General features: G+C 35.4%; 6 protein-coding genes and 1 non-coding gene across 11 annotated transcripts in view; 3 read left to right on the top strand and 4 right to left on the bottom strand.

Annotated features, from left to right (window-relative positions):
• The window catches only part of LOC145692952 (uncharacterized), a 15,777-nt gene extending 179 nt beyond the window's left edge, over positions 1–15,598 (top strand). The window contains exons 2-5 of the mRNA XM_081768543.1: positions 7,039–7,238; positions 10,215–10,380; positions 12,829–12,968; positions 15,263–15,598. Coding sequence (XP_081624669.1) covers positions 7,039–7,238; positions 10,215–10,380; positions 12,829–12,968; positions 15,263–15,598 — 842 coding nt within the window. The remainder of the gene's footprint in view (positions 1–7,038; positions 7,239–10,214; positions 10,381–12,828; positions 12,969–15,262) is intronic.
• Positions 15,599–15,683: 85 nt separating this feature from the next.
• LOC145692146 (uncharacterized) lies at positions 15,684–18,131 on the top strand. Its single transcript, XM_081767445.1, has one exon. It carries the CDS (start codon positions 15,684–15,686, stop codon positions 18,129–18,131), a length of 2,448 nt encoding a protein of 815 aa, XP_081623571.1.
• Positions 18,132–37,157: 19,026 nt separating this feature from the next.
• On the top strand, positions 37,158–126,697 carry RtGEF (Rho-type guanine nucleotide exchange factor). 3 transcript variants are annotated; one of them, XM_081768544.1, is made up of 13 exons: positions 37,159–37,369; positions 69,614–69,786; positions 71,077–71,203; positions 73,777–73,957; positions 78,403–78,621; positions 79,250–79,448; positions 80,088–80,309; positions 81,673–81,751; positions 87,084–87,226; positions 96,656–96,854; positions 100,216–100,305; positions 121,581–121,671; positions 124,394–126,697. In XM_081768544.1, exons 2-13 carry the CDS (start codon positions 69,685–69,687, stop codon positions 124,563–124,565), a joined length of 1,824 nt encoding a protein of 607 aa, XP_081624670.1. In that variant the 5' UTR covers positions 37,159–37,369; positions 69,614–69,684; the 3' UTR covers positions 124,566–126,697. The 3 variants fall into 3 exon arrangements, with proteins under 3 accessions (XP_081624672.1, XP_081624670.1, XP_081624671.1); XM_081768545.1 differs by lacking the exon at positions 37,159–37,369 and adding an exon at positions 37,530–37,677; XM_081768546.1 differs by lacking the exons at positions 121,581–121,671; positions 124,394–126,697 and adding an exon at positions 104,998–105,842 and having other exon boundaries at positions 37,158–37,369.
• A 10,260-nt stretch (positions 126,698–136,957) lies between these two features.
• On the bottom strand, positions 136,958–161,219 carry LOC145692954 (betaine-homocysteine S-methyltransferase-like). Of its 2 annotated transcripts, none has more exons than XM_081768547.1 (6): positions 161,116–161,219; positions 155,155–155,313; positions 153,320–153,484; positions 149,249–149,514; positions 142,102–142,316; positions 136,958–138,211 (listed from the first exon to the last, which is right to left on the bottom strand). In XM_081768547.1, exons 2-6 carry the CDS (start codon positions 155,297–155,299, stop codon positions 138,052–138,054), a joined length of 951 nt encoding a protein of 316 aa, XP_081624673.1. In that variant the 5' UTR covers positions 155,300–155,313; positions 161,116–161,219; the 3' UTR covers positions 136,958–138,051. The 2 variants fall into 2 exon arrangements, with proteins under 2 accessions (XP_081624673.1, XP_081624674.1); XM_081768548.1 differs by having other exon boundaries at positions 155,155–155,300; positions 161,116–161,169.
• An 8,146-nt stretch (positions 161,220–169,365) lies between these two features.
• Positions 169,366–199,585, bottom strand: LOC145692956 (uncharacterized). Its single transcript, XM_081768549.1, has 3 exons — positions 199,434–199,585; positions 191,520–193,392; positions 169,366–173,535 (listed from the first exon to the last, which is right to left on the bottom strand). Exons 2-3 carry the CDS (start codon positions 193,282–193,284, stop codon positions 172,979–172,981), a joined length of 2,322 nt encoding a protein of 773 aa, XP_081624675.1. The 5' UTR covers positions 193,285–193,392; positions 199,434–199,585; the 3' UTR covers positions 169,366–172,978.
• Positions 199,586–248,234: 48,649 nt separating this feature from the next.
• On the bottom strand, positions 248,235–271,053 carry LOC145692957 (uncharacterized). 2 transcript variants are annotated; one of them, XM_081768550.1, is made up of 4 exons: positions 270,926–271,053; positions 264,997–265,094; positions 258,166–259,489; positions 248,235–249,350 (listed from the first exon to the last, which is right to left on the bottom strand). In XM_081768550.1, the coding sequence occupies exons 3-4, from the start codon at positions 259,367–259,369 to the stop codon at positions 249,100–249,102; spliced, it is 1,455 nt and encodes a 484-aa protein (XP_081624676.1). In that variant the 5' UTR covers positions 259,370–259,489; positions 264,997–265,094; positions 270,926–271,053; the 3' UTR covers positions 248,235–249,099. The 2 variants fall into 2 exon arrangements, with proteins under 2 accessions (XP_081624676.1, XP_081624677.1); XM_081768551.1 differs by lacking the exon at positions 270,926–271,053 and adding an exon at positions 270,643–270,795.
• Positions 250,739–250,810, bottom strand: TRNAR-CCU (transfer RNA arginine (anticodon CCU)). The gene has a single exon. It is a non-coding gene; the product is annotated as a tRNA-Arg (tRNA).
• Positions 271,054–288,358: the final 17,305 nt, after the last annotated feature.

Here is a 288,358-nt window from a genome sequence, read left to right on the forward strand (position 1 = left end):
TTTCTAAATGTTTATTTGAATTGTATTGCGCACAAGCAACAAAATTCCCTTGTACGAAATAGTGTATTATTAAGCATTTATGACGCTTCCAAAATATTATTTTTATTATCACCAAATCAAAATACTTTAAAATAGAGACACGATGTGTTCACGCAATTGAGGGTAAGTTTAGAGTTTCTAGCCCGTTTTTACTCGGAATAACGATATTAGAACCTGTTTCAGTCAGTGTTCTAGTCTAACTAAAGTCTTACCAGGTAACCTAAACTAACCTAACCTAACAATTTTTAAGGTTTTAACTGCATTTTCGTAGGTTGGAAACTGGAGGGGCAAATCTAAACGTAAGCCCGAAAATGTACAGATGAAATTATATAAGGTGTAATAATGATTTAAGACTTCTTGTAAGATGTTTGTGTGAAAAGTTGAGAGAAAGGTTATTATTAATGTGAGAGTTCGTACTATTTGGAAGAGGCTTAAGCTTTTGCAGAACGATTCGATGCTTGAGGATCATAGTGATCCTATGTTGATTATTCTACGTTGAGTTTTACTTAATTGGGCATTTATTCCGTAGTTGGACGTCCGATACTTTTCTACCAAAATTGCGTAAAAGCTATTAAAATGTATAATTTTTCAATTTCGCGAGTTGGGAGAAAGTGTAGGTTAGGTTAGGTTACGTTAGGATCTATAATAGAAGTACCCTTCGACGGGAGCTTCACGAAATTCAACACTGTCAGTTCACATCCCGTACACCGATTCGGTATATTACCCGCAATATTGATATTATGAATGCTCGTTACTTTCCCACAATGCAACTATTCGGTTGCCTTGCGCGAGGTAGTTCTCTTCGCTCGCTTAGTAGTCCCATGTTTATAACCAATTATATATAACAAATAGAGAGAGTGTTGTTGTATTATCTTTATATATTATCAAGCACACAAACGATCAAATTATACGTATCTTCCGTGCAAGTTTCAAAATTTTGCTGAAAACGGACGTCCAACTTTGGACCCCTTAATTGTTATACTTTGTGCCCTTATTAATTTCTACAAACAGTACAGATGGGATCAAGAATTTTAATAATAATTCACCCTTAATTTTTACTAATTAATGCTGAACAAGCGACAGCGAGTGAAAGTATGGTTAGATAGGCTAGTTTAGGTATTTGTAGCAAAAAGAAAACACGATAGGTTATGATTTAATGCTTTTTAAGTGTGCTTCTGTCGCTTTCAAATTATTACAGAAGGCCTTTCTCTTTGTGTTACACTAAGTGATACCACCTTTGCACTTTTAATTTAATTCATGATGGTGATGTCAAACTTCAAAGCACATAAATAACAGGTTTTGCAGAAACCATTTTCTTTTTAAATCCGATATTTTGTTTCAACCGGTTCATTTTTTTAAATATATTTAGGTTAAATTAAAGTGGAGTAAACAAAGTCCCTATTTAAAACTAAGTAAAGGTGGGGCGCTGATTGGATTGAGTGCTCGGTTTTGACCTCAAGAAGTGATCTAACCCGATCAGACTCGGTCAGAGGTCAACTAATTCCTCAAATGATGTACCAGTAGTTCATAAATTATTTACCAGTCAGCCCATTCAGCAGTACTGAAGCTTGACCTAAGTTTAACCATTCAGTACCTTCGTACAAGGGACCATGATCTAATGAAACTAATATATAAGCTTAGTTGATCTCACAGTTTACTGAAATTAGTCAAGTATTCATAATGATTTTGTATGTGATTGTTCCCACGAAAGGGAGCTTATTTAGCTTTGGGGTTAACTGGTGTATCACCGGAACAGTTTTAGAAAATTTGCCGGGTCAGTTGGAATTTTTTTTTTTTTTTTTTGTTTGTTTGTTTATGAGCAAGAATGAGTGAAAGTCATGTAAGGGGAATAGTAAAAATGAAGAAATTGGTTATTTTTGATGTTGTAAGCGACACTGTATGTGGAGGTGGATGGACCATTTCGCGGAGAGATATAGTTGTTATGATGTAGTGGCGCGAAGAGGAGTATGAAAATAGCTCGTGTATGTCAAGGCTGTCACATGTCGTGTGTTACGTACATAGAACTGTTCAAAAATAACGAGCGACAGTTGTTGAAATTTTGTGAAAGACCAGTATACTGAAAAGGTTGACGGTGTGTGGAAAATGTGGAAATGAATTGAAAATACAGAAAGGAAAGGGAGCGTATTATTTTACAGCGTCAGGGAAGAAGGAAAACTATTTAGAGGGCTATTTAGCTGAGTACTTGTTTAAGGAAAGAAAACCCCAAGAAACTCTTGTTCACGATTTTGAAGGTGTGACTTCTGTTTTTGCAAGTAAAGCATTATTAGTATGGCAATTGCTATTGAAATGTATATGATTGCGGAAACCAGATGTTTTCAGTACCCTCGCTTACGCGTGTACACATCGTCGCTGACGCGCCTGCTCCTTTCGGGCACACTACCGCGCTGGTCCGCTAGCTCCACCCTACCTTGGCTCGGTTAGATATCATTCGTGCACTTAGTGGCCACCTAGCACAAGTTGGTTTGTGTTTTTTGCACTGTAGTTTTTTATGCCCTTATCCTAATGCGAGGTAATCTAATGTAAGTTAATGTAGTCCAACGAAATATATCCGTATACAGTACATTTTGGTACTTTTTTTCGATTTTAATACTGGTCCGGCGATGCGGCAGTAATGCCTTAGCTTTGTAATAAGCGAGAAGAAAATATAAACGTCATAGAAATTACAAGGTTCTAGAACACATGTCCCACTTCCCATTTAGCTGTAATAAAAACAGAAAACAACGTATCCTGCGGTCTTCTAACCCGCTTTCACTTGCTGACGCTCGCTAGCAATATTCTGTGAAATAAAATTTAAATTTTGGTACAGAAAGGAACCAACCTTGCTAATCTATATGGGGAACCTGTGTTCTAGAACTTCTCCTTAGCAATTATCTGGTTCACACGTTGCATTAGAGCGTACGTTAAGTTAGGATAAAAGCCGGAAGTTTCAAACTTTTCATCGTGCCATTAACTGACAAAACAATGGAACTGGCGGTTGACGTGTGAAGTTGAAACTTGGCATACATATAGCCTTCAGAGAAAAATATACAGGATTTTTTTTTTCTTTTTAGTAGGTGAAAAGGAAGAATGAGTAAAAATCCCATCTTATTTCGGTGTACTTTAAAAAAAAAAAAAGTCTTAGGAAATTGTATTTGAGTAAAAACTTTACATTCGGTATTCATGTAGGGTTTTCATAAAATTAACTAAGTAAATCACCAAAACTATACATTTCCTAGTTCAGTGAGGTTGTTTGGGAAAGTGAAAAATCTTCCTTTGTTATTTATATGGAGATACCTTCTACAGCCCAAAATTATTAAGTTAAATGATGTAGCCCGAAGGTTAGAGTGATGCAGTTTGGCATGTTTGTAGCCTTCTGGAAGTAACTCACAAAAAATATCAAAAGTAAATATTTTTAGTTTTTAGGGTAATTCTAAAATAAAAAGAAAGATTTCCGGTGCTATTTAAATGTATGTTTGTTTTGGACATAAAATCTCATGTTTTAGGTAATTGAAATTGGAACAAAAGTTTGAAATTCGGTATGCTTGCAAGCTTTTGATAGCGATATGCAAGTTATTGACCAAACATAATATCTAGTTATAGAGGGATTTTTTAATTTTTTTATTTTTATTTATTTATATATTGTTTATTTTAGAAAACTGAAAACTCACAGTTATTTAATATCATATCTTCTACATCTCAAAATGCTTAGACTTTTCCTGAACATCTGCGGATGACATTTGGCATACTTGTGGGTTTATAAGGTGCGAGACCTCCAGCTAGCCGAAGGCTAGTCCAGTAACACGCACAGCTGCTGCACATGTTGGAATTGGAAGTCATCGATTGCGAGGAAAACAGAGCTAGTTGACATTTGCCTTCGAGTTTGACCGGGTTACTGTTTTTTTCTAAAGCGTTCACCTCCGGTGCTTGGGGTCCCTGGTTCGATCCCAGCTCGCGCCGTGTGGACTTTGTGGTGGACAAACACCGTGCTCGTGGGTTTTCTCGGGGTTCTCCCGTTTCCTCCTACTCTTCATTCCACCATTTCAGTCATCTCTCATCATCACCGTCTCCTTTAGCCTAACCGGCATAACCGTGGGACGTAAAACTTAGAGATTTCATTTTTGTTTTTTCTAAAGGGGTTGAAATCGAGCTCAATAGCACCAGTACCCTCAAATTACTTTATTCCTTTTTAAAAAAAAAAAATAGTAGGGGTCATCGTTATTCCACTTTAAACTTTATTTGTTGAGATTACATATTAATGAAAATGTCTGGTCCATATATACTTATTCAACAGTGAGGTTATGAAGGACGGGAAATACAGTTTAAGGTTGGACCTGAATCACTACTCGGTTTACATCCAAGAGAAATTGTTCTTCACCTGGACTTGAACTCGGGATCCCTTGATTAGGAAGGCGATGAGTTTATAGACTAAACCTTAGGACATGTGATAGAAATATGTTTAACCGATTTGCATACTTGTGCATATTTTCCGTCACTTCAGGACAACTGCATAAGTGAAATCACTTTACAGACTTAAAATTGAAATAAGGGGACACGGTGGCTCAGTGGTAGAGCGTTCACCTCTGGTGCGTGGGGTCCCTCGTTCGATCCCAGCTCGCGCCAGTGGGCCGTCTGTCGGACAACACCGTGTGCGTAGGTTTTTCGGGGTTCTCCCATTTCCTCCTACTTTCTCCATTCCACCATTTCAGTCATTACTCATCATCACCGTCTCTCTTAGCTTCGGTGTATAAACGTGGCACGTTAAACTAAATATTTCATTTCATAATTTATATAAATGGACAATTTCAAAAGATTATACAGATTACAGAAGATTACTTTAATTCAAGTAGTTCACTGCATCCGAAGTACAGCGTCCTAATTTAAATTGCTTAGAAGTGAATAAAGATGCTAATAATTTGTGTTCACTCTGGCTGTGAACCATTTATTTTATATTTTTGGCTTAAACCAATTGGATTTTTTAAAAATTTAAACCATCACACCAACCAACTCTGATAGATAATAATCAAAAATACACACAGCTAGTTTTGTGACTGCTTCCTTGAGTTAGTTACGTTTTAATTATTTTCGTTTCGTGCCTATTCATTATTGAGGGATTTACATATCCAGATAGTTTTGTGACCTCTGGCGTAGGGTAGTTACGGTTAGGTTATGCTCGTATTGGGCTGTTGCGTTTTGGGCTACCAGATAGAGATCTCACTTCCGAACCATAGTGCAGTCCAACTCTAAATGCAGTAAGATGTATTATTTCTACACTGCTTCTTACCGGGACACTAGCTCTTGTATACGGATCTTGAACAATCTTCTTGTATTTTACTGGAGTTCTATTTTCCTTTCATATACCTCCAAACTTCCTGACTTGGTACTCTTTCTTACGTCTTTGCCCATTCAGTAAATACTGCATCCTTATTGCTTTCCCTGACGCTTTTCCATTGTTTGCTTTAATAAGATTGCATCTACGGGCGTCGTTAGCGTGACGGGGACATGCCCCCCCGTAATTTTCTGTGTCGTGTATAAAGTTACCAGCTGGCCAGTATTTTATTTTTTTTTATTATTATTTGCACTGCATGAGTTACGGTATATCATTAATTTATTTCGATAAAATTAAACCAAATCATAATATGTAATGAGAAAATAACTTGCACATGTGAGATATATCATGTGTCCCCCCCCCCCTTAATATTTAAGAGCTAATGACGCCACTGATTGTATCAGTTGTACTCATCTGTAGCATGGATTCAACTGTTGTTTTTCTTTCTAAATCTTCATCGTCCAAGTGTTTATTGTATGTGGCATCAGCTTGATTCCTCGGTAATTTTCACAATTTTGTACATCTTCCTTCTCTTTGTATATAGATACAGTACTACTCTCTCTCTCTCTCTCTCTCTCTCTCCCCACTGACTTGGCATTTTTCTCTTGTCTGTAAACTGTTTTCATTAGATCCCATAGTATGCGGTAGGACAACTTCTGGTCCTAAGCACCCATGTTTTAGCTTGTAGTTGCTTTCCCTGTCTTCATTTTCTTTAAAGCATATTCTACCTCTTCTCAGCTTATTTCTGAGATCACAATAACTGTAACTCCCAAGATTTGGTGTTCCATTACAAAAGACCTGTCTTTGGTTTTCTTAATTTAGCAGCTGTTTCTTTGTTGATTCTTCTCCATCAACATACAGGGCATAACTGTGGTAGATGAAGCTAGATATTTATACTTCATTCCTGTTTACTCAATTAAAGATATTTTTGCAATAGTAATTATGCTTTCCTCATTAGCATTGACAGATCCTTCATTCCATTCACATATTGAAGTCATCAAAAGTAAGATTTTCCGAAAGACCAAACAAATGAAGAAATAATATCAAGAGAAAAGGCACAGAACAGTACCTCCTTAGTTCTACTTTGCCTCTTCAGGACAGACCTTCAGTTATTTGTATCCCAACTTCCAAGTAGGATAAATACTTTTTGTACATGCAATAACTAAGCTGTATTTCCGAATAGTTTTTTTTTTTTTTTTTTAAAAGAGCCATTTGGCTTAAAGAAGCTGACCCACAACTGAAAGATAGGAATATGGGAAAGATGTCGCTCAGGACCTATATTTTAAGATGCTAACCGGTTTGAATGACATTGAAGAACATAGCTAAGACGTGACAAAAAGTTGAACATATTTGTATAATCTGCCTAATTTTATCATGTCGTTTTATAAAATTAAATTGAAAGAATGAAGAGTTGCAGGATTCATTTTTTTTCTTATTTCAGGGAAGTTTTATTCATATTTATTTATTTCCTTAGAGCTTCTTCACATCCAGTTTGTTTTGCCTAGCGCTTGTGGTGTGAGGAGTGACGGATTCGAGTCCCGAAAGGAGCTCAAAATTTATGTTCACCCAGCATCGTGTACCTTAGATTCCGACATAATCTTTATATTGTTCGTTAAATAGGAGCTTTGTGCAATGTGTGTATTTTATTGAACAAATATTTGTTATTATTTCAGAGGAAGAAATCTATGATGAGGCATTCGAAAATTTAACTGTAGATGCAATAAAGGAATTAATTCCTAAAGTTGGACCACGAATGAAATTTATATCAAAATATAAATTGTACAAGGAACAGAAGATGAAATCTCCTACTTCTTCATCCCCTGTGTCTTTCCTGTCACACAGCTCAGAAGGCAGTACCTTTAGTGATAGCGAGGTAGAAATAACTGATATCTTATTATTTTTCTCAAATATAATCGTACTTTGTTATCATTGTACCTGTAATACCGTATTCATAGGTGTATTGTCAACCGTATTACGATTTTAATCGGTAGAGAAAGTGTTGGGTATAATACTCACTATTTTTTTCAGCAAACTGTTTTACTTGTAAATATAAACACCTTACAGTGCCCAAATTAAAATATACGCGCCTTTGGCGTGGGAGACCGGGGTTCGATTCCCGGCGGGAGCTCATGAGGTTCGGATTCCTCGTTAATCAGTAGGTCCACTTCTCATATAGCCTCGCTGCTGAACGGGACGTTAAACTCAAATTAACCCAAATTAAAATATCTTGGTAACAGTTTCAATGTACTTCTGACACCATCCTCAAATAGAGGAATAGAATGAGAAAAGGCTACCACTATTTTCCCATTCTATTCCCTCTCTGAAGATGGTGTCAGGAATATACCGAAACTGTCAGGAAGATGTAATTTTAATTATTACACTTTAATGTTTTAAAATTTGTCTTTTGCGTTCAGTTACTTATGGTACTTGCATTTTGTAAGGATTAGTCCGTGTCAATGTGTAAGTGTAAAAGTTGATGCTTCGCAAAAGAAAGAAAAAAATGAAAACAATTTTGTACGTTTAATTCACTCGTAAAAAATATTAGCAAGCTTTTTCCAAACCCAGTCATACTATTACTAACTCAGAACAAAACAAGGAAACTAATGATTTAAATCTTTTCTTTGTTACCCTCCTAGTTTCTTCAAACTCGAGTGCACATACGAGGTCTTCAGTGCTTGTGTGGTTAGTGACGCGCCTTTGGCGCGATAGACCCGGGTTTGATTCCCGGCGGAAGCTCATGTTCCGATCCGACATTAAGCTGTAGGTTCACGTCTCATATAGCCTCGCTACTGAACGAGACGCTAAACTTAAACCAAGAAATCGAATGCACATACTTTCTTCAACGGCAGTAAATTAATATTCTGAACGAAACGTTAAATTGTAATCCATTTCAGATGATTCCAGGAAGAAAAAAATCCGTAAAAGAGACAATGTTTAAAAATATAATAATTATCCATGTAATAATGTTTGCAATTTAATACTTAAATTATAGCGCACAGTGCAGCAGTTTTACATGTATTTAAAGATAGCAGAAAAATGTAAATGTAAACTTAATTGTAAGTTTGGTAAATGAAAGAGATAAAAGAACTTACGAGTACGAATATCATATTGAGAGCCCTAAATGTAGCGAAAGTCCCGAAATGACGGTTTGATTTGATTCTCTAACAGGTTCTTCTAGTCTTAATAAATATATCTCTGTTTCACCAAGGTATATCTCTGTCCTTAACTGCATTCGACTTGATAGATACCAGATTGTTTCAGAGGGTCAATCCTCTGAGAAATATATTACCTTTATATTATTTTATGGAAGTGTAATTCCGTATCACAGAACGAACTGTACTTAAAGGAAAATGAAAAAAAAAAAAAAAACGCGTAACAAAATTTAATGAGTTAAAAAAAATCATGAACATAAGGGTCTTATGCTGATGCTATATATAAATTGCGAACACGGCAGTTTTTCTTTGCAAAAAAAGCACCTAGCATGAGGCGAGAGAGTTTATAAGTGTTTTTCGGTGTATGAAGTTGTACCCTGTCTTGCACTATGTTTCGGAGTTTTTCGGTTCTAATTTTTTCCTGTGAGTAAGCTGATGGACGAGATGGTGCATCTTGTAGCAGGTAGAACGTTTAGTAATTCTGAGAAAATCAACCGGATTTTCAGTACACCAAATCCTGTATAGATTCAGAAATAATGAAAAATCAGAGTGAAAAAGTGCGAGTGGGCCGAAAATAGATCTTTTGTCTTCGACGTACAATGCCAATAAATTAACCTCTACGCTAACCAGCCCGCTCCCCGATCAGCCCCACATCCTCACTCTTGTTGATAATGTTCCTATGAAAACATTTAATAGTTTATTTTAATTTACAAATATACCAGCATCAGCGGCAGAAGGTTCAGAATTATGTAAGCTTACGTTAAAGACACGTTTTTGTGTAATTAAAAACCAACCAGTTACCAGAAATTAGATAAAATACACGTGCAGTACATGCGCGCAAAGATTTAAGAAAAAAAAAAAAGCTTGTAAGAGCTTTCACCTTTTATGGCTTTGTTAGGCAGGAAGAGAAAGACGAAAGTGGAAGAAGAAAGATACAGAGTAAGACGAGTTACGCCGTATTTCTGGGGGGGGGCGCGGTGACTCAGTGGTAGAGCGTTCACCTCCGGTGCTTGGGGTCCCGGGTTCAAACCCTGCTCCCGCCGTGTGGACTTTGTGGTGGACAAACACCGTGCTCGTGGGTTTTCTCGGGTTCTCCCACTTTCTTCATTCCACCATTTCATTCATCTCTCATCATTACCGTCTCTTTTAGCCTAACCGGCATAACCGTGAGACGTAAAACTCAAAGATTTCATTTCATTTTGCCATATTTCTGCTAGGTGCTATGGTGGTCATGTGATCACGTGACTGCTGTCAAGTACTCATACGAGAAAGTAGAGAACCTTGTGGAGAAATCACTGTTGGTATAGGTGCGGTCCTTGTGTCTTTCTCTATTTCTTATTCCACTTTCGTCTTTGCGTCCCTGTATGACGACTCCATAAATGCGAAAGCGCTTGGAAGTTTGTTTTATATTTGCGTGTATTTTATCAGTTCCACTCTAAGTAATTGTTTTTTACATGCCTACTTTGGGATTTCTTTTTCAATCAGACATAGTATTTTCTGAAAATGGATACTATAGTGGGGTGAATGCCATTGATGTTCATAACTTGATTAAAAACGCTCTGTTGAAACAAAGATTATTTAATGAACTTCAAAGAAAACTATACTACCAAACTTTTGTATAAAGAGAAGAAAGCATAGAACATTATATCATCAAACAGCGTTAGGTATATGTGACAACAATTTCTTTTACTTTTCAGATCGACATTGATTTTGGCCAGTTATATCCTGGGAAAGATATAACATTTTTTTCAACGTGGAGTGCAGACTTAAAGAAGATTCAGCATATACTTACCACGACCAAACAAACAACAAATGACGGAGCCACATTAGTAGAACTTTTGCTGCAGGAGAACATCAGGGAAGGTAATTATTTTTCTTATTAAGGGGATCTTCTACCTCTTCGCTTATGTTTCTAACTTCCCATTTGAAAACATGTAAATTTTAATATGGTAATTTCTAACAAAGTATTGTAGGTAATGACTTGAAATTTTTAATACAAATAGACAAGACCCATATAAATCCAACCACGGTCTCCAATTTACGTTACATGCGTTAGATTAATTGCAATATATTCTTCAGTAAGTTTGGCAACAGAGAATAAAAAGTATGCTGCAGAGGGAAGAGGGCTGACCATCTGTTTGCTTGTTAGCTGCTTTAAAAAGGACGCTCTTACCAGAAAAATCACGTTGTGATTCTCACTTCTCAGTGGTTAGAATGGTCTGGACTGGAAGAGCCCAAAACCACTTCTTTCTTCCTTTCACGGTTTGTTTGTTTCTTCCACCCCCTGCTGTCACAAGAAGACAACTTGTTTCGGAAAGCATTTTGAATTAGTAGCGAAAAGCCAAACGAATGACACCACGGACGGATTAAAGGGAGGGGCGGTCACTCCCTCCGAGAACATTTGAATACTTTGAATAATCGGAGTAAGAAACTAGAAATTGCGTAATCTAATAAGAAAAGTTTGTTCAAATATACAAATCAAGACGCATTTTAAGTGTCACAGCATTGTACTCTCATCCCCTCCCCTCCAAATTCCCTTCTGAAGAAGTTCTCTTTTGTTTCTCTGTTCCATATTAGCCTTTACACTTACACTTTCATTATCCAGTATTGATTTTTACCATACCATCTGCACAGAAGGCGAATAAGGTTTACGAGTCCTTCCTGCCCCCTTTTTTAAAAATTGCTAATTATAATAAAATTTATCGAAGTGCATGGAAGTAAGTTGTGACTGTGGAGAAATGGTGTACACATTGTTTATTATTTCATTAAGTATTGTTCACTATAATTATTAAAACGCAACACTGTTCAGCCTACTCCCGTAAGCAAAGAAAAGATCAATTACAGCTGCTCCGGCAATTTTCCCTTGTCTCCTTTTAGTCGTAAGTCCGAGCAGAATAAATCAAAATCTAGAAGAAAAATAAATGATAATTGTAAATCGACAACATATCGAGCACTTAAAAAAGCTCTGTTATTCTTTTGTTTCATTATTGAGCTCAGATCACGAGAAATATTTCAACTGCTGTGTAGTAATTGAACATTTTTCGTTTAATCTCCCAAAGAGTCTGAAATACTGACTTCAGTGACCAGTTTACATCCCTGAAATCAGTATTTACTTGAATAACAGTATATGAAGAAGATAGATTCAGTAGGGTTAATAAGCAGATATGAAATCCCTTTTGTAGCAATGAATGAAACTAATGTTTAGAATTTGTGACGAAAGAGCTTTTCCGCAGCGTGTAGTCTTTAACTTGTTGTTAATTGCCTATTTTGATTCATTAAGCTGTTCAATTTATCTCTTTTTATCCGTATCTGTTGCAACTTCCCAAAGAGAAATACATACGTTGACTTTAACCTTTGGTTCTTGAAATAATATACTTCATGTACAGCTTTTATACACGTACTTATAGGCGATAGATAAGTATCGTATTAAGATTAGTTTTCACCATTATTTGGACCCAATATTTGCATATAAGAAACATCGCATTATCCCTTTGCCGAATCTGGGTGTAGTTACAAAAGATGATACTTTTTGTGTGTGTTTTTTTCAGACTGCTGTCCATTGCTTACAAAATGTAATTTCCTTTTTTCTTTGATTATTGACTTAAAGTAATATACAGTATTCATTGCGTATCACAGAGCAAACCTCTGCAGGTATGAGAATGAATGCAGTAAGAAAGTTAGCACTTACATTCAAATAAATTAGTATAAAGTGGTCCAAAAGTGGGCGTACCCCCCTTTAGTTTCAACAGTATAGTGTTAGTTATGGTAGAATGTCTGTACACAGCTACCTTGAAGTCGTAAGAGTCGTAAGAGTCGTAAACAAAGGTATGATCACCATCCATGTCATAACACAACTGAATTCTGCACAAAGTTCTGGCAGATGTTTTGCGGAGATACTCCGGAGTCAACGAGGGTGAAGGCGTGTTCCACAGCTGCTCGTAATTCCTGCGTTGTGTGATATCGAGTGTTTCTTACGTGTTGCTTCATGAAAGCCCAGGGAGCATTGTCTGATATCGTCAGATCGGGACTTCTTGGAGGCCTGGCAAAGAGCTGGATGCACAACCTCTTCCAATCCAGCGGCCAGGAACTGATCTGATAACTGTTACCAAGCAGAAAACAAATGGACAGCAATGTTGCCAGACAATGCAAAGGAATGTTACCAGACAATGCCAAGCAGTGTTACCAAACAAATGTAGGTAAAACCAAAAACCGTCAGAAAATACCAATTAGAGGTACGCCCACTTCCGGACCTCGCTGTATAAGCGTAAATTAATTACCTACAAATGTTCTTGATATTTCATTCTTTTCCAGATGCCAGAACAGTCGTAATATTAATACTTCTTGGAAGATATTTCCCATCTGTGACCACGTGTATCAAAAGGAAAGACGGAGGTGGATTATGGAAACCTTCCAAATACGAGGCACAGCAAGGATTCCTTTTTCATGTCAGAGTATGTACCATTATGTAATATAATGTATTAATATCTACACTTGATTACCACGAAATATGTCATTAACATTTAATTAGTGATTGGAGAATGGAGAACATTGCACGAAACCTTATCGAACAAACAAACAAACAAAAAAAAATCAGCTTTTCTGGAAAAACTGCTATGCTCAAACAAAAATATTGTGTAAGCAAACACCATTTTCATCAAACCACGATCCACTCTGACTCACCACGTGTCACCATGATCTACTGATCTACTTCGACCTACTGACCGAATATGTCGAGAGTGGATCAAAGTGGAATGTTTTATATTGAGGACTACAATGAGTCAGTTGTTACTGTTGGGTTAGGGTAGTCATACGTAACAGTGGAACATGGAAATGTAACCCAAGATCCACTAAAGTATACTCAAAATTATCCCCACGTGATCCATAGCCACTGACCCGCTCCATCTTTGATGTGCACTCAATTGATATGATTACCATACCATATCAAGAGGATCATATTGGTGGTACATGGAAACAAAAAAGTTTGTTTAAGAAAAGGCCCCCTCGGGACAGCACGCCCTTGGTGGAGTGAGCTATCAACCATATTTTGCAATATACATGACTCTTCTTCATGCAATTAGTAAAGCATATATCGGTGTATGTGACGCGATTTGTATCTTACGAAGATATCGTGAACCTAAGTTGTGTAGATAGAAAGGAATATGCATAAAATAGGAAAACACAATATTTATTAGTCGCTAACGCCCTCGCCTTTGGTGCGAGCGGTTCTGGGTTCGATTCCCGGTGGGATCACTCGATCAAAGAAGTGTAACAGCTTTTTCAGGCCAATCATCCTGAGTGTTTTTTCCTGGGTTGAGTGAGTTTTTTTTGTTTTTTAATCGCGTCGGATAATATAAACACAGTGAACGATGCTAAAAATGCCGGGATGGTACCTAACACACAGGTCCCAGACCGCTTCCTTCCCCATCCATTCCTTTCTTTCTTCCCCTCTCTCGGATTGTGTGCTCTCCGAGGGACGACATCCCTCAAACGTGACGAACTTAAGGCCGACCTAAAAGTTACTCCTTCGTTGCTAGTACACTTATCTCCTTTGTTGGGCGACTGCGTTCGATTTCCCGGGAGGAAGGGGGAGGGGATTTTAGGATGTTATTCGTATTTTCGGTTCCACTGTAGGTTTATGCCTTATGAAGTTCCCGTGATGAAACCCTATATTCCAATAACAATAGTAAACGTAAAAATGCTGTAAAACTTTCGGTGAATGCTATGTAAACTTTCTAAAACATAAGTAGAGGTTAAATATGTTTATGGTCATGGATAAAATGTTTACTTGGCTCAAAACAGCTTTTTCCCAGTGCCTTTAAAAATGTTCTTCATTCAACCCTTCAAATATTGGAACTATGATAGCACTCCTTTCTTCATTTTATGGCATAAATAAGTAAGAAGTGTTTATACTCGAGGTAATGATATGTGTGTAATATCAATCTTATAAAAATACTAAACAGCACGTAGGGGAACGGCACCAACCTTTTCGCGATCATTATTTTAAAAACTAATTCATTGATATTGTAGCATCCTTGCTTTTCAAATTTCCGCAAAGGTTTTTCTTTCTTCTTCCTGGAGATTTGTAACGTCAAGAATTGCGGTCATTGACGTACAGGATCTAAATTTATCTTTAAAATATCCGTGCTTACTTTATGTCTGGATGTGATTCCAAGTTTGCCACATTTAATTGAAATATTTATTACTGTAAATGTAAACCATTAAGTGTAAGCTTAGGACAATTTTATTGATGTCGCAGTTATCTATTCACGTAACTACTGTCAAGTTTATAAGTGCAATAATTCAGATTGTTTTCTTTGTGATTATTCTCAAACCTTATACTAAAGGGTAGATTCCTCTAAGGAACTTTACTTAATTTTTCCAGAACTTTTCTTAATTGCATCGGATAATACAAACACAATGAACGGTATTAAAAATGTACAACTCAAGGGGTATAATAATACATTCGAAATACTGTCATATTAACCTATATTAGTTTTCAAGACATTTCATATCGCGTAGAAGTGACTCGCGTCAATTATGACCTCATTACATTACATTTCTAGTATAGAAGAATGCCTGAAAACAGTTGGTAGCAGTTTAATTGCATTGCTATATATATTATTGGTGCACCTCGTGTTTAAAATACAAGCTCATTTTAATTATACGTGTATTTGTAGTTTTTGGAATTTGATAACGTGTTAATAGGTGTGTAACGTGATAATAATTCTGTGTACATGACTTACAGGAAGCGTCCGATCTTCAAACAGAGTTAGAAAGGCATCATCTAAAGATGCAGCGCTTTGGATGTAGTGTGCAGCCCATGCCCGTCGTTGTCGCTTCAAAAATAGATGAACCTCAAGCCTTCTACGTGAGTATTGAGGATAATCTCTACAGAGTTGAAACTCCACTGAAAGCAATCGATAGCACATTCAAGACGTTTCAAGTACTGGATGCAGAATATCCGAAGGAATCGGAACAGGTGTGGACATTTGTGCAGAAACATATGTACAAAATTGAAAATGACTGCGACAAGAATTTTCCTTCAGTGAACACGCTTATCTCTGAAATATCAAAGGTGTAATGGCGGGAAAGGTTGTTTTCCGTTAATCATTTAGTTTGTAAAATAGTTTTTTCATGTATATACGTTCTTTTTAGTTTGTAAGAAGATGCCTAAGTGTTTTGTTTGTCATAGTGACTTAAGAACGAGTCAGTCTCTGTTACTTCATTTAAAATTTTGTCACAAATTAGGTGCCATGAGCCCCTTTCGTTGTGGGGAATCGTTGTGTGGACGCGAATTTGATAACGCCAATTCATTCCGCAAACACTTGCTGAAACACGAAAGAACAAGTACGGGTGGTGATGGGAACCAGCCTTTTCGTGGATACCAAAATGAGGTGTGTCACATCAATGTTGAGAGACAGTTGACTGATAATGGTGATATACCAATTGAAACTTCTGTGGAAAGCCTTTCTCTTGAAGATTACCGTGAGGCTGTAAAGGAGGAAGCCCTTCTTTTTATTACTAAACTGTATAGTCAATGTAACTTAACCAGAACTCATATACAAAACCTTTGCGACTGGGTACACGGGTTTATGGGCGGTAGTGTGATGCAACTGCTAAGAGAGAAAATTTTACAAACGCTTCGAGGAAATCATGTTGATGATAATACAGTAACTGAAGTAATGAACATGTTTAGTATAATATCCAGTCCATTTTATAGCTTGGAAACCGAATATAGGCGATTTGGCATGTTAGAGACAATGGGCAGGTTGATAAAACCAATTGATTATGTTATTGGACAGAAATTATCTTCAAAGAGAAAGAAAGGCGAGGTTTCGGTGGAAACATTACAAGTGCTTGGAAAGTTTGTGCCTATGCGAAAAATGCTTAAACGATTTTTGGAGTTACCGAATGTTCTGTCAACGTTACTCCACTTCAAGAACAGTGCAGAACAAGAGACTGAAGTACTTTTCAGTAGTGTGCAAGGACTGCATTGGAGAAACGAGGTAACGGTTTCTGATGATCGTTTGATATTACCTTTATTTCTTTACTTTGACGATTACGAAATTAACAATCCTTTAAGTGGGCATGCTGGTACAAAAAAGATAGGGGTAGTTTATTATACAATTGCATGTATTCCACCGGAGTTTTTCGCGAAACTAGAGAACATATTTCTCGCCTTACTCTTTCATTCAAATGATAGAAAAACTTTCGGTAATAAAGCAACCTTTTCAATTCTTATTGAAGAGTTGCGTTTCCTAGAATGTGAAGGTATATGTGTAATGTATAATGGTTTAGAAGTACAGATTTATTTTAAGTTGTGTGTTATTACAGGTGACAATCTTGGATTGAATTCCGTTCTTGGCTTTACAGAGTCATTTTCTGCTAAGTACCCTTGCAGGTTTTGCCTTACATCAAAAACAGATTTACAGGCGCAGTCAAGAGAAAACGTCCGGAATTTGCGGGACGTTGAGAATTATGAACTACATGTAATTCTCGGAGATGCTTCACAGACAGGAGTAAAAGAGAATAGCACTTGGAACATGTTGCCGAGTTTTCATGTTACCAAAAATTACAGTGTGGACGTGATGCATGATCTTTTGGAAGGGGTGGGGAACTATGATATGATGCATATTTTGAAGTACTACATCAACGAAACACGTCTTTTCACAATGGATATTTTAAACAGTAGGATTTCGGCCTTTGCAAGCATGTCAGATGACGTAAATAAGCCGGCACCTTTATCTTCTGAAAATCTTGAAAAGAATAAATTAAACTTGTCTGCTGCTGAAATGTTATTTCTCATAAGGTACTTTGGTTTGATAATGGGTGACTTAATCCCCGAGGAAAATATCGTTTGGAAATTTTATATTCTGCTAAGAGAAATAACAGTCATATTAACATCAAAAGTTATTCACGTAAACACTTCTGAATTACTTTGTACATTAATTGAAGAACATCATGAGATATACAAATCTTTTTTTCAGGATACATTAAAACCCAAGCATCAACATATGGTTCACTATCCACGTTTAATGCGACATATAGGACCACTTGTTTTCACATGGTGTATGAGGTATGAATCCAAACACCAACCGTCCAAGATTGCTGCCCGTATTGCTTATTGTCGAAAGAATGTTCTAGAAACTATAGGTTTGAAACACCAATTGCAGATATGTTATAAGTTCTTTCAGAAAAACGGTTTTCATATTCAACAAGAAACTGGACCTGGAGCAAAGATATACCTTTCACAAGATCAGGATTTTCCATTGTTTTCAATGTGTTTACCTCCTTCGTTGTTGAAACTTTGTCGGTCAGTAGCTTGGTGCATATACAACGGATTTGTGTTCAAGTGTTGCATGGTAGCGTTCGAAATTCATGAAGATGGTTTAAACTTTTATAATATAAAAAAAATTTTGTTAGACGAAGAGTCGCACATTTTCCTTCTATGTAAGAAAATGAAAACAGTTGGCTATGACAGTCACTACTGTGCATATCATTTGTCTTTCACGCAAGAGTGGATCTGCATACCAGTAAATTTGAATTTTGCAGGGCCTCCTACGTATTATAAGATAATCGATAATGACAACATATATGTTTCTGTTTCGGTATGATTTTGTGTTGCATGTGGGGCAGTGTTTTCTAACATAATCGTAATAGGGCTCGAGCATAAGAAAATGTTTCTTAATCCATGTGATTTTCAGTCAAACAATATTATATCCACTAGCAAAGCATTTGCAATGAAGCATACATTCCTGTACTACTAGATGTTTTGCCTGCATGGTCCTATGGCCACCGAAGTAGGAACTAAACTTTTAAAAAACATGGTTGGTTCTATGTAAATTTTATACTGATTTTTTGTTCGGAATAGAAAAAGGTTACATATCGAGTGTAAGGAAAAGATCGCACAGCTTGGACAGAATCTGACTCTACAGCTGAAATGAAACGAAAATGTCTTACGATATTTTGTCCTCCGAGGTTCCCTTTTGAAGTGACAGACGGGTAAAATTTGGACTATGAGGTAACACCTTGCGGTACTCTGTAGAAACACGTGATATCGGCTTTGGAGTTTAGTTTAAACTTCTTCGTTATCTAAGGTTTTTTAAATCAGTTTTTTTTTAATTTTAACAACAAAATGGCTAGATTTGAAACGGCATGTTTTGTCATGATCTGGGCACAGAAAGCTTCTTTTTGTACGACATTTATTCAATTTGACATTTTAAATGTACGTTTTCATCTCTTCACATTTTCCCGCCACATTTCAGACCTTTTGCTGCATCCCATATTCCATACTTTTATTTTTAAAAAAAGAAGAAGAAAAAGAAAAATGACAAAGAGCTTTGAAGTTAGGTACCTTCGTTTGAAGTACGGCACTTTCCTCTACTCCACGATAAACACCATTCCAAAGTCGCTGCTATCAAGTGTTGTTACGGACAACCCGTGCGATATTGCCATATCGACCAAAGTTTACCGGTCTCTCCCTTCCAAAAGGGGGCCTTAAAGGGCAACTTTATAAAGACATTTTCGTATCGTTTTAGCTGTAGAATCAAGTCTGTCTGCCTGTACTACCTTTTCCTTACACCCGATATATATAAAACCGCTTTGGAAAAGGAATCCGTGTACCCAGTCGCAAAAGTTTGTATGGGTTCGGGTTCCTTCATAAGAATGTAACTTGGATTTGCTAATAAAAAGGATTTAGTGTTACCGAAATGGGTTTAAAACAAAAGTTAAGCAATATTGCGTGAAAGGAAGGTAAATCGTTGTCTGCCATTTTTAATTCTAAGTATTTTTTTTTTAATTGGGAAGGATGTCATGTGACACTAAGTTTAAACTACTAAAAATATATTTATGAAAGCAGTTTTTAATGGGTTTCTGCAATTCTAATATAAATGTGTCAAAGTCAAGAACCGTATCTTGGGAAGGTGTCCGTCTTAAGAAAAACATATGATGCCATTAAATTCCGATTAATATTATATGGTAGTATGATGTGTCGTACGTCGAAAAGAATAGCTTTTATTGATTGCAAATACATTGCTAGTGGTCATAATATTTCTTCATTCAAAATCTCACTGAATTACATAAACCATTTACTATAACCTTTACTGAGTTCAAACTACACTTTGTTCTAATTTTAGAGTTGAAAATATGCTATTGGACGTAAGATTGAATCTAGGACGTCAGCCTGACGATTCCTGTTCTGATCCTTGGTGCACTAACAAAATTTTTACTCCTTAAAATGTAGATACTTGCAGGAGCTGCCCCAATTTCTTTGTTATACATTTTGTCTCCTCATTTTATTTTAAACTTATAAAAATAAGGAAAGTTTCTAGGAGAAATCGAATACTATTAAGGAATGAAAACCACAGGCGTGACGTCGCGAAAATCAAATGCCATTAACTCTTAAGAGATAGGTACGGAAACATGTAGCGAACCTATGATAGAACATGAATCAGTAGATATTCTTTCGTATTGTAACGTTTATATTAGGTGTTACGAAACGTTACGCTAACGATGGTTCTAATTATTGTCCCTTGTATTTAAGTATTTTATTTGTTCTTGTGCCTTTTCTTACAAGTCTTATTACTGCTTAGCAAATACTTTCGTATTATTGTTAGATGCAAATAATGCATATTGTACCAAGAAAATAATTTCAGAAAATGTAAAATAATAATAATTACTTCTAACGAAAATTTTCGTCGTGAAATTGTGTCGTTTGTAATCCAGTCTGTGTGGGCATTTAATGTAAATTTTTGTTTGCGTTTATCATGTTAAATAATGTCTTGTGTATGATGGGGTACTCAGTTTCCGCAGTGTCTGTACAGTAAAATTCCGGCAAATGGCTCCTCGTGCATCACTTGGTGGTCAATGCTTAAGCGACTTGGTGCTAGAAGATCACGTTTAATTTTTGCATATATTTCCACTCGTGTGTTTCGTGATGGCAGTTTCGCTTGAGTGTTGTATACTGTTAAATCCTCGGCCCTTGAAGTTGATTTCCATTCTGAAGAAGAAAATGTTACACGGTGCAGAGTTGGGTAAATCCGATGGAAAGTTAGTAGTATAATTTTTTTCACAGTCTTTACAGCAAGTCTCTACACAGCCTTTACAGTAATCCTCCCATGTTCTCTTCGTGGTACAAAATCCTATGCCGATTGACGGGTATCCTGAACGGACATTATTTTCAACCGATGTTCTGTCACTTTTAACATGCTCTTACGTTTGACCATGGCCTAAAGCATCTTTTCCAAATGTTGACTTCAACATTTCATGTGTTTCTGAAGCAGATTTTCTAGCTTTACCTAGTTTCATAAATTTCGTCACCTTCAATTTCGCTGTTACTCAGCGCATAACTGGGGGAAGATACGCTTAAAAACTAAATGCGACTTCCTAGGACAAAGCCGCTTAGGGCACTGACTCACAAAGGATGTACGAGGAATTGCTTGGTGGTGTTTAATCATTCTAGCTTAAACTTCACGAGCTGCAAAACTATTCTGAAAACTTTTCAGTACTCCGTTATATACGGTACACTTTAGAAAGAAAGAAAAAAAAAATTGAGAGATTAAATGACATTAGAAATACGCACTACCAACTCCAAAAAGCTTTTTGAAAAATATGTAATAATAAAATGATAAGGAAAATTCAGTTAACATAGCGAAACACTAATTCAGTTCAATCTTCTACGCTTTATTTTATGCATGTTTCCGTATTATTTATCAAACGTAGGAAGAAACACATTTATTATGATGTAGGTATTGACACTAAAGAACTACATGGTAGTTACAAAATTTTCCATTTAAAAAAAGCAGTCTTGTAACTAGTTTTGTATTTTTTTAAATATTATTTACATTTTTAATGCAAACGGTTACCAAGTTTCAAAAGAATTGTGTATATTTGTTAAGTTGTACTCATTTTTTTTTCTTCTTGGTTTTCTGTCTAAGAAAAAACTTAGCAGTTTTGGTTGAAAATGATTTATTGTATCAGTATTAGGAATGTGGAAAATAAATTAAAAATAAGTGCAATATGATCTTACAACAATAAAGCATTAGTGTTAAATTCATTAATAATAAAACGAATCAGCCATAAATCGTTATATAATATATTCATTATCAGTAAAACAGTAAATCTGCGTCTAATGGAATAATACATATATATATTTGTTTTCTTCTGATTCCTGTTCTGTGTGAATCAGTTTAAGCACAAATACTTGCCACTAAATTTTCAAGTTTGAATTTAGAATGTGAAATGAATCAGCATTTAATTTCATTTGATATTCATTTACATGCTCCTTACTAGAATCAATATATTTCTTGCTTGTATGCATACCGAAGTCGTAAGGAAATGAACTTTAGAACACGCTATGATTGACAGAGTTGATGTACCATATTCCGCTCAAGGGAGTAAAACTTTCAAATTTGAATATTTCATAGTTTTGTGTTGAAACGTAACGGATATGGTGGAGGCGGATTGTCCTGCGAAGAACGTTTTTCTTTGTAGTTTTAAGGACTTTACGAGGACCAGGGTATTCAAAGTTCATTTTCCTGCGAATTCGAGTTCTGAATCACCGTGTATATATGTGTATTGTATTAAGTGAATCTTGATTCTTCAAAACTTCTAGTTTATCTAATTGGGGCAATTCTTAGTATCCAAATTAGAATTATATCTTGTCTAACAGTCTGGTTGTACACCTGACAGCATCTTTAGATAGAGAAAAATAGGATGGGAAAAGAATGGATTACAAAATTGAATACTTCGAGTTCTTCTCAATTTCCTTACCCATTATTTGCCATCTTATTTCCTCTCTCAGAAGATGGTGTCAGATGTACACTGAAACTGTAAGATGAAAAATAATTCTAATTTGGACACATCATCAATATGTGTCTTCCGTGTTCAGTTACTTGGAATAACTGTTATTTAGTAACATCCACATTTTATAAAATACGTGTAAAAATATTAAGAAAGAAATGTAAATCAAAGGTATGTGGTATATTTTCATTGCATTGATTAAAAGATTTATATACTTTCGTAACTGCATTATTGTAAAGTTCCTTTTTTGGTATTACTGTGCTGCATTTCTAATTTTTCTGTAATGTATACTTGATTAAAGGAAAATAAAAGTAGTTGTTATAAATGCTGTGTAATTTCTGATCTACATTGCATACCACCTCAGTTCCATTGTTATAGAAACAACACTGCATGGTTACGATAGCTATAAACACACCACCTTGATTCTGCTTCATATCAAACTTCACAGAAGATAAGACAAAAGTATTATTAGAAACATTTCCATTATCCATTTAAAGAAGTATTGAAATGGTTACTGGAACTGTTTCTAATAATACCTTTGTCTTATCTTCTGTGAAGTTTAATATGAAGCAGAATCAAGGTGGTGTGTTTATGCGTGTTGTTTCTATAACAATTCCGAAATTGTTCCACACACTATGCTAGATTGTTCTGTCAACAATCTAGCATGGTAACAGCAAACATACTTTATCTTCAATATTACAATACGGCATGGCTACCATAGCAATATAATATGGTTATAGTACCTATGCAGGTTGTTCCATCTACCATCTTACATGGCTGCTTCAACAAGACGTTCTTGTTCACATAGCCATACCGTATTGTAGATATAGTCATATAATATTGCAACTACAGCAATATAGTATGGTTACATGAAGTATAAAATTTGGTGCAGCTACCCTGCTATATGGTTGTCTCAATAAGACAGTATTGTTAAAATAGCCATACGGTATTGTAGGTACTGTAATTTAGTCTTGCAAATACAACAATATATAATGGTTACAATGACTATACGGTATGGTTGTCCACCTGTTGTCCAACTATCTAGTATCTTTGCAATACCTATACGGTATAGTATTCGAACGAATATGGTATTGTAGGCAGAGCTATAAAGGTATAGTTGGGATGTAGCTGTATTGTAATCTGCATGGTAATATTGACTATTAACTCCGATTATAGTTAAATTTACAATACAGAAATATGGTACTATTGCACATATGTATGGTAACAATAACCCGGATTTAGTAGCCATACCTGTATGCTATTACTGGCCATAAGCATAGCTGTCCCTATATAAGCAATACTATTCTGGTATTATTAACCATTTAATGGTTATGCCAACTATACCATTTTTTAGGGTGAAGGATTATATTTCACAAAAATGGATCCTGAAAGACGTCTGTTATCATCGCTTCCTCCGGGCCAATGAAAATAAAAATTAAATTATAAAGAAAGTAGTGATTACAAAAGTGGTTTCATATCTTCAGAAGTACCGCTATTGATTTGCCCCCCTTCCCCCCTATTCCAAGGGTCTGCGCACGCCTGTGGTTGAGACTTATTACTTTTTAACCTCTTTTAAGCAGAAATAGTCGCAAGTATCCTCCAGTCGATTGTTTCGATACAATGAGCGCTGATTTGTCTATCGTTCCCAGGAGTGAAAGCTGAGACCAAACAATTGAAGGTTAACTTTGAACTTGGCTTTTGGACGCTCTGAGTGGAACGAAAGTGCTTCGAAGCTCCTTAATCTCGATCAGTAGTTCTTGAAGTGACCGGACGTATCTCCACCTCGCTCTCGGACTTTGCTTTGTTTACGGTTATGTATGGAAGGTTAATGCATATTGTAATAAGGCGATTTGGCTGCGTTCTTGGTTTTGATATAATGCATAGTTCTTCAAGTTCACTACTAGTGGAGAACAGTAAAATTATTAATATTTCTTTGGATGTTATGGACGATGTACAGTGCAGTCCCTGTTATCCGAACATCCGGTTAATCCGAACAGAGGCCTATTCCACCATTGAACTTTGTAACTTTTCACTTTGCAAAATTTTCAAGAAGAAAAGTTCCACTATTTTTGAGGAACTTTGTAATTTGATGTTCTGTAACAGCAAACTTGCAAAGTCTTTGCAAAGTGACAGTTAAATTTAGAAGTGCGACTTTAGGCGCTGTATTTGCAAGGATTCGTAATAGGAGTTTTAGTCAATTGTGGGAAGAAAAGAAGTTGAGAAGAAACTAGCAGTTCTTCAGGTGATGAAAGAGAAACGTTATATATTATTTGGATCTTTTAAAGACAGCAAATTGACGAAAAGTTTGAAACAAAACGCATGGACAGAGGTCTTGGAGAAAGCAAAATCTGTAGAACTTACTGCAGAGGACAGAAACTGGACCGTGACAATTTACACGGCTTATGGAAAAGTGGAGCATTAGTAAGTACTCTAGTTTCATTTGTAGTCGGCTTATGTTTAGCAGAAGGGGTCCAGCAATTCTTTCTAAAAGATATTACAATTTCTATTCACATTCCCTAACAACACAATTACATAGCAGGCATATGCCTATGATGTTCCTTCAGGTACATGGGAATGTGTCTAGTATGTACCTTATGTACCTCAGAGAGAAATCACATGGATGGCAAGTGATAGTCACAGTCTATGTCCACCCCTAGGCACATGCCTGACATGTACCTGGGGAACGTGCCTAGTATGTTCTAGTTATGTTCCTCATCATCAATGAACCACAAAATTACTCCCCAAAATATGATAAATCGCCTATATGCGTAATGTGTTTACATTAAGGTGAGACTAAAAAACACTTCAAACAAGTAAAAAAAATGAACTGCAGAGTGGGCATGAACCACGAACCTTTGGATTTTTAACCGCGTGCTCTACCCACTTGGCCACGGAGGCGACGAAGACAACGTCGCTTGTAGAGGGATAAATTACTGAGGTCTTTTGAATTTTGCTAATCAGAGTGCTCCTTTAACTGCGCATATTCGACGATAACCGTTTGGGATCAGATAAAGTCTACTCGTCATGTAATTTTATAACAAAATGACAAGTGTCTATTTACCTTATTTCATGGTTCTTCCATATTCACTTTCAAATGATCGGCGACAGACCGACAGTTGCCATCTAATAAAGTGATGCATTTGTTGCTTCTAATACACAGTCGCTTAGAAAAAGAAGCAACAAATGCATCAAATGTGGGGGATTAATTTAGAACACCTAAATGTAGCATGCCTCGCACATCTTGTGCTGTTAGAGTATTTGAAACAGTATGTACACTCATATTCAAAATGATTGTCGCATATCTATAACTGTCTTCTTATAAGAATATAATTTGATAATGATTTTGCAGGGTACTTTTAATACTGATGTTATGTGTATAATCGGAAAATGTATATTTGTGATAAATTTCAAAGGAAAAGAATTATAAATACGAAAATGAAAAAGAGTAAAAGAAAATGCTGCTAAATGGATAAGAAAGTTTTATTTTCGTTTTGTTGTTCTAATTTACTGCTGTTGTTACCGCCTGGAGTTGGGTCGCTGTTTGGGCGGACATTTATTTGTAACCCATGCAGTTCGTGTAATCTGTTCGCTGTCCGTGGCTCGTGGTACTACCAATAAGTATCTTCCTGATACTTTAACTTACCTGGACGGGACGATGAAGGACCTCTCCAAGAAAAGGTTACAAACTGTTTCCAAATCGCTCGTCGGTCTCAATAATATGAGCATTAGGTGCCGAGAGGTTCGGGTGTCTCGTCTCGGAAACCTCACGGACGATCAGACGGTCATCCAGACCATAACGCACACAAACATCACTCATGCAAACAACGAAAACACACTGGATTAAATAACACTATACTTATTTATTAGAACGCTATTGTAAAAAAAAAAAAAAAAATAGCGAAGAGGAATGGACACAACACTGAACACTAAATATATATAATAATTTTCGTCGCTGAAATCACACTTTGCCCTTTTCAGGCAATATAGCCCTTTATATATATATGATTATAATTCAGATATCACTACAAATGCTTCTCTCACACCATTGACACACTTGGGGGATTAGCACTGGGGAAAAGTTGTCTGGATCGTCCCACGATGAATCCAATTGCTGTGCCAACGATCCCGCGGCGTAAAGATGCGTCTTCAGCAAATAAAAAAAGGTCTCCACAGTGGAATGCTGATGTTGGAGAACGCGTGTATAACTTTTTAAACGCACAAGGTCTGCGGACCTGGGACTTCACTAGTTGGGGCTAGCCGTAATAAAACGTCCTTCACCGGCTAATAGCTTGTGCCCCTTAACAAAAAGTTACATTTGAAGCTCGACGCGATATGCGTGGTTACGGCTTCCAGACCTGGAGTCAAACTCCTCGAGCACCCAAGCTCAAGGTACGGGTTGCAATGGTCAACTGAAAAGTGTTGGCAGTTCATTTAAAAAGTCACTCAGTTAACTCACCTGTATGCACATACAAACAGAATATGGAAAAGAATTTATGTTAATTTTAGTCAACTGCCTATAATGCACTAGACACGGCGATAACACTGGCGTGAGAAAGTACAGATAACGAACTGCAAAAACTGTGAGGCTGGTGCCACTTTGGCCACTGGGACATCTGGTCAGCCCGTATTTCTCTAATCTATTGTAATGTTTCCATAAGCGATTAAAGAAAGCACTTAATTCAGTTCCCAATAACTATAGAATATATACTGTGCATATAATGAGTCAGGGAGAAACACTGAAATGGTTCGTCACTAACTGAAATGTTCTCACCAAAAACAATGTTTTAAATATATATATATGAAAAAACGATGAAAGACTTCTTTGTCCAATTGTGTGGGAAAGAAGCAATTCCCGCCAAATAAAGAACTTATGTGCGTTGCAGAATAAAGTATAAATCGAAAATAATGATCACTGTCTTCAAGAAATATAGAGGGCGTCCACAAAAAATACTTCTATAACCTGGTGGCGGTTATACTGTTTTGACATGAAATTTGCACCATACATGTCTTCGCTGATTATACACATACTAACATTATAAGAAATACCAGGCGGATTCGTTATCAAATTATATTCCTACAACAATATATTTATAGACATGTGACAATAATTTTGGACATGAGTGTACATAAAGGACGTACCTAGAATATGACAGATACAAGGATGTTATAAAATAGAGGATCTGCCCATATGTACCTTCATCCTATTAAATCAATGAAGCAAAAAAAAAAAAAAAACAACCGAGCATCGGCACGCCTGATTGGCTACTCTCGTTTTCGCCATCGTCTGATTGGCTACTTTCCTTTCCACCGTGACTGTTAGCTCAAAATATTGCGATCCTATTGGGCGGAGTGGGCAGAGTAGGGGTGGCGAAAGATTTTGTTGTAAGGTCAGATCCTCTATTTTATAAGATCCTTGGACAGATATATGTCCGAAGTGACGACATAAAAACAAATGACTGTTAGAGTGCGAAACTGAGCCAGGTATATAAATGCTATATTTGTGGTACATAGTTGCAAATATCAATTAGGTGTAACAAGTACCTAAAACTGTAGGTAGCTGAGGTACATACTTAGCACATGAATATCATATGTGCCAAGTACAGGGTATCTAAAAAGTAGCTGAGACACCTGAATGGCACACGCCTAGCACATCCTGTGCTGTTAGGGTTAGGTTAGGTTAGATGAGGACATATTTTTCGAACTGGGGGGCCGGAATATTTTGCTTAAATTTCGTGCTTTCATGCTATATTTTCTGTATCTTTTGATGGTTTAGGTACGTTAGATTAGTTTAGGTTACTTTGGGTTAGTTTAGTTTAGGTTAGGGTAGGATATTTGGATTTGGTGGGCCAGAGTTCTTTGCTTAAAATTCGTACTTTCTTCCTATATTTTCTGTGTTTCTGATGGTTTAGGCTAGGTTAAATGAGTTTAGGTTAGGTTACGTTATGTTAGTGCTTAGTAATTACACTTACGTAACATCAACTCATTTCTCCTGTAACATGGTGATTTTACCTGATTTTGGCCCCCAGTTCCAAAATTATCCTGGCGAGTTAAGGTTAGTTTATGTTAGATTATATTAGTGAAGGGGTCCAGCATAATTTCCAAAAAAAAAAAAAAGATATATAATTTCGCTTATTTCCACTAATATTAGGTTAGTTCAGGTTACTTTATGTTAGATTAGGCTAGATTTGGGTACATTATGTTAGGTCTAAGTAGTTGCATCATCCATTTCTCCTGTAAATTATCTTTTTTACGTGCTTCTGTACACCTTCTGCTAAACATAACCCTTTTAGTCTATAATGTAATTGCATAGAATGAGTACTCGACATCGGGTTCACTCGAGCGGGCGATTCTACCAAATAGAAAATTTATAGGTAAAATACGATGTGAAATTTTTTTTGTGAAGGAATGAGAGTGTGAATATAAGTAATTACTGTCAGAACATAGCATATTGAAACAAATTTTGAGTGATACTAAAAGTATTGTATATGTAAGCGTGCTCTTCCACTACCCTCGTTTATGCGCATACCTCCATAAATATTCCGTTAGCAAAGCTATAATGTGGTTTTAACGGTCTCTAAAGAAAATCTATGCAAATAATAGTTTACTCTTGAGTGTTTGAAGATGATTTTTTGTTTTAAAGATTACTTTTTCGAAAACTGCTCGGTTTTGCAAAAGTAGATTTACTCTTGAAGGTGGATTTTTTCATACTATTTTCACAGAAAGTACACAGGCAGTCTTACTCATTATTTAGAAATATTTAAGTAATAACATTTATTATTTTATTATTATTAATATTTATTATTGTTAACCTGTATTATTTTACCTAATTAATGGGAACTAGAAAGTTTAGTGCAGTTGTTCAGTATTATTCGAAAGATCTTGTCCACCTACCTTGCTTTAAAATGTCACATTCTGGCAACCTTAGATACAAGTTTCTAATAAGTTTGCTCTGTATTCTTCTTATTATTATTATTGTAGTGGTATTAGTAGCAACTGTATTTGGCCTCAATTTACTGTTATTTTCAGGCCTCTTAGTAGTAGTTTTTATACTATACTTTTGGCACCTCTGCTCAGCGACAGTAACTTAGTCGGCAGAATATTGACTTCAAATTCGAATGCTCATTGATTCAAATCCCGCGACCAGTGATTCTTTAAAAAATGTTTGTTTTTCCTCAGTTATATCAGAGAAGTACAAGAATTCAACATAATATCTTCAAATGAGTTTATGGAAGACTTCTTTGTGCATTCTTCACCCCTTCTGTTCTGGCCTGAACGAGATTTCTAAAAGTTACACGTACATAATTAAATTAATGAATTAAGTTAAAATTAAACCAATCAAGGATAATGAGGTGTAAATTCAACCTCAATTTAAAAGTTCTTAAATTATACTAGGGCCATTTACATTTAATTCTACTTCCCAGTTTTATTTATAATTTTGTGGTACGTATTATGAAAGAAGAAACGGCTGGTTCAAATAAAAAAAAACTTGATTTTTTCCATCATGGTATATAATCTCGTATATTCATGTTTGATGGTCGCTAGTTTCATGTAATAGAAACAGAAATAGACAAAGTAGTGCTGTTTCTTTTCTTATATTAGAATTAATTATTTTATTAAAATAATAACAAGTATATTTGTGACAGATGTAAAGGGGCCAATTTCAAAATTACGTTTTTCGTAAAACGCGTTTAAAATTTTTCACTGTATTGTTTCAATGTATTTCAACCAACATTATTCGGAAAATCATTTCTAACTGGTCCATGCTGACACTTGCTCTTCCTGCACAAGATAATATGCATTTAAAATTGACAACAATTATTTTTTCTTTGTTTCAAAAAAGTGGCATTGGCCCGTTTAGATTAAAGCCACACACACACACACACACACACACACATATATATATATATATATATATATATATATATATATATATATATATATATATATATATATATATATATAACAGTGCCATATTTTAATTTCGACTGACGACAAAAACTTCAAATATCAGTTCATCCCAAATTCGGATATATTTTTTTTTAATAGAGTAGTAATACACATATTCTCTCCATTTTTCTTTACTACTCAAGTAATGCTTTTTACTACATACATTTCTTTTTCCTAGGCAAAACGTGACAAATCCAGGAAGACCGGACATCAGGGTGGAGCAGCTACTAAGCTGGATCCAGTAGATGGATTTATTTTTACAACACTAGCGGACGACAACGAAGTTATAGATGGGCTGTCCTTCTAGAATCATATGCAGAAGTGCGGCTACCAGAACAAAGCCCTGCTATTGAAATCGAAGATTTCCACATTCCTGAAGTTGTTATGTCCGAAATTGATCTGAGCGATCCAGCGCCTACAAGTTCTAACAGTATTCCTTTAAAGAAGAGAAAGTATGCCAGACAGTCGAAGGAAGTGCATCCGAGAAAGAGAAGTTGAAACTCGAATTGTTGTGTGTTGAAATTTGCCATGAGAAGTTAAAGGCGTTGAAACTAGAAAAGGAACTGGGTCTTCCCCTTCAGAATTTACGGAAGAACTGGCAAAAAAAGCATCAGATACATTTCAAATTGTCAATGCGGAAGATGCGGACTTACTGTAAGTGCTCCCTTTAAGAAATGAAAATGAGAAGTAAAAACTTTTTGTCACGGTTATCTTCCTTGAATTCCTGTTTTCGTGATATTGGCAAAGACATTTGAGTGTTCTTGTTTTCATATCCAGGGCGTTTCAAAACAATACCGAAAACATTCGGGAGGTGATTCCTGTCACCAAAATAAGACAAAACTAAGACTAACCTGTGGTGAAAAGTGCGGAATTACATTCTGCCAAAAATGTGGAAAAATGAACTTTAAATATCCTCAGCTCCACCACTATGTGTCCCATTGTAGTCGGGTCAAGACATCATTATGCCCTATCCGAATATTCATGTTTGAGAATCCTCCGGTACTTGCGCAACGATTCTCTGAGAGTTAAGAGTATTTAGAAAATTTGAAATATTCCCGAACTGCATCTCTAGAAATTGTAGCGCAAGTACTGAATAATTCTGAAAGATGCATTTTTGGATAGAGCACTAGTTCCTAAGTGATATCTTGACCCAACTACGATAACTACCTATAAAGTTCTTTTTTTTTTTTACTTTTTTGGTAGCCTATATCTCCCTAGCTGTGTACTTCTGATTACAGGTTGGTCTATACTGTTTTTTTCTGTCAAGAATCACCACCCAAATATTGTCGGTGTTGTTTAGAAATATTCTATATATCTTACTTAGAATTAACCGGTTTAACTGAAAATAATTTAAACATAACTGTATGAGAGCATTCAAATTTGAACGTACTTTGTTTTCGTTTAATGAAACATGTCTGAGGCAGATTTATTATTATTATTACTATTATTATTATTATTATTATTATTATTATTATTATTATTATTATTATTATTATTATTATTATTATTATTATTCATGAACAGAAAAAGAATTTAGAGGTATAAATATATTGAAAGTTGAAGAATAGGGTATAGAGTTACAAATTACAATGTATAGTGTGATTTTTATTTTGGAGAATGATTATTCTTTTCATCAACATCAAACATGACATAAATGCTTATGTTAAAATCTGTGCATGACGAATAATTAATGTTCCTGTTATAAAAAAGATAATACAGTGTTTGTGTGAATTATGTTTTACATACATTCCTATTACATTTTGCATGAATAAAGTACTTTCTAAAATTATGATAATCCTTTTTTTAAAGATTGCTAAACTCCGTTTTAAATTTTGCCAATAAGTAAACAGTCAACAAAACAGCTGGCGTAACTGAAAACTTTCAGATGTGAACTTAATTATTTCACTTCTTGTGTTTGTTTTATTTAATTTATTTTCCCTGTGCTCGATTTTGTGAAGTAGTAATTATTGAGTTAATTTATGTGTTCCAATAAGTAAATTTGCTCCTATTATTTAGACTAAGTTCTTTTACGTCCAGTATTTAACAAGTTAGTGGTAGTAATTTGTCAGTATGAAATGCTATGGTAACAGTTTCATAAGCGTTATTTATTTTGAATTGTGTTTCTTCTTAATCAAGTATTTCTGCAAATAGAATATTTCGCAATCGCTCTCATGACGCACATGTTAGTTTATTATGAACAGGTACAGAATAACTTAAAAAGAGTATATTTACTGAATGCATTTTGTACAATAATTTATATATTTACACACCCGTAGTTAGTATCGTGTCTTGCAACAAACAAATCATGAGTTTACGTGGGTCTTAGGGATTTGTTCTGTGCTCTGGACTTAGGTAGTGTTTCTACTTGTGTATTTGCCAAGTGTACATCTGAGTAATTACAGTGCTACTTTGTTAATGCTGTTACTAGTGTCTTACACAGTAATGGAAGCGATTCCTTTTCTACTAGTGTCTGAGGAAGTTTTCATACTTTTTGTTACGTAATTATCATTTAATTTTGTTAATGAATGCCCCTGACGAGGAGTCATTGAAATGTAGCGTCAGTGCGCTGTCTTAATATTTGGATACTTCAGTTAGTACAAAAATTTCTACTTCTATTTTCATTAAAATGAATCCTATTACGTCATTAAGTAATACAACAACATCCCAGTTAACAAATTCCAAGAAATGTACATGCTGTGCATAACACGTTGCTCGAGGTATACTTACAATAGGTTTATATTGCTCATCACACATTTAGAATATGAAACAAGTCTTAAAATGAAAAACAAATACGTATATTAAACAAATAAAAGTTGAAAAAAGAAAGAAATCATAGAAGTTGAAAAAAAGAAAACGTAATACATACTTCTTTAATTGAAAATGAAATCTTTCCATTTTACGTCCCACGATTATGTTATCGATGATGTTTAGAAACATTCAGTGGTGCTATTCAGCCGATTCACACCGGTTCGCAAGAATCGGTTGTTAAAATATTTCGAGTTCGCAGAACCGTTTGTTATACCCAAACATAACAGTAAATTTTAACTACATATAACCAGGTAGAGTAAATTTTAGTTTACATATCTTTGTTTTTAAAAGTTCTTACAGCTACAGAGTTAAACATGTGATCTCTGAGAACAAGGTATAAGCGTTTATTTCTTAATCTCAAATGCTCAAGACATCAAGAATGAGAACTGTGATCACATGAGTGTAGTGGTAAGAGTTAATTATATTTGAAACACATACATACCATTATTAACAACTGTCGATCCATTTCTGGATTAATGTCTTTCCAATATTGTTTGACAACCATCTAACTTGGATAATTTGTTTCCAAGATACTAACAGTACTACCTATTTCGTCATACCACTTTGTATCATGATGCTGTGTAGTCGTCTACTTGACACTTATGGCATCCAGTAAAAATGTGCTTCTAACTATCTTATATGGTTTGTTTCTTAAGAGAGTTATATCTAAGCATCTACTATCTCTCGCTCTCTCTCGATATATATATATATAACCGGTTGTTGAAAAATTAGAATAATACTACTGGAAACATTCTGTATGTGTTACGGAGGGTTGGTCAATTTAAACGAAAAGGATTTAAACCTTACTGTGTGAGAGGCAAGTTTTTTCTTACTCAGGAACATAACAAAAAGTTTCGAGATATGAATGTAATTGAAAGGTGAAGAACATGGTGTAGAGTCACAAATTACAGTGTATAGTGGTATTTTTGTTTGATAGATCAATCAATAAAGCAATAACAATATAGAGTTATCTTTTCAAAACAAAATGTAGGCGCTATTTATGGAACTAATATGTGTAGTAATTTACCAGCAGTTCTTTTCCAGTAATCCTGTAATACATTTATGTGCAGTAAAGAGCGAATCATATTTTTCCAAGTGATAAAGAAAAGTGAAATGTTTTAAATCTAGTAGGTCAGGGTACCAAATGTTCTCTTTACCCGGATATAGCCACTTTTTTCCTCTATGGAAAATTCACGAATAAGGTACATGAGATTTAAGTTGATTGTGAACGGCGCATCCACTAGGCCAACTTTTAGAGAATTCCATTCTATTAACTAGGGGACGCAAGCGCACTTACTACTGCTTCAATTGTCGCTACAGGAGATTCTAAGGACTACTGTGCACCTTGTAACCAACCTATGTGATTTTTTGTTCATTGTGAACGGCTCCATTATGAGCTTGTATCGTGCTTATGTAAAAATACATGGTTCAGAACTACAAATTTTAACTTAAGGGTGCAGCACAAATATAAAACAAAATAGTTAAACTATCCCAACACTCTAATAAATATACTTAACAAACACAAAATCTGTAAAATCAAAGATTAAGCAGTTTAGGTTAGGTAAGTTATATCAACATGTGCACAAGAGGTATAATGGTTTTGTCATACGCATATAAGGAATAATTCAGGAAAAGTATCTCAGAAGGTTATTTAAACGTTCAATTGCAGCCGGTTGGGCTACGTTCTCCTCCTCGACATCGGCGGTCCCATCCCAGACAGCACAATGCACGTACAGTGCCCGTATAGTACATGTACAATTGCACGGATGCAACACGTGCATCATCTATATAAATGCACGCCTGTACATGTGATGCACATAAGTGCTATAAGTGTCATACATATATTCAAAAGTTTTAATAAATAAATATTTCTGATAAAGTAGAAACACGGAATACCAAAGCTCTACAATTGTTTCTGATATTTATGAAGCTTATTATCAAAACGTCCCTTGTCCATCCAACAAAAATTTTGGCAAATCGAAAAAAACTAATTATTTTAAAATGTTATAAAACATTATAAAATTTGGTGTAGAAATTCTTTAAACCATTATTGCCTTATTTTATAAACAAATTCCATTATTCAAGACACAAGTAATGATAATAAAGGTTTAATTTTGGACAAGAGACATTTTGAAACTAAAAAATGGACAAGGGACGTTTTGAAAACAAATCTATCAGACAAGAGACAATTTGATACAAAATACTGAAAATCTGGAATTATTTTCTTCTTCTTGATTACCACTCATATCTATGAAAATGAACTGCGATACTCCACAGACGTCTGACAAATAATTTTTCTAAGTGCTTTCAAACTTCAAGCACCAATTTCACTAAGAAATAAGTGGAACAATATGGCTGATATGACTTCAACAATGTAATCAGTAAAATATAAAGTTATCGCACAAATCTTTTGTCAATTATCTCGGTTGAGCCAAAGGTACCAACCAAGTAGTTCGTGGACATAATATCCATTAAATGTTCTAGATATATATATATATATATAAAGAGAGAGAGAGCTGGTTGTTAAGAAAATAGAACTGCACTACTGTGTAAAACATATAGGGCCTTATGTAGTCTTTTTGACGCGTGATTAGTGCCATACTAAAGAGTTCGACTAACATAAGTTTATTGCAGCAGTCATGCCTTTAGTATGATTATAATCATACGTTGAAACGACTCTGCATAGGCGGATAGTAACAAAATTCTAATTTATCCTAGAATGTATGCAACATAAGCTGTAAATAACAAAGTATTAAATTCGCAAGGATTTAATAAAGATAAATTCGGAAGGATAAATTGGAGTGTTACATACATTATTCAAATGTTTACTATATGTAAGCATTTATTAATTTTATCTATGGATGATGATTAAAACTTGTTGAATCATAAATGTTTTATTGAAGTTAGAAAATTGTTTAAAATATTATACCAACTTGAAAATGCGGAGCTTATTATCAAAACTTCTCTTGTCCACTTTTTTTGAAAATCGATATATCAATATACACGGAATCATCAAATAATTATTTACATCTTTGCACTTTTATTTCTGGTCAAAACCTCCCAGAACGCAGAGAAAAATGGATTTGAAATATGCACTTTTATTCAAAACGTCTCTTGTCCACCGCAAAATGGCGGGCACCTTACAGCAATAAAGTTTCGAAGCAAAACGTCCCATGTCCATTCCCACTTGAACACGATTCTTGCTGTTTTATTTCAAACTGTCTCTTGTCCATGGATTTTCCTCAGCAATTACTTGACGCAAAAGTGCATTCATTATTGCTTTCTAGAACATTTAGTGGATATTATGTCCACGAACTACTTGGTTGATACCTTTGGCTCAACCGAGATAATTGACAAAAGATTTGTGCGATAACTTTACATTTTACTGATTACATTGTTGAAGTCATATCAGCCATATTGTTCCACTTATTTCTTAGTGAAATTGGTGCTTGAAGTTTGAAAGACGTGTGTGGAGTATCGCAGTTCATTTTCATAGATATGAGTGGTAATCAAGAAGAAGAAAATAATTCCAGATTTTCAGTATTTTGTATCAAATCGTCTCTTGTCTGATAGATTTGTTTTCAAAACGTCCCTTGTCCATTTTTTAGTTTCAAAATGTCTCTTGTCCAAAATTAAACCTTCATTATTCATTACTTGTGTCTTGAATAATGGAATTTGTTTATAAAATAAGGCAATAATGGTTTAAAGAATTTCTACACCAAATTTTACAATATTTTATAACATTTTAAAATAATTAGTTTTTTTCGATTTGCCAAAATTTTTGTTGATGGACAAGGGACGCGGACGTTTTGATAATAAGCTTCATAAATATCAGAAACAATTGTAGAGCTTTGGTATTCCGTGTTTCTACTTTATCAGAAATATTTATTTATTAAAACTTTTGAATATATGTATATTTTAAAAAGAAATTAGAATGTAGAAAGGGAAGTATATATGTTTGAATTCATGTTTGATGTATACTTGCTTATTAATTAGAGTTTTATAATAAGACAATGTTATAAAATAGAGAGAATAGAGAAGGTACGAAGCGAAATAGAAATTAATTTGAAAAGCCTCGTCGTTTCGTTACCTTATTCGAATTCGAATCTGTTACGACAGCTGCTGGATGTAATGTGTTTGTTTACTTAATTTAAAGAGATGTGATTGCCTTTCAGTGTTAAAGTATTATACCCTTTGTAATTAATGAAGGCACTTTAATAAGTGAGCTTTCCGATAAACATCAACAATATTCTGTATAATGTGTGAAGATGTTTTAGAATGTGCAGCTTTCACATAGGTGAGTGTTTTGTGTAAATGGAGCTTCATGTTGTAGTTAAAAATAACCCCAGCTTCCTGCAACTTCCACTAAAGTACTGAAAACTCACTATGTCAAGGAATTCTTGATAGGTGATCATTTGGAGCACTATACGAAGCGGAAAAATCCGAAGTTGGTGAAATATATGAAGGAATTGTAAAATTTGCAGTGTAGATATTAAGCATCAAGGAGAGATTTATATAACAGAAAACTCAGATTCCGTCGGGCCAGTATTATCATGCCTTTTTTTAAACTCTTAATTCTACATGCCGATACGTCATTTCGAATAGGTAAAGTTTAAGGGCGCCACAAGAAATAATTGTTTTAAAATTATGGGTTAACTTTAAAACGCCCGCTCCAGCTGGTATACTCACTCACAAATGAGAAGTTACACTATTAATTTTGTGAAAATGATAAAAACTTCCCTAACCTTAAGGTAACCCGTTCCTACCCCTACCCTACTTATTCTTATCTTACTCTACTCTATCCTGCCCTACTGTACTATACCCTTTTAAAGCGGTCCTACTTACCGATAAGCAGCTGGAACGTGTATTGTCAAGTTTACTCTTTATTACCATTGCTACGATCGTGTAGGTTAAGTGTACTTAAAACTGTTGTTAAGAATTTCCTTCATATCTTCGACGATATTATATCTAACTTAGCATAGATGAAGTAGTACAACCTGTCACCAAGATTAATTATTGAAAAATTTAAATTCTTTTGCGATTTGCGGATAAATAAAGCGTCCGCACATATGCCACAAGAGCTACAGTGAAAAAAATCTTAGACAACTTGTACCGTACCAAGTGGTTACGAAAAAGCTCGAGTACTGGTACTTTATAACAGTCAGAGCAGAACGAAACTGGTGGACCAAATTGTAGCGTCAGGATGCGTACGAGCGGAGCACCCGCATCAGCGTATGTGGGGATGCTCGTAAGGTAGTGAAAACATGTGCAGTTCTAACAGTGATGTGAGTTGCTATCACAGTTGTATTTGTTTCACAGGTGCACGATATTATTAGATACATCACTCGAAAGAATTATCGAGGGCCGCGGTGGCTCAGTGGTAGAGCGTTCACCTGTGGTGCTTGGGGTCCCGGGTTCGATCCCAGCCCACGCTAAGTAAACTTAGTAGTGGACAAACACTGTGTGTGTGGGGGGGTTTCCTCGGGGCTCTCCCGTTTCCTCCCACTTTCTTCATTTCATTCATTACTCATCATCACCGTCTCCTTTACCCTTACCGACATATCTGTGCGACGTAAAACCCAAAGATTTCATTTTTTTTTCCGAAAGAATTATCGAAAACATAATTCTGTCTCATTTTTTTTTCTTATTGTGCTTTAATAGATTTACACAAGGCGACATAATAATACCCTACTTAACAGGTAGACGAAATTCAAAGGAGCCATCAGAAGTAGTTGTTGAAAAATTGGATTCTTTCACGATTTGCGTATAAATACACCCTTTGTACACATGCCATTAAAGCTACAATGAAATAAATAAATAAAGCTGTGTTAGGTGACCACTATAAAACAAGAATGTTATTTAAACCAGCTCAGCGGAGGGCGAAGCTAGTGGACCCGCCAGTGGGTATTACATAGCAGGGAAGTGAAAACCCAGTTTTTCTTTAAAAAAAAAAAAAAAAAAAAAGTCCAGTGGGTTTTATTGGGTAATGTTGGGTTTGATTAAATTTTCTGCTCATATTTAAAGCTATATTCCTACTTAAAATACCATTTAAGCATTTATGTTCTACTGTACACGTAAAATTATATAATTTCCTTTTGGGACCGCGGTAGTTCACGTCTGGCTCGGGTTCCTAATTCGATCCCAGCTTCCGCCAAGTGCGTTTTGTGGTGGTCATACATCGTGTGCATGTGTTTCTCGGGATTCTCCCGTGTCCTACCATTTTCGTCATGCCATTATTATTACCCATATCAGCACAGTCTCCCGTAGCCCTAGTGCATAATCATGAGACATTGAACTAAACTTAGAAATAATAACAAAATTAAAATGATGCACAAGGAATCCGTGAAGTCCCACGCGTTTCGTGGGACACACTTCGCACCATTGAAGCTCATTTATATTTCGATTTCTAGGAAGAAGGAACTACACAATTTTCTAGAGTAAGAGGTGGTGCCTTCCATTTCAATTCAGGCAGAGCATGTACCATCACCATCTCAGATATTGTTGGAACTCTTTTTTTATAGCAACTAGACATGTTTTTAAGAGACCCATATTTTTTGTTTTGTCGAAAAAAATTTTCACGCCAAGTAATGGGCCATCAAAGACGGGGAATACAATTTATGAATTGTAGAAGACATGAAAAATGGTTAACTTCGGTGCTCCACCATTCAGCTATGGAGACAGGTAGAGTTATAATTCTTGTTGTGGTATGTACATAGGGGTATAAATAAACTATATTTTATTATAGTTTGGTTTGCGCATGCGTATCTTTTTTTTTTTTTTTACATAAATTAATAAATGAACGTCAGTTTATCTGAAAAGTCAAAGTTTACGAATTTTTTTTCGAGCACTTCCGGTTCGAATTTTAAAATTCTGTTTTCACGGTTGATAAGACCTAGTTACCCGCTTTCCGAAAAAAATTTTGTATCGCTTCCGTGAGCAATCGTTTCGTCGCAAAAAATTCCAGAAATTGTAAAATTTTCAAAAATCGCCATTTTCTCGAAAACACCACCTTTTAAAATTCTGAAATTTTGTCATATGGTTCAACTTTACATGCATAATAAACACACCAAATACCATTCTCGACCAATGCTTCATGAACTAACTATAGCCTTTTGAAGTTAGCGAAGTTTCGTTAACTTTGATGTCACAGTTAGCAACACTGGAAACACTAAAAGTGCAGTGACTTGATGATGTTTGTGGTTCACATTAATTAAATGAAGAATAAAAGGTTTTCCTGACTGTTTTTTTTTTATTATTTTGATTAAAAAGGCTCCCTGAAATAGTAAAGTAAGTCTCCGCCCTTCTCCGTTTTTTTTTTTTTTTTTTTTTTTATTCCGAAGTAATCTGAGATGGAAATTACGATTACGAAACACACAAATTTTAAGTTTACTTGAAATGGCCATCCAATAAATTCTGATGATCTATAAAAAGCCGAAACTATCAGCTCAGTGATTTGGAATGCTCCAGACAAAGTCTCAATTAAGTGGGATGTTATTACTGTGATCGAAAAAGGACAAAAAGTCAAAAAGGTTTTCTAACGAGCTCCATCAAAGAAAGTAGGGACTTTTTAAACAGAACAATTCCAGCATAAGAATGGGTCACTCGGAATTTTATAGTATTCGACTAAAGTGGGTCAGTCCGAAACCTGCGAAAGAAGTGTGTGTATTGTGCAAATTTTAAGTCAGCTGCTACTGCCTGAAAACAAATCAAAGGTGCAGCCTGTATTGAAGTTGTCATCAGTGATCTATTTCCTTTAGTAGTATGATCCATAGAAAATGACAGCTGTCTTCAAGAGTGTGGTGATTGTCCTGCAGTGAAAGAAATAAGTGTGGAGTTTTTAATTATTGATCCTGAGGAAAATGGAAGTGTTACGTATGCCATATGGGAAAACAATGATCTCGTTAAAAAACTCTGCCACTTTCTGTTTTCATATCGTACATTGCTGGTTTAAGAGTTGTAATTCATGACAACATCAAGAAAATCCAAAGAGAATTAATTCCTACCGAAAAGCATCGTATAAAATTAAAGATACAAACTGGACTGTTATTCTGCAAATTGAAATTCAGAGTTATCACCTGAATATGAAACAACTGACAGTTTTGTTGTAATAAGCGACGATAAAACACACGATTTGGCTCATGTATTCATAGCCATAGACAAGATTCTAAAATTACTCGAAGAAAGCGAAAATATAGGTTATAGAAAAAGGTTTGAATACGTGAAAATAAGTGAGCTCCCTCGTGGCTAAGCGGTTGGCGTACCCGCCTTTGGCGTAGAAGACCCGGGTGAGGTTTGGATTTCACGTTAATCCGTAGGTCCACATTTCATATAGCCTCGCTGCTGAGCGGGACGCTAAACTAAAATCAACTCAACTCAGCAACGTGAAAATAAGTGTCTACAATTTCCCAAACCGTGTCAGTGATTTCTGATGGTGCTGCATCCCACTTTGCTTTCAGATGTTCGAGATGCAGACAGGTCCGATAAAGCAGTGTTCTTGCAGTGAAACCGGCCATGCAAGGGTCTTTGCGACGGTATTGCGGGGAAGGGGGTGTAAAGAATGTGACAACGCGGCATAACGTTAGGCAAAAACAGATACACAGTATTAAAACCGCAGAAGAATTCGTGAGTATAGAGTACAAACTCCGGGTTCTCGTTTTGTTGCCTGAAACTGAATTCAACAACTTCAAAAAAAAAAAAAAAAAAAAAAAAAAAAAAAAAAAAAAAAAAAGGAAAGCAAGCATGCAACTGGTAACTGGTATTCAACGAGGTCACCTTTGGCTTTCGGAAATGGCAAAGTTTTTATGGCAATAACGGGTTACCATGAACTAACTTCATGCTTCCCCCAAAATCGAGCTTCTGCAATTCAAAGTGTAGATTTGAGAAGTATACAAAAAGGAACTTTTGTTACCTACATATACGTATGATAACCGGTGGTGCCTAGGAGAAATATGAATAAGTCATGAATTACGTGAAGTTAAAGTGCTGTTTATGCTTCCATATGGACCTTCAGCAGGGTACAGGTTTCAGAAGGGCGTAAGAGAAGTGAAAATAAGTGTTTTGTGGCTATCGACAATGTGCTACGCAGGAGCAGATCCAGGACGGGGGGGGAGGGGGGTTGTAATACTGGTACTTAGAGCTACTTTTAAGAGCTAAAAACTCGGGGATGAGTTTTATTTATATATAAAATAAGAAACTTTCTTTTTCTGGGGGGGGGAGGCGATCGACCCCTGGACGAGTTGTGAGTGCATCCATACCTATTGGAGCATCTGCACGGTTACATGCTATTAGCGAAGAAGACACCAATCAAGCAAATGATTGGTCCATGTGAAAAAAAAATCAGTGAAATTTTGTTTCCGGAGACCATTTTAAGTAAGTGAGCTTGAAATTTGTGTGTTTCGTAATCGTAATTTCCATCTCAGATTACTTCGGAATAAAAAAAAAAAAAAACGGAGAAGGGGGGAGGCTCATTTTACTATTTGAGAGAACCTTTTTGATCAAAATAATAAAAAAAAAGTCAGGTAAACCTTTTATTCTTCATTTAATTAATGTGAACCACAAACATCATCAAATCATTGCACTTTTACTGTTTCCAGTGTTGCTAACTGTGACATCAAAGTTAACGAAACTTCGCTAACTTCAAAAGGCTATAGTTAATTCATGAAGCATTGGTCGAGAATGGTATTTGGTGTGTTTATTATTCATGTAAAGTTGAACCATATGACAAAATTTCAGATTTAAAAGATGGTGTTTTCCTTTGTAATAGCCTAGATGGAGTTAAATTGCTTCAAACATGAGAGATATGATCAAATCTCTTTGCTTCTAATTCTGTAAGATGGGCTTGGATGATGCAGAAACATTATGTTTGTGAATTGTATTGAAGTTCTTCCCATTTCGCTCTTCGAACAATTCTGCATTCATTCAAGTACATGAGTCATTGTTATTTTTCTTAGCCGAAGAGACGTAACTGTGGAACATAACTATAAGTAACTCAAGAATTTAGAACATTGTATCAGAATAAAACCTAGATGTTACCTTTAATAACTGACTCTGGCCAATTTTCTAACTGCTTGTATTGTTACTAGTACCAATGTAAGATGGATTTTGTCTCCAATTGGTTGCAAGACAAAATAACTTTGAGAAGGCACGGGGTCTTAGTGGTAGAGCGCTCACCTCGTGTTCAATGAACGGTAATTAGATTCCAGTCAGTGTAAGTTGGTAGTAATAAACATTAGGGGCGGCTCTGTAAGTAATCATGAAGTTACATGACTTCCCAATTAATATGAAAAGTAATACTATTTAAAAAAAAAAATGATTGTAGACAATTATTCCTGCGTGGAGATGAGGAAAACCGAATAAAAACTTGAGTTATTTTAATATGATACCGGTATCAGAGATTTGGCATCATAGCCAAATGGCTGTTTGATTACCATTAGAAGAGTCCAGTGTAATCATACCTAACATTAGATAATTATTAAAATTAAAAATGAAGGTATTATAGTAAATTACTGTACGTTAGAAAAACTTACATTTTATATTTTACATATAGTATTTCTTTAAGGCAGTTCACTATATGAAAACAAGTATAATTCATCTGTTAGCTACATATAGTCTTAACAATGGAAGGTCACATATATTTTTGCCATTGGTGTAAAGCAGAAACATATGTACTATTTTCCCGGAAAATGTTCTATTTGTAATGGAAGTTCCCTGAATAAGAAGTAATTTTGTTATATGACCGTGTTTAACTTGTCCAATGCTGAAGACCAATTCTTAATTCGATTTTTATTATAATAAAGTGGATGATATTTTCCAGTGTATAAGCTTTGTTTCTAACAGACTTAAATTTGAGTTGGGCCGCGGTGGCTCAGTGGTAGAGCGTTTACCTCTGGTGCTAGGGGTCCCGGGTTCGATCCCAGCCCCCGCCAAATGAACTTTGTGGTGGACAAACACCGTGTGCGTGGGTTTTCTCGGGGTTCTCCCGTTTCCTCCCACTTTCTTCATTCCACCATTTCATTCATCACTCATCATCACCGTCTCCTTTAGCCTGACCGGCATAACCGTGGGACGTAAAACTTAAAGATTTCATTTTTCGTTTCATTAAAATCTGATTTAAAGTGTTCGCCGAGTAAAACAATACCAGTTTCGGTAACTATCCACTTTGGCTTCATCAGATACTATTAATTACAATAAGATATGTTTAACATGTAGATTTGAAATATGAAGGGGGGGCGCGGGGGCTCAGGGTAGAGCGTTCACCTCTGGTGCTTGGGATCCCGGGTTCGTTCCCAGCCCTCGCCAAGTGAACTTTGTAGTGGGCAAAAACCGTGTGCGTGGGTTTTCTCGGGGTTCTCCCGTTTCCTTCCACTTTCTTTATTCCACCATTTCATTCATCACTCATTATCGCCGTCTCCTTTAGCCTAACCGGCATAAGCGTGGGACGTAAAACTCAAAGATTTCATTTCATTTTTTGAAATATGCAGGATATGCAATAACTTGACATGCCATTTGAAAAACTATAACTTTATATTGGGTTGGCAACACCGTTAACCTAATGGTATCACAGAATATATCAAAAGATTTCCTGCCGACATTTGCATAGTGAAAATTTTCGACGTGTTTGGTCTATGTTTGAAATAAGTTATAAGGACGTACCAAAAAATGGTCTACTTCATACGTATAACCGTCACCAGGTTATAGAAGTATTTTTTGTGGACACTCTGTATATTTCATAAAGACAGTAATTATTTTTCGAATTATACTTTGTTCCGCGACGCAAATAAGTTCTTTCTTCGATGGGAACTTTTTCTTCCCACGCAACAGGACAAAGGAGTCTTTTATCGTTTATTCATATATATGTAAAACGTTGCTTTGTGGTGAGAATGTTTTACTGAGAGACAAAGGTTCTCAGTGTTTCTTCCTTACGTATCAATATGCAAAAACTATGTTCTATAGTTATTTGGAACTGAATCAAGTGTATTCTCCAATCATTTATGGAAATATTGCACACCAGGTGTCTGAGCGCCAGAATGACGACAGCCACACCACTTTACCAGTTCGTTATCTAAACGTTTCTACACCCAAGTTATCGCAATGTCTTGTGCGTCGTGGCCAGTGGACTAAAAGTAACGTTAATTCTGTTTTATATTTGATTTGCATGTACAAGCAGGTGATTTAACCTGAGTGCTTTTGAGAATGAACTGCCAACATTGAGCAGGCGATCAGTGCAGCTTGTATCTCGAACCTGAGTTCGAGAAGTGTTTACTCCGTATTTTGAGACAGCAACACGTACGTTGCATCGGGCACCAAGCAGGCCCGTATTTATATATTGTGCGCCTCTGTGCTCTACATAATTTGCCGCCCCCTCCCACACAAACTTACGATTGATGATTATGATTTTGAGTTTGTCTCGTTCAGCAGCGAGGCTATATGAGACGTGGACCTACTGAGTAACGTGGAATCCGAACCGCATGAGCTCCCGCCGGGAATCAAACCCGAGTCTCCCATGCCATAGGCGCGTACGCTAACCGCTCAGCCACGAAGGAGCTCCACACAAACTATGATGTGGTATTCTGTCCAAAGGTAGGTGTTTGACCCGAAGGTCCCTGGGCAAGGTGAATTCATGGATAGTGCCATTGTCTTCCATGGGATGATGATGACGTACCAAGGACGGGACCTACAGCTTAACTTGGGATCCGAACCTCTTGTGTCCCCAGCGGGAATCGAACCCGGGACCCTTTGATTACAAGGCAATGAATTTAACCACTCATTCATTGGGGACACCTCTCAATACTGGCATGTAACTTATTCATGTAGGTTTTAATTTACTGTCCGGAGAAAATATATTCTATTAATTTCTAGAGAGTGAGTAGTCTACTAGAGATCTAATAAGGGCGTGATTTTGAAGCTGGGATTGACTGACATTCATCACTGAGACACCAATAATTATTGGTGATAACTGATAAGAAAAATAACTGTTTGCATTATTCACCATCAGTAATTGTTTAATAGCATCCATATTAATGATACAATATGCTGTTCGTTTGTCTGTCTGTCTGTAGCGCTTTTCAACTCGGGAATCATAATAGATAGAAATATGAAATTTTAATATGTTTTAAAGCTTTAAGAGAAATGATCCAAATGACTGTTCCAGTTTCCTAGGTCACACTTGAACTGAGATATGGGGGTGCAAAGTAATCATAAGAAAACATGGAGCAGTTTTAAAATAATCGGAAACGATGAATATTAGAGTATTTTTTGAAGTCGATGAGATGAATAGTGACAGTTTTAGTCCAATTCAACTTTATGGTCATACTCCAATCCCCAGGGAGGGAGCGAGATTTTAAAACTAACAGAAAGCGACAGATATTGGTGTTGTATTCATACTTTTCGAGCTCACTAAGTTTAACGGTATCAATTTTTATTATGTTCAAGTTCATCCTCATCCCTTGGGGTGAGGGAGGGAGAGGATGACTTTTTAAAAATAATTAGATAAGCTAGCTAATTAGTAACTACTGTAATTAGAGTAAGATATTTTCTCGTGCTTGCGCGGGGCTGCGGGTTACTAGTTTTAAATATTACTTTATTGTAAATCGTAAAAAAATCCAAAATTTTGCAGCTCACTAAATTCTGCCGCCCTGTGCGCGAGCACAGAATAGCACTCACGTAAATACGAGCCTGGCATCAAGCATAATGTTGTGCTAAGGGGCATACGTTATTAGCCAGTCAAGGACCTAGTTATGGCTAGCCCTAATCAATGAAATCCCAGTTCACATACCTAGTGCGTATCAGTTGTAAACTCGCCCTCCAACATTTTCATTCTATTTTGGTGATTATCTGCATTTTCTTGAGGGAGACTAACGTCGACTTCTATGAATTTGTTTAGCAGCAACAAGTTACTTCGCGGGATTGTCCTGGCGACACCCCACAATGCTAATCCCCGATGTGCATTAATGGTGTGAGAAAAGTATCTATAGTGGAATCCCAATCATAAGCTTCCATACATATAAAAGTGATAAAGGGCTATAGTGTAGTGAAAAAGCGAAGTGTGATTTTATTAGTGAAAATAATTATATATATTCAGTGCTGAGTGTGGTGATTGTTTTTCTACTACGTTATTTTTTAATAGTATTTTAATAAATAAGCATAGTGTCGTTTAATCCAGTGTGTTTTTGGTACATGTATGAGAGATGTTTGTGTGCGTTGTGGTCTGAGTGAACCTCTGAGTGTCCGTGAGGTTTTCGAGACGAGACATTCGAATTTCTCGGTGCCTAATGCTCATCTCGTTATTGAGACCGGCGGGCAATTTGGAAACAATTCTGTAATCCCTTTTTGGAGATGCCCTTCAATGTCTTACCCAGGTAAGTCCAGGTCTCCTGAAAATACTCATTGGCAGGACAACGGAGGACAGACCCCGGAAAGTGCCTATAAGATTTTTGACGCCCAAACAGCGACTCGGTTATATATATATATATATATATATATATATATATAAACAAAAATAATTTTGCAACGCAGTAAACGTATCAGTACCTTTTGTATTTTGTTTATTGACATGTCCCTTACAAATAAAAAGAGTGACACCTGCTATTTATTCTTGAATTCACCGTTTTGATTGAGAGGACTTGACTCGCCAAATGTAAAAAAGTACTCGCTACTGGTAAGCAGGAGAGTGGATTTTTCAAGCCATATATATATATATATATATATATATATATATATATATATATATATACACTAGGGTGGGTCGAAAAAACTCAGTTTTTTATTTCGAAGTTGTAATAGCGCGGAAAAGTTGCGAATTATATAGACAAAGAAAAAATAAAAAAAATATCAAAATCGGTTGACATCTTCCGGTCGCGCATAGACCCTAAAGTTTGACAAAATATGAAAAAAAAAATCATTTTTGCGATTATTTTTTTAAATTTTTGAATTAAATGTTTTCGTAATGTAATAGTTTTTAACGTCTTTAAATACAGCCTAAAAACATTGTATTTTAATTTGGTTTAGATCAGTTGATATCTTCCGGTCGCGCATACGGCCTAAAATTTGTCAAAATATTGAAAATGTTACATTTTTACGAGTTTTTTAAAGATATCTTTAATATACTGTTTTTAAACATAATACTTACAATATTTTTATTTTTGAACATAAGAACATTGTGTTTTATTAAGATGCGAATAAATTAACAACTTCCCATTGCGCAATGATCCCAATGCTATAGAAAAACAGTACCTAAAAAAGATAATCCTGTGACATGATGGGTGATAACAGTAACAACGTGCATGGTACTTTTTGACTTGCTCTATATTTAAAAAAGCTTAAATATTTATTAAGCTCATTCAAAAAGGTTTCGTAGAATTATTAAGTAAGAGCATTACTCGCTGATTCAAGAACCCGGCTCACTGTACGTTGGCCACGTTACTCCAAATCCTGGAAGCTCTGAAGATATTGTCAAGTCTGTAATTTCTTACCTGTCTGAGCGTGGTATTTCTCTTGAAAATCTAATTGTCATCGGATGTGATGGTACTGCTGTGAATACAGGTTGGAAAACTGATCTGGTTCGCCGAGTTGAACTTCATTTGAGGAAACCTGCACAATAGGCAATTTGCCTACTTCATTTTAATGAGTTACCATTCTGCCACATGTTTGAGCACCTGGATGGGCCTAGTTGTTCTAAAGAGCCAATCGGTGAAAAGTTCGTAGGCTGCCAAAAACTTCCGGTGGTTAACTTCCAGAGTATTGATTGTCAGACCCCAGAGATAGACAGAAACGTGCTTAGCAAAGATCAGCAATACCTACTTCATATATCAAAGGCAATAAAATTAGGAACCTGTAATGAAGATTTGGCTGTACGAGATCCTGGGCACTTATCACATTCGAGGTGTTGACAAAGCAAACAGAACTTTCAGATTGTACATTAGTGAAGAAAGCCCCTCACCTGAGCTTCAAGAACTAGTTTTGTTTATATTAAAACCATACATGCCAATGCGGTTTACTATCAAAACAAGTAAACACTTTACAGACGGCCCGAAACTTGTTTACCAAGCAGTACAGTCTACCAGGTATTTGCCAAAACCTTTGCTTGATGTTGTCAACCCTGTGATCGAACGGAATGTTTTTTTCGCCCACCGAGAACACTTACTGTTAGCCATGACTCAAGATGACAGGAAACACATAAGAGAGCTCGGACTGCGAAGAATTCTGAAGGCAAGGCAAAGAGATGCAAGAAGGAGAACAGTAAGAACATTCATGCCACCAAAAATCAACTTTAATGCGCAAGAATACTCAGAAATTATCAACTGGATGGACTGTGAATTATTTTCTCCCCCATTGTTGGCAGAAATCAGTGACGACGAGATCAAATTGCACATCGGCAGTGATTCAATCCCTAACTGGAATATTACTTTCAAGCAATTCCCAGTTCACACGCAGGCTGTTGAACGCTGTGTAAAACTCGTCACGGAAGCCTCAGGAAAAGTTTGTGGAGCTGAATCACGAGATGCATTTATAAGAACCACTCTGCTGTCCAGATCATCTATGCCTAAATTCACCAGCAAATCAGTCTTCAAAGTACCTTCGGCTACAAAATAGAGAAGAGTACTAATGGACACTGGACAGGTTCAACTAACATGGACTATTTATTCAGAACTCTGTTTCTTCCTTTTTTTATAAAAGTAAGTTTATTGTTAAAAACTACATTGTAACTTAAATAAATATTTAAGCTTTTTAAATATAGAGCAAGTCAAAAAGTACCATGCACGTTGTTACTGTTATCACCCATCACGTCACAGGACTATCTTTTTTAGGTACTGTTTTTCTATAGCATTGGGATCATTGCACAATGGGAAGTTGTTAATTTATTCGCATCTTAATAAAACACAATGTTCTTATGTTCAAAAATAAAAATACTGTAAGTATTATGTTTAAAAACAGTTTATTAAAGATATTTTTAAAAACTCGTAAAAATGTAACATTTTCAATATTTTGACAAATTTTAGGCCGTATGCGCGACCGGAAGATATCAACTGATCTAAACCAAATTAAAATACAATGTTTTAGGCTGTATTTAAAGACGTTAAAAACTATTACATTACGAAAACATTTAATTCAAAAAGTTAAAAAAATAATCGCAAAAATGATTTTTTTTTTCATATTTTGTCAAACTTTAGGGTCTATGCGCGACCGGAAGATGTCAACCAATTTTGATATTTTTATTTTTTTTATTTTTCTTTGTCTATATAATTCGCAACTTTTCCGCGCTATTACAACTTCGAAATAAAAGAATGAGTTTTTTCGGCCCACCCTAATATACACGAGGAGCGGTCAATAAGTTTTTGTCCTCACTATGAAAGGATTAAGGGAGAAGGGTCAAATGCAGACATGATTGGTCTTTCTCTACATAGTCACTAAGCAAAGTAACAAAGTAACACATTTCTTCAACAGGTCTTTCAGCTTCCACAAACCCTCTTTGTAGAAAGTGTCACTTTGGCTGGAAAACCAGTACTCCACTGCAGGAATGACCACCACATCTGAAGAAAAATGCCGCTCTTTCAGTCTGTTTCAGTTTTGAAAACAACTAGAAGTGACGGTGCGAGTTCAAGTGAATATGGAGGTTGGAGAAGGAATTAGTACCGTAGGCGTTGGACAAGATTCATGTTTCCTGGGCTTTGTGGGCGGGAGCATTGTCAACTAACAGGTGAACACTTTTGGTGAAGATGCCACGGCTCTTTTCCTTCAAGGCATCGCGAAGTTTTTCCAACAGACCTCTGTAATATGTTCCAGTCACACTATGCCCATAAGTTAGGTAAACGCTCTTGCAGTCCCAAAAAACTGAAAGCATGATCTTTGCAGAAAACTCACATGGGCCTTTTTAGGTGGTGGGGAGCCGCTATGTTTCCACTATTTACCCATCACTTTAGTCTCTGGATCAAAGTGATATACTCAATATTCACCTATTGTCAAGAGACGATCGAAAAAGTCGTTCTCATTAGGTACTAAGAGAGCTAACACTTCCGATGCACAATCACTACGGTGCTGTTTTTCAAAGGGAGTGAGTAACCTGGGAACATCGTGCGGACACTTTGGATAGGTGCAGGTGATCATGCGAGATAGTGGATACTGAGCCATGGGAAATCTTCAACTCATTAACAATAATATTTCTGATCATTCGTCTGTTGTCCATCGCTGAGAGTTCCACTTTCCGAATCATGTCATCATCAATCGCAGAAAACTCTCTTCCCTTTGTAGATTCGTCCTCCAAACTCATCCGTCCACATTTCAGCTATATCTTCCATTTTTTAATAGTGCTTAAGGATGGGCACTTTTCACCATAAACAGTTTTCATCTTTGCATAGATGTCCTTGGTGTTCATCCCCTTTAAATGGAGAAACCTTATGACCGCTCGATATTACAGTTTCGTCACTTCTACACTTTCACTCTTTCCAGACGCCATATTTTCAACAGTTTTAAACCTAGAAGCATAAAATTTACACATTAGTCTCATCAGACATTGCCGCATTTCGTACATAATTTTTCATAGAAAAAGCTAAAACATTTCTATACGAGGGGAAAATATTTCGATATATATATATATATATATATATATATATATATATATATATATATTGTTCTATATACTGTTAGACTCACCAAAATTTCCTTTATCAGAAAAGAGTACCAAACTAGTATTATTTCATATATAATAAAATAAAACATAAAAACTGCAACTACTTTTTTAAGACAAAAAAAAAAGAAAAAAAAAGAGTGAACTATTCTTTTGCAACTTGACCTGTATTTTTTTAATTTTTACTTTTTCTTATACCTTTCTTTTCATAGGTCATATTTCTGGAATCACAAACCTATTTTCATTAGATTCTGATTAACCTCATTATTAGAAAAATAAGAAACAAAATTAGTACCAACGTTTGCAAAATCTTCTAATCAGACTTGTTTTTGAAAATTTCTTGATTTTCTTAAAAGTCTAAAGCGTAACATAAGAAACGATTAGTTAAGCAAAGAATAGTAGACAGTAATTAAAAAGTACATACAACATTGGCACCAAAACAAAAAGATCAGTATGAGCTGGCAACCTTCCCTGCATGAGCAAAACAAAGCACAGATTGAGCCCACCATTCCACGATGTGCTGCACCACTATTCGAGGTGGGATAGCAGCTAAGACAAGGTGTTCTTTGCAGTGCTCTACCCCGGTGAGTCAGTTTCTTTTTATTTTTGAAATGTTTTTATTTTTTATCCTCCGTGAACAAGGGTCTAGGGGAGAGTCAAAAGCTGTGAAGTACAGAGTGTTTTCAGGAACCTCATTACAAGTAAGTAAAATGATGGTTAAAATCCCTGTTAGCGTATTGTCGTAAATAACTAATATAGTCGCACTTAGCGATGTTATCTACTCAAACAATAAAAGAAAACTGTAAAATGTACACATCGTTTGTATTTAATGTTTCTATATAAAGAAAGGTGGATACATTATCAGCAAAATTGAACACTTGAATGTAGTTCTTGGCTGCTAATCATCACTGTCAGTACATGAGATAAAATTCATTCATTACAGTAAAAGTAAATTCCTTTCATCAGTATTAATGAAAGGAGGAAACAACCAATTTAAACTTACTTTTACACACCAAATCTTCTTTAGGCGCGAATTTAATAACATACAGAATGAAAAGGGGATTGACTTTACCGAGACTCGGACCCGGGATCTCCGGCATACCGTGCCGATGCATTAACCACTATGCCACGCAGTCCGCTTCCTAGAACAGCCAGACACTCTATCACTCGTGTAATCATGTGATCTAAGTGGAGAGCACCGACTGCAGGGGTGAGAAAGTGTTTGGCTGTTCTGCTAACTGTACTAGGTGGCGTAGTGTTTAACGCAACGGCACGTATGCCTGAGACCCCGAGTTCGAGTCTCGGTCCAGTCAATCACTTTTTCTTTCATCAATATTGATGTTAATTTTGTAGAATACTATTTTCTGGTAGTGTTTTGATAAACAATACATAACATAATAGCACGCTTGGAAAATGATCAATTCTTTCTCTTAATATTTTTATATTATACTTCCTTTGAACTCACCTTAATCTAACCTTACATTTTTGTTGATTCTGTTTATTTTTTATTTATTAATTTTTAAAATCTTTATTCAAATTCTGCGCCACCCAAAATCATACAACATTACTTTGTATTATACTTCTTAGTAACAGTATTTATTTCAGAGAAAATGTTCCGAGAGGCACACTTAGTATTCGAAGGGGGACTACTGGTACTATTCTATTTATTATTATATTATAGACGTATTGTTTTAATTCCTCCCCTTGGGGCACTCTTAGAGCTCCCGGGCTGTGCCCCCTGCCCTCCCCAAAACACGTCTGGAAGAAACACTGTTCAATAATCAGTACATAATGACTAATTTAAACTATATTACATAACACAGATATCTTCAAATATAATTAATAACTTTTCAATTGCTGCTACTATGACCATTAAGAAGTAAAAATTCGCTGGTATTGAAGTAGGGAAATTAACTCCAAATCCAAATTTAGATAAAGTAAAATTTCCAGTAATCAAAACAGATAGTTGATGTTTAGATTATTTGGCCAGCTAGTGTATATGTTATTCCCATTTTACAAAATGAGTGACTGGAATAAAAGTACAGCTACTGATTCACTCTCCCTGTGGATCTAGAAGCTAGCGCTTGAAACTTTGGTGCACGTAGTCTTATTTTCGATTCTCGATGGGAGAGCACAAAAATTTAATTTAAATTTCATTAATCATTCGTTTTTAACCTAAAGGGCATAACCGTGGGGCATTAAACTATATAAAAAAAAAAATAATAAAAAATAAAAAAAAAATCATTTTCATATGTACTGGTTCATTACAAAGTGACTTTCCAATTGTTTCCAATATAAAATTACGTCAATGTGGTCTTGAAGAATTAAATTACTCTATAGCTAGAACACTATTAAGCCAGAAATTATTGTATACAGCCTACCAAGATAACGGCAGTAAACATTAGGTAGTGCACTAGGAATGGAACTAATTATCTCATCCTATTTGATATGTGGAACTAAAATAGATCTACTCGGCCGTATTCAGAATTATCGAAACACTTCCACAAAACTTAGTGAATTCCATGTCAAAGATGTGGAACAGAAAACTTGGATGTAACTTTCGTGGACTTTAATGTATCCAAAATTCAGTTATACTGCCATTTTATCACTTCTTGCAAAACAAATAAGTATTCGCATATCAATGTAATGTTATTCAAATTATCAAAGATAGCTGTGAGTCCCATTTCCAAATATGGTTACGCCTTACACACGAATAACATGAATGTTTTACCAAATACTTTACAATTTATGTACTTCAAATTGTTTAAATTTCCACATGTAATTATGGACAGAAGCAGTTGAACCCTATTTCGCATATTGACTATACTTAGAACCACAAATTTTCTGCAAAGAATACAGTAATTGTAATTAATATGGTTTCTGCTTTCTTCCTCCCACGTCGACTTTTGATGATATCAAGTAATCTCCCTACCAACTCTCTTCTCTTGAACTCTCTAAATATACACCTCATTTATCTGTAGAACGGGGCTATTTTCCTAAATTCATGGTAACGCGTATCCAACCCATATATTAAATATATAGAAAACGAAGCTTTCCAAATTATAGAAATAAGCCAATTAAATTTTCGGTAATCACACAAGTTTTGATGGAATTTATTTTGTTCAATTACTAAATTGAATAAAGGAAAATTAAAATCCTAATAAAATAACCTAAATTCTATACTAGAAATAATTGTTGTAACTGCGTATAATTAAATAGGAAATTATAAAATTATCGTAAAATATATAATACGCATCTCTGCAAACTATACTATCTACCGAAAAGCCACCGGTCAGTCTGCTAAGACATCGCCGTAAGGAATTTGGAGCAACCTGCAAGACGCCAGTCACTTCTTTCGGTGCAGAAGGCATTATCAGTGATCGTGCGTCAAGTGAAGAGTCAGTTTGACTGAGAATGGTGCAAAGACAAGAATTTAGTGAGTTCGATAGGAGAGTCATCATTGGCTGTCATATTGCAGGTTTGTCGAATCGTGCCATTAGTACCCAATTACACCACCCAAAATCAACGGAGGGTGATCTAATCATGAAATGGAAACGTCACGGTGTCACCAGTGTCCCTAAACGGCCCGGACGACCCAAGAAATTGATGGATAGAGACCGGAGAGTGCTGAAACGAGTGGTATCCAGCAACTGCCGTCAAACTGCATCTGCATCCAGCACGAGTTCCACACTGCATCGGGCATACCAGTTTCACTAAACACTGTCAGGACAGAACTGCATACACTTGGTTTCCATGGTACAGCAGCTGCACACAAGCCACACATCACTCCGACGAACAAAGCCAGGAGGTTGGTATGGTGTAAGGCTCATCGAAATTGGACCCTAGATAATAAAAATATGTGTTATAGAGTGGTGAATCACGCCTCATGCGTTTCATGTCAGATGGTCGAGTGTGGGTATGGCGACAACCCGAGGAACACTTCTTACTAGACTGCATTGTGCCAACAGTGAAATTTGGTGGTGGTGGTGTAATAGTGTGGGGTGCATTTTCTTTGTTTGGCCTAGACCTGCTTGTTGTTGTGACTGGTAACATGACGAGTGCAAATTATCTGTACATTTTGGACAATTCAGTGCTTCACACATTGTGGAAATTCTTTGGAATGGACCCATGTTACTATCAGGATGATAATGTCTCTTGTCATAAAGCTGCCAATGTTATGTCGTGGTATGACGAGAACAATGTGTGACGACTCCAGTGGCCTGCTCAATCGCCTGATTTGAATCCCGTGAAACATCTGTCGGATGAATTGGAACGTCATTTAAGGTCCAGACCAACTCGTCCAAATTCACCTGCCGCACTTGGAACCGCCTTGCAGGAGGAGTGGGCTGCCATCCGATCTGATACCTATCACCAACTGATCTGATGGAAAGCCTTCCTCGGAGGATACATGCTGTGATCCGGGCCGAAGGAGACCCTACCCGATATTAGGTATGTCATGATTTGCTTCATTCCGAAAGTTGTGGGGTGACCGGTGACTTTTCTGTAAATAGTGTACATCCCAATATAAAACGCTAACTGTAAAATAAGTGTATTCCATAGCTGTAAAATGTACCACATAACTTTAATTGTAAAATAACTATGAAATTTTAAAAATGTGTACTACAGCTGAAAACAATATAGCTACATCAGTGTATTATGTACTCTAGTTTTTTTGTTTTTTTTTTTAATTAATTCCTCATATCCCGAAATACTTTCTTAAATTCATTTTTCAGTATTATAAAGAGTTATCATTTTCCCCTACTTTTCATTATTCTCAACATCTAAAATTGTATTTGTATATTCATATGTTTTTGTTCTTTCTTCCTTCAAAACATATTTTCATTATTTTAACTTATAGATACATTAGTGCAGACTTGTACTTGACCACTGTTTCAAAATTTTCCAGCCCTTCACACTTCCATAGCATAGTATGTTTTCCTGGCTTTGTCGGTTTCTTTCCAGTATTCATTACCTAGTATGTCTTTTCTTTTCCTCGATACTATCCAGTTTCCATTCTCTTCTTCCTTCAGATTCCTTCAAACATTGTTTCAGTAATGCATGGGTTCGTAGCTCTCTTCCTGACCTCGATCTCCGTATGGCTTCTTTGCCTTTTAATTGCTAGAAGCTTCAGATGCACTCATCACCATTGGTCCATATAAGTATCGCTTTCGAATTTAAATACTCCTATTTGAGTTTCTGAATAAACTTATTTTTCATTTGTTCATTTTATAACTTTTTAGTATCTAAATCCTTGTGTCGTACTTTTCCCTGGCTATATTTTTGAAGTGAATATGCACTTTGGCTAGCATAAGCTTGTGATGTGAGCTTTCTTTGTAGGGAGAATCTTTGCTTTCTTTAAACTTCTAAACTTTTCCTGTACAATGATACAACCTATTTGTACTTGGTGTATTGGGTATTGAGTAATGTTGGCTGAACCGTATTCTTATTGCTTGTAAGTGTCTCTTAATCCATATTTATCTACTCATCCTGCTCTTTACCCATAATGTAAAAGTTACTTAGTAAAATTGTGCATGATCTATGTATCTGTATCCATGATTTTATTCTTTCTTTTTCTTTTAATGTTTTACTTTTTCGGTTGTGTACGACAAGGTCGGCACATATGTCTATATTATCATAAGATCTTTAAGTCTGACCATCATAACCTGTCAGAACTCGAGAATAATGTGTAAATTCCGCTGATACTAACTTTTTTTTCAGTCCCTTTCCTAGAATTTCTCTCGAACCGTTATGTGTACATTTTTTATACACGTCTCGTGTTCGTGTTCTGAAATTTTTATTTGTCCTATTTCCTATTACGCTGTCATCCTCTGGTCATCTCGGAAATCCGAATATAATATGTATAGCGTATACCTTCTGTGAGTAATCTGATGAGTGACTTGTACAAAATTTGGTGGGTCTGTTTGACTTTTCCATTCGAAAATTTAATATCTCTCACACACACACATAATTTTATATATTAGTATAGATGCCAGTCCTTATAATTTATAATGTATTACTTACAAAAGCTACAAATCTTACAAATATATAATCTGTTTGCCTTAGGAATAGTACCTTTTCTAGATTTTCTCTTTTTATGATGCAGAAATTTGAATTAAAAAAAAAAATCAATGTGTTGTTCAATCATCTGTAACAAACTCAGTTGGTTCTCATTTTATTGTATGTAATTTATTGTTTCATTATTTTGTTTTATTCTGTTATCTGTCTTATCTATAACAATTGTCTTCTTAAAATTAAAATTGTTGTATTTATTACGCACAATAAACATTGTCAGAACATTTCTTAACTTGTGAAATGAATTTCAGACCTTGCAAATTGTAATTTACTGAATATCCGTTCTGTGTTGCATCTGTAGGAATTAATTTCTCACGGAGATGAAAAAGAAAACAATGCAAAAAATAAGACTATTGAATAACAAGTCTACTAAGAATCTTGTATTTACATATTTAGAAATATCTATACTATAAACTGCATACTGCTGTCCTTCAAAACAAAATACTATTAAACTTTTAACTTCCAATGTTTCGTTTTGGTGTTTGTGGAAGTGGTTAACTAAATGGACTAACTAAGGCTTTCGTCTTAACCTCCCACAACTAAGTGTAACTATGGACTATTATTCCCAGCAAACAGGGTTGGCAAAAACCATGGTTTGTATTGAAAAAAAAAAGTTTTTTTTTGGGGGGGGGGGTTAAACCAGTTTTTTTTTTTAATAATAATTTGCTCTATGTATTTATATCACATATGAACAGAAATAAGCTTGTTTCGCCTTGGTGTTAGTATGCAACAACCGGGTTATGCTGGAAGGGGTCACATAAGCTTAAAGCGGAATCCAAGCCGCTTCCCGGCTTACATCCAAGAGAAATTGTCCTCCATTTGAACTCGAAACCGGGACTAATTGGCCACAAATGCGATACGTCTGCCGACTCACTCACGAAGGACTCCTGATAAAAATGCGTTGACTGATCTTTACATATTTGTTAATATAAACGTCAAGAGTCATTAGGACAGAAGGACAAAAAGATAAACAATTGCACAAGTGGAACCATTATACAGAATTACATATGGGCAATTTCAAAAATACTACAGAGTACAGAAGAACTAATTTTGTCCAAGTCAGTTCACTACGACTTTTATTAGTCCAAGTTAAAGAAATATAACGACTTACTTTGCATATTAGTAAGAAAAGTGAATAAAGATACGAATTGTTTGAGTCCACTTTGGCTCTGACCCATTTATACATAAATAGTTACCAAAGATTCTTGTTATTTCAATAATTGCCTCCAGTGGGTTTTGTATGACCCCCCTCCCCAAAAAAGTACGGCATTTCGATGTATTTTATTAATAGTAAACATTATTAAAACGAAACAATGTTTAGAATTTTCCTTTTGTTGCATAACAATAATAACAAACTATAAAAAAATCACAAAAAAAAACATCCATAAAGTTACATAAGAAAGTTGCTTTTGTAATATAATCTCTTTGAGTAAAGAATGGGGAATGTAGGTCTGAATATAGTACGAATAATATATGGGAGTGAAACTTGATAACCCACAAATGTGTGTTCATCAAGATTTTACGAATAGTTACACTTTTACGAACATTTTTCATTTTTTGGTTTAAACCAGCCAACCCTGCCAGCAAATATGCAAACTAGCACAGAATTTTCCTATGCACAATAGCATAACATTATTTATTATGAAACTTAATGTAAGAATTCGAGTAACTTACTTAAAGACAAATGCAACATCATCGTCATCATTCTTCCATTATTGACAGGTCACTTGCTGCAACTGAGAAGCTTCCATGCTTCACGATGTTCCACTAATCTCTTCGTCTTCACGTACGATTTTTCTGTTTTGATATCGTCCATTCATTGTAGTCTTCTTCGCCCTTTCCTCTGTTTCCTGCCATCATACCCTCTAGCACGTCCTCATAATACAGTTCCTTCTTATCCAATGTCCCAACCAGTTTCTCTTTCTCTTCTTAAAATTATTCTTTATTTCCCCGACCATTTCTCATTCGTTTTCCGCTCGATCTAGCTAACTCTCCCCATTCTTCTCCACACCAACATTTCGAAAGCTTCCACTTGAAAGACAAACGCATTGTGTGACTAAATGAAAATATGAAAGCAGTAAGGCGTGTACAGCCTGTTTACTAAGTCATAAATATGCGCTAAGTAAATCTGACCATTTTGGTATTAGATGCAACTTCACGAGTTCAATATGCTGTGTTCTAGGAGTGATTATATAATTCGAGTATAAATAAATGCTCATGTATAAAGAAGATACTTTGGTCAGTTACGATGGATCCTGTTTATGTTGATTGTCATAGGTATACGTAGAAAGTTTACTGGTTCTAAAACAAAACACTCTTAAGTAATACCAATTCCTAAGCCATCCAGAGTTAACTTACCTGTAACGTATCTCAGTTGTCTGCTTATGGCAAATTAACGCTATCTTATACTTACCTATATTATTGAAATGATAGAGTAGCTACTACTACTGCTACTAAAAATTACTTACCTGTGATTCTTCGCTGTTACTAATACCTTAACTGATTAACTTACCTGTAACAACTGTATTTCTTACACATGGGAGCATGTCACGGGATAAATCATTGGTGCTATCAAACTAACTCTGTGTTTCATACGTCGCCGAGTAATGCTCTCAAGAACTCGTATCGAGTTCTGGGAAAATTTGTATATTTACTTATCTTTACCCTCTCGATACTCGAAGATATTCTAGAAACATTGTGTTTTACTACAGGAGTTATAAAGCTTAAGTTAACACGTACTTACCATAGATTATATGCTAATTCAGCACATTGCATTCTGACTTGTACACTATCAGAATTTTATATGAGATAAAGTAAATCTTATCAAAATGTTGATCATCAGGTTGAATTAATTATTTGAATTGATTTTAACGTCCCGTTCAACAGCGAGGCTATATGAGACGTGGACCTAATGATTAACGTCGGATCCGAACTAAATGAGCTCTCACCGGGAACCGAACCTGGGTCTCCCACGCCAAAGGTGCGTAAGCTAACCGCTTGTTCACGAAGGAGCTCAGATTGAATTAAAGATGATGTAGATTTGTATCTCTAAATGTTAGAAGAATATTTTTGTTTGTAATGAGACAATATTTATTAATTGATCACTATAGTATATTTACTAATGACTGATAGAATGAAGCGTGGAGGAGGTATATTATATTTTGGCTTATCCTATCTGGGATTTGTATACCATTGAAATGAAGTCCGCTATACATTGAGCCTCCTGACTTACAAACTTACAACAACTTACAAAGAAAATGCTCTCAGTTTAAGAACATTAAAAACTTTCCACGTGGCTGTATCTTTTACTCGGGCACATGGCCGAATTTCCTAATGATGCTCAATAATAGAACGCACGTGCTTGTGAGAGAAAGATTTGTTGCTTTGCTAAGGTTACATCAGATACAACAAAATAGCGTCAACAACCGTGATTCATCACATGTTCGTAGAAACCAATTAGGATTCGATCCTCAAAATATTTCACATGTGTGCAATATCAAATACATTCTCGTTTAAATAGAGATAACTTAAATTGTGGTCATAAAAATATTTATTATCATGTTCTCCTGTTTGGTATTTAACTAACAGGTTTCCAGTGGTAAAAGAAGGAAAAACAAAGAAAGAAGAAAGAAAATAAGAACTTATGTATATTTAAAGAAAATAAGAACTTATGTATATTTTACGTCAATATATTGTATAGCATTTGACTGATGCAGCCAAAAATAAAATAGACATTATGCATTATATTTACTGCGTATACTTTTTAGACTTGCAAACTATGCTATACGTAAGTGCCTTAAGTCTTATTAGAATGACTGTATCCGTCCGTCTGTCTGTCGACAGGTATCAGCAAATACGGTAAGATATATATAGATATAGATATATATATATATATATATATATATATATATATATATATATATAACTTTTTTCTTTCAAACTACTCAGCCTTGCAAGAATATGTTCCATTTCCATTTAACCATCTCTTGAAACCGAAAGTGGTAGAAATCAATCCGTTTCCGATTTCAGCGTTGAACACAATAAAACAAAAACGATAATAGATAACTACAAACAATTTTGTGGAATCGATCACGATAGGACAAAAACGATAATAGACAGCTACAAGCAGTCTTCTGGAATCCATCTCAAGAAAAGTCTATCATAACCACCCGTAACACTATCAAAACCGGCAGCGGCTGAAATTAACTAGTACTTTCAGTTTTAATATTGAATTACATGGAGCAAAAACGGTAAGATATATATCGAGAAGCGGTTTTCCGTAATCGATTCAGCGTCCAAAGAAGAGGCTCCATCTCCTTCGTTAACTCTCTATTCAAACGGAAAATGGTAGAAATCAGTCGTTTCCAGGTTCAACGTTGATCGCTATAGAACGCAAACTGTAATAGATAACGACAAGTGCATTTTTGGTATCGATTCAGCGTCTTAAAGAAAAAATTCAAACTTTTTCTGTACCGTAACAACTAAGACGTGATAGAAATTTACTGTTTAATAGGTTTCATCTTACAATATCTCTGTATTACAGTCAACAGCTATACAAATCTGTTTCAGTATAGAATACACATAGTTTGGAAGACTATCCTAGTTTCACAATTAAAGCGCTTTAGAGGATAAAGGTGTTATGTTACATTTTTCGAAACATTTCATTCTGGCGGCTCATGCACGCGTTATATGTTAAGTATGCTACGTAACACATTATTTAGCGAATCCTCGTCCGAGTGAAGAGATTTGGAAACGATGAAAGGGGTATGTTAACATAGTTGTGAAAGTCAGTTTTTCCGAAATGTACAATTTGTTACATACCACCTTTATCCTGTAACCTCTTCCAATTATGAAACGAAACTCGCCTTTTTTTTATTTGTGTTTGTATATATATATATATATATATATATATATATATATATATATATATATATATATATATATAATCACACTTTGCAGTCACCAACGGTCCATATTGCATGTTCGCCGAACCGTTGGCATCATGTTAAAACATCGCGGTCCCATTTCGTCGCTTTCGTCCATGCAACCCAACTGCGTCTATACATGTTATGTAATTGAAGAAGAAACCAATTAGTCTACAAGAAATTCAGTCATCAAAAAATAAAAGAGCCCTAATTCTAGTTCCAGTTGAATGTTAAAAAGATTATATAAAAATTAAAATTGGAATAAGCTTAAACAAATAAAACTAACTATTTTGAAAACTAGAAATTTCTTCCTCACTGGCTTGAATAACAACATACAAGCAACATTGACTATTTTTATGTGACCTGTCAAATTATGTCAGTTTATCATCAAGTGTTCTTTTTTTTTCCCTTAAATTTGGATACTCTAGTGTAGATTTTAAATATATAATAACTTGACGTAGTACAATTTAAAATATATAACTTCGTGATGAGTTGGTAACATTATTAATCGGGTGGTATTGCATATTATGAAAGACAAGATTTCCTGTAGATATTTGCATGCTAGTAAATGTCATCAAATTTTATTTATTAGTTTCAAAGTTACAAGGGCGGTTCAAGAGAAATGATACCCTTATATAGGTTCTGTACGGTGAAAATATTAACAGCGAAATATAAGTTGACACACTCGGTAATACAACCAGATCAACAGTGCTGCAAACTCAACGTAAAGTTGAAAGTTTTTCAAATAGCACTGCATTAGGTTATTTGAAAACAAAATGTTAAACGAAAATTTACAGTACTATATTTATTATTCAGTGTTACAAATTAAGAACGCTACAGTATAACAAACATTCAACTTTGGACTCCTTTACAACAGTTAATAACGTAACTGAGACGGGCGGGGCAATGTACATCTGAAGTATTTTAGTGTTGAATACTAGGGTGCGCATTACGAACGAGTAAAGACAAAGTTATAAGCATTTTTTTAAAAGCTTTATTTCAAAAAACTACTTAGGTAAGTATCACATCTAAGAACTTAGTCAAATAAATTAAGATGTCAGATGCAACACGAAACGTGCGTCACAGTTTTACATTGAAGATATGGTAGGATTCATTATAGTTCAGATGTTGCACTTATTTGCTAATTATGAAAAATGAGAACACAATTCTCCAATGCCTTCGGACCAGGGAGAAAATTTTTGTAGTCAGAGAGTCGGAAGTTTTGTCGTTTCCGTCAAATGTTTACAACTCTTGTTCCTATTATATTATGTTGCATAAGGTTAATGCTTTCGTAGTCTACAGTAGTTGGGTGTGCATAATTTATTATCTGCACATGACATTAAAATTTATATTAATTATAAGTTTAACAGTGGTGGCGATAAGTACTGTACTAGTATATATAAAAGATTGACAAGTTTACAGCTTTAAAATCTGTAATTGAAATGAAATTACGTAAATCCTTCAGTTTTACGTTCTATGATTATACCATGTAGGCTAAAGGAGGCAATGATTATGTTAAACGAATGAAATGATAAAATGAAGAAAGTGGGAGGAAATGGGAGAACGCCGAAAAAACTCACACATACGATGCTTGTCAACTACAAAGCTCACTTGGCGCGAGCTGGAATCGAACCAGGAACCCCGCGCACCTTAAAATCTGTGAAATACACTCTGAGGCTTACGTAGTTTTCTTTTGTTCTTCAATTGCTTTTATATTTTTAAAATTTATTTTAAAGTATAGAATTTTGTTTATTTATTTCGAAAATGGAACTTGAGCTTTGGGTATTCGTTTTGTTATGGGCTGTGTGATCTCACGAGCTTTGAAAACATGTCATTAATCAGTGATTCGGTCTTCAGAGTTAGTTAATCGTATTAATGCAAGTGTATACATATATTTCTTGCAATCCGCACTCGTGTTTATAGATTAAAAGCTATTTCTTTGTGTTTTTAAAGCTTTTATTTTTAGAGTTCTGTACATAAGATCATGTTATTTACATTTTACAAAATGATTACATGTTTTTGCATTTTAGAGGAAAAACTTCGTAGACCGTTATCCAGGAATAAGTAAATGAAAATACTGTTTTGAGCATCCCTAACAAATTAGGGGGAGGTTTTTCCCTCCCTCCTCCTCTTTCACTTTTTCCCTCCAAGATCACTGTTTGATTCCAAGACCGTCTGACTATAATGACTGTCGCACTGTTCTGTTGCCAAATTAATACGAAAAAATAATTACCGTTACGGAACAAAATGGGCTATGTGAAATCGCCTGTTAGTTTGCAACTGTGTGAGATCAATAACCTTGCAGTTATTGTAAAGTTTATTTTGATAATGCAGTTGATGCTTAATTGACCGCTTATGGATTGGTTCATGCGAAAGAAAGAAGGAAGAGGCGGAAAAGTGGAGAGTTTCCTATTTTTTTCTTTTATTCAGGTGAGGAACAGATGTTATTTCTTTTGGCAGTTGGCCAACTCTTTCTGTCTTGAAATGGAGCATTGCCAAGAATTTCTAAGCTTCACTGAACTATCTGATGAACAGACTAGAAATAGCTGTATTCGGGAAGCAATGGATAATGGTTTTTCATGTGTGACGTTTGCACATACTTATTAGAAGTGGATAAGTATATTGCTGTAAAAAACATTATAATAATTGTCCGAAGAACGATCGTGCGCTGTGCCTCTGGTTTTCAAAGGGAGTTCTAGAAGAGGTAAGGCGGGAAGCGGAAATCTCTCCCGTATATGTTGCTGTTTGAACGACAGAGTGTCTTTCGGAACTTGCTATGCTGCTTTATATTTGGTGTATTGTATTTTCTTCAATAATAGTACTCGTTAGTTCAGTATCCACTTTTCACGTTGTTCAAAACGTTGCAAAAATCAAAAGGATGATTTTAACGATTTCTGTGATTAATTTCTATAGTACATGAAAAAGTCACCAAAATGGATGCAGGACTAGTGAACACTCTTCAAGTATTGCTTAAGGATGGTTGTAATTTGTACATGTTTTTAAAAAAGTAAACTCTTTGGCATGGCTCAAACTGACCACCGGCGATTTTTCTCTGTTAAAACATATTACAGGTATTGCACGCGAGTTGAGCTCTGACCTTTACTGAATCAAAATGTAACAAGAGGAATTGAGAAAACTTTTACCTAACGCAAAATAGTACTGCCGTTTTCATTTCATTCTAAAATTAGTTGCATCACGTCGCTGATGATGTGATACCTCGTATGTCCAATTTGTTAGTTTTTCAGGCCACTATATCTATTCACAATATTAACATTTCATACCTTCTAAAAGATGTTTTATCCTTTAAAAACACGCTGATACAGCTGCTCTCGTCACAGCACATATGGATATAATACATTGAACTCACTGGCATATGAGGTATCACCTGAAGTTGCCAATAATCGACATGCAAGCAAACGCTGTAGTTGATTGTTTGTCAGCAGTTAATGTCTTGTGACACACACAAGGGTTTGCTAGAACCTGGGTTATTATTTCTCATCAGGTTTACGCCAAAAACTCAAAATCGCAAAATCTGGACATACAAGGGTTCACATCTTCAACGACGACAGATTTTTGTGACAAGAAGTAATGTTTTTGCCCTGTTCCTTTGCAAGAAGGAAGAATTTCACTGGAGTCTCAAGAAACCACGCAATATCTATAATACGTATTTGTGCAGTACACTATGGTCAGGGCCGTGCCGTGGAAAATCAGCGCCCGGGGCGAGAGTATACGACGGCGCCCCCATACTCATATTCCAAACAGTTTTTCCTGTCTTTTTTCCTTCTTTCTCCCGAATTTTTCGCCCCTTACTTCGGCGCCCGGGGCCGTCGCCTCGCTCGCCCTCCCCTCCCACAGCACGGCCCTGACTATGATTAATGAAAGAGAGATCATGATTGTTTCCCTTCATAATTAAAATTTAATAACAACGTCTTTCTCTGCCTATGCAATTCAGTAGTTAAATAAATATTTTACTCCGATGGCTCTCTCTTTTTGAACTTAAGATGCACAGTGGTTCAATGGTAGAAACCCACTCTGATTCAAGGAGTGCCCATTACCATTTCAGGCAGTAGAATTGGTGGAGGACAATCATGTTACTGTTTTGTTATATTCATTCCATTAATTCTTAAAGCCTCTGCAGGTAATAAGATAAAGCACAAAAATTATTTCAAAACCATAGGTGGTATGGTAGTGAACACAACTGTTTTTTAAGCAAGTGTGAAATGATTTGGCGGATTTTAAAACTTTTTTTAATATCTTAACTGGAATTTCAAAATTTACCATAAAAACTACGAAATTTCAGGCCCTTGCGGGGAATGAAGATGTAAATTATTTTTAAAATCATGAATGGTGTAGTCAATCTAGTCATTATCCAACTTTTGACACCTAGTTCAATTTCATTGGGCAGCTTTAAAAAAAATCAATATTTTTTTTAAAAAAAATCAAATTTTCATAAAAATTGCAAAATTTTGAGGCCCTTGCGGGAAATGAAAATGAAGTACAAAAATTATGAAAAAATTCACAAATGTTGTACTAGCCAATACACAACTTTTGACACCTAGTGCTATTTAATTGGGCAACTTTTGATTTTTTCGGTCCAGTACATATCTGTCGCGTTGGTAATAATTACAAATCATCCTTTTTGTTTACATATTGGAGTGAAAGATGGCTTTATGATATGTGGAATGTTTCATCATTTTGCATATATTTTCAATACTTCGTGAGAGGCGCATGCATATATATATATATATATATATATATACACACACCTCTCAAGAAGTATTGAACTTCTCTTTCTCGTTCTCCGTTGCATATGTACCAATTTGTCAGAAGATCCTTTTCTGATCATATGATAATACAAGCGAGTAACTAAGTAAATTTAGCTAACAGTGTATTTTTTATTTCGTGTGGTGTGTAAAGTGGCATCGGAGCGATGCAAATATTTGGAATTATTATTCTAATTGAAGACGAGCGAAGTTGTCACAAATTTGCTTAAATATTCCAACTACAATCCCAGTTTCACGAGATCAGTTATTATTGGTGACAGGACGTGAGTGTATCGGAATGACCAAACTCAGTCATCAAATTAACAATCTCAATACTCTCAATGATCGTGGAAGAAACAATGGGCCAAATGTAAAGTGAGATATTATTTTTTTTAACCACCATAAGTCCATTCTGGATACCAATCACTCAATATGTCGATGTCCTTGTCTTCACGACACCATGTTGTCGCAAGAGACCGTATTGCGGTGGAGATCAGCGTTCTAGCAGATTCACCACGATCATTCTCATCCTTAGTGCTCTTCTCATTCATGAATATTTGACCAAATACAAAATACCACAGGTCTGCCAACCCCCATAGTCCCAAAATATGGCATCATATAACTTATATCTTTTCTTCAAGAGACAGTTCTTAGTAATATTACATAAAAACTGTAAAAGTTGCTACCAACAATGGACTAATCGTTGAAATACGTGTATACGGCGTAGATTCTTTGGTGTATCGAGTAGCATCTGTTGTTCGGGAGAGGGTGAGATCCACACGTGATTAGGTTGGTGTATCTATTTAAAAAAGTTTAATAATGAAGAATGTGTAAAAGTAGTAAAAAAAAAAAAAAAAGTGAAGATAGTGACATGAGTAAACTTAACGGAGAAAGGAAAGAAAAGACATTCTGTTGTTACAACATTCTAGCAGCCATTCAAGATGACCGAACACAACACATAATAGTATTTTGCTGTCTAGTGCGTGTTTTTCTTCTTAAGATTCAAAGAAAAAAGAAGTCACTTCCAAACTCTGATGACAAAACATTTTTCTCTTAAGTTAGTGTCTTTTGTTTACTGATAGTTTGAGTTTAGCGTCTGTCCGTACACCAAAACTATGTGAAATTCGAACCTAAACAGTTTTAGCTGTAATCCGAATCAGCATAATGCGTTCAAACTTCAAGGTTTTCCCACCGGAGATCAGCCCGGGGCCCTGTGCAGGAAAGGCACTCGCGCTAGCCACTAGACCAACAGGAAGGACTTTTTTTAAAAATAGTGTTTACGGATGCTTTTGTTCATAATTAACATGTAAATACCCTCTATATTGAGGCATATTTATATGTGCGCTTTCATTTACAGTCCAGGTTCCAATCCAATTGAAAAGATCCCTGAGTGTGATTATACAACTGTAGGAAAAGCATCATCAGGACAAATATTTGCAGGGTTTTTTGCGTGACATTTAGTATATGATACTATTATGTGTTGTCATTTTCTGTAGTTGCCTTTAATGTAGAGGTAATATTTCGTGCCAGATCATGTGTTTCGAGCCAGAGTTTAGAAGAAAAACATAGGAATATATTAAAATCAGAAAACGATTATTTTGTAGATATTTGAGTCAACATTTGAATTTTGTTGCTTTAGCGAGATATACAGACGTTATGGATATTTCGGAAAATTCGTGAAAAAATCGTTAGAAATGCACAGTAAAATCGTAATTTTAATTTGAATTAAGTCCAAAAATTAAAAAAAAAAATATATATATTATAAGCTTTAGAGCTTTTTTTTAGACAATTTTCATAAATAAAATCTATATTTTTATCGAGAAAAAAATGCAGCAAGTGGTTAAGATTTAATAATTCGAGTTTAAACGATGAAGGGGAAGTTATTTAGTAAATCACTTTTTACGTTAATGACTGACATGTACTAGTTCTTGAAAAAAATAATTTCTGTTATTATCAAAAATTAATTTGTTTTCGCTGCGGCAAGTCGAAGGAAGGAAAGTTTCACATGTTCCCAAAAAAATAATTGAAAGATGATCTAGACTTCCATTCTTGTTGCAAATGAGAGTAGAAGTGTTTTGAACATAAACATATACGTATACTATCCATTTAAGTTCTAACTGGACAACTAATTTCCTTCTTATTTCTATTCTTGCTTTCAGGTGCTTAAGGTGTAAGGTGTCAGAATGTATTGTGGAATGTATAAATCAAGGTACAGAAATAGGAAGCTTTGATGTTGAAGTTGAAAAGTAGGAGTAAAGGATGCAATATGGCTAGCGATAGCCCGTTTCTTGTTCAGGCCATATATGCCTTCAAAGGAAAGAACAATGATGAGGTAAATGTTTATATTGTTTCCTGTAGTACTATTTAATCAATAATTTCTTAGTAGTTTATCTCGAGAATCTTAAAATAGTTGTTAATTTGACATGTGAATGAGTTTTTCATAGTAAAAAAATACACTTTTTCTTCCTTTTTTATTTATTTTTTTTTTAATATTTCGTTGTTAAAATAATAATAGTTTTAATGGTATTTTGCCTCAACAAAATGTAGTAATCAAGTTCAATTACTACTTTTATTTTCATTGTAATAAGATTCTAATCCATAGTGATGCTAAGTAAATTTACATCCAGTTCTAATTCTAATTATTTTAGTCATAGAATCTCACCAGTAACAGAAATTCATTCAAATAAATAAAAAATAACCATTTCTTTCTTTTATTTCTTCTTAAAAAGACACAACAAGTTAATTGTCCACATGTCAAGAAAGTAACTTTTAGCTCAAATAAAGTAACAGTTTATATTGTTATCGAGAGGAAATGTCGCTGGTAGTAATCCTTAGTGGTAAGATTGAGTGAATTCAGGTTGTTCCGAGATGTATTATTTTCCAAAAGGTAATACCGGAATTATACCTTCAGTGGTAACTGCTAGTTAATTCTTGCTTGTAATTTTTTCCTTCTGAAGTATGTTTATCAAATAGCATCGTTTCAGTATTAATGCTATGTACTAGTGTCAGAAGTTCATGACAGTCATATAAGACATTCCACTTAGGTAGTAAAACTATTTCGTTTATTTCTGAAAACAGTACTTTTCTATTGTGACTAATTCTCTATTATTCTGAAAATACCAATGCTACTTAAACGTTTTCATGTGGAATGTTTGACTATATAATTGTAATATTCAAATACCTTAAGTAACTTCCGAGTCAGTTGACACATGAATACTGTTCAGAAAATTACGTGGCATTTTTTATTATTATTTACAGAAAATTGAGTTGAGAACATGGGTTTGTTGGCATGCAACAAGAACTAGCTTTTGTGGGTAGTGCTAAAAGTTTTCTCAATTTGTTGTTTAAGAATATAGGATTTGTCAATCTTTTAGCCTCAGAGAATTAATAGCCTAACTCTGGGATGTTAACGTTAGGTAATACATTGAACATTAATACACACACACACACACACACACACACACACACACACATATATATATATATATATATATATATATATATATATATATATATATAACTCGTTACATAAATATCTTTTGGCATTCAGTTACAGAATAAGATTTATAATGTGTACTTTCGTAGGAAACGTTTATCCAGAGTTATTAAAACTTTCTTACAGCTATGCTTTAAAAAAGGCGACGTAATCACTGTGACACAAGTCGAAGAAGGAGGTTGGTGGGAAGGTACATTAAATGGGAAAACCGGTTGGTTTCCTTCTAATTACGTGAAAGAATGCAAAGGGCAAGGTGAGTTTCGCATGAGTTTTTAAACATTTTGATGTTATTTTAATCTGCCTTATATATATATATATATATATATATATTTGTAATGTTTATTTCTGATGTGTGATTCTGTCTATTACAAATTTGTTATGTATCATGAAGTTTATTATTATTATTAATTAATATTTACATCTTTTGTTAGCAGCGAGGCTGCGTAGAACGAAATGTGCAGTTTAAAGTGGAATCTAAATTAGGGTCATGCATTCGATGCTCACCCACCGAGGATCGTACTCTGGATTAAAGGCAGATGCTCTAGCTACTAGACCAGGGTGTCTATCGGTCACGAAAGTCACGAAAGTCATGATAAAGTCACGAAATCAGAAAACGGTCCTGAAAGTCAAGAAAAAGTCACGAAATTTAGCTTTATGGTCACGATTTTTTTATCTGTACGAATATAAATACAGGCTGGAAGATTTTATTATATAAAACGTCAAAATTCACCGCCAAAAATGTCTATTGTCGGCTTTAGACGCTACCAAGTCGCAAGCAAAGCACACTTCTATCGCATGCATGAAAATTCGGCGTAATTCACACTGGAACTCGCTCTTGAGACTGTCAGTATCATTGAGCAGTGGTGATGCAAATCGCATCGCATCGCCGGAACCACCTACGCATCTAACCAGTTTATTTAACTGTGAGAAGACACCAACCTTTTATTACTCCAAGGAACAAGCCTTTGAAAGTAGAGATAAGATAAAGATAAGTGCTGAAGAATATAGGTACTGTTATTAGTTTTTGAATGTTACGAAATTTTATGGTTTGGAAAAAAAAAAAAGTCACGAAATTTCATTTTAGAATTTTACGAGACAGCTTGTAGACAAACTTCATAATACATTTCATTATTATTGTTATCCCAATATTAATCATGTTACTGTATTAGTAATAAGAAGAAAACAGACTAAACTCTTTTGTATTATATATAACAACGAGAAAAAAGAGTATCATTATCATCAGAGGGGCCGCGGTGGCTCAGTGGTAGAGCGTTCACCTCTGGTGCTTGGGGTACCGGGTTCGATCCCAGCCTCCGCCAAGTGAACTTTGTGGTGGACAAACACTGTGTGCGTGGGTTTTCTCGGGGTTCTCCCGTTTCCTCCCACTTTCTTCATTCCACCATTTCATTCATTACTCATCATCACCGTCTCCTTTAGCCTAACCGGCATAATCGTGGGACGTAAAACTCGAAAATTTCATTTCATTTCATTTCATTATCGTCAGTTATCTTACTATTTTAGATAACTTAAGTGTTCAGTAACATATAGTGAGTTAAGTCCAAACGTTGTAATAAATTGGACAGTTCTAAAATAGTGATTAGTGATTCTGTAAAATAATGATTAAAAATGCATAGTTTGAGCAAGTAGAAAGAAACATTGACTAGTTATACTTATTACGCGAAAAAGTCATGGGGAAAACTATATTATAAGGAGGAATGTAAGATCTGAAGATTGATGTTGCTGATTGTTTGTAAGATCTCAGTATTGAAGGTGAATATAAATACAAACTATGGTCAGCTATTATTTTTTTCATTCCACATTCATAAATACCATTTTTTTCCCATTCAACATTAATATAATAAGTATCATTGTTTTCCCAGCCAGTATTCGTATGATGTTGAATTACGTTTTTCCTTTAATATTAATAAATATCGAAATAAAACATTGCTGATTCGTAAGTTTATTGAGGAGAGTCTAAATGGTAGTCATTTCAAAAAATGCTTTGATTTTTATGGAATTTAATGAATACTCTTGAGAAAATCTTACTACAATATGGGCTGCGATTAAAAGTATTTTGCTTTTATAACTATCGTTAGTTTTTCTTTTATCATGTGTATTGAGATTAAGTTTACCGAGAAGTACTGCAATGAGATTACTGACATTAATTGCTTTTCAGTTGTTTCGTAGCTATGCACTTCTTTGATGTAGGAGCTCATGGATAAATTCATGATTTCATCCTGAGTTTCTGTTTAATACTCATTCCTTGATTTTACAGACCTCAGATTAACAGATTTAGGATCAAAATATGGAGCAGCCAATTCAGTTTGAAAGCCCTGATTTTAAACTTAAAAATGTTGAATTTATTATAGTGTGTATTTACAGTGCACCAGGTAGTTTATACAGCCAGATTGGATAATGTTCTTGATTATAACTGTAGCAATGCATTATTTATCTTTCTTTTGTAATGTAATTGTGAATGTTAACCATTGCAGACTTCGTGACAGAATATACGAAAAATCAGCAACACTAGCCGCTATTTTTTGCTCCGTTAAAACGAGGGATGTGTGTGTATTTTATTACTAATAAAACTCCAACTGACCAAAGCAGTATATATATTTTAAGATTATATATTTGTGTTACAGTTTCGGCTATGTAACATAGCCATGTAACATAGTCATGTAACATAGCCGAAACTGTAACACAAATATATAATCTATATGTATACTGCTTTGGTCAGTTGGAGTTTTATTAGTAATCTTGAATTTTCCAAAGCTACAATGAATAATTTACAAGTGTATTTATTAATTTACGTATTTTCATTCGTAGAAGCTGCTTCTAGTCCTGCTGGAAAAGGATCCCCTGTGAAATTACCCCCAGAGTTGGTTGCCCAGCAGAAAGTCTACAGGAATCTTGTGCTTAAAGACTTGATTGATTCAGAAAGAGCTCACGTAGCAGAACTTCAAGCACTCCTAAAGAACTTCCTTCATCCTTTAGAAAAATCGGAAATGTAAGTCTATCATAGTTTATTCATCGTTTCATTCGAAAATTTCTACATTGTAAAAAGCATTTTTTTTTAAAATCGGAACTTTAAATTCCCCTTTATGTAGCATATAAATTTCAGCTATGTTTTAAGCATATATGTATGCTCCATTGTATTCTTCCTAGACACAAATTATTTTCAGCAAATACTGTGTGATGTAAATGGGTATAGTAATTTCCACTGCACAGTTTTGAACCGTCATTTACATTGTAACTAGCTTTTTTTTTTTTTTTTATTTCTTTGCTTATGCCATAAAAAAAAGTATATCATCCAAATTTTAAGCTTTTGAAATCAACAGCTTCAGTCGGCGTTAGTAGTCAATTCAGCCTTTCATATAGTAGTGTAGATAGCAAATTTTTTCATCGTAACGCCACTTTCGTATTATACTTCCTTTCAAATAAAATTGCGACAATTTGAATCACTACAGTTCTAAGAATGGCTTTATGTTTTTCAAAACAACAACATAAATAGGAAGCATTCTTAAAACTAATAAAAACAGTGCACATTAATGATTGGCATAGAAAAGTTATTTAAAATGTGTGTTTTATCGAGCATAGACATTATACTTAATAATCCACATATAATTAGGTAACCCAGAGAAATAGGTAAATAACTTTAGTAACATTGCTATCTATAAAAATTAGCAATAAGTGCATAATTTACGAGGGTAATCTCAAAAGTAAGATCTCCAAAGCCCAGGGAACGCAAGGAAACCTGTCGAGCAGCTGTTGGCAACACTGTTGTGTTTGTTGTTTCGTCACTCCCAAACAAACCTGCGCACACCTCACTGGGACGCTTAGTGTTGGCTTGGCAGCCTTTTGAAATGGAACTCGGGCTTGATGATAAGTGCGAAGTTCCCGCACTTATTCAGTTTCTGAACGCAAAAGGCGTTAAATGGAATGAAATTCATCACCAATTAATGAAATGTATGACGAATCGTACATGCATGTCAGAAACGTCCGGAAGTTGTGTCAGGGAGTTTTCTGCTGGTCGTACTGAAATTTGCGACGTAGAAAAAATCGAAAGATCGTTGATGTGTAACCCAGTGACTACCTTTTTCCCAAGTTGAAAGAACATTTGGAACGCGCTTCAACAACGACAACGAGGTGATAGATGAGGTTTAAAGCTTGCTCAAACACATGACAGCAAGTAGGTATGACATAGACATACAAGAACTGCCACAGCGCCTACAAAACTGTATCGATCGAAATGGCGATTATGTAGAAAAATAGATAAATATAGAAGCTTTAAAATGATGTTGAAAAAACAAACATTTCTTTGTATGCCTAAAAAGTAGGAAACCTTACTTTTGGGACTATCCTCGTAAATAAATTTAAATTTTCAACTTCATATTACTACGAGGCGAAAAAAAAAAAGGACCGATATTTAATTGGAAACAGGTAAGTAAGTTTAGCAACATTGTTTTATTGGATAAAAACAAGTACATATCCACTTTATTTTTCAACATAGTCACCATTATTTTCCAAGCATTTTCTGTACCGTGGCACTTTATATATATATATATATATATATATATATATATATATATATATATATATATATATATACCCTCTGCATAGAAGTTCGCCGCCTGGGAGTTCAGCCACTTCAACACTGCCGTTTTCAATTCATCAGGTTCTTCAAATCGTTGAGGTGAAAGCCATTGCATCCATTGTTGTTTCGACTCGACATTGATGTAAGAAATCCATGTTTCGTCACCCGTAACAATGTGGGTAAAAAATCCATCACCCGCTCTGTCGTAGAGATCAAGATATGCACGTGCTGCAGTCAGTCGGTTCTGTTTGTGGACGTCTGCCAACATTTTGGGGACCCATCTGGCACACAATTTCTGATATCCTAATGTTTCTGTAAAAATTCAAAACAATGTTGTTGGTGAAACCTCTGGAAATTCGATGTGTAGAGCGGTAATGGTGAAGCGACGATTTTCTTTAACTTTTTCATTCACTCGCTGCACCAGGTCGTCAGTGTGAATGCTTGGTCTTCCACTCTTCTCTTCGTCGTGAATATTTGTACGGCCTTTGAATGCACGACACCGTTGCCGTACCTTTCTTTCACTCATTACACTGTCGCCGTACACTGCACACAATTCTCTATAAATTTCAGCAGCACTTTGTCCTTTGGCGTGAAGAAATCTAATTACAGAGCGGACCTCGCACCTGGCGGGATTGTGTATGCGCGCAGCCATTTTAACACGCTCCAGCACACACGAAAACAAACAGATGACTAGCGAAACTATGGTTGTTTGATAGCCAATGGACCAAGTGATGTTACTGCGCAAGCGTGATCCGACCACTATTGCCAGTCGTTATAATAAAATATCGGCCTTTTCTTTTGAAATGCGCCTCGTACAACACATGCATTCCGTAACCTACAAGATGGATTTTAATTTCATCTCGAGTAATCATTTCATATATATATATACAGTATACATATATATAAACTATTAAATTGGCCACCTCTCTTAGTTTGCTACCTCCCTAAGTTGCCTTGGTTTTTCAATAGAACCTGCATTTTTCATATGACATATGTAATACTCTATAAATTGTCCATCTGTCTATTTTGGCACTTAGCCGCATTGAAGAAGTAGCGTTGTTAATATTAAATTCACCTCTGTATATTGGATACCTATGTGATCTTTACTTTTTACAAACCTTTCAGAAGGTGTTTTACTGTCATATGTTTCAGCAGATCAAACAACCGAAGGGAGGAATTGAAAACTTGTCTACCCTTTATTTTTTATTTTATTTTATTTTATTTCATTTTATTTTTATTTATTTATTTATTTAACTATTGGCGACAGTGTATCTATATATTGATGTTGAGGCCTCCCATTCATATTTTATATCGTAAAATCCTTACGTGTTTCAGTCCAGAGAGATTTGGATATTATTTTTGCCACTTCTTTGTATCCTTGTCTTCATAGGGAGCTTGTAGAAAATTTGCAGAATGAATGATGATCGGATATATGTTGTAAAGTGTTAAAAGAAAGCGGTGAACAGTTATTTTCCAGATGCACAATAGGTCGCTTTTGGTGTTTGACTACTGAGAGTAGTGGGCAAGACAGTATGGATGTTTTGAGTATTCCTGGAATTGACATTTTATCTTATCTATTGTCATAGGTGGAAAAAATTTAAAAAATGATTTGCCATAGCGTTTTATAGCTAAATAACACGTTGAAATTACAAATATTGTAAAACAGTGTAAATAATGAACTAAGATAGCTATTTATTTCAGCGAATGCATTGTAGAAATAGATTTTACTATATGTTACTTTTAAAATACAACCTACTACAAAGATATTAATTAGTAGCTTCATTATTGTTGAGGAAGTTTAAGTTAATTATCAGGCAAATTGCTACGAGAGTAAAGAGAATAGTCTGCGAACGATAAAGAGAGAACACGTGTTTCTATTGGAGGAATACATTAGCCTGTAAATGTATTTGTTTCTGACTGAATATATGATATCACATTATATTTGCATTACTATAATCGCGCAGTCGGTAGGATGCTATCAAACCTACGTTATGGAGAAAATATTGCCACCTTAGTTGAAACAGTAAATTCTTAATGAGTTTCACAAACGTGATGCAAAGGTTCGTCAGTCACAGCTTCTTCAATTACATCAGAGGAAGAACAGCTTCATTAGTTACAAGAGCAAAGAATTTCAATGAACAAGCGTTGGAAGGAAGAAGCAAATAAATAAATAAATAAATAAGAAAGGTGCAATGGATGTTTGAATGTTACAGGAACTTTTCTTCTGGTACTATTTTTAAGAAACTGATAGGAAACATTTCAATTTTTGAATTGATATAAATACAAGATTGCTAAATTGAAAATGTTGAATATAAAAGAGGTTGTTTTTAAGATCTATGAGGAATTGGAGGGAAATATTAGTGATATGATTCACCAGTCGATGAGTAAGGTAGTTACAAATGTTTTATTGTTTTTTGGGGATATAAAATGGCTGTCAATAATTATTCTATTGTGGTCTATGTTTATTATATATTTAGCGCTGTGTTTACCTACAAAGGTAATCGAATAATATTGGTATGGTATACTGTGCATAAGTATTTCTAATAGTGGGTACAATAAAGAGGTATAAGGAAATACCTGTTTCTGTTGGATGAGTACATTAGCCTGCAGATGTGAGTGTTGTTGATTGAATATCTGATATTACTACATATTTACATTACTACAATTAGAAGTGCTCATTACGATCTATAATATTTTTAGTTAAAAAACTCTGTCAGTTGGCCACATTCCGTGGAACTAATGGTGGCCAATATAGAGAAGTTTCACTGATATATATGTGTAATATTTATATACACGAGAATGATTTCGTGCAGCAATAACTATGCAATTTATTTTTATGTCCATTTTTAATATTTTAGCTTGACGGTAGATGAATATCGACAATTAGTAGGTAATATTGAAGATGTAGTGGAATTACATCAGCAGCTTTTAGCAGCGTTAGAGGATTGCCATCAACGATCTTCAACCGAACAACGTGTAGGAAAACTTTTCCTACAATCAGCTCCTCGTGTGAAACATGTGCACCAGTCTTATTGCTCAACACATCCTCGTGCTGTGTGCATGCTGGAAAAATACAAGTAAGTACATTTGTATGTTATTATTCTTATTAATTCCTTTCTATTGATTTCGTTACACATTTACTCCAATCATCCTCATGGTTTCACAATGCGTAATTATTTTCCTATATGTAGTGGTATGCAAGAAACAATAATTCAATTGAAAGTTCTATTTTATTACCTTTTCCTTTTCTTTTCTTTTTTATTTCTTTCAATTCCTGTCCTTTTCTTTCCTTTCCTTGCTTTTCCTGTCTTTTTTTTTTTTTTAACTCACAAATCTGCACCTGATTTTTGTTTTTACCAAAACGCTATGGGAACAAGCTTGCCAGCTTAAATAACGTAAAATGAACTTTAAAACTTCATTAAATATAAACTAATTATTTGCTGAGCAAAACTTCAACCCGTGTTACAGTTTCGCCAACTAACTCTTTGGCTTCATCAGACACTATGTGATACAGGATAACTGTACAATCGTATATTAAAACTTCAAGATATGTAATAACGTATAGATTTCATGCCAAACATGTTGAACATGATCTGTTAATGTCAAGAACTTATTTTACATAGTACTTAATCAAAAAATTACTGTTTCCTTTTCTACATTTTTTAGGTTGTATTATAATTATACATATGTTATTATGTATTTCAGAGACGAACTGAATGGCTTTATGGAATCACAAGGTGCTCATAGTCCAGGAATTCTGGTACTAACTACTGGCCTAAGTAAACCATTCCGCCGGCTGGAGAAGTATGCGGGTATGCTCCAAGAACTTGAACGACATGTTGAAGAAAACCATCCAGACAGAGGTGACACTCAGCGTTCTGTTAGTGTCTACAAAGATATTGCTGTAAGTAGAAGATAACGAATATCTTGTTGTGCATGACTGAAGTTAAGATCTATAAATTTTGTCTGATTGATCACATTAGTTCAATAGTGTCAGTGTCATATGATCGTAGACTTTACTAGTAGGAAAGCACTTGACGTCGAGCCTTGTATAATGAACTATAATGAAGTAATTAGTGTATACTACTATTTTTTGGCAGTTAGGAACATCGCTAATAAATAAATTTATTAAAAAGGAAAACTACTCTATGTGTATAATTTACATTATATTTTTTCTTTCGTACCCCCCTAATCCACAAGGTTTTGTGACTTGTATAACTACTTTCAGTAAACTTTAACGTAGTACCGATTCCAAGAGTATATAATAAAATATTTTGTCTTTAACTTATTAGGGATTTTACAAAATGAACATGATATTTTTCTTCCTGCAATTGGGTAATTAATATAGACCTAGATATAATGAATATGTTGTACATCCCAACCAAAAGTTTCTTCGGACTATATACAGTATATTGAATTTTCATGTATAACTTCCCAAGAAATTTTGAGATCGATCGTTGTGTTAATATATTTGATACATATTCTTCTATATGCTTTGTTTCGACTCGAAAGTGAACCTTTGAATTTTGTCTTCCTCTTTCAGTCTGCATGTTCTGCCACAAGAAGACAAAAAGAGTTGGAATTGGAAGTATTAACAGGAGGTGTCCGCGGATGGGAAGGCGAAGATCTTTCAACTTTAGGAGAGATCATCCACATGGGTTCTGTGGCAGTGGGTGCAGACCATCGAGATCGTTACTTCGTACTGTTTCCATCAACGCTTCTCATTTTAAGTGTCAGCCAACGTATGAGTGCTTTCATATATGAGGTGTGTGTGTTCTTGAATTAGCGGATATTTGTATCTTGAGAAATAGTATATTCTTTCCAGTTAGTAAAGTAGCAATCTGCAGTTAAGAGGAATACTTATAGGGTTGATATGGATGAAAACTATAATCCTTGCAAATTACGTGGTACTGATGAAGACGAAGAATCAACTATTGAACTTGAATGAAAGGACTGTGCTCTTACAGGTAAAACGATGGCTAACTGTAATACTGAATTCTTCGAACTGTGATATTAAAAGTGCGATATTAATTTCAACCTACTGTTAAATGTAGATCTGCACTTCAACATTTGCACTAAACTTCTCTATTTGTAAACAAACAAGGAAGTAACTTCAAGGAATTCGAGTTTTCATCCATATCAACAGTATATTGTTAATTCAGGACATAAAAGGTAACATTACGTAGGATTTTGCAGCTAGAGTTTACTCCTCCATGAGTCCCTTCGTGGCTAAGCGGTTAGCGTACGCGCCTTTAATGTGGGAGGCCTGGGTTCGATACCCGGAGGGAGCCATGTGATTCGGATTCCACGTTAACTGTAGGTCCACGTTTCATATTGTCTCGCTGCTGAAAGGGGCGTTAAACTCAAATCAACAACAAATTTACTCCTCCACTGAAGTTGACGGAGGTTTGCCGCTGAAACCATATGATCTGAAAATATTAGTAGCGCTTCATTTAATTTTTATTTATTTATTTGATAATAGATATAATATTATAGCTATCCACATAGTCAGCTTGATTATTATTTTTAATTACAATATCTCTGTGAATACTGTCTCAGCTTGTCATCATGTACTTCTTTCTCTACATTTATTTAAAAAAAAAAAAAAAAAACAATTTTCTTATTGGCACCAGTCGATTGGAAACGACCAACAGCAGTAAACAATAGGTAGTCCTTTTATTCTAAGCGATCCCTATATTGAACTATGGTTCACATCTTATGTAAGCTTGGAGCTTTTAAAAAATAAATAAATAAACTGCAAATAAGAAGAGAGCACGGTGGCTCAGTGGTAGAGCGCTCACCTCTGGTACGAGAGGTCCCTAGTTCGTTTCCAGGCCATGTAAGTTTGTAGTAAAACCTCGTGTTCATGGGTTTTCTTGATTTTCTCCCGTTTCCTTCCACATTCTCATTCCACCAGTTCCTTTCATTATTATTCACTTTTGTTAATCATTCGTTTCCTGTAGTCTACATGGCACAAACGTGGAACGTAAAGCTGAAGATTTTTTTTTTCAGTTAAGAAAAAAAATATATAATAATAGTAGGATTAAAGTACATGTAATTGTGCATTCTGTATTTTATTATTTTTGGTTTCTTCATTTCCTAAAATTATGCTTCCATTGTATTTTCAGGGAAAATTGCCCCTTTCAGGAATTAATGTAAATAAGTTAGATGATTCTGATGTATACAAAAATGCCTTTGAAATAATAGGTAAGTGGTTTTATGCTGATAAAAATATTTTCAGATACCTTAATTATAGGGAGTGAGATTAGGCCATACTGGAGAATGGAAGATAAGCAAGCTCACATGAATAATTACTTCTTATTATTTCTTCTAAGCATAAGCCACTGTAGACCAATAAGAAATTCAAATTTCGCCCAATAGATGTCAGCTACTAGGGGATATTTGCTACTGTCTAACGGCGCGATGTGTAACTTCTACCTTTGTTTCAATAATGGAAAATCGGATATGGATAACTACCATTGAAGTTACTGTTCTCCATGAATATGTTAACGGATTGGTTTTATTTGCGAACTCGATTGAGATAATTGTTCTAGCTATCTGTTGCAAAAAATAGAATACAAAAATTTGTTTCCGTTCAAGAGTGATCGTGTGGAGTAACGGACGGACATATTTACATCTCAATTTTGTAAGTCCCTTTTGCGATCCTAATGCGTAAACTTGAAAAACACTTAATGAAGTTAAAAACTTTATTGTTGTCTGTTGATAGCTTGCATTGTATTTGCTTTAAGATGCAAGAAGGAATTGTTGATGTGAGCTTGATATTCTTCCAGGACGGACGAAGGAGATCGGTCATTCTTCAAATATTGCTATGGATATGAATGTAGTTATGGTCGAATATTCAAGTAAGGTGTGAATTAGTTGAATATATGTTCCATACGGTCTGTATAAAATCACGTATGTACACACTGTTTGTAAAAATTGTAGTTCAAAGAAAGAACTTAAGTGCAATAAATCTTACACCATAGGTGTAATGAAACAACTTCAAAGCTGAAAAACACCTGCAACCGTGATTAAGTATAGTATAAAGTTCCCACGTGCTACAATCAAAGCCTGTGTGCATCGTAGCATAAAATTAAACAGGCGTTGAATTAAGACAATCCACACAACATCGACACTGTATGCTGGAGGATGTACAAAGTGCCAACGAACAATATTCCACATATGTTCATTGGACAACAGCCATGCGACCACGGAGCAGCGGTATCAATCGTATCTTGAATGTGTAGATATTCCGAGATATGGGGATTGATCCGTCCGGGTCAATATCACGTGTTGTACTCAGAGGTGCCCTACATCATACCTTAGTGCACGTTGGCAAATTGCAGTCATCACGATGGCATCTATTACATATGCGCCCCTTCATTTTAGGACGAATTGAAGCTGAAATCGTTCGAAAGCACGACCGTCTACCGCTCAACACGCCAATGACGGTGTTTATGTGCCTATTGTGGGCTGACTAGTTGTTATTTTGGGTCAGTGGAAGCCGACGCAAAGATGTGTATGCCGCCCGTTGATGGATCCAGACAAGTCCATGCTCTTGTAACCGTGTTCCATCGTAACCGTAATCAAATCTGAGCTCAAAGGATGACGCCTAAATCTTGATTTTCTCGAAATATTCTTTCAGGATTTGTCGGATAGTTTTGCAGTTGGTATGCACCCTCAATCATGCGAGTGGTCATGTAACGATCTGACTACAACAGGCCGCGAACACACTCTGCATCTTCCTCTAAACAACTTGTTTACGGACATTCACTTCCAGAATTGTCAGAAACGTCTTCACGACCATCACAAAATCTGGCGTACCGTTTAAACATACGACCATGAGAAGTTCTGGTCATCTCGTAAGTCTCTATTGTTGATTTTCCTTACTTACGGCAAAACTTATTATTCGCCTTTTGTTCCATGTAAGACTCCATGACAATAGGAACCACGATATCATTGATGACCGATGTTTATGATTCATGCGCTCTCTCCAAAATCTTTTCACATATCCTGCAGAAGAAGCATATCAATAGGAATAATCTCACATGATAAACAGTTTTATCATTAACAGTTTCAGAGTACCAGAATTAATTCTTCAACTTTATTGGGAGTGGAGACTGGGATGGTATGTGTAAGAAAGTTGGGAGTAGAGGATTTAATGTATGTCATTATGTTTTGACTATATATTGAGTGTGACGAAATTATCATTTTTCTTCTGCTTATAAACATTTCGATGAAATCCGCCTTTCAACATGTAGAATATATGAAATGAAATGATTTTTTTTTTTTTTTTTTTTTTTTAGCTCAACGTCCCACAGCTGTCCCCTTTAGGCTAAAGGGGACGGATGATTAATGAAAATAAATGCTTGTAAATGATTTTTTTTGTGTTTTCCCACCAGGAATGGAACCCGGGACCACGTGCCCCAAAGGCACATGCACTAGCCACTAGACCAGCCGGAAGGGCTAGATTATAATAGGGATGAAGAGGCAGCAGTAGTTATATTGCAGTCAACTGTTAAAAAATTGAATTACGGTATCAACTGAAACCATTATGAAATTTGAAAAAGCTAGAAAAGAAAGATCAATTTCCACCCTGCTTTCTCTCCAAGAATGAGTGACCCATTCAACGTATTTTTGGAGTTTTCAGACAAACCATACAATATAATTGAATCATACTCTTAGGTTCTGGAACTGTCGCGATTCAAGGTCTTCTTGTTTAACAGGTCAGAAAACAAAACAATCAAAAAATGAAACAAAAAATAAAAATATTTCTTGTTTCCGACCATGAATCGACAATACAATAATTATTATATTTATTCTCGATCACACAATAATTAGTTACGGACAATAATTAATAATCTGTTATTTTGATTTTGTCAGTAGATTTATATTTTAGAAACTTGAACTATTGAAAGATTATTGTGTCTTCTATACAGAATACTTTTATTATATATTAACATAATTTACATATATCTCTTTTCATTATATAAAATTTGAATAAAAATAAAAATAAACTAAACAAAAATAAAAAAATAAAGAGCAGGTGCCCGTAGTATTGAATATGGTTCCGTTTCCCCACCCCTTGAGTTTTTTTTTTTTTCAAAATTCATTCAACTATATGAAATGTGGGTATTATTTTTATGAATAATAATAATTATAATAAGATATATGAAATTTCTTGAGTCCATTGTCAGGCATTCAAAAGAAATGTTATACAATGACTAGCAAAATGTAATTGAAAACTTACTTAAAATATTTATCTGACACTCTTGCTCTGTCAAAACTTGGTGGCAACCATTCTCTAAGACCGCTCGTGGCTAGACTGTGGAGGACATCCATTAGAATGTTTCGCCATTCTATTACAGAATCACAGACAGGTGGGCATTGAAAGTTGAATGTCTCTCGAGATCTCACCGGCTGATTCAGTCTCTCTCAATCATTTTTTCCCTCTTTTTTTAATGAGATTGAGGTCATGGAGCTTTGCGCTTATCAGTTGAAGGTTGAACATGGTTCTCATAACACATCCCATAGTAGTAGAAGTAACATGACACCTGGCATTGTCATCCTGAACACAGCCACTCATTCAGTATAAGCATCACAATGTTGGCAGGATTTCACTGGGAAGCTGCCAGGAACTAATTGCAGTAGCCCCACACCGTTCAACGAGTAGCGCCTCTAAAACATTTCGAAACCGCCACCGAATTTCCTAGTGCGCTCAGGAAATGTTGTTTCTCGGCTATCATACTTATACACAGTAATCGGACCGAAACAATATGAACTTGGACTCATCACTTCACAGAAGCGATTTATACTGCTTCAGTGACCATTGCTGTCGTCCAAACACCACTTGAGCTTCCAAACTCTAGTGATCTTCGTGATATGGAGCTGGCGAATAGCAGTCTGTCTACATATCCGAGGTGAGGGGGCGCGGTGGCTCAGTGGTAGAGCGTTCACCTCCGGTGCTTGGGATCCCTGGTTCGATCCCAGCTGGCGCCGTGTGGACTTTGTGGTGGACAAACACCGTGCTCGTGGGTTTTCTCGGGGTTCTCCCGTTTCCTCCCACTTTCTTCATTCCACCATTTCACTCATCAATCATCATCACCGTCTCCTTTAGCCTAACCGGCATAACCGTGGGACGTAAAACTTAAAGATTTCATTTTTACATATCCGAGGTGATGAGCCTCTTTTGGATTGTTCCGATAGAAACTGGTACCTTTGTCAAACCCTTGTCTGATAGTGGCAATTGGTTGTGTTCAGTTTTTCAAAATTATCGAAACAGTCTCTTGAGTCAAAATTTCTGGTCATCCTAGACGTTCGTTAATCCTATAATCATCATCTACTTTCACTTATGCATGACGAATGGCAGAGTTGATAGGGACCTGTTTCATGTAGCGGCTGTCGCCTTGCTGGACTAATCAGTGAGAGAAATCTCAGGATTACACCCTTATCAGAACGAGCTCAATGACCTCCTATCATGTGGGGCTCAGTTACTTACTAACAGATACTATAGTAATGTTGCCTCTTTCCCATTTCTTCGTATATTCTTTAAGCCTCAATGTGCCAAGTTTCGTGATTTTGTGCTCAAATACTTAAAAAAACAATCGTTATAATAGTCACGTTCTTCACTCCTCGTCCTTTCATAGGTTCCAGAATTTGTGCAAGTGAATAAGAGATTCGTTCTGTATATTTTCAAAAGCTCCCATCTACTAAATTTCGTTCTAATTTACAACGATTGAGGAGACACTCGTAATAACAGTTAAAATGCCCACCGAAATTCTTGTAATTCCTGAATTAATGAAGTGAGTGAGATCTTTGTATTCTATTTATAAGGAAGCTTCTATTGACAGATGTCCAACGGTGTAGAAGAAACATATAACATTAGTTAAATGTTCGTATTATGTTTATGAGGAAGCCTTCATTCACCAAAATGTCATTCCTTTGTGTCCAACGTTTTACAAGAAACGTGTATCATTAGTTTAATTAAATTTCATCTCTTTGGAGTGTAATATTCAAACTTGGTCAAGGTAAATGTGAACATGTCCACAGTATATCAAGGGCCAAGTTTGATGTCCGTAAAAAACAAACCACATGGCGTGATAGTCCTTTGTGGACTTGAGCCGTTTCAATGCCAGTTTGATCTCCGTACATTCATTAAAAAGAAAGAAAAAGAAGGTTTTTCTCCCTTCGTCCGCCATGTTAATTCATGCAAGTGAATGGTATTATCGTATTCTCTGAAGTAACATGATTCATGTATTAAATCTGGTGCTATTATGTTCTCGAACAACACGTCATTAGTTTTCCTGACACATTGCTCTACATTTGACGCAATCGAGAAGTTATGGAGTCAAAGTTTGGTAATAGGTAACCTATAGTAATTCTGTGATTCCAATGAAGATACTGGTAAATATTGTATTGAAACTATTCCACTATTTGTTCAACAATTGATGTTGAATTTTACACATTAAACTTCTTTATATTAATGTAGATTAGTGTTTTAGGAATATTGTTGATAAAGGTTTGCTTTAATATATTTCAGGTCCAATGATTGAACGAATTGTTGCTGTTTGCCAAACTCGAGAGGATCAGCAGCGATGGGTGGAGTTGGTGAAGCAGCAGATCCGGGCTTTAAAGAAGTCTTCCGTGTTACCCAGCAAGCCCCAGCCTCTTCCCCCACCTCACGTAAGTCACCTCCCTCCTTATGAGGATCTTACCGCGTACATTGCCGATCTCCTAAACCGAAAAATCATCACGCGGCAGTTGTTAAAACAACTTCTATATAGACCTCATAGAGAGGATGTTAATGTGCTGGGAGTGGAAATCAGACGAAAGCATAAAGTTGAATGTGTTATTTTCCCGTCCAAAGTGAGCATGAACAAATTCACATCAACCCATGTTTGGGTGAAGGAAAGTATTGTAGAGTTACAAACTGATAGTGATTCTACGTATACGAATAACAGTTCATCAGAATCTATAGGTGGAAGGACAGCGAGTGGTTGTGCTAGTACAAATAGTAGTTCTGTAGGATCGATAACTGGTAAGACAGCTTGGAAGTTTAACTTACGCAGACAAGAAGCCATTGATCATGATAGTGATAGAGATGTAGCGGAGGCTGGTGATAATCCGTATGGATATATACGCTATTATGATCCTCAAACTTGCGGTAGTGAAGCAAGTAATGACGATTTCGCCGAGGATAGAAAAGTTAGTGTTTCCGAAATTGGAAGCGAAGTAGGTGTACAGTGCACTGAAGAAGATATTGACACAGCTATTCAAGAAATATCCGATGAATGCGCGATGGAAGAAGTGAAAGAGGAAAGCAACAGGAATGTAGTATTATTGGGTAATTCCTGTAGCACAGAGTCAGAAGAATCAAAAAGTGAAGAGGTGGTCAAAGCCTCAGCCTATAGGGCTCGAGAAAACTTACTGAATTTGGGTACAAGTTCAGAAGAAGATGGAACTGGAATATATCTTAAATCCAGTCCGATAGTTGACGAGGGTCTTGGAGGTAGACATAGTTTACCAACTTCAATTCTTCAAAAATCGTTCCGTCTACAGCCTTCTGCTTTAGTTTTGCCTCAGCATCAATCATCAAGAAGTGAGAAAGACATTTATACTTCTTGTCAAAGGGTGTATGTAGACCCAAATCCTTTATCTCAATCGATGCCCATGTTGCCACATTCTTACTCTTCGGATAGCATTCCTACAACCCATTCTTCCGTTTTAGACCTGCCTATTAATGTAATGCCTGTGCCGTCCGAAGTTTTAACAAATTTACTTCAAGATTTATCAGAAGAAAGTGACTGTCAGCAAACGACAATTTTAGAATTTCTTCCTCACCAAGAAAGTGTGTCAAGCGACAGAAGTGGCGAGAGTGTTATTGTAAAATCGAGAATGGTCAGAAGTTTATCTTCAGCAAGTGAAGTTACTAAGTGTAGTGATAGTGAAAGAGCTGTAGCAAGCTTTGGTTCGCAGCTTATGATTTGTCCTATAGATGTATCGCCCGAATGCGAATTATCTGATAAATCGAATAATACATCACATTCCAATATAAGTTTGTATAACCCGACTTCAGATAATGTTTGTCACGTTATGAAAGAAAACGTATCAAATGAATCTCATAGTTACCATTACGTAAGAATTATTCAAAATGTTCAGCCTACATATAAGTATTGTCATTGTGAAATTCCAAGCCAGCGGTCTTCAGATTCGGGATTAGCTGACGTATCACATTACTCTTGTAACTGTCCTCTTGTTTCGAAGACGTCAAGTTTTCGTCCAGAAACTGGTATAGATCTTGCGCAGTCCGATGCGTGGAATGCTCCGTGTGCGCGGACACCTTCACCTCTTTCATTTAGTATACCATCCCCTTGTTTACCTGGTGAAAATAGTTTGCTTTCCCATCCATCGCCACCTGGTGGAAACGACGACTTGGATAATACAAGTGGAGAACTTCATTGTTTATGTGATTCAGCATTCGGACCAACTCCACGGACATCAGCCCAACCATCCCTTACTTCCGAGCATCGTCAGGCTGGCTCAGCAGAATCTGTACTGCCGTCAGTTACTTCCTCCTGTCTTGATCTTTCTCCTATTATTCACTCAAGAGACAATAGTGATGATTTACAGAATATTTCAGATTATGCAGGAATTTACCGATCTGGAATGTATGCTCATTGGTGGCTGAAGGCCAAAATTCCCATTTCGGGACTTGGAATTGAAAGATCAGCTGAATCAAGGAGAGTTCCTCACGATGGCAGTAGAAACGCTCATTTGGACTCCAGCACTTCTGCAGTCAAATCTGTTCCAGAAACAGGCAAGGTTTCCTTGTTTGGTTCTTCCAAGGCATTTCAGTATTCCACAGTTTCTTTATCATTTAAATTTGCATATGATTTACAAAGATATAAAATATCTATATACGAATAATTTGCATTTTGTACTGTATTTTTACATCAAATCGTGTTTCTGCATTAACATTTGTAAAGCCTGTGCCACACAGAATTCCAGCGGCTTAATGAGATGATGATTGTTTCATTTTTATCATATTGATTGCAAGTCAAATCTGTTAATCTAATTTATTTTCCATTATAAGGGAAGAAAGATTACTCATATAATTATTTTAAATTAACCGTTGTATCTAAATATCCAGCTTATTGGACAGTGTCCCACAAAACCTCTTGGTTTGACAACTTAAGATGTTGTTTATGACCTTTGGTACAAGATTTAGCTGAAGATCATAAATTACTCTCTATGTTTTACATCTAGCTCTTGCCAAGTGAAGGTAAGAGTAAAGTATTTTTTCTCAAAATAAAAATTCACGTATTTAAATCATAGCAGATGAAAAGGATTTTCGTTCTTAATCCGTGATTTCCTGAAATAGTTATCACAGTTCTTGTGTAGTATTAATCCTGAAATACACACACAATTTCTGCACCTTTAATATACACACACATGAGGTACTGGAGAACCCCACATACTTACTTCATATGATTATACCTAAATTTAGCAGAAATGTCTCTATTTCAATATTGATGTTTGAAAATAACTAAGATTGCTAGTAAAGCACAGCTGCTAACACTCGTTAAGTTCGCTGTATTTAAAAAAGAGAAGTATACATACTGAATATTGCATTCTGAATTGAATTTCGGTGGACTGAATGTTGACGCTATCATAAATTTCATTTAGGTCGTCAAAACTGAGCAGTCACTTACTTTACCAACAATATATGGCATTTCCAAAGTCACTAGTAGTTGTGTTCATGCGACACCTCAAGCTAATTGCATACCTTAAAACCAACAAAAGATTAAATTCAATGAAAGCACCACTCGGTCGGGGGAAAAAAAACTTTTTCAGGCAAGCTATCCTGAGTGAAGTTTTTGGATTTTCCTCATTCCACTCAGGCAAATGCCGGGATGGTACCTAACATACAGGTTCCAGGCCGCTTCCTTCCTTTCCCAATCATTTCCTCTTCCCCTTTCCTCAGATACTGTACCAGGTAATTGCCAAAGGACGTCATCCCTGATACATGACGGGCTAACATGGTCATAGATGCCACAAGCCCAAAAAGCTAATTCCTAATACTAATCCTAATCAATGAAAGCACATCAGAACACTAGTAGATAGTGACACCAACTAAGAATACGAAAAAGCTCATCACAACAGAACGTGCAGTGCGTCATTTGTTAGTAAACAAAAAATCTTGAAATGTTTTGAGTTTTACGTCCCACGGTTATTCCGGCTAGGCTAAAGGAGACGCTGATGATGGAGAAATGAATGAAATGGTGGAATGAAGAAGATGGGAGGAAATAGGAGAACCCCGAGGAAACCCACGCACACGGTGTTTGTCCACCACAAAGTTCACGTGGCGCGAGCTGGGATCGAACCAGGGACCCCATTCACCAGAGATGTTAGTAAACAAAGAATTAATGAGGTATTCCAGGATTAGTATTTAAATTGATAGCTAATTATATTTTATAGAACTTCTAATACTTTCCACAATTAAGAACTGTTCAGTTTAATATAAATAATAGAGTATTTAGGAAAAAAAAAATCATATTTGTATTATAATTTAATTTGCGGTTTATATTCCTTCCAAGAGAAGATATATATATATTTCGTTATAGTGAGTAAGAAACTGTGGAACTTGATTGCCTTGTTTGCTGCCCAGTAGTTGTTTGAAATCTGAGTGTGAACATCTGCATTAACTTTTTAATTGTTTGACTTAGTTGATTTGCACAATTCTTTTTGATCTTCTGACTTTTTTTTTTTTTTTTTTTTTTTTTTTTTTTTTTGCTTTGTTGTAGTGTAATGGAACGGAACTGATCTTCAGCATTCAAGATTCCATACAGTTTATTTCTTTTCTTGCCTTGCTCCATATTTCGAACAAAATTTTCATGTGAAATCTTAAGTAGAAAAAAAAAAAAAAAAAAAACACTCCAATGCAGTAATTGACTCACGACAATTTACGTATTTCTTTCTTACTTTTACATTTTCATTTTGTTTCTCTCTATATAATACACTTCCAATACTTTCCTAGTTAATCAGTTTTGCGCATCATGTGGTAATATTGGTAAATAACATGGTTTGTTCACTTTTATTATATGTGGTACAAGGGCAGTGAAGAATTAAAAATATATATATTCAAACATCCTTGCCTGTTTTTCTGTGACTAACATATACGTACATTTTTTAAAGTTTTTTTTTTTATCTAATACAAGACTTTTCAGATTAAATGTTTATGTGTGCAAATGCGTGAATTAAGTGTGAGAGTGAACTAACTTGTATATATATGAATTGGTAGTATATTGTTTATTGCCAATAAAAAGATAAATAAGATGAATAACGAAATGACTAGGAAAACACATTAAATCTTTAGAAGTTTTTTTCAAGACACGACACTTCGATAGCCCTGCTTGTACTATTAAGTGACTTATTTTGATGGTTAGGCTACAATAAGGATTTTAGAAAATATATGGCTGTATTTTGCTGCAGTTCTACACGAGGATAAGGGTACAGAGCTTTTGAAAGATAGATACCCACTTATACAGGGTGTTTCAGAACAACAACGACAACGTTTGGGAGATGATTCTTGACATCAGCATAAGACAAAACGTATAGATCAACCTGAGTGCACAAATGCTTCCTTCGTAGTTACAGGCTCCCGAAAACATGAAAAAAATTATTTATTTATTTAGTCTTATTTTACATGGCGAAGTTAAGGCTCCTGCCTTGTCTCCCACTTGACCATGCAATACAATAGTATCATAATTAGTAATACAATAATAATAATAAAATATATAAAACACTCCCAATCATACGTACACACACACACACACACACGCGCGCGCGCATCACATCACATGCACACATAGATTACTTAGATTACTTCAAATAACCACATAATATAATCACATACATTTAGCGAACAAAAGAAATAAAAAGGTAGGAAGTATAAAAAACATTTTTTTTTTTTTTTTTTCAGAAATTAGTAAGCCTCTGCTTAGTAGACTTATAGAGGATCTGCTCAACCGACTTCTTAAATAGGTTGATTGAGGTCCATAGCTTCAAAACTATGGAACCTACTGTAGTGGGGTCAAGACTTTACTTAGAAACTAATATGTGCGCTATCCAAAAAATATATATTTCAGAATCCTACGGTACTCATGCAACAATTTTTATAGAGGGAGTTTGGCTACGGGGATATAATTTGAAGTATTCATAAACTACCTTTATAAAAATTGTTTCGGAACTACCGGAGGATTCTGAAACATGTATTTTTGGATAGCGCACATACTAGTTCCTAAGTGAAGTCTTGACCCGATTACAGTAAGTCCCCATAGTTTTGGAGCTATGGACCTTTAAAGTTCATTTTTTCATGTTTTCGGCTGCCTATAACTCCGAAGGGGAAGCATTTGTGCACCCAGGTTGGTCTATACTTTTTGTATTATGTTCGTGTCAGGAATCACCTCCCAAACGTTGTTGGTGTTGTTTTGAAACATCTTATATATATAAAGTATTCGAAAATCAAATTATAACTTTGTACTTCAGATTGTTGAAATGTTATGTATGTATCTTGTTGTGTTAAATGTGTTCTCCTAGTTATTCTTCTCCGTCCTGTATTGAAAATCTTCCTTTCAGTAGGAATCTTTTTTTCTTTTTTCTTAAACGTACTGCATGAATTTATTTTGTGTGTGTGTGTATTGTAACTAACCCACGTTAATTCTGTTTTCATTCATTCATTTCTTTTTAATAATCCTTAAGCGAATTATGAAACATATAATCGTTTGATTTTATTTAATTGATTACAGATTTACGTCTCTTGTTAGCACGGAGGCTGTATGAGCAGGAATCTACTGTTCAAAATGGAATCCAAACTATTGCTCGATTGTTTATCTGTGATTTTAAAAGCCTCACTGAGAGTTGAGTCTGATGTAGGTGCATAACATAATTGTTACAATTTATTCTGTTGTTCAGAGGGTAATTCAGAGAGAGCATGATGGATCAGTGGTAGAGCGTTTACCTCTGGTGCGTGGGGTCTCTGGTTCGATCCCCAGCCAAGTAAGTTTGTGGTTGACAATATCAAGTCCGTAAGTTTTCTTGCGATACTCCCTCTTTCCTTCCACATTATCATTTTACCAATTCTTCCATCATTATTCACTTGCCTTAATCGTCTCCCTTAGCCTAAAAAAATATAATCGTGGGACATTAAACTGAAAGCTTTCATTTTCGTTTTTAAAATGAAATATTATGTCAGTACTAATTCAGTGCAAGCAGAAATTTGAGGAAGTCTTCTTTTGAAGTAGAAAACAAAACGTACCCTTATTTCTCCCCGCCAAAATTAATAGTTTTGTAATTACACTTACTATCTACAAGTTAAACATGTACTTACCATTTCGAATTATATTCATGTTAAAGGAAAACATGTTATGTTATTCGTTACTATGATGTCCTTGACTTCTCACAGGAACTCTTCTTGAATCACTGCTTTTCTTTTTTTCTTCTGAAAGTAATATATTTGTTATCATAGTAATTAAATAGATTATACCAATAGTTCGTTAATAGAGTCATATGCATGTAGATTTTAGAGTTTTCTGCTGTTAAAAGTTTCGTATTTTAGCTGATGTAAATATGTTCTTGTAGATTCAGAGGTTTTAAATTGAAAAACTTAAATTATTCCGAACATTCCTATTAAATAAAATTCATCATGCAACTCTTCCAATGTAGTTTTCTTATGTGTCTGGGTTTAGAGATGGATTTTTAACATTTATTTTGCAATATTGTAATTTTGTGAATGTTTCCTTCTGCCTCTCGAACCTCTGCGTTCGTACGCGGGATCCCGAGTTTGGTTCCCAAGGCGAACTCAATTTTTTATGTTGAGTCAGTATAGTAAGATAAATGGAGAATTATTTGGATTAGGACAACACATTCCGGTTTAGAAAACGAAGTGCAGTGACGTAGAACTACAACAAGGTTGTGAGCTAGATTCCTAGGGTTGATTCATTAGTTCATGTCGTTTGGAACTCATGGATAAATTTCTCGTTATTTAAGTGCTGAACTAGTCAGACATAAGAATACTGACATATTATCTGGCATTGTTTACAATCTGTTCCTAACGTTCAGGCAATTGTTGGATGTCTTTACGGAAAAAGAAACTCGGTGGTTTCGATTTATAAAAGTTATCAATGATATTTTGCAGCTGCTTATCGTTTTCGAAAGATGTGTCATGGAGTGCATTTGGCGAAAAAGATAGTAATCTACAGGAGCTACATGTGGGGAATATGCCGTTTAGGAAAAACCTATAATTGAAGCAGTTGAATGGCAACACACAACACATGCCATGGCAGTTGAATGTGCCACATATTCATGTGGATGATGGTGCCATATTGTTTATTCGGTTTTTTTTGTTGAAGTGCTGCATGAACACGTTAGAGTTGATCACAGTATACGACAGCAGTGATTGTATGATTACAAGATATGAGTTCACTATCGATAAACCCTTCCATGCCCCATCAGATGCATAAATTGTTTTCTTGGGATGCAAATCCTGTTAGGACATGGCGTTTCCTTTCTGCTTGGACTGTGACCCATTTCTTCCTTTGTTTAGAGTTCACGTGCGGGCACCATTTCTAATCTCCGGTAGCAATACGTGAGAGAAAGGGCTGTTGTTGACAAGATTCGCAATTGCGGATTAACAAAGAACTACATGTCGCAATACGCTGATGGTTGCTATATGCTATGAGTGAATGATGCACCCACGAACCCAGTTTTTGAATATCTCCCATACTTTGGAAATATCGCACAGCAGGTATCTGTTTACTACCATCTCCATGGCCAATTTCCGGATGTTTTGACGTGAATCACGGTGGATCAATCCGTTCAAATGGTCAATGAGATAAGCGACCAGAACCAGCGTGGATATCGCTCAGCTTAAATTTTCACTTTGAAATCTGCCAAACCTTTTCAGATTAGTCCTTTCAGAAATAGCGCCCTCGCCATGCCTGCACAGATTTATCTGAATGCCTCTGCGGCACCAGAACATTTGTTGAACTTCAGGGTGTCTATCGATCACGAAAGTCACGAATGTCACGAAGAAGTCACGAAATCAGAGAACGATCATGATAGTCAAGAAAAAGTCACGAAATTTAGCTTTTGGGTCACGATTTTTTTTTTTATCTGTACACACATAAATACTGACTAAAAAACTTTGTTCTATAAAATGTTAAAATTCAGCGCCAAAAATGTCTATGGTCGGCTTTAGACGCTAGCAAATCGAAAGCAAAGCACATTCCTGTCACATGCATGGAAATTAGGCCTGATTTGGACTCAAATTCGCTCGTGAGATAGTTACGAAATTTTATGGTTTGGTAAAGAAAAGGTCACGAAAAAGTCACGAAATTTCATTTTGGAATTTTAGTAGACACCCTGAACTTGTACTCGAAAACATGTTGCTGATGACCCTTCTTTTGAACTTGAACACACTATACTTCACACCATGAAAAACAAAAATTTATTAGCCCACCGAAACCACAAATAGTGGTATACATTACTGATAACATAGATTCAGTTTAGTATATTCCACAACAACGCAATCATCACTCACGACTGGCAAAAAATCCCTGAAATTGAACAGCACGAATTAATGAATCAACTCAATACCATGTTTAACGTATTTGCCATCGATGCCTGTGTCTCAAAACTCGTTTCCGATAGGTCACAGTCTCTACTAGTTTATCGACAAAAAGTAAAAGTTAAATTCTTTTAAAATCTTTTAAATTAAAATGACAGTTGCTGTCTTGTCATTTCTTCTTCGACGTCATAATTTATTTTAGTGCATTCTTCAACAGATTTTTATATAATTTCTGGACACATTTGTTATATAACTGATCTTGAATGGCATAATTATGAAACATTTTATTGTATAAAGAAGCAACGAAAATAATTTCAGAGATAAAAAAATATATTAACACTAGGTCTCACTGAACGAACAAATGTCTCGTCCCTAATGCATTAAGATTACAAGAATCTAAAAGGTAAAATTTATTATTAACATGTGACGAGTGCGTTACAGACGAGGTTAGTAGCGTACTAATAATTATCTTCTTTTATCCTCAGAAGTCAGCTCTGACAGCTCCAATGTCCCCACGAGTAAGTCAGTCTGCTTCTCCAGCAAATAGTACGAAAAGCTCTTCCCATCCGCCGAAAGGAGGATGGAGTATGTCTTGTTTGAGGCCCTCTCCCCCACTTCGCCCTTGTTTAGCACTTGGTCGTGATGATAACAATAGGAAATCCGGAAGACCTGTCAGGAAAAGAGGTAAGTGTAAAATTTTCGAGTTTATAATTTTGATGATTAAAAAAAAAAAAAAAAAAAAAAAAAAAAAAAAAAAAAAAAAAAAAAAAAAAAAAAAACGGATTAACGTATGGTCAAAATAAAGCCATGATCTTAGAACGAATTATGAAGAACAATAAATGGCTTCATCATGTCTTTTAAGTTTCGGGTATCATAGAAACTGACGTAGCTAATGGTTTATGCTTTATTCTTCCCCCTTCTTTCATACACAGACGTAACCAAAGTATTACAACACCGTAACGTAAGTTATTAGCACTTACACAATATAATACACTTCCAAGATATTATGGCGCAAAGTTTATTATCAAAATCAGTTATGGTATCTTAGATTTGGTTGGTGAACTGCTCAATAATGAAGAATTTCTTGAAAGAATACAATATTACTAAGCAGTTAAATTCTAGAAAATTATATTGCAAGATTGTATATTGTAACGTTCTCCCTATATAAGGGTAGGTAGAGCTTGGTAGAGTAAAAATTATAGGTCCAGAATCTTTTCCCACTACCGGTTTATTATAAAAATCAACTAGAAACAATATTTTTACAGACATATCACAATGATGTAAACTTCTCTAATGTAAGGTTGAATGGATGTCCCTTTGACCTGGGGGTCTTGGGAAGGATTCCTCAGTAGCGAACTACCTTGAGGAGGTGTAGGACACTTTCTGCTCCACTGCAAGTAGAAAGGGGTAGGTTTCCGACAAGGCTCCAGTGTAAGCCAGACCAGGTTGTGATTTGGATTCACTCGCTGCTCCACTACAAGAAGAAAGAAAGGTAGTCTCCCACAAGGCTTCACTGCAAGCCAGGAGGAGAAGGAACCGTTAGCTCCATTGCAAGATAAGGCTTTGGGTTAGGGAAGGTACCTCCACTGCAAGCCTAGAAAGTGGATTTGACCAGTCGCAGACTGGTTGACTGTGCGTGGAATCTTCTCCGTTTTACAGGCGTTTCGGGGGGCGGTGGCTCTACTGTTCCCTTGTCGTTATGTGATTGTAGGTGTCGCTAAAGTCTCCGTCGCCTGCAACTTGTAGTACTTCAACGTAAGGTGTAGTAATCCATCGTAAGGTGCATGTGGTTGTTGTTTATAAACAGAATCGCATGTAGAATGTTTTGTAAACACAAGTGCATGGCACATTACAATATGTTCTGTTTTACTGAAATGTTTCGAAGAATGTTCAGAGTAATTCTTGATAATGACGCAAAGTGTGGAGCATGGTTTCTGACAACAAATGGAACAATGATGGAAAGGCCTTTTGTTTACGAGTAAAGAAATGAAAAGGTATCGATACTGTCAGCTTCAGAAAATGATAATTTAATTTTGAAACTAATGCATATACAGTCAGTAGTAAAAGTATCTCCCCTCCTGATTGCTATAACTCCATTAGGTCAGGTCCAATACTTTTGCTGGTATCGCAAACGCCTGGACAAATGCAGCCCAACGTACACCTAATCTTTCAACTAGGAGGTTAGTTGAAGCCTGTGGAGCACTGAAATAGGCTGTTGCTGTAGAGTCGATGCACAAAGAAATTTCTTCATTATAAGGTTTATATCTATCGTTTGGAACTTGTCCAATGAGTGCTATACATATATCAATGGTATTAAAATTCGTTGTGTGTATAATGAATTCATTACATTATGCATGTGAAAAGAAAGGAAAAAAATAAAAACCCACTGATCATACATAAATTAGAAAATGGCTTAATGTTAACTGAAAACCAATTCTGAGACAATTGAAGGAAACAAATTTGTAAATTTTTGTTTCCATTCATGAACATTTTTCAATTTCTAGGCCTATCTCCATTGTACATTCTCTAGATTGAGAGCTATCTTCCAGACAAATTATAGAGTAAAAATTGGTCAAGTAACTTATAGTCACGGCTGTATAAAGAATGGCATACCTCAGACATTTCCTTTGAGACCCCTTCTTTTTCCACTATTTATTAATGATCTACCTGAAAAATTAAACACTCAGAAATTCTGTTACATGTCGATGACTTAAAATTATTTAAAATAATAAGAAATAAGTAGAATAACTATTTACTACAAAAACATTTAGACATTGTTAGTGCATGGTGTGAAAACAATTAAAAAATAAATTGTAAGAAAACAAAATATAGTTCATACGCTAACAAAATACAATACCATGTTAGTAAATATATTGTTAATAATGTAAAGTTGGAAAAAGATGAACAAATTAAAGATTTAGTCATAGTGTTTGATAGAAATATTAAATTTAACAGTCATAATAATGCTATAGTTCAAGGGACTAGAAGAATAATAGGATTCATATTTAAACAATGGGCTGAGTTTAAAATGCTAGTTCATATGTATATAAGATATTTGCGAAATCAAGACTAAGAGTTCAGGCATTAAAGTGACTGAAGAAAAATTATTGAGGAAGATTTTATTTAGCAAATACTTGACAGTAGATAACATAGTAAATACAGCCCATAATATATAGGTACCAGTGTGTAATATGAGAAACGGATCAATAGTTGTTCCTTTGAATCAGAACCTGTAATATTAAAAAGAATGACCAAGTCTTTTGATCAAATGTGAGACCTCTATTTTAATCAGTACGTAAGCGTAAGTTTTAAATATTGACGTGGGTATTGTGGTGTAGTTTTGGCAATATCTCCATTTTGAGACTATTAAATATTTTGTAATAATATGACAAGGAATAATTGTTTAATTCGATAGTATTTATAGTTATGTATTTTCATTTTTCTATTGTTTGAATAGGTTTATATTGTGTGCAATACGTGTTTGTATTTCAATTATAAATTGCGCAATTTCTACCATTAGGCTGTTCATGGCACAGAAATAAATATTATTATTATTGTTATTGTAGTAGTACATTACTACTTCTACTACACCACTACCACCATAGCATTTTCGGAAAGATCAACAGCTTCAAACTGCGTGCGCGGGAAAACAGATTTCAGATTTGAAATTAGCCTTGACAAAATGTATAGAAACAGTTCAAAAATCTCATGCAGCCGAAAATGAAAAAAAAAAAAAAAAAAGTTATCTCCCTCCCCCTTCCCCCTTTTAAAAAATAATTTTGAATGTATTTTTATGTTCAATTACATTAATTAAGATGCAATTGTAACACTGAATAGTAAAGCCTTTATGTGAGAGAAGGGAGGGGAGGTATAATTTAAAATAACAACAAAGTACTTAAAATTTCATAGAATGATTTTTTTTTTTTTTTTTTTAATAAATATTACTACATCATGTTGTAGCCATTATTGATCCTAAGAGGACAAGGAAGGTTTCATAAAATTTGTAAGTACTTCGCTTTTAACATATCTTGTTCGTTTCTTGCAGATGAACGAAGTTTTGAGGATGATGCCCAAGTCTTACGTGTGATTGAGGCCTACTGTACTAGTGCGAAGACGCGATACACAGTTAATTCAGGTTAGTAATCGCGGTTCATGACCTCGTTGCATGGTATTTTACTGTTTGTATTAATTTGATTTGACTGTAAGTGTACGATGTGGGTGCATAAAATGTTATGTAAATATTCAGTTGGAATATGGATTTTTTTTTTTTTTTTTTTTTAAATATTGAATCTTGTGGATTGTTGTCAATTTCAGCACAAAGTTTGAAATATTCATTTTAAGATTTGCATAGTGATAGAACGAAATACCCCAAAAGCTAACTCAGAGCAGGGTGGTTCAATGGTAGAGTGCTCACCTGTGGTGCGAAGGGTTTCAGGTTCAATCCTAGGCCGTATGAGTTTGTGTGCCAACATCGTGTCTGTGGTTTTCTGGGCATTCTTCTGTTTCCCTCTACATTCTCACTCTGCCAGTTCCTATCATAATTACATATCTCCATCATCCATCTCTTTTACACTACAGGACACAACGTAAAATTGAAATATTTCGTTTCCCTAGAAAGTTACAGTATTTTACAGACTATAAAACACATTGTTTTCTTCAAGAAATTGCTTCCAAAATTCAGGTGCATCTTACTCGAAATTAATATAAAAATGTCCAATGTTTAATTTAAAATTCCCGCAGTCTTAAAAATGGTCATGTATTCGATGCCGCGGGAAATCTATCTCTATCTGGCAACATTGGACTCAATTGGCAGCAGTAGTGCACCGATGCGACGAACATGAGTTGCGGGGATTCACAAGCTTGCTAACACTCTCCCCTGCCCTGCCATCACAAACCCAGAACCACAGAAATATACAGACCGTAAACTCTGCGAAAAACTGGAAACAAGGCGAACCGTAGCGCCTCTAACATGCGACGACGGAACTAACCGTCTATCTGTTAGTCGACAACCCATGATGTTACGCTCGAAAACCGATGCCAGCACCAACCCACTTACAACGAAACATTGTTCCCCACCAAACGTACAATCTAATAATGAAAATAGTAAAGATGTTACGATTTTTTTATTTTTTTAATTACTTAAAAATGAAGGTGCGTCTTATAGTCCGTAAGATACGGTAGCAGAAATTCATCTCGTTTCATTAAGTGAAACTTTGGTTGAGGTTTGAACCTTGCAGCTCTCTCTATAAATATAGAACGAATATTTTGTTTATAATGATATCTTAGCATGTTTTGTACTTTCCAATTTAATCTATTCATTTGTACTTAGTCAATTGAAATATACTTACCATGCGTGATAAGTATAGATTTATCAACATCAGAAGCATGCTTATTTCATAGTAAGAGCATATTGCTTTTTGTGAGTTGAGCATTAGTATTCTAAGGATAACATTTTATTTTTTAATCGTGTGTTTATAGTAATAAATTTGTACTGTGTCATTTACTGTGTAAGCTCTATGTGTTTCTTTTCTAGTAATTAATTTTCAGTTCCATCTAACAAATTAGATTCGATCCTTGTACTGACATGGAAGAAATTGTGGTTGTGGTATCTTTATTTTTTAAGAGTGTCCTCTTTAATATCCAGGATGTGTTCCTTTTATACCTTACCTTTTTATATTTTACCCTTTTCATTTAAGATTTTGTGTGAGCAAGATTTCCAATTGGAATTTAAACTTAATTTTTAAAAGAGAAAAATCAGTGGCTTGTGTGGCAAGTGATATACAGAGCGTATATATTCATAGGTTTTAGAAAATGCTATGAAGTTACATTTTTGAATAATATATAAAGAGTGAAAAACGGACGACTGAACCGAGATGCGAACCCGGTCTCCGGCATACCATGCCAATACGTTAAGAACTATGTTACTCAGTCCATTTTCTGAACAGCTGTACTTTTTTTTAGTCTTGATGTTGGTGCTTAGCTACTCAAACCGCATGGACTGTATCATATCTCTTGTTGTGCTTGGTCAACCCAGTGTACATTACAAAGCACATATGACGGTTGAATTTAAAATATATTTGATAAATTGAGGAAAATAACAGATTTTACATCACAACAGTTCCTCTATAGTTACGAGTTTAATGATATACAAAAAGTGGACTCCAGTGCTAGCCGCGTGGCTCGATGGTAGAGCGCTCATCTCTGTTTCGTGAGGTCCCTGGTTCGATCCCAACTCATACAAATGGGCTTTATGTAAAAAAAAAAAAAAAAAAAAAAACGTGTGGGGCGTTTTCTCGGGATTTTTCCGTTTTCTCCCACTTTCTTCGTTCGTCATTGTCATCACCGTTTCCCTTAGTATCAGAGCATAATGTGGGACATTAAACTGAAAAGAAGGAGAGCAAAAAGAAAAAAAAGCATTGCACGATAACCAGGAGACCCGGGTTCGAGTCTATCCAGTTGAACATATGTTCACTTTATGTATGATTGAATTTACACGTATATACGAATTGATGTGGCATAAACTCAGTTACTTTCCTCAATTTATCAAATATATTTATTTAGTTACTTTTTATAGTTATATACTGCAGCGAAACGTTATTTCATTTCCTAGTGAGTTGATTGATTAATTTGAGCTAAGACCGCTTTTCAATATCGATACTATATGAGATGTGGACGTATAGTACACGTAAAATTCTAACTACATATGATTGAATTTACACGTGTAGTTCTAACCATGTATTCTCACATCGAAAACGTTAATCATCCAACCACGAGAGAGTTAGCTTTCGTTTGTGTATTTTATTTCAATGGAATAAAAACCGTGGATCCCAATGTTTCAGCTGCTTATTCTACAGTCTTCGTAATAGATAAAAGGAAAAGGAAAATTTATGAAAAGGACATACGTGAAGAATTCTATGAAAAATTTAAATAATTGTTTGCATTTGTTGCATTGAAATAGTTTTTATTCGGCTAAATTTCTTAGTAAAACTGGTAATAAACAGCATTGTCGTATTATTTTAATTTTTTAAATTTTATTTATTTATTTATTTATTTATTGTACTAGAATAGGAGTTATGCTGTTGTATCTACTGGGTAGTTATCCAGTTCTAAACAGAATTGATGTTTTTAAGTACATTCCAAACTGGAAAGAAATTTATTGATCTTCACAAAAATGTGAAAAGTTTTCAGTCTAATTCCTGATAATTTATTGCTAACTTCTACCGTATTTTTAAAAATAAACTTCGAATTAATTTTATATTACTTTATTAATATGCAGTTTTACCATTAAATAGTGAAATCTCGATATATGAGATGGAATGAGAGATATGAAGCGAAGCTAATGAAAGGTAAAATTTGTCACATGTAAAGTTGGTGTGGTGTTTGTTCCCTCGTGGATCCTTTGCAGCTTGATATTTTTTTGTAAATTACGTGTCCTTGTATTCGCAATAGTATCAGGGTTTATACGACGTTACGTAATAAAGTTCAATATAAAAAACGCTAAACCGGATATTGTTTACACCAAAACCCTAATGATAATTAAAAAATGTAGGATATAAATATAGGGGTTCAACGAGAAAATTCCAGATATATACAGGATGAGTCAGATTGAGTGTTACAAACCAATTTTTCCGTCAAGTATGCATCAGGAGAGAAAAGTGATAAAGACCAAAATTAAAGATTGCAGAGAGGCCGAAAAAAGTCTATGAAAAGCAGGTCCCCTAGGGTCCCCATCAAAGTGCCCGTTGGGGTCAACTTGAAAATTTTAAATAGCAACACGGGTCAAGTAATACTTCGTTCGATAATCTTCGAAAACGAAACAACTTTCATAGGAAACAAGTGTCAACATGAGGACCATTTCCGAAATGGGCGCCAAAAATGGGCCCTGTTTCAGATACACTTGCATAATCCGTAGTAGGAATACTATGGGAGATAAATCAATGAAACAAACATTGAAGCAGGCAAATGGTATAGGACATATCGATTGTTATTGTGGTGACCTCTAGGGATCTCCCTGAGAAGGGTCTGGGGCCAACTTGAAAATTCAAATGGCAGCTTGGGTCTAGTAATACCTCGTTCAATACATCTTGAAAAACTAAACAACTTTCGTAGGAAACAAGTGTCAACATGGGGAGTCATTTCTGAAATGGACGCAAGAAATAGGTTCTATTTCAGATAAACTTACATGGTTCGTAGTAAGAACACGATGCTTGGGAATTTCTTGAAGTGTGTTTACAAGTGTTACCCGAATTTTCCTTCAAATATTTCCCTTTTCCAATATTTTTCTCTTACTGAATGTATGAATATAAAGAGCATTTAAAACGTATTAGCAGAAAAGAAAGATGAAAAAGCCAAGAAGCTAACTAAACCATAAGTTACATATGAACCAACGAGTCTTAATAATGTTTTCATTGTCTGTCAAGGACAGGAGAGAATTGAATATATTATCATATACTAGAAAGTGTAAAAGAATTTTGGATAAGACTGATGTTATTGCAAACGTAAAAAAAATCGCTTTAGATGTATGTTATGAAGCTAATATTTACATCGATACTGCAACTGATGTATTTAAAACTTCTATAAAATCTTGAATGTAGCTTTGTGTTTCTATCTATGTTCATTAATCAAGTACAAGTTAAAATCTAATTTGTTTATGATAGACACTCATGTAAACGTATGCGTTAATTAAGTTACATTATGTTTAAAATATAAACATTATAAATGAATGTTAGATTCTGTATGTATGTAATTGTTATGATTCTCAAAAGAGGTTATTGTTCTTTTTCCATGCTGTTCTATATTTGTTTTTGGCGTCTGCCCAATTCTGCAGTGGACCTTGGGCATCTCAATCGGGGTAATGTATTGCATGATGCTTATCCGAAACCCGGTAGTATGGATTTTAATGCTAGACAAAAAATGCGTGCATCCACTTGGTGTTGTGGAAACTTTGTTGTCCGTACTATTAGAAAAACTCACTTTGAGTGATTAGAATATTTTATACATTTTTCTGCAAGTAGTGAAAAGAGTACCACAGCCATCAAAACCAAATAACGTGTGACATATTCATTTTTATACATATATAATTTACCTTTGTTATGTGCATGCTTGAGTATTGCTTTACGTGACTTCAGCGTAGTTTCAGTTTATATATTGTGTTATACTAAATGACTTTTTTTTTTAAAAAAAAATGTATAAATTACTTTTAATATATTTTTTTGTTATAACCTATGTTAATTTGTTTCATATGTACATATTTGTGATGCGGTCCATCCTGGTCACAATAGCGAAATTTCTAATCATCATTGATTTTAGTTCTAGTCAGTCATGACAAGTTGAATATTTCGATCGAATAAATTCTATATGAGTTTTTTCTTTCTTCTTTCTTGCTTATATGTCACATATGATTGATTTCTTTCGCGTGAAATACTGCCTCATTAAATCATATATCAGTTGAAACAAGAACACGTTCAGATAGTTGGTAGGCCTTGTGTTACCAATATATTTTTTTTGTAATTGTGTCTATTGTGCAAATGTAGCACAAAGTTAGCTAGGAAAAATCCAGTCTAATTTGCTGTACAAACTAGAAAAGGTTTAAACTAAACTGAGCAAACAGCATTGACTTGTTTAATAAATAAATAAATAAATAAATAAACAAGAGAATAGCTTAAAGAAATTTAGTCTGTTAAAATGTCATCATAAATCAAGATGTAATTTGCTAAAAGAATCTTTTCCAATCTTTGATTACGAAACCGAATTCTCCGTTTTGTTTAACAGTATTAATTCAAATTGATGTACCGTCTTCATGCGTATTGTATGAATCGGGGGTATAATCTTCACTGTAAATGCGTTAATGTTTGTCCTGTCATCTTGCATCGACACTCCGCCTGACATTGGGTAACATGGTGAATAATTCTGAGCCAGTACTATATATTAAAGGAAAGGAAATTAACGAAATATGTTTTTACCACAAGGAAAAAAACTTACCCAAAAACGGCAAATTCATGTATAGTAGTTTATGTTTCAGTAGAGCATACTTTTCTTAACTTTCATTCAAACTTACTATGTACATTTTGTTTCTAAGTAGATTTCGTACGATAAAATGTTAATCTTATGAGTCAGACTTAGCCTTTACGTTTAGGGTACTTGATTCCGGTGGTCTTGGCAGGTAGTATGTAGTGTAGTCACCATTGAAAAAGGTACTACGCATAGTTGTTTACATAATAGCCAATCAGAATTTCAGTGGAACTAACGTAGATTGCTTTATTGACACAAAGTAGAGGACCAACAAATAGTAAGAACATAGTTACACATACTAAAAGATTACACTATAAATACTTCCCTTAAAATATTTCATCAGACAGGCAGGAAAAGAAAGAATAAAAGTTAAGAAACAAAAGAGGAGCTGTGTGACATGTCAAGATTGCACTAATGTCGGAATACAGGGTCACTTGATAATGTTGTCAGGCTGAGAGTGCGTTATATTCTTCGAATTATAGGGATCTGCTGCAAACGTGCGCGTGCAGGGTCACATAATCATATTATCAGACTAGAGTCTGATATATATTCTTTAAAATATAGAGAGCTGCTTCAAATATTACGTATGTTACTAATCTTGTCAATAGTGCACTAATTCTGTATCTAGTTATGCAGTATTTGTTTTCTATCTTAATGTCAGTTATTTTGTATAAATCGAACTTATTTATATAATTAACGGCTAAGCACTAAGAATGCCGCTCTCGACCCTGGTAGAAGCAAAAGCTTTACAGCTGCGCCGCATAGTGTCGCTGCTGTCGGTAATAACAGTTCCCGTTTTATTGCAATAGAAGTGCTGTTGCACATATCTCAGCAACAATCGATAATTATGTACGTAGTACAGTAATTTAAACACATTTATTTAAAGAGAAAAATTGACGGATTTTTAAATAAAACTGGCAAAATTATAAATACTAGAACTTGCTTATTACGTCACGAAATATTATTTCTAAACTGTTTTAATAGTTCTAACTGTCTTTGTCAACAGAATCGGGTCACAAGCACTGACTTACTTCTTATTTAAAAATTTCGTATCATGATTAAGTTAAAATTGAATGCATATTTGAACTGCGGAACTTTGCATTTGTTAAAGGATTGGTTTCTTTAGAGAATCAAGTATTTTACTGATTATCATTAAACGTAGTACAATTTTGTGACTTCCATCTTTTTAATAAAGAATATTACAATTACGAATTACTTCTCATAGTTATGCTTATATTTCATTAGTTCGTAGTTATTTTGACTGTTTTGATAATTTATAATTACATTTAAATCAAAGATCTACTAGTACAGAAGAAAAGCAAGAAGGAAAGGAAAAACGGATTTTACAGTTTATGTCCAGGATGGATTACAGATTTAGTTATTACAAGGTAGGCGGAAACTGTTATTTATTTCCAGTTACTTTCATGAAAATAAAATATATGTATGTTTCATTTATCGTATCAAAATGGTTGTAAAGTGTTATAATTGATGCATATCTGAACAAATTATCCGATGATGCAAATTTGTAAGTTTTATAACAAAACATAAGCTTAAATGTAACAGTACACCACGGTCTTAACTTTTTTCATATGCAAACATATTTCTACGTTTAGTTTGTAGAATATACCAGCATTGATCTATTTAAATCTAAACGTTAACTTCTCCAGAATTGACTATTAACGAAATGTCATCGATTATATAGAAAAGAAAACTGAGGTTTCAATACATTTCTTAATGAAGTACAGGATGTTCGGAAAGTAAGTATGCAGTTCATAACTTGTCGTATTTTATTTTCCATAAACCACTTTAAACAACTGAAATTAACTCGAAGCTAAAACTTTAATGTCATGGAAGTTATAAGAGATGCTGGAAGTGGTTCCCTTGCACTTGAAGACACAGTTGCACACGTTTCAGCGTGTTCTTGAAGACGTTGTGCATGTTCTTGAAGACGTTATACAACGTGGCACTGCATAGTTACTTTCTTAACACCCGGTATAATTAGGGCTCAAAGTAGGATGAAGTTGATAAGTCTTGTGATAACTGGGTACTACTTGAATACGAGTTTTACTGTTTGCGTATATCTGCACTAACCCAGGCTGCAGAACCTGAAACTGCACCCGACGGTGTCTGTTCATTTGGTGAAACTTCATTTTCATTTTCAAAAAATTAACAAAATTATTATTTTCTATGTATAATTGTAAAATAATTCTGTTTATTTCTACGATCTCTTTTACGTTCGTTCGTTCAGCAGTTTACGAGCAAATAATTAATAGATTTCTCTGTGAAGTAAAAATAAAAGACATGTTAAAATGAAACAATAATACATTTCTCAATACTCGATATGTGTATTTGTATCTGATCTTCAGCACATTTTGTGTGTGTGTGTGTGTGTGTGTGTGTGTGTGTGTGTGTGTGTGTGTGTGTGTGTGTGTGTGTGTGTGTGTGTGTGTGTGTGTGTGTGTGTGTGTGTGTGTGTGTGTGTGTGTGTGTGTGTGTGTGTGTGTGTGTGTGTGTGTGTGTATATATATATATATATATATATATATATATATATATATATATATATATATATATAGAGAGAGAGAGAGAGAGAGAGAGAGAGAGAGAGATAGATAGAAGAATGTTAGGTGCTGCCTTTAAATTGAAAGAATACTGCTTTCCTAACATTGAGAAACTTAAAATACTCTTTGATACTTCAAAAAATTTGTTTTAGTAAGTGTTTTCGTAATAGTATGGTCTAAACTAAAAAGAAAAATATATATTTACAACTGAAAAGGAAGTAAGCATCTTTGGAAATTTATGTGCCCAAAGATAAAAAAATAAAATAATAAAAAATAAATAAATAAATATCTCGAAATGTAAATATCTCAGATATTTCATTTCACTAATAAGCTTCGTTGCAAGGGTATTTGAACAAAGCGTTAAATTTGATAGTGTAGGTGAAGAGAGTACTAAGAACAAGAAAAACATGCTGAAATAAATAAAACAAAACTCGAAGTTCGTGTAGGATTTTGAAGGCGATTCGGTGCCACTGTCAGTGCCACTATTTATTACGTGAAGGACTGGTGAGAAATAGGACCTTAGTCAAATTTTTGACTCTCATTTTTATTGGAAACGAATGTTGGATTGACTTACATTAGTGTCTTGTTATAGCTTATCAAACCGAAGAAATAAATGATATATTCACAACCAGAAAGAGAATAATAGCACTAATGATAATGTATAGCAGAAATGCATAATACATACCAATACCAGTTGTGAGTAACTAGACATTCACCAAAAACACTTATTACTTCTTTATATTCTTGATTATCTTTACCAGAACGCTCCTCACAGATCGTCTACGATTAATTGGATGTTACCATTGATCGAACTATAACCACTGAAATCGAACTCACAATCTCAAAATTGATTGCTCAGTCTAACTCGTTTTCCGCCCAATACCTCCCTCCTTTACTCGAAGTGAACAACCATTACATATAAAAATTAATAGAAGTAAGAAAATACCATACCAATGTCGATATATATATATATATATATATATATATATATATATATATATATATATATATATATATATATATATATATAAAGTTGCTGTTATTATTATTATTATTATTATTATTATTATTATTATTATTATTATTATTATTATTATTACTCTGTCCCTTCACTTTCACCTCTTTTCCCTCGTGGCATTTCGAGAGAGTGCTATTTTAGGTTGCTGTATTCTTTGATTCAGCTTATCAATATGAAATCTCGATCAACAAGCTCCATCCCAGGCCGTCCATAGTCACTCCTAGAAACATCCAGCCTTCTTAGTAGACTCCATTGAATGTTTCGGCCTACCGACTGTGCCATTATTTCTTGCAAATATTGACTCAGCTCTTTTCCGGATTCTGTGTAAAACTAGGCGTAGAATATTGTGTAATGTATTATTTCCAACGTAGTGATATTCTAAATAGAGATATAACGATAACTTGGAATATGACAGGCACATATTCCTCTTTTAAGAATCGTATGTTTTATCCATACAGGATCCTTCCACAGTTTTACATTCGAACTCTATAATACTCCTACTTTAGCTCTATCACAGTAATTCATCCCTTCGGATAACCACTGTGTCAACATAAGAGGATACTACACAAGTCATAACATTCAATCTCAGAAACTAGTTCTACATTTTATATTATTACCACAGAGTAATTTCTGACAACTCCCACATAAGGGCATGATACACAATATAAAATCTTTTCTTCCCAAGCTACCCAAACATTGCCTTAACTAGAACTCACTCGTGTTAAACAACGATAGTCGTTATATGTGAACATGCAAACGGAAGAGCCCTCCCAGCTGGTCCATTGGTGCACAGGGTCCCGTCTTCGATTTCCAGTGGGAGATCCTTAAAATTTATACACATTACGGTGATTTCGGATCCCACTTAGACTGTAAATTTACCTCTCGTGTGGTCTCAGTGTTGAAAAGAGACACTAGATCTCAAGCAACCAACCAGCGAACAAAACACAAAAAATACAATGCTTACAGTTAGGTTGAATAGGTGAAATGTTGCTCAGTAATTTCAGCAATTAATTGCAGCTGTTATTTTCAAGAGTATTAGCCTTTTTTGTCTTTTCATATTCATACAAAGTCACATTTAAACATGACCGAAGTAATACATTATAGAAATGCCTCGTTTTTTCTCTTTCTTTCTTACGAAAGGTATTTCTTCCTGATCCTCACTACCTCTTATGTTTCTTCAGAAATTGTTAATCCAGAAAATATACCTTCAAGTTTATATTATATCGAAACGATTTTTATAAAAGCAATTTGCTCGTATTAATATCGAATATTTCTCAGATACTTCTTACTGGCATCTCTGTACGAATATATGGTAAAGCTTTTAAGACATTTATACTGTGTTTAAATGTAACGTCCTCCATGAGCTGGCGCATCTGTGATCTGTCAAGAACACCACTAACAACAATACAAATGAGAGAAGTGCTTGCTGGTTGTAAGCATCACTTCTGTCCAAAGCCGTCGCTATTCTTAGTTTTTATGCCAAAAGGGAAAGAGAGGGAGAGTCAAAATTTTCTGTAAGTTACTAATGAAGAATTCGTGAACAATTTTTTAAAGCCAATTTGTTTCTATCTAACGTCTTCCCATACGTCTGTTATCAAACTCGATCAGAAAAACATTGAGATCTAGTCTACCCTCCACGTTGCCTAGTAAAATTTAGAACACCTTCAGATTTCTTTGAGGGATATTGAATGAATAAGTGATATTGGAGTGTCTTGTTTCCCATTTAAGAATGAATTGCCTTTAAATTAATTTATGCTTAAGTCAATAAACACTAATCTTTTGATTCATGAACTCTTCCTAGACAGCCAACAAAAAATAATTCAGTAATACTTGTAACTGAATATTTTAGTACAAAATGACTCCATATAACAGTTTATTGTGCGCAACTTAAGCGATTTTCTTTTACGGACCAATTGTGGAATAGTACTGAAGGGATATCTCTACCCGTTAAACGGCCGGAAGATGATGACAGAGAAGTCCTTTAAATTATTGTCAGATAGAATTCAGATTAAAGTACTTAGATAACCCTATATGTTCGTTTGGCAGTAGCTTTGGAACTCGTGGATTAATTTAAAATTATGTTGTAATTGGTTAATTCATACCGAAGTTGTTGGGGAAGAACCAGTGGTGGGAAATCATTCTGACTGGCTATTGTACAGTATTGTTCTTCAAAATTAACATATAAAATACCTTACAAGTACTATTTACGTCGTGTTAGAAGTACGTGTGTCACTGTTAGGAGTATGTGTGTCACCGTTACAAAGAGGCAAACAACAATAAGATACAATCTTAAAATTAAAGGTAAATCATAATTTTGAGTTATATCTCTTTAACCATAGTATATACTGTCGTCTTGCTAGTGTTATAATAAAAATCTCGATAGGGATATACTTCAATTCCAGTTTTATCTTAATAAGTAGGGTTATCATACAGGGTCTTTTTTTTTTTTTTTTATATATATATATTTAGAAAAGAGATTAGTTTTCTTGATGTAAGGATTTACTCTCATCATATCTTTTTCTTCAGCTCGGTGATAGCTATCCATAGCTATTGCTGTATATGTCTCATCTTTGGACAGTTTTTATTTTTATTTTATTGTATTTATTTATTTTTATTTTTTTCGTTAAAGACTAATAATGTAGAATTTTAGCACCTGTTAGAGCAGGGATGCAAATAAGCAACAAAATTTTACTAGCCCAAGAAAAAAATCTACTAGCCCACATCCCACAATAGAAATCATTTACTTACCTTCGATATGATATTAGGTACTCGCCCGTACTGATGAACTACTCGCCTCGGACGAGTGGTTATTTGCATCCCTGTGTTAGAGGGACAGTTACAACGCATCGAATATGTGTTGTGTATAGTTAAATTTATAGGATAATGTTCCAGTATTACACAAACTGTTTTTTCTAACTCTCAGCATATTAAGTAGTATTAGGTATAAATGTGGTTCCTTGTTGTCTTCCATGTAGTGCCTGTTTTTATCATAGTGCCAGAAGTTCTTTGATCCTTTCTCTTTTAAAAATGAACATCTAAGTGCCATTAAATGCTGTCTCTAATTTATACGTAGTCATGTTACTATTTAGTCTCATTTAAAAGCCCTGTTCTGTATTTATAGGCGAAATTACATCGAACAAAAGTACATTCTTTATATCATGTCAAAATCCATATTTTAAGCCTAAGTATTAGCATATTCTGTGGCCAGTTGTATTTTAAATTTGATTGTACATTGCATTGAACTCTTTTTAAGTGTAAAAGTAAACAACTTGGTATTGGTAAGATATGCATCAATTACCACAATTGTTGTTATTTTTAGTTGTATTTTTTGTGTATGTAAGCATTTTAGAGAATGTGTAAATACTAATAATACTCTTCGATACAAGTATAATAGTAAATATGTAATTCATATTATACAAATGAAGTATTTTTATAGTAGATTTTCTCAATGAGTATATTGTTATCCTAGACAAAAATAGTAATATTTCCCTCTATTTTCGTAAATTTTAAATAGAGAATCTTTTCAAAAAAAGATATATTTCTACATAGAGAAATTCTTATTCATGTATTATCTTTGTATATATGTATGTATGTATAGTGAAAGTAAATCTAAACTTCCATATTCATTGTAACTATAATTACATAAGGAAACTAGAAGTTTTCGTACAATTGCACGGACATTATGATTTTAAAGTTACTGTCTTCGTTATATTTGAAGTACGCAATAGGGGTACAAATATTAAAGTAAGCTCGTCAGTTGAATTATTCTTTTTTTTTTTTTTTATTGTTTCTTCGAAAATCAACATTCAGTCCACTTAAGTACAATTTTAGTCTTTAAACTAGTGAATTAAATTGCCTGCGTGACATATTTTGTATGTCTTAATCCGTGCCAGGTATGGAACAAACATGACTGACATATTTTTGATTTAAAAAAACAGTAGACAAGCAGTTGGTCTTGTTCAAATTTTGGTTTTCTGTAAATGTCTCCAATAATTATGTATCAAATGTATTTACATAATGTTAAATATGAATCTTTCAAAGCCAACATCGGAAAGGTATCATTGTGAGGATTACAATGAAATTGTAATACGCATATTTTTCTGTTCTAGGTATATCATGGAACATGAACTCTATATTTATCTTATAGAATGGTGTTAACTTTTTAAAAATCAAGAATTAACATATACGTCTTTTCGAATGGATACTGCCTGAATTTTCTTCCATATTTTCGTTTATACCAAGAAATAAGTGATTTTTGTTTTGTTTGTTTGTTTGTTTTAAATGCAAGAAATGTAAAATCTACTACCCACATGTGCAAATATATGTTGGTTTTCATCGATTGTTTAGCAGTTATAAGTACAATTGTCCATTAAGTGTTGTATTCTTTCCGAGAAAATATTTGCAAATAAGGTTTACGCTACTTTTGGTAAGATAATACTATAGAAGGGCTTGATTTGAAACGTAAAGTATGTTGATGTTTTGTTAATTTATATGTATGTCTATGTATTACTTTAGAAATATTACTGTTGTATTTGAAAATAGTATTGGTTGATTTGTCCATATAAAGTGTTATATATTTGAAAGAAGACATACCTATGTATAATTCACCACGAATAAGTCATGAACTCGTTTAAAACGAAAAATTCAATGATAAAATTTATTTACTAATCTTGTGTGTGTGTATGTATGTATATTTCTTTCGTAGTGTTGCTAAGCATACAAACAATGTAAGTAGTAAAAGGCAACAAAGGCAGAATATGTTTGAACTGTAGAGTTGATATTGCTATTTCAGTATTATAACCATCACGAAAGTAATAGAATGGCTGTAAATCTTACTTAATGTGAAATGAGTATTGTTGTCTAATTTCTTCGTAATTATTAGCAATAATATTGCTGAAATGCTCTTACTTTTAATGAAATATTTTTTTCTTTCTTCTTCTTCTTCTTCTTCTTCTTTTTTTTTTTGTGACATCCCAGCATAATACTAAACTAATCAAATACTGAACAAAGACAAAATAGAGTTACGAAAATACAAACATCGTACAATTTGTTGTTTCATAGATTATCATAGATAAGGAAAGGAGAAGCATAGTCATGCTTTGGAAGTCCATTATGTGGATCTTTTTAAATTAATTTCGTAGTTCCTTCAAGATCACTTACTCCTTAAATTGTACCAAATATCAAGACGCTGTTTCGTAGATTTCTTTTATTACCATGAAATTAGCATATTATAATTATTATTGTATCTATCCTGCATGATATAGTGACCACGATTACTTTCTGCCGTGGTCCGATAGATTTTAGGTTTATTCAGTTCTATCAGGATTTTCTGTAACAACCCCAAACCGGTAACCTTGAATAGATGTCTATTCTTTTCCATAGGATTGGTCTAAATGAGAATATCTTTGATTTAAAATAAACTGACATAGAGAAATCTTGAGACTTTTTTTACCCCGCGGTAAATAAAGCTAGTTCGCTTATAAGTTAATCAAAGGGTACGGTGGTGCATCGGAGGCACTCTGTGGGATTTTTTGGGGTAATGTTTTGTTTTCAGACCTCACTTCAATTCTGCTTCTCATCGAAATGGTTAACAAAATCTATAAAGAAATTCCTTACGTTAAGTAGAAACATTACTTTCTTTCTTTCTGTTATGTGAATATATCCATTTGGAAAATCACGTTTCCATATAAAAGTGCTTAACAAACACGGTTTTGTCTTATAAAAGTATTTGACCGAAAACAAACATTAAAAAAAGAAGAGAGATTTATCTTCATGGTAGAGCCTTCCATGCATAAAATTTACAGAGTGATTCTTTTAGAACTCACGGATTTCATTTGGGTTTAGAATTTCTAACTGAGGTCCGATTTTCATGCGGTTTGTGGCAAATGATCAAGTAAGGATGGGAGATTTATTGAACTATGTTTACTGGTTTAAATTCATCCAGGGTAATATCGGCCACGCCTCATGAAATACAGCAAATATTCGCCAGTGTAGCGAAATTGCAGAATACAAATTAAGTTAGCGGTAACACCCAGAAATTCCATGTTGAATAGCTACAGCCGATTTCTTGCGACAAACAACGGAGAGATTTCTTGGGCGACCTAAGGAGTCGATAAATGACATTTTTCACAAGAGCTGCCTGCAGGGTCCGATGCTTCCCTGTCTCACTCAAAAGTGATCATGTTTCTTCCAATTTATTCATTAGCGACCATAGGTATATTATGTTATTATCTGGGGCAGAACGTGAGATAAATTTGTTTCTAAATTATCTTCGGGAAGCAACAACAGATTCTGTTTACCAAAAACTTTTAACGATAAACTCATGTTGCTCTAAAGAGTACACTATTCTTACTTTGTCCTGATTATACTTACAGAATTGGACAGCTCAATTCCCAATACAACGGCCCAGTTTCCTATTTCTTATTCTTATTGACCTCGACGAGGTTTCCATGTACGAAGAAAACTCAAATCTTTACACCGCACCGCACTTGATTCCAATTGTAAGGTACACTGGCGAATATTTGCGGTTTTTCTTGAGGCGTGGCCGATATTACCCCGAATGAATTTAAACCAATAAACATGGTCCCATAAATCTCCCATCCTTCCTTGATCATTTGCCACAAACCGCATGAAAATCGGACTTCTGTTAGAAATTCTAGACCCAAATGAAATCCGTGTTAAAAAAAAAATCACCCTGTATAATAAGTGAACAGTAGTGACCATTCATTACCTTGTTAATTGGCAATGTTCATTTTTATTATAATTTAGTAGTGAAAATGTAAGTAAGCTCCCTGATGGTAATGAAAGTAAAATAAATCACGGTATCAGTACTTTTACATTGTATACTATATTTCCATCACATCAAGACGTATCTATTTCAATAATATTTTCGAACTATATTCGATTTTGATGTGAGTACATTGAGATTTATTCCCATACACGAGGTAGCTTACTTTTATCCAAGTTTTAAGAAAAAAAGAGTATTCCAGACGTAGTTGAGCGAAACTGAAATTGAAAGGTTGTACGTGTTTAGTTCCTTGTGCTTCCACTATTTATGATCTTCTTGCGGACTTATTCGAATTTTGTCTCCCTCTCTCAGTTTAAAATTTTGAGAATCTTGTCTTGTGCAACAAAAGATCACTGTTGGCCTAAGATTATATTGAAACTGTTGCAACAGTAGTTTCAAGGAGTTACTAAAACTTGTTTACTTAACTGTATTTAGAAACTCTATATTGTCACTAGTTTTAATTGTAAAATACTCAGCTTTCACATGGAGAAACATTAGGTTTTTTGCATTGTAGTTTCGAGAAATCATTGTATTTTTTAAACTAGTTTAACATGAAAAGCAAGAATCTTGTATGACAACAAATAAAAGTAACTTACTAATATTTGATTTTGCAATATAGTACTTGTTATAAAGCGTTGTCATCTACTCATAGTATTAAGCTAGTGATGTGTTGTAAATTTTTTCATTATTTCATTTCTGTGAATTATATTTTAACAATGTTTATGCTTAATACTAGTCACTGTTCATGAAGGTAGATCGATCAAGATTGCTCTTGATTAAATAGTATATGCACTAAATGCTTATCTGTGATGACTGAATTATTCTCTTTATAGTGAGTGAGATATTCTAAGCCTTTAGCGCAGAAATCATAAATTAATGTTGATAATATTGTATAGTCTACCATATAAAACGTTTCTTTTTAAATCTAGAATATATTACCAAAATGTACAGTTTATTTATTTATTTATTATTATCTCATTTAAATATTACCTTAATCCTTTCCATCTGTCATTTAAGTTTTATTGCAGTTAGCCATTTACGTATGTGTAGCTGTAAAACCTAGCCAGTTATACATCTATAATATTCCAATATGCACATATTTAAGCTAGCTCATAATCTGCTGGCAAGAAAGCTCGCTTTGGATGCGCCTGGTAACAAGTTGGATTCTTGCTGAGGTACAGTGTCTCGGACACAAATTCGAATAACAGTTTGGATCCCACTTAGTCGTATGCCCCGTCCTACATAACGTCGATATTGCAAGGACGTAAATTACTAACCATGGATTTTTTTAAAAAATATATATATACAGTAGATTGGATTTAAGAAATGAAGTAAAAGTGAGAAATCGAAATAATTTAATGATAGGTTGATTTATTTATTTATTTATTTATTTATAGTATGATCTTGGTTCCAGCAATTCTGAAACCAGCAATTGAAATTTCCATTATTATTCTTTCTTTCTTTTTATCTTTTGAATAAAGTTAATATTTGTATTTGCTTGATTTTTTTTTCCTTTAAATTCTCATTTTTCTTTTCAAAGTACAGTCCCAAGGAAACAGAATATCCGTGAAAGTCGGAAAATTCAGGTTCAGTGTGACCTCAAAATATATTTCAGTTTTCGTTTTGTGGGAAAATGTGTAAATTTGAATTTAGAAGAAAAGAAGGTTCGGTTTAAACTACTTTTATTGTAAGGTAGTTATTACCAAGAAAAATAATGCAGAATACAAAGAATAACTTGAAATTCTTATAGTTGATAAAATGGAATTTTCAATTCATCGTATGTTCAAACGTTTGTGTATCTCAATAGATTTATATTTGGTATAGCATAGAATAGATTGGTTTAGAATATACCTAATCAAGATGATTCTCACTTCTTTCATTTTGCTTAAGAATAATTTATAGTACAAATCTTCTAACATTTATCCTAAAAAAGCACTCATCACTTATGCTTCTGTTGTACTCCCATGTAGCTGAGTGCCTTCGGTATGTGATGTTCTTTCGATCTCCAATGGGAATACAGATTTTGTAAGTGTGTGTTGACTCAGTATCAGAGGTGATTAAGAAGTTACGTGAGTTACGAGTAAACTTGGGCCTAGAAGGCCAGAAATAATAATAATAATGATTTATAATAATGGATCATTTCTTATCACATCCCTGTTCTGGCGGGTAGGGATTTTATGGTAGTAATTGTATCATGTAGCAACAGTCAGCATAGTGATAATTTGCATTTATTGCGAATTTAACGAATATTTAGTACGCATATATTGATTTGAAATACTTCTAAGAAGACATGGTTAGAAAATGGTAACAGAATAAGAAGACTATAAAATGCAATTGAAATTTCATCTATATGGTTACATTAGGTACAACAGTATTGACGTACGCATTGCTGTGTAACTTTTTTTTTTTCGCCCGTTGCTCTGTTTACGAATTACGAATGGAGTTTCGTGCAGGTTTTTCTTAATTGACGGCAACCTCCTTCAACAAAAGTAAAGCGAATAGTGCTTATTCTAGGTTTTGGAACTTCATATAATTAAACTAATAATAATAAAATCTGAACAAAACAAAGATTTACGAGGTGCCATGTGTCTGACGACAGCAGATATAATGCCGAAACTAACACTAGTTATTAAAATACGGTTATTTATTTTGATTAGATTTTATTTTTATTTAAGAATGAAGTCTTTAGTTATTTGCAATATTATGTCAGGATATACCATAATAACTACTTTATTATTATTATTATTAATTACAATATTTGAAGAGATAGGTAGTGATGTATATTTTAACTTCAGGCTTTGAAGATAATTCTAGTGGAGAATCTTATTACTAAGTGAGCAGTATCCATATTATATTTTATAAAACCATAATTTAAAAACCAAAAAAATCTCTCATTCACGTGTAGAAAGCCCGTACAATGTACCTACTTAAGCGTACTGAACGCACTAAATATAAACACTTAGCTGTCCAACTTCGAAGATTTGTCAGAGTGTAGAAGAAAAGAAGCTAGAGAGATGCCATGTTGTGTGTCTAAGCCATTTCGTGTGTTAGGAAGGAAAGTAATTAACCAATGTATTTAACGTATTTCTACGAATCGTACTATTGATATCAGTAGATATAAGACGATTCAACATACAATATGTTCAGGACGATTAGGCAGACTGCAGTTTACCATGTCTTCGTTGAACATGTGTGATCGGAATGGTATCTTCAAGCAGAAACCGTATTATTTCTATTTCAATTTACAGACTGGAAGGAAGCTGGAAATGTCCATGATTTGGAAAATACAAGAGTTGGATTTTTAGTAATGGCAACAATGATATATCTTGAGAAGTAGAGTACTTACAAGATTCGATGTTTTACAGGCCCTCGATGTAATCACCAGCATTGTGAATCACGCGTTTTCAGCGGTGAGGAAGCCGCTAGATGTCGTTGGCAGTGCCTAATCTCTGGATAGTGTGGATGGAGCGACCGGTCGCCCGGAGGAGATCATCAACTGTATGGAAGCGTGTCCCACGAAGTGGTTCTTTTATCTTTGGCAAGAGGTCGTAGTCGCAGGGACTTAAATCTGGAGAATACAGGGGGGGTGATAGGCGGATGATACAGTACTTCCCAGCCCCAACGATGCAACAAATCAGTGACCACACCCTCTGAATGTGCCCTTGCATTGCCATGCAGAATGATGGGTGGGTTCGTCAGGAAGTGGCGTCGTTTTCGCCAATTGCAGTAGTACTCGGCACTAACGGTGTGTCCTTGGAAGACCGTATGGTTTATGATTACACCATCCCAGTCGTATGTAATAATGAGCATAGCTTTCATATTGGTTGGGGTATTCCGAACTGTTGTTTTTCTTGGTGACCCAAGATGACACCACTCTTTTGATTGCCATTTCAGCTGTGGTTCATACGCTCTGGCCCAGGTCTCATCACTAGAATGATCCGCTGTAAGAAGGCCTCCCTTTCACGTTGATACCGCTCCAAGTGTGTTCGAGTGGCATCATATCGCAGCCACCTGTGTTGTTCAGTCAGATCATGTGGAACCCACCTTGAAGGATTTTACGCAATCCCAGGTTCTTCTTCAGAATTTTCAGCACAGTCGAATGTGCTAGTGCTGTATCGTTGGCTAATTGACGAATCGTGGCGTTCCGATCCGCTAGCACTAACGTGTTCACGTTCTGCATATCTTCACTTCAGAAGGATAGCCGGAGCGAGGCATGTCGGTGACATTTTGTCTTCCGTCATTAAAGGCTTTGACCCACCTTGCTATTGTACGGTATGGTAATGCACTTGCACCGCAAACATCTTGCAATACTTCCTAGCAGTGTTTTGCATTCCTACCTCTAGCGCATTCAATTTTCAACCAGTTCCTCTGATCTTGCTTCATAAGCATGACTGTATACCGCAAGCACTCACTCAGAACTGCCTCCTAACTGCTGGCGCTGCGCGCGCATGGAGGGGAGGGCAGGCGAGTTCATGTGCTCTGAAGGAGAGTGGGCATCTAACCTACCGCTGGCATGAATTATAATGGATTGTTTTGTTCCCGAGTATATAAGCAGTTAAATAAACTATGGATAAGACTACATATATGAAATACACTTATTACGAATTAGTTTTTTTTTTATTTATTTATTTTTTTTTAATATATACTTAGGAATATTAATCTATCGCTGATGTTCCTTGTTTGCAAGAATAAGCACAAAATATTCCAGACAAGGTGAGTAACTGTACATACTATACTTCTGCCAACGAAAGGACAAACTTTGTCACACATTGGAAATATCTGATTTCCAAAGATTGTATGAGCCACATTATTTGTTTTAAGCAAATGAACTGATAAGAAATCTGTTATGACACAGTAGAAATAATGGAAGTTTCCAAAATGTTTTTGTCTGTTTTGTAGACCGATGGTTCTGCGAAAGAAACAAAGCCTATGAAGTTTGTTCTTTTGTTGCCATACATATGTATAGTACATAAAAACAATTTTGTTAATTTTATTTCACCTTGCGTTCTGATGTGTTCATGTTTGTCTTGCAGCTCTTTTGGATAGCCCTCAAGTGCTAATAGCAGAAGAGGAAAAGATTATAGTAGAAGAAGTTTCAGGAAATCAGACTATCGTCGAAGAAAAGTAAGTATAAATAATCATAATCGTCGTTTATTCATGCTTCTTCTAGAATTCCTTGAATTTATATATAGGGGGCTCGGTATCAGAGTGCTTACCTTTGGTGCGTGGGGTTCCCGATTCGATCCCTCCAAATAAGTTTGTAGTGGACAATATTCTGTGCGTAGGTGTTCTCGGGTACTCCCTTTTCTTTTCCTTCCACATTCTCATTCCATCGATTCTTCCATCATCATTCACTTACCTTAATCATCCGTCTCCATTATCGTAAAGGACATAATTGTGAGACGTTAAACTAAGATTTCATTTCATTTTGAATTTATATATTGCAGTGAAGCTTCGGAAGAAGGATTAATCAAGAAAATATAAGGTGTTCCTAGATTCATGACAGTCAGTGATTAGCAGATTGTGCTATGACCACTTTTTTTTTTTAAAAAAAAGGTCAAATGAACAGGTATTATTAATGACTCATAATTGAATCATGTATGGGTAACTTTGAATGTGATTGTACATGAAAAAGTTACATTTCAAGAAAATTTTATCGAGTTCCTGCCCTCAGATTTACCATTCTCCAGTTTCATTGTGTCGTTTTCAATGAAAAATTATATACTCCCTCCTCCCAGATAATCCCATGAGCACAATCTGCGTCCTAAAACACGCATGTGAGAACTCCTAGGTAGGTAGTTAATGAGAATATAATGTTTTATTGAATTGCTGATGATATACTTTTTAACACTAAGAGTCATGTGCGTATATTTTATGCACACTTGGTCTGATACTAGGAGCCATGTGCATATATGTATATGTAATGCACATTTTACGTATTATCCAATAAGCTAGTGAACGCTATTTCAGAGTAAAGCATCTAATTTTGGAGTTTGGCGCTTAAAGTGTTAAAAATATAAGATATTAATATTGTCGGAAGTATTAACACACTAATATGAAAAACTTGGTACATATAAATATAAATTATTTTTTAAAAAATTGATATATCTACCAAGGGGACGTACGCTAGTGGTTAGCACTCTTCCTTTGCAGTCTGAAAGTCCCGGGTTCGAATCTAGATGTTGGCCATTTTCTATTATGTTTTATCTGTTCCACTAAGTAAATGACTGAATCCTATCTTTAAACGTAGGCCCTGGCAGACCTTCTTGAACTTCCTTTCCTCCTTGATCCGGTGTTAAGCTCGGCGGCTGTATCTGAAAGCATGTTAAATAAATAAATACATCGTTTTATTCTTGCGCATTGTCAATCTGAAATTACTCACGACACAACTTACTTTACTTAATACAGTGTGAATTTGTAGCTGCGACTCAAGACCCTTGAAATTCCTTAATTATTTTGATATAGATATTCAACATAACTAGAAAAAGAAGTGTTGACTCATTATGCATATATATAGTCAAAATGAGCAGTGGAAATATTCTTTTAGATGTAGTTATAAGTCATAGGATTTCAAAATATTTTTGTAACTTTTTCCAAAAACTCATTACAACCGAAGTATCCATATTCCGGTGAACATTGTTTTCTCTGTTACTTCTACCATGTTTACCTTTTCTGTTTCCTTGTGGTTTTAAGAAATGATCAGTCATATGACGTATAAAAATGTGCGTTGAGTACCGACTTAAAGAGTGATATACTGTATAGCTGTTCAGAAAGCGGACTGAATAGCGTAGTAGTTAACGTATCGGCACAGCAAGCCGGAGACCCGCTTCGAGTTGCGGTCCAGTCATACATTATTTCACTCTTTATGCGAAGATATCTATTAACATTATATAAAAAGCTTTGTAGCTCTATGCGTTCGGGATTTGATCGAACTACAGACAGATGGGATTATATTTAGATATTGCCACCTTGAACTTGTAATATTCTGCCGAACTCTATTTTCCACTTAATCTTCCCACTATATTAACACCCTATATACTACTATGCACACGTAGTGGGTGACAAAAAGTCTGTTCCACCGATCACTTTTAATACGTAACTGATAGTATATGCATAGGTTCGTAGTACGTTCATTTTGTGAATCATACTTTATACCACTGAATTAAAATCTTCAGAAAATTATACTTCATTTACTATATCCGTGAAATAACTCCTTTTTCTACTACATAAAATAGAGATCACAGTAGGGAATTGCAAATACCAGTAGAATTAATTCTACAACCAATACGTACACTTGTTCCGCCAAAAGGTATCAAAAACTCTGATGCCTTATACATGTAACTCTACCGCCATCAACCTAAATATATCGTATTACTCTTACAAAATCGTTGATCACAACTCAATATTCACATCCTTAGACTTCTGTAATTCCTTACTTCAACATCAGATCCACTTCTATATTGGATAATCATTAATACTTCATAATCAGCACAATATTCTGTAACATTCGTTATTCCCAAGTTATAACAATATATTCTATACATAATAACATCCGATTCACAATTCTGTTTCTCTTCTTCTATTTCTAGCATCTATTCACGCCACCCTTGCCAACCCATTAACCTGTTTACAATTATAATCAATTCCCTATCTACACTACTGAGACTAAATATTGTTTCAGAAACACTTTTACATCGGTATTAATACATGCAAAATAGTTATTCCTTTTTTTCTTTAAATATAATGCACCTTCTACGACACTTCCTTACCCGTTTAAAAATACGATTTTGCGTAGAAATAACCTGTTAAATAGAAACGAAATATAACTTGCGATTATCTTTTGCAGAAGTTTGGTGGATACTGTGTATGCTTTAAAAGACCAAGTGAAAGATCTACAAGTCAAAATGCAGCAGATTTCAACACAGTTGGAAGATGAAGTTAAAGCAAGACGCCATCTTCAAAACGTCGTTCGTGCTCAACTTCTGGCTGGGAGGGATGACATTCAGTGGACCGAATAGCTTTACACTTACTACTTTTCATGTTCTTGTGTACCTGTTTGAGTTCTCCCCAGGTATATGTTTGTAAGTTCTTATTAACATATTTTCTTACTTCCCGTTTGCTGTATATGAAACGTGAAGAATCAAGTCATGTTAAACCCGATGTTTCGTGCATAGCTTCCCGGTTATTTTTGTTAGTGTTGCTTGGTTGGTTTGTTTACATTCCAGTGATTGTTTATAAAAAGTTACATTCAATTGCCTACTATGGATTGTATGGGAGTACAGATTGATAATGATGGTATAATGGAGCTATATGATCCGATATACATATTTATATTTTTCCTCAGAACTTTTGTTTATAAGGACAGGTAATTTGCTTTGTGATATATTTGTCTTACTTAACTTATATGAGATGTCTTGTTTACTACAAAATATTCAACATGTCAGGTTGTAAGGTAATAATTCTATTTCAAAACAATTGAAATTATTGTTCTGTGGTACAGGGAACTGCTTTACAGATTGGAAATAGTTTAGAAACTGTAGACAAATACAGATACAATAGTACATACGTGACACTTCTAAAATAATAAAAATAAACGGATATCCGTGCAAATCTAGTCTTTATATCAGCCTAAAACAATTTTTAAATAAAAATTAATTATTAGAATGTTGGAAATGTACAGTGCGTACATTAAAGTAATTAATAATTTATTATTAACAAAGACTGTCTTGTCATTTGACATCGTATATTTTTTTAGAAGTAATTGTTCAGTAACCTAAATTCAGTCCCTAAATATATATGTGAGATTCTCTTCGGCTTTTCCAGTTTTTCCTATAGTTGTTCCAGTTATATACAGAGTGTCTACTAAAATTCCAAAATGAAATTTCGTGACTTTTTCGCGACCTTTTCTTTACCAAATCATAAAATTTCCTAACATTTTCAAGAGCGAATTTAGGTGCGAATTAGGCCGAAATTTCATCCATGCGATAGAAACGTACTTTGCTTGCGATTTGGTAGCGTCTAAAGCCGGCCATAGACATTTTTGATGGTGAATTTTGACGTTTTATAGAACAAAATTTTCCAATCTATACTTACATTTGTACAGTTAAAAAAAAAAAAAAAAAAAAAAAAAAATCGTGACCCAAAAGCTAAATTTCGTGACTTTCATGACCGTTTTCTGATTTCGTGACTTTTTCGTGACATTCGTGACCAATAGACACCCTGATATATAATCTCAAATATCGCACAGTAGAAACACTAACAAATAATCGTAAGGTTTTTAATTATTAACGGATAATCATCAAGTCGTGGGGGAAAAGGCGGAGAAAAGGGCAAGCAATGACAAAACATCAGTCATTATATTGAATTCCCATCTTGAATTCAGTTGTTGTAATATTAGATATGTAAATTGAAGTTAATGTTTAAAAGTTCCTCCCTTTGAAGGCAAAATAATCTTTATCTGTAATGTGTATTTATAGTTTAATCTCATATATGAAATAAAATTATTTCAAGGTGTGCGTGTTAAGAGAAAATGTGTGACATTTAATACGTAAACCACGAACAGCATTGCCTGTTTATCGTGTCCTGCCATTTGCAGTAATTAATATAAATCATTAAAATGAAAATGCTTAGAAAGAAATGAATCAAAAAAACGTTGCAGAAATGCCACTGCAAAACAACGTAAGTTACCCATATCATCAGGTCACGATAATGTCCTGACACCCCTTCGTCTTAGGCATTGGTTCCAAGAACTCTTTGTAAGTTAACTTATATTTGTTCTTTGGACTTCCGACAGCTTTTAACACATTTACTATCAGCTGTTTAACCCAGTGGAATCTTGACGAGCTGAGGTCGCGCTGAAATGTTTAACACAAATCTCTTGGGTTCATTTTCTCTTATAGATGAGACGCGTGGGTCAAAGGTTTACTGCCTAAATTTGATGACCTATGTTTTACGTTAGAGTATATGGCACCAATGTTCTCTAAGATGTTGTAGGAGACTAAGCATTATGCATAAAAGCAGCTCAGTATTGCTCTACACTTGCCACAATGTTTTAAAAGGTACCGCACAAAGGAAAAAATATAAGATCAACTTAAATGTTTTAGCAAAAATATCTGTTAGTTTATTTTTATTTATTTATTTTTTAATGATTTTTTTTTAAAATATTGATGCAGTGGGGACTCCCCTAAAACATTCAAATCTGATTTCGATGCTGACAGAGGGCAATTAAATATGACGCCAATAGGTTAAAGACTCAGGATACTTTCAGGGCGCAGATTGTCAAAGTATGGGTTGCGGATTTTATTCTGAATTATTAAATCAATTATGACGGTATGTTACGAAGAAAAAGAGGAGATAAAAGACCACTTTTAAGTAAAGTTAAGAATTGTAATGTATGTTTTCTTGCTTTTGTGTACAGTCCGCAGCAAAAAACCTGAAACATGAGCATGTAAGTTTATTGTAAAACTACGCCTAACAGCCCAGGGAATCAACATAACGTCTAAGTGGCACGAATCACGCCAGGAGAAACCTTTGGAGCAAAAGACTTCGTCGTTTCACAATAAACTTACATGCTCATGTTGCAGGTTTTTTGCTGCGGACTGTACCAAGAATCAATTTCTGTCTTCCATTTTAATTTAAACTGTTTATGTGTTAAATTTCAATACAAGTGTATCGTGAATTTTTCTGCTTGAAGTTGCAACTCGATTAATGTTATATTACATTTTTCTAATGTACATGATTGTTCTTATTGCGTTGAACATTACTTATTTGAATTTTCGAGATTTTAGCAGAAAAATGAATCGATTTCACATCTATATTTTATAGATTTTGATATATTATCAGATTTTATCAATATTGAGTTACTAAAATAGGGATCAATTTCGTCAAAGTGGTATGGAGAGAGAGTTTTATGTATAGAAGTCCATTTATATAGTGAATTGATTTTCTTATAATTTGTTTGAAGGATAATTATTGTAAGATTCAAGACAAAGGTGAAATAAAATATATTTCTTTGCGTGTATATCAAAAATATATTTATCTGTATATAATGATCAATTTGTTTAGAAAGTAGAGGGGAGTGGAGTCTCTTACCACTAACTTTGTTGTATTGTTGCTTTTAGAAGATAATAACTGCTCCAACCTTTTAACCACACCTTAATTCTATGTTTACATCATTGCGTTATACAGAAGGTTGATCGAATAATATCTGACCAATTTTCAGAGCATACTTCCCAGTGAAAAGCCGTGCCACCGGGTGTGTTGTGTCGGACACCAGCTTTATGGATTTCGCCCAACATCGAAACTTCTAGCAGCAAACTACATTGGAGCACAGCGATAGAAATTCCATCCCATTCGTATCTGCAGGTTTCCCTAAGGACAGTGAGAGCGATGTTGTAGAAATCGTTTTAACAGCCCAAATGTGCAGAAATCTATTGGGTTGATTACAGGAACGAAAGGGAATAATACAGATTACCGTTTCGTGTTTCATGTCATGATAAAACCGGTGGACGCTTCGGCCATGTGAATCCACTTCTAGTTTTTGTCGGTTCCGTATAAATGAGGATACATTGATGACATGATGGATTTGTGAAAGTAGAGAGCATTCATCTTGACGTTTGTGCTTACCTTATGTACTTGTAATTTCCCTTAGTAACCGTATCCAGCGAAAATCACTATTCCCTGCGGGAAACTTGCTCGGCAGTGGTGGTAAAAGCCAGTACATCCACTTGCCAGAGGTGTCCCAGTATATAATTGCCCGAATAATACCATTACGTGAAATAAAAGTAGGTTTCATCCATTGCAGCAACCTCACCTGAAGTGCCTTTAGTACAGCTTGTGGCAGTGATGAGGTTATGGCTGACGGTGGACTGCGCCCTGTCACGTGGAGTGGTGGGTTATCCTGGTCTGCCAGCCGACGAATTCCATGAAACTCTTTAGGGTGCAGTTTCGGTAGAATCCTATTTCTGCATAGCCCCATTTGTGTTTGCCTGTTGCCACTCCGATGATTAAGCATTTTCCCGACACAGTTTCAGAGTCCGATTTACGAAAAATGTGTGTGGAAAGGATTCATGATAAAGCCTTCCCAGCAATAGTTCATTTTGGATCACATTTCACAAGTATCAACATGATACTCCGGCAGCTGTTAAATGAGACACCACATAATAAACATGCTAATTTAATGTTTCTGGTAAAACTTAAGGTGACACCAGTGGTCGGATTTAAACTGATCAGCTTTCTATCACACAACATTTAATTGAACTCAGAACAGCACACATTGCATACATCGCTGTTTATTTTATGTCTTGCAAAGGATACATTACTCAATGCCATATATATATTCTAGTTGGTGCATTTTTCTTTAATTTCTATATTAAAAGTAACACGTATAAAAGACAGTAGAATGTAACAACTGAGAGAATTACCACTCCTTTCTTACGTGAGGCTTTGAGGAATCTAGGTATTATTTGTTGATAGAAAGTATGTTGCAGGAGAAAATATTTTTTATCGTTAATCTGGTAGTTGTTTTCCTTTATGATGCTTGTTAGTTGTAACAAGTTCCATTTGGTGATTTTTTTCTAATCTCTTAGTAGTTGTAATAACTAATTTAAAGAGGTGCAAGCTACAAATGAAGGAATTTATGTATACGATTATTATGGCATAATTTTTAAAATTGATTCAAACTGGTCGGTAGTTTATTTCACGAATGATTTTTTTGTAATGTAGTAGATGTTAATTTTGTTCACCGAAGTTCGTTATAGGCATCGATCTAGTTGTTTTCTCCCCTGACTACGTTTTAAGACTACATGTATACATTTTGACTTACTTGATGGTTTGCAAATGGGAAAATAATAACTCATATGAAACCGTTGTAGAATTGAGATTTTTTTTTTTTTAAAACTCAGAATCTTCCAAGGGAAGCGAAGTCATTTTATAATACAGAGAAGCATTTAAGTTAATGCCCAGTGAGTCTAGGATCCCAGTAATAAGAATCAGAGATTGGTACATACTTGCAATGTCCAGTTCTAGTACGAAGCGTTCGTATCAGGGTTGTTAATGTAACAGAACCAAAAATATTTTGGGTTTCAGGACTGGAAATTGAATAAACTTTTTAATCCAATGTGCTTCGGAAAGAGAACTACAATATATTTTGACATTATTTCCAAACATCATTAGTTCAAGATCGTTACATTACATAAGTAAACATCGTTACAAGCTGCAAACGATGTTGAGCAACTGTGAAATGGCAATTCAAGGAAACTACTTTCAGCGGTTTTATTCCTAAACCTATTTCTCTTTTGTCTGGTATTACACTTTCACTCCAATTCCAGAATCAAAACTGATTTTCGCTGATAAACAATTATGGTTCCGGGTCGGAACCGATCTTCTCAGAAAATTTGTTGCGGCACCGAGTCCGAAACTGTTTTCATCAGAAGATCTCTCTGCTCCGTACCCGGAATCGTTTTATCGAGAAAATTGCTTGCGAAACCGAAACCCACGAGAACCCATTTACGCCTTTCCGCTCCGTTACTATTAATAACCCTGGTCGATCTGAGGCTGTATGAGTTTGTGATGGACAGTATCGTGTTCTTAATTTTGTCGGAGTTCTTTCTCATTTGTTATCAGTCTACTTAACTTACAGGGCATACTATGACACGTTAAACTAAAGATTTCTTTTCATTTCATGTTCAATCTCTTGGATATTTGTTTAAAAAAATCCTTATACTTATAAAATCGAGACTAAATGCTTTTCCAGAAGTTTTAAAACATTGTGGTGTTTCGATTTTTTTAAATTACAGTTAGAAAAAAAAAAAAAACTGGTGTAATGATGTCTTATTTGCTTGTCAGTACACAGGAAAAAATGAAGTGTTAAAATCATACAAAATGACTACTACTTTAGCGTGTTACTTGTGTGTTAATTTAACACCAAAAACATACCCTAACGAGCATATCAGAAGTAAGTAGTAATTGTCAGTGAGAACTCGACTTGAATTTTACTGTTTGCAGTGAGCAAAGCTTTACGCAGTATATTTGACATTTATGCCAAGTAATGAATAACATAATATGTTTTGTTGTAATCGGTCATGAAAATAGTCTTATAAGCCTATGAATTGTCTGACAACAGTTACATGAAGAGCAGTGCTGCTATCTGTTGTTCTTATATCCTAGTACATAAAAAAAACATAAGAACAACAGATGGCAAAACTGTTTCTCATGTAACTGTTGTCAATTCATGGGCTTACAAAACTAGTTCTATGACTATTACAGAAAACAGTACGTTACTCTTTACGTGGGCATAAATGCCAAATATCTGCGTAAAGGTTTGCTTATAGCAAGCAATAAAATCCAATAGAAATTCTCACTGGCAATTACTTGTTATTTTTGATATGCTCGGAAGGTGATGTCCTTGTTGTCAAGTTAACTCATAAGTGTCACTTTTGTGTTGTTTTAACACCTCATTTTTGCTGTGTACTGTATATATGTATTTCAGTAAGTGATTGGAGAAAACAACTAAGAAGGATGCCACGAAGGCTGTTAATTATTTAATAAAAATTTAATTGTTATATGAATTCTTTTTAGTGTGCCTTATTATATGTGCTAAACAGGATTAGGCAGTGAAAAGGGGAGAATATATCAAAATCACAGTGTTTAAAAAATTTTATTTTTTTGTGATTATATCTTGTATTCAACATTTCATAATTTTAAAAAAATGTTATTTGTTATATATATATTTTTGACTTCACATGATTCTTGCGTGATTTGTAGTTGAAGTTTACTGTCGATACCGAAAACGAAAAGAACCATTTACTGAGATAAGAATAGTCTTATGGAAATTTTTACTTCCTTTATAATAACTTGTAGCAAGTGCTAATTGTGAAGAATATTAGTTCTAAATATTAAATATGTGTATGTTCTTCCGGATTTTAATATTTAATATCCTTGCTTTTGCAAGGCATTTTTCAACTAAAAGAAAATTTGAGACTGTAATAAATATATGTATTGAAAACTATATCTTTAATAAAGTTCCTTTTTAACTAATTATTCTCGATTATTGTAATGACTCTTCTGTTATTACCAACATTTTCTGATTTTATTGAGAGTAATTGTACTGCATGATTTTCGTGTCCACGCTAGAAGAAGACCATTTTTCTTTTAAGAATTAGTATTTATGAACCATTAGTATTCTATGGTGAAAGACGACTTGGGTTTTACGATCAGCTATTGACAGTAATTAGACTGAATATTTCGAGGAATAGTAACTGATGACGTTTTAGAACTAACACAGTTATTATTAATTGTTGTCATTTTATTTTTTAATATACAATCAGCTATCACAAATTAGAACACATTATCTTTTACCTAAATCTACATTAATATACCGCAGTAATTAGTAGTTGTCTTTTATTGTTTGTTTTAGTTTTGTTTCTCTACTTTTTGATGGGAGACGCGGTGGCTGTGGTAGAGCGCTCACTTCCAGTGTGAAGAATTTCAGGCTCGATCCCAGACTATCTTAAATTTGTGATGAACATCGTGTTCATGGGTTTTCTCGAGGTCCTCTAGTATTCTTCCACATTCTCATTCCACCATTTTTTGCAGAATCATCCACTTTCGTTAATCATCGGTTGTCTTCAGCCTACAGCACACAAGTGAAAGGTACAACTAAATTGCTCATTTTCTACTTCTTGATGTGTGTGACATGAAAACATGTATCACAAGAGCGTGACAAGTTTCAATGAAGATACGTAAACCAGGTGTGGGATGAATTGGATTATCATTGCCTTGATATGTACCGTATGACAAACAAGTCACTTATTGTAAATAGTTATTTTGTCACATCCAATGACTCCAAAACCTATATACTGCAATGCCAATATATTTTAAGCAGCATTTGTAAGATCTCGAAACAACCTAGGGACTTACTTTCTACAGCTGTAAATTAATTCCTGATAAACAGTTTGGGATTTAGAAAAATTCAAAAGCTTAGTAATGTTTCGAGGTAGTCTTAAACAAACAAACAAAAGTAAAATAAAATGTGAATATATTATTTTTATGAAATGAGTTGCATGTAAAAAAAATGGACGATATTATTTATGTAGGGTTGGCAATACTGATCAAGTTAAGAATACGCAGGAGCATGCTCTAGTATTCTGCTTGCAACAGAAATAGTCGTCCGACTAGAGTTGGGTACGTGCGAGTAGCAGTAAGGTGAAATGGGAGTCGTAATACAAAATCCCGTCAAATGTGAACTGAGATCTGTCATACGGTTTCTGAACGCCGAAGGACAGAATGTAGCCGACATCCATCGGGAATTATGTGCCATTTACGGACTGACAGTAATGCATGAAGGGAAGATCAGGCAATGGTGCAGAAAGTTTCGGGAAGGACGTTCAAATGTTCATGGAATGAGTGTAGAGGAATGTCTCGTGTTCAGACGAACGATCTAGGGGAACGCCTTCACGAGATAGTGCAATCCAATCACTGGTTCAATTAACTGAACTCACCAAAGAGTTTCGAGAAGTGTCTGCGAAAACAATGCATAGAATTGTGACTGACAAGCTGTTCTATCACAAACTATGTGAGAGGTGGGTACTAAAAATGCTGATAAAAACAATGACAGCTGCTGTGTGATTTTTTAGGCTGCTTGGGGGAGGGCAGGGGTGAGTTTTTCTAACATAGTAACGGATGATGAAACTGGATCATACGCCACTGGGAAGTCAAAGCAACAGGCAATGCAATGGCGGCACTTTGGTTTTCCTAAAGCGAAGGAATTCAAACAAACAAATCAATTCACGAAATGATGGCAATCGTGTTTTGAGATGAAAAGAATGTGATTCATGTGGAATTCTTGGAACCAGGACGAACAATTACAGCATATATATATATTTCCAAACACTAAATAATCTGCAACATGCCATACAAAATCGGTGGAGAGGAATGCTATGCTATGGAATTCTTCTGATCAATGACAACGCCCGCCCACCAGAGCTGCTTGTGCTGTTGAAATAATTCAAAGAATTCGATGGGAACTATTAATACTCCTCCTTACAGCCCGTACCTTGCCCTCAGCAATTTTTATTTTTCTTGTCCTGAAAAAAGTGGCTTGCATCAAAGCGTTTCAACGACATTAAAGTGCTGAAGACATCAGTTCTGGACTGGCTGCAATCTCAGTTGGCAGGTTTTTATAGAGGATATACGGAAGCTTGTGCCACGCTACCAGAAATGTCTGGAAATTCATGGTGAATACGTCGAAAAATAGTCAAGGTATGTACTTGTATATCAACCACAATATATTTCTTCTATTATTTTCTTATTTTTAAAAAATATATTAGCCTTTTTTGTGACATGTGCCTCGTGTATATACAGTAGTTAGCAAAAAATTGAACACACTGTTAATTTTTCAGAATTTTACAAATAAAAGAGACTGTGTCCATACAAAATCACGTTTTTGAACATAAACAATGTTGTTTATATAAGGATACGAAAATTGATGGTCGTCTTGACATCGACACAAATTTATGGAAGAAAGTTGCTTGGCAATAAACATAACTAATAAACAGACAAGTAACGTCACGCTTTCTTTGATGATGCATCGTTTCAATGACACCTAGTGGTGTGTGTATGAACCATTGTCAGTAGTTGTCTCTACTGCAACGAACAGTTGGGGGTGTATGCGGTATTGAATCGTATCGTAATATAGGCAAAATTGGATGTAAATCTGTAATATGCGATCTTGCTGTTTTCATTCGTGAACCAGTTGAATAGTGTGAAGAATAGGCAAATACTATAAAACGCGGAAGAGAAACAGTTAACTAAGAGTCGAAGCACGTGTTTAAGTGGTTAATTTGAGAGAAGAGTGTCCTTCTCTGAGAAAAATCGCTCAGTGATCGGGCGGGGCAGTGCGTCGGCCTATTGGAAAATAAGTCACAAAGTGGTGTAAATATTACACGGAAACGCTCTCCAAACGCTGTCCAAAATAACTTCTCGTAAGGACAAGTTCACTGGAAAAACGGAACAGAATATACGTTAACACTTCGAAAGTACCAAGTATGGAAAAGCCATTTCCAATCGGTATCAAATAGGACGGTGATCCAGCGCCTCAGATTTATGGATTTGGGGGTAGGGTTAAGGTAAAGAAACCGTTCATTCAAGCAGAGAAAACAAAAAAGATACTCTTGGGGCAAAAAATAAAATAAAGATTGGAACGACGAACAATGGAAGAGGGTACTGGGCCGACGAATCTAAATTCCAACTTTTCGCCTTCGAATGCTAGAAGTTTGTCTGTCATCGTCCCGAAGAGCGCTTTCATCTCTACCGTGCACCTACAGCAAGGCACGGAGAAAGTACCGCTGCTGTTTGGGGATTCTTTACAGTCTACCAAGTTGATAATTTAGTCCCAATTAATGGAATAACGGATAAAAACGTCTTTCACAAGTGGGGGCATTTGCTATCCATCGAGCTCTTGTAAAATGAACTTGACAAGACAGTCCGTAAATTGATACCAACTTTTGACAATGACTATATATATACACACACACGAGAAACGTTCCAAAAGTAAGCTTATAAGGCATATTTGGCAATAGTTATATTTTATATTGTATATATGTCAAAGTCAGCACTTTATTTGTCAACATAGTTGGAAAAACGATTGAGGCATTTGTCTAACCGTAAGACGAGCTTGTAGATGCCACTTTCGTAAAATGTGGAGTCCTGACTGCTTAGTCAGTGTTGCTCCGCTGTTTTAGACATCTTCATCACTGCCTGGTTATTTATTTTTCAAATGCCCTCGTATGACTTTGATGTTATACAGCATATGTAACTATAGCAAAATGTTTCTATTGTTTCAGGTAGTAGCGTCATACAGAGTCGACTAGAGCAATGATCCAAACAGAAAGTACGTACTGTCATTAGATTTCTCATGGAGATTCATTATCAGTTGATGAACATCTATGCAGAAAGCATGATAAGTCGTCAGTGTATGGCAAAATGGTGCAACTAATTTCGAAGCGGGGAGATAATAGTGTGCGCGGTGTGGCAGATCCACAAGAGTTGGCACGGCAGATAATAAAATACGCGTGGAGCACGAAATCTTGGAGAACAGGAGAATCATTATCGCAAGCCTAAGCATTAATTGGAACAGTTAGCTACATTAGTGAAGTTGGATTTCACAAAATGTATCCCAATGGATGCCACGAAACCTTCCTGAAGACGACAGAGCAGAGAAAATGGCTTGTGACATGTCATTCTTGTAGCAATATGTTGTTGGGGGGCCAGGAGTTGGTTAAGCGTCAAGACCAGATCTGGATTCACCATTATACCTCAAAAACAATAAAGGTAAGCATGGAGTGGAAGCATCCATGTTCCCCACGCAGCAAGAAATTCAAGATCGTAAGTCAGCTGGCAAACTGGTGGTTATTATCTTCTGGGATCAGAAAAATATGTTACTGGTCGATTTCTTGAAGAAGGGACTAACAACTAATGCAGATGTCAATGGAAGAACATTAAAATTTATGAGCTGCCATTCGCCAGAAGTGTTCTGGATTGATGTCAAGGGGTGTACTACTGCACAATAATGCTCGGCCACACACTGCCACTGGCACTCAAACACTGATGCGATAGTTTCGGCGGGACAGTGGAACATTAGCCCTTGATCCCAGTGATTATAATCTCTTTCCTGCCTTAAAAGAATATCTTAGAGAGCACAATATTGAAAGTGACGACGATGTCAGAACTGCGGTGTAATGCTGACTCAAGAGTCAGAACCCCACATTTTACGGAAGTAGCATCGACAAGCTTGTCTTAGGGTTAGACAGATGCTTCAATCGTCGTGGCGACTATGTCGAAAAATAGACTGTTGACTGTAATACACAATGTGCATTGATTTATGTACAACTAATACATTGCCAAATATATCTTGTAAACTTACTTTTGAGATTCTCCTCATGCATACTATTTACTTGAAAATATGCACAAATACTAATGACGAAAACAAATTCTTTCTGATAGGAATTATTCAAGAATGGAATATGTATTTTCGTTTTTTAAAAATAAAAGGATGGTGCAATTTTACAATGAATCTTTTCTCTCTTGAATCTGTGATTTAAGATGGTCGCTGTTCGAATGCCGTGATCTTCATTACTATTGTTTCGTATGATAGAAGAAAGGAAAGATGAACTAATTATAGAATTAATTAGCTTGACTATTCTGGGATTTCGTAAAATTCACAATTTTATTGACGTATAATCTGTTATCCATAAATATTTTAAAAATCAATATTAGTACTCTGCAGCGCGGGACTGCGGGTGGTTGTCCAGTTTGCCCTATGAAGGCCGCCGGTGTTTGCTACCATGCTAAGGGTAAATAATGTCAGAATTAAAAATATCTAATGGACAACACAAAGAATAACACTATGTAATTACTTATTCATGTGTTATATTTTATAACGTAACATACAGAAAAGGAGGATTGTCATGAAAAAGATGGGACACAAAAAACATTCTCATATAATTCCATTTGTATCTATTAACTTTACCATATTAACATACCTCTTGGAATTACAGGAAACCTCCAAACTTTTGATTCAAAAAAACTTTAAAATTGACATCTGTCATTCCTATAAATTTACACTGTTTTTATTAGGACTAACTTTTCAACAGTGCAAAAATGCATTATCTGCCTGGATGTTTAATGCATTCCTGCTTCATGTTGTGGAGTATTTGTATTTAATGGAATGTCATATTTGACTACATTTGGACAGACACTCCTTTCCAGGCACTAGTAGAATATTCGTTTTTGGCATTCTAAATAATATTTTCCAGTTTAAATTAGCTCTATGTTAAGTCACCCCGTTAGTTACAACTGTGCACTTACTCAAAAATATAACTAGACATGTGTTTTCAATTATCTTGGAGCAATTTCTACTACATTCGATTGTCTCCATTCAGTTAATTGGAACGTTTATTCGTATAGGTGGTAATTTTAATGCAATGTTGAAACTCCCGACAGGTGGTTCTAATCGTAATAAAGCACTTTGAATAAAGATAGTCCCCATTGACTACAAGGTATGATAACACTGTCTTAAAACTTACTGACTGTAGCGATACAATTCAGGTATTTATTTATATTTTATTTCTAAATTGAAAATAATTCTAATTCAAAGGCATTTAACGTCAGTGATTAACAGTTTTTTTTTTCTTTATTTTACTAAACATGTTTATACCATTTATTTGATGTTATGTAGAAAGAGGGATTTTTCAGTCATCTACATATACATTAAATATTGCATTTCGTAAAAAAATATATTCATTTTTGCTTATTAACAATACATTATATAATTATCATAGATACAACCCTAGAAACTAAAAATATTTCTCAAAAATTTAAGAGGTCAATGAAATGATAACTGTATTAAACAAAATAAAATTTAAAAATGTCAAAAATAAAGCATAATGCAATGACTATTAACCTTATGAAGGCACAAAAACATTTTCAAAAAGGAATATTCATTCATTATGATTTCTGTTTCAGCATCCATTCTTCTACAGATGCTCGTACTTTGGTAATATTCTCTGGATACACTCTGCAGCAACCACCAATAATTCGAACATTCAAGTTGAGCCATGATGGTACAAAATTTTCCAAAGGTTCACACTCCTTTTGCCCAGTCCACCTACCAAGGGAAAAAAAACAATTCCTTTTATTATTCACCTACAATTTACAGATTTTACTTTTTTAAAATTTGTATCTAACAAAAAATTAAATATATTAAAAACTTAAATACATAAAATATCATGTTCAAAAAATACTGTGAATAATTTTATTAGAAACAAAGTAATAAGCTGACATGGAATTCGATTTAATCTCCTTCAAAGTACTGTCCTTGGCTAGCAATGCATTTATCCCAACGTTGAACCAATGACTGCAAGCATTTCTAGAAGGCTTTCTTTGGAAGGTGTTCAGTTGCTCTGTCGTGACCCTCCCAACGTCAGGAATGGTAACAAAATGTCTTCCTTTTTTAGCACAATTTTCATTTTTGGGAAGAGTCACAAGTCGCATAGTGCTATATCCGGAGATTACCGTGGATATGAACAAACAGGAATATTTTTCAGCCAAAAACTCGCGCTATCAAAAGCGAGGTTTGGGGAACGAATTTCGCACTCACTCATTTCATCTGCCAATCCGCTGTTTAAATGCTTTACACAGACCCATACGAAATGCTTAGTTCTTCAGAAAGCTCTCGAATAGTTATTCACCTGTTTAAACAAATATTTTTTGCCACTTTTTGTATGTTTTCTTCTGTTTATAAGGTTAATGGACGTCCCGAACGTTGCTCGTCTTCTACCGACTCATTTCCACTTTTAAATCGCTTATACCACTTGTAAACAGTCTTCAGAGTTACAACATTATCACCATTTTTGATCACACCTTGTATTCTGTAGTGAAAACTTCTACGTTCGCCACCACCAGTTCCATTGAAAAGTTCCTGTTCTATCCAACTTACACAAAATAAGTGTATTTTGAAGCAATAACTATGACACATCGTAACATACGCATTTTTAATACAACTATTTATTGCTTGCATATTAGTTTGTATCTTACACGTACTATGTATAAGAGCTTTCTCGTGGCTATATGGTTCACCTACACAGCTTTGGTGTAGAAGACGGCTTAGATTTCCGGTGAAAGCTCATGTAGTTCTGTTTATACGTTAAGCTGTAGGTTCACGTCTCGTACACTCTTGATATTGAAATATACATTAAGCTCCGAACCAACCAAACAAATAATATATCGTAAAAGTTATTTTTGAAATGCAAAAATATTATATGTAATAAATATCTATGTGAATTTGCCCTTTGAACTCTATTATTTGAATGTAATAAAAGAAAGATAAGATTATCAGTACAAGGAAAAGCTGGAATATCCATGCCGTCTTCACATACAAGTCCTTACTTCTGAATTCACAAACAATTAGACTCACCATGCTATACTACTGGGTTTTGACCACTACGCAGTGGGAACGGTTCCTTTATTTTTTTTTAATATTATGTAACTTGAATTCGATGTCGTTTGTTACAAATTTTTCTGGAAGTTTCCCAGGGAAAAAGGCTTCGAACAAGTGACAAAAACAAAAGATGCCTAGCTCAGTAAATCGGTGTGCCTGGACTAATGTGAAATATTCATGGGGCCTTTCTATTTATACATGCACCAGACATAAGAAACAATAAACAGTACCACTGCCTCCTGGATTTTCTTAAAAATTACTTTCAATGGGCGTTTTCTTTCTTTTATTTATTGATTTTCCAAAATATAAGAACAATAAAAGATAAACAACTATTAATATTTTATGGTCTTTGAAATCATAATTGGATTACTATATTTCTTGAATGATTTCGGCAACCAATCTTGTTCCCTTCGACTTCCAGATAATAATGATGACTTTCGGCTTCACAAAGCTTTTTATGTGTGTTATTTAACTAGTTCTTTTTACAAAGTAAATAATATATATATAATCCAAGTTCTACTTATGTATAATGTTACCGCCAAGCCTTGAGTTAGTATGTGTAGACAACCACAAACATTTTAAAAGATATTATTGCTGCTTTTAACGTTTTCTTTCGAAAATAACTAGTTAAATATCATACGAGAATCTTTGTGAACCCGAAGCTCTTCGTTTAGAATCTGGAAGTCGAAGACACACAGGTTTGTTTCCAAAATCACTCCAGAAATATAATCATCCGAGTATGATTTTTAAGGCATATAGAAAGTTAAGTGCTTATTAACCTTAACAATATATGCCAGATCGACATCTGTGCTGAAAACAGTAAAAGATGTTCGCAAGGATTTGTAGAAATGATGATGATCGTGCATACTGCCAAATATTGACGTGCCCAACATACAGAGGTAAATTTAACATAATATATATTTAGGAGTAACTGCTTCAATACAGCCACGTTTCAAGGTGGACTTGTAGCCAACTTACAGACCGACAATATATATCTTATGCAAAATACAGGTTCTACAATAATCAGACCAAGTTAATAGATTTTACTATATATCTTGCATCACGGCAACATACGTTACACAGTACCTTTATCTTCGATGCAAGTGCTACTGAGAAGTTTGAAATGAGTGAACTAATTAGAATAACGTATTGTCCTAGAAAAGGAAATATAATTTCAAGAAAACTACTTTTTTTTAAAAAAAAAAAATCAATTAGTATTTAAATGCATATAATAATTTAAATGCCAAACCAGTATATATCCACTTCGAAACTATCGGACAAGAAATGTGGCCAGAGAGCAAATACTAATCCGATTGTAAAATCCCATAAATGCTAAAATTCTTTTACCACATGAACAACTTAAAAGATGTACCTCCTTCGATGATATTTGACAGTCGTTTTATTATCAACAAAAGCAACTTCATAAGAAAGCTGAACAGCAACTAGTAATACACCCAATATACAAGGTCTGTCCAGAAAGAAACCGAACTAAAAAAAAAAATACGACCAACAAAACTGTTGTTGACTTTCTGATTGTCAGTGCCGCGTAGTGGGATCATCCTACCTTGTGTGATTGTGAGACTGTGAGCGTTGGAGTGAAGTTGTGTTCCATACTTGTGGTGATTTTGTGGTATTACGAAAATGAAGATTTTGGAAGAGCACCGTGTGCGCATCAAATTGGGCAAGACATTTACAGAAACTTTGAAAATGCTGCAGGAAGTGTACGGTGAGTTGAGCTCAATATTATGTGTGGTTTCTAAGCATACATGGAAAATGGAAACAGAACATACATGGAAAACGAGGAAAAACCTGGACCCCCATCAACGTTATGATCAAGAAACACATGTGGAAATCTGTGAAGATCTTTTAAATCGTGCAAACGACAACGAAAGCTTACTGAAAAACATCATAACAGGTCACTAGACTTTGGACTATGGCTATAACGTTGAAACAAAGGAACATTCATCTCAATGGAGAAGAAAATCTTAAAAAGTTGCTCAAACGTTAAAGTGATGATTATTGTTTCCTTTGAAGTTTGTGGTGCTGTATTATGAATACGTCCCACGTCGAACAGTACATTTAGAAACGATGAGGCGTTTGAGGGAGGCTGTAAGAAAGGAAAGATCGGAAGCTTGGAAAAGTGAAAAATAGATGATGCATCATGACAATGCTCCTATTCATTTGGCGCTCTTCATTAGGGAGTTTTTGGCCAGGAATAATATGATTATTGTACCACAACGACTCTATTCGCTTGATTTGATACCTGAAGAATTCTTTCTAGTACTTTAAGGATTGAAATCCATCCTGAGATATCGCTGTTATTAATCCATAGAAGAGATAACAAAAAATTCGCTTACAAGATCTTCAAGCTATTCCAAAAAATGGATTCCAGCAGTGGAAGACGTGCTGCGATGTATTAATAGTGGTGGGAACTATTTTTGAAGGGGCATAAATCTGGATAACTTCTACAAACGGTGGTTTCATTATATGTAGAAAGTTCGCCTTCTTTTGCACAGATCTCGTAAATACTACGATTGTAAAATATATTCGCAACGTACCCTCCTGCCTCAAGATCGTAAATTTCCCCACTGTTCGGGTACACGATGAGGGGAATGGACTGTTGATTGTCTGCGTTGACGCTTTCTAACAGCGTTTCCACATATCTTGGGTTTACACAATTGGTGCCAACAGCTACTAGTTGTAATTGGTTCAACTCCCAGCATTTGTTCACAGCCTCCTTCAGTAACTCTCCATGGGATATATGCAGGTTGTCCTGAAATAGAACAAATATATATTTTAAGTAGAAATACTAATTTTATTTTTTTAATAAAACAATTTACATTTCATTAGTTTTGGGCTTGTATCGCTATATCATGTATGGAACTTAGGGATTAGTATTACATCAACATGCACACCACTCAGTAAATAACATGTGAAAAACAGGAGACCACAACAAAACTACGTTGTATTCCATTAGAAATTATATTGATAGCTTTTTTCTCTTATATTTAACTTGGAACCAAGTTAATAATGATCGACTCTTTCAGGCATGCATCCTTAACTTATTTAAACTGTATATTGTTCATCAAATAAATCTCAAAAGTGATAACAGTATAGAATGTAGGAAATAATGCAATGTTGGTGCTAGAAGGGCGTTCATAGCATTTACTTAAATAGTACTTCTGGCTATTATGAGGAATTTTTATTAAATCAAGTACGTAGTACTCACGTCGATTACGTAATTGAAATATCTTTAAATGCATCATATCTACTTATAGTCTAATATGATATAAAGTTTTTATTATTTGATATAAATGAATTAAAATATTATAAATTAAACATATACATGTATTATTTACTTTGAGGGAGGCCTTTAGCCTCTTATTACACTAATAAGTTTTTGCTCATTAAGAACTTCATTATTAGGACTGCCTTGTACTAATATGAATTCGCCGCCGCAACAATGATAATACTACTTACACTTCATCTGATACAACTTGTCATTTCTGACGGTTGCTTTCCTCTGTTTTTCCTTCCTGCATGTGGTCATAACAGGCAGGCAAGAAGAATTGTTTCTATGGCAACAGCACTTTTAGCCAATTATTAGTGGCTCATTTCTCTCGCTCTGCAATGATAAACATTCCACCCTTTCCGCACGTTGCCAATTTGAATATAAACAAATGAACATTGTTTTAGTCGAATGTAAACTTGAGTAGTCGACCTGCTTGTTATTGAGAGCCATCTTTTCAATTCTCTTTTGTGTCACTTAATTTTATGAAACTGAGATTTACTTGCAGTGAATAATTTCGTGTTTCCTATATACATTAATGTTTAGTTCGTTATTTATTTCTGCCTCTCTCTCTCTCTCTCTCTCTCCCGTCCCCTCTGAAATGGATGAAGCGGCAGGAAGTGCAAATCGCTGTAAAGAAATATTCAAAAATTGGACAGGGTTTCGCTTTACGAGGCCAAGCTCGCGAGACGATATGTTCACCATGCGAATACTTGAGAGTGAGAAAGAGAAAATGGTGATCCCCAAGGGCGCCCATGTGGTTTCCAAGGGGGGCAAGTATAAGCGACGTTTCAAAAATAGTTTCAAATTTTGCTGTAACTAATGTAAAAATTCTATTGCATTTTCGATATTCTGAAGTACAATTTCCTCTAGGGGGCAAGCGCCCCACCTTGCCCCCCTGATGGGCGCCCTTGGTGGTCCTCTTATCGATGTGAATCAAGTTACAGCTGCCCTTAAAATTAACGAAAACTGGTGCGAACTGGGAAAGAAGAAATAAGGAAAGAGGAGGAACTTGAGAAGAAGGAAGAACAAGAAAAGGACGAGCCGGGACCATCACAGGTATTGCTGAAAACTCCAGGTAAACACTGTTGGTATGAAAAGAAGGTCGGTTCATTTCAGCGGGATTTCCTTCGTCACTACATTTACGCGTATTATATGCGCAAGGAGCATCCCACATTAAGCAAGCTCCAAGCCACTTTAAAAAAGCTAACTTGTTCTACGGAAGTAAGTTCTCGCTTAGAAGCTGTCTCATGGATCTGGGGTTCGAATTTAACAACTTCTCCAAACGCACAGTGCTGATGAAAAAAAAAAAAAAAAATCATAGCTTGGCGTTGCCGGTACCTCAGAGCTATGAAGAAATGGATTATGATAATGTGGTTTTGTTAGACGAGACAAGGCACAACGCAGGCTATATATTAGAAAAAGGCTGAATCGACAATACTGCGCATAGTAAAACGAACGCACCAATGGCAAGGAGGGAAGAATAATTCTTCTTCATGCTGGCACATCTCGTGGTTTTGTCCCGAACTGGCTCCTCATTTTCAGATGAAAAAAGAAAAAAAGGTGGTGATTATCACGAGGAAATTAACTCCGATACATTTATGAAGTGGTACCAAGAAGCTCTTTTGGAAAACATATCCCCTAAATCCATCATTATTATGGACAACACCCCATACCATTCCGTTATGCTCGACAAGCTCCCAACAACTCAGTCCCGAAAGTCTGAGGTCTTGGACCGGCAGAACTTCTAGAACTGGTGACCTTATACAAGCCCACAATTCCTTTGTACAGAATTGACGAATTAGCAAGAAAAAGAGTCACCAGGTCATGTGACTTCCCCCTTACCACGCCCACTTAAACCCTATATAAAATATTTGGGCGCAAGTAAAAAGATACGTAGGGAGGGAAAATAAAAAGTTTATAGTGGCAGAAGAGGAGAGACTTTCAAGAAAAGCAATTGATAGTGTCACTGTCGAAAAGTGGGCTAATGTTCAACATTCGAAGAAACTCCTAAACAATGGGATAATGAGGAAATTCTTGAACAGTGTGTGAAGGAAGTGATAATATCTGTTACTTCCTGCTCCGGAAGTGACAGTGATTCTTCTATGGGAGTATCGCCAATCACACGATACACGTAAGTACATTTCTCTTTCTTCTTTATTACCAGGGTGTGAAAAAAGTTTTAAAAATAAAAGAAAGAACAAAACATGTGTTTAAAATATGAAAAAGGTTTTCAAAATGTTTTAACACACACACAACAAGAAACATGTTTGAAACATTTTGAACAGTTTAAATCATGATTTTAAACATATTTCAAAATCGTATAATAACGTATTTATTAAGACTTTTCGCTCTTGCAACCGATCTTTTTATTTATTTTATTCTCGTTAAGACTACACTGTGTTTGGTACAGAATATTTCAGTATAGATTAGTAATTCTTAACTTATTTCATATCACGACCGCCTTTTATTACACCCTCTTGCCAGTGACTCTCGTAAGCACTTTCTTTGTTATAATAAGCTTTTTAGGTAGATTTTAAAATCTACCTACTATAGAGATTTCACACAATCTATCAATATACAAGGCAAAACGAAAGTCCTCACTATTCTTCTGTATTGAGAACGGGTTGAGGGAGAATGATGGAACTTGGAAGTGGTCTGACATATCAGATGGTGCTATCAAGCATCATACCGGACGTCTTTGATTGGTATTCGAAATTTCGAATGCAAAGGGAACCATGTTACGTTTTAAGGCTAGAATTTTACCAGAAATACGGTTGTGTGGTTATTTTTAGCCCTAAAGCAAGTCATTTCGGAGTCTAACTAGAAAAGTTCTAGTTACGCCTTTAGGGGTTAAGCTCGCGTTTCGTGGAGGCGGGTGAGATTTTTGTTGCAAAATTTGATTGCTATTTCAGAATACTGATGCTAATAAAATTATTTTAAAATAATAAATTTTAGAAAAGTAATGTTTGAAGCACACTTCATGTTGTGCTAACTTTAGTATATTTTGTGCAAGCCTATGTAATTGGCTGTTTTTTGAGTCAATAATTTATTGAAAAAAGGTAATATTCGAGGCGTTCAGAGCACAATGAATCCAAATCTATTTTCAATAAAATTCAGTTTTGCTCAGCACATGAATTCTATTTCAAAACGTAATATCTTCGCAGTCAAGAGTCCAAAACAAATGTAACTAAAACCATGCGAAAGGACGTGGGATAGTTTCATATGACAGCCGTTAGACAGGGGCGTCAGTGTGACAGGAGAGCAACCGCCCTCATCCCCACTCTGGATTTCAGATTTCGGGGGTAATAAGGCAGCTTTAGAAATCTTTTGATAAGCAAAGTCCAACAGGACAAGCTTGAGATCCTTAACCGAATAAATACGGAGAACATACAGATGATTAGAACTGGAGTTGCTTAGGCCTAATTTCCAGAATTAAGCAGGCCCGAAACTCGAAAATAGAGCCACCTTTGGAATCCTTGGGCCAAAAAATATACAAGAGAGTAATATAGGCCTATAGCTCCTTGCGGCCAATGGAATGGATTATAACCGATCAAAATCTGTATTTATTCGGTGTAAGGACTTCAAATTTTATGTTGGACTTCGCTCGGCAAAAGGTTTGTAAATCTGTATTACTGTCCCAAAATCTGAAATTCAGGGTAAGGGGCGGATGACCTCTAAACGAACGCCTCTCTCTAAAGGCAATAAAATTCTAAATTGCATCTTGTCATGTAGTTTTTTCTTTCTTTCATCTCGGATTCGTGGTTGTGAAAATATGACGTTTTCCGTCGGTGTATTCTTTTGGACACAATCTGCATTTATTTAACATTATTTTGCATCATTGACTATAACATTCGGTGTTCGGCTTGCTAAGCATTCCCACGCTGCAGCGTACACAATATAATGTTAATATCTTAAATTTATAAGCAATTTATCAACGCCCTTGACTAGCGGTTGTCCTATGAAACTCTAGTCCACACCCTTTCACGTGATTTTTGTTTCATTTATGTCGTACCCTTGGCTACGAAGATACTACGTTTGCTGAGCAAAAGTGAACTTTTCTGAAAGTGGACTTGGATTCCTTGTGCTCTGAACGCCCCCTATCTAAAAATATGTTGTAAAAACTGAGTTGGAGCCAAATTTATCCTACAACCCAATTTTGTTCGAAACATATAAAATTAGTTTGTTTAGTCTCATTGATTATAGTCTTGCATCAGTAGCAAGACTACATGAGACAGGGCTTTTTATTTAAAGTGGGATCAGAACCACTAATTTCGAAAATTTACGTCGGATCGCAGCCAAAATCTATAGCTAATTCCAATGTTTCGTGCCTCTACCCTCAAAATTTAATTGGGCCCTGTAGCTTGGTACATACATACATACAGACGAACAAATTGAGATCAAATTGTCCCAGACACTAACGTTCGACACTGATGTTACAATAAGTATCACTTTTTAATGGTCAGTTACGCGGGCGACTGCAATATCTTGCGCTTTCTCGCTTGGTCCCTTCATGCAAGCTATGCCAAGGTGTAATGTTTTTAAGAAAGTTTAGAACTGAGGTGGGAAAGAGGGACGAAATAAAATTTTCATAACATAGTGAAAAAGATATTGTTGATACAAAATTAATTCTTAACTGAAGTTTCCAGATGCGTCTCAATCACATCACTGACGTTAGAATCTTCAGAAGCAATTTTCGAATCAACACTTTTACCATTTGTTTAGGTTCCCAGTTTTATCACAGCATTGCATTTTTCATAATGATTCTTCATTCTTTGAACTAAACCAACCATTCTTTTTTACATGTTTTGCAACGAGCTCGTATGCTCGTTTTTTTTTATCTGAGTTACTTTAATAAATTTGCTCCAAATGATGTACTTTTCCTCTTCCTGTAAAACATATGTTGAACGATTCCAAGTTGTACGGAGACTGCGAACCAACATGTACTGTATGAACGAATGCCTGCGATATTTTAATTTCAGAACCGCAATTTAGCAAATAACCTTTTGTTTGTTTTCTGAATACAACACAAAAATGTGTTTCCCTGATAATTATTTTATTTATTTTTTAATATCAGTTCTACAAGTAGTCCAACCTTGGAGTACAGCACTTTCTTGCAAGTTAACTGAGACGCATTTAAACAATACAATATACGTTAAAAATAAGGGAAAAAAAGGACACAAAATAAATTGTAGATCACCACATTGACCTGTTGTAGCCACGAGAAATCAAAATATTTACATGGGAAGATAATAGTTTTCTGAATGGGAAGCACTTTTGATAATTTTCTTTCTATGGCAGATATTTTTACAAAAATAAAATAAAATAAAAATAAACATATGTTTAAAATAAGTCTTAAAAAATACACGTGTTTAAAACAAAATGTTTAAAACGTATACAAAATTTGTTTTAATCAAAATTAATTATTTAAAACAAGTTTTAATCATTTGTTTTAAACATTTTATTTTAAACAAAACAGCTCTGTTTATTACTACATATATTAACTATTAAAGTTATTACAATAGAAGTGTCACGAATTCAAAATGAAGACCTATCTGATATCATCAACAACAGAATCTAGAATGCCAGCTCTGGAGTTCAATCTAGACAGGTTCGATAGAAAAAAAAAATATTATGATTTACGTTTCAGCAATCAGTTTATGTTTCTTTATATATTTTATTATAGTTATATGTATAGCATTATTACCCGCTTTAACGTTCCTGGCTTTTAAGATCCCTTCAGTGTGCCTATATTCCCGCTATTTACACCATGCCATGCTGATCTCTAGCTAAAAACACAGATAAATGAACTGGCCATCACAACGAAGCCATAAACATTGTTTTTAAATCAATTTTACATGACATCCACTTATGTCGTCGACATTCATCGATTACGACAGCACTATTTTTCAACAAGTAACTGCTCCAGTATAGACATGTCCAAAAACAAAGGGATGAATTCCAGAACCATGTAAGAATCGCCGCACACCTGAGAGCAACATACATAGCTTTTTAGAGGCCCCGTACGGGAAATTCAGTGAACTACACATCCACAAACTGATTTCCCTTCTTTTCTTCGCAATCAATAGAGTGGTTTGCGGTTACTCTTGACCTACGGAATTGGGATTATCATCTCTGTTGGACAGCACACCTGAAGGACTTGTGTGGCTTACGCGGCCTCATCGTTCCTTCTCTCTAGTGCGGTGCGGGGCTGAGCTTGTCAGGTGTTCCAGGCGTTGTGATTGTTGTATGTCCTTGACCACGAGAGGGAAGGGTCCAATATCGTAATAATGTGTCCACTACTTTGCAATACTACATACTTTTACTTACTTTTCACAATAGTATATAAAGGTTTTATACTACAGCAAACTTTCGAACATTAAGTCTTAAGCATGATATGATCCAAACACACAAACCTTACATGAAAATGACAGCCAGGCCTTCTGGTTAGGAAATTCCTTCAAAAGCTTCACCAAGGCTTCTCCTTCCATTTGGGCAGGCATTGTCTCCATCGCCAGGAAGTCAACACCAGCCTCTACTAGCGCTTTCATTCGTGGCCGATGCCATTCGATCAACTGCTCCTCACTAATGGAGTCCACATAGCTTCCACTATATTCAGAGCAATCATGCAAAGCTGCTCCGTATGGTCCAATAGAACCAGCTACTAATAGTCTCTTCCTATCTATGGAATACGATAATCATTAAAAGGCTCAAAATGTGTAACAAGAAAAACACTGTAAGAAAATTCAAGATATATACATCACATACAAGAACAAACAGAAAAAAGAAAGAAAGCAAAAATAAATAAATAAGTTAATCTGTACTGCTTTATTTTACTTAAATTTAAATATATATATATATATATATATATATATATATATATATATATAGGGTGCGTCAAAATAAATGTTACAAGCCATGTACAATACAGAGGAGCCTAAAAGATGAGTCAAACACGAGGTCTCCCCCGCCCCCATTATGGGGGAAGGGGGTGTACGTGAAATTTTCAAATGGAAACATAGGTCGAGTGATATCTCGTTCGAAAGAGCTTGAAAAATTCAACAATTTTTGTAGGAAACAATTTTTGATATGGGGCACAGTTTTCAAGATGGACTCCAAAAATGGTCCTGTATCTGATAAAATTATAAAACAGAAACGGCTGAGTAGAAAACGGTGAAAAAAAAAAATGAAAAAGGAAGAAGTCATAGGCAACGTGGAATGGTATTGTTGCGGTGTCCCCAGGGCCCCCATCACGGGGCCCCGGGACCAACTTTAAAATTTCAAATGAGAATATAGGTTGAGTGATACCTTGTTTGATAGATCGTGGAAAGCCAAACAGCTTAGTGCAAAATTTGTTTTGATTAAACACGATATAAGTTAAACACAAAGTTCCCTCGCCCTCCATTTTGGAGGGAGGGGCATACGTGGAATTTTCAAATGGCAACATAGGGCGAGTGATACCTTCTTTGATAGTGATATACGAAACAGCTTAGTACAAAATTAGGACCTCGTGCTTGACTCATCTTTTGCCCCCCCCCCCCCTCTATTGTACATTGACTCTTAACATTTTTCTTATTTGATGTATAGTTCGCGAGATATTGGCTTGGAACACTTATTTTGACTCACCCTGTATATATGAAGATTCAAGACAATTCCTATTTGAAGGATAATATGGTTCAATGGTGGAGCACTCACCCCTAATGCGAAATGTTCCTGGCTAGATTCCATCCAATATGAGCTTTTTATTTTTAGACAACGTCCCATGATGCACCGAGGCTAAGGAAGACGGCAATGACGATATGGATGATAATGGTGGAATAAGGATAGCGTGAGAAAACGGGGGTATTCCGAGAAAACCTACGCACATGGTAATTGTCAACCACAATGTTTACTTGGCGGAGCTGGAATCGAAACAGCGCTAGAGGTGAGAGCTCTTCTACTAAGCCACCGCGGACCCTTGAGTTCGTGGTGAACATCATGTTCATATATTCACTTAAACTATCTTGACCTAAGTTATCATGTCCAGTCATTAATTTCCTCAGTATCTCTATTTCATCATTTCTTATATATACTCAATAACACATAAATGTCAGCTCGAGTATACACAATCAAAATGGACCTTCATAGGTTTTAACGGAAGAAGCTCAAGGTTTTTCTTGTGCTTTCTATAGGAAGGTGGAAAAAAAGCTAAAGACGTAAAATAGAAAATTACAGTAGGTAGTGATATCGGAACTGGGAGAAGAACAAGGTAAATTTTTCTCTCCAATATTTCGTCGTAGAGTATAACCCCCACTTTTCTTGTCCACAAAAATATGTAACATCTAATCAAACAAAAAATGAAATGAAATCTTTAAGTTTTACGTCCCACGGTTATGCCGGTTAGGCTAAAGGAGACGGTGATGATGAGAGATGAGTGAAATGGTGGAATGAAGAAAGTGGGAGGAAACGGGAGAACCCCAAGAAAACCTACGAGCACGGTGTTTGTCCACCACAAAGTCCACACGGCGCGAGCTGGGATTGAACCAGGGACCCCAAGCACCGGAGGTGAACGCTTTACCACTGAGCCACCGCGCCCTCTCTAATCAAATAGAAATCGACAACCAGGCTTTGTCACAAAGAGTGGGTTAGAAAACTTCTGCCACTTCTAACCCTTTACTGGACATTTTCATCCGTCGTGCCTGAAGTTAAGTATTCAACTAATGGCATGGTCACTTGTGCGAAAATAGCAGTTGTGTATTAATCAAATCAGTGAAATCAGTGCAATCCAGGAAGGAAAAGAGAAAAATCAACACAATTATTATTAGTGGGGTGGAAAATAAAGCAGAACACAAGACTAACTAACATTAATACTAATTATGAAGAATGACAGATTATTTTATATTTTGAACTTAAATATATTTTTTCGTACTGTATTCGAGTTATTTCGCACTGTATCCATTTGTGCGCCTGTGTGGTGTTCAAGTGTAAAACAAGATGAAGCAAATGAAGCAAAAGACTGAATCCTTTACTTTTGCAACACCTACAGGAAATTAGATCATAGGGGCAGGAACATACATGTTGATGAGGATGAGTATCAAGATTGTCTTCTTGAACTTACATCAAGAATTTCAAATAAGAGATAATGTGATATATGAACAAAGACAAAATCTGAAAGAAGAAACAGTAGTGAAGTTTATTCATTAAACAGTTAACGACACTTAAAGGGAATATTAATAGACTTTTACCACGTGTTATTTTTCCACTTCAGTGATTCACAATACCTCAACCGCAAGAAAAGACTCGAGACATTCCTGTAAATGGTGGCCAAGGCAATGACTGCAGATGAATAAAACACTTTCTACACTAACGAAGCGGATGCATCACGCAGGTATGTTTATAAGATTTTGCAGAAATTTAGAGAAACAGTCAGTGAAGAACAAACCACGAAGCAGACGACCGAAAACCGCCAAGGAGCTCTGCATACCGCATGAGCTCTGTGGCTGCATTTGTCAAAAGTCCAAAACACAACATTTATGTTTGGTTTAAAATTAAACCGCCATGATAGTTCAAAATGGAAAGATGCTACCAGACTTTTGATTGATCGGAATATACGAGGTGCATATATGTATACATATGTACAAAAAGACCGACATTTTTAAAACAAGAAAATGATAGAAAAAAAAAATTTGCTGTGATTGATATACAAGTACATGTCTTGGCTTTTTTCGACGCAGTCATATGACCCTCCAGACATTTTTGTTAATGTGGCGCAAGTTTCTGTATACTCTCTGTGTAAAAATCTGCCGCCTGAGAGTGCAGCCAGTCCAGAATCGATGCCTTGAGCATTTTACTGTCGTTTAAAATCTTCGACACAAGTAACTTTTTTAGGGAAAGAAAAATAAATAAATCGCTGTGTACAAGGTCGGAGCTGAAAGGGATGATTGAATAGTTATCATCGAAATTTTGCCCGACCTTCCCTTCATAAATGGCACACAACTACCGATTGATGTCAGCTGCTCCTTTAGCGTTCAGAAATCGTATGACAGACCTCATTTTACATTTGGCGAGATTTAGTATTACGGTATTCATTTTACCCTAGTACCGCACGTACTCACACGTACATAATTCCACTCGGACGATTCTATCTCTGTTGCAAGCACAGAATATAGTAAATGTTCGTGTTAATACTCAACTTCATCAGTGCTGCCAACTCAGCTTACTTTTGTTTTATTTTATTTATTATTTTTACATGCGCAATGTTCTTCTTCAGTAGTAGGGGTATACCAGACGGGAATTGCTGCTTGTAATGGGATTCAACCAATACTCAAGATTTTATCTGTACACTTTGCGGAAATCGAATCCAGGTGCATGTACACACAAAACACACTCGTTAAAAATTTGACAAAGGAAGGACACTTTCTAGACTTTTGATTCGTTCTATATTACCACCTTGACTCTAGTACACTCTAATTATCTCTCAATATTACAGGTAGACTGCAATTTCTCACCTTTGTTATGTTCCTCGTCTCTTGCAAACTGGTCACAAGCTTCTCTGGCTAGTTTCACTGCAGATTTAATCAACTCAATACTTTCTTCTTCAGACAACCCTAAATGCTCTTTAAAGCCTGCAATGCTCGCTTGGTAAGTGTTGGTCGTCACAATGTCTGCTCCAGCTGTACAAATAAAAATAACTAATCTTTAACAGAAATTAAAACCAAAAAAATGTAACTTTATAAATATTTAATACACTGAAGTGCCACTGAATTACGGATGCCTGACTAGTAACGAGTTGCTACTCCTTTGACCTGGCATGTGCCTCCCGAAATTTCCCATAAATCAGTGTGGACCCCGATGGTGGATGAGATGTTTGCATACTTTTTCTAAAGTATCCCAGCTGTGCGCAATGGAACTTAAGTACTGGCTTCCTGGTGGCCATTTCAGCAGAGAAAGTCAGTGAAATGTTCCTCAAAGAAAGTGGTAGCCTCCCGGGATCAGTAACAGGAGCAATTGTTCCTGTTAATACACTCCACTTCCATCCAAATGACAAAAAAGCAGTAAGGACGTAAGTGATCGCCCAGTAGTTCTGTGTACTTCGATGTACAGGATCGCGTTCGAGTGGGATTGCGTACTACATGTACTAAAGATACTAAACATTAACAAAAGAAAACATCCCAGGGCATCATGGAACTGCCATGACCTTGTACAGTTTCAACTTGGCACACTAGATCCATCGCTTCCTGGACAGGTGCTATATTCGTAGTCTCCATCAGCATAATACAGTCGGAATCGAGGCTCATCACTCCATGCTACTCTCTTCCAATCGTTGATGGTTCAGTCACGTTGTGCTGTGACTCATGCACGACGTTGGGCGCAGTAGCATACAGTAAAAATGCTAGTCTCGTGCATCGGTATCTTCTGAAGCCTGTACGGTGAATCGAGTGCTGCATACATAGACTATGGCTAAATATGTTGCCTAATGACTATCCAACTGGATCCCTCATTCAGTTGAGTAGTCATCTTGGCTAAATGCATGTCCTGCAGTCATGAAAATGAAATGAAATCTTACGTCTCAAGTTTTACGTCCTACAGTAATGCCGATTAGGCTAAAGGAGACTGTAATGATGAGAAATGAAGAAAGCGGGAGAACCCCGAGAAAACTCACGCACACGGTGTTTGTCCACCACAAAGCTCACTTGGCGTGAGCTGGGATCGAACCAAGGACCCCATGCATCAGAGGTGAACGCTCTATCTTACAGTTACACCTGACTGTAGCATATTTAGTAATCCTTGCCCTTCTCTCTATCCAACGTTACATTCACAATCTTAATTTAAAAAAGAAAACAGGTAGTACAACAAAGGCAGCTACAGCAACAAACATTTGCCCTGCCATGTTTGTATAGCATATGGAATCCTTTCTAGAACGCTATAACGAATCTATGATGTAAACCGTAGTAAAATCTATACACATTTATGGTTTGCGTTTAAGACAGCGAACTAGCAAGATGCAAAATCAACCTCAAAAAATGAGGAAAGGAGGATGCTCCAAATTGTCAGTAACGTAAATCAAATTTAGACTGCTGCTCATTTTAATGGCGAAGTCAGGCCCGTATAAGGTAGTAAACAACATTCCAACATTTACTCACGAAACCTCATCATTCTTCTATAAAAAGCTTGTGCAACAAAAGTTCTTAGCTTGATGTACAAAATTAAATGTTACGATAGATACACATGTGGCCTATATCATTGCTGAAGATAGCACAATGCTGCTTATTAGTTTAATATACGGTAACAAAAATTGAAACAAATTAGAATATGTAGAACACAATTTTCCTATTAGACCCACCTTTTAAATATTCAAGGTGTACTTTCATCACAGCTTCTGGATTTGTTTTCAAATATCGAGAGCTCCATAATGGATCTCCATCTATTTTTCCCACATGTTTGGCTAACTGGTAAGCAAAACCTCCGTCCAGCACAGTGACACTCATTCTAGGATGTAAAACTGAAATTACAAAATCGAAAAAAAAAAAAGAAAGAAAAGAAAAGAAAGAAAAAATGTCCTCATAAGCGGAGTATCCAACCAGATTATTTTTAATGGGATTTTTATTGATGTTTAGTCATGATCAACAGTGCTACAGAAAAGTATGAAGTATGCGCTACAGTCATGTTTACTGTTTCAAGGATATATATATTCCCATTGTGCCTAGTTTTTCTACTGTTATACTTGTAATTAACATTATTTTCAGGAGCAAAGTTTGCAATTCATTTGCTATGCAAAAGGTTTTCTTATTTTGACCCCAAGCATTACGGCCTAGAAGGACACGACTAATTAACAAGAAAAAAAAGACACCAACGGAAAAAATATACGCAAGTTATATGATTTTATTGTAAAGTGTACTACAAAATAAATCAAGTTTCATAATATTGTTGGCTATAAAAGTGTAGAGAGACAATTTAACATTTTTTTCTATGTTAAATGCATTTCACAGAGTTAAATCAATTCTTCTTTTAAGAGTACCTCACGCTTTTGTGACCAATGATCAGGGCTTGAAAAACCCACTCAACAGTGACGAGTATTTTTTTTTTTATGTTTGGCGAGTAAAGTCCGATCAATCAAAAACGAGAATTCAAGAATAAATAACAGATGTCACTTTTTTTTGTAAGAAACATGCCAATAAACAAAATAAGAAAATGTATTGATACGTTTACTGTGTCGCAAAGCGGTTTTGTTTATTTGTATAAACATTGTGATTGCATAACGTCTGGCGAGTAAATTTTTTTGGCTGGCGAGTACTTGCAATCAAGATTTTTCAAGCCCTGCCAATGATATTATGTGATATGATTTTTTAAAAGTTTTTAGTGTATTTTTCAATAAAATCATGCCAATTGAAGTCTTTTATACTTTTTAGTCGCCACTTGGTCCACAAGCCAATCTTCAGAGTATGTGGAAAGTTAAACTTGAATTGTTAATTTCATTGTGTTTACAGAATCAAAGGGTATGAGATAAACCATTGGTGACATTTGCTGCAGATAAGAACTTTTTTTTTTTTTTATTTAAAGTCCCATGATTAAGGACCGGGGCTAAGGGAGTCGACGGTGATGGTAATGAATGGAATTATGGAATGAATAAAGGGAGGGAACGGGAGAACCCTGAAACAATCCACGCATATGTTTTTGAAGCACAATTTGCGAAACAGTTGTCAACGTCATCATTATAGTAATAAAAATAGCCTGAGGGGCAACTTACGAAATACTGTTGTTATTAGAAATAAGTATGCATATATAATTAAAAGAAAGACGAATTGGTAGACTTTCCTAAGGAAACGAATTTACGACAATCGACTCAAACATGCAGCAAACAAAGGAATTCGAATAAAATCATGTAATGATAATACAGATGAACTTGACTATAACACCAAACAACCTAAAAAATAGAGTGGTTATAAACGAGTGTAGTCGTAACCGACATACGTAATATCAGTATCAAGAAACGAAGATGGGGAATGATTAATTATTTTACCATTCGATCAAGCCTATATTACAGATAAGTGTGATGCATTTGTCAATGTACTAAGTGATGCATTTGTGAATGTACAACGTAAAGTATAAAATAACTTGATTTACGAGGAATTAGTTGGTCTCACTGAATATTTGACGCAATAGACGAGGTGTCGCAGAAACCAAATTCAACTAAAATATTAAGATGAACAGGAACTGGAAAGAATAAACTGCTTAATATGAACCCAGGGCTTGGCAGAAATATAGAGTATCCTGCAAGAAGAAAAGGAAAATACAATGTGGTAATGTAACTGTAATTCGCTCCACTACACTAGCTGGCTTCTTTCACAGTCTGTAATTTCTCCATTCTGCTAGACTTGCTTACTCGCGCTTCATTCTTCCGAGACTAGATGTATGTATAATCAAAGCACGTGGACTTAACTAAGAAGTGTATCTCAAGGCTAATCGATGGTACCACATCTTTGCTCACATTACAAATAACAAAATATGAACTGGGCCTATTGAGAATTATACATATAAAAACAAACTAATGTGTGTCATTAAACATAGATATCGACGATTCGACTTTTTTTTAATGTCTAAAAAGATTTTAAGGCTTAACAATTTGCCTATTTAAGAATATAATTCGACGCATATTTCTATAATTTATGTTCACATACTTATATAATATATAGCGTCCGAATGCGACGACTTAGGGAATCAAAGTCGTTTTGTTTTTCGACTAGTGCTGTCATGCACTTACTCACTCACTATACTCGTAGTAAAACAGTAAGTACGTGTACCTACAGGAATACACTTTTCTCATCATGTTTGTCTATCACGATTTTACACGATGGCTTGTATAAGGTAATTGACTTTGGTATGTGGAAAAAAGTTCAAAGACTGAATTAGAAAGCAGTTTTTACAGATAAAGAATTTGTTAGTTAATTATGATTGAGTTTTCAAATATCTGATTTTTTAAATATTTTACTGCCTTTTGTAGGTCATTTAAAAGAGAGATGACCTAAAAGTACAATTACAGCAGAGCGTCGATTATCCGAACGTCGGTCAACCGAACGACCGCTTAACCGAACTGTGTACTTGCTCGCACCTGTTACTCACCCACCCTACTGTCCATCATCCCCCTCACTCCCAAACCAAGTTTCCCACAGTAGTCGCCGCACTGAGCTACCGCTGGCGGAACATTGCTTCTAATGGGGCCTTCATAAGGTGCTGCTGACCGGTCAAGCCGCCAATCGCTGTGTTTCAACAATCAGCACACTTCTGTCAGTTTGGCACTGGCTGTAGAAGTAGCGGCAGTATCAAAGCTGTTCACAGCAACAGCTGCGCCAGCTTAGAGTTGAGGCGTGCCGCTCCGCGCATGGCAAATAAACATGTACAGTTCGATTATCCGAACAAACCAGTTTTCCGAACACCCATGTCCCCCAATTACTTCGGATAATCGACGCTCTACTGTATGTATAAAAGTTTAATAAATAAGTTTAACGTAATCTGTCACAGCACTTCCCGCGCAGGCTCTACTACTTCGTCCTGCCCTGACTTAGATTAGATGCAATACTAGGTTTCAGTTACAATCTAGCACATATTGATACATGTTTTTCGAACTTGACGACACAATTGCACCGATCATGTCTCATTATTAAGATATAACGTCATTTCTTGCAAAATATTTCTAAACCAGTATATATATATATATATATATATATATATATATATATATATATATATATATATATATATATAAACATTCAAGAGACAATCGATGCTCCTGATCCTGATTCCTGCTAAATGTTGAAAAGTAATGTAAAAATCAAAGGTAATAGTATACATGAGAACCCTCTGATCTGCTTTTGGGTTATAGTTAAGGAGACGTACTTCCCATTTAGGGAAGGACGAGAAACGCCATACTTTCAGGAATTATTCATTGAATATCTACCGACTTAAAAAGTTGGTAATATACCCAATTTTAATTAGTTAATGAGTGATTTGAAATTAAAGAATACGTATGTGTATTCCGCTCTCGTTGTGTTGTCAACGATGTTTATTTACATAGGCGTTTTGCGATTTTCACATGTTCTATGTGACGTCATTGAATCATGGAAGTGCGTCTGCGCAGATTAATATAGGCAGCAGCTGAGTGAAGGAGGAGGCAGAGCAATATGGCGACGAGGTGCACGTGGAATGTGTTGAGAACACGCTAATAAAAAAATGTCGGGGGGAGTGATTACCAGTGATTATAGTTATGTGAGTGTGTGACTTATGGAATATTATTGAGTGTGTTGTTGTTGAAATAAGAATTACCTTAGGGAAAGAAGACACAGTTTGAAGTCGCTCGGTTGTATCCTTGAATCATTTGACGTATGTGAAAATGAATGCTTCGTGGCCCTTTTTCTCTTTTTCATTGTAATTCTTAATTTGGCCCTAGTACTTAAATGTGTATCCCTGTAGTGCCCTTATAATCCTTTAAGCATTTGAGGTATGTGAAAATGAATTCTTCTTTGCCCTTTTTCTCTTTTTCGTTGCATTTCTTAATTTGGCCCTTGTACTTAAATGTGTATCCTTGTAGTGCCCTTGTAATCCTTCAACAATTTGAGGTATGTGAAAATGAATGCTTCCTGGCCCTTTTTCTCTTTTTCGTTGCATTTCTTAATTTGGCCCTTGTACTTAAATGTGTATCCCTGTAGTGCCCTTCTAATCCTTTAATCATTTGAGGTATGTGAAAATGAATGCTTCCTGGTCGTTATTCTCCTTTTCGTTGCATTGTTAAATGTTGCCCTTGTACTAAATATATTTGTTTGTCTAGTGCCCTTGTACTTAATATATATGTTTGTCTAGTGCCCTTGTACTTAATGTATGAGTATGTGTGGGGGCAATTGAACGCATATCGCATATTTCCTGCACGTGGATACTTCTTAGTGTTGCACTAGTTATAAAATTGATTTCATTTGATGTACAAGTGGTAATATAACATAAGAAACCCAGATTACGTTGTATTCTCACTTCATATTGGAGTGTGAATACAACATGATTTATGTTTCTTATGTGTTGCATTACCACTTGTATATGAAATAGAATCAATTTTGTAGCTAGTGCAATAGTAAGAAATATCCTCGTGCATCGGAGATGAGAAGTAGCTGTTCTTAACAATTACCTGCTTTTGTTCTGTGTTCTATTACCACTTCTACATGAAATATCATAAATTTTCTACGTAGTACAACTGTAAGAAGTATCCATGTGCACAAGACATGCGATATGCGTTAAATTCTCCCCGCCCCCACACACATAGTCATAGATAAAGTACAAGGGCACTACACATGCAGATATAAAGTACAGGTACGTTCTTTTTTATTTTCGTATCAGTCGATAAGTAAATAAAAGTCGCTTTGTTACCCCCTTTGTAAGTTCGTACATTCTCAATGAATAATCCCTAACAGTATGAGCGTCCTGCTCCTTCGGGAACTGATGCAGCTTCACGTATACTATATCCAAATTAAAATTGTAATAAGCTTAGATAAATAAGTCTAATTATTTGGAAAGTTTGACCTTATTTGTCATTGACATGAATAACAACATAACATACCTACCTACTACAACATAACATCATACCTACTAGGTGGATTGCCAAATTCTGTCAATTTGCGGAGTGTTTCTTTTTCTTTATTTTCTAAATCTGGTGACTTTACTGCACTAAGTAAACCTGGTATAGTTATCGTCCGTTACCCACTGAGGAGTGATGGAACCAGAGGTGTAGTACGGCACTTTTTTTTTTTTTTTAACACGATACGTGGACCATAGCATATTTGCTTGAACCTGGAATCGGCTCCAGATGTCGAAGACACGAGCCGAATAGCATAGAGAGTTAGGATCCCAGTGCTTTTCGCAATGAACTCACATTAATACTAATTTTGGTAAAGTTCAGAATGTTTTGTAATATTCATTATGTGGAGTTTATAAATGTTGACAAATTACACTGTAGCTGACCTCACATTATCACGTTGTTCCTTTCATTTAAGGAATGTCATATGCACAAATTAATTTCTTATAATTTTTCTTTGTAGGTATATTTCACTCATAAATTACCGAATTTGTGTTAATATTACTTAACCAATCTTCTTCAAATGTATGCTGACGAGACAATACAATTCATTCGTTATCGATTTGATAACCAATAATCTAAATGGAAGTTTTTAGATTACAAGATTAACCATCTTTTTATCGTGTGATAAGAAACATAAAGAACAAAAAAACATTCGCAATAATTCATTAGCTTTCTACTTATACTCACTTATTTTTAGCAACTTGAAATGACCAGAGACCGCTAAACGTGCAACATGTAAGATGTAAACAAAGCAGACGATAATCAAGGATTGGTCACAGACTGCTAGAGTTGCCAGTCACCAACGTAAAATTATGTATTTATTTTTAAAATTATAACTACTCACAGTCAGTAGAATTTCCACAAGAAACAAACCCAAAATAAAAATTTTCTTTTCTAACTTACTAAACAGGGCCTTCATTCCATAGCGCTTTTCGTAAATACAACTCAAAATTTGAGTTTTAGTTTTGGATATCTATCATGTACTGATTTTGCGATATTTTATCAGTGACGAAAGCTTTCAGAGGGGTCACCCACCTGTGATAATACTTACATAATGATACGAAAATCGTCGTCTGCGACTAGAAGCCCTGCAAGTATTTTAATAGATATACAATTAAAATTTTTAATGTTTTTTGTGAACGTTGGAGACTATTATGGAATGAGGCTCCAGGGTGAACGAGGCTCATCGTTCAATCCATGAAAAGTGATCGCGATAAAAGAAAATTTGCCGCTCGATCTTTTCAAAAATATATATTTTTTTAATGAAAGTTTATCCTATATCAGGGTACTTCAAAACGACAATAAATTATTCCTTTATAACATTCAATGGTCGCGCAGCAGCTGCTGCCATTTTGCGTTTTTTTTTTTTTTCGATTTAAGGCGTTTACGTTGTTTTCAATCTCTCAGCATGTATTTGTCATACCAAATTGAAAATTGCTGGACATCTCCAACTCGTGCAGAGCTAAAACTTTGATCTCTCAACATTTTTGCCTAAAATCACTTGAATGGGGTAAAATCAGGGCCTACAGTAGCAACATTTTTCGACATTGAAAACATGTTTCGGAAGAGGAAACAACTGACGTAAAGTTCATTCAACGAACCTTCTGATCCTGATGTAAACATTGCAGAATGGTATTACTCCGCCAGTCATCGGATGATTGGCTATCTGTCAGTGCTTCTTTCGAGAAGCACATGCTTGTATCCTGTCCGTGTTTTACATATTTCCCTCACGCGGCCATATTGTAAACTGTGATTCGCGCGTAAGATGGGTCAAAGCCACCTTCTACGCATGCGTATTCTCTTTCTTTGCATTAATTCAATTTAGTTCTTAGATACAATGTTGTTTCTGTTATTTAACTGTAAGGAAATTGCATTTCTGATAATGAGTCTTATAAGCAACAAAAACATTGAAAAACAGCTTACTTGACAATGGACTATTTTCTTCTGCCGCATGGATGTCCCAAGGCTCTTTAACCAATAAAATGAAACAATCACCACGTGCATTTGTTTACATGAGGTACTGAACGTTCCTTGAATAAACTTTAGAGGTCTGAATTTGAGTGTGCATGTAGTCCGGGGGACATAATATACAAAAATTTACAGACCTGTAGCTGCTCCCAAAGGCCTGAGAAAAATCGTAAAGTCGGGGAATTATGCCAATTTAGCATGCTTCACTGTCCAATATGTCCAATGGGCCTGACTGGCCCTAAGGCGCACGGCTGGGGCAATGTAAGGAAAGGGAAAGTACTACGGTCGGAGTGGTACTGATATAAGATTCAGAACAAACAGGTTGAAGAGGGTAGGGGAAGGAAGGAGAGGTGGGAGGGGATGAAGCAAAGCTACTATTTTTTTAAAGCAAAATATTCATTAAACACCTTTGCTCTGTCTTTTTCATTTACACAGGCATTTTTGTAGGTCAAATGGTAACAGATAGCGAGAATCAGTCTTCTGGAGTTGATTCAAATAAAATCAAACCTCACGTTTTAAGAAGAGGTTTCATCTTATCAATGAACATTTGATCCCGAATGGAAGTGTTAGAAATGCACTATTTTACTTTAAAAGTTGATTGTTATAATTATGTTGAACAAAACAGTGATAGACCCTACTTAAAAAAAAAAAAAAAAAAAAAAATTGATTTAACATCTGAAGGAAAAATAAATGCCCAATCGTATTTTTTAAAATTAAAATTGAAAGTAGTAGACCTGTACTACTACTTCCGGTTTTAATATTAACTTTCATAGAGCAAAATGAAATGAAAATATATGAAATCTTTGTTTAACGTCCCAGGATTATGCTCCTTAGGATAAAGGAGATTAATGATTAAGACAAGTGAATGGATTATGGAAAAAATGGTGGAATGATAATGTGGGAGGAAACTGGAGTACCTTGAGAAGATCTGTGGGCCATAGGTGTCCAAACTTGCGAACCCGGCGCTCACGAGCTCGGCACTCGCACTCAATAACTGAGGCGAGCTCGAGCCCACATGGGATTAATGAGCGCGAGTCCATTCGAGAGAAGTGAGTGCGAGTCCAGTTGAGGAAGTGATCGCGAGCTCAAGTGAGAGCTCAATTGAGTGCAAGCCCGCGCTCACGTGGACTCATTTGCTTCCGAGATTAAAAGATAAAAGACGCATTCCGTGTTCAGAATTGAAAAGGAAGATTGAAACCAATTTACTGACACTATTTTAATAAAAATCGATTCAGATAATAGTTTAGGGTGTCGCAAAAATAGGAAAAGTTAGAAAACTCCGATTAGTTTTAACAACTGTATCAGGGGTGGAAATTGGAGAGTAGAATACGCCATTAATCAGCCCATTTCACAGGTGTTCAAACTCGTGAGCTTGGCACTCGCGCTCAACTGGGCTCGGGCTCAATAATTGAGCCTCAGCCCCAATGAAATAGATATGCGCGAGCCCAATTGAGACAGGTGAGTGCAAGTCCAGTCGAGAGAAGTGAGCGCGAGCCCAGTTAAGATTAATTAGTGGGTGCGCAAGTGAGCGCAAGCCCAGTTGAGACTGATGAGCGTGACCCCGAATGAATTCGAGCCCAGTCGAAAGAAGTGAGCGCGAGCCCTGTTATGACAAGTGATTGCGAGCTTAATTGAGGGAAGTGATCGTGAGCCCGGTTGGAAGAAGTGAGCGCGAGCGAGCCCAGTGTAAAATTGTCATCTATGCTATGGACACGTTGTCCACCACAAATTACTTGGCTGTTGATCGAACCAGGGACCCCACGCACCAGAAGTAAGCGCCCTGTCACTGAGGTACCGTGCCCCATTTCACAAAGCAACAAAAGCAAAAGATAGCGAAAAATGGATTTAATGCTTTAGAACAAATTTTATTATTGGTGTGGAACGGTTATAGTTCAAATGCTAACTTTACAAGCTAATTTTAGGAGAGTTGCCTAAAGCGCACGTTTAAAAAAATCCTTTTAAAAAACAATTGACATAAATATTTTATTGTTCTCTTGTGTAAAGGGGTATTTGTATTTTATTTTCCGTCAGAAAAATGTGCAAAATTATATTGCAACTTATACTACGAAAAAAATAATGAAAGAGCTAAACGTGCCATTTAGGTAACTGGTCTCCTAAATCGCCCACAGGTAGCGTAAAACGCATTTTAAAATGTATAGCACTGACACGTAACAACCAAAACAATATACCTGTACTATAGTTTGTGAAAGTAAAAATTTATAATATATCAATATGCTCGCGTTTAATTTCACACATCTGTAATAAATGACACTGAATATAGGAATAGAAGAAAAATATAGGATTTATCTTTTGCCTGTAAACAAAGAATGTCATGTTCAATGGGAAGCAATTCTGTGCACTTTCAAACAAATCAACATCACCATTTCCATTCATTATTAAGTTTTAATAATACTGAATAATTAATTGCTTAAAGTCTGTAGTGTCCACCATGAACAGAGCTCTACTCTCAAGTGTAGAAAATAAGCTCCTCAGCTGAAAGTGTGGAACACGATTCATGAACCCATGTTTTGTACACGATGTACTGTACCATGTCTTCCTTCACTATTTCTTCACATACATAACAAAACCATTCAGTATCAGTTCTGGCTTCGTTATTAAGCTGATCACCAGTAAATTGTCGTTTGTTTCGTCTCTTGTCTGAAATGAGGTTGAAGGCTCGCTTCTGCGTACAAACTCGAATCTTCGCAGTCTTTTAGCCTGTTGCTTGGCTCTCGTCTTCTGCACTTCTTCTAGTTTTCTCTTGTAGGGGCTGGAATTTGGTAGAATTCTGCTCTATTGGAGCCTTGTCCTCTGTTCCTAGTTTTTGTTTGGACCTGTCTTCAACTTCGACAAGGGGCTTGTATTAGACACGTTCTTAACAAGACTAATGGGAGAATGTTTGTTTCTTGTTCTACACTCTGGGGATATCTTAGTGTTGCCTTCATATAATTTTCCAGCAAAATCATTTTTCTGACTCGGATCGTCGACAGCATCTGGTTTCTCTTGGTTTTGTAGACTAGTTTTCAGCTGCAATAAAATCAGCATCTGTGAAAACAAATTGATTAGTTGACCTCACACACTGGTTTTGAAACCGGCGAACGCGTTGCTTATTGTTGGAGCTCCGGGGTAAACCTCGGCAATTATAATGGACTCATGACACTGACGTAGAGGAGGTTACATTATCTCTGTGCCACTTAGTAACATCCTCATCGTAGTAGAGCTGAAAAGGTTTGAAAACTGCCACATCGAGCGACTGAAGACGATGCGTTGTATGACCAAGAAGTTGCAACAACAAAACACCATTTTCTCTCGCAATCTTCACAGCTTTTAAATTCTTGGAGTGTGTAGTATGTTAATCTAAAAGAAGAATTACTTTTTCTCTTGAGGGCTTGACATGCGAGATAAAATACTTTAACCATTTGATGAACAGTTTAGAATTGATACAACTAGATTCTGAAACTTCCACCAACTCCTTGGAGGAGCGCCATTAGCAAGAGAGCAGTCCATTCTCAGTCTTTTACAGATAATCATTGGAGACAACATTGGAACTTTGCAACAGAGACGCCACTTTCTCTACTAGAAATTGATCCAACCTGACGCTTTCCCTTTTCTGCCAAAACCTTAGGAGCTTTCTTTTGGACAATTTGAAAACCCGTTTTGTACGCATTCAGAATTCTGAATCCATTAAGCTTGTTTTCATCAATAACCTCAAGAACGTCGCAAAAAAGGTAAACATTATCTTTGCTGAATCCTTTTACTCTGTGTACAGATATATTCTCTGGTTACCTAAGACTAATTTTTGGGTTTCGTTTAACAAAAACGTAATACTATTCTTTGCCAGCTATCCTCTTCTCTGTGTTAAAAGGGTTGCGTAAATGGGGTTAGCTTCAAGAACAACAAATGCCAGCTTCCTTACGTCTCTTGGTGTCAGTCTCAACAAAGAAGCTAAAAATTGCATTGACCGCAACATTCACACCACGATTCACATTTCGAGCAAGTTCTCCCCGACAGTGTCGCAGAAATATCGTCTTTGCTATTCCTTATTTTTCACAATATGAGTATAACCTGATGGTAACTCTTCACTTTGGGCAAGGCAGTGATATGCTGTCACTGTTAATATTATTCACGGGTTATCACTGATTCTTTGTTGTTCCTTATTCACATAGATATTCGTCGCTAATGTCGTTGTCGTTCCTGATACACATAGTATTGCCGACCGAGCGTTAGCGAGTGAAGGCATGTTAGAGCCACGCAGGGCACGTTATTTTCTGTCTTTCGTTCTTGGGAACTGTAACTGTAACTGCGGGAACCGGTTCAGATGAATCGGTTATTGTCACTGCCTTGCCTAAAGTAAAGACTTGCCAACCTGATATTTCCTCTCTTTGTTTTCCTGTTAAGCAGACTTCATATACACTGGGGTCCAGGCATCTTTCATCCTTGTCATCTTCTCGTTTCCTTTCTTTTCCCCCATTTCCTCTTGATTCTGAAAAACAGAAGCAAATAACACACACACACACACACATGGAAATCAAATCGCACCGGTGCGATTTGAGAAGGACCGTAACTTGTGGGGGGAGGGAAAAAACTGCCCCCCAGAGAAGCTTCCCGCCGTTGGAGTGGGGCCCATTTTAAGACAAAATTTTCTTACTCCATATACGATACGAACACGAAATCATAAATGAAACATCAAAGAGGTTCACTACATTACATACACAAAGCAGCACACAAAAGGCAAATAAAACTAAAATGAATCGTGGGCCCATTTCGATATATATATATTAGGGGTCCTAGAAATAATATTTATTCGAATGGCTTTGAGATTTGTCATGTATGGAACGGTCCCAAGGGAGTAACTAACGGCCTCGCAGACCTTGCCGTGCGGAAGGGCCCACAGGTTCCGGGAGCGGGCCCATAGAAAGTAAGAGAAAGATGGAAAGAGGGGCCCCAAGAACTAGGAAAAACTTTTTCTAGGGGTCACAAATACGCGCATTAATGCTTGCCCCTCCAGAAAAAATCTAAGTTACGATGCTGGATTTGATCAACTGCAACGAGGTGCAATTGTGGAAATCCTGGCATTTTCAATAAAATGATTTACTCAGTTTAAATGTGTAAACAGAGCGCAGTGTTAACAGTATAAAATACAACCTGATGGATTACACAAACATGTCCAGTAATTAAATGGAAATCCATTTCAAGTACCTATTTTCTATATTCTTGTGAATGTCCGCAAAAACTAGCGAGAGATACATTTTTGTAAAATATGCACACGATTTTCTCTGTTAACTGACGACCATACCACAACTAAACTGAAGCACACTTGGAGATAGGAGACTTCCGAATTCAGCCACTAGATCGCATCATCATACAATGGTTGTGTTTTTGGGGCCTTGGTGCGATATAAGCAACTTCCCCCTATATATGATAAGACTTTTGTCATAAGTTTCTTAAGAGATCTATATAGCATGCCTTCCCGTTCTATCCATACTTTTCTCCAATTACTAAAAGTTTAATTAATGCACACTATTCTATCTTTCAAAACTTCCGTCAATATCTTACTTTATAGCACTACTTAACAGCCTGAAATTTGTTCGTTTGTAGGTACGCCAGTTGCACTAGCGACAGAATGTAACTTCTGGGGAAATGCGCCCTCCCCCAAATGGAATTCGTCCATTGAGTGTTTATTTAAACATATTTACTACAACAAATAAAGAATGTTTATAATAGTACAAGTTGAAGTGCTTGTTCTTCACACAGAAAAAATAATAAGATGAACATAAAATCGGAAATTTGACTATTGGAAAAATTGCTCTTTCCCCCATCATATGCGGATTTTCGAAAACGCTGCAACACAATCCACCTATTCTTTATTATAAGTTTTTGTGTGGAATTTCATACCTCCAAATTAACCGAATTCTCAGTCATTTTCTGAATAACGAACGGAAAATTTTAGGAGCTGAGTTTTTAAAAAGGTTCAAACACGTTTTCGGATTATTTCTACTAGAACTTTATATGGCGGATTTCAAATCTCTAACTTAAACAAATACTCACCTTGAATTTTTCTGTATAAGGAATCGGAAATTTGAACATTATGAAATATCCCTTTCCCGTATTAGAAGCGGAATTGTCGAAAACATCGAAACATCTATTCTTTTATTTTTAATTAAGAGTTTAAATATCAAATTCCACCCATCTAACCGGAGTGAATAATCACTTTTGGCAGTTTTACAAAAGAATCGAAATTTGTAATATATCACTCGACGGAACACGTTTGTAGTAAAATTGTTACAAATACGGTAAAAGTATTTTCTGACCCCCCTTCCCCCCCAAAAAATGGTTATCACCGGTCGGGAGGATAGTTAGTTCGTTTAAAGGGGACTTGATTACTCTTTCGTTCCAGTACATACCGGTCATTATTAGCGGTGATCTGCTTAAAGAACTGGCTATTTACAGGTTTCACTGAAGTAGTCTGATCAAAAGAGCTGTAGTATCCTGCTTAATCTCACTGCATTTATACACAGCCTCTCGAAACATGTCACGGTGCCTTGGCCAAGGCTTATATTAATGAAGAATGGCACCATGAAGTGAGCATAAATTTGTTGCCACTTTATATTTTTTAGAAAATTCTAGAAATGTACTCATTTACTTCCGTCTTACCTCTGTACTTGTTACATTCGAGTTCAGCGTCCCTTTTCAGCACCGAGGCTATATGAGACGTGGACCTAAAGTTGAAGCTGGAATCCAAACCATTTAATGCGAACAAATTTCAAGGCTCTTCTCTTGGGAATCGAACCAGGAACCCTTTGCACCAAAATAGCATGCTAGCCACTAGACCAGCGGTGAAAGCATACTTCCATCTTATGTTTATCGTTTAAGTAGTGAAGTTATAGAGATTGTAGGAATAATCTCTTGCAATTTTCTTAATTAATATATGATGTATTTCGAACACTTAATGAAACAAAACTATTTTATTAAACTAATATTTTATTAGAGTATTTTTAAAATTGTCTGTACAAAATGTTTCTTTTTTGTAACGTTTTTTCGATAAATAATTTAGTTTGCTAAATTGTACTTGCTAATTCATCACAAAATACAGCTGAAATATCAAGTACATTTTCAGACGGTTTATCATACTGTGTTACATTATAACAAAACCACATTTATAAAACACGTTTATTTGATTGTAAAAATTAATACTGCGAACAATACAATAAACATTTACTGACTTACATAATACACAACTTCGACAATTTTGACACACTTTAAAAATAAATGGTGAAAGAAAAACACTGAAAACTGCTCGGAATGATAATGGCTATTGTTATCATGAATGAAAAGAATAACGTATTATTTTTCCTATTTTAAAATTCAGTTTCCTTAAAATTATGAACCGCAAATACAGATGCACAAACATAGAAAAAATAGCAGTACCTTCGATATTACGTCATGACTATAACTGCCGCTAAATAACTCGGACGAATTCACTGCAAATGGTATCCCAAAATTCTTACAACAGGAGTAATTTTGTCAGAAATACGAGAACGTAACTTTGTAGCGCAAAGCATATAATACTGCTTTAATTTCACTTCACTGTCCTAGTCAACGGAGAAAGGGAAGTATAAATTCTGATGCAGTCAGTACCCTAGATTCAAGTTATTATGCACATATCTAGTGTTTAAGAGCATATTAGACCTGTATGTCACAACATTTTAGTTTACAACAATACGTAGTGACAAGCCATCCTGTTGAGAGCAAGAGGAGCAGAAACTTAAAATATGTAACATGTTATGTACAGATTCTCAATTTCATCCTGGAAATAGTGTAACGTGCCAAATTAATGTGGTGTTGAACCACCTCCTGCCATACCATAAGAACAGCTTTGATACAACGTGAAATGAAGTCACAGAAGCGTGTATGGTAACAAGTGGAATACGCTATTCTGCATGCGGTGCAATACTTGCAAGGGTAATTCAGAAAGTAATGCCTCCAGGCTGATACCTTTATTTGTGTTTGACAGATAACACCTATACAGGTATCAGTGGAAAGCTAGCAATGCCAGCTACGAATGGTGACATCAGTTTTCAACATAGTTCCCATTACGGGAAACACATTTGCGCCAACGCGAAACAAGATTTTTCATGTCGTCGGTGAAGAGTTGTGGTAGCTGCTGGCGACACCATTGCCGAACTTCTGCTTCCATCTCTGTTTTACAAGTTAAGGTGTATCTTAAGTTTAGGGAAGAGCCAAAAATTGCAGGGTGCAAGATCTGGATTATAGGCAGGATGATGCAGAATGTCAACAACATTTTGCCTGCAGATGAGAACCCTTTGAATTTCCCTGTGGAGGAGAGGACGTGTGGCGGTACTCCATCGATTGACCCTTCGTTTCCGGGTCATAATGGTGTATCCACGACTCGCTGCCGGCGATGAATGTTCTTGGGCATACAGCCTTCCGCAGTTAGGAATTCAATGACAGCTCGTTGTTTCAACTAGACGTTACCACTGGATGCCATGGATTGCTCCATTACTTTGGAACAAAAACAAATACGAAAGTGAAACAAGTGACATTCTTTAACTTAAACGTCAGTGTATTAATGATAAACAGTTCAGAAAGTGTGGAATACTATTGGCCAAGTAGTAGGCTTGGAGGCATTACTTTCTGAATCACCCGTAGTTCCGTGGAGACGGAAATTTATACTTGATTCATGTTTTCAATTAGACCACAGATGTTCAATTACATGTTCAGGACCGGGATTTAAACGGGCCAGGGAAGGTGAACTTCATCCCGATGTTCCTCGACTATGAAGCAACAGTTTCAGCTATGTGATTGCTCGCATTATCATCCTGGAACACGATATCACAGCCTGGAAACATCTGGAACATAGGATGCACATGGTCTCCAAAAACAGCGATAAAATCACAGGAGTGGCGCAACCGGTAAGCGTTAGCATAGGACCAACTAAAAACCAGGATACTGTGGCCCACAGCATCACAGAGTTGCCACCATGTTTCACGGCTGGGCAGAGACATAGAGGATCATATAAGTCTGGGCATCAGCCACATATAAACACGGCCTATTGTTTCAAATATCATGAACTATGATTCATCTGACCATCGCACACGTTTCCAGTCATAAAGCGGTCCATGTTGCACATTCGTGACACCATTGGAGTGATGCTAATGCATTATGGTCTCTTATCAGCAGTTTCGCCCGTGCAACCTGACTCCGTCTGTCCATATCATGTAACTCGCGGCGGATTACGATTGTTGACAAAGGATGTGGCAAGTGTCATTTTGAGTTCCTCCGGCACTTGCGCCGCAGTCACACGACGGTTCTGAGTGACAATCTGCTTTAATGCTTGGCAGGACCTGTCACTGAGGGTTTCCCTCCGACCACTGTTCCTCTTCGCCAATGTGGCTTTGCCGTGAAGATTTGTAGGCCGTCATCTTGAACACTGTCCCTTGCTTTACATCCAACACACTTGCCACTTTGGTCACGCTCCCATCACAATCGGACATCAACGATTTGGCCTCTTTGGAAATCAGAGATGTCTCCCATTTACACTATCACCGTCTACTCAGTTCACTGCACATTACGATTCTACTACTCCTCACGAAGTACGGAGGTCGCCCTAACATACCACCACCAATATCCACATCCACAACTCGACCGCTGCCAGACATCTGATGTGTTTTCAACGCCAGGTATTTTCATTAAATTGATAAGTACAGCTCTCTGACTTTACATTTCGCTTTGTTCTAAACCTTTTGGTCAGTGTGGAAAACATCATATTATAGTATGTTTGAAGTTGGTATGATAATTTTGAATATGTTTAAGTTTAGCGTTTCTTTGCAGCACAAAGACTATATGAGACCTGGGCCTATAGTTACTGTGGAATGCGATACTGGAGAGTGACGTGGAAACCGAATCACTGTAGTGCGATCAACATTCTCTTTCCCACTGGGAGTCAAACCCGGGACTGTGTGCACCAAAGGCGTACGCACTAGCCACTAGACCAGCAGAGAGGGCCCTTGAATATGTGTGTGTTGTAAAATAATTGGATCCTACGTATTTGTATCCAAGATGTCAAAACAAATCTCGATTAGAATTTCAAAGAATATTGAACCTCGTTTGTTCAATTCAATTTAATGTACGTACCGGCAAAAACTCTTAAATGAACATTTTACGGTTTAGTGAAATCAAAACTAGGCCTATTGCGACAGCATTTTTCGACGGGGAAAAAATCAGGTAACCATCAGTTCGATATTTACCTGTACATGATTAAATAAGATTGTCCATGAGAACGGATGAAATGGTCTCGGATTTCAACTTGAAGGGAATCGAATATGATATGAGAAGATTCTTTTAAGTGTGGAATTGTCAAGAACAGAGCTTTTGTTCTAGACTCTTTTACAATAAATAAATAAATAATAAGGGCAGTGTTACAAAGTACAAGTATGTTTTCGATTAGTTGTCAATACATACTCTCAGACTTTTAAGTGCTTAACTATCTGAAATTAAAGTTAACCGTTAACATGTTGACAGTTAATTGATACCGAATTAAAGACAATTAAAACGATACAATTTATACATAATACTGTACATTATATTGCAATACTGTTCCTAAATACGTATTTTTTGGCAGTTCTGTTCTTACACTGTCTGAAGATTCTAATATAACTTTTGACTCGGCATTACTCATATCCTGAAAAGTTTTTAGCTGAGAGTGATTTTGTTCATCCACTTGTGTTATGCATTGGTTAGGACCATTTCCCTTGAACGATGACTGGGAAGATTGTTGTTTGGCATGAGATTTCACATGTTGTTTAAGACTCTCCCTCCACCTGAACGTTCTATGACATATGCTACATTCAAACCTTTTATTGTCTGTATGAATCACCATATGTTTCTTGACACTGTCGTGGTATGAATATCGTTTCCCACAAATGCTACAAGAATAGGGCTTCTCACCTGTATGGCGACGAGTGTGTTCACGAAGGTGGCTATAATGGTAAAAAGCTTTCCCACACACGTCACACTGAAGATGTCGCTCTGTGCTATGAATGCCTACTACATGCTTCTTCAGTGTGGAAGCATCCGTAAAACACTTGCCACACACAGAACAGGAATACGGTTTCTCACCTGAAATAGAAATATATTGAAAATTAAAATTATTGTCAAATATATCTCTGAATATTTAGCCAACATAACTCGAAATAACTAATACATGACTAATATTCAGTGTATTGGTAGTATGTTAGCTACTATTATGAGTTTGTGTTGATAGCTTGAAAAAGAGCTTCATGAACGAGTTCGCGAAATGTATCGAATTATTAAACAATTGTTTTTGAGGATGAATACTGGACTCTTTTTCTCCGTAAATTATCATGAACAAAACTGATCCGTTTTCCAGAAAATCGTCCGGGAAAAACTCATTCTGAAGAGTAAACTACCCTTTCTTGACTATTCTGAGAAACTACGATGGTACAGTTACTATGGGACAATTTTTCCTCACCCAATAATAATTATATGACAGTTAGAGGAATACACTGAAAAAAATTTAGCTTTAAAAACTAATGTATTATTGTTAGAGCTGAAAAGAAACTTTGAAGAAAGAAATAAAGATCAAAGGTACGAACCACTGCACTAAGCTTTCTCCTTCCAACTTATATAAAGTAAATCATGATAAGCTGTAATAATAAGAACATTTACTTCTGAAATACAAACATAAAAATATGTTTTCCGAAAATTTCATTCGAAGAAAACTCGACCACAAAAATAAAGTACCCTTTGTGCATTTTTTCATAAAAAATGACTTATTAATGAAATATTTGTTTAACAAGATCACATGAGCCAAATAATAATAATAAAAAACTAGCCCTGTGGATATTTTCAGAACAAATGAGTTATTCCACATTAACAAATTATTATTGAAACATTTATTTATGAAATATGAACAAAATCGTTACAGCTATTTTCGAGAAAATCGCAAATTTTGATTTTCATCCTTCATTGTAGTACTTTGATTTTTAGCGGCACGGTAAAAAAAAAAAAAAAAAAGCCCCCCCCCCCCGCCCGAGAATCTTATAAAAAAAACTTAAATTTGAAATTTTGTGTCGATCCACTGGACGGTATGGCTTCTAAGCGAGTGAAAATATTTACATTGAAACCAATGAATGAACGAACAGACATTCAAAAATCAGTTTTTTTTTTTTTTTTTTTTTTTTTTTTTGACACGAAACATAAATCCGTTGAAATCTCAAATTCGTTTTTTGCACGACCTCCATACTTTGTTCTCATCTATCATCCATCGAAAGTAAAAATATTCAACGTAATTACGGCCATATGTTGTAGCTGGCCATCATAAATTGTATGCAAAATATCATAACGAAGGAACATATGACCTCATTAACACCTGAGTAAGTATCCCGTGAGGAAGGAACACCGAAAAGGGGCACAAGATCGCAGAATATCACTACAGAGAATCTCATGCTACACAAGGAATACAAAAAGATGGTTTTGTAACACAACAACGTTAGCCACTAGTTAAGTTGTACTTAACCTATCACAATCCTTATAGTCTTCTTATCCTATCTAAACTCAGACTTCGACAGTTCCATTTAAAACACATTAATTATAGCATCACAAGTAAAAACGAGTACATACACCTTGACACATTCTTCTCTAAAACTTCCAACGGAACTAACTTCAGTATCGTTGCGCATGGCTCTTCCAGTTCGGTCTGCAGTCGAGTTGCTTTCTGTAGCCTGATTCAAAGGAATTCCATATTTTCTTTTTCTATTTTTTAATAGACAAAATCTGCATACTTTATAGATTGTACTTTAACTTTAAACGTAGAACATTTCTTTTTCTTTCTTTTGTTATAAAAAAATACAGGTTTAGGTCCTTTGAATTAGTTTACTAAGAACAAAGAAACAACTCACATCAATTGCCACTTCGTTTTCACATAAGTAGTTAGTTTTTACCAGGAACATCCTATTGAAAGAACTTCAAAGTTCGTCCTTAGTTATAAAAATTACAGGTTTCATAACTACGCTTTGCTTATTTGACGCCAATTCTGGTAATTAGTTTTGAGATTAAGAAAAAGGACACGAATTTTTAAACACTAAATATAGTCTTGATTTTTTCTTAGAAAACGTGAACATTTAACTCTTTAAGGCCACTTTCTCGTATCTGTATTAATATTTAGGCTCGAAATACGATCCTAATTGGCCCAAGGAGATTTATCTTTGTTTAATTTTATCTATGAATAAGAATACAGCACTTTCCATAGAAGGATGGGTGGCTGGGTTTCTTCTGAACATGATTGTACATCTGGTAAGACTAAGCTTTAGGCACCTTGCATTCATTGGCTGAACTTCATCCTTTTAAAGCCAACTACCAAACACTATTACTCAATAGAACAACGTATTACCGTTATTCTGTTCAAAAGGACGGATAAATCAAAAATAATACTTGGCATCTATATTTGAAAATTACTTAGGCTGTTTGACGATAGTAGAAGTTCTTTCTTAAATGAGTGTTAGAATCAAAATTCAAGAGTATATATATATATATATATTGGCGAACAGCGACTGAGTGAGTGACCAGGTGCAAGTTGCTCAGTTCTGCTGTGGTCTTTGGACGAAGCGAACCGTGCGTTTGTTCTCCGTAGAAAAAATCCTAAGTGTTAAAATGAAACAACGTATTAATGTGAAGTTTCTTTTCAAACTGGGAGAATCCACGACAGAAACTTATGATTTGCTAAAGGTAGAGTACGGAGATGACTGTTTATCAGGTACACAAGTTTTTGAGTAGTTCAAAACGTTTAAAGAAGGACGAGAAGTGATCACAGAATTTGCACGTCGAAAACGAACTCAAATATTCAAGAAGTTAGCGATGTGATTCAAAAAGATCGTCGTTTGAGTGTTCGAGTTGTTCCTGAAATTACAGGATCTGACAAGGGAAATTCGTCAAATTTTATATAAAAGTTTTAACATGAAGAAAGTGTGTTCAAAATTGATGTCTAGGGAAGCTGATATTGGAACAAAAGGAAACTCTGGTGAACATTTGTGCTAATATTTTGACAAATATTGAAAGAAACTCTACATTCTTAGAGATAATGATAATCGTGATAATAATAATTTGTGACGTATCGTGGTTCTTTACGTGCGTACGTAAATTCTGAAACCAAATGCTAATCGATGCTTTGGAAGAGCCAGAGTTCGCCACAAGAAAGCTAAAATGAGGAAATGGAAAGTCAAACCAATGATGATTGTTTCTCGACACCCATGGGATTGTGTACGTTAATTGGGTACCTGATGATGAAACTATAAACCAACGTTATGTGCTAACAATCATTCATGAGCGAGTAAGACGACGACGAACTGATTTGTGGGCAAACAAGTAATCTATTCTGCACCAAGACAATACTCCTGTTGACACTGCACTGTCAGTGAAGACATTTTTGGTCAAACATAGGATCCTTGTATTAGATCATACGCATATTTGCCAGATCTTGCTTCGTGCTACTGTTTTTTATTCCCCGTGGAACTAAGAGGAATCAAAACTGACAGTAGAAGCTGTAAAAATAAAAACAATGGATGTCATGAACATGTTTTCCGAAAACGACTGGCAACATTGTTTCCAGCAATGGAAAATTCGTATGGAACGGTGTAGGTGTAACAGACCGATTAACGGTTGTTTACATTCTATTTGAATTGGCTCCCGGATTGTAATGTTTACCCGTATTGCAATGTTTACCGGTTGTTTGAGGCAGCGTTAAAGTTGGTTCGTGTATTGTAATACTGCACCCTAGTGTTTCCAAAGATTCGTTTTGACGTTAATTGGTTTGTTGCAGATGAAATAAATGACACGAAAAGTGATCAGTTTTATATGAGATACGCTAACACAACAATAATTTAACACTAAAACTTCGAACTGTTTCTTTCCACAACTGTTTCGCGTTACTGTCCATTCATAGTTTAATATAGTACAAATTTATTTTATATTTTACCTTACCTCATATACGTATGTCTGTCAATTATTCACGTGATACTACCCGTGTTTCATTTGTTATGCGCCCTGATGTTCATTTGTTACTCATTCTGATGTTTATTTGTTACTCATTCTGGCTATCACTACAAGAGGGCGTTTGAATCGCTATGCGGGCATTTACTTTGCAAATGGCGACCTGCTTGAAAAGTGAGAGCAGCGGTAGTCACAGCAACGGGAAATGTTTTCAAGACGTGGCTAGGTGAGTTTGAAAATTTATGTTATGTGGTTATTTCTGATAACTATGAAATGTCATTTAATAGATAGAACGGCTGCTTATTTGAATAGAGTTTTGTATAGTAACAGGAGATATATAAATTTGTTTTAGTTCGTAATTGATCATGTAATATTAAAACCGCGATTATTAAGGTCTGGTGACGCGACTAAGATGACGTAGTTGACCACCATGAAGTAAAGAACATAGAAGGCGGTCTGAGTTAGGCTCCTTTAAATTTGGAAATTTGATAACTAAAGTATATATTCGGGAAGTTAACCTTATCTAAATTTTAATCTTTTGGTGAACCGAGACAATTAGAAAGTGAAGAAATTAACCGAGGAGCCTGACTTAAAAATTAATTTAAACACCGTTAGGCCCAAGGCCGCCAAGTACCATCTCCGCCATTACTGGTGAAGTATAGTGATGGCAAGGGGGATGTAAATTTTTCGAAGTTGAAGACAATGGGCCACACGGACGGTCTCCTGCGTTTGTAGGGTACCGAACTAGTGATCCAGTGGAATCAATTTTGGAGTGTAAGAAGTGGGAAGGATTGGACTCACATAATCTGTGGAACTTTCCTAACTGGTAACATCTTTTCTTTGTTTTCTTGTTCAGTTATGAAGTGCTTCAAGATCACCATGCGTAGTTAAATAGAAAACGTTACGCGTCTTTCAAGCTCATTGTCAGAGTCCACTCATGTACTTATAATTGCATGCCATAAGCATGTATGATCGAAGTATTAAATCTTATGTACTTGATACGTGAACCTGAAAATTTTGTGTGTTGACATGATAAACTTTACTTTGCACGCACTCCTCCATAGTAATGTGCTTTGAGATTTTCTTTTTTTGAATGTTTAGGTTAGGTAGGCTTAGTCTAAATACATTGATACATTATGTCCCATAATAGTGTTTTGTTTCGTGAAATATTTGCTGTAGGTTATTTATGTCGGCTAGGTTAGGAAATTAAATTTTGTCCGTGCTTTCGAATTTAATATGTGTCTGTAGGTAGGTTAGATCTGAAAGATGTGTCCCATAATATTTTGGTTAGGTTAGAGAATGTAATTTTTGCCTGTGATTTCAAATCTAATATGTGCCTTTCGTTTTGCCATGTGATATTTTTTTTTCGGGGTGAACTTCATTTTGAACGCACTCGTGATAACTTGACGGTTTATGTTAGAATATTAAATGCTCTGTAACGTATGCCATTGATAAATGTTAATGATGATGAAATTTCTTTGGGAGTGCCTTCATTTATATACTACTGTTTTGTTTTTAAAAATACATTTGTGTAGGTTAGGGAAAAGTATATCGTAAGTGTATTGCCGGTGATAATTGTACTTTGAACGTGTTCTTCCATATCGTGTGTTCTTTTGATATCATTTCGTAATATATTTTGTATGTGCGCTTTCCATATTTCATCGTGTGTTTTTTTTTTTTTTTTTTTATACTGATTAGTAATACATTTCTGCATGCGCAATACGTGTGAAATCGGGAAAATTGTGCTTTGAACGTGTTTTATTATTTAGTGATGTGCCCTTTTCATAGTATCTAGTAATATACTCGTTGTTTCGCAACATATATTTTAAATTAGCTTCTTTGATGTTGATATCGGCCTGTGCTGATCCGGTGAAATTTTATTTGGACATATTTTCGGATTTAATATCATTATTTCTAAAACTATCACTTCGTGTAACGTTGATGTTTACTTTGAACGTGCCATGATTATAGTTATGTGCCTGTTCATTAAACATATATATTTTGCCTCATCGAAACCAATAACTTTGGAATATGTCTCAACTTGCTTCACCCAACTAGAATATGATTCCTTACGCGTATCCATCCCTCTTCAAGCTTAACTGATTATGAACAGAAACAATAATAAGTTAAAATGATAATAGTTGGAAAGGCGTTTCAATATTTGAACCTGTCGAGTAGATTAAATTTTTTTTTTTTCTTTCACTCACTACACATTTGTAAATATTTCATTCTTCATTAATAGCAGTGTTTTTCCACGTTATATGTATTATAAAAAATGATGAATAGGCTAATGTGAAGTATGAAAATGCTACTTATTCACTTTAAGTTAAAGAATGACGTTGTAGTAGTAATGATATGGCCTATGTTTGTATTTCATTTGATATACGACAGGGATACTATAAAGAATGAACGCTTGATTAAGATGTTTATTTAGAAATATAGAAGTAGAGAGGATGGATCGCCGATTTTGTTTTAGTATTAAGAGTTTCCTATATGTATCAATGTTGAGAAACATGTTGATAATATGAATATGTTAAACCACTATGATAACATATTTCCATATAAGATGTTGATAGAGTGTCTTTGAGATATCATGATAGAGGCAAATGTTTAATGACACAAATTTCTTTTAAATCTGTTATTATGTAATCGTTAACTAATGGCACAAATAAATTAGTCTTGAGAACTTGACTTTATGATTTCAAATGCAATTCATAAACTTGAACTTAGACGGTTCTAATTGTTTATGTTCTTTATATATATATACTAATTAATCTGGAAAATGTTGACTCTTATTCTTGGTTGGCCGCAAAACAAGAATCTGGAAACTTCTGATGATAAATAATAGCTTTATCGTTGTGTCTTTCTTTTCTTTTGCTAAAGTTAATGCAACCTGAATATTAAATCTAATATAACCTTGATTTTTTTTGATACCGTAAAATCGGACCGTTATAAATTGGCGACCTCAGCTTTAAGGATATTTGTTTAGTTGATAATTTGTGTTAGGATATGTATTAATATTTTTATAATTATTGTTTTGTGTGCCAAACTGAGATAAGTATGTGAAGTAATGAGTGGATTGATGACAATGAGCTATTAGACGCGTGACTCGATTAATGCAAAATGAGTGACGAAAGTCTTAGTGTAGATGGTTCTACCGAACATTTTAAATGTTGTGACAATAAGTACGATTCTAGTGACAGTGTGTCTATACGCTGTGAAACTTGTGATCAATGGTTCCACATCCGTTGTTTGAAAATTCCTGATGAGGAACAGGAAGTGTTACGCACCACTAACAACAAATGGGTCTGTTTCGACTGCAAGCTCGATAGTGCGTTAGATACAGAAACTGAACCACCTGTGGTGCGAAATCCGAAAAGGAAAGGTGTACCCGAAATCGAAATTGGTGGGGGACCATTACTTAAAACTTTAATTGGGATCATTAAGGACTTGAGAACTGAGATGTCAGTTATGAGCGGTAAAATGGACGCTGGTAACCATGATTTAAAATCTGACATAAATAGGTTAAATGATAAAATGGACGCTAATACGAATGACTTAAAAGCAGATATTGTTACGATTAAAGAATCCCTTTCCTCGGTACAGGAGGATTTATCAGCTGTTAAACGTGATTTGAAACGTGAGGTGTCACAGTTAAGAACTGAACTGAACGAGACTAACCAAAATTTAGGTCAAACTATAGAAAATGTCAGAGAGTTTTGTAGCAAAGAAGTAGATAATTTAAATGTTGAAATTACCAAGGTTAGGTCGGACTTAGAAAATACAAGTAAAATTTGTAAAGAAACTACCGAAATTGTAGATTGTAAGGTTGAGACTTTGGCTAAAGATATGGAAATTTTGAAATGTGACATTAGTAAAGTAAATGTAAGACTAAATAGTGAATTCCAAAATGTAAAAGAGAGGCAAGTTGAGGAACATAGACAATTACGGGAAGCTAATGAGAAAACAGCAAACATGATACAATCGATAGAAAAAGATGTAATTGATGCGTATCGTCATAGTCGTGATCGATGTGAACGAAATGCCGAAACCTTGAAAAATTTGATCGAGAACCGTGGTAATCTAAATTTAACTGAAACTCCTTTTGAGAGTCGTAGATCGGTTCAAGATGATAAGGCACTTCCGAGAACTCCGGTATTCAAACTTGATGAAATTTTAACAAATGATACCGAGAATGACATGAATTATTCTTCATCATCTTCGTCGGACTCTGAAAAATGTCGCAAAGAATCTCGCAGAGCTAATCGTCTAAAAAAGATGAAAAGAACAAAGAAATCGGTTCGTACGGGTGTGAGTGAGAATCAGTGTGGCCATAGGGATCTGGTCATTAACAAGCAGGATAATCCAATGAGTTTGGAATTAAATCAAAAGATTAAGCCTTGGGAAACTAGTCCTTCTTATAAAAGGGGGGCTGGCACGTATCTCAAAGAAATTCATCACTTCCCAAAATTTGACGGTCAATTGACGCAAGGGGTAGCACAAATTTTCTTAGATGATCTTTTGCAAACGATGAGTATGTACGTTCTCACAGATAGAGATCGTGTATATATAGTGGGACGAGTTCTGGAAAAGTCAGCAAAAATTTGGTATCGTAGTGTTGCTTCTCAAGTCAAGTCTTTCTCTGACTTCGTGCGGCTTTTTAAGCTTCAATACATATCGGAACGACTAGAGAGGGCACAAAAGCGCCACCTCTACTCGTTACGGTATGATAAGTCAAAACATGCTTCCTTGTTAGGTTTTGTGAGGCACATTGTAGAAAAATACAATTCGATTGTGACTTCACCTTCGGATCAAGAGCTGAAGGATTTGATCCTGGACTGCCTTCCTGAGGAAGAAGCAAAGATTTTGAAACTAGGCTCAGTTAGTACAGTCCAGGATTTAATGTTAAGAATAGCTGAGTTAGAGTGTAGTCCTACTCCCTCGTTAGGAAATCAGGGCAATCAAAAGTTTCAACCTAGGAAACCACAGGTTAGAAAAACATTCTTTTCACCTAATAGCTCTAATCGAACCGACAATGCAGTGCAAACGGAGCCGATCTGCAATGAAGGTAGTGTTCAATTCGGAAATAAACTTCAAAATTTTAACGGGAGATCGTACCGAAATAAATGGAAAGGAAATCGAAACCAAAAACATGGATGGGATAAGAACAGAAATAATAACTTTAAACCCATGAACGGTATTCAGCCGGTTCCGATGTATGGGGGTGTACCAGTACCAGTACCATATACGGTACCGGGCATGTATAATTTCAGTAATATGAAACCAGTTATGATGCCAGGTCCTTCTGTTACTATGGTAACTTCTTCGTTTCCCCAAAACTTACCTGTTGTGACTACTGTCACTTCCGCTTTACGTCCACCATACCCTTCGGTGACTGCGGAACCAACAAGTCCGGTAGTCGTTTCGGAAAACATGTTGAGCAGTCGTCACTAAGGGGAGACGATGGCTGCTCCAACCAACTTCTCTCCCCAAAACAAAATGTTAGTAAATTTTGTTCTTTCGAAAAAGAGAATGTGTCGATTGAAAATGAGGCTTCTTTAAAATTACTGACTTATTTTGTGTTAAAGGAAGAAGAAGGGAATATGTCCAAACAAGATTTCGAGATATTTCCTTCTCCTTCTATAGATTGTAAGGTTGGAAAGCTGCAAATTAACTGTATCCTGGACACTGGAGCAGAGTTGAACCTCCTCAATTATAATATTTGGCAAAACCTTCAAAATTCCTTCCGTTCAGCAAAGCTTAAACCAGTGCCCAGTGTACATTTGACTGCTTTTGCAGGTAAAGATAATTTTCCTGTGAAGGGGTTGCTTGAATTGACATTAAATATACAAGATAATCTTTTCAATGTTCCAGTCTTTGTTGTGAAAGACATGAAAGCTGGACTCTTACTAGGCTCGCCATTCTTTGCTAAGTTTAGAGTTACTTTGGACAGTCATAACAGAAAGTTAATCTTGGAAAATAATAACGACGAAGAAGTAACTTTGGATATCTCCTATCCAAAGATGCTTCTTGTTCAGTTAGATACTAATTCTGAATCATGTAAACCTAACCAAATTCTTTCTTTTTCTAGCGAACCATGTAAGGATTATGGTGAGATTTCGGAATTGGAAATTAAAGAACATATTAAAAGTCGTGATGATTTAGATGATGATACAAAATTGAAACTAGAAAATTTGCTCCTTAAATTCAAGCACTTATTTTGCGAATATCCCAAACCCATTCGATGCGAACCTTATAAAATAGAATTGACAGATCAAGAACCTGTGGTCGGAAAGATCTATCCGATCCCTCAAGCTATGCAAAAAGAGTTTGAGGAAGAATTGAAGAAATGGATAAGGTTGGGGATAGCTAAAGAACATCCCAGCAGTTATCGCAACCCAATTCATTGCGTGCGAAAATCCTCAGGGGGTGTTAGGCCTGTAATCGACCTGAGATTACTGAACTCAAAGGTCGTAAGTCCTAAGATACAGGTCGAACCCATTAACGAAATTCTTACTCGCATCTCTGGAGCTAAAATTTTTAGCTCCATGGATGCGACAATGGGATATTATGGTATTCGACTGCATCCAGATTCCTTCGCATCCACAAGCTTTATATATTTAGGTCGACAATATGTATTATGTGTCCTTCCAATGGGTCTAAAGTCGAGTCCTAGTATCTTCCAAAATGTGATGAACTCATATTTTGGATTAGATACTAGACATTTTGTTGTAGTCTATCTTGACGATTTAATGTGCTTTAGTTCTACTTTCGATGAGCATTTTATCCATTTAGAACAACTCTTTGAAATTCTAACCTTTGGAAATTTTGCGCTAAATTTCAAGAAATGTCAGTTCATCAAGTCTGAAATTTTGTTTTTGGGACACATTGTGAATGGGAAGGAATTAAAGCCGAATCCCAAACATAACGAAGCGATAAAGTACTTTCCGATACCGAAAACCAAAAAGAAACTTAGATCTTTCTTAGGCATTCTTTCTTGGCGAAGGAAATTCATTCCTCAGTTTGCGGCCTTAACAGCGCCATTTTACGATTTGTTAAAGAAAGACAGAAAATATTGTCTAACTGAGGAATTGCTGAGTAGATTCCAGCAATTGAGAGAATTGTTGAGTGAGCCTCCAGCGCTCAGCCAACCTAATTTCGATCAACCGTTCCATTTATTTTCAGATGCATCACTGGAGAATTTGGCTGGCTATCTGGCTCAATATGATGATACTGGAGAACTTCTCGTTATCGGCTATACAAGCAGAAAATTAAAGTTATATGAAGTTTCCTATTCGATCTTCCAATTGGAATTGCTGGCAGTATTGTTTCTATGTGAACATTTCTCATACTATATTTTAGGTAGAAAAATCACGGTCCATTGTGACAACAGCGCAGTGACATACGCTTTTACGTTACAGAACCTAGATCCCCGAACCACAAAAATTTTGCTGAAGTTACAGAGGTTCGATCTTCGGTTCGAGCACATTAAGGGAGTGGACAATAAAATAGCCGACATATTGAGTCGCAATACTCCGGAACTCCCTGCCGAACCTGAAGAATACCATGTTAATTCTGTTAATTTTGTTAATTTTGTTTCTTATGATAGTACGTGGTTCACTGTAGATGAGTTAATGCAAATGCAAGAGGGTGATAGGTACTGTAACGAATTAAAGGCGAAAATGTCAGACAGTACCGATTCTCGAATTCGGCTAGTGAACAATTTGGTTTACATTCAAAATTCAAAAACGAAGCGTTGGCTGCTAGTAATCCCAGAGTTATTGATTGAGAGAACGATTAGGAAGGTTCATGAAACGGGGCATTTTGGTGTTAATAAATGTTTGAAATTAGTTCAAGAATTGTTTTTCTGGAAAGGACAAAAACGTACGTTCCAAAAGTTCATCAATAATTGTGAATTGTGTGCTAGAACGAAGTTCTCCAATAGAATTATTGCTCGTGAGGATCTACATATTGAGGCAGATAAGCCACATATCAAATTATGCATAGATCTCGTGGGAAAATTGCCATGTAGTTATGGATTCTACTACATCCTCTCAATTGCTGATGTCTATTCACGGTTTCTATGTTATTTGCCATTGAGGACTGCCACAGCTGCTGAGATTGTTCGGACTCTAGAAAAGGAATATTTCTATCTCTTCCCTTACCCAAATTCTATCATATCCGACCAGGGCCCACAGTTCCTCTCGAACACGTGGAAGAATTACTGTAATGATCACCAAATTCAGCATATTTTGGTCTCGCCATACAACCCTTCTGGGAATGGCGTCGTTGAACGTTCGCACCGGGAACTCAATCGAATTATTCGATTATTGTGCAGCCATAACCACACTAAGTGGAAAACAGTGCTAAAAACGGCACAAGATCTGTTAAACTATTCTTATAATAGCACCATTGGATGTACGCCTGCTGAGGTGTTCATTTCTTTTTCGGCTGCTGATAGATTTCGAGAAAAATTTCCATGGCCTTCTGAATTGAAAACAGTAGAAAATTCTAAACGGTATATTCAGGTGGAACCCCGTTTGTTATCAAAAAGAAAACGAAAATCGCAAAATAATGTGATTGAAATTAAGGAAATGGATTTGGTTATGGTTAAAACCCATTTTCAATCGGATGCGTTTAAAAAGATCACGCATAAGTATATGCCTGTATTCACAGGGCCTTTTGTTGCGACTCGAGTGCATCACAACTCAGTTTATTTAAAAGATTTGGAGGGGAGAGAAGTGCCAACTCAAAATCTATCGAATGTAAAATTGTTCAATTGCTCTCCAGAGAAGAGAGAAGAGTTGTTAAAAGACTTTAAGTAGTCATATAAAAAAAAAAAAAAAAAAAAAAAAAAATTGAAAAAAAAATAAAAAAAAAAAGAGAAAAATATAATGTTGATGTTTTAAGTAGTAAAAAAAAAAAAAAAAAAATTTTTTTTTTTTCTTAAAGCCGCCGGGAAAAATGTAACAGACCGATTAACGGTTGTTTACATTCTATTTGAATTGGCTCCCGGATTGTAATGTTTACCCGTATTGCAATGTTTACCGGTTGTTTGAGGCAGCGTTAAAGTTGGTTCGTGTATTGTAATACTGCACCCTAGTGTTTCCAAAGATTCGTTTTGACGTTAATTGGTTTGTTGCAGATGAAATAAATGACACGAAAAGTGATCAGTTTTATATGAGATACGCTAACACAACAATAATTTAACACTAAAACTTCGAACTGTTTCTTTCCACAACTGTTTCGCGTTACTGTCCATTCATAGTTTAATATAGTACAAATTTATTTTATATTTTACCTTACCTCATATACGTATGTCTGTCAATTATTCACGTGATACTACCCGTGTTTCATTTGTTATGCGCCCTGATGTTCATTTGTTACTCATTCTGATGTTTATTTGTTACTCATTCTGGCTATCACTACAAGAGGGCGTTTGAATCGCTATGCGGGCATTTACTTTGCAAATGGCGACCTGCTTGAAAAGTGAGAGCAGCGGTAGTCACAGCAACGGGAAATGTTTTCAAGACGTGGCTAGGTGAGTTTGAAAATTTATGTTATGTGGTTATTTCTGATAACTATGAAATGTCATTTAATAGATAGAACGGCTGCTTATTTGAATAGAGTTTTGTATAGTAACAGGAGATATATAAATTTGTTTTAGTTCGTAATTGATCATGTAATATTAAAACCGCGATTATTAAGGTCTGGTGACGCGACTAAGATGACGTAGTTGACCACCATGAAGTAAAGAACATAGAAGGCGGTCTGAGTTAGGCTCCTTTAAATTTGGAAATTTGATAACTAAAGTATATATTCGGGAAGTTAACCTTATCTAAATTTTAATCTTTTGGTGAACCGAGACAATTAGAAAGTGAAGAAATTAACCGAGGAGCCTGACTTAAAAATTAATTTAAACACCGTTAGGCCCAAGGCCGCCAAGTACCATCTCCGCCATTACTGGTGAAGTATAGTGATGGCAAGGGGGATGTAAATTTTTCGAAGTTGAAGACAATGGGCCACACGGACGGTCTCCTGCGTTTGTAGGGTACCGAACTAGTGATCCAGTGGAATCAATTTTGGAGTGTAAGAAGTGGGAAGGATTGGACTCACATAATCTGTGGAACTTTCCTAACTGGTAACATCTTTTCTTTGTTTTCTTGTTCAGTTATGAAGTGCTTCAAGATCACCATGCGTAGTTAAATAGAAAACGTTACGCGTCTTTCAAGCTCATTGTCAGAGTCCACTCATGTACTTATAATTGCATGCCATAAGCATGTATGATCGAAGTATTAAATCTTATGTACTTGATACGTGAACCTGAAAATTTTGTGTGTTGACATGATAAACTTTACTTTGCACGCACTCCTCCATAGTAATGTGCTTTGAGATTTTCTTTTTTTGAATGTTTAGGTTAGGTAGGCTTAGTCTAAATACATTGATACATTATGTCCCATAATAGTGTTTTGTTTCGTGAAATATTTGCTGTAGGTTATTTATGTCGGCTAGGTTAGGAAATTAAATTTTGTCCGTGCTTTCGAATTTAATATGTGTCTGTAGGTAGGTTAGATCTGAAAGATGTGTCCCATAATATTTTGGTTAGGTTAGAGAATGTAATTTTTGCCTGTGATTTCAAATCTAATATGTGCCTTTCGTTTTGCCATGTGATATTTTTTTTTCGGGGTGAACTTCATTTTGAACGCACTCGTGATAACTTGACGGTTTATGTTAGAATATTAAATGCTCTGTAACGTATGCCATTGATAAATGTTAATGATGATGAAATTTCTTTGGGAGTGCCTTCATTTATATACTACTGTTTTGTTTTTAAAAATACATTTGTGTAGGTTAGGGAAAAGTATATCGTAAGTGTATTGCCGGTGATAATTGTACTTTGAACGTGTTCTTCCATATCGTGTGTTCTTTTGATATCATTTCGTAATATATTTTGTATGTGCGCTTTCCATATTTCATCGTGTGTTTTTTTTTTTTTTTTTTATACTGATTAGTAATACATTTCTGCATGCGCAATACGTGTGAAATCGGGAAAATTGTGCTTTGAACGTGTTTTATTATTTAGTGATGTGCCCTTTTCATAGTATCTAGTAATATACTCGTTGTTTCGCAACATATATTTTAAATTAGCTTCTTTGATGTTGATATCGGCCTGTGCTGATCCGGTGAAATTTTATTTGGACATATTTTCGGATTTAATATCATTATTTCTAAAACTATCACTTCGTGTAACGTTGATGTTTACTTTGAACGTGCCATGATTATAGTTATGTGCCTGTTCATTAAACATATATATTTTGCCTCATCGAAACCAATAACTTTGGAATATGTCTCAACTTGCTTCACCCAACTAGAATATGATTCCTTACGCGTATCCATCCCTCTTCAAGCTTAACTGATTATGAACAGAAACAATAATAAGTTAAAATGATAATAGTTGGAAAGGCGTTTCAATATTTGAACCTGTCGAGTAGATTAAATTTTTTTTTTTCTTTCACTCACTACACATTTGTAAATATTTCATTCTTCATTAATAGCAGTGTTTTTCCACGTTATATGTATTATAAAAAATGATGAATAGGCTAATGTGAAGTATGAAAATGCTACTTATTCACTTTAAGTTAAAGAATGACGTTGTAGTAGTAATGATATGGCCTATGTTTGTATTTCATTTGATATACGACAGGGATACTATAAAGAATGAACGCTTGATTAAGATGTTTATTTAGAAATATAGAAGTAGAGAGGATGGATCGCCGATTTTGTTTTAGTATTAAGAGTTTCCTATATGTATCAATGTTGAGAAACATGTTGATAATATGAATATGTTAAACCACTATGATAACATATTTCCATATAAGATGTTGATAGAGTGTCTTTGAGATATCATGATAGAGGCAAATGTTTAATGACACAAATTTCTTTTAAATCTGTTATTATGTAATCGTTAACTAATGGCACAAATAAATTAGTCTTGAGAACTTGACTTTATGATTTCAAATGCAATTCATAAACTTGAACTTAGACGGTTCTAATTGTTTATGTTCTTTATATATATATACTAATTAATCTGGAAAATGTTGACTCTTATTCTTGGTTGGCCGCAAAACAAGAATCTGGAAACTTCTGATGATAAATAATAGCTTTATCGTTGTGTCTTTCTTTTCTTTTGCTAAAGTTAATGCAACCTGAATATTAAATCTAATATAACCTTGATTTTTTTTGATACCGTAAAATCGGACCGTTATATAGGAACCATGCAGGGTAGTACTTTGAAGGGGATAATTTTCCTATTGTACAAAATGATCGATACAAGATTTTGTAGCTGGCTTTCTTTATATATATACGTCACATCTCATATGCTGCAGCAATTATATTTGCAAGAGAAATTTATCTTTCTTTATCCGGAAAGATTAATATTTCTGGAGTGAAAATATCTCAATTCTCCCCTGGCTGAAACTTGAGAAAATATGTGCCACAACCAATGGGCATAAGTTTAGAATATACAATAGTTTGTTCAGCTTCAAGCTTTTTAAAATGGAGTAATAACATCACAGTAATCCAAAGACAAAACATTTTCATCCCTTATACTAATCTGTACAAAGTTTCACAAATCAGAGGGAAGTTCACATTATAACTAATTAATCAGCGTAGTTTTGTTCATATTGCACTGACTATGATGAAGTGACTTATTCGAAAGCGTCTGCAGTATTAATTTGCGTAAAAGACGCTTAAGATAAGGTCTTTTAACATATTTCAAACCTTACTTGATTTCAACTTTATATTTAAAACGAGATATGGAGCAATTCTCTAAAGTACCGATCCCAAAATATCACTGACGATAGTCAATTCTGTCTTTCAGGTCGCCTTGATTTATAGTACTTGATAGCATCCGAATAAAATGTGGCAATTTCCATATGAATTGCTAATGGACAGTAGGACCTTACTAAACTGGCGATTGTGCTACATTTGGCTGGATGGCCCTGATATTAACGTCCTTTTCCAGCACGAGTTATATGAGGTATGGATCTATAGCTTAACATGGAATCCGAACCACTGCAAATCGAATCCAAGCCCCCTACTGCGAAGACACGTACGCTAACAGCTTAGCTACGGGGAAGTTACTTGTGCTGCATATTCTCACACTGGTTAACTCCATGCATGTACTGCTACTCACAATACTACATCTTTACTGCACGAATGTTTCCACAAAGAATCATTTCTATAATGAATGACATTTCTTAATAAGCACAAACAATTAGGCTACTCGCGTTATCCCAGTTGCAACTTGGAAGATCATTTGATACACCGTAGTAGTGAGACTATCTGCTCCTGTTCCGCCGCTTGTGCCTAATATCTGGAATATACCTAACACTGGTGCCTCCTGCTAACAACAGCAGTCGTAGGCTATGTTGGTCAAATAATAATAGGTCTAGTTTGAAAAAATGTACAATGTCAAAGTAGCGTAATACAACGAAAAAGCTGGGACGGATTTACGGACGTGACTTTTAATGTATTTTAGTGTAGCTATATGAGAGTTACTTAAGTTACACTAATGGTGCCAAATAAGAAGTTTTACATAAAAATCATTCGTCAACAAGTCCTGTGTATGCAACTGTGTTAAATTATAAATATAACACCGGATGAAAATTAATGAAGTATTGCATTGTCATTAAAGTAAAGCCCAAGCGTAAAATTTAAAGAGAATTGGGCCTATAAACATTAAGTAAAAAACTTATTACAAAATCTGACCTTTATGACACACATAGAAAACAAGAGAAGTTAAATCAAAAAAATAGTGTGAAAAAAGTCCAAGAATTCTGCATGACTCCCTAAAGTTATACTGAAAAATGTTGGCATGAATTATAGTATTTGATAATACCCGAATAAAATGTGGTAGACTTTCATACACGCTGCTAATGCACCGTAGGAGCTTACTAAATTGGCGATTGTGTTAAATTCAGTTGGTTGGTCCTGATATAGCCTGGCCTTTTTCTCTGTTATGTCAATTTATAAGAGCATATAATCACATAAAAAATAAATAAAATAAAATAAAATAAAAAGCTATAATCACTAACCTGAATGAGTTCGTAGGTGTTGCGTAAGGTTACAAGTTTTCCGAAAAGTCTTTCCACAAACTGTACACTGAAGTTTATGCAATTTCTTATGAGCTTCTAAATCTTCTTCAATGTCAAATGTTTCTTGGCACTTTTCGCAAGAGAAAACACTATTAACATGTTCTCTCATATGACTGGACAAATTTTTCTTTGACGTATATTTCTGCGGACATAAAAGACACTGGTAATTTTTTCGTGTTTTCTTCGGTTTCTTCTCTGAGGTGTCCGTTGTGACGGCTTGATTTTCGTCTTGAACACACTCTTCCACACACAACGATTCCTTACCACATGCTATCACATGGCGAGAACTTGTAAAATAATCTTCTGTGTTCTGAATAGGATCTTCAACATTTTGACTTGTTTCCGTGTGTACATCTTCTTCTAAAAAATTTTTACCTACACATAAATTACCACTTTCTTCCATCTCAATGTCTTCACAGTATTTTACATATGGTACGTCATATATGTTAAACATCGTTTCTAAAAAACCATCTGCTACATTATGTTCGCTTCTAAGAACTTCTGTACAATAGTTCACTTCCCATTGTGGTAGTAAATTTTCTGGGTTTCTAGCTTTGGATGTCGGTAAATAAAGACTGTGCTCACATACTTCGCACACGAAGTACAAAGCAGAATATAAAAAGTTAGCCTTTGAAATATCTTCTTTTAGCTGTAGCTTAGACATTCCACACTTACAAGATAACAACGGTTCCAATGCCTCGATGAGACACGACAGTTCTAACAATCGACGCCCTGCTGTAGGTACTAGTTTGCCCTTTCCATTTCTATTCCTTTCCACTTGTGAGGTATTTGACGATTTGTGATCTCTGCTCAGCCTTTCAGTTAACACTTCAGTTTCTTGGCAACAATGGTCAACACTTGTGTCCACGTTGCTTGAATTTCGTGAACTTGTTCTGTATGGATGAACCAAACTATGAGACGACTTGAGGTCCGAAAACGGAGGAAGACTACTAGCTGACACTTCAGTATTAACTGTTCTGGTAATTGTTTGTTTTAAATTACTACTTCTACACGCGTTATTGTTAGAATTTACATTTAATGGGCTCAACACAACTGTGACATCATGATCTGTTCTATTTCCGTTCTCATTCCGTTGGTCCCCATGTACTTCATTAATTACCTTCTGTACAGTGTGTGCTTTGGTAAGGTTTGCCAAAGTTAAAGCTACTGGTAATTCATTCTGTAGAGCACTTAAGTTATTTACGGTGAGCTGGTTCCCATTAACAGTATACGTTCCACTTCTCAACACAATTTCCGATTGCGAGTTGTGGTTCTGTATATAGTCTCCTGCAGCACTTTGATGAACCACTGGCACATGTTCAGTAGTGTAAGTGTAATTCGTTGTGTCTGCTCTTTCAGAGTCTACTACTACCATGTAACCGAGATGATCTTCACCCTGATCCACTATGATATTAAGTCCAGTCTCAGTTTCATTTTGCTGTGACGAGACGATTAGAAGGTTTTTATTTGACGCATGACAATTACTAGATAAATCTGTCACTGTTGTATTTTGATCTGCGACAGTTTCAGAACACGAGAAATGATTTTCTGCAAATACTCGACACAACTGAGATGTATGCGTACTTTTTATATTCCTATCTTCCGATATGAGGGTTTTTTCACTCTGAACTCGAGTTTCTACTGGTGTGTTGAATACAGAAGCTGATGCTAATTCTTCCAACTGGTGATTCGATGTTTCTTCCATTATAGTGCTTGGCTCTTCATTAAATTACGTATTACCACCGTTACGAAGGACCAATTACATGTAGTACACAGTAATAATAATGTGGTAACTTCATGCAGTATGTTGCACCTAAAATAAAAAGAAAAAGGAAATAAGCAAACAAAATATTATCAGCAAAGTCCCGATTTATATAATCCGGTATAAAAATCAGAAAGAATAAAAAGATACACTGTTCATTAAAAACGTTCACACCATGTGATGAAACGCGAACATGTAGACAAGAGACAAATAATTTCGATACTAAGAATTATTTCTGCCACAACAGCTTTATAACTAAATGCTGAATTTCATACGTGTCTGGGAATCTGTATAGCGCATGTGTGTCCAGAGATTGGCATACATACAAATCATAAAATAAATAAGCGATGCAAAGTACATTTACTGGAATAATTACTCTGTGAACACCGTACGGACAACAGGAAGACATCAAACACAAAATCGGAAATACTATTTTTTTTCTTTCTTTCTTGTTGAAAATTACAATTCTTTCACAATTTGTGTATAAATACAGCGTCCAAGATATATGTTGTAAAATTATAGTACAAAAAGCAGAAACAAACTTGTATTAGGTGGCCTCCAGAGTTGACAAACACTTTTTAAATTTCTTTTGAAAAAAAGTTTTTTTTTTTTTTGTTTGTTTTATTCAAACCAGGTTTTCTTGGTTCAAAGAAATTTGCTTTATTTAATTAGATCATATATGGATAGGAAAAGTTTCCTTGGCCTTATTATTCTTAAGCAACAACGAGGTTATGAAGAATGAGATCAACAGTTTAAACAGGCCTGCCAGACATTACGTTTTCGATGTAAATTTTAAGTTTTTCTGGCACGTTGTACGTTTTTATTTTCCCCGTAATACGATTTCTTCCATTTTTTCTACTAAATAAAAGACATCATAGTCCTTGATATTTTAAACACGCTTTTTAACGATTTTGTAGTGCTATGTTATTCTATTTTATTTTACACATTTATTTTTAATTAGAGGATCTGATTTCTCACATACTGTTAACGCAGCTCAGCGATGTATCAGTAATATTAGAAAGTAAGGTTACAAAGCCTGCAGTGAAACATATACATATTACTTCATACAACTAATACAGCCAACAGATTGTACACACATTAGGTTATTTTTCGACAGTCTCCATATCGTTGTTGACGCACTTGTCGCATCGTGCGATGAGCTTAAGATTCTCTCCTGGTAAAAATCCTGTCCGTGCGTGTTCAACCACGTTCTCACGAAGTGTTTTCATCTCCTCGTCTGAAGCGAAATGACGGCCTCCTAGGTGCTCCTTCAAGTGCAGGAACCGGTGAAAGTCACTTGGTGCGGGGTTCGGGCTGTAAGGAGGAAGGTTAATGATGTCCCACCGAAACTCTTCAAATCTGTTGATGCCATGCTAGGTCAGCAACTACACTTCTCGTCGGTGACGTTTTCTCTACCAGCCACATATTTTCGACACCATTCTGTGGCATGCTGACAAGACATTACAGTATCTCCCTAAGCTACTATAAGGTGCCGGTGAATTTCAGACGCGGTTTTGATGTTCCGTCCACACAAATCGAATAACTGATCGGACGTCTTCGCGAGACCAGTTTTCCAAACGAGTAGCCATTTGTGTTTACCTTCAACTAGCACCGTAGGTGGCCGGTGGTTGAAACTCAGCACCCCTCATTGCTCTATAACAGTCGAAACACTATAAATATCGGCCTTGTAATCTTAGTTTCTGATTCTCCCTCGTATCTAGCCAGCATCCCAACCCTATGATTACCAATAATTTAATTTTAGTATATGTCAACATTGTGTCCATCATATCGCAGTTTTGATCGATCGTATATACTGATGTCAAGAACAGAAGCTAATGTGAACTAAAAATAAACAGAACTCCAAATGGTTGCGAATTTTGTAAGTATGTCCTGCAAGTATTTTTGAATGTATAGAAAAAGGTGTGGCACTGTTAAGAGGTGCAGCCTTCATTAAAATACAGTTAAAAGACAACATAAGACTTATGTAATATAGCCTACTTGGTTGGATTTGAGTATAGTGTCTCGTTCAGCACCGATATTATATAAGACAAGGACGTCCGGCTTAACGTGGAATCCGAACTACATGATCTTCCACTGAGAACTGTTATATATACACTGCGCATTATGAGTTGCAATTGCTTTTTTAATGAAACTTTCCCAGTTTCCAATCACAGTATTCCAGTATTCTGCGTTACTATGTTTGTTCTGAAATTATTCTCAAACCAGGGAGGCTACAGTGGCTCAGTAGTACAGCGTTCACCTCTAGTGCATGGAGTCCCTGGTTCGATCCCAGCTCGCGCTATGCGGGATTTGTAGTAGACAAACACCGTGTTTTTTTTTTTTTTTTTTTCGGGATTCTCTCATTTCGTCCGACTTTCCTGATTCCACCATTTCATTCATTTCTCATCATCACGGTCTCCTTTAGCCTGGCCGGCATAATCATGGGATGTAAAACTCAAAGATTTAATTTATGTTCTGATGTAAATTCTCAAAATCACATATCTTTTGTTTCTTTCCCTAAAAATCGGAAGATCTTCCTTTTTTTTTCCTGAAAAATTTGCAAACCCTAAGCTTAAAGTGCAATCTGACCCACTACCTGGTTTGCAGGCGAAAGATATGGTCCTCCATCTCGGCTCGAATCTGGGGTCTCTTGATTGCAAATGGAGACGTCTCTATAGAATTATCTACGAAGGACATCTGATAAAAATATGTTGTATTGATCTTGGATAAAAAAGATACACAACTACACAAGTGAAATCATTGCACAGAGTTATACACAATATCATAACAAATGGATTTCTGAACACCAGAGTACACAAGATCTAGTTTGGGCGAAGTTAGTTTGTCAGAAATACAACTACTTAATTCAATTTGCATGTGAATAAAGATTAGAATCATTTGAGTTCAATCTGGCTCTCAATCATTCATACATATACAGAAAATTCTTTTGGTATTAATAAACCATTTACAATAATGTTTCCTGAGTTTGCAATGTATAAGGAAAAGACCACTTAGATGGTTTGAGATATGAGTAAACTTCGCCATGAATTTCACACGATTCATGGCATATTTGTCCTTAAATGTATTTACTTATTTAGGCCAGTTGATTGATTTGGAAAAACAAAATCCTCGTTTAAACCAGACAACCTAAAATGCACTAATACTATTTAACCTAGTCAGGTTAATGTGAAACTGGTGGGCAAGTGCGTGACAGCAGGGTTGCGTTCGTAAGAAACAGGTGCGTCAACGATGGTGTGTATGTACGTAAGCGAAGACAGTGAAAACACAGAGTTCCTCGAATGTTACTAGATGTCTTAGCCGTCGGAGAGCTTTATCGTTCTGAATTTCTGAATGGAGCAGGGTAGATTAAGTTAAATTAGTAGCATATGTTAAGTCAGTGCATTTACAACTATCTTAATATAGGTTTTTGCGGTGATATGAGTTCCTATTGCACTTGTAATGGTTTTAGACACGTAACACTACACTTATAAAATAAAATATAGCTTCTGTACAGTACGGAGAAATACTGCGCCGGCGAAAAAATATTTTATAAGGCCTTCTTCATATCGAATTACTTATTTTAACGGTCGTATAGCACTTGTAATGATTTAACACTAGCAACTGTACATTTGTCAACATGAAAAAATGAATTATTTCAATTTAACGTCCCAAGAATATGCCTTTTACGCTAAGGGAAACAATGACTGAAGCAAGTGAATGATGATGGAAGAATTTGTGCACTGAGAAAGTAGGGGAAACGGGAGTAACCCGAGAAAACGCATGGACATGATATTGTCTACCACAAACTTACTTGGCCGGGGACTGAACAATGAACCCCACATACCAGAGGTAAGCGCTCTACCACTACGCCACCATGCTCCCATTATAAACAGGAAAGACAGCAATATTACTTTTTATTATTTTAATCAGTCAACTGCAACAATTTGTTCATTAGAAATATGTCCTTATATGTAAAGTGTACAATTTTCCCAGTAAATTTTGCAAAACGCTGTGTTCCTACGTTTTTCATAAGCAGTTACATAGCCTATATGAAACCATTGGACAAGCGGGGAGAACCATTTCGAGCAAGGTTACCAAAAGATTATGACAAGCATTTGTACTGTGAACATGGCTGCAGGTGTACAGATGCTCCAATATTTGGTATCGTTGCGCAAGAACGAAAAATTACTCTTTTTTATTTTAACTTCCCTATCCTACTTATCAAAACCTTACCCTACTGTATTACAGCCTTTTAAAACAGTCTTAGAAATTGATTTTTAAATTTTATTGGAAAGGCAGTCATAAAGTTTTTTGTCGAAAACCTGGCGAACGACCAACTTTGGAATAAACGCCTACATAAGCTGTATTTTATGTTTACAAGTGTAGCGTTAGAAAGGTGAAACCATTACAATTGTTACTGGAGCCTGTATTATTGCGAAAACGCATTTTCACTACCCTCGTTTACATATATAACCGCCTTCTCTGACGTGCCTGGTCCTAAAGACCTACGAGCCTAACACTGTGTTGACTTGCTTAGATAGCATAACATTTAGCAAGCACCTAGAACAGGTTGGTTGCCTTTTGTACTATAGTTTTCATGCTACAGATCCGGGAGCTAAATTTATATACAAATCGAATTATAGTTTTTCAATACCTTCTTGCGATAGCTTCCTTGAATTTCATTTATGCTAAGTGGAGTAATGTCATGTAGCTTACTACACATCTCTTAGAGAACAATCCATATATTGGCTTAAGTTTAGTTACCCTTTCAGTTTCAAACCTATAAAAAAGCATTTAAAACATTAAAAACTGTTAGGGTAGGTTACCCGGTAAGACTTCAGTTAGACTAGAGCAGTGACTGGAATCAGTTCTCATAGAAGCTTCTTCAATTATAACTTGAACTCAGTAATCTGTGGTTATCATAAAAATTTAATAATTCTTTTCATTATTCTTATATAATTCTGTAAAACTCAATGCGGAAATATCACAAACGCACCGATACGCAATCCTACCCGATTACCGTGCTGCTAAATCATGGAAACCTTCCGCGTCTTGCAAACAGTACCCACTTCTACATATATTTTCTCGTATTAAACTTAACTTTACTGCCAAACTTACACACCTAAACATCACGGAAGAACTTCAAATCATTATTCTTTACCTCATTTCTCCCGTAAAATTTCCTAACTTTTATAAAAAAAACGGAGGGGCAACTCTAAACTTAACCAAATAAATTAGAGAAAGAATTATAATATCTCAACAATTATTTCGAGTGGTGTGCCGAAAACTGACCTGCACGTTTATAATTCCCTTATTACTTTAGTTAAGACATGAACCGTGCGCATGTATACGTAATATATATTGACATTACTCACGCAGACGGTTCTACCAAATTTTGACACATTTCTTACATTTTCAGGTTAGATTAGAGCTTTGTATTTCATTTACCAGAGTATGCACTAAATAAGGAGCCCCATTACAACTTACAGATTGACTTTAGGAGGGCTCAGTATAAATAGTGTGCACGTACAGCATAAAAACTAGGCATAAAATACGGGCCAACGTGTGCTCGGTGGTCATTAAAAAGCTCGAATTCTATGCAACCGAGTCAGGGTAACAGCGTAGTAGGGAGCACGAGCTGTAGCGACGGGGTGCGTCTGTAAGGAGCAGGCGCGTCAACGACAGGCGTACCCACATAAACAAGGGAAGAGCACACTATCGCTCAAAATTCATTTCAATATGCTGTGCACTTGCAGTATTTACTTATATTAACATTTTCATTCCTTTACCAAAAGTCTCACATCGTAATTTAACTTTAAATTTTCTTTTTGGTAGAACCGTCTGCTTGAGTGAACCCTTGTATTTAATAAAATAGGCCTAAATTTCTCTAATCTTGACACCTACGCTTTAAGCTGTTTTCATGGATTTACAAAGTAATAGCTGTTTTCTCATTTCATTACCCATACTTTCTTCAATGGATAAAAATTCAAATCAAACCAATTACTAAAATGAAAATGTCCGAGTATTATTTTATGAAAAAAGAAGACATTTTTCCGTATTGATTACTGTTATTCGTAAGTAAAATATCATACCTTTTTATTAAACATTATTCTTTGTTAACTCCTTGAGATGTCACACAGGTTTCAATTTTTATTTCAGTAGACATTCTTCATTGATGTCAAAAATATTGTCAAAATGCGCTTCACTGCCATGATTCAAGTTTCAAGGTATTTTTCTTCCTTCTTGTCTTGTCTTCTTCACTATTAATAGTGTTGGTTTTTTGCATCAGGTTTTTTTTTCTTCCTTCTATTCGGAAAGTTTTCTTTCTTTCTTTCTTTCTTTCTTCATCACTATTAACAGTGTTTTTTCCTCGCCTCCGACTTAAACGTAGTCTCAGTAGGCTCCAAATGCTAAATTCGTTAGGTGATCTCTATTGAACATTTCGACTTAAGTTATTATCTTCTTCAATGGAAGGAATATTTCAAGCAATTTTTTTTTTCTTTCTTCAAACTTGTTCTATACCTTTTTTTGTGTTTATATATATATATATATATGTATATATTTATTTTGATTTTTTCAAGATTTTTTTTTTAATATTCCTTCTTATATTTAACTAATTTATTGTTTTCCAATTTTTTTTTTAAATATTTATACCATTAAGGAGAATAAATTGTATCATGCTTCGAATTGCTTTCCAATTATATGTTGCTATAATATATTTGTAATTATATGGTCCCATTCCGATATGATAATTTAATTTTTGAATAAATGTAGATCTTTGATTTTGTAAGTAAGTACATTCAAATAATAAATGATCTAGGGTACCTATACCCTTATCACACCAACAGTGATAAGTCTCCTTTTTTCTAATTTGGAATAATTTAATTGGAGTGAGTGCTGTACCTAAAAGTATTCTATAATATGCAATGATTTCCTTTCTTGCCCAATGTTTTATAAATTCCCTGGGTTTATGGGAATGATGTTCGATGGTTTCCCAATAAGTATTTCCAGGTAATAATTTATTATTTTGTTGCCATTGTTTTACTAATGTTGAAAAATGTGTATCTATAATATAAAGGTAACTTCTATAAGGAATTTTTATATAATATGGTTTTCCAATTCTAGTTGCAGACTTAGCTGCACTGTCAATAAGATCGCCATATTTTAGACCAATGTGGGAAGGCATAAAGTAAAATTGTACAGTGTAATTCTTGTTTTGAAGTGTTTTGTAAAGATGTTTTATATTTAAAATTGTCCAAGTAACTTTTGCATTCCAGTATGTATTTTGCAGTGTTTGAAGGACACTAAGTGAATCAGTACATATACATGATATATATATTTTATGTTTTAAAATATATAATAATGCCTGACGAATAGCAAAAGCTTCTGCTTCAAAAATTGATAATGATGATGGTAATTTATATTTAAGAGTAAGATTATTAGATGATATGAATATTGCAGCGCCCACTGAAGAATCTGGGTATTTTGATGCATCTGTATAAATTAAAAGTGTCGGTGCGTAATTTTTGAATTTCTTCTTCCCAAATATTTTTATATACTTTATTACGTAATTCCGAATTTTCAATTTTTATAAAATTCGGAATCGTGACATTTATATTTACTAAATTGATAGTATATTGCCATGTGAAGCAAGGAAGAAGGGGTACCTTATGGATAAATGGTTGTATGTATTTAAGTCCAGTATATGCTATATAAATCCATGGTCTATTATTGATGTATGGTATCTTTTTATTCCTATTAAATAACTCTTCTATTTGTTGTAACTTATTAATTATTAATGAAGAGGATCGACCAAATCTTGTTAAAATAAACCTTTCTGCCGCTCGTTGTACTAATATTGTTAATGGAATTGTATTGGTTTCTGCTAAAAGTGCTTGTTTAGGGCAAAATCTTGGTTGTGAAAAAATTATTTTTTGTAGATCATAAAGTATACTTTCTACTCGATTATAGAATTGTTTGAGATTATTAGAATAAAATATTCCTCCATAAGTAAACTTAGCCATTACTGTATGTTTTAAAACATTTGATAAACTGAAAGGATTGATACCATATTTCTTAGCTGTTATACATTGAAATAATTTTGTAAATTTCTCTGCTTGCTGTGTACGATATCTTAGATGTTGGTTCCAATTTAATTTTTTATCTAAAAATAATCCTAAATATTTAATATAAGATTCGTTCGATAATTTGTGATTTTCAATATTAATTGTTATTGTCGATACCAATTTTCGTCTAGTAAAAATTATGAATTTGGATTTTTCCCAATTTACTTCAAAACCATTAAGCTGTGTCCAAGAAATTAATGAATTAAGAAAGTTTTCTATTCTTTCTTTACCAATTTCCAGGTCTGAAGTCGTTGTTGTGATTAGGATGTCATCCGCAAATGATACTAGTTGTATTGCTCCCTTGTTTAATTTAATTAGATCATTAATGTATATATTGAAAAGTATAGGACTTAATTTACTACCTTGTAGTAGCCCTATCGATGTAGTACGTGCCTCATTATAAGTATTACCAATTTTAATATATATTTTTCTATCAATTAAAGTATTATGTATTATCCTTATAATTTTACTCGGTATATTTAACTCATATAGCTTATTAATAAGTATATCTAAAATTACAGAATCATAAGCTTTCTGTAAATCTATACTAACTGCTAGAAGATAGTTTCTGGAATAAAATGCCTGATGAATGTCTAAAATTACTGGGGCCAATGCATCATAGGTTGAAGTATTTTTACGAAACCCTGTTATATTATTATGCAGAATTTGATTATATTCTAAATACCAATTCATGCGATTAAGTATAAGCCCCTCGAAAATCTTATATGCACAAGAGAGGAGTGAAATTGGACGATAATTATCTACTTTACCAATTGGTTGTTTTTCCTTTGGAATCGGGATAATTAATACTTTTTTCCATTCTAGAGGTATGACGCTGGTATTCCAAATATTGTTATAATATTCTAATAATAATTTGAGACCTTTTTCTGTTAAATTTTTAAAGTGAGGGTATGTAAGACCATCTAACCCAGGTGAAGTATTTTTTGTGATATTTTTGAGTACAAGTTCTAATTCTCTTATTGTAAAGTTTTTATCTAAAACAGGATTTTTGTTACATAGTAATTGTTTCTGTAATAAAAGCCTTGAATTGTTAACAAAAGGTGGTGATAGGTTTTGATGGAAATCATCTATCCAATTTAATTGACTTAGGTATAGAGGAGTATTCGTATTTGACATATTTTTTGTATATTTTCTCCAGAAATTCCAGATATGATGCAACGAAGACCTATCAGAAAGTTGGTTACAAAAATTTTGCCAACTTTGTCTTCTTATACTTTGTATTATTTTTTTGGATTTAGCTTTTTGTGCACAATAATGTAGAAAATTCTCTCTACTTTTATTATTAATGAAAGTATGATAAGCTTTTTGTACCATATTTATATTTTGTTGGCAAATTTGATTCCACCATATAGGTTTATGTTTATTTTTTTCGTTTTGTTTATATGAAGGAGCAGGGGTGATTGCTGTGTTTTTCTTAATGATAGAAACAGTTGATTTAATGAATTTAAATATTTGTGAAGGATGTTGACCTAAATATTCAGATGATGAATTGGAAATTTTCCCATCCAGAATACGATGATATTCAGTCCAATTTATTTTTGAGTGAATTTTTTGTAGTTTCGACTTAAATCCTGTTTTTTGTTTATAATTATTGATGTCTTCAGTTTGAAAAAAATGAGTTGTGAATATAATGGGTAGATGATCACTATCACATGGTGTGAAGTATGTCCACCATTCTGTATCAATATAATAATTAAGTTTTGATAACGTTAAATCTGGGACACTTAAGTCTGTGGAAGAAATTCTGGTAGGAGCTCCATTATTTAAATAGAGATACTGAGATTCCACTAATTTTGATAAGAATGATTTTCCCGCTTTATCGGTTCGATTTGAACCCCATATTTTGTGATGAATGTTCAGGTCGCCCCCTATATAATCTATACTTAATTTATTATTTAATAAATAATCCCAAAAATTATCACTTACATGAGTCTTAGGAGGAATATATATATTTAGGAATTTTATATTATTTACTATAACACCTAGAATTTGTATGTTAGGGAAATTAGTAATATTTGGTAAGGTGAATGTGGTATATGAGTAATTATTTTTTATGCAAATAGCAATGCCTCCATAATTGTCTGATCTATATTGGTTGATAACCGTGTAATGTTTAATTTGAAGATGGAATTTGGGATCTTTCTTTCTTGCTCACTATTATCATGATAGGGCGGAAGGGGTGCCTCGGGCAGAAGCGTATGCCACTAATCACGAATCAAAACTACTCTGCATAAGGCCTTTTAAATCTTACCCATGTTTCAAGGCTCCCTGACCTGGCTTTGAAAAGCAAAATGATCCGTAAATCATTGTCCATATAATTTATTTTCTCATAAAGCCTTTTATATGTGTATATTCCTTTCAAATTGCTCTTCTTGATTACTTCTTCATACCTCTTTTCCTGTGGTTTTTCTTTAATTGTTTTTTTTCGGTGATTTTCCCCAATTTTTATAATTCTCTTCTCTGTGCCAGCGGGTAGTTTGATCATATTTTCTTTCTAATATTCTAACTCTCTAAACTATTTTGTGTTCTCCTCTTTTGTCATATGTTTAGTGGCTTCATGCACAACTTTTACTAATCTTGTTTCTTCCATAAATTTTAATCTTCCAAGATATTTTATTCTACTCATAACTTCTCTTTTTCGAAAATCACTCTATCAGTTTGCACTTAATTTATTTGCTCCTAGGGCAAACTTTCTTATTTGATTTTGTGCTTGTTGTAAAATGTTCCTGGTTTTATCCGTTAAAGTTCATTGCATATTTTAGCGTAGGTACTGCTACTTGTTTCCATCTCATATCTGTTGTATGACTACATTGGTTTATTTTTTATTTCTGATTTTTTTGTAGTTTATTTTTCAGTTCTTCAAGTGTAATTCCTAAAAATTTTATTTTCTCAGTCCTGTTTATTACTATGTTTTCTTCTTGTATATTTTGATCCTCCATGTCTGCACTAAAAACCATAAACTTACTTTTTTTCTTCATTTATTTTTAAACCAATTTCTTCTCATTTCCTAACTAATGTTTCTAGCATTTCCTTAATGTCTTCAATATTATTACTCATCAATGCTACATCGTCCGCAAATAGAGTGCCAGGGATTTTTCTTACTTTTTCTTTTCCTTGCAATCTTAATTCTATCCCTCTGTTTGTTTTGATCAATCCTTCTTGCACTTCGTGTATATACATCAGAAATAGAACTGATGATAGAGAACATCCTTGTTTCAAACCTTTGTTACTGTCTATCCATTTTGATTTTATGTTTCCCATTTCATATCCTTATATAATTCCTTAAGGAGATTCCCAAGTTTCCCATCACTTTCCATAATATCTTTCTCTTGACTGTATCATACGCTTTTTCAATATGAATAAATCTTCTATGAAATCTTCTTTCCTTTCTCTGCATATTTCTATCAGTTGTGTTATAATGTAGATGTTATGTCTTGTTCTATCTGTTCTGAATCCATTTTGTAACTCACTTAATATTTTGCTTTTCTCTAGGCAGTTCATTAATTTGTCTCTTAGAATAATTGCAAAGAACTTATATACGCAGCTGGTAATAGCTATTAGTCTATAATTTTTTATGTCATGTTTATCTTTTCCTTTATATATTAACTTAACCCTCCATAGCCCGCGTGGTCAATTGTAACATCAAGGCACGCGCGCGAAGTTTCACTTCGCAATATTTATTTATCTTATTTTCATGTGTATTTTGTTTTCAAGCGATATTAAATTGCCATGTTTCTTTGCCATATTTCTGATAATTTACCACGTATATTTTACAGTACAAACTCCTTTAATAGTTCTAAGAAAACTAAAATTTCACTATGCACGGACTATCCGCGTAGTGTGACTCCGCTACGCGTGCTACAGCGGGTTAATCTTTGTTTGCTTCCAACTTCAAGGAGTGGTTCTTAATTCAAGTATATTACTCATAATATTCTTTAAACTCTCCAAATTTTATTATCTAGGTTTATTAACATTTGATTTGACACCTCATCTATTGCTGTTGCTTTTCCTCTTCTTTGCTTTTTCCTAGCCTTCTCTATTTCCGTATTTTCAATATTATATGTTAATTCCTGACTTTCTTCTTCAACACTCTTATTACTTATTTTTGCTAATTTATTTGTTTCATTTATCCGTTCTTCATAATTTTGCTTCATTGTTCAATTTGTTAAGTACGTCTCAATTTCCGCCCCGTGTTTCAGCATTTCTCCCTTTCCATTTCTAAGAATGTTTTTTTTTCTGTTTCGTTTTGTTTTTGTCTAACATATCTCCAAAATCTTTTCCCTGCTTCTCTTCCTACTGACTTAATTTCTTCTGCTATTTCTTCATTGAAACTTTTTATTTCTTTCATTTTAGCTATGTGTGGACCTTTCTTGCCATTTATATATTCGTTCCATACTTCTTCATGAATATACTATAACACTGTTGCCAAATTTAGCACGAAAAGTCACTAAGTGAGAGGTGGAATTACTCCAATTTTGGTTAAAAAGTTGCTGAAAGAATCGAAGCCATAATGGGTCTAATTTCGTACGAATGCATGGACGCAACGTAAAATATGGTTGTTAAAGATTTTATAGCACTTTCAATTGCTTGTTCCAGCTTTTGCGTTGCGATATCGTCCGCAAAATTTTGCGGAGATGGTATGGAATGACCCCCAAGGCCTTGGTCACAACGATGCTCTTTCCAACAGTGCCAAGTACACACTTGAGTATATAAACTTGAAGTACTCAGTTGATGTGCACAATATATATATCACGTATTCCTCCTCAAATTAAATTTTAATAGACACTTCGTTCCAGCACTTCACCGTGGTAGAACATGGAACATTGATAACAAAATGAAGAAGAATTTGTGTGTTGAAAAAAATATTTAATGCTCTTTTTTTATTAGATGAAATACTTTCCGGTTCCATTAAAGATAAAAATATCGAACAGATTGGCAATATGGAGCAACCATAAAATGACACAAATGTTTTTCATGTATGCTAACAACTTTAGAAGTTGTATTTGGTTGCCATACCTGCAAATGTTTATTATTTCGAATCTCAAAAGAATATTAACAAGAGCGGAGAGTAAAGGAATGATCATTGTCAGATGTAGGTCTTCAGTTCAACTAGCTCATATGTTAACCTATTATTTACTGATAAATATTATAAATTACTCAAGTAAAGGAATAGAAATAAGAATAAGAACTGACAACTCACACGTAACTGTTATGATGAAAAGTTACGCTTTAATGCATAAATGAAACTCAACAATTTCAAATGATAAAATAGCAAATAGATTAGGTAGAAGGTAAAAGACATAGAGAAGAATGGAATCAACTATTAGGATAGGAAATGAGTACTTGTCTTAATAATCCTTCACTCTTGATTGCGCTGTAGTTGTTCCAATTGAAGAACCCAAGTAGCAATGAAACTTCCGGCTGGAAATTGATGAAACCAACTAATGTTGACGATTGGATTTCCTATTCCGTCTAATCTACCAAAGGATATAAATGGATTCTCGTTTTTCTTCTTAATGATGATTACTGGGTAGTGGCCTCGATTTCCTTGCTGCGATGAGCTTCAAAGTTCTTTAATCAGGGACGGCCTGGAGACGATCCTAGCCTCCAATAGTAAATGTTGTTTTGTCACTTCTTGTCGCACAATCGACGTTTACAATCGCTAATTTTACAACGATAAAATGAATATTTTACAAATATTTGTTTGACAATGTAGAATTGTAATCAAATGTTCTTGAGGCTGAATTAATGAATTAAATAAAATTTAGAAAAAAACTTTAAATGATTCGATTATTAACAGTAATTTAAAGTTCATAATTTGTAGATACTATATACGTATTGTGTTATACGCACAATAAACTAGCAATAGCATAAAAACCACCGAACTATTTGCGATGGTTATTATTACGCATGCTTGCGCGAGGAAATATTTCTTCTCACCCGAAGGAGGGTTTACACTGATAGGTAGGTTCCCGATTACACTGCTGCGGGTGCTATTTGCAAGCAATGTGACTTCCTAGTCTTTAAAAGTAAGTTAGAAAATTCATTACAAGCAAAGGCAGGCAACTAACAAGAACGTTAGGGGACGGCAAGTACTGAGGAAACCGCTATTTACAGTAAATGAAGCACAAAACTACTTTGGGAAATGCATAAAGTAACAGATCTAAGATAGTTCAAATTGTTTATAATTGTTTCCTGTATGGTGGATTACACAACAATGACACCGTACTTGTTTTAGTTACAGGCATACAAAATAGAATATTTCTACCAATTGCGCTAATATGTAAGTTCCTTAGATGTTACTCTTTCTTTGTAAATCTATTGATTTTACGCGTAAATCTTCTAGTGTTTCCATATTCTTATTCTGCACCAAAGTTAATACTTACAAGAATGACAAGGAAAGAAGTGGTACAGGTAAACAATATGACAATCAAATTTGCAAAATTTACAGGACTTAGTCTATTATATCACTATGAACAGTCTGGATAACACTTATATGTAATAACAAAAACTGTAAGATTACTACCTGATAAACATCCTTAATTGTAGTCCTGTACGTTGTATGCACTTCATTATAATATTCCATAGAGCGGGACCCGACAGGGTGTGAGTGGTAAATATTCTACCGGAGCTAAATTCTTGTGGTTTGTAATCTTCAAGTGGTCAGTATTAACATGTGATATGACTTATAGTTTGATTCAGGTAGAATTCAAGATGGTCAACGCTCGGCGGCCCCAAATTCAAGATAGTCAACGCTCGGACTACCACAATGTACATTTTGGGCTGTAGACTAGAAACGACTGAGGATAATGAGATCTTTCTTGGCGAAACTAGTCAGAAGAACTTAAGCTTTAAAATGATGCCTTATTTTATGATGATTGGTTAACTGTTTTCTCTTTTTAAAGTTTAAAATTTTGTCAGAAACATATTTAACCTGCGCTACTGTAATGTGATTTCTATAACAAATTCGTTATATATTTTCTTGAATTAACAGTAATAATTTCTCTTGTGTTATGTGCTTTTCAGGACTGACAGCGTGAGTGATCTTGGAGTAACGCATATACACACCTAATCAAATGTCCCTGGAACTAACAAAGCACAGAAATGTTTGGACCTATCACTGTGCGTCATGTGCCAATCATTCTTCAGCAAAAGAATTGTACAAAATCCCAAACCGATATCTTTAGAAAAATTGAAATCAAGTGCTGAAAGAAGACAGGACACTGGACTATGTGATCGTCTAAAAGCACACTCTTATGGCATCGTTCATGGTTTTGTAACTACGCTTCCTAACGAAATGTGTCCATCGCTGAGAAGGCTGCAACTTCCAAAGAAGACGAATCCCATGAGAAATCTGCATGCAGCTCCAGAGAAATGTCACCGACTGTTGCGACTAGAGCATCAATGAGTTGGAAAACAAATATCAAAATATGTATTTTTGCCAAAAACTAAGAAAAAAATTATCGTCTATATAGGATATGTGAAGAAATGATGGCTCAAATGCTACTGGAAACATGCAGACGGGAGCAAGATGAAGTATTCACTCGGCTATGCATCTGTAATGATGTCAAAGATGTTTTTACTGTTGATGTGTTATATCATGATGCTAGTCGTTGGGAGTATTTCAATCAGAATGGGGTCTTCGTTTCATCTGACAAAAAGTGTGACATGAAGGCATTCGAGATACATCTCAAGGAGATAAACGAATAACTTAAAACTACAGCTTTTGAATTAGCTTTCTTATCTTGCCAACCGAAAGATTTGGTATCCGCTTCTGCAGATAAAGATGAATCAATGAACATTTGAATCTATAACAAAGTCCAAAGAAGCTATTAGTTGATCATTACGGTGAGCAAATCTTGTTCTCCCATCTGCAGAACAAATCCAAGTCATCTCTTGTCTTCAGACTTGATATTCCTATAAGGGATGCATTGGAACGTCTATGACAAGTGTCAGAAAGAAATGTAATAAAAGAAGCAGCCCAAAAATCGCGGGAAGATATAAATCAGCAGGAATACGAGTGTCAAAAGAACGTGATCGACAGCGCTGAGTTGAAGAATTACCTGCAACATGCTTTTCCACTGCCATAAAATGATTTTGCAGAGAACTATCGTGCACCTCAAGGAACATCTCAAAGCGTGTGCTAAGGAAGTTGAATTCTGTACTCTTTGACGTATACTATCTACTGAAAAATTGTGCCAAGACATCACAACATATATTATAACGTTTACTCCATAGGATGGTGATCCAGATAGAGCAAACATTATATGATATAGTCGTAAATAGGACGTTTGCTCGAGCGTTGACGATGAAACAAGTTATCCGAAGAAAGCTACTTTCAACGTCAACTACACATAAGCAAAAATTCTACCTACAACTTTTAGAGACACAAAAAAAAAATTAGCATCATGTTTCCGAAAATTAACAAATTACACAAATAAATAAAAAGTAAATTTTGCACCATGCACTTAAACGAATCACCACGAGGCGTGAGGGGATGACATGCACAATTGCAGAAAATACTTGTCAATTGATTTGAAAATTTTAATAATAGGTTAATAATACTTACAAATCCGATGTGGGATATCGGTTACAATACTGAATTTATATGGATTATATGTAAATAACTAAATAGGCGAAGATACTTGGAAGTTACATTTTTATACTTTATTTCTGTGCAGCGTTATGCTAGAAGCTGTCCTTTTAGTTGCTTTCGCACGCCGAATAGTTTTTTCTCCCGCTAAATCTCTTCAGCTCTCGCTGTTCGCGTGGGTTTCACGCGTTAAATGACGTAAGAGCAGACAGAGCTGTGATTGGCTGAAAAAGTGTTGATCAAGGTCACAACGCCCACATGCATCTTCGGAGTGAGAGAACACACACACATACACATCGTCTGCTAGGATGCGCTAGTCCTTTTAAATTAAAAAGAGAATTAAACTGCTTGAACTGCACATTGCCAAAATAATGAATAAATGAGTTTATGACAAATGGCACCCGAACAGTTGATAGGTAAAGTTCTGATGAGATACGTTTATCCTAAGAACCCTGGCAACACTTATAGTTTGTGTCTGCGTATGACGAGGACACACTGTAAGTTGTTGAAGCACTCTTCACTTGGGCCATAGTTCACATTAACGCTTGGTTAACACTGCACTCACTAAAATAAAATGTTTATTCAGTCCACAAATATGTAATATATCAATGAATGCATAAAAATATTTATTATAGTCTTATTAGTCCAAATGTAAGTTCACTCAATACTTAAAGAAATTGGATATTTAACACATACCATAAAATATTGCAAATAATATGAATAAAATGAGAAAACACTTCAAACAATGAATTAATTTCGACCTTTAAAACACTTTCACTTTCGCAATTAATTGAACAAAACAAAAAGAAAGAATGAGTATAGATATATATATATATATATATATATATATATATATATATATATATATATATATATATATATATATATTTTTAGTTCGAATAACAACACTTCACAGTTTAGTTATAGCACACTGTTTATACTTTTACTATCTGCACACGTCACACTGTCCATGTTGTCCACTATTCACAATCTACACCATGCTCCAGAACAATGTCCAGTCCATAGGCCAGCCTCTTCGTTCATTCTCTTCCATTGAATGAACACTCGGCAATTAAATCTTCTGCTCCTATCCTCTTCCCATTGGATAGGGCTAGGTCCATCGGTGGAAGTTCTAGAAGGTCTCTGCATGCTATAGTCCCCTATACAGGACTATTTTTCAAAATTCGGCGCCAATATGAAGATGCATGGAATACTGTAACTTATTGCGTATAAACTTATTTAACGTATAAATTGCATCTTTCTTCCCTTTTTTATTTTTATTTTATTTTATTTTACTTTTTTTTTTACTTAAAATATGCGGCATTTGCCACTGCTGCATTCATGTTACGTGGAAGTGAATAGGATGTGTGTTCTTCTTATTGTTTAGACCTACGTGTGTTCTTCCTTGTGTTGTATTCTTCGTGTATGGATATCAAGTGTATGTTTCTACGTGTTACATGTAATTACTATAATAAGGTTAAAATAACATAATTATGGTTAAAAGGAAGTTGACTTGGGATGGGTTAACAAAAGAAATGTAAGTATTTCTTCTTTCATTCATTTTTTTTTCAAATCACTTCACGAGTACAAACTACGACAAACACGTCCCAATCCTCAACGCCTTCATCAAATAAGTACATGGTACACGATAAATTAATATTGAAATATACCTATATAGGACATGATGCTGAATAAAATATATATATATATTATGATAAGCCTATAGATATAACCTTAATGATGACTGTTACATGATTACTATAATGAAGAGAGAAATAAACCAATATAAACTCGAATGATGGAGAATTATATTGAGGCGAAGTCAGATGTCTACAGATGCCAACCTGTATCCATCTTAGGGATGGTCTGACGACTAAATGAAGAAGAGCCAACCCACAAAAATCATATAAACCTACCCACTATAAATACGACCACGAAGACACACAGAGATGTGGTTACAAACAAGTTATACTAAGGAAACCCCATAGAATTTTATAGAAGACAAAAAGAAAACGATGCACATGAAATTCATGGCGAAATGTGGTCGTAGGTCTTAAGGTAAAACTTCAATGTTGTTCCAATAACAACAAAAGGAATACTCTAATAAACGTGTATATTACTCTAATATCTCCTGACATATCTCTAAATTCAAATTGACTTCTTCGAAGTTCTAATGGTAATACTTCTCTAATAAACTCAACAACTTTCGCTTATCTAAATAACCATGTCGTACATACCACAAAATATTTTCGTCGACAAAACTAGAATGTACTCTCACTTCTTGATCGTTATTATTGATGCTACACAATTGATCTTCTTTACTTTCCTCTTCTTCTTCGTTCATGTAATCTCCGTTGGCTTCCTTTTCGGCTCTCTCTAAAATGTCACTGAACTGCTCTTCATCCACATGCTTCTTCAGAATTTCTAGCCACTTTTTCCTAGTAGCTGGTGTTGGTCTCCACAGCTTCATTCTAGAAACATTCTGAAATCCTATATATCTGCCACTTTGCGGATCTAATACTTCAAACACATTTTCACCAACTTGTTTCCACAGTAAATAAGGTCCACGGTACACTTCACACAGTTTGGCTATACGTTTGTCTACCAAGCTACTAATATTATACTGACGTAAGAAAACTAAGTCACCTTCACACAAAGTTCTTCGAGCTCTCTGATGAACGTTCAACTTTTCGTTTCGTTGCTGAATGATTTTCTTTCGCCGTAAATCAGCCATTATTAATTTTCCATTCCAATCTATACCTTCTTGCTCATCGACTGTTTCGTTGTTTTTCACAATTCCAAAATGTGACAATGTAAATTCTTCTGGCTTGATGTTAAGATGTAATTCTGCAGGCGCTATTCCCAAACTGGCACTAATAGTATAGTTCAACAACAAACAAGCTTGCACAATATATTCTGGCCATGAGGAATGAGAATCGCGACACAACACACGCAAAATTCTCTCTAAATCAGCATGGAATCTTTCGATAACATTTCCTTGTGCGTGATAAGGCGTAGTATAATGTATTTTGATGTTATATGCTTCCATAGCTTGTACGAATTCCTTGCCAATAAACTGTGGTCCATTATCTACTAAGATGTTCATAAAAATACCAAGATGAAGCATGTATGACTCAGTAAGACATTTTGCGACACTTGCACTTGTAGCACGTCGAAGTGGATATGCTACTAAATAACGTGAGTATACATCACACACTGTTAACAGGTAAGTTTCGCCATGTTTACCTCGAGGTAGAGGACCAACTAAATCTGCTGAGACCAAATAACGTATGTTTTTCGCTGGCACTGATTGCATTAAACATTTCACTGGGTGATGGTCTACCTTCGTCCTCATGCAGACCTCACAATCAAGAATGTACGATTTAATGTCACTACGCATGGTTTTCCAATAAAACATACGGGAAATGATATTAAACACTTTCATAAATCCAAAGTGACCGTAATGATCATGGTAGCCAATTAAAATATTTTCCACTAAACATGGAGGTACACACAATTTTAATCTGTCTGGGAAGTGAAAATCTCTCACCATCAAAATACCATTTTCCAAAGTGTAATTTTGTTTCCAATTTCGAGCACTACTACGAAAAGAATTCTTATTTGCACTGCTTTCACCTTCACTTATATTACCTTGTAAATAACTAATAATAGGACGGCACTCGTCACATTCCCATTGTAATTTCGCAATTGTGGACGGATCTAAATCGAACACTTCTGATTGAACAGCCTGTATAGGATTCACATTCACCATTAGATCTTCCTGTGTTGGTAACATACGAGATAAACAATCACTTAGTGTGTTAGTCTTGCCTTTGATGAATTCTATTTCATAATCGTAAGATTGAAGTTCAAGAGACCACCTCATCAGTCTTGCATTCCAATTACGCATACGTTTTAACTGCACTAAGCTTTTATGATCTGTTCGTATGTATATTTTCGCTCCTTTGAGCCAAACATGCCACTTACGAATACACCACACAAATGCAAGACACTCAAGCTCAATTATGGCATAGTTCTGTTCATGTTTATTAAGAGTACGGCTTGCATATTCTAATACACACTTCTCACCGTCAATAATTTGATAACACACACAAGCCAACCCGAGTTTGCTTGCATCACTTTCGAGATAAAACGGCTTATCGAACTGTGGATGGTGTAACTTAACATCTTTCAATAATTCAGCCTTTAATGATTCAAATGCCTTTTGGTGTTCTTCTTCCCACTTCCATTTCTTTTTCTTCCCTAAAAGTTCGTAAAGGGGTTTAGCAATAATAGCATGACCTTTGATTGTTCGCGAATGCCACTGCACAGCACCAAGAAATGAGCGTAACATTTTTAAATTTTTAGGCACTGGTAACTTCTCGATTGCTTCAGCTGATTTCGGATCCTTTCGTATGCCTTCTGAAGATACGTAATAGCCTAAATAATTAATTTCACTTACACCAAAAATGCACTTCGATAAATTTAGCGTCATGTTCGCATCACTTAACAAACTAAGCACTTCATCTAACTGCTGTAAGAATTCTGGTACGCTAGTACAACCAAGAGCTACATCGTCCATATACCTGATTAATTTCTCTTGTAGCGGTAAAGGGAACACTTTATTCAAGCACAATTGCAGTACAGACGATCCATTTTTCACACCAAACACCATGCGTGTGTACTCATATAACGTTCCTTCGAACAAAAAGGCTAAGTATGGCATAGAATCTTCTGTAATTCCACATTGCTGATACGAACTAGTAAAATCAAGAGTACCTAGCACACGTTTTCCACTAAATTTAGCAAAGAGGTCGGACAACTTTTCTACACGCAGAGCTGGATTCTTAATGTGCACATTTAATGCTCTACAATCTGTTACTATTCTCAACGCTCCACTCTTTTTCAATACTACGTGCAACGGTAATAGATGACATGAAGAACTAGGTCTAATTACACCCCACTTTAACAATTTTCGGATCTCTTCACGCACTCCTTCCTTATATTTGTGCGGGATATCGTAAGGACGAGCAACAATAGGTTCATCTGTATCCACTTCTAATCGATACTGAAATTTGTTACACAGGCCAGGAAAACGGGCGAACACTTTCCTATGTTTCATTAACAACTGAAATAATTCCTCTTTCTCGTTTTCACTAAACAGCGTAGCGCGTGTAACTGCATCCCTTATTTCATCTACTGTGAAATATAGATCCGGTGGGAAGTCCTCCACTAAGTCACTAGCTTCAATTTTCTCTAAAGGCTCGGCGCACCCACTGCGGAACACATTCACAGTTCTCGCATAAAAATCATTAAGGTCCCTTATCTCGGACAACACAACAATAGGGGCTACCTTGCACTTAATTTCACTTACATTAGCTACAATGACATTTTCACTATTTCTCTGTATTAAAGGTACTTCACCACTAATTCCTTGAAATTCAACACGCAAGTTACTTCGCTTAAAATCGATGACACTGTTTAATTTCTCGAGAAAGTTTGCACCAAGTATTACGTCTTCGTGCAGTTCTGGTAACACAAGAAACTCAACTGGCACTTCCACATTTTCAATTCGTACCGGTAAGATAACCCTTCCTTTTACGTTCTTTTTCTTTCTTCCTAGAAAATCGCACAAAACGATATGCTCTCCTTTTTGCAAATGCACGTTTGCTACACACTTTGTTACTTCTCGAAAAATATTGTACCGTAATAGGCACAATTCTGATCCACTATCTAATAGACAGATTTTGGGTTGATCGTTTAACAAAATTTTTACTCTCATTGTATTATGACCTAATTCACATTTGATTACTTCTTCTTCATTATCATTACTTATATCATCTTCTGCTTGTAAATCTTCTTCGTTGCACATATGTGGAAAAGTAATCCGGTTTACACTACTGAAATCCCTCCCCTTTGCAGCGACCAAGTGGGAGGGCGCTACTAGTTTAAAGGCACAGAACTCTGCGGATAAAAACCACTTTGTTGGTATTGAAATTGACGTTGCTGATTGTTCCCACTGTTCACATTAGGACCTCTATTAAACGTTGGAAACCAATTATTATTTTGATTCGTACTACCTTGCGAAGTTGACGCACTACTTTGATTTTCGTTTGCCCTTGCACCTTGCGTTTCATTTCGATTTTCATTTGCACTCGTGTTTTGTCGGCCATTACCTTGCGACTGATTACCACCGTTCGAATTATTATTATTTCTGTTAAAATTACCTCGCCGCCCACGTCTATGAAATTTCCTTTTCCATCCCTGTTTGAAATTCGGACGTGCACTATTATCACTACTCACTTCACTACCGTGTTCTACTTTTACATTATTCACGCTAACACCGGCACCACCTTGCTGTTTTTGTTTATTACGCTGATTGTCGTACATATTAGTAATTCCTGACAATCCTTCGATGGACTGCACACTCGCAAGGAACTGATTTATGTTATCAGGCATAGAACCCATCATAGCTAATTGGTACCGCTTGGGCAGGAGAGTGATGATGTGTGACAACGTAATGGTTGGATTTTCATACTCTTCCAAAGCTTGAATTTGACTAAAGCGCTCTGTTACAAAATCAACAACGCTACTATAACGTTTTGGGTCAAACGGAATAGAACGCAAGTTACGCAGACGTGTGGCTTTCACTAAAGGACTCTCAAATGCATTCTGAAACTCTATCACAAATTCTTGAAAAGTTTGACACTTCTTACCGTGTAAATCGTACCACTTAAGTGCACTGTCTTTAAGAATCAAGGGCATGATCGTCAAATATTCACTTTGAGGCACTCCGGCGAACGACATTTCTCTACCGAAATTTTCTAAAAATGCACTTGCACTTTCCTTCATCATATCACCTGAAAATGTAGAGAGTTGCTTAATGTCTGCTAATCGCAATGAACAACGCCTTGCATTCGCTTCACTATTTCTTGCACGCTTAATACGCGGACTTTCTCTTTCGGTTTTGATTCTTTACACGGTTCTTCTTATTACGTCACTTTCCACCTCTGTATCGGACGCCGTTTGAGACTCACTGCTCGATTTTTTCTCGCGCTTCACACTGTGCACGGAACCTGTGTTTCTTTGTGACATATTACTTCCAGTATCATGGTGCTCGTTTGCTAATTCTATACGCTGCACACGCTCTGATAATCGCTCTACATCTTGCTTGGTTTGTTCACTTAACTCACTGGCGCGAAGACATGTTTCAAAACACTGCTGGTTAAATTTACTCTGTTCGTGGCACACTTGAATACACTCTTGCACTGCTATACCGTATTCACTTTGTTTGGTCTCGCACTTCTGAACTCTACTTTCACGGTACTTGTCGAGACTTTCGACCAAACGCAACCTTTTCTCATAATCATCCACTTTATTGCAACATTCACTTAATTGACGTTGTTGGTCGTTTACTTGGCGCGTATTTTCTTCAACTGTGCCCCGTATATCATGCACTGCATCGGCTAATTCACGTACACTTGTACGTATGTCTTCACTCGTATTAAAACACTTTAATTCCACTGCTTCAATTCGTTCTATCAATTCCTGCCGCACTGCACTAATACACGCATTCAAATTTTTAATTTCACTCTGCATGGTAACATTCACATTATTAATTTCACCTGACAAATCATCTTTCATTTTCTGTTGGTTTACATTTATCGCCTCAACGCTTTCACTCACACGCTTTTGATTATCACTCAATTCGTTTTGGCTTTCATTCAACTTATTCTGATTTCCTTTAATTTCATTAATTGACGCACTCAGTTCCCTTTGCATAGCGAGGATAACTGTTCTAATATCACCCTCAGCCATGATGTTGCAAATATAACAAACTCGCTAACACAAATAATTGACTAATTTCTGCAAAAATCTAAGAATGCAAATAATAAAAATATTCTAATTTAGACAGGATTTAGGCTTCAATATAGAAGGATGAATGCACTGGACAAGGATACAATGACACGAATTTCATGTACTATTAACTCTCTGAAATGGCGGCAAAATTACGCAGCAAGTTTTGAACATCAGAAATACCTAGGCCTATGTTCGTAAACACAAAAACTGAACATTTATACAAAAAGAAAGGTTTCTGCTTCGATAAAAATATGCCGGCACCATTTTATAACGTTTACTCCATAGGATGGTGATCCAGATAGAGCAAACATTATATGATATAGTCGTAAATAGGACGTTTGCTCGAGCGTTGACGATGAAACAAGTTATCCGAAGAAAGCTACTTTCAACGTCAACTACACATAAGCAAAAATTCTACCTACAACTTTTAGAGACACAAAAAAAAAAATTAGCATCATGTTTCCGAAAATTAACAAATTACACAAATAAATAAAAAGTAAATTTTGCACCATGCACTTAAACGAATCACCACGAGGCGTGAGGGGATGACATGCACAATTGCAGAAAATACTTGTCAATTGATTTGAAAATTTTAATAATAGGTTAATAATACTTACAAATCCGATGTGGGATATCGGTTACAATACTGAATTTATATGGATTATATGTAAATAACTAAATAGGCGAAGATACTTGGAAGTTACATTTTTATACTTTATTTCTGTGCAGCGTTATGCTAGAAGCTGTCCTTTTAGTTGCTTTCGCACGCCGAATAGTTTTTTCTCCCGCTAAATCTCTTCAGCTCTCGCTGTTCGCGTGGGTTTCACGCGTTAAATGACGTAAGAGCAGACAGAGCTGTGATTGGCTGAAAAAGTGTTGATCAAGGTCACAACGCCCACATGCATCTTCGGAGTGAGAGAACACACACACATACACATCGTCTGCTAGGATGCGCTAGTCCTTTTAAATTAAAAAGAGAATTAAACTGCTTGAACTGCACATTGCCAAAATAATGAATAAATGAGTTTATGACAATATTACTCCCAAAGTGTGCTCCATTATACACGGTTAAAGCATCTTTATTACACTTCTTAACCGCCTGGGCCATTGCATCAGTTACACAGAGCTAGAACGACTAAACATGCAGATGGCAAAATCCGTCCTTGTAGCAGGTCAATTTGGGATTGTTCCATTACCTGGAAACATCTGCTGCGGTTCAGTGGCAAAGGAAGTACACATATTACAGCAGTGGTAGTGTACCGATCAGCAAATGCCAATGTTCCATGAACTAAGCAACAGTTAGCAAGCACAGATGTTGATCAGTTGGTGAAGTCAAATAACTTGAATGATATTCTCCAATAGGTGATTAAGACACCTACTGAGATAAATAAAGAGCCATTGTTTCAAGGGAAGTATAGGAGTAAACACGTTACACCTCAATATGAACATGATCTTGATTTCCTGTGGATATTATGCCGATTGAATTTAGATATCGATGATGTGAGTTATGCATCACCGAAGCCTACTGTTCCGAGTTGCACACCATTTAATCGAGTTATGTTGACAAGGAATTCGCCAATTTCAAACATAGGAGTTTGTCCAATGCTTCCAACACAAGATGTAGCGTCAATTCAAGAGTAATTTTCTGGACATTACGATACAATGCCAACAGCAATTTGGCGTCATTGCAATGGACATACAAGTATATGCCATCGGGAAGTCTGTTCAGCTTCAATGTAGAGGGTTTGACTCTTTAATCTTAAGAATTGAAAATTTTCACCTCGCAAAAGTGTACTTACCGGATACGGGTCAGAAATCCGTGAAGATTCTGTGCAAATCGGCCACACCGAATGAAAATGAGATATATTGTCTCGAGAATATTTACCTGAAGGTATTGAATAAAAATGAAGCCAGCACAGATGAGTGTCGATTCAAACAATTTATTCGCAAACCATCATCAGTTGCAAGTGAACTATCATCTATGTCTGCCACATCGCATTGCTTGAGACTCCACATACTAGGGTCATATTTCAAACACACCAGTGGGAACGATGGATGCAAACTTTCCCTTCGACGCTATATCCTATGGAATACGGTTGAAGCATTTGGTTATTTCCGATCCACACTACCCAACAAATCTAATAGATCCGCACAAATGTTTATCTTGTATTAAAGCATCATGCACGTGCAAAAGAAACAGACAGTTGTTGTCAGTATTGCTATTGTAGAACAAAATGTAAGAATTCATACAATGGTACATAAGACGTTCAATGGATAGTATCGAAAAAAAATATGTTTTACTGCATTACCTGACTCAATATATTCCTTACTCTTCACATTTACGTTTAACTTTATTAATAAGTAAATGAAATATTTCCAAAAGAACAATTTATTTTAAAGTTTCCATCAGTCATTTTAACTGAGTTTTGGCATTTTTCATTTCCAATTTCTCATTAAAGAGATCGCGGTGTGCCTAACTTCAATTATTATGTAACACAAATACTTCATGAATGATCTTCTCACAATAACAAAACTACAGTATTGACAAAAATGTGTTCAGGTCGGGACAGGTAATAAAAAATTAAGAACAATGTTTCTCAGATATTTCAAGTTAGGCCTATATTGTGGAAACTGGGCAGTTTACTCAAGTTTTAATTAAATTTAAACTTTAAACTGAGATAAAATATTAATCAATCATCGTAAACTTATAAATAAGGTATAATTTTAATGCTTAGGTTCTCCTGACTAACTTCTAGTCTACAGCGCAAATTGTAAATTCTGCCGCTCCAAGCGGCGACCATCTTGAATATCAGGCCGCCACATTGAATTCTACCTGAATCAAACTGTAAGTCATATCACATGTTAATACTGAGCACTTCAGGATCACAAAACAAAAGAGTTTAGCTCCGGTCATTTTTTCCCACTCACACCATGGCAGGTCCTGCACTACTAAGCCACAGCAAGTAAAGCGTCCTACTACTTTTCGGTGCCCTATTCCTCTCTTGGTATACACCTATCTTCTCTTTTTCATGCCTCCCCGTTGCGAAAATAGTTACTCAGTTACAAACAAATATCCTCGTCCAAACTAAATCATAAATAAAAACTGCTAATAAGAATTTTATGAAATGGTTTTATGAAGAGAAAACCATTTAAGAGATGGTTTTATGAAAAGATAGAGTACATATGTTATGAAATGGTTCTTACTCCATTGTTCAACGCGTGCCATTGTTCAACTACACGGAAGAGATCAGTGATGTGCCGTAAACTATAATTTTACTTCTACGCGATTGTCTACTGTAATCTATACGTAATCTACATTGCACCTTTTCCCGTGTAGACTATGTAGACAACCACTATCAAATGTAAGCAACAATTTCGTTGCTCGTTTGTTCATATTTCCTCATTCAGTTGTTTTGCTTCGGTGCAGCGAAAGATTAGGGAAACGACTAACATAAAAAGTCGAGGGATGTTTATTCTGCTCTGCACATACCACTTCCGTAGATTTTCCACTTCGAGCACTGCTTTTATAATGAAATTTACAAAACTAATTCTCACCTGTAGGCTTTCAGTCTTGAATCTGCTGAGTATAGCAGCACGCGGAGTAGGTGCATTCGTACAAAAGGTTTTGTTCTAGTTGATAAGATAAAAAAAAAATCCTTGACTGAATGACTGAAGATCCATTTTGCAAGCAGCTTGTTACAAACAGTCGCTTTGTCATTTCATCAAGCAATGAGTTCACCAACACCAAGCGACAAATTTCGTCTACTCTAGTACCCAATAACACCTGCCAGGGTGAAAAACTTGATCAGACAAAGGTCATAAGTTAACATTTGCCAGACTAAAGTCTAAATTAGAGCAATCTTACGAACAGAAAAAAAAAACTTTGTAGAGTAGGCAGTGGCGGAACTACTGCCTCTGCAACGGCAGAGGCCCAAGACGTAAGGAGGCAGGCACGTAGCCAGGATTTCGTAATAGGGGGGGTCCGAGACATGAAATACTGTGGTTATCACACCAGAGTTCGATTATTCTAAACTATTTTACTGGTAACATATATTGGTTCGTTTAGTCAGGATTTCGTGTTGCGGGGGGATATTGTGGTTACCACACCAGGGGCTTGATCAATTTAAACTATTTTACTAGCAACATATATTGGTTTGTTAAGACTTTAAAATTAGGACATGTTAGCAAGGGTGCCGATTTCCTGTAAATTTGGTGTGGGGGGGTCCATTCAGATGCAGAAAACGAGGATTTTAAGACAAATTGCATTCAAATTATGCCAATATATTGTATATTTATAAATACAACAAGGGGGCCCACATGACCTTTGGGGGGGCGGGCCCCCTTGGCCCCCCAGGAACGGTGCTCATGCATGTTAGTAAGTATTTTAGTAACAAACTATGAAGAAATCTCGAGTAAAAGAATATTTATTTAAAAAAATTAAAAAATTACAGTATATACGCTACTTCTTCTGTTCATCCAAATATAACTATTTTCCTTTCATTATGACAACTATTTAAAAAAAAAGTACGTATCCAATAATGTCTTGTAAAATATTTTATATCTGCGTTCCTTTCTCTGCTGAATCAAATGTTAACAGGACTTGCTTTCCACATAACTTTTTGTTTTTCTTATTCCGTCAATTACTGCCTGTTCCAAATGACAAGTTAAAGGAGCAATAGAAAACAGTTTCTGAACTAACATGTTAGATACTACAGGGAAGCGATAATAAAAAATTATTTTTATTTTTAGCTTTATTTTTATCTTTATATTTGTATCTTTATATTTTATCTTTATTTTTAACGCTGATTCTTCCTATTTCTTGTCTCCTTTTGTTTCGTCCTTCCTTAATTTTTTTATTTCTGGTCTCGAAGGGGGGGTACCCTTGGCTACGTGCCTGAAGGAGGCCTGATTATATGTGTTTTATTTTAGTCAGACATGAAATCGCAACCAAGAAAAATAATTTTTGTTACTCCCGTTGAAAACTATACGCACTATTTTATCCTAAGATTATTAGTTTTGAGCGGGTATAACACCTGATTTTGTCATTCCTGATGTGATCAAAGTTGGGGGAAAAGATATATCTTTATTTTTCTGAGTAAGTTTAAAACTACTTTCGGAACAGTTACAGTCCGTTTGGCTATGAGTCTGAGGTAAATTTAATATATTACAAAATTTATTTGAATACACACAGTATATGCGTATGTAACTCGTAATCAAAAGATCATTAGGAAAATAAGTAACATAATATTTTTCCAGAACTGTCACTGTCAATCAGCCGTGTATACATACATATCCTCGTTGAATTATAACAGTGTAACAATCATGAAAACTCCATTCACATATATTATATTCAGTTTTAAACAATTAGTAAATAGTCCTAATTCAAAGTAGCGGTAATATTCTGATTATTACATGTAGTTACTCGTGTTTACATGGTGTCATTCATTGCCTGACTTTGAATGTCTGTATTGGAAAGAAATATGAAATGCTTAAATTGTTTTATAGGTCCTAATAAGTCCTGGCAAGATTTTTATGTATCTGTGTGTGTGGGAAGAGGGCTGATTTTGAAGTTCCGCCACTGAGGGTAGGTGTTATTTATATACTATACATTAACGTTAAACAAGCTGCTTCAGTGGACATGCTTACGCGATTAAACTCAAAATTGAACTGAAGTTTGAGCAAACAGTTGAATCGTGTATGGCCGAGTGTTTGCGCAAACACGGTGTTTGCACAAACATGATGTTTGCACAAACCGTGGATCGTCTGTGGGCCCTGTAAAGACGAAGAGGTTAACGTAAGACCGTGGATCATGGATGCTTCTCAGTGGCAGCAAGTGACCTGCCAAAAATAGCAGAACACCTATGATGATGATGATGATGATGATGATGATGATGATGATGACAAAATGTAATGGTGAATGGACACTGAACCTCCCTGGTTTCTATGCCCACTCCTGATACCTCAGACACACAATGCCAGACTGGAAACAGAAGAAGAATGAAAAGAAACCCTATTATATCTGTTCTTAACAAAAGCACAAGTTGTGACTTTAAATCACGTAGAGTGACAGCCAACAAGGTACAGATCGTTGGACGAGGAAACAAACCCAAACAGAATCATGAAACCCTCCGAAAATTCATTTTGTTTCTTTCATGTTTCCTAAAGAAATATCGGGGGAAATAACAAAGAGCCTTTTCATTCTTCTTTGTGAGCTCATGAAGTTATTTGTTGTTAATGTTTTTCTCATCTTCATCTGCGTATTCAATGTAAATAAAGAAGTGGAATTACAAACGAAACCAACTTTTATTGTCAAAATTGTCGGCATTTGAAACAACATTAGGGACCACGTGCGAACTGTAAATGAATCAATTACAAAAACAAATAACTTTTTATCATCAGGAGTGAGGAGTATTTTTATTAACAGACATAGGTCTGCTTTTTCCTTTTCCATAGATATTGATCTTCTGAAGAAACAGTTTGTTCTGTTTGAGTACCAACTGCATTTTTGTGATTAATGTCATTGCTAACTGAATTACTATCCTGATTCAAGTGTTTACTGTACTTATTATTCATCCGCGGTTGAAATTTGTCTTTTTTGGAAGAGAGAAAATACGAACTATATATATATATATATATATATATATATATATATATATATATATATATATATATATATATATATATATATATATATATATATATATATATGCAGGGTGCGGCACGTAAAACCGGCCCGTAAAGTGAACACATAAAATGAAATGTAATGTATTGAATATGACTACTCACCTTCACAGCAGGTGCTGAAAGTGTCCTCCGCCCACTTCAACACACATGTGAGCACGATTGAGGAGATTCATATATACCCTTGTCAGTTCTTGTGTTGTAATGCTATTGGTGACATCCTGGATCCTGGTCTTGAGTTCTTCAATTGTGTGTGGATTTGTTTCGTATACTCTTCCCTTTAACAGTCCCCATAAGTAAAAGTCACACGTGGGCAAGTCTGGTGACCGAGGAGGCCACAAGCCTTTGCTGATTGTCCTCTCTGGTGTAAACATCTCATGCACAAGGGACAATGATGCAGCTGATGTGTGGCATGTTGCACCGTCCTGCTGAAAGTAACATAACTGACGCTCCTCTTCGGTCAAGTGTGTATAAAACTCCTCCAGGATTCCCATATACACGTCACTGTTCACTGTCGTCTCAAAGAATATGGGCCCAATAACGCGTGTGGCGGAAATGGCACACCAAACACCAATCTTCTCATCATGCAAGGGTACCTGGTGGATTGCGTGTGGATTTTCTGTCGACCAATACCGGTTGTTTTGGGAATTTACGTACCCAGACAGGTGGAACCACGCCTCGTCACTCATGATGAGCATTAGTGGATCCAAGAAACCACTGGCAACATTGCTCAACAGCCATGCACAGAAATGCACCCTCTTCTGCCGGTCAGGCTCCTTCAGTTCTTGCACAACACTTACCCGGTACGGTTTTAACTTCAGTCCCCTTAAAACACGTCTGCAACTTCTCTCACTCGCATGAACCTGTTAACTCAATCTCCTGGTTGACTTTCGATGACTTCTTGTCATTATCTCCTCCACCTGCATCTTTAATTCAGGTATGCAGACAGATGGTCGTCTGTTCCTGGGAACATTTTGAACCGATCCTGTACGCCGCCATTTTTCAATCAATTCCTGAATGGTGCTTTTTGCTGGCACAGAACGTCCTGGAAATTTCTCCCGAAACAAATTCTTTGTTTTCACAAAAGATCCAGTGAGAATGAACCCTTCAACAATGGCAACACGCTCGGGTATCGAATACGGCATTATCACACACTGACACTCACCCGGCTTAACACAACGAGGCCTTTTTCTCAACTGGTTTCGACAAGTTTCACTGGCTGCGGCTGCACGTGACTGCTGCAGGTCACGTAAGTCGACCCGACCTCGACACGCCATCTCTTGCACTAGTTAACAAAGGTTTTGTTACATAAAAGGAAATACCTGTTCTTAAAGGAACTTTTTGCGCTGAATTCGAATATGCACTCGGTTTTTCTCCATCACGTACGATTTTCCCGTAACAGAGGGATTTTCGGGAAAATCCTTAAAAAATTTCCCTTTTCGTTTATTTTACACCCCAAGATCTTGTCCCCTTGCATATACTAACATAGAAATTATACCTAAGTATACTTTGATTCATATTTAACAAACCCTCCAAGTTTCGTAATAATCGCTTTATTCTTTCTAGAGAAATAAATATGTTTGTATGTATACTGTGTGTACTGTTTATTGCACCTTATAGTAATGCTTTCAGATCTCTTAAGTTGAGGTAAAACGTTTTGCTTTATTACCACAAACACAAATATAATACAATATAATTTACAAGTGTGACAATTTACAATAAACAATAATACAAATGTACCAAAAGGTCATGAAAAGACAATCAAAACTATCACAATATATGAAACTTCCATTGGGTTACAAAAACGTACACTACTTCCTTCTTTTGTAAGAAATGTTGCATTCTCTAACAAGACCCCAACAAGTCCCCCATCATTGAAGGATCCCACCGTCCCTGGTACCTTTTCTCCATTGCCATTATATCTTGGTGGAATCTTTTCCCCTGTTCGTCGCTGAGAGCACCTAGGTTAGCAGGAAAGAAGCTGAGGTGGGAGTGCAAAAAGTGGATTTTTAAAGACATCCTACTACCCAACTCTTTGTATTTCTGTATCATGTCCTGTACGATTTCTGTGTAACTCTCAGCTTTGTTATTGCCCAGAAAGTTGCGAACAACACACTTAAATGCTGTCCAGGCAGCTAGCTCAGCTATCATCAAGCATTAATTTCTTAATTTGGGGACCAATAAACACTCCCGCTGAAATCTTAGCATCACTCAGGTTAGGGAACTTATTTCGCAAATACTTGAAACCTTCACCAGATGTGTCCATGGCTTTGACAAAGTTTTTCATAAGTTCTAACTTGATATGAAGTGGCGGTAGTAATCTTATTAGGATCTACCAAAGGAGCGTATTTGACGTTACATTCTCCAGGTACGTAATTCACTCTAGGTTCCCATTCCTTCACTTCATAATGTTTGTCATCAGCTCGGCTATCCCATAAACATAAAAAACATTGGTACTTCGTGTAACCGCACTGCAGTCCTAATAAAATACCAACTACCTTGAGATCACAACATATTTGCCAACAATGGTCCTTGTAATTTATAAGATTTAGCAAAGTTGACATGGTGTCATAGGATTCCTTAATCTTCACTGAGTGCGCAAGTGGTATAGAAGGTTTTTTATTTCCATTATGTAAAAGGACAGCTTTAAGGCTGACCTTTGACGCGTCGATAAATAACCTCCATTCTTCTGGAACGTAAGGAATTCCTAGCTCCGCCATCAACCCATTTATATCCGTACATACGCACACATTATCTTGCATTGAGAAATAGCTTGAAAATTGAACATGCCTTTTCATGTACACTGATATGTTCGTTTCTGCATCCAATAAGTTCCACTGCTGGAGCCTTGATCCCAGAAGTTCCGCCTCTTGTTTTGTCAGGTGCAAATCACGGACTAGGTCATTAAGTTCACATTGCCGGATGAAATGTGGCTCGCGAACACAGTCAGGGATGAACGTTGGATCCTTGGATGTACATGTTGATGTCGATGGTTCATCAAGGTCATGATCATCATCAGAGTCTTTTGGCCATATCTCTTCCCAGTTGGTAGGGGGCTCGGGAAGTGGAAGTTCATCCCCGTGCGGAATAGGTCTAATTGCGGATTTAACGTTGGGATAACTTATTGTGTATTTGCTTTCTTTAGAATGTCCCTTAACTACTGTGAGACAAAAATAACAATCATCCAGATGGTTGGTGGGTTCTCTCCACACCATTGGTACAGCAAATTTCATGAACCTCCGTTTCCCTTTGGCCCATGCAAGTAAAGTGACGTAGCACGACGCACAAATTATGTTGGGTGCCCAAGTTTTGTCCTGATCTCCCACACGACATCCGAAATATTTATAATATGCTAGTTTCACCGATGGCGTAATGGATCTATACTGTCCTTTAACTACAAACTGGCCACACACATAAAAAAAACTATTTGGTGAGTTAACACACGAACGCCGTCCTATTGACGCCATTGTACTGATCACAAACTAAACTTCTGGTCTTAGTTGGGTATAATGCCGTAAGCACTCTTACCAGCAAACACAACTTTGAAAGTGAAGTAGTGTTAAACCACACATCAATATAAAAATGTACAAAACTCCCTCACCAGGTGTCAAGAACACAAGAAAGAAAGAAATGCGCGAGGGGAGGGGGGAAACGATACCGTAGTGGAAAATTCAGACTGCATTAGTTCATTGTTGTCAACAATGAGTCTGTATTCCATTCTTTCTTTCTTTTGCATTCTGTTACATTTGATAACAAATATTGATAACCATTTCATAAACAAAACGAAAAAACTTGGAGAATTGTATATATATGTATTAAGTTATACATATACTGTACGTTTAAAAAAATATACGTTGGAAGTATTTACAGAGAGCAATACAAGTGTGTTGTTGACTATTGTAAATATTCATTTTTATGTCTGTGTTTGTAGTAATAAAGCAAATCGTTTTTACCCCAACTCAGGAGATCTGAAAGCATTACTATCAGGTGCAATAAACAGTGCACATAGTATACATACAAATATATTTATTTCTTTAGAAAGAACAAAGCGATTTTTACGAAACTTTTAGGGTTTATTAAATATAAATCAAGGTATACTCAGGTATAATTTCTATGTTACTATATGTAAGGGGACAGGAGCTAGGGGAATAAAATACCTGAAAAAGGGAAATTTTTGAGGGAATTTCCCAAAAATCCCTCTGTTACGGGAAAACTGTACGTGATGGAGAGAAACCGAGTGCATATTCGAATTCAGCGCAAAAAGTTCCTTTAAGATCAGGTGATTTTTCTCACATAACAAACAAAAAGTTTAAATTTGTTAACTAGTGTTATTTAAGTGTTGCCAAAAACACAATATACCAGAATATTACGACGACCCGGTTTTTACGTGCCGCAACCTGTATATATATATATATATGTGTGTGTGTGTGTAACTCAAGGCAAAGGAACGAAGTAAGTGGAATGAATGTAAAATTGAGTGGAGTTGACGCAATGTTTCTCGTAGGTGTGGTCAATACTCTGATCAGTAACTTTAAAACAAACATTATAAGGAAAATAGCATCAGCAAGATTTATCACTGCCTTTCTTCTGGTCAGATGCGCGCGCTTTGGAAAGTTGACTCTTAACACTAAAAGTCATAAAACCTAAATAAAGAAAGATATCGACCTGCAATTTGTTTTAAAAATAACTTCAATCCTTTCTCAATATTTTTCTCGCCTTGCACCCTCATCTAAGCTGAAAAATAAAAAAGTTTCTCACTAGTCAACTTTTTGGATATTGCATTGCAATAGTATATGCATTTTCTCTGACATTTTATTTTTTATTTTAAAATTCAAGAAGCTTTTTTGAATGCCAACTTTTCCAACATTGGCACCAAATATGGTGTTGTATCTCTTATAGTTTCGAACTTATGACGTGATATGTTTAACGCGACGTTAGAATTTACCATTAGCAAGATTTCACTATTTCAATTTATTACAATACTTGAAAATTCTTCTTGATATGAGAAAAATACATTATTTGATAGAGAATACAATGATCTACAAAAATCTACCCATATCTAGTAAATAAAACTATTTCTAAAATTCAGGCTAAGTTTGGCAACAATGGGCATAAGGAAAAGCATTGCCATTTACTCCTGTACTGCAATCTAAGGGTGAGACGCTCTTTTTTTATATATAGGAAAGGACTTGTGATACTCACGACTTTGGGGTGGTGTGTGGTCAGCACATCGAAGTTCTTTGTTGTTAGTCCCAGCTTTCTAGACCGGATGCAGTTATTCCCGGTAGAAAATACAAGAAAATAGACCTTTCTATTACTATTAAAGGAAATAATTACACTCATTCCCTCAATGTGATACTTGTTTGCTTAACTGTATGTAGACAACTGATCCGTGGAAGAATCGTTGATAATAATAATAAATAAAATAAACTCGACAAATATTCTTGTAAATAATAGGTAAAAGTTTGCGTTACACTGTTCATTTTGCTGGGCACGAAAGTGTGCCATGTTATACCAGTTGTGACACAGTGGAATATAGGGTATGGCTTTCTAGTTTTTCCCAAGTATTTCAACTGCTTCAATTGAAATGAATCTATAATGATAAAAGAGTGAATTTAATCTTCTTACCCTTCTGCTTAGAAATAAGGTTCGCGAGAATTTTATATACATAAAAATACTCAGAATTTTATAGAGTAGTTTGTTTTATTAGAAATTACATACTTCCTGCAACTGTTTGGGTTGGAATTATTTGAAATGAAATCTTTAAGTTTTAAGACCCACGGTTATATCGGCTAGGCTAAAGGAGACGATGATGATGAGAAATGAATGAAATGGTGGAATGAAGAAAGTGGGAGAAAATGGAAGAACCGCGAGAAAGCCCATGCACATGGTGTTTGTCCACCCCATGCACCAAAGGTGAACGCTTTATCACTGAGCCACTGCGGCCCCTCTGAAATTATTTATAGGAGAGAGGGACTACTTTATGAAAACTTGATGTCGAACACATTTGTTTACAAAATACCATTTTTTTTTTTTTTTTTTTTGAAATATTGCTTATACTTTCTTTCAAGCTTTCCAATAATATTTGACTTGTATTCTAGTTGCAATCACTCAAGGGCAAGCGGGCAAATTCGCTCCTAGTTTAAGTTCCTATTGCAGGAAAACGTAAGTCAATAATAATAATAATAATAATAATAATAATAATAATAATAATAATAATAATAATAATAATAATAATAATAATAATAATAATAATAATAATAATAATCTTAGGAAGTTACGGAAATGGTGGGAGAAGAAAGGAATTTGCAGAACATAGTTTCAAAAAGATGTAAGATGCTTGAACACATTAAGAGATATGGAAGACTCACACATTAGGCATGGAAGGAATATTAGAAGAAAATATACCCAAAGAAAGGCTACGATTCAAATGTTCCGACCAAATAATACAAGATGTAGGGAAGAAAGACTACAATGAACTGAAAAATTTGACTCCGAATAAGAAATATAAGAAACAATGGAAAGCTGCGTCACTCAATGAAGAGGTTGCTGACTCAAGAAGAAGAAGAAGAAGAAGAAGAAGAAGAAGAAGAATGGTCCATGGTGATATGTCTAAAATGGTTAAGAAAAATGGACTTGATTTTCTTGTACACTGAACGCACCATATAAATAGCAATGATACTGCGAGAGGTATTCCTGAAATCACTCCCTGAATAAGAGCATGGCTTTTCTTTGTGTATGCATATATAATATAATGTTCAAAATCCTGGTACATTTCTTAGTTGTGATCTTTTCTGCTTTTCTTTTATTCTTCGGCACTTTCTTCTTTTCTTGCAGCCAGCGGCAAAAAGGTTCTTCCATACTGACGTCTGAAGAACTCTTGGGCAAGCAATAAGGAATTGTAGCAATTACTCCTCCTCCCGCAATAGGGAGAAAAGAACGTCTAGCTTCCATTTTTTGTCTATGGAATTATATATAAATTTTCTGTGTATAATTTTATTGACCATCGTTCCAATTTCCGGTATTAGTTCTGTTCTTTCTTCGTATGCTGTTGATAAGAACTATTTCTTGATCAGTATTTTTTATTTTGTTTGTCTTCTGGTAAATATGATATGGTAATTCTAGACAGAGGATGCACTGCTATAGTATTATCTTCACATTTGGAAATGGTTCTTCTTCCGTGCTCATTGGAGTGAGCAGTTGTGTTCTAAGATATGGTTTCATAGAGTGTTAGGTAAACCTAGATCATCCTGGATCATATTTCTGTGGTCAGAAGAATAGAGTAGAACATGGACTTTGCTTACACCAGTTGGACGATTGCCAAAAACTTTCACTTAACACAATGTTCTTTTATGTGTACCCAGCATCTGCAGAGGTCGGTGGGATTACAAAGATTCTTTGTTAGTGTAGTGGTACCTTCAACACTTTCAACAAGGTTGGGGTCGCGGAAAGTCTCTATATTCTTGTACTTCGTTTAACATCTTGCATATGTTTACCCCTGTGATGATAAGGTTACTTATTGGATGAGATCCTGGAAGAAGATGAATTAAAGCTTAATGATTCCTTTACCAGAACTTATCGTGGTGACTTGAATGCAGTTAGTTCTTGACTTTGAAGTTGGCGAATAACTTCGTCTTTGCTGAGGCTGAGATGGACCTCTGTTATTACAATGATGAAAATAGCTTCTTTCATGGATAAGTTGGTCAAGTCCGTCCTTTTTGAGCCATAATAACTAAGGTATTTGTTAGTTAGAAAACTGAATTTATATTCTTGTTTAATAAACTGAGTTTCCGTAATATCATAATATTACAGGAAGATCGCTTTTGCATGGTGATATTTAAAGCTTGTTGAGAAAAAGTTTTCTGAAAGTGAAGTTCTTGGTCTTATTCTTTTGAATAATAAAAGCATGATGGTAGTTCTTGATGAAAATAGCTTCATGCTTTTTCTTGTTGTGAAACTAAATTAGTCATTGACATACACTCCTCTAAACAGGAGAAATCATCCAGCTAATTTGCTATTTTGCCTTTGAAAATTTATTGGATTGTTTTAGAGAACATTATCTAGCATGCAGCAGAAAGTGGGAGCAGAAATAGCTCGTGAATAGCGTCCTGTGTCGGAAGAGTAGTTTAAATTTTTTAACACTCGAGTAGTTACTCCTTTCTCCTTGATATTAAGTTCAAAATTCTTGTTTGGTTTAGGGAAATATGCTCTTATGCTCTGTTTCCTTATTGATATTGACTTGATCATCCTTATAACATAGATGTGTCTAGTTTGTTGCAATCGGCTAAATCGGATTGAAAGCCAAAAGTACTTGGACCTTCTTTTATGTTTGATAAGTGACATTGCAAATGTTCTTGCAAAAATGATAAAGTTCTTCATGTTTGGAGCTGGTAGCGATGATGGTACGGATGTTTTGATAAATTGATCTTGCTGTTACTTGTTTTGTAGTAGTTTCAATGAATTATTTGAAATAGCTTATAAGTTGAATCCCTTCTTTTTCTCCTTCTACCTATTTCTGTACTAAGCTGTTCTTCATTCTGAGTAATATTTTTTTCTTACTTTGAGGTTTACTAACTTTTAGTTACCTTCTTGCTCTTAGTGAGATTAGTATGTTGTGATCCTTGAGAGCATCTACTTGAGGTTTCCAGGTTCGTTCTAGATAAAATTGCTGTCGTGTATGTCATTCCAAAAGACTACTTCATGGTTCTTCTAGGAGCCGTGCTGTTGATGGTCATGCATAAATATTCTCTGAATTAGCGTAGGTCTGGCTTCTCAGTTAACGTCCCAGATATTTACCAGCTCCCGTTCGACGTTCCAATGTTTTACAGACGGCACATGAAAGAGAACGAGACATTCGTTATTATAACCCAAAGAAAATTGTGTAAGCATATGTATTTTAATAGACATGATTCAGTACGTTAAGTATTATTTCAATAAATGAATGGCCAAAGAGAATATAATAATACCGTTTTATTTCTGAAAAGAACCAATAAAACTGACACTATATTAAATTTCTTGAGAGTTATTCAAATAGTCTTAAGATACTAGGAAAAAATTTAATCTTAGCGTTATTTGTTTCAAGTTATATCCAGTAATATTCCATCATCCAGTCAACCAATATTTATTTATTATTTTCCCCGATTTTTGTTTTGTTTCTCAGTGGCAACAATTCCATAATATCTTGCGATTAGAAATAAAGTGAGTAGCTTGATATGTATGAAACGCATAAACAAACATAACCGAATGATCAAGTTATGAGTTATTCATTCATTTCGTAGGAAAGGAATCTGTCCCCATTTTATGAATAGGTGTATGTATTTATACATGTACATGTTTTAATAAAAATAGTAAAGTCCTGCTCAAACTGTCATAATCATAATCACAATTTATTGCATCCGTTCATCGTCATACAACGAAATTGTATATGTCAGTCATATATATACCGGTATGAATAACAATACTCAGTTAGATGTTATATTCATGGCAAATTCACTCTTTAATCACCAGCTACTTGAAGGACCGTAAACAAAGATTTGTTCTTTCAGGGGCGACCTCGAATCCTCAACCCGTGATCTCAGGGGTGCCTCAGGGAAGTGTACTTGAGCCCCTGTTATTTGTCCCGTATATGAATGATCTCTACACGTACTTATTAGCTCAACCTAGTGGCCTTCTGCTTTTTGCTGACGATTGTAAGTTATACAGAGAAATATTGTGTCTCCATGACACAATTGCCCTACAGGAAGACATAAATTACCTTGTAGGCTGGTGTGAAATGTGGCACTTGAAACTGAACAGTAAGACATGTGACAGCATTACTATTACTTTGAAAAAGTCTCCTGTTCCCTCCATATACCATATCAATGATTCCCTATCACACATTCTGCTAGTCATAATTATCTTGGTGTCATCTTTGATTCAAAACTTACATTCTCTGACCACTTCTCCTCAATACAAGAATTCAATGCGCATGTTGCGACTTCTTTATCAATTCACTGAACTACGCACTGTTTCGTCATTAGCAACTTTTTATAAAACCTTAATAGCCCCAAGATTGAATACTGCTCTCCCGTATGGGCCATGGCAGCACCTACACATCTCCCCAGACTTGATTCTATTCTCAATTTCTTTATTGCTATAGTCCGTTTTCATGTTCCTGCACTTCGAATATTATCTTTAGAAGGAACTCTTGCCACATCTTAATATCCAGACTCCGGAGGTACGCAGAATTATCTCTGACCTGAAATATCTTTATAAAATAGTTAATGGAAACTTAAGATCGGAAATATTGCTTCAGGAATTATCCTTGTGTGTCCCTTCTCGCATAATCCAGAATACCCACCTATTCCATCTTGCCAGTCGTAGGTTGGCAATTATACAGAGGTCTATTTTTTACAGAATGTCAAACTGTTATAATCAAGTAACAACTGATGAAACATTTTTTTCGAGCTACCCGGTGTTTGAAGGAGCAATTAAACGAATTTTTACGGAATAATATTACTTTTACACTCTTTTGACGCTGTTTTATGTTGTTGTTTTTGTTGTCTACTTTTTCTTTCTTTTGTTATTTCCCTGTGTAAAGTAGCAGTTATGCTGTATCTGGGAATCTGTTTAATACATAAATAAATAAAATACATAAACATATGTACTAATGTTACGTATGGATTCTTATAGGTTCACTAATTTACTTAATATACATTTAATTTTATGCATACGAATTATTTTGCACATATTCTTCAACAGAGTAAAATAATTGTTTTAACAAGTACCTTTTAAGTAAGATTCTAAAGTTGTTTACAGAGACTTGATTTTTTATACATAATGGAAATAGATTTATAAGAGTACCTTTGTGAGTATTTGATTTATTGCACATATTTATTATATGTGCATGCAAGTGAATGTCTTCTTTACTTCTTGTGTTGTATCTGTGAATGCCTTTGTTAACAATAAATTCACTACTATGATTTTTTAAATATACTAATATTTCGAACAAATACATTGAGGGAAGAGTCATTATTTCAAGTTCCTTAAAACATTTCTGCAAGGAGAGTTCCATTGTACTCTTGCTAGTATCCTTACCACTTTCTTCTGTAGCTTAAAGATGACGAGACATTTAGGTGTATTTCCCCAGAACATCTATCAATATTTTATTATAGAATGGAAATTTGAGCAATATATACACTTAACTCTTTTTACATTAATCTTATCTGTTATACATCTAATTACGTACATAACACAGTTTGCTTAACTTACTTCTTACATGTTCTATATGTGGTTCCCAGTTGAAATTATTAGATATTTTAACTCCAAGAAAGATAGCAGTTTCTACATATTTAACTGTTTTATTATTTATTCTTATTTAGTTTGATTACTTTCAACATTATGAAAATTTAAGGCACATGTTTTATTTGCATTAATAATTAGATCATTTTAGCTGTGTCGCGCAGACCTCAAGCGGTGCTTGAATTCTGCTCTTGTGGTACTATTCGATTGATCATTATTTCGAAAACACAGAAGTAATAAAATTCATGTTATTTTAATTGAGAAGCTCAAACGGGCGTAGATTATGTAAATTGTAATAATTTATATAAATGTACTATTATTCAATAATTTGTATAGCCTACAACTATTTGAAAATGTATTTTCGTTTATTAATATCCATACGTAATTAAGGGAATTTTATCTACTACCATTTCTGAACTATAAGTATATTGGTATATCCTATCATTAAAAATAATAAATTTACTTTCGAAGGAAATAGAAGTACGGTGATCAGTAGAACATTCTGATAATAAAAGTAAACCTCATTTGAAAAGAGTTTGTGAAACGTTAATGAGTTCAAGTATAAGAGAATAGTTTTGTTTAAAACATAACAAAGGTAATGGCTAGTTTAAAAGTAAATGGGGAATGGGAATCCTCAAGATATTCACCTCACCTACTGTGTTTCTCAGTGTCATAAATGTAAATTCTGGTGCCTTGTGAAAACGTGCCTTGTGAAATAATTCCAGAGTGTAAATAGGGTCATAGGATTGGACAACGTTTAGTTCCATTATACGAAAGATAACTGTTTCACGTCAGGTCAATATTATTATAAAATTTGTTGTAAGAAATGACGTTAAAAATACAACTCAAAACACAAATCTGGCCATTAATAAAACAACACAGTAAACTAATGTATCATAGAAAACGAGTATCGTATCAGAAAATGTAAGTAAAATAAATTATAAGGTTGATAAAGTATGTCAAAAATGTGAAAGATTAAAGCTAAGGTCAGTAGAAAATCTCAAGAAAAGTGACGTAGAGTTGTTATATTCTGAAATATGCCATGAGTTTACACTATTCATGAGAAAATATACAGAGTGATGTTGGGTTTAAATGTACAAGATGTCCGACTGTCCTGACTGTACCATGGACCACAAATATTTCACAACGAGTGGGAATTAATATTGGTATAGTTGGAAAAACAAGGTGATTATTCCTCTCCTTTTCCTATACATACTTATCTCATTTGAATTTTCGTTCTCGAGAGCAGAATAACATGTTTGGTGGAGGAGAAATACTATTTTTCTAGTCATGTTATACTACAATAAAACATGTTAATCAAAGCTAAAAGTACACGGTCTAGAAAAATCCAGGTTCATTCAGACGACAAGATAATTGAAAACTTCTTCCGACATGTGACAAAGACAGGTGAACTCTTTGGCTAAAGGGTTATCGACACATTTCGTGGCATCAAATTATTTACAGTTAACTTGCTGGTGTGAAAGCACCCCAGTCATTTCTCACAATTGGGTGATGCGCATACTAGAAGGTATTAATATTCTATTGATGAACAATCACGGACATAGTATTTCACAGAGTTATACTCTTTTTTGCTGCAATATATTATAGTATTACAAAACGTCTAACGTAAGTTAGAAAATGTTGCGGGTTTACGTTATTTTGTAGCTTCGAATGGAGCATGGTGACTATAGAAATCTCTCCTAACATGAACATACAGTCATTATTTTTTCCTAAATATTACAGAATGTACCCTGAGAAATTTCATGAGCTATTTTAGGGAATCAATACCACCCGGAAGAGAGTTGGTAATAGCATTAACGTCAGTGTTTATTCAGTGCAGATTAAGAATATCAGAAGTATTTTTTTTTAATTTACAAGGGGGAGATATTTTAATTCATAAAGGATGAGTAGCTTAATATCTAAGGAATGTCTTTATGTAGGTGCCAAACACGTAGGCCATCTAACGTAAAAACAGCATTAAAACGTGCCTTTCCTCAAAGGCGCCGATTCTGGGGGAAGCCCCCCAAAGCTCATGTGGGCCACCCCATATATTTTTATGAATATGTATTTCTTAAGTGCATTTTCATATATATTTTTATTGTAATATGTATTTTTATGAATATACAATATTTGACATATTTTGAATTCAATTTCCTAAAATCCTATATATGCTTTCTTAGATCCTTGTCTGCAACTATAACCACTGCGTGTAATCTGGTCGCTGTCCGGGCTTCCATTTATTTATAACCAACTGTAGTTCAAGTCACTGTTCGGGCGAACATTTATTTGTAATCGCCTGGGTCTCAAGTTGCTGTTCGGGCGGCCATTTATTTGTAACCGTCCTGAGTTCGTGTCGCTGTTCGTGGCTCGTGGTACTACCAATAAGTATCTTCCTGATACTTTAACTTACCTGAACAGGACGATGAAGGACCTCTCCAAGAAAAGGTTACAAACTGTTTCCAAATCGCTCGTCGGTCTCAATAATATGAGCATTAGGCGCCGAGAGGTTCGGGTGTCTCGTCTCGAAAACCTCACGGACGATCAGACGGTCATCCAGACCATAACGCACACAAACATCACTCATACAAACAACGAAAACACACTGGATTAAATAACACTATACTTATTTATTAGAACACTATTTTATAAAAAAAAAAAAAAAAAAATAGCACAGAGGAATGGACACAACACTGAACACTGAGGATGTATAACGATTTTCGTTGCTGAAATCACACTTTGCCCTTTTCGGGTAATATAGCCCTTTATATATATATGATTATGATTCAGATATCACTACAAATGCTTCTCTCACACCATTGCCACACTTGGGGGGTTAGCACTGGGAAAAAGTTGTCTGGATCGTCCCACGATGAATCCAGTTGTTACGCTGAGTAATCCTGCAGCGTAAAGGTGAATCTTCAGCAAATAGACAAAAAGAAGGTCTCCACAGTGGAATACTGATATTGGAGGGCGCGTATATAACTTTTTAGCGCACTAGCTTTGTGAACCTGGGACTTCACTAGTTGGGGCTAGCCGTAAGAAATCGTCCTTCACCGGCTAAATAGCTTGTGCCCCTTCACAAAAAGTCGTATCTGAAGCTCGACACGACATGCGTGGTTACGGCTTCCAGACCTGGAGTCAAACTCCCTGAGCATCAAAACTCAAGGTACGGGTTGCAATGGTCAACGGAAAAGTGTTGGCAGTTCATTTCAAAAATCACTCAGTTAACTCACCTGTATGCACATACAAACAGAATATAGAAAACAATTTATGTTAATTTTAGTCATAGGCCTATAATGCACTAGACACGGCGATAACACTGGCGTGAGAAAGTACAGATAACGAACTGCAAAAACTGTGAGGCTGGTGCCACTTTGGTTGCTGAACATCTGGTCAGCCCGTATTTCTCTAATCTATTGTAATGTTTCCATAAGTGATTAAAGAAAGCACTTACTTCAGTTCCCAATAACTATAGAATATATACTGTGCATATAATAAGTCAGGGAGAAACACTGAAATGGTTAGTCACTAACTGAAATGTTCTCAGCAAAAGCAATGTTTTAAATATATATATGAAAAAATGATGAAAGACTTCTTTGTCCAATTGTGTGGGAAAGAAGCAATTCCCACCAAATAAAGAACTTATGTGCGTTGTAGAATAAAGTATAAATCGAAAATAATGAGCACAGTCTTTACGAAATATACAGTGTCCACAAAAAATCCTTCTATAACCTGGTAGCGGTTATACAACCAAACATATAGACTATCTGAATAGGCTCCTGTAAAGTTACATAGAAATCGGAACCCTTGTCCTTTCTTACAATGCAATTATACGTAAGGTATCCATGCACCAAATTACTGAAATAGAACCGTGTCTATTGCGTAGATTTGTAGACTGCTGAAGAACCGTGAGTAGAAGTCAGTCATTTTGGAAGTAAATACCGCAAAAGAAATTTATCGCAAATCATTGCAGAGGAGATGCGCGCTTTTGTGCCTCGTTATATGACAGTTTTGCAAAACAACATGAGTTGATTGATTCGTTTCTGGCATTTACGGGCGGTCCATGAAAATTAAGAGAGCAGAGCGGCTGAGTGCAAGTGTCGGGTGTGAATGGATAGAATATGTGTTCCATAAGCTTTCCAACGAACTATCTTTCATGTCCCTGTGACAATTAGGGGCGTCGCTACGGCTGTCAACCAGAGGGTGGGCCACAAACCATGGAAAAATATACAGGGTGACTATCGTAGGTACGACCCAAAATTTTTCTCTCTCTTGCTATTGTACCTTCGCCAATCTTTTAAAATATAATTGTTCCCAATGTCTGGCGTACACGTGAGATTATTTATTCCTGGGTACAACAAATAACAGTGTTGCCAGAGTCTCTCAATCGTCAAAAAAATCCCCAATTTTTAAACTTTCTTCTTTTTTTATAGGTTGGGCACGGGCACAAAAGTTACCTGGTTGGAATCTGTCTCATAAGCTTCCCAAGGAGTTATCTTTCATGTCCCTGTGACAATTACAAGGGCTGCTAGGGCCGCTAATGTAAAGGTCTACGATTTTCTTGAAATTACTTGCCGTCCTGAAAAGGTTAAAAACGACCATAGGGATACTAGGCATTTGGTACTACGTAGCTATTAAAGAGAGTAAGGTGTTCGTCCATGAAGCGATACCAATGGGACCGTAAGCAACCAACTTTAAGCACGAAGGGAGCAGAATTGACCTACTTCACCCATCAAAGGGAACCAATGGGATATGTAAAAAAAAATGAAAAAAAATGAGAAAACCCACGCACACGGTGTTTGTCCATCACAAAGTTCACTTGGAGCAAGCTGGGATAGAACCAAGGACCCCATGCACCAGAGGTGAACGTTCTACCACTGAGCCACCGCGGCCCCGAATGCAATATGTATCTGGTCCTATGTACTCATGAAAGAGAATAAGTGCTCATCTATAGGACCATAAATACCCACCTAATGCTATAGTTGAAAAACGTCAAAACATTGAGATTTGATAATTTTTGGCAATTTTCAGCCATCAAAGGAAATTGCAAACATACATTTAAAGGAATTAGAGGGGTGAAATCTGATATTCATTACCTATGAAAGAAAGTAAGGTATCTTCTGTAAGACCATAACCTCCCATACGTTAGTATAGGACCATAATCCCCATCTCAGAACGTAGGTGGTGCAGAATTGGACCACCCTATCCATTTGAAGGAAACACTTGGGTAGGTAACTGGACCGCAACACCCTTGAAAGAGTGACGTACCCCTTCATATGCCTATAAGAACCCACACATAAGCATACTAGAAGATCCCAAACAATCATCCTAGGACAATAAGTGATACAGGATTGGCCCAACCTACCCATTTAAGGAAACAATAGGGTCATGTAGGTGGCCCTCAATACTATGAGAGAGAGTGAGGTATTCCTGCATACAATAAGAAACTATACATCTGTGTAGGAGAGGGCTCCCATCTTATAAGGTTGCATAGTCGGCCCACCTCACATAAAGCGAATAAAATTGATCAGAAGAGTACACATCGGTCCTCGACATCCATGAAAGTAGGGCACCCTCCATAAGAGCATAAACACCCACAACAGAGGACAAATGACGTAAAACTAACGAAATTTTCACTTTTTTATCGACTTTCTGTCCATCAAATATTTTAGTTCATCAAAATTTCTAAATTGAAGCGGTGGGCTATTCACTCCTCCCAAAATTTAGGAGCTAGGGTACGTATTCCACCCAAAATCAAGCTGGGTGATTCTAAAATGTCACGCCACAATCAATAACAGGTCACGTGACTCCCAACTGGCAATCAAGAACTATTGCATGTACAGCTTTCACGTATACTACATTGATGTAGAGATTCTAGACCATCATGTTATTGATGGTAATGATGTAAATATCAATTTGTTTTAAAACCCGTTCACTAATCGGGTACTGAATGTACTGACGGTCACGACAAAAGCGAATACAGTAATCAACATAGTCATTACTATTATTATTCTCTTCATATCCTGTTTGAGCAATGGCATGAGTCGTGAGTTTTACGTATTCGAGAGCTGTGAATGAGTGTAATGTTCTGAAACGTGGATGAAACTTACGTGCGACTTCGAGATCACAAGGCTGCCTAATATCTCTAATGTGGATCGATATTCGAACACAACGATGTTTTATACAAATAACTTGGGTATAATAAAAGATCCCATGTTCAAAGGTAGAAGTGGAAAGGTGGTTTCGATGCCAAGGGACATTCGTGACTTTTCCTGTTTCAGCAGTCCCTCTGATAACCTTGAGATGCAAGAACGTTCCATGAGAATCCGATTAAAGCTCTTCAATTTGTCCGATAGGGAGAGACTGATACCAATCCCACATTGTTTAACCCTTGCGGAAACGTATGGTTCCGGGCCATAGGGAAGGATGTACAAAGCTACATAGAATTTGTGGAACACTTTAAACACAAATGTTACAACAGAAGAGACATCCGCCATCCATGTATTACGACGAAAGCAAGCACGCGTCTTGGAGTTTGTTTGGTATCTTGTCGAGGCTTTTACAGCGTCGCTGAAGAGAGTAACCTTATAGAAATCTTAATTACTTGCTTACTCGCTGAAAAGTTTAGATCGGTACGCGGATTCCTTCCAAAGGTGTGAAAGATATCTTGCTGAAAATAACAGATATTAACTCTGTGAAAGAAATAGTTTAATGAAATCGACATACGTGCGTTTAGCGCTAGGGAATCGAAAGTCACCATCAGATATTGCAGTACAAGTTGAAATCTATAACAGATTCGGCGGACCAAACTTCTCTAGATTAATTCCTTCTGTCGGAATTATTATTCGTCGATAGCTAATAACTCCCAGGAAATCTCATCCTCAGTATGAGTTGCCAGACCAACAAATCTAGTTTGAATAATTAAATATTGAAAATCGGCAAGTTACTTCTCAGTATTCGACAGAATGAGAGCCCACGTTAGAAATCCAAGAACTCCTTGTGGAGAAACGCCTTAGGTAACTTGATTTAGAAAAGAGAAGATTTCAGAGCGAAGACATAAACCTTCCCGAACTTAATAATGTGCAATCTTCAAATTTCATTTTCCAGGAGGATTCTGATGTAGTTTCAGTCAATGTTATAGAACAAGAGTAGTGCGGTGACGAGTTCTGTCAGAAATTAAAGTTGCTGTCAGAGACGAAGGAATACTGCCAATATTGCAAATTTCAGAATTTATTGTTTACCAAAAATCAGTCTACTAAGAGTTGGTTGTTAGTCATTCCACAGGTTGTCAAATATTGTTAAGAGAAAGTTCACTTTGGAGCTAAGTAATATTTGGCATTTGCCTTTCCTTATTTGTCTAGCGATAAGAAACGTTCGGGATTTTGTGAAGTACACGCAAACTATAGCCAATAGTGTTAGGAGTAGAAGCTTACCAGATAGGGGTAAAATATCCTCACAAAGAACTGTGCGAAAACATAGTTGGGAAGTTGCCAAATTGAGACGGATTTAACTATATTATACCAGTTATAGATGTGTTTGAGAGTTATAGATGTGTTTGAGATTTATTTACTTAACCCTTTAAATACGGTACCGGTACATAATATACTTAGGTAGAATTTCTTAGTTTTATAGCGCTGCTATTCCTAACACTTTCCGTACCATTGCAGTATCTCGATGGATCAAGGGTCGCAAATCATGCCCGGAGTGCAGAAATTCTACGACAAGCACCAAAACTATCACATTACATCACCGTAGTACCTACATGCTAATGGAGTAACTGAATATTTGCATGTAGAGCCGAACTGTATTGTACGGGTGAAATATGACAATGACCATACTAAATGGCGCGATGATATGAAATGAATTCAGGTTCTATCAAATTATTCCGTGTATGCTGGTACCCGTCACTGTCCAGAAGCATTTTTATCGTATTCCGCAACTGAAGCATCTAAAAATTCGTATCCCTGATCCCTTCGAACTACACAACATTCATATGAGAGCGACAATTGTTTGCAGAACCCAAGAGATTGAAGAAAACTGTTACCAAGAATCAGGCTAACATGGAACTTAAAGGTGATCCGTATGTCAATATTTTTGTTGGGTCTTATGCCGCACTACGGTATCACGCAATGTAAAAGCTTCAAATGGAGAATTCATTGATACTCATAATTTTAAAATCTAATCTCTTCAATAGTTCGGAAAACCGAAGGTTGGGGCTGATGAGGTGATATAGGGAAGGTCACGAGCCAGAATTATCTCCTCTACCCTTTATTGATTCACACCCTTATGAACGGCCAAGTAATCATCATACCCAATATATAATTTCATTTGTAATTGGAGACGGTTCGGATCAGGACACCGAAGTTCAGATGCGAATATTGTTTTCTGCCCCTTCCATACCTTGTAGCTTAAGCAATATTAATATTGTCGCTATAATCGATTCCAAGGCAGAGCTTAATCTTTTAAGCAACCGAATATGATCATGTATTCAAGAGAAATTTCCTTCAGCTTAATTAAGGAATTACAAACATATTGTACTGATGGTTTTTGCAGGAAAAGAAAATTTCCAAGTAAAACGGTTGCAGCTATCGAATTTTTCATAGATCATCATCTATTTGAGTTACCGGTATTTGTTTCAAGGATCTGCGCCTCTACTTCTTACTCGGTAGTTCATTTTTCGGAAATTCTGTGAAATTGTGGACAATGCCAAACAATTGTTCCATCTCGATTATAAGAAAATGGAGACAATCACTCTTGAGTTAACCAAACTCACTTCCGCTCAATTATGCGCTGAGACCGCAATGGAAGGTGGGGGTGTGGACCCATGTGTTTGAACATACTATGATATAGTAGCCTATTATTGTTTTGATGAGTATTGCTATTACTAAAAATTGAGGGAAACAAAATGAACTGTTTCTACCAAATACGTCAGATCTGAATTATTTCCGCCTTATGCAGAGTCGTTTTGACGTTTGAATAGCGTCATACTAAAGGTCATACTACAGGAAACATGTTAATCGAATTCTTTAGTATGGCACTCATCACGCGTCAGAGGGGCCGCGGTGGCTCAGTGGTGGACAAACACCGTGTACGTAGGTTTTCTCGGGGTTCTCCCGTTTCCTCGCACTTTCTTCATTCCATTTCATTCATTACTCATTATCACCGTCTCCTTTAGCCTAACCGGCATAATCGTGGGACGTAAAACTCAAAATTTCATTTCATTCATCACGCGTCAGAACGTCTCTGCATAAGGCCCTTTATGTCTACCATCTAATATTAATCGGTCAAGAGGAAGTTGATATTTTAGAAACGATCAAATGTTTTTACCTTTAGCAGTACACTTAGTAGGCCATGCACATGCTGATATTCGGCATGGTTTGAAATGGTTAATTACAAAAATAAAGTTGAACAGTACATTGGCTCAACGTTTTTAGTGTTATGTCGGCCAAACCAACAATTTGCGGTCACTTATCCACCAGTTACGACCTCGAACACCGTTCGCACTTTTGTAGGGTTTCTTGGCAATTGAATTAGTTAAAAGCCTCAACACATAGCTATAATTGTACACTGTAATAATGCTCTACATTTGATTCTTTTACATACATATACACATTTACATATGTATATATACTAGCATGGGCCTCTCTGGCGGGGAGACGAGGGGGACACGTCCCCCCAATATTTTGAAGTACAAAATATTCAATACTTTTTTCTAATTTAATTATTTGCTAACAATAGAATAACATAAATAATAATAATTTTTATTATTTGGAATATAATATTCAGGCTGTGAAACGATAATAACAGGGTTCTTAATATACCTCAGGGGATCCGTGAAGGTAAGCAGAAGGATAAAAATGGAATCGAAGATAATAAACAGGTTGGACTAGAAAGTACCATTTAAATCAATTTCTTTGGTGACCCCCAAATTTTACATGCCAGAGACGCCAGTGTATACCAATCTTTTATCACTATCCCTTGCCACACTAGCCACTTGCTACGGGAAGTAGATCAAAAAGTAGCAAATTCTTTGTTCTGGTATTTCAGTTTCTTAACAATGATGGAAATTCATCGAGGAAGGGCGGAAGAATAACGAACTGTTCTGGTTACTTGGTGGAAACTACTGACAAAATGTAACAGACACAAAACACCTTCCTATACGTGCTGTGGAAATGTCTTTTGATAGTCTACAAATCTGAAAATAAAATGAGGAGTATTAGACTCATAACGGACAAAACTATCTTGGATGCTTCAACTTGTTCCTTACTCTGTTCACGATTGAGTTATCTTCGTATCTTGCGCGCCGACTACGTGGGTGCTCCGGGGCTCCAGCACCCACACAAATAATCTTGTGGATGAACCACACCCATGAGATTTTTAGTTTGATAGAAACAAAATATAAAAAATATTTCTCACTTGCCACTATCAAAAAATAATAATTAAAACATTGAGATGGGAGTTAAAATTTCTAACCTCTAAAACATGTTTGTTTGTTTTAAATGTGTTTCTGCGAAGGCAACCAAGCAACGCACTCCCCCTTCCTTGCCTGTCTTTGGCCTAGTCAAAGGCAGTCCCCACAATAAAAAATGGAACTATATTGTGAATAGAATCGCATATTTTCGACTTGCGTCATAGCACAGCCCTTTATGACAGTGTTCATGAAATATTTTAACTAAAAGAAAATCAGTCAAAAATAATATTGAAACTCCCTTGAAAACATATACCACCAACCGCCATTGATACGCACCCACATAAACTTTGGAAAGTCGGCGCCGTTGCTTCGTATCCACTTTCTGAAAGTTTGCAGATGTCCATTATATATGATATATATGATGGATAGATACGTCGCCTATCCTTAAGGATGTTTACACGGACTTCTTTAAAAGCTGCGGTGACGGTTGAGCTTGGAGGTGCCTACTGCGGGGTTCATCTTTAACGGTAAAGTTCCAGTCTGGTACTGTAGAAAGAACAATGCTCCACTAATGTTTGACATCTTAGTGCAGATTTCTCTGGAAAAACAAAACTTTCAGACGTCAAAGCCAAGAACTTTTCAACACTCCCTCGTAAGATTTAGTGTGAAGCCCACTATATAGTGTTGTACTAATTATACACATCAGTGGTTTTCAACCAAATTCCTATCACGACCCCGATTTTATCACATTCTCTTGCCAGCGATCTCCTTATAATTTCTGGTTTGTAATAAGCTTGTAAGGGGGTTTTAAACATCTTTTGCGACATCCATCTATTTCTATAATAGTAGAATCCATTTCTTGTATATAGTGGATTCACTAACTTTCCTAAAAGCAAATGAATTAAAACCAAATACCATTTTGATGTCAGCAAATCCCACTCTCCCCTAAGAGTTCTAAGGGAGCCTTGCACTCTGGGCTGCACTTGGACTTGAACGGATCAGAACTGTCTGCAATTAACTTAGTGTTGAAAACTAATGATTTGACACTAATATCGGTCGTTTTCGATATTTATACAAGTCACCATTTTAGCCGCCCCCCCCCCCCCCCCCGTGTGCTAATGGGGACTGAACTTCAACTTAAATGACATCGAGGGTGTCACTATTTATCTAAGCAACTCCTATAACTTTAGATCATCCTTATACAGGGTGTTTCAAAACAACACCGGCAACGTTTGGGAGGTGATTCCTGACACCAAGATAAGACAAAAAGTATAGACCAACTTGGTACACAAATGCTTCCTTTCGGAGTTACAGGCTGCCAAAAACATGAATAAATGAATTTTAAATGTTCATAGCTCCAATACTATGGGACCTACCGTAGTCGGGTCTAGACTTCTTAGGAACTAATATGTGGTCTATCCAAAAAATACATGTTTCAGAATCCTGTGGTACTCCCGCAACAATTTCTCTTGAGGTAGTTAGTGGGTACTTCAATTTATATGCACGAAGGTAAACTCCCCCTACAAAAATTGTTGCGTAAGTACCGCAGGATTCTGAAACATGTATTTTTGGATAGACCACATATTAATTCCTAAGTGAAGTCTTGACCCGACTACGGTAGTAACATAATATTGGAGCTATGGACCTTTCAATTTCATTGTTTCATGTTTTTGGCAGCCTATAACTCCGAAAGGAAACATTTGTGCACCCAGGTTGGTCTATAATTGTTGTCGTATCTGTGTGTCAGGAATCACCACCCAAACGTTGACGGTGTTGTTTTGGAACACTGTACATACCTTCTCCCCTAGGTGTAAGAGGAGGCTTATCCTTACTGGGGGCTAAACTAGGACTTGATGGAACATTCTGGGAACTGAAGATTACAATCTGGATAAGTCGAATCATTAAAAAGAACACACAGTAGAAAAGTTCAAATGATTCCGTTGTTGAACACCAAATAAAGATTACAAGAAGCATCTCTGATCAGATTTTAAGTATTATCTACAATAAATAAATTATACATATATATTTATATATATGTAGTATACATAAATATAGATTATGCTTGTCTAAACCAACAGTTTAGATTGTTATTCAGAACCCATTCTACTTCAACTGCAATACGAAAATGTACTATCTTCCTGCAGTTTCTAAGTCTTAGTGAATTTCGATTCCTCGCAAGACAATAAAAATTAGAACAAAATGCATGAGTACAGCACCATAATTGGTAATTACTAATTCTCATCAAAATTAATCCTTGTTAAACAATATTTTTTTTGTCCAAAAAAATCCTATTTTCTTAAACCAGCGGATACTTAAATCTGCAAATGGTTATTAAATCAAAAAAAAAAAAAAATAGTGGTAAACTAACACAATAAACTAAACGTAACTGCACATAACTGTCATATGTACATACACACTTTAAATAAGACAACAATCAGCCACAATTCCTTTTTAAAAAACGCACACAATTGAACTTCAACTTCGTATAAGTTTTTTCTCATTTAAATACTATAATCACTGAGAGATTCAATAATAATAATAATATTATATAAAGTGTCATGATTTTCTTAATTTTTACAATTTTGTACAGATTAAAAAAAAAGTTACCACACTGACACGCACACGCACACAAAAAATTTGTTCACTGCCCACAATTTGTCAAAGTGAATGAACACAACTAATCATTCACTCTTGTACAAGTTTTCTTCCTGATATTATTCCTAAAACGGTAGTTGAAATATCTTCTTTTGTATTTCAAATAGGGATATTTATTTATGCTTATTTATTTAATTGTGCTTTTTGTCATCATATAATGTAATATTATCATGTTGCAATTTCCGTTTATTTTTTGAACGTCTTTTTTCGCGCGTGTGTGTTTTCTCGTGTTGACGTAAATGCTGAACAAGAACAAATCTTCTCTCACACAACTGACATTTTAAAGGACGCTCATTACTATGCACCAAAAGTCCATGTTTCTGTAGCGTTGATGGCTGGCGGAAGCGTTTGTTACAAATTGAACATACATACGGTTTTTCTCCTGAAAAGAAAACAAAACATATTAAATACTAGCATATATTACCCGCTTCGCTGGGTTGAAATGAAAATTTAAATGCACAACTCTCTATGTCATGTGTTTAGTACCCGTCAAATGTGGTGTTGCGGGCCATGGCATCGGAGGTGTCACCGTTCATCTCAGCAACCCACCAAAAAATGTTGATTCAGCACTAATATCGGTCATTTTCGATCATTTTTAAATATCTCTTAATCCCCCTCCCCAAAGTTGCGGGAAATCGAAAGTATCACTGTTCATCTAAGTGACTCAGAAAACTATAAATTCGACACTGATACTGGCCATTTTCGATCATTTTTATGTATCTCTTTCTCCCCCTCCCCCAAGTGGCGGGGCTGATTTTGGATTTAAACCGGATTGGAAATGTCACTGGTCATCTGAATGATCCCGAAAACTATGGATTAGAAGCTAATATTGGTCATTTTCGATTATTATTATTATATATAGAGATCCCCCTCCCTTTCCTCCGTGCTGCGGCACATGGCATCAGAATTGTCAGTTGATCTCAGCTACACCTAAAACTATGGATTCGACACTAATATTAGTCACTTTCGATCATTTTTACATGTTTATCCCCCTCTCTACGTTGTACCCTCCCCCTCCCCAACTATCAGGGTTGAACTTAGATTGAAACAGCATCAGAAGTGTCACTGTTTCTCTCATTGACCCCGAAAACTATGGATTCAACATTAACATAGGTCATTTTTTATCATTTTTAAATTTCTCTCCCCCTCCCCCTCTTCTACGCTGCATCGTCAAAGTAAATAGCCTAAAGTAATCCCTCCCCCTAAACTCATGTATGTTGAAAATTTAATTGAGATCGACCTGGTGGTTCAAGAGTGATGAAGACACAAAGGCAGTCATTTTAATTTTATTTTTTACATATATCTCTCCTCCCTCCCCCTCCCCTAGTTTATCTCGTCAAAGTGAAACGATAAAAGACACCCAAGGCCCGATCCTCATATATGTTGAAAATTAGATCAAGATTGATTGAGTGGTTCAAAAGTTATTAGGCTTTATTAGCTTTTATTTATACGTCCTCTCCTCTCCCTCTCCACTAGGATCTACCGTTAAAGTGAAACTACAAAAATGTTTCCAGGTTCGAACCTCATGTATCTTTAAAATTTGATTGAGATTGGTCGGATAGTTCAAGAGTTATTAAGTTACAAAATAGTCACTTTCAAATGAAATGAAATGAAATATTTTAAGTTTTACGTCCCACGTTATGCCGGTTAGGCTAAAGGAGACGGTGGTGATGAGAGATGAGTGAAATGGTGGAATGAAGAAAGTGGCAGGAAACGGGAGAACCCTGAGAAAACCCACAAGCACGGTGTTTGTCCACCACAAAGCCCACACGGCGCGAGCTGGGATCGAACCAGAGACCCCAAGCACAGGAGGCGAACGCTCTACCACTGAGCCACCGCGCCCCCATAGTCAACTTTCAGTCTTATATAAATTGAATTTTATATATCTCCTCCCCTACGTTGTTCCGTCAAATTTAAATCACAAAAACGATCCTAGGCCTGAGCCTCATCTATGTTGAAAATTTGATCAAGATCGGTCAAGTGGTTCAGGAGTTATTAAGTTTCATTTATTTTTCATACCCCTGCCCCCACCCCTCAGTTCTACCATCAAAGTGAATAGCCTAAAACCAGCCCAATATCGATCCTCATCCATGTTACAAATTTGATCGAGATCAGTCGGGCGGTTCAGGAGATTTAGAATCACAAACATTGTGATTTTCAATTATATATATATAGATCAAGGAAAAAGTAGAGATTCGCGCAATTTATTTAAGCTATTTTCCTGGGGAGACCATTAATTTCCGAGTTTCAGCAAATAACTTTGTCACCGTATCATGTTTCTAATATAAGCATTGCCACTAAGTCTTATCTGATGAAGTATCTACTTTCATACTTTACTACTATTATTATTACTTAACGATTTGTCAACAGGAAATCCTGAAAGAATTCTATACGTTTTTCTAGAAATTTGACTGTATGCCAAATTTGGAGTAAAATTTATATCGAGGTATCAATTGATTATAGTTCTAAACAAATGGTCAATGGAAAAGATACCATGGGTACTGAATTACTACGGAGATTAAAAATAAGTTCTTAGATAATAATAAAAGTGTTATCTGTTTCTACAGAAGGTATGGATCCGTCCACACCCTCTTTTTCCGAAAATAAACCGGAAGGAACACGAACAAACCGGAAAAAAATTAACACTTTTTTTTCAGAAGAAGAGGTTGATATTGAGATATTTTTCTACTTTTACAGTAATGTCAATACACTACTAGATTTCTTATTTAGTTTTAATCTATCTCTTGCATTTAAGCACTTTTTTCTTTCTTTTTAACACGTACGGTCTGCCTTTTGAATGAGTGATTAGGATTTAACATCTCTTTCAGCACCGAGACTATATGAGACGGAATCTACTGCTCAAACAGTGATCCGAACCACTACTCGGATAGGCAGCCACCCCATAACGAACTGAATTCGGGATCGTGTCCACAGAAAACACATAGGTTATCCGCTTGGCAACGAAGAGGTTTTAATGTAATTTATGTTTGAATGAAAAAATCCGAGTTTGTCAAAGGGATTGACACCTTTTTTCCTTCCTGTGGCTATATACGACATGAAATTAATTTTATGTAGAAACCTCATCACATATACTGCCCCAGCAAAGTCAAAATTCTGGTTTGTTCACAGAAGTAATACACACTGCCATTAATAGATTTTGTCACGAACCCATGTACCTAATATGTCTTCGGAAAACCTGAAAATATCAGTGAAGGTGGTTAGACAAAGGCTCAGTGATCATACCTCATAAACTTCATATATCGGTCCATTAATTTTCACAGTTAATGTTAACAATAAATAATAACTTATGTGACAGTATTCATCATTTTATGTATTTTGCGCAACTCAGAAAACGGGAAGAACTAGTAAGTTTGAAGTTTGTTAAGAAAGAAAGCAAAACTAATTTGACAATCAAAATAAATATTCGTACAATATATATATATATATATATATATATATATATATATATATATATATATATATATATACGTGAAAGAAAGAACTCGTACTAAGTGACCTACTGATCAACGCCCGGGTTAAACAGCTTAAGCTAGAAATTTGAACACTGCATAAGCTTTGTAACGTAGGTACCACTAAGGAAGAATCTTTGGAAATTCAACGAGAAGGGAAAGACGGGGAAATAGTGGTGACAATTATTATATTAAAATGTGCGTATCTTGGAATCACTGAAGGTTAGACACATAAAATTTGGAATTTGAAATTTTCATTTAAAATAATTAGACAAGTGTTTCATCATTTTTTTGATATTTGACCTAAATGAGAAGAAAATGTGGGGGAAGGGGGGAAGAGGTATTACAATTATCCAAATAAGAGGTCCAAATTATAATAAGATGCTTATATATCGAAGTCCCATTATGTCAGAGATATGAAATTTGGTATTTGGACATTTTATCTAAAATGATTTAGAACGTGATTCATATTTGTCGTGGGATGGAAGAAAAGAAAGAGGGGTGGAGGTTTTCATTATTATAATAAGATGTACATATTTCGGAATCCGTTAAGACAATGGTTCCCCATCTTTTTTGTCTGACGACACACTTTGATGACACCCACGACATCGTGATGCACTTGTTTGATTTTTTTATTACTATTAATAATAATTACGCGCAGAATTAATTCAACTGATCTTGTTCACGCGCATCTGTCAGAGAATTGTTTTCTTGTTTGACGGAAAATTCCGTCCAAACTGGTTTGCTTTCAGGAACGGTACGTTATATAACTTTTCCAAGTATTTGTTTTCCCTCTGCTCTGAAAATGCCGCCAAAACCGAGTAGGGCCTAGCTTTTGCAAATGTTATGTTGAAGCTTGTTGCATCGCAAAGCTAAGTTTCAATGATCAGGGGAAAAGCACGACATGTGACATCAGCTTGACTTTAATGAAGAAATTTATTGAGTCTAACAAAGAGGATCGAACACAACCTGCAGGCGAAACTTCGCAGAATGGCCATGCATGAGAATTCCCCGACCCAAAAACATATAGTAAATCGTCTAAATATGTCTTTGGGAACTGTCAACCGCACCTTACGCCAACAACTGAATCTTGAAATGGTGTTCAGGTGTTCATCACCTTACCGATGTCCACCGACGGGAACGCAAGTGAAAAGCTTGGAAGATGTACGAAAAACCTTGGCATCTGGAAAAACCGAAGGTGGCGGTACATTGCTACATTGGGCGAGGGAAAGTTGGACCGTTCCGACTGCGGCAAACCAAGTGCCATCATATACACAAAGGCGCAAAGCGCTTCACAAAGTGGCTTCGACCATGGAAAAATTCAAACGAATTACCCAATCGTTGGGTAGATCGGGCGTCATTTTAATGCCCACCATGATCACCAGACCTCACTACAACAGATTTCTTCTTCTGATATGTTGTGGAAGATAAAATATTTTTGAGGAAATCACGCACTATTGACATGATTATTTTTGTAAGGGAAACGTGCCCAAAAATTAATACCAATTAAAAAGTTCTGTGTCACGACAACATGTTTTGAGTATCAGGAGTGTATAAATGCCGGCGCTTCGAGAATCTCAGAGGTTGTATTTAATTGTAATTCTTATGTCATCCTGATTGTGACGTCATAGTTATTGTTTCTTCATAATCACGAATTCATTATATAATATTATTATATAATAACTACTAATAAACAAAACAAGAACTCTTATAACTGTATACTTACTTTTGCACACACGCTCTTGTATACAACAAAGCGCTATTCTACACGTCAAAATACAGTGAAAGTGCTAAATAATGTATACCTTCCGGGACCTCCTTCAATCGCTATGTGGCATCAAAATTTCACAAAAAATTCACTAAATTAACTTAGAAGCATTAGCATTACTCTAAGAATTCATCAAGCAGTTACATTGATTGTCATGCTAATAGACGGTATTAGTGTCAGCGTCCATCTACTTCAACTGTCATCTGGAAAGAATCAATGTAACTATTTGATGGACTGGTAGAGCTATTCTATGGTTCTTTATCTGCGACGTTGCCACATAGTGCAATTCGTGTCTCCAGACGAAGACTTAAAAATTATATAATTATATATATTTTTCGCTTTATTTTGTCTTACGGAATAGTGCTCTGTAGTCCGTGGGCACCATTTTTTAGAACACCCGATACATAAACGCTGGAACAAGTATCCAATTATTCTAGTGAAAATACTGAAGTTCATATCTCTAATAATCTTCAGGGGTTACGAGATATGGACATTTTAATTCAATGATTTCCCCCCACTACCCCTCCTCCTTGGCGAATTTTAAAAAAATGTTCCTTAGTGGTACCTTACACCACAAATACTATATACTGTCAAAATTTGAAATTTCCAACTTAAGCGGTTTGGCACGGGCGTTGATCGGTCAGTCAGTTATTCACTCACTCAAGAGTTCTTTTATATCAAGTAATCTAAAAAGAATTTCGCCTTTTGCGCACGAGATGGCGTTAGTGTTCCAAATCTCAGGGTATATGATTCTCAGAGTCAGGCCTAACATTATTTGACAGTTGAAGCTAGTAACTGTGCAAAAGAAAATTGAAACTTCTATAATCACAAGTAAGTTATTGCAGTCGCAAGATGAGTGAACTTTCGCAAAACTGCACTACATTTTATAATTTTATTTCGATAAAAGCGTGAATGCTGCGCGGTCCCGTGAAGAAATGTGTGCTATTTATAGTTAAGATAAGTTTTCAAAAGCAACAACCAAAAAATGGTTCAATCGCATTCATTCTGGCAATTTCGATGACCAAAATGCTCCTCGTAATTAGTGACCAATCACAGCAAAAGTGGATGATATTCTGGTAAAAATCCTGCAAGACCTGCATGTAAGCAGTCACGACACCGCCAATGATCTATCAAAAAAGAGTATTAAACCATTTAGAAGATGCTCGACATTTCGGTGCCACATGTTCTGACTCAAAAACATATTCTCGATCGAATTTCGAACTTCTACCTGTGAATCTCTATTCAAACATATTGAACTCGAGCCATTTCTGAACCGGCTGATCACGAATGATGCAAGTGGATAACTTACAACAATGAGCGAAAAAGATAGGGTCGAAGCAAGAAGAAGCTCTACAGTCTGTGGTAAATCCCACACTGACGTTCAGGAAGGTTATTCTGTGTATTTAATGGGACAGGAAGAGCATCGTGCATCACGAGCTGCTGGCACTGGGCACAACAATAAACCCGGACCTGTACTATCGACAATTATCACGAGTGCACATATCAATTTAAAAGAAACGGACAGAACAGGTCAACAGAAAGGGTGTCACGCTGATAATACCAGACCGCGCTGACAATACCAGACCGCATACATCAGAAATTAAAAGAACCTGGTTGGAATGCATCCACCGTATCGACTGGACCTGGCACAGTCACTATCATTTGTTTCGATCTCTGCAAAACTTCCTAAATGGTGTTAGGTTAGTTCCACAAGAAGATCTGTGAAAAACACGTATCACAAACTATTGACCAAAATCACAGAAGTACTATAGCGATGGATTATGGTGTTGCCGGAAAATTAAAGTTCTTGGTACAAAATGGTGCACATGTGGTTTCATAGATATACATGTATACTCAATTTTGACCTTCAAAGACTTAATAATTTTTACACAAGCTGTTACATAGAGATGACATATTCATATTCAAAACTCAGACACGAATATCATATTACTCTGTATACAGAAATATTTTATTTCCTGTATATGCCTATCTCAACGGAAAAAAAAAAGAATAGAATTTTCTAAGGTTGCTTAATTTTAAAGCTGTATCCTGTAAATAAATAGAGGTTAAAAGAATCATCGGAACTCAAAGCATTTCATTACGTCATAAATTTTCGCAGTGGCAATGCACCAAAGCATTTCATTACGTCATAAATTTTCGCAGTGGCAACGCACCATGTTTCTGCTATCAAACAACTCTAACACACTTCTTGGAACGAACCACGTACGGATTAATAAAGCACCTGAATACATTATTATTGATTCTCTTCTAGATTCTTCTAGGTAACTGTAGTCCTTGATACAAACAAGTGAAACACTACACCGGAAAATATGCGTTAAAATGTTTACTTCGATTCTTCTAGGTTTTTAAGTTCGATATTAGAAATAGATAGTCTTAATAAACCTTTCCTTAATCAAACTACAAAATTCCGTGTATTTTCATGTATTTCTCTGATACTCTTTAGCCATATGGACTCTGATTATGTTAATCTTAAATAAAAGAAAGAAAGAAAAATAAATAGTTAAGAAAATTTTCATATTATCTCGTTTATTTACTCAAATGAATTACCATTGTTTTCATTCCTATAATACGAAACATTCCAAATGTGATGTTCGAAACTTAATTTCATCTGACAAATTCTCTATTACCAAAAGATTCAGAATTAATATAGTAGATTTCAGTACAGTTTTCTAAATCTTAAAGAAATGTAAGAATATAAAACTCTCCTCGAGTTCTATCAGAAGTTAGTCAATCTTAGTCTAAGGAATTGAAGACCTCGGCTCAAGAAGGGGACAGCTCCAATTGTACATTTGGTTCAGGATTGAAAATAAATAAATAAATAAAATAAAATAAAAAATAAAAAAAAAATTAAAAATAAAAATCAATTCTATTTACAGGTTTCTGAAATTCCTGAATCTTTAGAGTTCTAAACTTTCGACTCTCCTCTGGAGTCTTGGTCAGGGAGGTTAAAAAACAGGAAGAAAAGAACAAACATCAAGGAATAAAAAGAAGCGGACTTACCAAGGGAAAGTGCTGTGTACAAAAAACACGTTGTCAAGTGCGTCAGCGATCTGCAGATGATGTTGAAGCAAACTGAAATATGGCGAAGTCAATTTGTGCGGTTTGCTTATTTTTTGTTGGAAGGTTGCCAACTCATGTTGTTTTATTGTAATGCCAATGCTGTAAAAATTTTGTAATTACCGTCTCCCATTCGTCACTCATCCATCCCTTTTCTAGATTTATTTTTTTTAATGAATAAATAAATTTTCAAAAACCAGTCTCTCTACTTCATTTTTAGCTCCAAATAAAATTTTTGAATCTTCTACTCTGTATTGCGTTTCTTTTAAATATTTCGTTTCTTTTAATAACCTGACACCGGACTTCCCACTTTTGAATCTCTAATGTGCTCCCATACCCAGACTTTTAAATTTAATTTCCTTTTGCCTATATAACTCTTTGGGCAACTGCATTTTATTTCGTAAATACCCGATTTTTCATTGGGATCCGTGTAATAACTCTCAAATTGAGTGATGTTTTTTTGTTCCTAACACTTGTACTTCAGCCTTGAAACTTTTTGAAAAGAAAGATTTTACCCCTACAATAATACTTCTCTTTGCGAAACGTTTGAAGGCTAAAATGAAATAAGTTGAGTTTTAACTTCTATTTTCAACTCTGAACCAAATAAACAATTGGAGCTGTCCCCTTCTTGCACCGGGGTCTTCAACTACATTTTTGAAAAACTTGTGAACTTCTCTTAATAAAAGATGGTGAACACGTTAACCCATCTCTTTATTGTCGTATCTCCTCCTCTCTCCCTTACTGAATTAATCGTCAAATGGGATTTTCTGTATCTGTTCACTTTCACTATACAATTGGCTACAGTTAAAAAGTTGTTTTTCATTGTAGAAAATTAAAATAAATAAAGAAAGAAAGAATAAAATAAAATGCTGTCAACTAACCTGTATGTATGCGAATATGCTGCACCAAATGATCGGGCTTCGAGAAAAATCTTCCACATTGTGGACATTCATGTCTCGTATGAGGATGACACTGAGTTATATGTCTTCCTCGTACATTCATGTTTTTGAAAACCAAGCCACAGTCTTTGCATTCGACTGGTCCGTTCACTCTATGAATTTTTGAATGTTCCTTTAATTGTTCTTGTAAAACGAAGGTTTCCTGACATTTTGAACATTGAAACGGGTGATCCTCTATGTGAATTTTCGTGTGATGCTGAAGAGCGAGGAGATACCCGAACACCTGATTGCAAACCATACAAACAAACTTTTCATTCGGGTCACCGTCACCATCATCTTGGCCTGATTTGGAATCGGTTGGCGAACTCACTTCGTCTGTAGATTTTGTAGAGCTAGGACTCGCTTTGTCACCACCCGAATCACTTTTACTTTCCACATTGGAGACGGTTTGCTTTCCTTCATCGTCGCGATCATCAGCAACATTATCAACATCGATGTAATCTTGATCCGGGTAGCATTCTAAATTCTTTAAATCGGCATCCTCAAACACGTGGTCTTCATCAAGCTCCATAAATCCGCCACCTTTCACATAAGGTAAATCATACACCCAAAACACTGTGCACAACGTATCTTCATCAATTCGATGCTCATTCTGAAGAATTCTCGTGCGGTTATTGACTTCCCACATCTTTTTCCCTCCAATATCTACGGGACGTGATGTTGGAAGGTAGATCTGTCGATTACATGCCTCACAAACTAAATATAACGCCGAATATAGATAATTAACACGATTAATATCTTCTTTCAAATGCATTCTTGCTTTACCGCACTTACAGACTAAAATTGGTTTTAAAGCTTCGAAGAAACAATTGATATCAATCAAACGTCGACCTTGAACAGGAACTAAATTTTTACTGCTAGGTTCTTTTGAGCTAGTATTATTGGCTTTCTTTTTCTGATTTCTAGGTGTCCAATCATCGTCTTCTGCAGTGTAGCCTACTTCAACATCAGCCAGCACTGCATCTGCTAGCATATTAAGACCTCCAATTTCATGCTCGAAATCAGCATCGTTGTCTATATGTGCCTCATGATCTCCGCATAAGCATCGAGAAGTTACATTTCGTTTTCGTCTTGGACTGCCATCATTGGTTGGGGATTTCTCAGATGGTATACGAGCTGTTTTCATTTCTGGTTCAAATTATTCACACATTAAACTGTAAAAATGCCAAGTCTTGCAACCAACCTCTTCGTCACTTGGAAATTCAAGTACGTACGCAACATCATTTCATTTTGTACTGAGCAGACCCTGAAAAAGACACAAGAAAGCACCTTTTTAGTGGTACATATATCGCAATTTTACTATTACAAATTAAGTAAGTAAAAAAAATACTAAAAAATAAATAAAAATTAAAATAGGAAACACAACATCGCTTTCAAACGAGACTCATTTATTAATTATACGGATGAATTAGCAACAAACAAAATATGGTAGCACGAGAGTTTCAAACGCATGACATAGAACTACGTAACTGCTGAAACAACAGGTGCACAGAGGTGCGAAATGTCCTATAAATGTTTGAAGTATTTCGTGTCAAGCTGTAAATATGACGTAACAAGTTGCCTAATTAAAATTATGAACAAAAGTATAGGCCACGGTGGCTCGGTGGTAGAGCGTTCACCTCTAGTGCATGGGGTTCCTAGTTCGATCTTAGCTCTCGCCAAGTGAGCTTTGTGGTGGACAACCTTGTGCGTGGGTTTTCTCGAGATTCTCACGTTTCCTCCCACTTTCTTCACTCTGTCATTTCATTCATTTCTCATCATCACTGTCACCTTGAACATAGCAGGCATAACCGTGAGACTAAAACTAAACGATTTAATTTTTTTTTTTTTTCAATAATATAATAGGCGAAATTTCAGTAAGCAGCAACTGCTTTTCTCTGTTCGTACCCTGCAATTAATTGTATAGACTGAAGATGCTTAAAAACTTAAGATGTGCTATAAAAATGCTTTACAGGTAAACAATATGCAAATAATTTAAATCAGTGGTACAATCTACTTTCAATATTTTTCGCGCGTTTAGCAATATTTATTTAAATGGCTGTATCTGCCAAAATTACGTTCGTCAGTTTAATCTGATGAAAAGCTTATTTTTCTCCTTGTGTCGTGTGTAATTGTGAGGACCAGATTTACATTTTTCTAAGACCTGGACCAAAGCACAATTCTGTGCCCCTAGCCTCTGAAAAAGATTATAATTCTTGTTAACTTATCTAATGTGTTGCTAAAGAAAAGTTAGTCATCTTCCCTGTGTTTGTAAATGTAGAAGCACTGAAAGCCATTTTTTTTTTTTTTTTTTTTTTTTATTTAAATATCCCGAAGTATCTGAGTTTCCATCAAGTGCAATGGAAAAAGTAGCATTGCAAATTTCGCTCGCTATCAAGTCAAACAGGGTGTGTTATAACTTCCTCGAAACTGTTACATGCAACAGTGTACTGTTCATTCACTAATTACAGGTTTCCCAGCCAACGTCAGAATTTTTTGTTTTTCACTTTTCGAATAAGCTGATATTGATAGCAGAAATAGAACGGAGTTAAAATACGGGACATTTCCCTGTCCCGCCTAAATTTACGGGGACGCGGGACACTCCCGTTTTTTACGAGACGTATGGCAGGCTTAAGCGTAAAATAAATAGTTTTATTGTTGAAGTATTCATTTCCGATCCTTCTGCATTTAATTCGGGAATTTCCCGAGCACTTCTTTCACGGCGTGTACATCAAAACTTCCACTAGTACGGAAATTTGAACTCAGCACTTGAAATAGTAAGCGTTACATAGTCTTCGGAACCCCGAGCATTAAGCTTCAAATTTGACCAGAATTTTTACGCTATTGCTGGTGTTGATTCTACAGATTGCTTATTTGAAGAGTAGCAAAAAAATGACTGAAATTAAACTGTTATTGTTGGAAAACCAAATTTTAGTTGAAGAACCTGTGTGTGTCACATCAAAGGTAAGAAATAATACTAATAGTTTTACTAATGTATTACATATGTACTATTAGTACCGGCACCTATGACCTTAAACCCGTCAAACATATAAGTGATAATGTCCCTTGGTGTCGCCAAGTCGACGAGCATACTATTCACGGAAAATATTTTCTAAAGTACAAAATTGCTTGTTTTACTTCAAATAGGCTATAAGCATAAATTTGTTCTATAACTATCTCAAGCTAAGGTAAGTTTTATTTATTTATTTATTCATTTAGTGCATTCAGAACTTTATAAAGGTCTTATGTTGAATGTTGTTGTATACCTTAACGTGAAAGCCTCTAATTCGCCCAAGAAAAGTCTAAAATCTGATAAAAATCACTTACAATGTGATCACCTTAGTTGTATCAATAATATACTAACAAATAGGTCAAAAACCCAGGTGGGTTTTAAAGTGTTTTTTTTCAGGTGGGTCCAACCCGAAAAAAAACACCGGGTTTTCTCGGGCTGGGCCCACTTGGGCAAACCCTGGTTGCCAGAGGCTTTGCAACAAAGACAGCAGCTCTGGCGACAAACTTAAGGATCTTCACCACAGCGAAATTAAACTACCGCTAATTTTAGAGTTTTTCTGTAATATCTTCAAAAGAAATAAAAATACTCAAAAAGCAGAAATGTAGTGAACTACTCAATACGATTTTGCATATGATGCCTTCACCACAATTCACCTATCTGCTTTTGGTATGCCACTATTTACAGAACCCGCAAAAAATGCTAAATCTATCTACAGTTGCAAATCGAAAGCAGATAAATGAGTTGTGATAACGGTGTCACATGCAAAATCGTATTGTCTAGTTTACGTTTCTGCTTTTTGAATATTTTTATTTATTTTTAAGATATTAGAGAAAAAGTCTAAAATTAGTGGTAGTTTAATTTCGTTGTAGTGAAGACCCTTGAGACGTTTAACAATTCTCCTCCAACTACCGGCAAAAGCGCGGTCAGTGACCTTCGTTGCCTAGAAACAGCATGAACGAATACTGCTGTGATTGGCGAACAATCCTCCCTTTCGTTTTATTTACAGCATGTGCAGCTATCTGTCAGAGGCCACCTTTCAGTAACTTGATAATAGGTAAAATATACAAATATGATACTAACACATCACAAAACTGCACGCTGTGCCATTTTCTAATATGTTAGTATCATGTCTGTTTTCTCAAAATCTATAAAAATGGTAATTAGCACACTGAAATTTCTAACAGAAATGAATTGTGACTACTATTCCTAATCCATGTTTTTTTTTTTTTTTTTTTTTTTTTTTTGTTGTTGTTGTTGTTGTTGTTGTTGTTGTTGTTTAAACCCGGATTTTTGGTTTAAGTAATTTTCTCTATGTATTTACATCACATATGGAAAGAAGTTTGTTTCGCCTTGGTGTTATTATGCAACAACCAGGTTATACGGATCACATAAGCTTAAAGCGGAATTCAAACGTATTTTCGGCTTACATCCGAGAGAAATTGTCCTCCATCTGAACTCGAAACCGGGACTAACTGGGTATAAATGCGATACGTCTGCCGACTAAGGACTAAAAATACGGACTAAGGACTCACTAAGGACTAAAAATACGGTGTACTAATCTTTGAGTTTTACGTCCCACAGTTATGCCGGTTAGGCTAAAGGGGACGGTGATGATGAGAGATGAGTGAAATGGTGGAATGAAGAAAGTGGGAGGAAACGGGAGAACCCCGAGAAAACCCACGAGCACGGTGTTTGTCCACCACAAAGTTCACTTGGCGGGGGCTGGGATCGAACCCGGGACCCCAAGCACCAGAGGTGAACGCTCTACCACTGAGCCACCGCGCCCCCTTAGGTGTACTAATCTTTACATACTTGTTAATATGATTGTCAAGAATAATAGAAGGATAAGAAGGTAAACAGATGCAGAAGTGAAACCATTATACAGAATTACATACGGACAATTTCAAAATACTGCAGAGTACAGAAGAACTAATTTAGTCCAAGTTAGTTCACTATGACTTTGTAGTCCAAGTTAAAGAAATATGACGATTTAATTTGCATATCAGTAAGGAAAGTGAATAAAGATACGAATACGAATTATTTGAGTCCACTTTGGCTCTGACTCATTTATACATAAATAGATACCAAAGATAGTTCTGATTTCAATAAATGCCTCTCGTGGGGTTTGTATGACCCTACTCCACAAAAGTACGGCATTTCGATATATTTTATCAATAGTAAACATTATTAAACGAAACAATATTTAGAATTTTCTTCGATTGCAATTGCATAACACTAATAAAAAACTTTAAAAATCACAAAAGAAACATTCATAAACATAAAAAAAAACATAAGCTGCTTTTGCAGTATAATCTCTTTGAGTAATGAATGGAAAATTTAGGTCTAAATATAATACGTATAATATACGGGAGTGAAACGTGATAACCCACAAATGTGTGTTCAAGATTTTACAAACATTTTTCGTTTTTAGGTTTAAACCAGTTTTCTTTTCTTTTATTTTTTTTTTTATTTTTTTTTTTATTTTTTTATTTTATTTTATTTTTTTTTACACCAGCTGGTTTAAACCTAAATTCAACTTTGTTTTAAACATGTTATCAGCACAAGAAGAAAATTGACTGGTTAAAATGTTTTGTTAATTAAGACATTCTGAAATTATGAAATTATAAGAGAATGTAATATCTCCTACATTGGCATAACAGAACGCAACGTCAATGCTATAATTACGGAGTAGATTGCAGACACTATAGAAAATGGCTCAACCATTTTAAGTACATCTAAATACTTATTTCAGCACCAAACATACCTACAATGACACTCAAATTCTACATAAATCATCCTGATATGTTGAAAGAAAAATCGAATCTTCTTCGTTCAGATTAAAAATGCAAATCTCACCACAGTACCAGAAGCCTAACAGAGCTACATTCAATTCTTTAATAGTGTGAGTCATATTATTTGCTTCCATTACATTATGACACTGATGGAAACTTAATTAAGAAATAAATAAAACCTTATGTATCACCATTAAGTTTTGATTTGAAACAGAAAAATACAATGAAATCTTTTAGTTTACGTCCTGTAGACTAAAGGAGAGGAATGGATGATTAATCAAAGCAACTAAATAAGAAAAAAATGGTGGAATGAGGATATGGGAGAAAACGCTGGAATCTTGAAACCCACGTACAAGATGGTATCTACCACAAACTTATATGGGCTGGGATCGAACCAGAAACCCTCGTAACAGAGATATTCCTCAAATTTTCTTTCTTCTGTTGTAAAAAGAACATGGCTGCTCCACTGCCAGTGTGCACCAACGAAGAACAGATGACAGTGATCCAAATCATCTGGTCTGAAGGTGTGTAAGGTTCTGAATATATCGCAGGCTTACTGCGTAATATGAGGACAGTGCTTTGTTGTGTAGAAGTGTGTATGAGTGAATCTAAACGTTTCAAACCACATTATCTACACTATAGTTTAAGTAGAGCGATAACAAAATTTAGACTCAAGAGATCCTCAATTACGAACATTTTGTAAAAAAAATAAAAAATAAAAAAAAAATAAAAATAAATAAATAAATAAATGAATGATACCATAAAAATATTTCTGCTAAGATACAGTGCATTTCACTTTATGTGACCATGGAATTTGGTCCCAGTAAGTGGCTGGTTTCACAAGGCAGAAACTACTGTATATTTACGTTTCAATTACCTTTTTAAAAAGGGATCTACCTTCTCTATAACCAAAAATGTTGGCTTCGTAGCCAGTTATACACATTATTTAAATAATAAATACGAAAGTACCTTTCAGTCTAGTTGGCATCTTCATATCTGCCTTAATTACTCCCACTTTTCTCTTAAATTCACTAGGAGTAGAAGGGCTCCAATACGTCGCTTCGTACCTACAAAGAAAGAAATTAAAGTACCTTCGAAATTTCTAATTAAAATCTTGAAACAACTCTAACAAACATAAACTTAATAATGGAAACTTAAAAAGGCTACTATCTACATCTCAATATCATGTTTAATTTTTCATTTCAGTTTTACAGAATAATCGTCACCAGCTGATCTGGCAAATCCCTGTACAAGAATCAGAATCTCACAAGAAAATTAAGATAATATGCTAAAACAATTTGACAAAGGTGAAGGGCCTTATAAATTATCTAATATTAGCTTAAACTTTGGTATACGACAATACATTTGTTTTATTGCTTCGATGGAAACTCACATCATCATCCGCGACGATTTCTTTTCTCAAAAAATATACTGCTGTATTAATCACATCTCGTGGTGCCAATAATATTTTGAGAAGTTTACCAGTATAGGCATGTACCGTGATGACGTCCAGTCTCTGTCGACAATTCTGGCAATGAAATATTTAATATATAACCAATTTACGACGTTAAAACTCACTATCATGAGTCAAATTAGTTCTTAAAAAGATATACCCTCCATTGTTTAATAAATAATAACAATTTATACCCTCCATTGTTTAATAAATAATAACAATTATGAAAGCAGAAACTGAGCGCAGAAAATATATTTTAATAATTAAACAACCCTTATCTATGGAAATGCTATTGTAATGAAAACTTTACAACGGTATTTCAGAAACCACAAAATGAGATCTTTTAAGTTTTACGTCCCACGAATATGCTGACTAGGCTAACGGAGATGGTGATGATAAAAAATGAATGAAATGGTGGAATGAAGAAGGTAAGAGGAAACGGGACAAGCCCGAGAAAACTTACGCACACGGTATTTGTCCACCACAAAGTTCACTTTTCGCGAGCTGGGATCGAACCAAGGATCCCATGTACCAAAGGTGAACGCTCTACCACTGAACCAGCGCGACTCCCAATTCAGAAACCACAGTTCCCTTTCTCAATTCTTAATAGAAATGTGGACATATCTTGAATTTCACAGAAAAGAAATATTTTTACGATGTTCTATATATATAAAGTAGTTTTAGTAAAAGCATAGAAATAGCACGTTACTACAATCTCATGCTTGAAATGTTGAAAAGGATACGTCGACATCGAACTTCTAACTATTTTATTAATTTAATATTTGTGTATCTCTATTCGTAACTGCTGCCGTATTCAAAATTCTGGATATGATTTGCACGCATTTGCGGTCTGTGTGTGATCAAACAAGAAACAATTTTTAGGTGTAGCTACATATTGAAAAAATAGTGAAAAGTGTCTGCATTTTAACATGCCAATTTTGAACAGTTCAGGTGTGAGATTATATTGTAATTTTTACTAATACAGTAGTTCTGTATAAAACCCGGGATTGTTCAAATCTTTAAGTTCAAGATATCTTGGGGTCGCGGTGACTCAGTGGTAGAGCGTTCACCTCTGGTGCGTGGGGTCCTTCTTCGATACCAGCTCGCGCCAAGTGAACTTTGTGGTAAACAAACACTGTGTTCACCGGGGCTCGCCTGTTTTCTCTCACTTTCTTCATTCCACCATTTCATTAATTTTTCATCATCACCTTCTCCTCTAGCCTACTCGTCATAATCGTGGGACGTAAAACTGAAGATTTCTTTTCATTTCATTTTTTCAAGACATCTCAATATTTGTATTGAAGTTGGGGAAGGGTAATAGGGTTTTCTGAAATATTGATGTAAACTACTCATCAGAAGGGCATTTTCATAGGTGAGTGCTTATTAATGATTAATTAATTTTAGTGTTGGAGTCCGTCAGAGTTCTGCTAGTCACATTTCGTTAATAATCTTGCTGAAAAAAGAAATCCTTATTATAAAAATTGATTAGGGTCCTCTTTCATTTGAAGGCAACAGGATAGGCCTAAGTATATTGGAATGAGAAAAGGATTTAAGTTACAAATAATTAACCAAAAGTGTCTAATTTGTGGATATTGCCGAATTCTCTTCATGTAGAAATTCGTTTTCAATAGCGATTCAAACGAGGCCAAAACAATGACGCACACAGCGCTTACGAAACAAATCTATATTGAAATAGTCTCCTATTGGTCCTCATAATGCTTCTAAACCGTAATAACGGCCCGCGGCTTTTTCGCAGCGAGAAAGATACGTAAAATCCCTAAATCCCAAAGTAAGACACAACCAGCAAAACGAACATACCGAACTTAAAGAAAGAAAAGAAAAAAAAAGAGAAGGATATGAAATTTCACATTTTAAACCATGCCTCGCAGGGTGATGTGAGCAAGAATTTTAATGTTTCATAACATGCCAAATTGAAATATCGTGTTTTAAATGTTCCACGTAATGTGTAGGGTATTTCCCGATCCGATCACTAAACAAAAGTGAACATCATAAATTATTTTTTTTTATTCATTCTAAGTTGAATATTTACATTTTTTTTTATTTCATTTCGATATTTCGGCCCATCCACTTCATTTTTTTTTTTTTTTTTTTAATCCTTAAGAGCTCAGGTACTTTTAGAAATATGTTCCTCCACGTATGGTGACTCACTGACCATGGATCCAACTATTTGTGGGAACAATAAAACTAAATGCAAGCAATACAACAATGAGAAGTACATGGATGATACAGACAATAGTCAGATCACTACTTGCAAAGAAACAGGCACAGGATGAACGTTTGTAACTCGTATCCGTACGGGGTAATGAGACATACGGTTCACCGTGTAGACTAGTGAAAAGCAACTGCAGGTCGATAAGCTAATAATCAATACTTCTAGTATGATGTCCACTTGACTATAAATACGGCCTTTGTCCTGCAGAGGTGGGACAATAATACTAACATAAAAATATGCATAATTTTGTAATATTTCACTTCTTTCATCAGAAAATTCACTCTTAGTATCTTACGAAGTATTTCTTAAAGGAGGAGTAGCACTAGTAGGTCCAGATTCACTTTAGGAAGCCTTATCCGTTATGAGTATGAATATAGCGTGTTGACATATGACACAAAAAACGACAATGCAACAAACACGAACCAATCTAACTCAGTCGTGGCACGAGAGCGGCAGAGGGGCCCCTGTAATAGCAAAGGGAAGCTTCCGTAAGGAGCAAGCACCTCGGCCACAGGAGGTATGTACGTAAAAATATATGCCTTATGCTAGGCACAGCCTTGTGGCACTTCTATGATTATGCATTATTACAGGATATGACTGGTTAGGGTTAACTATGGTAATTAGGGTGCCGTCAGCTTCTTAACTATATCATTTGGGTTTGTACAAATCTCCAACAGCAAATAAAACGCATTAATACCTGGCGAGATGATACTATCCATATGCCACTTACACACCTATTACAAAAAATTACTTTTACATGATCTTTCTCTCCCACAAAGTTTAGTTATTGTTCTACGAATGCGTTTCCCTTGTAAATTTCCAGATTCTGGTCCTCTCTAGGGAATAAAACCATAAATTTTATCACTAAAAGTCCCTTTTTGCATAAAGAACGAAATATTATGAACATCATGCTTTAAAGAAATTTCCACATTTTCTAGGCGACACAAAGGAAACAGCAATTTCTGAATGTTTATCTTTATAGGGCACTTCCACAAGTGAGTCGTTTGTAATTCTCGATATTGAAAATGAAATGAAATCTTTAAGTTTTATGTCTCACGGTTATGCCGGTTAGACTAAAGGAGATGGAATATGCATATTATGTGCAATACTTCTCTTACGGATGATTAGATGGTAATGATATATAATTTATTCATTTCAACTTGACTGCTTTAGCCAAAGAGGGTTTCGACTACATAAATAAGTTTTATAAATATTAAAGCTTTTTTTTCTGAAGTAAGAGTTTACCTGTACACTATTTAAAATATGGCCCTACTATTCTCGATCTGCACCTCAAATACCTTATAAATATATGTTTCATTCGAAATGAAATCTTTAATTTTTACGTTCCACGGTTTAGCTGGCTAGGCTAATGGAGACGGTGATGATGAGAAATGAATGAAACAGTGGAATGAAGAAACTGGGAGGAAATAGGAGAACATCAAGAAAACCAACGCATACGGTGTTTGTCCTCCAGAAAGTTCACTTGGCGCGAGTTGGGATCGAACGTTAGTTTGTTTCTAGTTTTGAAAGCACATTAGTACAGGAAAGAAGTATTTTCGTATGCGTTCTGTAATTTTTGATACCTCAGGAACATGCTCTCATTCCCCTCTAAAAGTTTATTTACATAATACTGTAGTAGAATGTTGTTTTTATAGTGCTGGTTGGACACATAAGAAAATAAAGATTGATTGTTTTAACTATTTCAGCAAAAGTGCACTTTCAGCAGAACATTCATAGGAACCCATTACGAACTTAGGGTTAAGTTTAGAGTTTTCCCCTCTGTTTTGTATAAAAATTAGGAAAATTTACAGAAGAAATGAGGTAAGAAATTATGATTTGGAGTTCTTATTTGCTGTTTACGTGTTTGGCAGTGAACTCATATTTAATACGAGGAAATATATGTGGAAGTTGGTACTATTTGCAAGACGCGGAAGGATTCATGATTCAGCAGCATGTCCATTTTATGTCGAGAACAGAATCCAACGAACGCCTGCGAGGCTTCTAACCCGTTCCTACTAAAACTACTACCACTACTCCTACTACTACTTATACTATGGATCTGTATAGTAAAACTGTACGTTTTAATGCTTTTACTGCTTTTTTGTAGGCTTGAAACTGGAGGGGCAACTCTAAACATACGCCCGAAATTAATCTAACCGAACTGAACTGTACCTATTACGTACAAATAACAACGATTCTATTCCTTCTCCAATGTCACATCCTGTGACAAAATCACTTGTTCAGCTTAAGTATACTTTTACTATTATTTATGAATAGTGGATAGTTTGCAGCACTTAACAGTTGAAAGGTACTAATTTTGCGAAGTAATACAATACAGACGAATACGTATCTAGCGAAGATCAAAGAAAGCATGAAAATACGAAGTAATTGTGATTAACAGTTAAGAATGAACAACTGGAATAAAAGAGGAGTAATTCTAGGTAAGGTACATTTAAAAAAAAAAAAAAAAAAAAAAAAAAAAGCTAAACAGCAATACAACGTTGATAGCAGGTTCGTGTGGGTCTACTATGGGCCGTCATCTGCGGAAGATTAGCCTATTTTATAAAGCCGGTAACACAATTTTCATGTATAAGGTTTCAAAAACAAGAATAAACGTCTATAGACTGCAGCTACATTGTAAATATACTAATATCACATATACACAGAAATACGTATGAAATTTACCATTACATTGGTACGACAACTACACTATTTGCTATTCGTATTTCAAACTGTTCGCGCAAAAGAATGGACATCAAGCAATAAGTAAATAGCATAATTGTTCCAACAACTACCAACACAATGATAATTCCAAATCATATTTTTGGAGGGATACTCCTTGTACTAAAATAGCAAGTTAAGCAAACATAAATAGTTTCTGCACTATTGGTCTCAAAATTCTACTTTAGCACTAGAACCTTTCAATTACTTTAACGCTCTATAAAAGACGCACTCCACTAAAGTACTTCCAAAACCTATCCTATAAGCCAAACTTTTACTTTCATCTAATGTTTTGTTTTCTTTATGAAATGACAGGTTAACAAAACAACATGGCGACAGTGAAATTGAAGTAATTCCTTGCATTAACGGTAACATAGAAACGGGCATTAAATATACACAAAATACTCCACTAAAAGATAACAGTTATGTAGGTGATTCTCTATATTCTGTAAAACATGTGAAAATTCGACAGTATAAATAATTACACTAACTTGAAATTTAAACAATGCAATCAAAGACAATTTTCTTCTTAAGTACAAAGGCACAATATATAACGCTCAAGCTCCAAGGATCAAGGTTGCAGGATCACTAGGTAAAAACTTCTTAACTGAAACCAAAATTCCAGTATTTTGATTGTAACTCACTTTATATGAAAATTCATTATTCTGGCCCTCTCGGTAACGATTCGCGTCAACGCTACTAGCGATTTAGTTTGCGATGATGAAGATAGCAGTTGATTTGCTTTTCTTGCATTGTGTTACTGACGCAGAATTTTGCAATGACTGGGACAGAATGACCCGTAGTGACTCTACCTGAAATTTGAAATGTCGAAGAGTTTATAAGAAAAACGCCAGCCAAAGATGTTCTATTTATAATCACTGCAAGAAGTGGAACAAAACAGCGGCGATCACTGGCGGCGATTGGACGTTGAAAGTGGGGGGGGGGGAGGCGCAAGACATGATTTGAATATTTGTATATCAATGTTATTTTTCCTTCTTGTTTCTAACACTTTGTTTGACGAAAGGTTGTATAACTAATAGGATACTATCTTTTTCAATTAATATACCGTACTATCCCTTTGTACTTGATTCCTTGCTCATGAACATCTTAAAATTCTGTCTGAAAAATTGTGTGATCAGATTAATCATAGTAATGAATAATGAGGTTTGTTTTGTAGAAGTTATATTGAAACTAGGGATTAATGAACAACTTATATTTTTAATTCCACCCATGCCATTAAAAGTATGTTATTACTCTTAGAAAATGAAAAACAGTAAATACTACAAGTATAAGTTACGGCATTAAAGAAATATACAACTGCAATATTAATTGCTTTAAATTACATTTAAAATGCCAGAGACGTTATGACATACCACCGCATATCGTCTCACTTCTACCACTGTGCACAAATCCAGTGAATTGCAAATCGGTTAAGACATGTAAAATTGTAGAGTTTTATTAACAAAAAAAGAAAAAAAACTGAAAGTTAATTAATTTCTGTGAAGGTACAGTTCAAGAAATGTCTAGACATACATGCCTTTGACTGGATGGTAAGTGGTAAGCACATAAAATTCAGCGCTATTATCTTTGGTTTAACACTTAAAGACCCATGGACAACTATAGTTGCCCTCTTGTTACGAGGCGTTCAGTCCCGGAGACAACTTTAGTTGCCGTGCACCCATCAAGGCCAGCTCCCGCACTTCAGCACGCAGTTGACGAAAGAAGCCAACAGCTTCATACAGCTAGTCCCTTCTGTTTTCTTTTCACTAATATTTATCACATTCATGCCTACAGGTCACGTACTGCGTAGATTTATATGAAATGCTGTGTCAAATGTGTATACCCCGAAAAGATATGAGTACTCAGAAGGAAAAAAAACATGTAGTTATTTTTTCTCCTGTTTTATAAGCCAGTGGAAGTGTGTGTGGTTGTTTCGACATCCTTCTTGTAATTTGCTTAGGCTTCACATCCTCTTTTTAGTTGAGCTTCTGGCGATGAATACCACCTCAACAAGTCGTGGTTCTTATGATAGTGGCGTATTTTCGCCCGGAGAAATTACGGACCTAATAGATGATAGCGACTCCGATGCTTTTGAAACGGACGATGAATCTAATGTTTAGACATTGCTACAATATTAGAATAACTAGAATCTTCCGACAGTGACACGAAAACAACACTCGATGCTGTTCTTAGCACTAGTTCTCAACAATCGCGCCGCGCTTCTACACGTCCTCGCACCTAACATGTCACCAAAAGGGACAGGAGGGGGCGGAGTGACACATTGTGATATGTAGTGTATATTTAAACTTATTTATATTTAGTTGTATGGTCGTTTGCAATTTACACGAAATTATCGGACAATATGTCTTTCGATTGGATTTCCAACATACAAAAAATATTCCTTAAAGTTTGCAACACTGTGTATTCAACGGTAACAATGCTAAGTGCATTACAGTTTTTCTGTTATATTAGTACATTTTTATTCGATTGAATCTGAAAGTTTCATTCACTTTAAAAGGGTAGTTTCTGAGTAACAAAATTTTAAAAATACATTTAAAATGGCCGGGATCCAAGCGTTTCTACATTTAAATCCTCTCCGGGTCTTTAAGTGTTAATTAATATAACTTTCCAACCAGTGAACAATTACAGAGTGATGAGGGCAAAGAACGCATATTCATTCAGGGACATCATTCGGGGCTCCTGGGGTGCAATTACACCACCCCTGAATTTTACATTTAATCCATAAATAATAATACACCAATGAAAAACCTGAAAATCTCTGGCAGCTAGGGTTTTGCATACACGCAAGCAAAATCTGAAATGATGCTGCTGTCTCCGTTGTGGCTAAACCTTCCGCCAGAATATTATTTTAGTTTCACGTATATCAAACAATATAAAACTGTCCTTTTCGGTATAATAGCTGGCACCAAATAGAGAGATGCTCCGTGTGTGTTCTCTGTGTTTGTATGTATGTATGTATGTATGTATGTATGTATGCATGTATGTATGTATGTATGTATGTATGTATGTATGTATGTATGTATGTGTGTGTGTGTGTGTGTGTGTGTGTGTGTGTGTGTGTGTGTGTGTGTGTGTGTGTGTGTGTGTGTGTGTGTGTGACGTTATCCCACAAGTTTTAACATTCTTAAGTCAAACAGGAGACGCAAGGGAAGGACACAAAAACATTGTCCATGGCAACAGGCGATATTTTGCTAGTACAGATTTTTTTTAAAAGAAAATTTTGTTCAAGATGAGGAAAGGGTATCAAAAGTTGATGGGGATGCACATGGACTATGTTTATGAAGAAACATGCTCTGCTTTACTCACCTCCTTCCATAATTATATGTAGAAGAAGTACTGTTTATTAGGATGAATCTAAAACTTAAATATGGTTTTAGGGTTACCGTTGTATGCGATACGACAAAATTATGGTTTCGTCTCACTAGAGACGAGAAATACGTGTTAACTCGAGAGAAGACTAGAAACATCATATTTCCCGTTTCGTTTTCGAGGTGAGAAATTTGACGAGTCTCGCGGGCAACATAAGTTCACCCAAATCTTGCGTTTCACACACTCTATTAATGCTACGTGATTTATAGTATACAAGCTATAAATTAATAAAATGTTTGTACAAATCCAATGAATATAACTTTTTAAAGAGCGCAAATCATTACACAATATATTCTAATAATAAGAATGGCTTAAATATTGTTATATCATACCCTTTGCAGACTTTTCGTCACTCGGAATGATTTTGATTATTTATAGAAGCAATTAAGAAAAAATCAGACCGTAAATTTTGTGTGCAAATTTGCATAACGAGGTAAGGAAAATTTACGAAACATGATAGTGAAGAATTTTTTCAGATTCGAGACGAGACTTCTACAAAATTTACGAGACAAGACCAGAAAACTTTTTCCCCATCTCGTGAGCAATATTACTAAATAATCTACTTTATAATGTATAGTAAAATTCCAGATAGAATCAATATGTTTTTTTTATTGCTTTAGAAAAGCAACAGACTCTCTCTCTCTTTTGTTCAAAAGTGTACTTTTGATTTTAATGATAATTTTGTTAACAAGACTTGAAAATTCCAATATAAAATTTTAACTGGCGTGTATACACTACTTAACACCTACAGATTCCTTTTGTCACTTGAAAACACATCAAATTCATTTTTCGTTTTATAGGAATATGTTGTTCAACTGTGCGAATTTGTAAGTTTTCATCTAAAAGGTACAGGAACTGAAAATGAATTTAGCCATTATTATTATTATTATTATTATTATTATTATTATTATTATTATTAATAATAATAATAATAATAATAATAATAATAATAATAATAATAATAATAATAATAATCTGTGAACTTGAACTCCGCAAATTTGAAGACAATTATTTGCACAAATGGATGTGTTATATATATACTGTAAAAAATTTTCTTACCTTGAATTTTGGTCATGTGCTTGGACAACCATGCGGAATGGTCGTGGCTGCCCTTTTACGATATAGTGCCCTACAGTAAATCATAATATGTTTCTAAACACGGAAGTTATGGGGCGTTTACACTTAGTCGATTTGCGTTCGATTCAGTTGAATTGACGTCACTTTCAACTTAATCGACCGTGTAAACAGGACTTCAACTTAATCGCTTGTTGATCGAAAGCGACTAATCGACTAGCAACTGAATTGAAAGACGTTCTATTTTCTGTGGTCGATTCTATTTTCTTCTGCTATAACACCGCAAATTGTACCAATTACTTTTTGCTTGGACATCTTTAAGATTGCCAGTCGATTTCGAATCGACCAGAGGAGAGCGAGTCGACAAGCAGCATTCAATTTCGGTTGAAACAATTGAACACATCCATCGATCTCATTCGGTCTAGTTGCTTCGATTTAGTCGCAAATGCAGCGAGTCGATTTAGCCGTGCGACTAAATCGACCAAGTGTAAACGCCCCATTAGCATCACGCGTTCATCAAACTTTTAATATGGCGCCATAAACAACTCTGCGTAGGGTTTTTAAGTTTTTACTTGGTAGAAGTGGGCAGACGGACAGACATTCAAAAATCCGTTTTGTATCATGTAGGGGCCATGAAACGTGTAAATCCACTGAAATCTCGAATTCGATTTTTTTTTTCACGATCACTATACATCCTTCTCTTCCATCATTGCTTGAAAGCTAAAGAAAAAAAAAGGACGTGCGAGTTGGTTTGTCAAAAAATTCTTTTGGGTTTTGTTTGCAGTTGAAAAATTTATTTTATATGTATTTGATGGCAATGTAAGGGTTATTTTAAGCATTTTGTTGAGATTAGGAATAGCATTTATATTTTTGTTTTAAATAAACTTGAAGAATCCTCGTTTAAAGTTAGTAATTACGGACATCACATTTCTACGATTTCTATTTCAGAAAGCAGTAGTCTCTAGTCTACTTCTGGAGCTGAAAAACATTCAATGAAAAAACTACCACCTTCTTTGTTCAACCTTAAAAAGTCCTCCCATGATATTAATTTCTGTGGGAGGGGGGGATTGTCCTTCCATGGCCCACATATCTTCGTCTATGATAGGCTCATATTACCTTTAGGAAAGAGCCAGTTCATCTGGCTACTTGTTAAAGTTCTTACATAAAATTTTATCCGGAGGAAGGGCCAAAATCAACAAACACTGCTAACCTCAGCACCATCATTTCAGATTTTGCCAGGGGGGGTAGGATACTCCAACGACACAAGATTTCACTATTTTTTATTACTATATTAGTATATAATTTCTTAAAACTCATAATAAACTTCTCAAACTCAGCAAGCAACGTTCCTAATATACTTTATACATTTAGATTCGTTCAATACAAATCTTAGGAAGTGTTTGTTCTTTTATTTTCTTTTTTTTTTCCCCTAGATGGCACAATACGTAATACGAAGAGTTACATCTTCAGTATTCACAAAATTAGAATTGTTAATTTTTGTATTACAGAAAAGAATTGAACATAATACAAAGTAAAAGTATAAATGCTTCGTTTGCTCTACTCAATAATAATAATAATAATAATAATAATAATAATAATAATAATAATAATAATAATAATAATAATAATAATAATAATAATAATAATAATAATAATAATAATTATAATAAATAATAATAATAATAATAATAATAATAATAATAATAATAATAATAATAATAATAATAATGTGTGGTGGCTGCTAGTATGCAACGTTCCTTTCATCATGCAACATTCCCTTTTTTAATTTGCGTATTATTATTATTATTATTATTATTATTATTATTATTATTATTATTATTATTATTATTATTATTATTAAAGAAACATGTGAAGAGAAAGCTGAAAAATATAATACCAGTAGTAGTATGCCGTATTTGTAGAGTCAAGTTCAACTCGAAGTGTAGCACTCAAAAAAAAAAAAAATGTAGATATGTGAGAAATTTAAAATATGGTGGTGATGATGATGATTTCAGGCGATCCGGGCGAAACTTCAACCCGGAGCTAAAATATTTCTTGAATATAGCTCAATTTACGTTACTAGCAATTTTGCAGTATTACCTTCACCTCCATTTATTCAAAGTCCCTCTGAAATCGTCACTTACGCGGCTTAGTGATGCCCAAGAGACAAGATTTGGAGTTCCTCGTCTCGAAAATTATAACTATTTCTATTGGGAGACATCAGTCTCGTCTCATATATCAACATGAAAATTCATTCTCGTCTCGTCTCGTCTCGTATTCAGCACTAACTAGATTATGTTCCCTTATCAAACCCAGAAGTACGTAATAGCCAGAGGATTATTTCTATTCATTGGCGCATATATATATATATATATATATATATATATATACAGTGAAACCTCTACTAACGGACACCTCTGTAAAGCGGACACTCTCTAGTACGGACACGGACAGTCTTTTCTGTCTTTTATAGGTATTATTTACCTCCATATTACGGACACTTTCTCTAGAAACAAGTTGAAAACTTCAGTAAAAATACATTTTTAGTAATTCATACATGTGTCACCAAGGGAGCATTATGACAGCACTTTGCCTTCTCAACTGTCTGCTTGCAATCTAGACGAAGCGCCTCTGTTTAACAACACTCTCATGTCTTTTGCTTGCATCGTAATCCCACCCAAGCTGTTTTAGACACAAAAGTGAATGTCCGCCGTTTGGAATGACATGTTATCCTACTGTCCCGCTAGAATCTCTAACCAAGCGAAAGACAAGTTTGATATTTTTTGCCCGCGGGCACGCATATTGTTCCAAAAAAAGACACTACTGGACTATAATTGACCACAAATTAACATACTGAAAACGTAATAAAGTGATAAGTGTAAAATGCAGAGAACTATAACATCTTATTTTCATGTTATCCCTCGAACATAGAGTATTGGATGGCGGAGGATAATGCGGGTACAATAACATTTTGACAACATTCGTAAATATATGATTCATGCAAAAAAAAAAAAAAAAGTTTCGAATTGCATATTACCTAGTTTACTCATTTACGTAAGAACATATTGAAAGCTCCCTAAGGCGGACACCTCTCTATAGCGGACAATTTTTTATTCCCCACGGCTATCCGCTTTAGAGAGGTTTCACTGTATATATATATATATATATATATATATATATATATATATATATATATATATATATATATATATATATATATATAAATTATTATTCTGCCCTTTGCAGGTCCTGGGACTCATGAGGATTTTTCTTTTCTTCCCCTTAATTTTCAATTTAGGCCTGGAAATGTTTCTTCCATGTTTCTCGGTTTTCAGCTTCTTCTTCTAACCCTATAATTTCCCAACAATTTCTTCTATTTTTCAAATCATTGATTACTTGTGTTCTTCTTCCTATTTCTCGTTTCCTTTCTATGGCGGTATGAAGAAAACAATTTCTTCGCAAGGTGTGTCCAATCCAATGCCCTTTCTACGAAAGCTGCTAGCTAGAAGCGTCCTTTTCTCTCCTATCCGTTTCAAAACATCTTCGTTTGTTAATTTTTTCTGGCCATTTTATATTGTCCATCTTCCTCCAACAACACATTTCGAAGCTCTCGAAATATTTCTTCTCTAACTTCCATAATGTCCAAGTCTCTGAACCATACAGTCCAATGCTTCACATATAGCACTTGTCCAATTTCTTCTTTAGTCCAATATTAAACCTGTTAGTTAAGAGTGATCTTTTCTTGTTGAATGTTTCTTTGGCTATGGCAATTCTTGACCTGATCTCTTTTGGTGCAGTACGCATCTTTCGTCAAAATACTAAATACTTCCCAGATATTTGAAATGACCGACTTCTTCAAGTACTCTTTTCCACTCGGGCCCCTAAGGGCGCATTTCCACGGGATATTCTCATGATTTTCGAATTTTCGGATGTTGCCATATAGTTTCCCAGTTTCAACTATTTTGTCAAGCATCTCCTGTAAGCCTTTCCTCGGATCTAGCTATAATAACCGCATCATCTGCATACATGATCTTGTTAATGATCTGCCCTCCAATCTTGAAATCTCCAACTCCAATTAATGCTTCCTTCATTAAACATTCACTGTAAGTGATGAATAAGTGGGGCGACATACTACATCCTTGTCTAACATCTGACTCCACATATTAGATCACTGGTCCAATGTAGCCAGACCGTCACCAACTAATATTGTCCAGCTAGTTCTTATCTTGAAGTTCTCACGTTTGAACTACTGTCGTCTTCTTTTACATTGAGGCCAGTGAACTACATATTAACACTACAACGGCTGAAGTACAAAATTACCTAGAACGACAGAGGCCAGTCATTTTGACCGCTATCGAAAATCTGGATTGTAGTGATAAAATAAATATACTTTTACTTTAATTTCTACTTTGCAATGTAGAACCACTCTCTGGGAGAATTATGGGGTCATTTATATGTTCGTATGCAAATTTATTTCTCACATTTTGTTATATAATGGATGTTCCATAATGCTTTACGTGAGTAATATTTGTATGTCAAGAGGAATGAAAGTAAATCACACAGGACCATTTTTGCTTAATTCAAATATTCACTTACTGTCATAAGAGAAACTACAATACACTCACTTCCATAATAAAAACAAAATATTCGTGAAAAAGAAAATACATGGTATAATGAAACGAGCTTATTAGGTATGAATGTTGGTGAATGAATGTCTAAATACGTGAGTAGTCTGAAGAAAAGCATTACAAATATTACACTAACTGCCAAAATATAAAGCAAATATTCATACAGCATCACTGTTCTCACTATTGTACGTACGTACGCTAACGGCTTAGTCACGGAGCTTTTTCTATTAACGTATTCGTCTCCAAAATACTATAACCTCGCTGCTGAAAGGGACGTCAAACTCAAAATCAACTCAACTCTTCATTGCCACGTGTGTATAGTCAAGTGCTCATCCGGAAATATATATTGTTTTTGCCACTCTGCCTTTGCTGTTTGCATATTACGCACATTTGCCGGAAACAATCCATTTTCAGATTTCGCAATAATCGTATCCATTACACTTGTAGTAGTCATAGACTCAGTACTTTGAGGCACACCAGAATCTTCTGACCCACCGACCTGGAATCCCGGATCACTCACGTAACGCAAGAATACTCGCATCTTTTCGTCATTGCATAGTGCGCCACCCCGACTTTCGGTTGATTCTCCTAAAACCTGTTGTGCTTATCACTCTACATTTTCTTTCATGAACCTATAATGTTTTTTGTAATCACCATTCGCAACATTTCTATGCAGCTTATAAGATTTTCTACGCTGCAAAACAATCATATCCTGTGCCATATCATATAATCACAGTCACCTACTGAGCTTGCTCCACAAATTTGGAGAAGTTACTTGCATCACAGAGGGGTCTCTGGTTTTTATTGATATCAAACGCGGAGTAGTTACTCAGCTCGAGAATAGAGGTGAGGTTACTCCAAAGGGGCAGGGCTTCTCCGAGGTCGGCCAAGATGAGTAATGCTCAGTTCTCCTTTTATTGATACAAATGCGAGTAACTACTCCAAAATTGGGAAGAATGAGTAACTTCTCCGTTTTATTGATATCACCCCATGTTTCAGAACTGCAGTATTGTGTAGGTTTGCTCATCGACTTTTCACATCCTGTGGAATGTCTTTCCTCGCACTTTACACAGTACCTATGATACTAGTTTTCTTGGCTTTTAATTTCTGGGTAAGTGACAGGGATGTAAAAAAAAATGTTTGTAGTTACGTTCCTCCGCTTGCCTTCAAACGACTCGATTAAACGAAGAACAACATCTTTATAACAGATACATCTCTCGGTCTCATTTCATGTTCTCCCAGGTAAAGAAGAGCATTTAGTACATATATTGAAGTCACATCAACTGCCAACCAGAACTTTACTCCAGATTTATCTGGCTTATTTGCCATGTATTGTGTGAAAGGACATCGTACTTTTGTTGGAAAAAGTTGCTCGTCAATGGTAGCATTCTGCCCTGCTTTATAACACACTTGCAATTCTCAATGAAGCGATTCCACACCTCAGATATAGCAGCGAATTTGTATTCTTTTAGTCTTTAGATCTTGTGCTCTTTTTGTCAAATCTTATGAAACGTTTTATTCCTTTGAATCTATCCCGTGACATTGTTTCCCGAAAAAATGATGGTCTACATGTTATACTTCACAGAAAGTCCAATGATTGTTCACTGCAACCAAGTGCTCAGCGAACATACAAAATTGCCAGGAAAGCGTCTATTTCTTCAATAGAAATAAACCATTCGTCTGTGTTAACGCATCTTTTTGCTTCCACCTCAGTCATTTCCTTTGTATGACGAAGCATGTGGTCATCAATGAGCAGGTTGAGGGTGCTGGAGAAAGAGTTGGATACAATATTCCGCACAGCATAGTTTGTCGGTCCTCCATTTTCTCGGAGGACATTCTGTTGCTGATATCTGCCTGCTGCATGTTTTCCTGGTTCTATTACTGCCCACTTTATCCCTTCCTGAACTTCAATAACATCACCCACTAAAAGGCCACAATCTGATTCATTTTCACTAACATCACACAGTTCTTCCAAAAGTTGCTCCGGCGTAAGTCCCTTTCTTTTCGACGCTGATAACAATACATACAGTGTGAGGCATTCACACTGCACACCTGACAGGCTTGTGTTTTGTCTGTGAGAACGCAGTGTTGCCTGTGGGAGTGCAATGTTGCCACATCAGTCATTGCATGTTGGAAAACAAAAGAAAACCGCACTGCGAATAGGTAAAATGTGCCCGGTCAGAATGACCCCTCAGCCGTTTTAAAGTATTTTGTTAATACAATTGTTATTTCTCATGTTATGTTTTTTTAAATGCATTTTTATTGTTCATACTAAAAGACGAAAAGTCATTAAAAAGATAAGCGCTTTCCGACAAAAGATTAAAAAAGGTATTATATGTAAAAAAAATCTAAAACGGTCAAAATTAACGCTTCAGCCATTCTAGTGTTAACACAAATTCTTTCAACATTAATTTACATATTCATACAGGTAGTTTAACCCGATTACATTTTAAAATGAACTACCAACATTGACCAGTTGGTCAACCCAGCTCATACCCGGAGTATTTCCACTTCAGAAGTTTTTTCCATGCCAACATGTTAGTGAATTTCCTATACAGTTCATCATAGTTACATAAGTTAAGTAGTCGTACAAGGACATTTTCAGCGGCTAGCCCCATTTAGTGAAGTCCCTGGTCCACTGACCAAATTCGAATCAGTTAACGGTTCCTAGCATCTTTTCGATTTTTATACCGTGCAGACAAACGTTCATTCCATGGATACGCCACTTTCAATTTTTGGTAAATTCTCAGCGTAGCAGCAAGAAACTTACGTCGTGGGATTACTTTCAGTGTTACCCCACAGTGTTAACCCCAATGTGCATCATTTAGTGGTGTGAGAAAAGTGCTTATGGTTATCTCCAAAATATGATACGTCATTTCATGTAAATATATGATACAAACTTAAAAGGGCTATCATAAAATGTGAAGTGTAATTTTGTGTTTATTAAAATAGTTGATTGTCTACGTCTATACTAGTGTGTATTGTGATTATTTTTCTTTTATATAATTATTTTTGATACATATAGTGCATCTTATAAATAAGTATATTATTTTATTTCATGTTTTCGTTTTACTTGTGAATAGTATTTATGTGTGTCGCGGTCTAAACGATTGTCTGGATGTTCATGAGGATTTCGAGACGAGACATCCGAACTTCTCGGTGCTTCATGCTCATCTCATAGTCGAGACCTGAGAGCGGTCCGGTAAAAGTTCTGTAATCCCTTTTTGGAAACCAGGTAAGTTCAGCTGTTTTGAAAATATACGTCGGTTGGACGAGAGGAGCAGATTCGGTTACAAAGTACTAATTCTAATCCATTTGTAAATGTTGCTGTTTTAAAACTGTTGAGGAAACAAAGACTCTCAATGTATGATTTTTAAATAAATATTTAATATTGTTTTTATATCTCCTTTACTTCCACAAGTATTGTTTTCAGTTAGATGATATTAACGAAAACAGCAATCTCAAAGTAATTATGCTACCTGTATACAGAAAGCAAGAAGAGTAAAAATGCCTCTTTTAGCCTCTGCCTAGGTATACTTACATGGTAATGGTATGTTAAATTGTATGAGGTTTATAAGGTATCAATTTTATATCAAGAAAGTCCTTGGTACTTATGATTGTGAAAAAAAAAAAAAACAATTTCTTGTCTTTTCTAGTATGTTTATCTTTATCTTGTATGTTAACATAAATGTAGAGCCATTACATTTTGATTCGATTGGCCACACACAAGATAATTGTTACATTGAATGGAGAATAAAATGAAAGAATACAATTGTTGCTTAATGTATATTTTTCTCGTATTGTTATTATGAATGTTTCATCATCTAACGCATTTATGTTGTTCGTGAGATAGGGAGAATTTTTAGATGATATTTTCTATCAGCTCTGTGAGAGATATTAAGAAATACATATAAGAGACATTAAGATTACTGTCATAAGTGATTACACTTAGTGTCAGAAATAAATGAGTTATTTATTTCAGATGTAATTGCATGATCCTCCGATAAAGGTCGATGTTTGATTTTATTGACCACATCTCCATGGAAATTTCATTCTAATATTGTCAATTAAAATGCATAGTTGTAAATGAATTGAAGTTGAATTTATGAGTTTTACGTCCCACAGTTATGCCGATTAGGGTAAAGGAGACGCTGATGATGAGTAATGAATAAAATGGTGGAATGAAGAAAGTGGGAGGAAACACCACAAAGTTCACTTGGCGGTTACTGGGATCTAACCCGGGATCCCAAGCACCAGAGGTGAACGCTCTACCACTGTGCCACCGCGGCCCCTAAAATGCATAGTTGTGTACAATCTAAGAATAACAAAGGGTGTCCCAAAAGTCCCCTACCATTACCATTATAACTACTCCCAACGCCCAATTGTACAACACATAGCATCATGGCTACTTGTCAAATATAGTATATTACAACTTACTAAGTTTTACTAAGTTTCATTATTTGTCGTTAATGAACTTCAATAAGAGACTATTTGGTTCCGCAGAGGGAATCAACGCGATATTCCACTTCTACTACAACATTTTTTTTTTTTTTTTTTTTACATCAATAGTATCAATGGCTTACCAGAGAAATGTAACAACATCCTCAATAGGGTACCGATAGACATTGTTTTACACATGTTTTAAGGAAAAAAAAAAAAGGTCCAATATTGTGATATCAAAAACTCGAGGGGTGTCAACTTAGTCTGCTATGACATACCTCTCTTTCAGAGACATGTCTATGTTGAATATGCAGAACATCATGACAGGGACGTACGCAGGGGGTGAGTCCTGGGGGTTCGGACCCCCCCCTTCGAAATCCGGACTTTTTTTGTAAATTTAGTCTAATTTTAGGGGAAATTTTACAATTTTAAATATAATTTAGCATGAAATTGTGTTTGGACCCCCCGAAAAGCTTTGGACCCCTCCCGAAATAAATTCCTGCGTACGTCCCTACATCATGATATCAATTAAGTGGCACTCCATCGTGTTGAAAAATGATAGATCGCTCCAACGTCTTCTCTGTCAGAATATAATTTGTCTAGAATGTCAGAGCAAATATTCCCTGTAATATTTCTTCTTCTGGCTGAAGAATAATGGACCGAACATCATATTGAACATTTGTTCACCACACCTTTCTTTTAGAGATACTTTTAATCTGTCCAAGAATGGCATGGGAATTTTCAGAACCTTGTATCCCCATGTTGTAGTAATTTATAGTTATACCGCCTGGCATATGGAGAAGGACGAATTCATTGTTTCAGTGATATTGTGCCATAAGTGAAATCAAAGCGCAAAGGATAGTCATTCGGCTCTAACGCTTCTACGATTTGCCTTTGTAAGTACGAGTGCATATTCGTTTATGCAGAATTGTTTTCGTTAACTGTAATTCTTGCGAGCCTTAACAAATTGATTGCTGAATATAACGTTAATACATAAATTACAGATTATTGATACTTTCTTGAGATATTTTGCTGTCCAACCTGCAAGAGGACAGTCGCATTAGCAGTCGCTCCATAGTTCTTACCTTCTCTTATTCAAGCTTAGAGAAAGGATTCTAGGCTTGAAGCAGGGGTCATGTCCAATCTGACGGCGAAAATTCGTTTTTACACAATAATTGATGATTTGATCTCCCATGTCACACACACGGAGACTTCTATTGTGGCGTAATTTTCGTTTATTTAGTAAATCGTTAGTAATTTTCATAAACTAGAAATTAGTAACGTGCAAACAAAACTTGCTACATGCAGTACATTTAGCAAATTCCCGCAAATCTCTGTATAATTTGGGTTAGAAATTGTGAGTGATTTTGATAGTAATAGTATTTTTGGGGCACTTAGTACTATACTTTTACTCACTTATTTCCTATTACAACATAAACTTACAATGAAATAGAACTGTTTTCAATATTTAGTTTATTATTAATTTATAGGAAAAGTCGACCACATAAGAACTACTATGTAAGGAAACCTACGCAATCCTTTTGGAAATTGGATTTCGGTGTAATTGCTTTAAACAGTGATATGTTGTAGACCTTGAGTTCCTGGGAAAAAGTCTCAATGGGCACAATCTCCAATCACTGACCGTTTGGCCACTCCAGACCACTTTTTTGAAAACAGCCGAAGATAATGACATTCTGGATTTTGGTGAAAACTACTGAAACCGTGATATATTGTAGATATTGTGATCCTGAGAAAAAGTTTTAATGCGCACAATCACTAATCACTGATCGTTTGATCACTACGAGGCCACTTTTTCCTGAAAGCAGAAGAATATAGCGATATTTTGGACATTTTGGATAATTTTCGGTGAAAATTAATGAAACTGTGGTATGTTGTAGATGTCATAATCCTGAGAAAAAGTTTAACTTTTGGCTACTGAGCAACGGTAGGTCAGTTGATAGAGAATTTGTTCACATTCCGGAGGTTCGGCCTGGGCCTGTCATCCTGTTTAGGGTTTTCCAGAGCTTCCTTTTGTCCGGCAAGATGAACATTGGGATGTTATCTATGCTTAAATGGCGTTGGCCGCTACTCTCCTCATTCCTTTTCCGGTGGTTGTTGGATAGGGTGAGAACCTTTTTCAGAATTTCATACAATTCCACTAAAATCTCAGAATGTCGTTACCTTCTGCTGTTTTCAAAAACGTAACCCCGTAGTAACCAAATGGTCAATTATTGGTGGTTGCGTCCATTGAGATTTTTTTCTCGTTATCACAATCTCTACAACATATCATGATTTCAAGCAATTCCACCGAAATCCAGAATACCGTTCCCTTCTGCTGTTTTCTGCTGTAGTGGCCAAACGGTCAATGCTGGATGGTTGTGCCCATTGAGACTTTTTCTCAGGATTACAATATCTACAACATATCACGGTTTCAAGCAATTCCACCGAAATCCAATTTCCATAAGGATTGTACGGAGTCCTCTCTCAGCAAATATGAAGTTATTTATGTCCAATTTAAAATTAGTGACAGTAGTAATATTAGGCACTCTTTGACACTTCTCTGCTATTACTATTCAATTCATATAAGCAAGAAACAAATAAGGTATTTATTTAACCACGAGTAAAAAAGAAAAAGAAAAGAAAGAAAGAAAGAAAGAAAGAAAGAAAGAAAGAAAGAAAGAAAGAAAAATAAAAGTGAAAAACGAAAGTAACTAAAAATTATAAGTGAGATATGTTCTGTAGCTTGAACAAATATTGGAATATTTTTCTTTCTACTGTTCCAATACTAGAACATTATAGTCCAGTCAATAAAGGCAAAAAATAGGCTTTTGTCGGGACTAATTAGGGTAGTAACAAGCTGAAACTTTGCCAGTTATTACAACATAATAAGGGAAGTATTTCCTCAAAAGTCCCCAACCTTCCCCCTCTTGCTTCTCCTCCACGGTCCTAAACATGCAAATTTGCATACCTACATTAAAATGTCAATAACTCGATTAAGCCAGCTCGTATTAATATGATTTTTTAAAGTTAGGTTCCTCACATTACGTTCTTTAAATTATGTCCTTATGTGTTCTTAGCTAAAGTAAGTAAATATGGCGTTACTGAAATAAATTGCTGAAAAAGTAGATTTTTCAATATAATATTGAACATTTTTGTTATTATTACTAAAAACCAGATAACGCTACAACAAAATGTTTCAAATAAAACTTTTAGCTTGTTTTTATTAGCTTTACAATGATATACGTATTAATAGGTTTATAGGAATGGGAACGATCAGTGATTTATTTGTGGATTTTGTAGAAAGGGGGAATTTTTATAAAGGATTGCTACTAAAACGTGAAGTTGAATTATTATACTTTATAACAGATTATATAGCCTATGAAAGGGGTATTTTACCTGGGAAGACTGAACTAAGAGACAAGGAAGTGAAAACTTAGAAGGGGCAAAATTCCCAGGTTTCCCTGGCTACAAATAAATCCCTGGGAACGATGTCCAGAGAGTCCTTACCAAATGACTACTGGTGCAGAAAAGTCATCCTGCCGGACCGGCTAGGCGAGCGCCATAATCCAGCTTCGACACTGTCTACCTTCATGCGCCAGTTTCAATGGGAGATTTATGAAGCTTTTATGTGCTAAGTGATTTTGTGTAGTAAAGGTGAGAAGTACTTAATGAGTATCTAGTAGGTTCTTTTTTCTGTAAGGTTTTTGGTTTATAATTTGAAGTATGGGTATATATTACTATGCCTTTAGTATTCTGATTTGTTATCTTTAACTAGAACTAACATTTTATTTAATGCTCATAATTAATTTAGATTTTTATGTTTTAAAAAATCTACAGACAAATTTACGTTGGGTTTAATTGCAAAATAACAGTTTTCAATTGCAAGGCAAGCATTGAAAAATTTAATCACTACATGATTATTCACAGTCAATAAAAAAAATAGTATAAAATATATAATATGCCTGGATAAAAACCCAAATGTGTTTCATTTCAAACACTAAACTTCAATTTAAAATGCATAACTCTTTATAACGTTTTGTGATTGTACAATGTTGAATCATTTTCGAGCTGTCAAAATTACTAATTCTTTTCGTCAATATCACTTACCGTAATTAATAACAGAAAGTAGAAAGTAATGTTCCTAATTTTGAACTTGAATTCCCATATCATTTTGATTAATGAAACTTAACTCAGTATAATATATTACATTGACAAGAGTGTAGTCATTTCATATTCTTTCTGGCTACCTGAGCAACATTTATAATATTAAAAAAATAATAATTTTGATATCATTTGTGTAATATGTGGAAATGAACTTAACGTAGACACTGTAGTTGTAAAAATGGTGTGCATTATATTCGTGAAGCTAGTATACAAAGTATGTGCACGAGA

The sequence above is a fragment of the Thermobia domestica genome, chromosome 8, assembly GCF_964235325.1.
Source record: "Thermobia domestica chromosome 8, izTheDome1.hap1.1, whole genome shotgun sequence".
In the NCBI taxonomy this organism is placed as follows: domain Eukaryota; kingdom Metazoa; phylum Arthropoda; class Insecta; order Zygentoma; family Lepismatidae; genus Thermobia; species Thermobia domestica.

Bases quoted from the DNA above. Each gene is read 5' to 3' on its own strand.
- LOC145692956 (XM_081768549.1), bottom strand. From the start codon at position 193,284: ATGGAAGAAACATCGAATCACCAGTTGGAAGAATTAGCATCAGCTTCT. The intron at 173,536-191,519 runs GTTAGTGATTAT...TTTCTATTTCAG, and splicing joins ACACCTACGAACTCATTCAG to GTGAGAAACCGTATTCCTGT.
- LOC145692957 (XM_081768550.1), bottom strand. From the start codon at position 259,369: ATGAAAACAGCTCGTATACCATCTGAGAAATCCCCAACCAATGATGGC. The intron at 249,351-258,165 runs GTTAGTTGACAG...TTTTCTTTTCAG, and splicing joins GCATATTCGCATACATACAG to GAGAAAAACCGTATGTATGT.
- LOC145692146 (XM_081767445.1), top strand. From the start codon at position 15,684: ATGCCTAAGTGTTTTGTTTGTCATAGTGACTTAAGAACGAGTCAGTCT.
- LOC145692954 (XM_081768547.1), bottom strand. From the start codon at position 155,299: ATGAGTGTCACTGTGCTGGACGGAGGTTTTGCTTACCAGTTAGCCAAA. The intron at 153,485-155,154 runs GTGGGTCTAATA...TTATTTGTACAG, and splicing joins ACACCTTGAATATTTAAAAG to CTGGAGCAGACATTGTGACG. The intron at 142,317-149,248 runs GTTTGTGTGTTT...GTTCTATTTCAG, and splicing joins GGCTGTCATTTTCATGTAAG to GACAACCTGCATATATCCCA.
- RtGEF (XM_081768544.1), top strand. From the start codon at position 69,685: ATGTTGAAGTTGAAAAGTAGGAGTAAAGGATGCAATATGGCTAGCGAT. The intron at 71,204-73,776 runs GTGAGTTTCGCA...TTTCATTCGTAG, and splicing joins GAAAGAATGCAAAGGGCAAG to AAGCTGCTTCTAGTCCTGCT. The intron at 73,958-78,402 runs GTAAGTCTATCA...TTAATATTTTAG, and splicing joins CCTTTAGAAAAATCGGAAAT to CTTGACGGTAGATGAATATC.